Source organism: Neofelis nebulosa, chromosome 10, assembly GCF_028018385.1.
Source record: "Neofelis nebulosa isolate mNeoNeb1 chromosome 10, mNeoNeb1.pri, whole genome shotgun sequence".
NCBI lineage: Eukaryota > Metazoa > Chordata > Mammalia > Carnivora > Felidae > Neofelis > Neofelis nebulosa.
The window spans coordinates 105,092,544-105,339,691 of NC_080791.1; the positions used below are offsets into that span (position 1 = coordinate 105,092,544).

At 53.3% G+C, this 247,148-nt stretch overlaps 7 protein-coding genes and 3 long non-coding RNA genes across 19 annotated transcripts in view; 6 read left to right on the top strand and 4 right to left on the bottom strand.

Moving 5' to 3' along the window:
* The window catches only part of SLC15A3 (solute carrier family 15 member 3), a 13,666-nt gene extending 3,439 nt beyond the window's left edge, over window positions 1-10,227 (bottom strand). The window contains exons 1-5 of one of the 2 annotated variants that reach the window (XM_058689190.1): window positions 9,557-10,227; window positions 6,097-6,386; window positions 4,114-4,261; window positions 2,347-2,457; window positions 1,476-1,644 (exon numbers count right to left, since the gene is read on the bottom strand). In XM_058689190.1, coding sequence (XP_058545173.1) covers window positions 1,476-1,644; window positions 2,347-2,457; window positions 4,114-4,261; window positions 6,097-6,386; window positions 9,557-10,096 — 1,258 coding nt within the window. In that variant the 5' untranslated portion in view covers window positions 10,097-10,227. Of the gene's footprint in view, window positions 1-1,475; window positions 1,645-2,346; window positions 2,458-4,113; window positions 4,262-6,096; window positions 6,390-9,556 lie in introns of both variants that reach the window. The other variant, XM_058689189.1, reaches the window with a different exon arrangement.
* A 19,005-nt stretch (window positions 10,228-29,232) lies between these two features.
* On the top strand, window positions 29,233-69,946 carry CD6 (CD6 molecule). Of its 6 annotated transcripts, none has more exons than XM_058689194.1 (13): window positions 29,238-29,494; window positions 57,035-57,103; window positions 58,206-58,553; window positions 59,348-59,659; window positions 60,390-60,692; window positions 61,882-61,947; window positions 64,076-64,216; window positions 64,555-64,653; window positions 65,679-65,801; window positions 67,490-67,561; window positions 67,659-67,913; window positions 68,217-68,336; window positions 68,850-69,946. In XM_058689194.1, the coding sequence occupies exons 1-13, from the start codon at window positions 29,434-29,436 to the stop codon at window positions 68,912-68,914; spliced, it is 2,034 nt and encodes a 677-aa protein (XP_058545177.1). In that variant the 5' UTR covers window positions 29,238-29,433; the 3' UTR covers window positions 68,915-69,946. The 6 variants fall into 6 exon arrangements, with proteins under 6 accessions (XP_058545181.1, XP_058545180.1, XP_058545179.1 ...); XM_058689195.1 differs by having other exon boundaries at window positions 68,217-68,318; XM_058689196.1 differs by lacking the exon at window positions 65,679-65,801 and having other exon boundaries at window positions 29,236-29,494.
* A 16,350-nt stretch (window positions 69,947-86,296) lies between these two features.
* On the bottom strand, window positions 86,297-133,710 carry LOC131487964 (uncharacterized). Its single transcript, XR_009250032.1, has 2 exons — window positions 133,622-133,710; window positions 86,297-87,098 (listed from the first exon to the last, which is right to left on the bottom strand). It is a non-coding gene; the product is annotated as an uncharacterized LOC131487964 (long non-coding RNA).
* Window positions 89,605-93,565, top strand: LOC131487965 (uncharacterized). Its single transcript, XR_009250033.1, has 3 exons — window positions 89,605-89,982; window positions 90,248-90,317; window positions 93,009-93,565. It is a non-coding gene; the product is annotated as an uncharacterized LOC131487965 (long non-coding RNA).
* Window positions 133,711-136,178: 2,468 nt separating the features above from the next.
* CD5 (CD5 molecule) lies at window positions 136,179-155,448 on the top strand. Its single transcript, XM_058689200.1, has 11 exons — window positions 136,179-136,336; window positions 145,436-145,474; window positions 147,694-148,005; window positions 148,505-148,567; window positions 148,829-149,161; window positions 151,187-151,477; window positions 152,125-152,250; window positions 152,990-153,043; window positions 153,913-154,032; window positions 154,602-154,693; window positions 155,049-155,448. Exons 1-10 carry the CDS (start codon window positions 136,285-136,287, stop codon window positions 154,688-154,690), a joined length of 1,479 nt encoding a protein of 492 aa, XP_058545183.1. The 5' UTR covers window positions 136,179-136,284; the 3' UTR covers window positions 154,691-154,693; window positions 155,049-155,448.
* A 5,263-nt stretch (window positions 155,449-160,711) lies between these two features.
* VPS37C (VPS37C subunit of ESCRT-I) lies at window positions 160,712-179,836 on the bottom strand. Its single transcript, XM_058689202.1, is given in 6 exon segments — window positions 160,712-161,344; window positions 161,346-161,534; window positions 162,290-162,372; window positions 163,062-163,233; window positions 166,653-166,750; window positions 179,634-179,836. Coding segments are annotated over 6 exon segments (1,263 nt in total). The 5' UTR covers window positions 179,821-179,836; the 3' UTR covers window positions 160,712-160,810.
* Window positions 179,837-187,743: 7,907 nt separating this feature from the next.
* Window positions 187,744-214,614, top strand: LOC131487963 (pregnancy-associated glycoprotein-like). 4 transcript variants are annotated; one of them, XM_058689205.1, is made up of 12 exons: window positions 187,744-187,935; window positions 189,064-189,177; window positions 189,451-189,638; window positions 191,487-191,585; window positions 208,020-208,182; window positions 209,061-209,178; window positions 209,265-209,383; window positions 210,166-210,365; window positions 212,565-212,681; window positions 213,581-213,725; window positions 213,817-213,915; window positions 214,282-214,614. In XM_058689205.1, the coding sequence occupies exons 5-12, from the start codon at window positions 208,045-208,047 to the stop codon at window positions 214,432-214,434; spliced, it is 1,089 nt and encodes a 362-aa protein (XP_058545188.1). In that variant the 5' UTR covers window positions 187,744-187,935; window positions 189,064-189,177; window positions 189,451-189,638; window positions 191,487-191,585; window positions 208,020-208,044; the 3' UTR covers window positions 214,435-214,614. The 4 variants fall into 4 exon arrangements, with proteins under 4 accessions (XP_058545188.1, XP_058545187.1, XP_058545189.1 ...); XM_058689204.1 differs by lacking the exon at window positions 189,064-189,177 and having other exon boundaries at window positions 191,426-191,585; XM_058689206.1 differs by lacking the exons at window positions 187,744-187,935; window positions 189,064-189,177; window positions 189,451-189,638; window positions 191,487-191,585 and adding an exon at window positions 204,565-204,878.
* LOC131487966 (uncharacterized) lies at window positions 207,043-209,365 on the bottom strand. Its single transcript, XR_009250034.1, has 2 exons — window positions 209,250-209,365; window positions 207,043-207,332 (listed from the first exon to the last, which is right to left on the bottom strand). It is a non-coding gene; the product is annotated as an uncharacterized LOC131487966 (long non-coding RNA).
* Window positions 214,615-232,762: 18,148 nt separating the features above from the next.
* Window positions 232,763-241,095, top strand: LOC131488891 (pepsin A). Its single transcript, XM_058690740.1, has 8 exons — window positions 232,763-232,942; window positions 234,933-235,050; window positions 235,591-235,709; window positions 236,484-236,683; window positions 238,132-238,248; window positions 239,310-239,454; window positions 239,553-239,651; window positions 240,781-241,095. Exons 1-8 carry the CDS (start codon window positions 232,937-232,939, stop codon window positions 240,928-240,930), a joined length of 954 nt encoding a protein of 317 aa, XP_058546723.1. The 5' UTR covers window positions 232,763-232,936; the 3' UTR covers window positions 240,931-241,095.
* Window positions 241,096-242,477: 1,382 nt separating this feature from the next.
* LOC131487967 (large ribosomal subunit protein eL32-like) lies at window positions 242,478-242,997 on the top strand. The gene has a single exon (XM_058689207.1). The coding sequence runs from the start codon at window positions 242,531-242,533 to the stop codon at window positions 242,936-242,938; it is 408 nt and encodes a 135-aa protein (XP_058545190.1). The 5' UTR covers window positions 242,478-242,530; the 3' UTR covers window positions 242,939-242,997.
* The last annotated feature ends 4,151 nt before the right edge of the window (window positions 242,998-247,148 follow it).

Consider the following 247,148-nt stretch of genomic DNA (forward strand, 5'->3'; position numbering starts at 1 on the left):
TTTCGTATTAAAAAAAATAATATGCAGTCTTGCATATGAGATAAAATAAAATTAATTAAATAAAAAATAAAATTAAAAACAAAAGGAGGTTAAGCACCCGGCCCACAGTTACGCAGCTAATGAGTGGCTGGGGCTGGATTTGAGAGCCCCGGTGTGTCTGATTTCGCTGCTGGCCCCGTTTCCGTGCGACCACACGACTTGTGTCCACTTGCAGGATCAAGTGTTACAGAATGGTTTTCTAACCTGGCTTGCAAAGCTTCATTTTCTCTCCTTCCCCTTCTCTGCTTAGGAGGCAGCTGTGCTGTAGTGGAACGAACGCTGGATGTGGTGTTGGGTGACTCGGGTTCCAATCCTGGCCCTGCCACGCTGGCTAGCTGTGTGACCTTGGGTAAACCACTGGGTAAGCTCTCTGAGACCCAGCGCTCACGTGCAAGGAGTGAGAACAAAATTCCCGGGGTTGCTTTGACGATGAAACAGGACAGGGTGCATTAAAGCACGGTGCATTAAAGCACCGAAAAGAAACGTGGTTTGGTTTTCATCCTTGTTAACACAATACTGTTTATCGAGCTTGAATTCCCCCCCTGCCTCCTACCTGTGATCCAGGCACAGTACTGAGGGTTTTACGGGCTTTCTTGAATCCCCAGAACACTCCTGCTAGACTACATTCCGTGAGGGCGGAGGCCCGGTCCTGCACCAGGGCTGAATCCCCACTGTATCCCCATTGAGAAGATGGCACTCACAGACGCTAAGTGACTTCAGAACCATTCAGTTTCTAATTGAAAAGGATTCAGGTGGGGCGCCTGGGTGGCGCAGTCGGTTAGGCGTCCGACTTCAGCCAGGTCACCATCTCACGGTCCGTGAGTTCGAGCCCCGCGTCGGGCTCTGGGCTGATGGCTCGGAGCCTGGAGCCTGTTTCCGATTCTGTGTCTCCCTCTCTCTGCCCCTCCCCCGTTCATGCTTTGTCTGTCTCTCTCTGTCCCAAAAAAAATAAAAATAAAAAAAAAACGTTGAAAAGGATTCAGGTTTGTGCAGTAGCACGAAAGGCTTCTTGACCATTTTATAAATGGCTGCAAATCCTTTAGAACTGGAGGCAAGAAGAGAATAAATGATAAATTCTTTCTTTTTTTTTTTTAAGTGGCTGAGTGTCTGAAACATTCATCGAGCCCATTGACTGGGTGCCCATGGGCACCAAATGAAAAAGAAAGAAAGAACCCTGGCTTTAGGGAACTTCCACCCCACTGAACACCTTATTCCCTCTCTTGGCCTGAGTTTCTTCACTCGTCAGGACGGGGGGAGGCTGGACTGGAGGAGGAGGGTCCCCTTCAGCTCACGCCCTCTGGGAAGCCAAGGTGGCATCCGTGGCGGGAAGGTGTTCTCGGCCCCGGGCCCACGGCTCCAGCATGAGCCCGAAATGGAGCCAGCCTCCCCCGACCCCAGACAAGGGCCAGCTTCCCTCCCAGAGTCCCTCCACTCACCTGCCACAACCACGGAGGCGAAACCAAAGAACATCCCCAGTGCCATCTTCCGCAGGGCCGAGGGCAACAGCTTGCAACGCAGCAGTAAAGGGTCGAGCAAATGATCCTTCACGGGCACCAGGATCAGCACCACCACGACGTTGGCCAGGAGGAGCCAGGCTTCCGGGATCTGGGCGAGAGGGAGCCAAGCAAGGCAGGCTAGCGGAGCAGAAAGGGCTCTGGGCCGGAGTTGGGAGAACTGGCCTCCAGACTGTCCCTGGGTGGGCCAGGGTCGGCCCTCTCCCCTCTCTGAAATGCACATTCCTCAGCTGTGGAAGTCGCTGATGGGGTTAGATCAGGGAGGGCAGATGGGTTCCTCTAAGTCTACCAATGGGGAGCGGCTGCCGGGTACACTCTTGGGCCCAGCACGAAAACATGTCAAGGTTCATCAGTGATGTCTTCCCTGGGCAGGGAACAAAGGTATAGCGGCCAATGTCATTTAGCTGCCAGTTCCTAGGACCTTTGATGAGTCTTTGGGATGCCAAAGAACTGGTTTGGAAAGTCCCGGTAGAAGGCAGACATCTGGGCATCCGGGGGTCCCCGAGAGTGAGGGGACTCAGGATAGAACTGAGGGTCCCCGGCGCGTCTATCTGAGGGCCTGGCGGAGACGGGTGGGAGCAAAGCTGGCCTGAATTCTTCCGAGCAGTTGAGCATCTTGGCAGGATGCCTGGGCTGGGGCAAAGCTTTACCCATCCCCCAGGCGCTTTTCCCGTTCCCTGAGGACCCCCTCCCTGCACCCTGGGTGTGGAAGCTGCTTCGTTTCCTTCTCTTCTCGGAGGAGGCACCCAGCGGGGCCTGAAGTGGGGGGCTGGACGCCCACGTGGTCTCTTACCTTGTAGCTGCTGCCCTCGGCTCTCAGAGCCACGGAACTGTTGGATGGGTACTCAGGGAAAATGTTCGGGATGTGGAGGTGAAGACCTTGCAGGACATACGTGGACTGCATCTGCCAAGAGAGGTGGAGGCCTCACCTTCAGGCCGGGGGACTCCCAGCTCCCAGAGGGCCATTCTGCAGCCGAGCTCCCCGCGGTCCCCTCCCCCAGCCTGGGTTGGGGGGAGGGGAGCGGGGAGCTGATCTCCCTCCCCTCCTTCCTCCTCGGGGAGCCAGGCCCCGTAGGGGAGCTTCCTGCCTTCCTGCGCTCTGCTCCCAGGCCTGTGCGTTGCGTGTGCAGCCTTGTCCCAGAGCCTGGGCACAGCTGGTCCGACTCACATTTGTGTCTCCAGGGCCTGGCACAGAGCGGGCGTGGATAAGTGGTTGTTGACGTAGGGAAGATAATGACATGGCTGTCCCCGCGGGGAGCTCGCATTTGACACCGAGGCCAGGCTGAGTCCCACAGGCTGACACAGCACAGACGCCGCATAGGCACGAACCCACCAGAATGGCACTGGACACGGGTGCAGGAGCAGGCTCCCGGGGGGGGCCCACCGCCCACTGATACCCCCAGGTATCACCCCTTTGGTTGCCGTATAACACAGGGGATTGTATAACACACAATCCCACAGGAGGGGCAGGGGAGGGCACTTGGGTCGCTCAGGACCGCGGCTATTTACCTGGTGGTATGTAGGATGTCAATATTCTGACAACCAGTATGACTGACAGTCAGCCACGGGCACCTGCACCCCATGTCCTGTCCCATCATGGACACCTTCCCTGTGCCACCCCCAAGTAGCAGGCTGGCCCTGCACAGCCCCCATCTTCTGTAACTCGAAATAAGCTTCTTACGAAGGGGATATGGAAGGCGATGACCTTGTGGTCTGGAGGGTAGAGGCTGGGGTAGGCTGCTGTCCACCCTGTGCGCACACACACGCACACACACACACACACACACACACACACACTGCTAACCTTCCCCTCAGGAAATGGTGGGGAGTAGTAGCTCTCTAACCTGGTTGAGTACCAGCATCAGTTTCTTATTCTAGAGACTTCCCCCAGAGGTTCTCTTTCAGGGGTCTGGGGTAGGACATGGAATCCGTTTTTTTAAAGCTCTGCAGATGGTTGTGAGACCACTGGGGTGGGGGATCACTGCTGCCATGTATTCAACCTTTGCCCCTAGCTGGCCGGGAGGCATTGAGCAACGGGCACACCTTCTCTGGGCCTCAGATGCCACGGCCGAGAATCTGAATGCCGTAGAGCTGTTACAGCCTCAAAGCCACCTGTTTTATACATGAGGCCCAGACAGATGGGGGTGACATTCACGTCATGGGGCCTCAGACCTGTCTCCAGAGTTCCTCATGCTATTAATTATCAGGATGGTGGGCCCGGGGGGTGGGGGGGCACCTGGGCGGTTCAGTCGGTTGAGCATCTGACTTCGGCCCAGGTCATGATCTTGTGGTTTGTGAGTTCGAGCCCCACATCAGGTTCTCTGCTGTCAGCACAGAGCCCACTTCGGATCCTCTGTCCCCACCTCTCTCTCTGCCTCTCTCTCTCTCTCTCTCAAAAATAAACATTTAAAAATTATCCAGATGGCTTTGCGCCAGGCCCCACATAGCCCCAGTTCACTCTGTGAACCCCTGACCCCCTTTTCACATGCTCCATGAGAGCCGAGCCCAGTCGGGCGACTGGGGAGCCAGTGTCGCCAGGACGAAAGGTCAGGACGCTCACCTGGAAGTACACCATCCAGTAGGGCACCAGGGTCACCATGACGGGCAAGATCTTCACCAGAACCTGGAAGTTGGCCATGTCCTCTTGTGGGGTGGGGCCGGGCTGGGGAGACCTCTGTGCAGGCAGCGTTTGGGTGCCTTGAGAGTCTCTGTGGGGCCACGGCAAAAAATAAAATAGCAGCCGTCATCACCACCGCCACGGCCATCACCAGCCCCTAATTTAATCTTGCTCCCCTCTCACCAGTGACCATAGCCATCACCTCCAAAATGACCCACCTCCTCCCTCCACCAGGAGCACCACCTTCCCCAGCCTCAGCATCCTCACCGTTATCGTCGTTAGGGAGACGATCGCCCCCCAGAGCCAGCCTCTCACAGTGCTCGCTACACTCCCAGTCACCGTCCTCCCTATTACCTCCTCTCTCGCGCAGGTGGCTGATCAAGACCCATCCCACCCGAGCTGTGGCCCCGTGGTCCCGGAGAAAGTAGACCAGTGACTGTGGCGAGCGGAGCCTTGGGGGATTTTTGGCTCGCAGCATCAGTTTTCAGTGGGAAGCAGGGAAGTCCCTGTCCAAGCCTGACTCAGAGAGGCTGGCCCAGGTTTGATACGCCCCCCAAAACCCCCTGCTTGCTGTCTCCAAGTCCAGACTCCTCCACAGGCAACATTACAGCCCTCTCCCTACCGGATGAGGAGGGAGGGAGCAGAGAGGTAGGGGTGCAAGGGAAGTGATCGGGGAAACAGGATAGATCAACCACTGCTATGACCTTTGCCCTTTGCCGCATCCTTTGAAAATTAAAACTTTTCCTTAATGCTTATTTATTTGGGGGGGGAGGGGCAAAGAGAGAGGGAGACAGAGAACCCGAAGCCGGGTCAGGCTCTGAGCTGTCAGCACAGAGCCTGACACAGGACTCGAACCCACGAACCGCAAGATCTGAGCCTTTGAGATGCCAAAAGGGATAACACCAGTGTGGTCATTTCCAAAGAAGGGTCACCATCACCTTCTCCCCTCCCAGTATGTGATGACACTCTTCCACTAATGGGTGATTAGTTCCCCTGCCCTTGAATCTGGGCCAGCCACGTAGCTTGCTGACCAAAGGAATGAGCAGAAGTGATGCTCTGGGATTTCAAGCCTCCTGAAGGACCAACAGCTTCTGCTTCCTTCCCTCTGGAACATTCTCTCTTGGAAAGCTCCCTCCTCTGGCAACCCAGACACCTTGTTGTGGCAAGCTCCAGCCACAGGCGTGAGGCCCCATGTCTGTACTGACACCTCAGAGCCTGGAGCCTGCTTCGGATTCTGTGCCTCCCTCTCTCTCTGCCCCACCCCTCCTTTCTAAAATAAATAAAATAAACGTTAAATTTTTTTTTTAATTTTAAAACAAAACCCCGCAGCAATGCACCAGCTTGGAAAAACATGTTCCGCACCTTTCCCGCCTCGATCCTACCAACAGGATCTGTAACTGGCTCCAAGGTCTCCAAGTCAGCTTGGTGTAAGCAGCCAATTAACTTAGGAAGGAGAAGAGCAAAAGGAAGGCATCGTGCATTTGCAAGATCAAGAACCTCCCTCCTTGGGATGCCGGCTAGTGGAGTAGGAGCAAGTTTGGCTGACTTCTTAGACGTTCTTATACCTAATGCCAGGGTGGTGTTGTATCCCAACAGCCTTTGCTGGTACTATCTCCGTCATCACCGCCTCCACTGCCACGGTCGGTCGCCACTGATTCGCTAACAAACACCGCCACCTCTACCTTCACAGGCACCGTCACCGTCAGGACCATTAACATCCTCTCACTTTCTACAGTTCACCCACTGCAGTATCACCACCCAGCACCTTGACCTCCGTCACAGTGGGCAGCTCTGGTCCCCGGAGAGCAGGTTGTCATAAAGGGTTACCGCGGGAGGTGGAGCGGAATGTTCTTCCAACTGGACCCAGGAGAAGCACCGCCCTTCCCCAGGCTCTGCGGCCCCCTTCGCCACGAGCCCTGTCCTCACCTGGTGGAGTGTCGGTGCCACAGCCGGGGACAGCAGTTTTGGAGAGCAAGTTTAAGCATGGAGGACACTTGGCTGCCTGTGGGGGGCTTGGTGACGAAGATGGGGGAGGCAAAGAGGAAGATGAAGAAGGCCAGGCCCACGCAGCCCACGGTAATGCCGTAGCCCAGCAGGAAGTTGACGTTCTGTTGGATAAAGGCCACCACCAGCAGCGACAGTACGGCACCCACGTTGATACTCCAATAAAGCCAGTTGAAGAAGCGGCGACTGGCATGGCGGCCAAGATCCATCACCTGCTGGGCAGGCGTGAGGGTAAGGGCCCAGGAGGTCCAGGGGCACCCCGCTACGATGTGCCTGCGCCCCCTTTCCCACAGGCACTTCCTGGGTCAGTGGGTGAACATTCCAGCACTTTCCTACCCCCAGATCACTAACTAGACACTCAATAAATATCTATGCATTGAATGAATAAACCTTTCCCTTGGGAGTCACTTGTTAATGACCAGGACATTTGGCACAGCTGTTTTTTCATGCTCACGGCTCACGGCGCCTTTTTATGTTCACCAAGTAGTGCACACAACAGATGTCTGATGCCACTTTGCTCGTTTCCGGTTGATTTCTCCCTTTGTCTTTGACTGAACAACCTTTATACGCATCACCTTTGTAATCGGAAGAAGGCCAATAAAGATCAGGTCTGTTCCGCATTATTAAATATGATGTACGCGTCTTACTGAAAAAACAGTTAAAAGTCTAATTGAGAATCTCCTCTGCAACTTGGAGATGCAGAGTTTTCTATTCTGGCCCATCCCTTCCCCTCGACTCGCTCCCTCTGATATACGGGCAGTCAAACAAGGTTGGCATATCAGCGAAAACAGAGGTAGGCTTGGACACAGCCCCAAGAGAGGGTTCTGGCCTGGTGAGAAAAAAACAAAACAAACAAACAAAAAAAAAAAAAAAAAAAAAAACCAGGCCCCCCAGCAAGGGCAGAAGGACTGAAAATCTTTACCCAGGATTTGGATCAATCTGCAACAGTCAGGCCCCAGGCCCCCTTCTGGTCTGCTGGCTCGGGTCAGCTGCACTGACTGATCCCACCTCTCCCAGACCCCGGTCCCAGTTCTGACTCTGTAGATCTGGGGCAGGAACCAGGCGTCTGCATTTCTAAAAGGCAGTGAGGACTAGAGGTCAGTTCTCTAGGTGATTCTGTGCACATTACACCCGTCGCCCTTTCAACAAACCGCCACATCTCAAAACCCAAAAAAAAGCTCTCCTTTTTGTCAAGCTTTACTTTCTGTAACTGCATGGGAGGAAAAAGTATGTATTTTGCTCCTTTTCCAAATATAAAATTAGAGTCCATACGGATGCATCCCCTCGGAGGTTCTGAGGGGTCCTCTCGGCAATGGAGAAGGAGGGGCCTGTCCACTCAACGAGAATTTTTGCTGTCGACTTTCAAGCAGAAAATTAAATAAGTCCTATTACGTGCAGCCACTTCCATTTAGTCATTGGAAGTAAATGAATACGACAATTGCAACTCTAAGGGGAAGACCAGCAGCCCATTCAGGATATAAATGAGCTCTCCCAAAATGAGCACTTTGTCAAGAATGATGGATGGCCCTTTCTGAAATCAGCAAGGGTGTTCAAACCGCAGCTCCTGGGTACGGCTGTCTGCCAGATGGTGCCAACTTTTCCCACCCACACATCCTTCATCTGACCGCCCCCCCTAAATTCTGCAGCAGCCCCTTACCGCTCTGATGTACCTACTCCTGTCACCCCCATCCACTCTCCACCGCAGCCAGAGACATTTTTAAAGAACTCAAATCCAGTGAGGTCCACCCCTGCCTGAAACCATTTCAGTGTTTCCAGCCTGTCCTACGTCAGGTTCGGACCCCAGGGGGCAGCCTTCCAGTCTAGCTTTGCCCCACCCAAAGGCCAAGCTCAGAAAACAGGAGAATGTGGGAGAGCAGTTATCACTGTTGATGTCACTGGAGTTCTGCCACCAGGTGGAAGGAGAGACGGGGGCACTGGATGGCTGAGGCTCTCTGGAGGTCAGTGAGGTCAAGGGCACAGATTAAGGGCCCCTGGCAGTATACCGGATGTCAGTGAAAGAGTACAACGAAGGGAAGAAGAGGGATTCCTATTGGTCGATGTTGGGGATCTCCTAGTCTGAAGGCAGGTCGACAGCATCCAAGGACTGGACAGGCTGCCCAGGGGGCACTGAGTTCCCCGTCACCAAAGAATCCAAACAGGCCGGATGAGGAAGTCCTTGGCAAGGACACTGGAACTGTGGATGCCAGCTGGATGCAATGATTCTTTTTAAAATGTCACCCTTTATGGTGGTGAATACATACAACGAAAGAACATTTGAAAAACAGAGACAATGAGGGAAAAGTACAATTAGCCCAGTGGCCTGATCACTGCTACAGTTTTTTTTCCCGTTTCCCGTTTTAGCTGATTCCTGGTCTTTTTTCCTATGGAAGGGCTGGAAGGCTGCCCTCCGGGCTATAATCACATTCTGCATGCAGTTCTGCCTCGATTTGGCTCACTAACACCATAGCTGGTTTAATCATATTACATATTACTTAAAATTATTGTCTAACATCCTACTGAGGAAAGCTATGAAAACATAGCCACGTGGTTAGGCATTTACTCATTTGTTTAGTAAATATTTACTGAATTTCTCCTATGTGCCATGCTCTGTCCAAAAGCATACAGAGAAACACTCATCAGTTAAAATATTTGCCCCAATGCTCCTGGGTAGTGAGTAGCAGAGCTGGGATCTGGACAAACTGGCTTGAACCAACCTTTGCACTGCTGGTGAGGTAGAGGCTTTCTCCTTCCCTAACCCCCCCCCCCCCCATAACACATAAAGATGGGGCTTATGGGGGCGCCTGGGTGGCTCCGTCTGTTAAGCCTCCCACTCTTGGTTTCTGTTCAGGTCATGATCTCACAGCTTCGTAGGTTCGAGCCCCATAACGGAGGCTGCGCTGACAGCACAGAGCCCACTTGGGATTCTCTCTCTCTCTCTCTCTCTCTTTGCCCTTCCCCCCGCCCCTCAAATAAATAAATAAACTTAAAAAAAATATGGGGCTCATGGTGGGGCCTGAAGTCCAGCTTCCCACTCTTTGATCTGCTCTCTGTGTGACCTTGGACAGGTTGATCAATATCCCCAAACCTCAGTGTCCTCACCTGTAAAATGGACACAATAATACCACCTACCTCCGGGATAGTTAAGAGAATTAAAGGAGTTACAACAGTGAAGGTGGCTCGTGGAGAGAAGCAACTACCCGCTATGGTTATCGCCATCGTGACTGTTAGAGTTGGCTCCCCCCGCCCCTCTTCTTTCGAATAAGGAAACCGGGCGCAGAGTGGGGAAGTGGTTTGCCCGAGGTCTCCCCTGGCTCCCGGTCTCAGCCGCCACGAACCCCGCGGGCCCCGCGCGTCGCCTGGGCCTCCGCCCGCCGCCACTCACCTGGTCGGCCCCGAAGGAGGTGAGGTTGCTCCGGATGGAGCTGGCGGCCAGGGCGAGCAGCAGCAGCCCCGAGTAGAGCGTGGGCGCGCAGTACAGGGCGGGCGAGGCGCGCGGGCAGTCCGGCGACAGGCAGGCGGGCCCCAGCGGCGACTCGGGCACCTCCCCGCAGAAGGAGCGGCGGCCGTCGAGGAAGGCGGTGGCGGCCAGCAGGCTGGAGGCGGACAGGTAGAGCAGCAGGCTGAGCGCGATGGCGCGGTGGCGGCCCAGGTAGGCGTCGGCCAGCCAGCCGCCCACGGGCGCCAGCAGGTAGGACGCGCCCAGGAAGACGAGCGCCGCGCGGGACGCCTGCTGCCCGTCCCAGTGGAAGCGGGCGCTGTTGAGGTAGAGCACGAGGTTGGCCGAGACGCCGAAGAAGGCGGCGCGCTCCAGCGCCTCCACCAGCAGCACCGCGGCCGCCGCCGTCCGCCGCCACCGTCGGGGCCCCCGCGGCCTGCGCGCCAGCAGCGGCCGGCGCTCCTCCCGGGCGCGCGGCGCGGGCATCCTCCACCTGCGGCCCCCGAACGGGCGGCCCTCCCTTCTCACCCGCTGTGGCTCACCCCCTCTCCCCCTCTGTCTCCCTGACCCCTCTGCCTGGTTTTCCCCTTGCCGCCTCTGCGGCTACCCGGTCTCTGCCTCCCTGTCCCTGACCCTCAACTCTCCCCCTGTCCCCTCCACCCACCCCTGACTCTCCCTCCTTCCTCCCGCGGCTCTTTTTCCCCCTCCTCTCGACCCCTCAGGCCCCCCTGCCGACCCCTTTTCGCCCCACTTCTCCGCCCCTCCTCCTCCTCTCCTGTGGGTCTCCCAGTCGGTCGCCCCGTCTGAATTGTCGTCCCTTCCCCCTGTGACACCTGGCGTGTCCTCTGGGGGAGGGGGCCCTCCCACAGGGCTCGCTCTGCCCCCACCGGCCTTGCTGTCTCCTCCACCTCCTCCTTGCCCCCTCCCCCCCTGCCTCCCCTCCTCCTTGGCCCCCTCTGGCTCTGGCTCCCTGCTCGGCCTCCAGCCGCCTCGACCAGCTTTGTGCTTCTTGAGAAATTCTGGGCTCTCCTCGCTTCCCCTTTCTTTGGCCAGGCTGGGTCACATGGTGCTGTGGGGTGCTTGGGAGAAATGAAAGCCTGGGTCACAGGGTCTCTGCCGGCCTGGCTTTCTAAAAACCTCCCTCCTTCCCCAGACTACTCTTCCCACCCCCACCTCGGGAGCCCGGGAGCCCGGAGGACTCTTTTCCATCTTTCACTTTCGCTTCTTCCCTGGAACCCACTTTGGCTGCATCCTCTTTCAATCACTATCCAAAGCTACAGTGAGGGAACTACCAAAGCCATTTGCATCATGTGGTCCCCACCCCCGCCCCTGCCCACTTTACAGATGCAGAGAACGAGACCCAGAGGGAGGACCTGTAGGCAGGGAGGGTGGGGATTACCAGCTCGGCTCGGCTCGTGCTAACTGAACCAAGGGTGAACCACCGTAGGGGCTCGTGAGTGACAGGGGAAGCTCTCGGAATGCAATTCAGATTGTGTAACTGCCATCAGGAGGAAGGAAGCGGGGACACCTTCAGGAAGCATGTGGTGCCACAGAGGGCCCACGAGTGAGTCGAGATTTAGAGTGGTCTGGACCTCAGACCAAATCCAAACCGGGCCTCAGCACGGCCTGCTCAGAGACCTGCGATGCACTGAGATTAAGAGCTGGCCCTCAGGTGCAGCCTAAAAGCCCAGAGAGTTCTCACTCCCGCCCTCCTCCAATCTCACAACAGCCCCGGGGACCTTCTTTCCATTCCCCCCAACTGCTGAGCTCTGCTTCCTGCCAGAACTGCTCTCCCTCCGGAGCTCTGCATGGCTGGCCTCTTCTCTTTATTTGGATTTCAGCTGAAATGTCTCCTCTTCATAGAGACCTTCCTGACGGTCCTAAGTAGTTGCCTGCTGGATCCCCAGCACCCTCCATCTGTCACACCGTCTTGTTTTCCTGTCTTCAGAGCACAGAATACTTGTTCCATTACTGGTTTATTCTCTTCCCCAATAGAGTAGAAGTTCCATTCTGTCAAGGACATTGTCTTTTTTTTTTTTTTTTCAGAATTAATTTAAAAAAATTTTTTTAAATGTTCGTTCATTTTTGAGAGAGACAGAGAGCATGAGTGGGTGAGGGGCAGAGAGAGAGAGAGAGGAAGACACAGAACTTGAAGCAGGCTCCAGGCTCCGAGCTGTCAGCACCGAGCTTGACACGGGCCTCGAACCCACACACCATGAGATCACGACCTGAGCCGAAGTCCGACACTTAATGGACTGAGCCACCCAGGCGCCCTGGATGCTTCCAAGTTTGGGCCATTATGAATGAAGGTGCTTTGAGCATCTTTGAGCAGGTTTTCACGTGGATGTCATTTTTCAACTCCTTTGGGTAAATCCCAAAGAGCGCGATTGCTGGATCATGTGGTAAGAGTATGCAGAGTTGTGCGAGAAACTTGCCAAACTGTCTTCGAAAGCGGCTGTGCCGTTTTGCATTCTCCCCGGGGATGAAGGGGAGCTCCTGTTGTTCCCAGTTCTTGCTGGCATTTGGTATTGCCAGTGTTCTGGATTTTGGCCATTTTAATGGGCGTGTAGTGGAATCTCATTGTTGCTTTGATTTGCACTTCCCTGATGACAGGATCTGAAGCGCCTTTTCCTGTGCTTGCTGGCTTGCTTGCTTTTTATTTTTCTTAAAAGACAATTCATTTATTTTGAGAGAGACAGAGACAGCGTGAGTTGGGAGGGGCAGAGAGAGGGGGAGAGAGGGAGAGAGAAAGAGAGAGAATCCCAAGCAGGCTTCGCACTGTCAGCGCAGAGCCTGACATGGGGCTCAAACTCTCGAAACCATGAGATCGTGACCTGAGCTGAAACCAAGAGTTGGACACTGAACCAACTGAACCCCCCCAGGCGCCTCTCATATGCTTATTTCTGATCTGTTTCTCTTTGGCGAAATGTCTGTTAAGGTCCTTGGATTTTTTTTTTTAATCAGGTTGCTTGTTTTCTCATTGTTGAGTTTTAAGAGTTCTTGGTATATTTTGGACAACGGTCCTGTATCAGATGTGTCTTTTGCAAATATTTCCCCCCACACTGTGATTGTCGGCTAATTCTCTTGACGTGGTCTTGCACAGAGCGGAAGCTGTTGGTTTGATGAAATCCAGCTTATCAGTGATTTATTCTGTGGATCACATCTTTGGCGTTGCATCTAAAAAGTCATCACCATACTCGAGGTCATGCAGGCTTTCTCCTGTTATCTTCCGGGAATGTCATAGTCTTGTGTTTTACATTTAAGCCTATGATCCATTTTGAGTTAATTTTTGTGAAGTACGTAACGTCTGTGTCTGGATTCATTTTTTAAATGTTTATTTATTATTTATCTCGAGAGAGACCAAGAGAGGGAGAGAGAGAATTCCAAGTAGACTCCCCACTATCAGCACAGAGCCCGACGCGGGACTCGAACTCACAAATCGTGAGATCATGATGCGAGCTGAAATCAAGAGTCGGCCACTTAACCTCCTGAGCTTGTCTAGTCTTTCACTGTTTTATTCCCCGTGAGTGTCTAGTGTTTGGCCCCTAGTAGGTGCTCAATAAACACTGGTTGAATGGAGGAATGGAAAGAGGCTCCCAAGCCAAGATTTGTAAGGCTGAAAGCCAAAGTAAACAGCTGTAGATGGCCACCGAAGACTGGGTTCTTAAGCTTCCTATCAGGCGACAAGCCACGCTAGGATGGATGGACAAGTCCACGCAGGGTAAGGTGTGATGCAGGGTGGCAGAGAAAAGACAGCGCTCTTCACCCGGGATTCTCTTTCAGCCCCTGCGGTCAGGGACAGGTGCTTTGGATGGGGCGGCCAGACCCCGGGGTCTCCTAGCCTCTTCCTGAGGCTCCAGTGAAGCTGCCTCTGCCTCTACGTGGAGGAAGCTTGGGATCGTCAGGGTGTGATGAGAAAGCGCACGTCACATCAGACTCAGCTGTGACCTTTCTTGGCAAGGTCACTAGGGTGGCGGATCTGACAAGCATCAGCCCCAGGGGGCTGAGCTTTGCAGACGAGAGTACTGATCTGCTGTCAGTGACCTTCAGGCACTGGAGGATGAAGGGCAAGTCCCCCACAAGCAATGTGGCCAGCGGAGAAGAGCCAAGAGAAGGAAGCATCAAAGAAGAGACAGGTGAAGTTTCTTCCTTTCTGTCCAGTCCCTGCTCCCGAGGTGCCTGGGGGCCAGGAACTGGGGAGTGGGGGTGGGGTGACTAGAGAAGGTCCCGGGACCTGCTTACTTAGGGAGACCGTGGAGACAAACTGCTTCTTGCAGGCAGAGGAAGCAGCATTCTGAACAGAGACGTGACTGTCACCTGAACACGGGTTAAACATCGATCACCCGTGTTTAAGGGAGCTGGAGAGTAGACTTTCAGTACTGAGGAGACCCAGAGCTGGCGGCCCATGACCATGACCCACAAACAGAGGCAGCTGGGTCCAGAGAGAATTTGGCCACATGGCGTGAAGTTTTTGTCTTTGTTTCCATTATTGTTTTTTCATTCAAAACGTTTTTAAAAATTATTTATCTCCTGGGGCGCCTGGGTGGCTCAGTCGGTTAAGCGTCGGACTCTGGCTCAGGTCATGATCTCACAATCCGTGGGTTCGAGCCCTGCATCAGGCTCTGTGCAGACAGCTCGGAGCCTGGAGCCTGCTTCGGATTCTGTGTCTCCCTCTTTCTGTGCCCCTCCCCTGCTCATGCTCTGTCTCACTGTGTCTCTCAAAAATAAATAAATGTTCAAAAAATTTTTTGAAAAAATAAAATAATTTTAATTATCTCCTTTGAACATTAAGAAATGTTCGTGTGGGGGATCCTGGGTGGCTCAGTCGGTTGAGGGTCCAACTTCAGCTCAAGTCATGATCTCATGGTTCATGAGCTCGAGCCCCGCATAGGCTCTTTGCTGTCAGCTCAGAGCCTGCTTCAGATCCTCTGTACCCCGCCCCCCCGTTCTCTGCCCCTTCCCTGCTCTCTCTCTCTCAAAAATAAGTAAACATTAAAAAAAAAAAAAAAGAAATGTTCACGTGAAAATCTAGATTTCCAGCTACTTTTGAAATCGGGGGGGTGGGCAGGGGGTCTGGGAACTCTGGGCTGGCACCCTTACACGGAGCCAAGCGGCAGCCACCCCGTCTAGTAGGACACGTGCTGAAGTGGCCCTGTAGACGCCTCCTTCAGAGCTGGTGAAATGAGTCTTTTCGCCTACACATTTGCTACCGCTGAGTTCGAGAAACGCAAGGGCTGTCCTGTGAGCGAGCTAGGGACGTCTGCTGGCAGTGGCTTCTCCTCGATCCTCCGGACAGCACCCTGCAGGGCTGGCGAGAGGTGCCAGGCTGTGGGAAGTCCCTACCTAACCCCTCAGGCCCCCAGCCTCACCTTCTAAATTACTTGTCACCGGGCAGTGACACCTAGATCTCGCTCCTAGTTTCCACGTACCGTTTCTCAGTAATGCCCCAGGGCCGTCCTGTCACATGGCCCACAGACCGCAGGGTCTCTGTCAACAGTGTACAGGTACAGCCTCTCCCTGCAAGTTCCTTAAGGATGGCCACGGTGTGGCCCCTGAAGTGGCACCGGCTGATCTCCCAGGTCTACCCAAGTCCTGCCTCGAACATGTGGGACAACGTGGGTTTCTCTTATATGTGGCCAACCTACTCCCTGTACTTGTAGGGGCTCCTGGGCTTGGAGATAAGGGGAAACCACGACATAGAGCCGCTTGGACGAAAGCTATGACAGCCATGGAGTGGAAAGAGACCTAGCAGAGGGAGGGACAAGGACAGCCCAGGGCAACCCCGCACTGCTGTGCTGGTGGCCGTCCGCGGCAGTCTTCTGTGCCAAGGGCGGCCAGCCCGGGCACATGCTGGTGTGTGCGGGTGGCCGGGAACTGCACATCCGGGTGGCTGAAACGTCCGTGCTGGACCCCGGTTCTTGAGGAGGCGGGCAGCCGCACACGCAGTGCCCTTCCTCGGCCGTGTTGTTGCAGGACACGGCTGTTCTATTTCATTCCAGGGAAGCCGGGTGCCTTTAAAGGCGAGGAACAGAGCAGACACCTTTCCAAGCCCATGAGGCCAGAATGAATGAGCAGGGCACTCCCAGGGCCCCAGCAGAATGTGGGACATGACTGTGGACGGGCCGCGGGGGGAGATGGCAGTAGGGGACGTGTTCCCACATTGCCTTCTCTGCCCCCTTAGCAGCCAGGAGTGAGAACATCCGCAGATTGGGGATGGCCGTTGGGTGGTAATGTGCCACCAGCGATCGTTGTTACATATTATTTCCTTTTACTAAATGCCCACGCCCACCAACCTTTTAGAAAAATGGCTGGCCGGCATGCCCGCCGCTGTTCCAGAATCCCCGAGGGTCCTGCCCCCAAGTCATTGGTCTTGCCTGGCAACTGTCTCTCGTGTCCACCCACTTCTGTCCCATCCAGGAAGCCATCCTGCCCTGCCTGGACCACCGCAGCAGCACCTTTCAGTGCACGGACCACTGAGGACAGAGTGCTTGAAACCCTGCGGTGGGAGCAGGGGTCCCCCGTTGTCCAAACTCCTCAGTCCCCTCCCCTGCCAGTCCCTGAGCCTTATCCCTGGCATCTCCCTCTCCGTACCTCCCGCTCCCATGATGCCGCGCGGCCGCTGTCAGCTTCCAGTCCTGTCTGTCATCTGGAACTTGCCACAGGCTGCTCCCCCAGCCTATTGCCTCCCACGACTAACGAATCCTGCTCCCCCAGGACTTGACTGAGCTGTCACCTCTTCCAAGAAGTTTCCCCCGGTTTCCCATGTTCAGATTAGCCCCCAGAGTCCCCTGCAGGGACTCATGTCACAAAGGCCTTGCTTACTTGGCTATTTCTCCCACTGGACCAGTACCGTCTGAGGACAGGTGTTGTGTCTTCATCTCTGTGTCCCAGGGCCTGCCACCGTGCTGGGCGTAGAGTAGGTCTACCCTCCCCAAGGGGATCCACCCTGAGGCTGGACGCCCGAGAAAAGGCCTTGTCTTGACCTCTCGAGAGCTAAGTGATCTTCATCGAGTCCCTTAACCTCCTCGGTTTCTTTATCTGCAAAATGGAGAATGAAAATACTTAACCGTACGGGTTTTTCTTCGAGTATCCAAATGAGATAACCCAGCCCGGCGGCTGGCATATCGTAAGAGCTCAGGAAATGTCTGCACCTTAATGAACTAATAAATAAATAAAAACAAATGTGTAGAGATCGTTTACTACGTGCTGAGTGCTGTTCACGGGGCTGAGGATACAACAGGGAAGCAAATGGAGACAGTGGGGATGCTCCAGTGCTGGGGGAGACAGACAGGGAGCAAGCGAAGAGAAGGGAGTCAGAACGGGGTGCATTTAATGTCACATGTAACAAAGGCTGCAGTGAAACATAAAGTTGCAGCAAGACACAGGGATGACAGTGGAGGCTTCTTAGACAGGGTAGAAAATAATAATAATTTATTATAAAGTCTTTTCTCAACCTTGCCACTATTGACGCTTCGGGCCAGATGCTTCTTTGCTGCGGGGCCTGTCCTGTGCATTGGGGGGGGTAGTTAGCAGTATCCCTGGCCTCTGTCAACAAGATGCTAGCTGTCCTCCTCCCCCTCAGTTGTAACAATCAAACTGTCTCCAGACATTACCAAACGTCCCCTGGTTGAGAACTGCCAATATGCAAATGTCTGCGGTTAAAGGGTATAGCAGGCTGATGGGTGGCCCCCCCCCAAATGTGTCCACATCCTAATCCCTGGAATCTATGAATATTGTCTGATACGACAAAAGATGTCAGCAAATTAAGGATCTTGAGAGGGGGTGCTTATCCTGGGTTATCCCGGTGGCCCTAAATGCCATCGACAAGTGTCCTCGTAAGAGCAGGGCGGAGGGAGGTGAGACAGGGCCACGCAGAAAAGAAGGCACTGGGAAGACAGAGGCTGAGAGTGGAATGATGTGGCCACAAATCCAGGAATGCCAAGGAACTCCTGCCACCATGAGACAGGGAGGGGGCAAGGGACAGACTTTGTTTTTTGTGTTTTTTTTAATGTTTGTATTTACTTTTGAGAGAGAGACAGAGACAGAATGCAAGCGAGGAGGGGCAGAGAGAGGGAGACACAGGATCTGAAGCAGGCTCCAGGCTCTAAGCTGTCAGCACAGAGTCCAATGCAGGGCTTGAACCCACGAATGCCGAGATCAGAGATCATGATCTGAGCCAAGTCGGACATTTAACTAACTGAGCCACCCAGGCACCCAAGGGACAGACTTTGTGAGGGCCTCTGGAGGGAGTGTGTCCCTACCAACGTCTTGATGTCAGACTCCTGGCCTCCTGAACCATGAGAGCATACATTTCTGTTGTCTGTCACCTGATTTGTGGTCCTTTGTTAACAGCAGCCCCAGGAAACGAAAACAGAGGACATACATCATCAGTGAGTGTTTCTCAACATCGAATGTTCTAATCTAAGGTTCAAGTTGCCACATGGAGAATTTATGAAAGGGGTTGCTGATGTTGGATGAGGGTGATCTCATTTGCAGGTCACCCGAAGCCAGAAAAATTAGTAAAAACTTTGGCCACTGGACTCCAGACCCCAGAAGATGTCCACGGGGCAGTGGACAGATCTGAAGGTCAGGCTGTCTTCATGGGACACTGCAGCCCCATGTGGAAAGGGCCAGGATGACGTGGCTTAGCTAGCAGGACAAAAAAAAAAAAAAAAAAAAAAAAAACCTTGGGGATTTCATCAACAGATTCAGGATGAGTCAACATTTTTGGGGCCACGGTGTAACAGTGGCTGTCAAGGTGATGAGATTATAGGGCTTTGTTTTCTTTTCCTAAATTTCCGGGGTTCCTCTAATGTAGTTCTGAGGCTTTGGTTGTGACACAAAAGTCAAATTTGGTATCACCTCTGCTCCAGGTTGGGTTCAGCAGAACATTGGGTCCAGTAGGTTCCACACTTAAAGATTCAATGGGGAGCGACCAGGAGGAGGAAGGGGCTTGAAATCCTGCCCACGGGAGAGAAGAGACAACGGAGCGGAATGTCCCGGTTGCCGAACGTCCACAAGGCTGCCCCTCAAAGAAGGCTGACGTGTCTGGGGCAACGCTTTAGCAAAGAGCTAGGATTTCATGGTGATAGGTTTCAGCTCTGAGCACCATGGCCCTTTTCTTAGAACCAGCAGTTTACAAAGTCAGGTCCATGGACGCCCCTATGGGTCCCCGAGGCCACTGCCGGGATCTAGAGGGTCAAAACGATTCTCATACTAACATTAAGACAACATTCGCTTCTTTACTGTCATAATCTGCCTCGTACAAAAGCCTTGATGGCTATAACTGCAGTGGCATAAAGTTGTCCTAGAAGTCACAGAATTCTCCAACCCCGTGCTCAGAGGACAAGCGGGAGACGCATTGCTAGCTTTACTTAAGAATGTCCTCAACGAAGCAGCTAAAATTACTAACGTTATCAAATCACAACTCTTGCGTGCACAATTTTTTAGTATTCTGGGTGACAAGAGGAGAATATATAAAGCCCTACTGCTGAATCCCACGGTGCAGTGGCCACTACTGGGAAGAGTCTCGTGTCATCTGACTTGCCAGTGAGCTGGCTGGGTCGTCGTTTTTGGGGGGTTTTTTTGTGGGTTTTTTTTGTTTTTTGTTTTTTTTTTTTTGTCATGGAATGCCACCTTTACTTGAAAACTCTGGCTATTCAGACTGGAGAATTTGGCAGATAATTTTTTGAAACTGAGCAAAGGAAGCCTGTCACTTCCAAAAAAAACAAATGGCGGTATTTGCTGCCAGTCGTGAATTTGGAGCTCTCAAGTGAAATTTCGAATTTGAGAGAAACTCTTATCTACCACTGCGCTCTTGACAGCTTCCCACTACTTAAAGTTTTCTGAGGAGATCAGAGACAACATTAACGAAGGCGACTTTTTCCTATCATATAATGCCACATGTCAACATTTGGAAGATCTGCATAACTTTTGTGAGCCAGCATGCTCCAGAATGATCGATGCATGTTATTACACAAACATGCATGCATGAAAGATCCATTCAAAGTGCCGGGTAGGTCAATGGATTTTAATTTAACAGCGTATTAAAGCTCATTAACACAATTTTAGATCCCATACTCCAGCTAACCTTTAGAAAACATCACTCGTCAAACTTTGTTGCAGTATCGGCGAAGGATATCTAAATTATCTTTAAAACGTATAAAAATACTTTTAAAAAATAAAAGGTATAAAAATACTCCTTCTTTTTCCAACTGCATATTATGAGGCCAGATTTTTTTTTTCCATATACAGTGTGCTTCGACCAAAACAACACATTTCAACAGACTGAATGAAAAAGCTGATATGAGAGTCCAAACATCTTCTATAAAGTCAGACATTAAAGAGATTGCAAAACATGTGGAATCATGCTACTCTTCCCCCCCCCAATTTTTTTTTGGTTTGGAATATATGGTAATTTTTCATTGAAAGTATTATTTACATTGACATGTGATGAGCTCATTGTTGCTACTTTTATTTTATTTTATTTTATTTTTAATTTTTTTTCAACGTTTTTAATTTATTTTTGGGACAGAGAGAGACAGAGCATGAACGGGGGAGGGGCAGAGAGAGAGGGAGACACAGAATCGGAAACAGGCTCCAGGCTCCGAGCCATCAGCCCAGAGCCTGACGCGGGGCTCGAACTCACCGACCGCGAGATCGTGACCTGGCTGAAGTCGGACGCTTAACCGACTGCGCCACCCAGGCGCCCCTCATTGTTGCTACTTTTAAATGACTTAAATAAATGTTTAGAATATGTCAGTTTAATTTCTTTTTTTTTTTTAATGTTTATTTATTTCTGAGACAGAGAGAGACAGAGCATGAGTGAGGGAGGGGCAGAGAGAGAGGGAGACACAGAATCCGAAGCAGGCTCCAGGCTCTGAGCTGTCAGCACAGAGCCCGACGCGGGGCTCGAACTCACAAACCATGAGATCACGACTTGAGCCGAAGTCAGTCTCTCAACCAACTGAGCCACCCAGGCACCCCTATCAGTTTAATTTCTAATACGGTAAGTATCAATAGATACAACCCACGTAAACAAAAGTTCTTTGGGTCTTTGATAATTTTTAAGAATATAGAGGAGGCTGGAAGATCAGTCAGTTAACTGTCTGACTCTTGATTTTTGGCTCAGGTCATGATCTCACGGTTTGTGAGGTTGAGCCCAGTGTCGGGCTCTGTGCTGACAGCGCGGAGCCCGCTTGGGATTCTCTCTCTCCCTCCCTCTCTGCCCTTCTCCCACCTCTCCTTCTCAAAAATAAATAAACAAACAAACAAACATTTAAAAAAAAATTGGAGGTGCCTGGATGGCTCAGTCTGTTAAGCATCTGATTCTTGATCTCAGCTCAGGTTATGATCTCAGGGTCCTGAATTCAACCCCTTTATTGGGTTTCATGCTGGGCATGAAGCCCACTTAAAAAAAAAAAAAAGACCATGAAGGAGACTTGAGACCAACAAGGTTGAGAACTGTTGCCCCCTGTGTGCTAGAAGCTGGGAGACACCCCCCCCCCCCCAAAGAGTCAGGTGGCTGCCATATTGGGCAAGATTTTAGGTGTCCAAAGGTCTGGGGCATGCCGGGACACTGCCTCTATGGCAAAGACCAAGACTTTGCACCTGCAGCCCCTCCCACCAAGAACAGGGCCCAGTACGCAGTGGGCCTTTTGGGAACTTGGAACATAGACCATCCTTGGCAATTCTGTTCCCACCCGTTTATCATGTGACATGAGGGGCTGCTGGTTCTGAGTGGGGTCCAGAGCAAAAGAAGACTTTGTGGCAGTTCCAGGCAGTGGCACAGGCTGCTGTGCCCCGCCCCGGCCCCCGGCTGTGAGACCTGGACAGTCCAATCATGCCAGAGACACCAAGATGGATACGGATGCTGTGTGTAGTCTCTGGAAGGCTGTAAAGGGGGAGACCTTGCAACACAAGCCTCTAGAGCCCTGGAGAAAAGAGGTCTGACTCCAGCAGAGAACCACTTGTCATCTGAAAACCATCTCCTAGGGGCGTCTGGATGGTGCAGTCAGTTAAGCATCTGACTCTTGGCTTAGGATCAGGTCATAATCTCATGGTTCGTGGGTTCAAGCCCCGTGTCAGGCTCTGCATTGACAGTGCAAAGCTTCCTTGGGGTTCTCTCTCTCCCTCTCTCTCTGCCCTCCCCCTGCAAAATAAATAAACTTAAAAAAGAAAACAACAAAGAACCATCTCCTGCTGGGCTACCAGGCCCTGATAGAGACTTGTGTCTGATGATGGGTGGCCAATGACTAGGCGACCTAAGTGCTGGTCATCAGCTGGAGACTGTAAGATCTGTGGGGCGGGCAGCAGGGATTCACTGCACGCAACAGCTTCAGGCCCAAACAGGCCCAGAAGGTGTAATGATGTTCCAAGAACAGATGGCCCCGACCTCTGTGGCATCCATGTTTCTCTTTGAACTCATACCTCTGGCCTCTATGGAGCTGCCATTGATGGAAGAGAAAAAGCTCAGCCCCGGCTCACAAACGGGACAGCAGAGCAGGCCGTTGGTGAGCAGAAATGGGAATCTTGCCGGTGGGCAGAGATATGAAAGTACCTTTGGTCATCCGCTGCCTGTGGAAGGAAGTGGCTGAAGGCATGGGTGTGCGTGAACCCCTGGGCAGGGCCTGTGGACAGGTCTGGGGGAGCGGGCACCCATGTCTTACGTGAATGCCCAGCACAGAAGGTCTACCCAAAGGAGACTTCTGCAATCCGGTGGGTGTGATGCCTTTTCCCGGAGGTGTTAGCCAGCTTCTCTGCTTCTGTCCTTCAGCGCTGGTGCATTGGGAGGCGGGAATGGGGGATTGACCTGGGGTGGACTGTTCTGAGAACCATCACGGAAGTCTGGCATCCAGTATCACTTGCTATAGTGGGGCCAACCCAATGGTGCTCCATTTTATTGACTTTCCTTCTTCTCCTTGTCTCCCTCCACATTCCTCTCTGTTCCCTGGGATCACACTCCCTAATAACCCATCTGCAACCAAGGCTCATCTGAGTAGGGGGGGAAGGCTAAGCCCCTATTTACAACTGTAACCCCTTCCTCGTTCTCCTAGTCCCCCTGCTTCAGCTCGACTTCTTTTCTCCATATAATTGACTTATTTGCTATGTCCGTTGTCTATAATGGGACTCTCCCACCAAGAACAGCAATGTTTGCCCGTTTCGCTCAATCCTGTGTCCCCAGTACCCAGAACACACGACATCTGTGCTGAATGTGTGACCAAGTGATGTGGGTTACTATGTGTACATTTAAGGACCGGATGTATAGACTGTGGTACAGAACGCTGGGCCTCAGGAAAGATGAGGACTGGCTGTGGACCTGCTTCAGGGATTGTCTCAGGACTCCGGAGACTGAGGAGGGGGCTTGACTTGAGCTGGGCAGGACTGGTCCAAATTCAGAGCCCCATAGAGCCAGAGCCTTCCTGCCAGAGATGCTGTGTCTCAGCCAAAGCATTCATGCTTCGACCACTCCCCCCCCCCACCCCCTCCATCGCAACAAGGCTGACCTGTCCAAGGCTAAGAGCTCAGGGTCTTGGGTTGGACAGACCTGAGTCGGGAGCCTAGCTCTACACCACTCCTTAACTGCGGGTCCTTGAGCAAACTGCCTAACTTCAGTTTCCTGATCTGCACAGGTGTATTAAGGACAGTACCCGTTTCATTGTGCTGCTGCGAGAACCAGAGTGTGTGTGGTGGTGGGGGGGGGGGGGTCCCATGTGAAACACTGGACACAAGACGATGAACTCACTAAGTGCCCGTCAGCATGAGGCTTCCCCCCTGCGCCACATGGCAGGGATGAAGTTTGAGAGCCTCCCTTCCTTCGGGCCAGAAAGGCAGACTTACTTCCCTCAATAATGTTGCTTATTCCACGTTGCTGGGCCAAGGTCAGGAGAGAGACACAGTGTAGATGGAAGATGCCAGGGGCACTAGGTGTCCCTGCAAATGGAGTTCAAAGGGTCTTGGCTCCAGGGTGCCTGGCCCGCTCTGTCAGTAGAGCACGTGACTCTTGATCCCGGGGCCGTAAGTTCGAGCCCCATGTTGGGCATGGAGTTTCCTTTAAATCATTACATCAATAAATCAATACATACAATCTTAAAAAAAAGGTCTTGGCTCCAAGAGTTATAAATAAAAACGAGCTCATTGAGTTGGGTATCCAGCTGGGTTCATTTTCTAGGGTTCTGTTCAGAGCTTCACGTCCGTGACACGTTCCTGAGGTACGTCACATCAATTCCCAGGGATGCTCCCACCACGACGTCCTGCCTCAACTTACCCCATGCCCTCTGCCAGGAAACCTGCCATCCTTCTGTTTGTCCTGCTTGTCTTATTTCGTTTCTTTTCCTTCCCTTTCCTGCACGTCTTTCTATCAGGCTCTTCAAGTCATTCCATGTTATTGTTCCGCTGGCTTAACATGCACGTTTAATTGAACAAAATCAAAAGCTGGTCGATGGTTTATGGGTCTGCCACAAAACAGATCTTTCCAACTCTGTGCACTCCTTCCTCGTTCATGCCATTATCTTCTGGTTCTCTGTTTTTATCTTGTGTTTCCTAACCCCACAAATTAGACGTTATTGTAATTGTTACATACCACCCATGCTTATTTAATTTGCCTCCGTGTTGACGTATTTCTTTCCTCACCATTCTTACTTGAAGCGTATACTTTCCTTCTCAGATTCTTTTCTTTTCTTTTTTTTAATTAAAAATTTTTAAAAATTTTTTAATGTTTATTTTTGAGAGAACAGGAGAGGGGGAGGAGCAGAGAGAGAGGGAGACACAGAATTCTGAGCTGTCAGCACAGAGCCGGATGCGGGGCTCAAACTCCCAAACCGCGAGATCATGTTTGAGGTGAAGTCGGATGCTTAACTGAGCCACCCAGGCACCCCTTGGACTATTCTCCTTGTTCTTGAAGATTGTCCTTTAAAATGTCCCTAGCTGGGGGTCTGTTAGTTGTAAATGCCCTCAATGTTTATCTGAAAATGATTCTGTTCAGCCTCATTTTTGTTTGAGTCTGTAGCAAAGCCATTTTGGTCTTTTTTTTTTTTTTAATTGAGGCGTAATCGATCTACATCATATTGGTTTCAGGTGTACAAGGTAATGATCTGATGCTTGTATACACTGCAAAATGATCACCACAATAAGCCCTATCGCCATCTGCCCCCATCACAAGCTACAAAAAAAAGCTTTTGTGTTTTCCTTGAGATGAGAGCGTCCAAGATCCACCCTCCCGGCAACCTTCAAGCCTGCACCACGACACCCCTGCCGTGGTCGTGCTGCTGCACACATCCCGATGACCCGTTTGGTCCACACCTGGAGTCTGTACCTCCTGACCCCTTCACGCATTTGTGCACCCGCAACTGCATCCCCTAGCAACCACCGCTCTGTTCTCTGTATCCATGAGTTTTGCTTTGTTGGTTTGGTTCGGTGTTTGGATTCCACATATAAGTGAGATCATGCTGTATCTGTCTTTCCCTGTCTGACTTATTCCACTCAGCGTAATACCCTCGAGGTCCATTCGTTGTTGTTGCAAATGGCAAGATCTCATTCTTTTGTATGGTCGAGTAATAGTCCATGGCCTATACGTAGTTTTTATTTTTGAGGGGGGTCTAGCGGGGGAGGGACAGAGAGAGAGGGAGAGACTGATGTTCGGAAGCAGGCTCCACTCTGACAGCAGAGAGCCTGATGCGAGGCTCGGACTCACAAACTGTGAGATCATGACATGAGTTGAAGTAGGGTGCTTGACAGACTGAGCCACCCAGGGACCCCTATCCCGTTGTGACTTTAATTTGCATTTCCCTGATGACTGGTGATGTTGGCACCTTTTCATGTGCCTGGCGTTCATTCGAATGTCTTCTTTGGAAAAATATCTATTCACATACCCTGCCCATTTTTTAATCAGATTTTTTTTTTTTTTTTTTTGGCTATTGAGTTGTATGAGTTCTTTACATATTTTGGATATTAACCCCTCATTAGATAGATATATGATCTGCAAATCTATTCTCCATTCAATCTCCTTCTTGAAACATAGTCAAAATCGACTGTTATTTTCTTAGCACTTCAAGATGTTATTCCATTGTCTTCTGGCTTCCATTGCTACCATGAAAAAGTTAGCGGTAAATCTACTTTGTAGTTCATCTTTCTAGATTAACAATTTTGTTACCAGAAGTAATTGGTGTAGCTTGATTGATTGATGTGTGTATGAAAACATTTTCATTCTTTTAAAATTCTTTTTCCTCCTGGTTTTAATGAGAGAGATTTATTTTTATTTAACAGCTGGTGGTTGGAGGGAGCTTCTGGGATCGGAGGGCTATGTATTTCATCGATTCTGAATTCGAGCCATTCACCTTGTTCCGTCCTCTACGTTAACTTCTTTTTTAAAAATATTTTAGGGGCGCCTGGGTGGCTCAGTCGGTTGAGCGTCCGACTTCAGCCCAGGTCATGATCTCACGGTCCGTGGGTTCGAGCCCCACATCGGGCTCTGTGCTGACAGCTCAGAGCCCGGAGCCTGTTTCAGATTCTGTGTCTCCCTCTTTCTCTGACCCTCCCCTGTTCCTGCTCTGTCTCTCTCTGTCTCAAAAATAAATAAACATTAAAAAAAAATTTTTTTTAATTTTTTTAATGTTTATTTATTTTTGAGAGAGTGAGAGCGTGAGCAGGGGAGGAGGAGAGAGAGAGGGAGATACAGAATCCGAAGCAGGCTCCAGGCTCCAAGCTGTCACCATAGAGCCCGATGTGGGGCTTGAACTCATGAGCCGTGAGATCATGACTTGAGCCAAAATCGGACACTCAACCAAGCTACCCAGGTGCCCCTGTGTTCTTAACTTCTGTTTCATAATTTCCTTTTTTGTCTCTCTGGGTGGCATTCTCAGTAAGTTCTTCAGGTCTACTGTCCAGCTCACTTGTTCTCTCTTCAGCTACGTTAATCTGCTAGTTAATCTGTCCATTACATTGCTAGTTTTGAAGGTTACATTTTTCATTTATTGTATTTTTTTTTTCTCCAAATCTTCCTGGTCACTTAGTGTCTTATTCATAGTCCCTTGTTCCTTCTCTATAGCCTCAATGATCAACTTTATTTTTCTGTAAGTATATGAAACAACCCTATTTGATATTATGTATACCATAATTCCAGCAGCTAAAGTGTTTGAAGGTCTGAGTTTACTGCTTCCTGCTTTGTGCAATTCTCACCTCAAGGGCCTTGTTGTGATGCTTACTTTTAGATGTCAGTTTGACTGATTCATAGGGTGCCCAGATATCTGGCTGACCATTATTCTGGGTGTGTTTGTGAGGGTGTTTCTGGATGAGATTAGCATTTGAATCAGTGCGCTGAGTAAAGCAGATTACCCTCCCCACTGTGGATGGGCTTTATTCACTGAGGGCTTGAATAGAACAGGAAGGGATAATAGAGAATTGTCTCTCTCTGCCTGTCTTCAGATTAGGATGCCAGTGTTCCCCTGCCTTTCAGCTCAGGCTCCAACTGGAGCTCGTACCAATGGCTCTCCTGGGTCTTGGGCCTTTGGACTTAGACTGGAATGGTACCACCAGCTCTCCTGAGTTTCCAGTTTTCCAGCTGAGATCTTGGGGCTTAGTTTCCAAAATCACTTGAGACAGTTCCATATAATAAATCTCATATAAATTCCATTAATTCCATTTCTCTGGAAAACCATGACTAATACACTTGCGTCCTATGTTTTATGTCTTCTTCTCTTCTCTTCTCCCCTCCCCTCCCCTCCCCTCCCCTTCCCTCCCTTCTTCCTTCCCTTCCTTTCTCTTTTCTTCTCTCTCAGACCCCATTGCAGGCGACCTTGTGGTTAGGAACATTCAGGGTTAGCATTTCTTTTTCTTCCACTCAGAAGTCAGTGCTGAGCCAAGCACGGTCTACGTCGGGTCCTTTTGAGAGGTTTCTCTTTCCTGTTCCTCCTAAGTGGGTGTTGTTTCTCATTGTTTTGCTTTAGGTGGGACATTTCTGATTTTGCTTTTCGTTTGCTCAGGCGCTAGGTTTTGTCCCATTAAACTGAAGTTCTTGGCCACCTGGGGTCAGCGGGTACCTCAGGGCACCCTCTGCTTCTGTCGTCAATCATGTCTTCGGATTTGTGCTTTCTTGTCCTGTTGGTCTATCCTTACTTTCTTACCACCTCACCTTTGCATTTCTAAAGGCGTTTAAAAATAGTTCTTGAAGCAGGAGAACTTTCAGCATATGCTGCTTACCGTATTGTCAGAAATGGAAGTCTAGCCTCTCCTCCAGCCCGTTCAGACATGTCTCTCTTAGGACACTACTCATCAGCAGGAGACCTCTCCTGTGTTCATCTCACCCTGGCCTGTGCTTTGGTCCTCTGGGCTTGTGAACTCTGATCTCCTTGAAAGCAGGTTCTGCTTTCTTGCATTCACCTTCCACAGAGTTCCCCACGCCAAAGTCTCCCTAAGTGTCCGTTAAAGGGAAGTGAACCCAGGAGGTAGAGGTCCCCGTCCCCTGCCTGTGCTACCAGTGACCCTCCACAAGAGGGCAGCGTCAGCTGGTGCCAGAGCCCTGTCCACCCCGTAGGTCTGGGCCGGGTTTACAGTGGAGGGGCCTGGCTCCCCGTGGCTCCCATACCGGCAACATCAGAGGCGCCCTTGGACCGGGATCCGGTGGAGAAATCCTCCCCATTCCACAGACGGGGAAATGAAGTCAAGCAGGGAGGGGGGGAAGTGTCAGGCCAGGCCAGGTAAATCTGAGATGAGGTCACACTGGGAAGGGCCAAGATAAAACCAGTCTCTTCCGGACTCAGTTTCTTCAAGGGCTCTGCTTATACAACCAAATTAAATTGTCCATTCCTTCCTTCACTCAGCATTTATTCAGCGCCTACAGTATGCCCTGCAGGGAATGCCCCACAGGGAGGGCAGTGGTGAATGAAACACACAGGTCCCTGCTTCCTTCCTACAGCGTTCACCATAGACCAACTGAACAACTCAGCACCTCCCAGCAGTCCTGGCCCTTTGCTCCTGCTGTTCCTTCTGGCCCTTCCAGACACTTTCCACCATCTGCCTGCTGAAATCCTGCTCATCCTTCTTGGACCAGTTCCCCTGCCTGACTCTCACCAGGGAATGAACACCCAGCCCCGTGCCCATAGGTGGGGGCGAGGGGGGGGGGCACTGGAGCCTCCTGTGCCATCTCGGGGGACAGGTACAGCCTGGGAGGATGTGGGGGACACCCCATCTCTCAGACCCTTCTCCATTTACAATTCTCCGAAGGGCATCTGGGACTTTCCCCTCTCGAAAGTGCAGGACCCCACCCTCCTCCTGACCAGCCACAAACACACCCAAGGACGAGGTACATGTCGCGATTTTATCCCAGAAGAGCTGGCTTCCATGGACCGGGACAGGGGGTGGGTCATGCGCTCACTCTTCCCACATGGACTGATTGATCATCTACTGTGCTTCAGGTCTCCAGAAAGGAAGCGTGTCCGCATTTCCCTTTTCTTTGGGAGACACTTGGAGGAAGTGTGTGTGTGTGTGTGTGTGTGCGTGTGTGTGTCCCTCTCTATGACTTCTGGGGTTCAGCAGGGCTGGGTGGGCTCACAGGCAGCTGGGCTCTCCCCCTCAGCCCCTGTGATACCAGCCTGGCTTCCTGGAGACCAAAACCACAAGTAGAGAGCACAGAGGTGTGAGAAACACACTCACAGGCTGGTTTGGTCGCATGCGTGCAAAGGAGCGCTCTCTCTTGCGGAGAGAGAGTTATAAACAGGAGCAGCCAAGGTCCGAGCGAGCGAGCGGGTGCGAGGAGCACCCAGCAGCCACGTCCACCTCCTGGCCCGGGGATGGCGCTTCCCGCTGGCTGGAGCGCATAGCTGCCAGAGATGGCCCCGGACATGTGGCTGTTCTCTGCCGTCCTTGGATTGCTGTCGGCAGCCCTCTCAGGTAGGGCCCCTTTGCCACCTCCTGCCGCTCATGCTGGGCGACCTGGGTCCTGGCCTCTTGCTTGGCCCCCTTTCCGGTCATTTTCTCACTCACCTTTCTAGAACCTTTTAGCCGAGACGGTGCCAGGGAGGCCCCAGCTACGGCAACAGCGGCTGGGACCTGGAGAGGGGCCAGGATCCCCCCGGGGGAGCTGGGCTGTGCCTGGACGGTGCCAGAAGGCTCAGCATGCGCGCGTGATGTCTTGTCAGCGGGCTCCCAGGGTCTGAGGAGGGAGACGCCTCCCACCATAAGTTTGGGAACTCCCCCATCCCCATTTCTCGGCGACCCTCTGGGAGAGAGAGAACGGTCCAGAGACAGATTTCAGGGAAGCCAATGGGAATTGAGGACAGCTGGGGGCTTGTGGCTCACATGCAACCAGTCAGGGGTAGTTTAGGGCACAAGTGAATAGGAGAGCTCTTGAGGGCCCCCTCCTGCCCCCTCCTGAGCTCCCCCTGGGTGCCAAGGCACTTTGTGACCTGGGCAGGGGCATCAGGCAGGCAGTTTGGGGGCCGGCTGTGTTCATCAGACGCTGTTGGCCTCTGTCGAGTGCGGGGTCCAAGCTGGCGGGAGCTGGGCGGGGGCCTGCTCCTGTTGGGACCTTTCGGGGGATGGGGAGACTCATGGAAACAGAATTCTGGGCCAGGGAGCCCGGGTCCGCCCGGCAGTGGAGATACCAAGTGTTTTCACTTTGCTTTCACAAGGGGACCCAGAGAGGCCCCATCAGGAGGGCCACCCAAGCCCAAGCCGACTCGGAGAGCTGAGAGAGGTGGGGAGTTATTTGGGATGGCGGACAACTCCTCTCTCGGCCTCCATCTAGAGGCATGTGCTCCTGAACTCACCCCGGGTCGGGGAAAGCCATTTAGCTGGAACGCGTGTGCCTTCAGCTCCGTGTGGGGTCGTGTGGTCTCTCTCACTCTACCAGGAGCACCCGGAACTCAGCCGCCTTCTGCCCCTGAGCTAAGAGCTAAGACCTAAGACGGACAGAGGGTCAGAGCAGGGGCCCCTCCTTCCCCATCTCCACTGTCGCCACCCTCCGTCCTTTTCCATGAGGCCCGACCGCCGGCCGAGGCTCAGAACGAAATCTGGGGCAGAGAGGGTGGCTGGCCGGCCCCTGGGCCCCGGGAGAGCCCAGGAGGGTGAAATGAAGGGACTCCTGGAGCCAAGGTCCCTACGCCCCAGCCCTTTTTGTCCCCTCCTGACACTCCTGCCAGCCTCACCCCACTCCCAGCACAGATATTTCACTCCGTGTTTCTAAAACCGCATTCATATTCAATGGTCTCACTTGTTACTAATACCAGTTTAGTCTGGAAAGGAAACTTGATGTCACGATTCTAAGTGGAAAACCGCCATCATGTGCCGTAAATAAAAGATGAAGGTAAGCATAAAAATAAATGGGGGTGGAAACCAATTTCTATTACGTGCTAGCAAAAAGTTGAAAGAAAGCAAAGGTCCTTGAGCCTGAAGCCGACACCTGTCCCCCCTGATAAAGGGGAGATGGGGGGGCGATAGAGGTACCCTGGCTCCAAATTGTTACTTTCTTCTCGATCTTTCAGGGGGACTGATGGCACTCGGAATGGGGAATAGTTCCCCTGCCGTGTGATTTAATGGCACTAAACGCTGCTTCCTGAAAGCCTCCTAAAGGGTCCCCAGAGGCATATGTCCTACTGCTGACAAATAGGGCCTGGCAGGAAGAACATTGCCGGCAGAAGGAAACGGTGTCCCCAGGAGTGAGGTGGGGAAGGCCAGAGCGAGCTGGTGTAGGGAGGCTGCTCCCCGGGCCTGCCAGAATGTTCTTCCCCGCCCCGCCCAGGTCCAGCAGGCCCAAACCCCAGCAGAGCTGAGCCCTAGGCGGGCAAGATGGACCCCGATCTGCCTGAGGGGTTCTCCTTGGCGAAATCAGTGTGTTGGGCCGATCAGAGTTGGGGAAAGGAAATGAGGGTCTCCAAGGAGAGAAAGGAAAACAACAGAGACGAGGGAGGAAAGGATCCTGGAAGAATGAGGCCCCAGAGGGAGTCCCAGGGCCTTCACTCTGACAACTGCATAGAGCCCCGGAGAGGTTAGCAGGCTGCGTCTGGGGCCGCAGGAGGCCGGAGGCTGGCCCTCCTGGGCCCCGGAAGACCCAGCCATGGCTCTTTCGCGTTCAGCAGGCCTCCCCTCTCCGGCTGTCCTCTGCAGTCCTAGCACCAGGCTCCATCTTGGGCCTCACACAGCCATTCCCCTGGCCAGGCTGGCCTGGGTTCTGGGCCCTTCTCTCCTCAGGTCTGGGTGCGTGCTGTTCAATGACCAGGGCAGGGACCACGCTTTCCAGTTCTGCTGGTGCTCCCTGGAGGCCTGGGTCCAGGACCAGTTTGTCCACATACCCTCCAGTTTTGTGCCTCAGTTTCCCGATCAGTCATCTGGGGATGAAGAGGGAGAAGGAATGGACTCGAAGCCTTTTTACTGGGGAAGATTGGGTGGGGTCAGGAGGCCAGGGTATTGCCTGGGTCCCGTCTCTGACTCACCCTGTGTTCTTCTCTGATCTGGACTTGGGTTTCCGCGCCAGTGGAATGGGGTGCTTTGGGTGGACGATCCCTAAGGGCTCGGTCAGACCTGACATTTCTGTGTGCAGAGCGATAACATAGAACCAGGCCTCTCCTCCAAGGGCCGTGCCGAGGTTGGTGACTGATTCCATCTGGACAGTGGTGGGTTGAGGGCTTCTGTTGTGCACTAAAAAGGCTGTTTGTGGTTACTTTATTAAAAAAAAAAAAAAAAAAAGTTTCTTAAATTAACAAATTTTTTTAACATCGATTTTTCCCCTTGGCTTGTAAATTCAATATACAAAAATCACTTCATTTATAAGTCCAGTAATTTTCGACAATGACTCTCAGGGAGCCTTTGATGAATATTTCATCAAATCAGGTTGAACGGAGTAAGCGCCTTAAATAATAAATACCACTCACAAAGGTAGCTGATTAAATTCCCTTAGATCTGTAATGTCTAATATAGCGGCCAGCGGAAGTTGCATTTGAAACGCGGTCGTCTGAGTTGAGAAGGTTGGAAAGGTAACATACACAGCAGATTTCGAAGATGTGTTCAAAAAAAGAACACAAAATACCTCATTAGTAACTTTTATGTGAATTGTATGTTGAGATGATAATTTGCTGGATATGTTAGGTTAAATACATTTTATCATTATAATTAGGTTGATCTATTCCTTCTTAACGTTTAAAAAATGTGGCTACTAGGACATTTTAAATGACCCAGGTAGCTTGCATGATGTTTATATCGGACAGCACTGCCTTACCTAATCTAAGCTTCATTTGCACATCTAACGAACTCGATTGTCTTATAAATGCTTCAAACAGCTCTAAGAAACACAACTGTTCCAAGGATTTCAGAGAATACTTACAGATCTAAAACACTAACTTTTAAACAGAGTATTAAGTTCTCTGAAATATGCCAATAATGTTTACAGACATTACCAAACTCTCTTAAGTTTCTAACTCAAAATTTCAACTGAAGTCAATTACTCGGTCACACACATGAGAAATTCCAGTGGCCACATGTTCTTAAACATCACAGGTAACAGGACTTCATGCAGCAACGCACGGAAATTGATCCAACCGAAACTTAGCATAAATGTATAATTACTCAGGGTTTCCACGTCTTTCCATCATCTTTATTTTTCAAATTCTAATCTTCTTGGGCTTCAAAGCCACTTACCAAGGAGAAAAGGATTGTCCCATAGCAGATAACACGGATTATCCCCCCGGAGACTGGAGGGTCTGTCTTAGTGCATTGAGAGGAGGTCAGCTTTTCTATTGTTTTGCCGAAATAGAAGATTAAGATTCTCCTGTGCTGCTGATGCGTGTGAGATGAGCTTTTGGATAGGCTGTGCCCTCCACTTGAGCCGGTCCCTTGACCTGTGACCTCTGGACCCAACTTCTGCAAGCCTAATTCTCTATGTGTCCTGGATCAGATTTAATCCAATCCACCCGATTGGATTAAAACAAACAAATGTGTTTGCTATTCTGTTCTTCTTCTTTTTCTTCTTTTTTCCCCCCTCTCATTCTTCCCAGCTGGCAAGACAGATGTATAAATAATATATGACCGGCATCTGTGTATTTCTCCTGGCTTAGTCTGGCTCTCTGGTCACAGGTCAATGACTGGTGGGGGACGTTGGCATGACGGTCACCATCGTGGTGATGTGGGATGATGCGGCTCCTAGGGTAACGTGGCTTATTACAGAGGCATCTAGAATGGGTAAGAAACACTGTCCACTGACTGCCTCACTCAGTCTGCATTTATTGCGGCCTGCTGGGAGCCAGTCTCATTGCCTGATAGGGAAACTCAGGCATCACATTGGGCCCCCAGCTGTTGGATTCAAAGGCTGAAGAATCAGCCCTATTCCTGGGGACAAGGGAGGGATTAAGCAGGTGGCCCCAATGGAGGCTTTGGGACAGGGGCTTGGAGGAAAAGACTAGGCCATGTGGATGGCTGTGAAACCAGCAACCCGTACCCATGTTGATGCTCAGTCCTGCACTGAACAGACCCTGGCGGGGGCTGGAATCCCCAAGCCCATCTCCTCTCTACTCACAATGTCCTCAGACTCTCCATCCCAATCCCCGGCACTGCCTCCTACCCCCCCCCCCCCCCCGCAAGCCTCCCCCAGAGTCAGGGCTACCAGAGTCCCTCAGAGCAGGACTTCCTGGGGGCCCTCATTCCTGTCCCTTCCCAGGGTTTTCGAAAGCTGCCAATTCACTGATAATTTACTTAATATTTTCAGTGGATATTTTATTTTTGTTTTTATTTTTCGACAGCAGAGATCCCAATGCAGGGCTCAAATTGTCTTTTTGAGATCATTTTCTGAGCTGAAGTTGGATGCTTAAACAACTGAGCCACCCCAGGCGCCCCTAAGCTGATGTTTCAAGGTGTAAATACTTTCGTTTTTAGAAAAAAACTTTATGTTGCTCCCTTAAAGATAAAGCCATTGTAAATCACCTTAATGGTGGTAATGGTGAAAATAAACATCATGGAAACAAAATGTCACTAAATTCTAGCCAGATGTGTTGCTGCTTTCCTTGAGCTCAAATGAGACGGTTTCTAGATGTCAGAGAGGCATTAGGGACTAGCGCCCTGAGAGATTTTCTCCTGCAAGTAGTCAGAAAGGCTGAAAGGGCATAACTGCCTTCATGTAGTTTAACACCATGTCAGTGACCACCTAAATCATTTCTCAAGGCTTCAGCTAAGGGCCTCACCCTGGTCCGGAGAAAGGGCGAGGGTGGTGGGCAATCTGTTCCCCTTACGGGACAAAGCCTGGGGAAGCCTTCTGCTTACCTTCCCGGTGGAACCCTAGACATGGCGACCCCGTTTCAGGCTGTCCCCAGGCCCCCAGGACAGCCCCTAGGCTCCTGGTGAGCCTTGAAGGTGACAATGGTGCCCAGATTCACATCCCCCCCGTTTACCTCTGGGAACGAGCCCCTGTAGGGTGGGGACAAGGAACCAGGAAGACGGGTGAGCGTAGAAGTTTAGAACTCATTCTGGCTCTCGATTGCGGGGGAATCTTGGGCAGGCCCATTCCTTCCTCTGGCCTTAATTTCTTCACTGGAAAAATGGGCAAATTGACCACTAAAAACCCAGCCTAAAAACCCTCGTACTCTGTGGCTTTACCGTTTGTGGAGCAGGGCAGCGGAGATCCAGCTGTTAGAAACCAACTGGAGTATGGGCGCGACATGGTAACCGCGGCCGGCACCTGCCACGCGGAATCGTGGACCCTGGCCGGAGGCCGGCTTGGCTTCTCGGTCCCGGCTCTGGGTGACCTGGGTTATTTCTCAGCTTCTGTGTGCCTGCAGGCTACAAATAAAAACACCCACCTCACCACATTATGAAATTTAGATAATTGCATCGGAAAATGCCCGAACATAGTAGTGCTTAAAAATGTGAGTTATAAATGTTACACAGCCAGGAGAAGGGTCTTGTAAATGCGAGCGCAGGGGTTAGTGGTTAACACGCTGTTTGCACAGTGAGCTCGTTTACCCACATGACAAGCCCAGCGTATAGATGAGGAAACCAGGGTTTATCGAGGCTGAGAGACCGGTCCAAAGTCTGTAGCTAGTAAGTGACAGGACTTGAGCTTAGGAGTCACAGCTCTGGCTCTTTCCCAGGGAAGAGCAGCCTGGCTTGCCTCCTGGAGGGCTGTCCTCGGGGCTCCTTGCAAATATGAGGTTCTCCCCCAGCTCCCCCATCCCCCCTAGCTTGCAGCCTGAGGGGCCTCTGAGGTTCCGGGGTCTCCTGGAAGGCTTCTCAGGGACAGATGGGGTCAAATGTGGCTGCGCCCTTGTGGGGTCCTGCTGTGCACCCACCCTGCCCGCCTAGGCCAGAAATGAATGAAGGGGAAGCTGAAGAGGCACCTCGAGCCTGGGGACGGTTTGTCTGGCGGGAGGTTCCATCTAGTCACATTTATTGGGCGCCTGCTGCGTGCCAGGCCCTGTACAACACCGAGATGTGAGATACGAAGGTTTGTCCTCGAGCACTTTACGTGCTGTGAGGAAGATGTTAAAACACACAGGGTCAGCCTGGGGTACGTGTGACAACAGATGCAATCCGTTGACAGCAAGTAACCACCATTCACTGCAGGAGACTTACTGTTCTGTAAGCATCGGCTGAGCGGATGCTGTCCCGCCCTGACATTGGGTCATTTTATGGTTGGGTCAACTAAGGCTCAGAAGTTTATGTATTTGGTCCCAGGCTGGGGGCGGATGCGGAGTTTAAATCCAGGTCCGTAGGTCTCCAAAACCCACATTCTCCGTCACGGGGCTACACTGCCTTCCAGACAGAGTCTGAGAAGAGGAGGGCCCGAGCCTCCTGGAGACACTTGGTGGCTTCTCAGATGGGCGGTGGCGGTAGGGGCAGGGGGGTGGGGTGGAACCTGGCTGTCCCGAGGGGGCTGGACAATACAGAGAAGGGTGGCCCAGACATCCTGGGCACAAAGTGTGCAAAAACTAATGAGGCCTGAGGAAAGTGTAAATGGTCCGTTGTGTTGTGGCAATATCAGCTTCCTGGTTTTGGTAAGTTACTCTGGTTAGTTACATAATATGTCATCACTGGGGGGAAGCCGGGTGATGGATACACGAGACTCGTCTCCGTGCTATACTGGGTGGGAAACATTCTTTGCAGAAGGACCGATTTGAGCAGAAGCCTGGAGGTGAGACAGTCAAGGTGAAAGCCCAGGACAGGCCGGCTGTGGGGGTGTGGCTGACCAGCCGGCCTTGCTGGTCCTATAGGGAACGTTCTCTTCCTCCTGATTCATCTGGACTGCTGTGTGGTGGGGATTCAATGAGCTGATATTCATGAAAATGCCAAGCCAGAGACTAGCCCACAGAAAGCACACACAGAGACCGTATACACGTTTAAGGAGGTTAGCCGGGCAGTCACAAGGGTAACGGCTTCCCAGACAGCACTCTGTAAATTCATAGATGTATTTCCTCATTGCAGCCCTATGAAATAGGAGTTATTACCTCCATTTTACCGATTAAGTGGCTGGGGCTCCGAGAGGCGAAGGGACTTTTCCTAGATCACACAGCTAGTAGATGCACAGCTAGTGGATCTTTAACTTGACCTTGTGACTCCTGATCCATGTTCTTTCCCAGCCCTGGAAAATAGGCAGGGTTTGGGCCACGGACCCCGTCCACTTCAAGATTTCTTCGGGAAAGGTCTCCCCATTCTTTGGAGACTTTTCCTCTCACCCACTATCGGCTGGGCGGTCATGGAACCCGGTTAAAAAAAAAAAACAAAACCCTTGAAGCTACTCATGAGTCAGAAGCCACTTCCTGGCCAAGGAGCCACTCTGAGCCTCAGTTTCCCTGGCTGTAAAGCAGGGTCGATGTCAGCTTCCAGAACCCGGGTCTAGGATGAGGCTCCATGAGATGTTGGCTCTGAAGTACTTGGGAAAATATGGGGTTCGTGGGCATGCTGAAGAGTCCCATGGCCATAACTGCTGCTGGGCCAGGGGCCATGACAGGAGTTCATGGGGACGGCAGAAAAAGAAGAAGGAAGCCCCAGTTTCCGCCCACCATTTTGTAGAGTCCTGTGGCCCAACCGCCTTCTGCCAGAAAATGGCAGCTGAGAGAGCCTCTGAGATGCCAGCCTGGACAGGGAGAGAGGGCGGAGGGGTCGTAAGAAGAAGTTGCCAGGCCCTTGGGGGATGCTAAACTGGGATCCCATAAGAGGAAAGTGATCCCCTGGCTTTCCCCTGTGTTTCCACCTATGTTAGAAGGTAGTGGCACACGTTAGAAGGTCTACCCTGTATGTCTTCATGCCTCCCCTCCATCATGGCCAAACTGAACTGGGCTCTCCAGGCAGTGCTCGCAGGTGCCCAGGGGGTCTGTGCATGGGACCGCAGGCTGTGCGAGTGAGGAAGGGCCTCAGCGCTGGGAGCTTCTCAAGATGTCTTGGGGGTCCCACCTGAGCACCCCACTTCCAATCTGGAAGTCAACTGCTGAGGCCTGAGCGAGGGAGGGCACAGAGGTGAAGTCACCGTGTCGCCACAGCTATGCGCAAAGCCAAGCACAAGCTCTGTCCATTTGACAGAAGGACAAACTGATACTCAGAGAGCTCCAGCCATGCAGCCAGTCGCTGAGAGAACCGGGACCCTAGCCACCTTCTGGTCACCAACCCACCCCCACCAGCTGCCTCTTTCTAAATGGAGCTTAGGGGAAAGATTTTGATCTATGCATTTTTTTAAATTCTTTTTTGCTAGGGTGCTCACCTCATCTGGGAGGAGTGCGTGAGAGCTGGGCTGGGCGGGGGGCAGAAGTGGGAAACCATCCCTGGACCGTGTCACCCCCCACCCCCTGCCGAGTCTGCTCAGGGAGATTCACTTTTCCCTACTTCCCTTGACTAAACTAAAGTCACTTGCCAAATGAATTCAACTCCTTGGAGAAATGTGCCACATTCTCCAGATAGGATTCTAGAAATATCATGACAGTATCTGGGCAGGAAGAAACCCCAGAGGGCTGCCAATCATGTACTCCTGTTTGTCAGAGGAGAAAACCAAGGCGCAGAGTGGCGGGATGGGGGGGGGGGGGGGGGACCGGATCAAGGGTCACGGAGCGGGAGTGGAAAGTGGGGCCTGCAGTGGGCATAGCGGGGGGGTCCTGTGCTCTCCCCAGTTGACATCAATACGAAACTAACCCTCATCCACAGAACTTTTTCAGATTTTTCCAGTTGTGCCAATAACGTCCTTTAAGGCAAAAGAAAACTCCAGTTAGGGGACTGTGCTTTATTCTCATGTCTCTTTCTGTTCCTTCAACCTAGAATAATTTCTCAGATTTTCTTTCTCTTTCATGACATTGATCCTTTGGAAGAGTATGGTCCAGTTATTCTGTGATCTGTATCCCAAGTCGTGGTTTGTCTGATGATTCCTTGTGATTAGTCATGCCTTCTATGGCAGAAATAGCACAGAAGTGCCGTGGTGCTATCGTCGGTCTCTCGTGTCAAGAGGTGTGCCCCATCGGCTTGTCCCATCCGGGTGTTCTAATTTTGACTGCGTGGCTAAGGGGATGTCTGTAGGTAAGGTTGCTCTTTTCTGCTTTGTGACTCATGTGCGTCCCGGGGGCAGATTCTGTGAGAATGGGTAAACACGTTAGCTCCCCTCAAACTTCTACCCTCTAGTTGTGACATTAGTGATGACCCTGGCCTGAATCGGTTACCATTGCTACCGTTTCTCCATGGTGATGTTACGACGCCATCGTTCCTTCTACAAGTTTAGTCACTGGCTTGGCTTTCTTGGCTCAGGTTCAGGGGGTAGGAGCCAACTGGTTCAGCGCCTCGAAGGCTGGAGCTGAAGAGGCCAAGGTGTGGGCCCCTCAGGCTGGGCCTCTGGCGGCGGCCATCTTGCTCCGCCTCAGAGGTTAGAGCTTGGTTCAGCTCCTCTCTGCTTCCGGGGCCGCTTCCCTCCCTGCCTACAAGTTTTGCCATTCATTTGTAGCTCCCACTACATGTCGGGCTCCGTTTTCAGCCACGGAGGATGCGGGACACAGCCTCAGACTCCAAGGAGCTTATATTCTAGAGGGGGGAAAGCAGACAAATGAACAAGCACGTTTCAAAATCAGTATCACATCAGAAAGGAAGTACTTGCAACAAGGGAAATGAAGCAGAGTCCGAAAGACAGAGACTGACTGGGGTCGGGGTCCAGGTAAGGCCTCTGGGGGCATTTGAGCAGAGACGAGACTCATGAGATTAACCTGGAATCGAGATGGAGAGATCAGGGAGCAGGACCTTCCGGGCGGAGGGAAGGCAGGCGCAAGGGCCCTGAGGTGGACCAGTTGAGGTGCTGGAGGAGATTGCTGAGGGAGCGGGGAGCAGAGAAGATAGAGACGGACGGGCTGCAGATGTCAGGGATCATCAGTCACGCAGGGGCTTGGAATGAACCCATGGGAAATGGGAAATCTTCAGAGAGTTTCAGGCATAAAAAGACGTGACCCGATCTGCGTTTAGGCGTATACAATTATTTAACAAATATGGTTTATGATCAACTCCACACTTCAACCTAAGTCAGTTTGTTTGGACCTCCTGTCACCATCATCCATTTCCAACAAATATTACTTCGGTAAACAGAATATGTCCGTATAAACAAAACACTGAAAACAAAGCGGCTTTAAAGAGCCTGCTATCCAAGCCTGAGTCACTCTCCCCTTGGTACGAAGTGTTGCGTGTTCAAGGCTGGGCGGCACCAGCCAAGACTTGGAACCCCAAGCACCGAAGGACTGGAGAAGGACTAATTTCCTTTACTGTGGGATTCAGTCCTAGTTAATACCCACTCTTAAATTGTCTGGGGACACTGGAGGGCCATGCCGTGAGGGAAGGAAGTGCAGTCTGCCAGGCACCCTCAAACCAGCTGTCAGAGGCGAGGGAGCCCCCTCCCTCCAGCGGTCAGACCCCATCTGGCCCGGTTGGCCCATTTTACCCTGGAGAAACTGAGCTCCCTCCCCACCCGCCGCCCCGTCCCACAGGGACTTACCCAAGGTCATAATCCTGGCTGGTATCACTTCTGCCAAATTCCGTTGTCACTTCCACCGGGTTCCAGCCGAAAATGCACACGCGCCGTAAACATCAGTCATCCTTATTGTAAAAAATCGTTCTAACAACCACATGAAAAGAACTGTCACCCGGCACAAAAATCGGCCTCTCGTTCTCGAAGGAGGCAGTCTGCAAGTCCCTGGAGCGAGGCGCGTGTTTCGTCCCTCATCAGCATGACGGTGGGTGCGGGGGGCATCGTGCTGCCTCTGATCAGTGTTTGTCAGGACCGCTGTGAGCACGTGGAATCTGGGGTCCGGGAGACGAGCGTTTGATTCCAGGCCGCACCACCTCCTCGGGGGCCCTGGGCGAGGTCCAGAACCTCCTGAGGGGACACGGGCCTACGCCCCAACGCCAGTTCCTCCATTCTTACCCTCGAGATGGACTTTCCACCTTCCCTGAAGATCTTTACGGACCATTTCTAGCCACCTGCACGTGCATGGATGGTCTCGGTTCCAGCCATGTCAACAGAAGCCATGAAACAGTCCCGGGAGCACTTGCGGGTTTAGGGTCTGGCCCTCTGGAAGTGAAGGAGGGGGGACAACCATGCATCTTGCAAGTTCCCCCCTCCCACCCGCCTCCTGGAATTCCCTAGAAGTCCCAGGGGCCCTCCCCCCGCCCCCAGCCCCTGACTCTGGAAGGCCTGGAAGGCCACCTTTGTTGCAGGTATATGTGACTTCGTTTTCTAGAGCTACCATAAGGCAGCACCACGGATTGGTGCGTGAGCAACAGAAGTGTATCGTGTCACAGCTTGGGAGGCTGCAAGTTCAAGATCAGGGTCTCCTTCTCAGGCGGGGAGGGAGCATCTCTCCCAGGCCTCTCTCCTAGCTTCCGATGGTTTGCTTGGCGTTCTTCGCCATTCTTTGGCATTCTTCCTACGCGCATACACCCGTGTCCACACTTCCCCTTTTTATGAGGACCCGAGTCCTCCTGGACCAGCCGCCCCTCCCCACCCCCGCCCCCACCAATGACCTCGTTTTAACTTGACTACCTCTGTGAAGAGCCTATCTCCAAATAAGGTCACATTCTTAGGTACTGAGGTCAGGACTCCAACATATCTTTTTTGGTGAGACACAATTCCACCCATAGCCGTGTGTGCGTGCACGTGTGTGTGCGTGTGTGGGTGTGGGTGTGTGTGTGAGAGAGAGAGAGAGAGGGAGAGAGAGAGAGAGAGAGAGAGAGAGAGAGAGGGACTCAGGGGTAGAATTTCTGGGTCATGACTATGGAAATGTTTTTAAAGTCGTTGTGTGGGCTCGGCTCCCGCCAGCGATCTACAGAGTCCCTGCTGACCCCCGTTCTCAATACTCAGCATTACCCCACTTCTCAATTGTGGGTGTATGATACCATTTCCCCGTGGCCTTACTTTGCATTTTTCTGATGACTGTGAGGCTGGATACTTCCCATGAGTTTATGGGTCCCGTGTGTTTCTGCTTCCGTGAAGTGCCTATCCAGGCCGCTTGCCCAGTGTCCCATCGCTTGCCTTTTCCTTATTGATTTATAGACAATCTCCTTTTCTAAGGAGGGTTTCCTTTAAGGGGAGGCGAGGAGAAGGGAAGGGGAGGGGGAGGTTAGGGCACCCTTTGTGGCCTTAGATGTGGAGGACTGACCTGCACAGTTACTCCTTCGGGAGAGAAACAGAAAACCGCTCTGGGTCTTCTGTCTCCTTCTGGAATCCGTGGGGCCGGATTCTGTGTGAATTCTGTGTGATTCAGAATCGAGACTGTTTGGATTTCTTCTCTACTTTGTCAGGTCTCAGGCAGGGCCCGGTCAGCCACTGGCATCGAATACGTTAATATATCTGCAGCAACAATGTGTGATTGTCCACACCACACAGAATAAACAAAGACCTTGCTTCGGTAAAGGTCAGGTGCCACCACCAACAGACTTATGAAAACACTTTCAGTTTGGGGGTCTCTGGGGCTCCCAGACCGCGGTAAGGGAGTGTGCACGCAAACCCCAAGCTGGGCCCTCTGGTGCCCCCTTTATCGGCTAATCCCCCTGACTGCTCCAGGGAGGTGACATGACCATCCCCATTCACGTTGGAGAAGGGTCACCGAGGCGCGGAGAGGCTAAGAAATCCAGATCCTGGTATGAAGAGGAAGAGGGGGACTTGGACCCACATCGGTCTGACTCCAGGGCTCACAGACGTCCAACCCTCTGGTGGTGACTTCTTGGTTTCTCCGTTCCCCAGGACTCGAGAGTTTAGAAACAAAGTCACAAGCCAGAGGAGTGGATTGGGAGGGCAGAGCACAGCTGGGAGTGAGCGGTGGCTCCGTTGGCTGAGCCAGACACTCACCCCAAAGCAGTGGGTGCCGGTGGCCGGAGCTTGGGACGCCCACCCCAAAACTCTGCCGAACTTGCCAAGTGCCCATCATACTCTGGTACTGACCAAACATTCAGCCGGGCCTCTGCGTATCCTGGTTTGAAGCCTAAAGGCTTGGGGAGAGGCGCTGATCAGAGATCTTAGCCGTCACTGGGAGCAGGGGCTTGAGAAAGCAGCATGTCTTCCTGGTGTATAAATCGAGGCCGAAGCACCTTGGCAGAGAATGATGGGAAGGCCTGTGAGGCCAGGCCACTGGCCGGGAGAACGAGGCGGGTACAGACAGAGGAATGGGTCGTTGCTGCCCTTGGTGATCTCTCCTCCTGGCCCACTCACCTCTGGAAAGGTGCAGGTTGGGTCTCTTGAGTCCTTTGTCCAAGGCTTGGATGGCTCTCTCTCTCTCCCCACCACTTTCTCATCCCTGAGAACTCCTACACATCCTCTAAGACCCCTCCCGATGGTCCCCTGCTCTTTGGAGTCCAAGTTATTCCCTCCCACCTCTACTTCTCCTAGAGCACTTTGCTCTGACCCCTGGGACAGAAATTTTCCCCGACTGTACTGAGCCATGAGTACACGTGTGAGCCCTACCGCGACATGCGCACAGCCTGGCCAACGGTGAGGAATGAACGAAGGACCGAAAGAATGCACCTTCTTGGCTAAGGGTTAAGATAGGCGGAAACGTGGAAGGACTTTGAACCCCCTCAAAAGCAAGCCTACGTGTGACTTGTGGAGGGAAGCGTGGGGCGACCGTGAGGCCTGGCGGCTAAGACTGTGGGCTCGGACTGGATCTGAAGTGATATTCTGTCCCCCGCCCCCCGCTCCCCCCAAGACATTCCAGTCCCAGCCTGAAGTCACGTGCTCGGGAAGGGGCCCTGGTTCCTTCCTTAGAGGGATGCCGATGGCTTCCAACAGCTCTGGGTGCCTGACATCCGGGGGGCCCTTCTCCTAAGGGGGCTTTAGGCCCCCTCAGAAAGGTGTTAGCACCGCCTCTAGGAGCTGGGGGGATTTTCATCCCGTGCCCACACTCAAGCTTCATTCACCCAGAAACTGCTGTTCCAGCAGCTCTCAGAGACTCAAACCAGAGTCCCTCCAGAGAGCCAGTGGGTGGGGACAGGCCCCCTGGAAAACCCTGTGCGGCCCAGCAGGGTTTCGGCTTCCACTGAAACCCAGAAGAAACCTAGCCCTGAGCTTTGCACAGGGGGCCATGCTCTGGAGGATTTTATTCTTGAATCTCATTCTGCCTTCACACACCAGTCCCTGACCTGCCCCGGGGCCTTCGCTCGTGCCATACTCCCGACCCAGAATGCCCTTCTGCCTCCTCTCACTGGCTGATGCCGCATGAAGTCATGGAAAGAATAAATATGGGGAGCAAACCTGCATTTGCATTCTGGGTCTGTCAACTCCAAGCTTTGTGACCTTGGGCTAGTAACTTAACTTCTCTGAGCCTCTTTGTCAGGAAGACGGGTTTCCTCACAGGGTTGTCATGAGGATTATGTTCAATAATGTATGGAAAGCACTCGGCACAGAGGAAGCCCTTGGTAAATGTGCATCTGCTCACCCGGTCCTAGTAAAACGCTCCTTGACCATCAAGGCCTCGCCCAAATCCTCCTCCCCTGCAGGAACTTTCTAGACCCACCCTCCTCAGGGTTCCTTGGGGACACCCTTTGTGCAGAGAGACAGGATTTAGCCAACTCGTGACACCTGGGCCTCCCGGCTGGACTCCAAACTGCAGGCCGGCCTGGGGCTCCCTCACCTCCACCTTTCTACAGTAGAGCCCAGAGAGGGCCTGGCCACGGGCATGACCCTGGAAACGCGGGCGGAGGTAAGGCGACTTATACAGACTTCTGTTAAAAATAACGGGGGGCGCCTGGGTGGCTCAGTCGGCTAAGCATCCGACTTCGGCTCAGGTCATGATCTCACGGTCCGTGAGTTCGAGCCCCGTGTCGGGCTCTGTGCTGACAGCTCGGAGCCTGGAGCCTGCTTCAGATTCTGTGTCCCCACTACCCTCGTTTAAGAAATGTTTACATTTAAAAAAAACAAACAAACAAGAAATGTTTCCATTTTTGCTACATTTGGCAAAATGATCTATATTAATACGAAAGAAAACCAAATAGATACTGTTGAAATACGTATTATTCTTTTCCTTCCTTCCCCAGAGGATTCACACACTCCAAAGTGTGACGTGTATACCATTGTCTTCCATGCTTTCATATTTTTATTACACAAAAATGTATCCATACCCAATGGTTGGGCACATGTGCCATATTTTATATAAGTGTTAGCATGCTGGACAGGCTGTTCTAACACTTACTTTTCTCATTCAATATATTATGTTTGCAAGATCTATCCAAGTGGACAGATAAAGATCTAGTTCATGCTTCTAGCAAAATAATCCAGTCTATGAATATAACACAGTATCTTTAATTATTTCCTGCTGGTGGGCTGTTAGATTACTCTTAGTTTTCTTTTTTTTGTTTGTTTTAATTCTTTTTTACATTTATTTATTTTTTAAGAAACAGAGTGAGACAAAGTGTGAGTGGGGGAGGGGCAGAGAGAGAAGGAGACACAGGATCCGAAGCAGGCTCCAGGCTCTGAGCAAGCGGTCAGCACAGAGCCCGATGCGGGGCTCAAACCCACGAACTGTGAGATCATGACCTGAGCTGAAGTCGGACGCTCAACCGACTGAGCCACCCAGGTGTCCCACTCCTAGTTTTCCTTCTGCAGTAAAAATCCCTGTGGATGTTTGCATGTGAACATGCCAGATAATTTTTTCTAGGATATATATGGAAAGGAATAGGTTTGGGGGTCAAGGTCTGAACATCTTCAGCTTTTTGAGGTATTATTGGCCACTTTTCGATCCGTTATATGTGTAACGATGTGACCATCCTGCGTAATTGTGTTTATAATCCGCTTTATCCACCTCCTATGCCCATGTGCACAGACACACATCTGTCACATATACACGTTCATACTCGTTGACCCGGCAAGATCTTGAGTACTTAACCAGGGCCGGCGTTGGGTCTCTCTTGTGATCGTACGTACGTCATACGAGGCATTTACACCTGTGAGGTGGGGGAAGCAAGGCTGGCATATAATGAGATTGGCCCAACACGCCCGTGGTGTGGAGGCAGCTGGGTGCCAAACCCAGGCAGGGTTGGTTCAAACACCCCCCCACCCGAGACCTACTAGAATCAGAATTCTAGAGGAGGGACCGGACGTCTGCCTCGCGCACTCGGTGGTCTGAATTCTTATGGGGGATCGAGCAGGTGGGACCTGTGAAAGGCCAGTGCCTCTGGCCTGCTGGGCTCTCTTGGAACCACATCACTTCTGTCACCCCTTGGGCTTAGTATGGAGCTGCTCATGACTCTCTATGGGTGGTGGTGTCTCATCTCACCGGGCGGTGGCGGCCCAGAAGGTGGGGTCTGGCGGGGGCGCCTGTGGGGTCAGGACCACGGGAGCCTTTGGTTTTGGAGGAACTCCTGTTACCATGGCAACTGCAGGCCCTGTCTCGTCTCTAGGACCACCGGATGAACATCTCTAGGACTTGCAGAGCCAGGGAAGGGGGCAGCAAAATGTGAGTGTGGGGCAGCTCTGCTGAGGTTCATAAGAGGGATGGGGAGGAAGGAGGAAATAACGAAGTCTTTGGGGAGCTGGAACTGTCCCTTTGCAGAGAAGGCTGAAGGGCCCTCAGAGCCATCTTCGTGCCTGGGACGGAACGTGTAATCGACGGCCAGATGCCCCCCCCCCCCCCGACCCCGTATCCACTCAGCACCGGAAAAGAGAAAGTAGGCCAAAGCCTCAGGATGGGGGGTCTTCACGACAGCTTCCAGATACCACATCCCAGGCATTTCACGTATATTCTCCCCGCAGCCCTCGAGGCAACCCACAGAGCTTCCCACTTACACGCTCGTGTCCCTGACACCTGCTCCTGTCCCGGCACGCGGTGAGCGGTCAACGGGTGTGAATGGAATTGAACGCAGGCCAGCCACAGACTCATTTCTCAGCTCTCGGCACAGTGTCACTCACACAGCCTCGCTCTCTTGAGCAAGAGAGAGAACGGGGGACTTCCAGAAATCTAACGGGCCCCAAAGCGGGTTATGTTGAGTTGTTCCTATGGTTGAGCTTCCCTTTTGGTGGAAATTATGAGTGGCCGTTGGACATGGCGATGGAGGGGACAAAAATTCCAGCTGGGCATGCAGGGAGGGGGTCATGCAGATGAACATCCTCTGTCGTGTGACAGGGTGACGCAAGAAAGTTAAAAAAGGCTGGATGTTCTCTGCCCTGAGGGAGTGGAGTCCTCTGGAGCTCTGAACTCCCATCAGTCATGTGCTGTCTCAGCTTGGGCTGCTAGAGCCAAATGCCACAGACTGGATGGCTCAAAGTACCAACGTGGTCTCACAGTTCTGGAGGCTGGGAAGTCCAAGGTCAAGGTGCCTACAGGCTCAGTGTCTGGTGAGGAACCTCTTCCTGGTTCATGGCTGCCCCCCCTTCCTGCTGTGTCCTCACATGGCAGAGGGCCAGAGTGCCTGTCTCCTGTTCTTTTTTCCATCAGGAGGTCCCCACCCTCATGACCTCATCTAACCCGAATTGCGTCCCAAGCACCCCACCTCCTGAAACCATCACACTGGGGAGTAGGGCTTCAATATACAGATTTGGTGGGTTGCGGGGGGACACAAAGGTCCAGTTCATAGCGTGTGCACTGAGTTTCCTCTGTGTCCCCAAGATTTTCCTAGGTAGAAGAGGAGAGAGTGAAATCAAACAAAAACGCCCGTCAAATAAAATAAAGCCAAAATCCCAAGTCATTGACTTCCCCTTACATTTTCTTTTTAATTAGAAAAAAAATTTTTTTTCAGTTCATTTAGTTTGAGAGACAGAGACACTGAGTGGGGGAGGGGCAGAGAGAGAGAGGGAGAGAGAGAGAGAGAGAATCCCAAGCAGACTCTGTACTGTCAGCGAGGAGCCCCGTGCAGGACTCGAATCCACAAACCGTGAGATCACGACCTGAGCAGAAACCGAACGTCAGATGCTTAATCGACTGAGCCACCCAGGAGCCCCCTAACTTCTCTATAGGTTCCAAAGGGAGGAAGGTCACCCCAACCTTCTTGGACTTAGAGATTCCCAGCGGGTACAGCCTGGTCTATTCACCACAGCCACCGACACCGGTGAGCGAGGGCTGTGCTGTCCCACCGAGCCCCTGGGCCAGCCTCGGTCTCCGTGACAAAGTAAACGCAGCCCGACTGGATGTCACAATCTCCCCCCAAGTCCCTTCGAAGACAGAACACAGCTACCGGATCCGACTCTAATCGCAAGTTACTTGTGTAAACGGGCACCATGCTTCTTTCCAAATTTAATGGAATTGTAGCTTGCTCCTTTATTCTGCCCAGCCGTTCGGCGCATCGCTGCCCAGTAACAACCTCCAGGGAATTTCTTGAAAGAGAACCAGTCGTCTAGTCCCGGCCCCCTCCCTCTCCTGGCTGCTTCCCCGATACCCGCCCCACCCCACCCCGGTTCCACTGGTGGTTGATCTTCTAAGTGTCCCTTTCCTCCTCACAATAGAAACGGGGGGGGAGGGGGGCAGACGGTACCGGACCCAGCCTGGGTCGGGGAGCTGGTGGGGAAGGGGCAGGGGCAGCTCGTGGCTCAGCCGGCAGACTTGTGTCCTCCGTGTTAGGAGGGCAGTGGGACAAATGCCATCCCAGGGGCCTCTGCCTCAGGAAGGATGGTCTCCTCACGGTGACAGCTCACCCTGGGAGTCAGGGCCCCTTTCGGAAATCAGCCCCCGGAAGCTGTACCACCATTATGGGGGGAGCTTTCATGTCTGAGTTCAGGGCTTGCTGAGCGGTGCAGAGGTGGAAGGAGTTTGGGAGATCCCCTGGCTTGTCAGAGCTCCCTGCCCCCGCCCCACTCCACTCCCCCCCCCACCACTCCCCTGCCCCCGGCACTGTCACTGAAGCCGAAACCAGGACCCTGGATTCCAACCAGTGGAGTAGAGCGGTTGAGAGTGTGGGCTCCGGAACCAGAGAGCCTGGGTCCAAATCCCAGCTCCGACATTTTCTCACCGTGTCGTCTTGGGTAAATTACAAAACGTCTTTGTGCCTCAGTGTCCCCACTTTGTGGGCTTGCTGTGGGAATGAAATGAAATTAAATGAGTTCTTCTAAAGTATTGGAAGGGGCGCCTGGGTGGCTCAGTCAGTTAAGCATCTGATTCTTGGTTTTCGCTGGGGTCACGATCTCATGGTTCATGAGTTCAAGCCCCGAATCAGGCTCGGCGCTGACAGTACAGAGCCCTCCTAGGATTCGCTCTCTCTCCCCCTCTCTCTCTGCCCCTCTCCCACTTATGCACGCGTGCTCTCCCTCTCTCTCAAAATAAATAAACTTAAAAAAAAATAGTTAGTAAGGGCAGGGCTAGGTCTCCTGTCCAAGCCTGTGGATGCAAGGCCCATGTTCTCCCCCACATCGTGCTGTCTGATGCAAATATGATGTGAGCCACATTGGTCATGTTAAATTCTCCTGTAGCCACATTTTAAAAAGTGAAAACAGATGAAGTTAACATAATGATATATTTTACTGAACCCATATGTCCAAAATATCATCTCAACATGCTGTCAATATAAAAAGTTATTAATGAGCTATTTCACAGTCTACTTTTTTTCTTACCAAGTCTTCGAAATATGGCGTATACTTGGCATTTAAAGCCCATCTCAGTCTGGACCCTAAAGTTTCATCAGCAGTACTTGATCTGTATTCAGATTTCATAAAATTCGCTAAGGCAAAGGTAGATTCACGTATCTAAGCAGCTCGAACGGTTTTTGAAGTTTTCCAACGACTGGATGGAATTATCAGTTTGTAAGATGAAGTTTAAACGAATTGCATTAAATAAAATGAAAATTGCAACCATACCGGACAGTGCAGCACAACACAGTTCTCCATTTTGGACAAAAGGATCTCTAACATCTCCAGATTTCTACTCCTCTTGCCGCATTTATACATACAAACTCTTTGCATATGATGAACCGCCCCCTGTAATGATAGACTGAGAGCACAGGACACATTTTCCATTTATATCGATAGGATATTGGAAGCACGATGTAGTGGTTTAAGAGTGGCTTCTCAAGCCAGACTGCCCAGGCTCTACGCTCGCCTCTAATGCTGACCAGCTGGGTGGCCGTGGGTGATTTGCTTAACCTCTCTGTGTTGCAGTTGTCTCTGTGATGACACAGGGAGGCTAATAGTTCCCACTTCATAGGATAGTTTCAGGATTCGAATAGATACTACATGGGATTAAAGCGCATTGATAATACTCATCATCTCTGGGGCATACAGTGAGTGTTCATTAGAGTTGTCTTTCATTATATATTTTATCTAATTATAATGAAAGGATTGAAGGACTTGAAGAGACCAGAAAGCTATCAGTCTGTTGTCTTGTAAGTGAGAAAACAGGTCCGGGGAGTATAAAAGACCCATCCGAGGTGACACAGAAAGCTAATGATAGAAATCAGCCCGGACCCACCTCCTCTAACACTCAGCCCCGGTGTGACCCCTCCCCTCTGTCCCCAACAATCCTGACATTTACCAGAGAAGAAACGCCTTGACCCACGGAGCACACGAGCTCTTTGTTTCGCCTCCAGGCGTGAGTGTGGCTCTGGCTGACACGGCCACACTGGCCACGTGATCTGCCGGACCCTCTCCACAGGCTCGGGTGAGCGGAATGAGTGGACAGCTGGCTTCAAACTCATTGTGGGGGCACCTGGGTGGCTCAGTCGGTTAAGCGTCCAACTTCGGCTCCGGTCATGATCTCGTGGTTCATGAGTTCGAGCCCCGCGTGTCGGGCTCTGTGCGGACAGCTCTGCCCCTCCCCCACTTGGGCTCGCACTCTCTCTCTCTCTCTCTCTCTCTCAAAAAGAAACGAACACTAAAAAAACTCATTGTATTAGTACCGCGAGCCAACCACATGTTCTTCCCAAAAAAAGGCCCGCTTGTTTCTTTGGAGACCTTTAATTTTTAATTTGTCGTAGAAGATTTTAAAAATTTAAAGCAACCAAAAGAGAGAGAAAACAACAAAACTCGCCGTATGGGCATATTTCCTGCTAGTGTTTTTATTTTTCCTATGTTTTTTTTTTTTTTTTCCTGTAGTAGAGATCACATTTCATTTATTTATATCCTTTTAGCATCTCTTCTGGGCAAAGCACTGTGCCAAGTGCCGGGGATATGGAACATCCCTGTCCCTGTGACCCTTAGAATCTAGCGGGCCTGATGGGAATCAACAGCACATCACTAAAACCACCGTAACTGCATGCAACTGGGGCCACGGAGGGAAAAAGTCCAGGGTTCAAGGAGAGGACAGAATGGGGGACCGAACTCGGGCTCCCTCTGGGTCTCAGAAGACCTTCAGAAGCTTAAAACCGGGCTGGGTGGGGGCGGGGGCCAGAGGGGAGAGCCCAAAGTATTTGTAGTTTTCCCCACATCATTAAAAACTCTTTGTGAATATCTTTTTGCAAATATTTTTATTGTTGATCCTCCTAACCGATCCGCCAGTTGCTTTTAGACAATTCAGTTGTCCCCAGTTTAGAGGACTGTAAGTTTTTTTCTCATTAGAAACAAGGGAAGGGAAGGCTTTGTCTAAAGTGTGTCGTATATTTTCATGTTCACGGTGAGCCTGCACTGGGGGGTCCTTCTTGTTCCCATCTTACAGAGGGAATGCCCGAGGCGCAGAGAAGTTAAATGATTTGCCTGAATCGCACAGTTAGCAAAGGGCTCGGGGGCACCTGGGTGGCTCGGTCAGTTAAACCTCCGATTCTTGATTTAGGCTCAGGGCATGATCTAACGGTTCGTGAGTTCGAGCCCCGCATCGGGCTCTGCGCTGGCAACACGGAGCCTGCCTGGGATTCTCTCTCTCCTTCTCTCTGCCCCTCCCCCACTCACACTCTCTTAAAAGGAAAAAAAAACAACAACAGAAAAGGGCTCAGGTGGGGAAAGGAATCTAGAACTTTCCAATTCTGACACATGGCCTCTAATCTCTATGGAGTATTCCAGATTATTTCTTTAGGACAGGTTTCCAGAAACGAAATGACTGGATCAAAAGGGCTCTGCTGCTGTTGTTCTCAAGGCCGTTGACGTGGGCTCATGACACTTTATACTGATGTTAAAAAGAAAACAATGTGCTTGTGACCGGTGACACATGCTGCCCTCCGCGCGCTGGTTCTCTCTGTGGGCCCCCTCCACGTACGTGGCTGTAGCCCTCCGTCTCCACCCTGCCTTCCCCCAAACCCCGGCCCTGCAGCATCATCCTCTCGGCAAACACTTATTATGTCTATGCTTTTCTCGGCACATCTTTGGAGCCTTCAGCTGGTGTTTCTCTCACCCCGTGTGCCGGGTGTGCCCAGGGCGGTGTTCTGGTGACCCCGAAGGGGCCTGACAGCTCCCCTCCCCCACTTGCTCTGACACTGGGCCGGCCAGCTGGGCCTCGGCCTCTCCTTCAGGGTCTACGCCTCTTCCCTTTCCATGTCCCCCAGCTCTCCAAGCCCCGGGGGGTCCCACGGGCCTGGGTGACACAAGAGGAGGACAAGTGTCTCTCAGCCTCCAGGCAAGGTGACTCTTCATTTTTCCTGTCCTCAGTCGCCTACATTTCACGTTCCCTTGGCATCTTCCCCTGGCTACCCTGTCCAGGGTCCTGGCCTGTTCTGCTCGGGGCCGGCCGGAAAAGCTGCTGTCCGTCGTCCTGCGCTGGGGGGGGGGGGTAAGTTTTTCTCCCCCCGGTCGGAGCCCTCCCCTCCATCTCTCATCCCTGTGGGTCTATACTTTTGCAGAACGGGGAAGGGGGCACAACTCAAGATGATTTTGTGGGGCACACAGCATAACCGAGTTTAGTATCCAATAACACGGAGCCGCGTGGGAAGAAAAAGATTCAATTATTTTAATGATTTTCTCTTCGAGGCTCTGTCATTCTTTCTGAGCCTATCAAAGAGACCGTCTTTATTCGATGATGACGCGCCTTTTAATATTTCTTACGCGGCTTTCCTTTTAGTACACTTAGTTTCGCAGTTAGCTTCCATTTGGGGCACGCCGTACTAAAAGTCCATTTGTGCTCTATATTCGCTAAGTTTGCACACGTCTACCTCGGTACCTGATTTTATAGAAATGGATTCATACCACCCATGGTTTTCTAAATACAGCCTTTTATCTCCTTCTTTCCTTGTTTGCTTTCTCTCTCTCTCCCTCTCTTCTCCCACCAGCATAAGGCTCGGCCCCAGGACCAGTTACAAAATGTGAAGGGGCCCCCCCAGTGCAATAGAAAAATGTAGAGCCCCTAGGGGCGCCTGGGTGGCGCAGTCGGTTAAGCGTCCGACTTCAGCCAGGTCACGATCTCGCGGTCTGTGAGTTCGAGCCCCGCGTCAGGCTCTGGGCTGATGGCTCGGAGCCTGGAGCCTGTTTCCAATTCTGTGTGTCTCCCTCTCTCTCTGCCCCTTCCCCGTTCATGCTCTGTCTCTCTCTGTCCCAAAAATAAATAAAAAAACATTGAAAAAAAAATTAAAAAAAAAAAAGAAAAAAAAAAAGAAAAATGTAGAGCCCCTTGTTAAAAAACTATTAAGAATTTCAAGATGGAGACAGCACTAAACCACATCCAGGGAACCTTCTGGGTTGGGGGCCTGTGAATGCACAGGTCACATGCCCATAAATCTGGCCCCCTCTGTCTTTCCCCCCACACTCTTCCCCATGTCCATAGAATCGTACCAGTTCATAAAAGGTGTTTTTTTTTTCTTTTTGGCCATCGCTTTACCAAAGTTGTATCACATTACACCTCCTTTCCTGCATCTTGCTTCCTTACTCAACACAGGATGGAAACCCCTCCAACCGGTGTGTGTCCATTTCATTCTTTATAAAGGCGGCATCAGAGGACATGCTGTAAATGGGCCATAATTCATTCCATTTCCCCAACGAATGAGCATTCACTCTGTGTCCAGTGATTAGCCATCCAAGACACCGCAATCCACACTGTTATAGTTGAGTATCTTAATGCTGTAGAGCAGATTCCCGGGAAAAGGTAACGGTTCCTTTTCAAATAAATTTACTCCAGCAAAAAGTGAATCAAATGCAAAGAAAAGTGTGAGACGCAGGACCGGACAAAGGCAGCAATGATGCCTGGGACGCACTGGTGCTGCGTTGGGCCTCGCGTGCCAGCCGAGGCCTGGATGCAAGGAGGGTGGGAGGGAAATTCTTCTTTTGTTCCTACAGGCACAGGACTCAGAGAACACAAAAGCCAGGATCCCTTCTTGGGATTGGGGGCAGGAAAATGCCTGGGACACAGGAAACAAACCCTTGAGAATGAATAAACTGCCTTGGTGACAGCTGTCCTTAAAGCTGGCAGGTCTAGGGGCGCCTGGGTGGCTTAGTCAGTTGAGCGTCCGACTTCTACTCGGGTCATGACCTCACGGTTTGTGAGTTCGAGCCCCGCGTCGGGCTCTGTGCTGACAGCTCCCAGCCTGGAGCCTGCTTCGGATTCTGTGTCTCCTTCTCTCTCTGCCCCTCCCCCACGTGTGCTCTGTCTCTGTCTGTCCCTCAAAAATAAATAAATGTAAAAAAAAAAAATAAAACCTGGCAGGTCTACTCACTCCTCCATCAGCCAATCAGCAACCACGGGGTTGGACAGCCTGGGACACAGGGCTGGTTCAGCTTTGAGCCCCGCCCTCCAGGATTTTCTGGTCTAGCAGAAAGCATGTGTGTTTTTGCACACAAGAGAGTGGTTTCCCAGACCCAGAGAGACACACACAGTCGATCTAGGGCCCTCCACACACACACACACACACACACAGAGACGCTTGCACACAAATGGTCACAACCACACACTCACACACCCACCACAATCACAAGCACATACACGCCCCAGCCAACACCCCATTCCCCACCCCGGGCCCTGGCACACGTATTGAAAACTGTTACTCTGTGGCACTGGGACCATTGCTGTGGGAACCGGGATTCTGCAGTCCTAACCTCGGGGCGTCTGGATCCTGGTTCTGAATATTCCATTAGCCACAGAGTTTGTGCTCTGAATTCTGAGTCGTTTCCCTCCCCGGGGGTCAGGCCGGGCAGCCAAGCAGGGAGCTGGCAAGGACAGGCAATTCTAGGCCTGATTACTTTCTGTCTGAGTGATGGAGTGGCCCACATGGGTGCCTACAGGAGAGCTGTGTCTGCAGGCCTGAGCGTTGGGTGCGCCTGCGCGCATGACTGGGTACGAGTCCGGAGAAGCTTCTCAGAATATGTAGCAGCCATGCCTGAGTCTGCAGCCCCTAGATCAGTCAGGCCAGGCCAGGCTGGGCCGGGGTAACAAACATAGGGTGAAATCTTCATGGCTTACCCCAGCAGAGGTTCACTTCTGGGTTTTTTGTTTTTTTGGAGGGTTTGCGTATGTTTTCTCGGAGGGGGCACCAGGATGTGAAGCGGAAAAAAGGTTTACTTCTTACACAAAATTCCAGTTGGGTCCGCATTTCCCTCCATCTTGTGGTTGCATCAGGGCCTCCAATACTGGGTCAAAAGAGAAGAAAGAGAAGGAAGGGACGAAGGAGGCTCGCTGCCTCTTCCCCAGCTGCCTCTTCCCCACATCGGCCCATCAGTGAGCACACGTCCTTCTGAATACAGGGGAGAGACCCCGAATGCAGGAGCGCTCCTTTGGGAGCACAGCGGCCCTGGCCACAGTCCTCCCTTTCTGCGTCTGCAAACTGGAATATCCCCGCCCAGCACGGAGCCCATTCCTCGGAGACTGTTCAAATCCAAGCTCTGTTTTTTGCTCAGCTGGGGCGGGGGTGCCTCGGGCCAATATCAGTCGGGGTCCCAACAGGAAACGGGAGGCGCTTTCAAAATAGGAGACTTTGAAGGGGCTTATTTACAAAAAGACTATTTACAGGGGCGCCTGGGTGGATCGGTTGGTTAAGCATCTTTAGCTCAGGTCATGATCTCAGTTTGTGGGTTCAAGTCCCACGTCGGGCTCTGCACTGACCGTGTCGAGCCTGCCTGGGATTCTGTCTCCTTCCCTCTCTGCCCCTCCCCTGCTTGTGTGTTCTCTCTCTCTCTCTCTCTCTCAAAAATAAATAAACATTTAAAAACACACAGAAAAACAAAAAGACTATTTACAAAGGATAAGGTAAGCAAGAACCAGAAGTGGCTGAGCTGTTGCCACTCTGGACCCAAGGAGACAAGACCAGGGAGTGGTCAGTGAGACCTGGAAGGAGAGAGTCAAGGACAGGAGGAGCCAGGGGAATAAGCACCTACCACTCCACGCTTCTCCCTCCCTCCTACCTCTGCTGGGGCTCCCCGTCGGCTGAGCCAAGCAAAAGCTAAAGGGCCTAGGGAGATGCTGATTTAGCCCAAACAGGTCAGCCCCCAGGGGCCCAAGACGACAGGGCTCTGGAAAGACAAAGGGGTACCATCTGGGCCAGGCGATTGGTTTCTATTCTTTGGGCCTCCCTTTCCTAATTTGTAAAAAGCAAACGCTAATATCTACCTCACTGCCTGTTTGGAGGGAAATGGAATACTATGTGCGAGGACCTAGCATAACTTCAGCCTTTGGCAAATGTTAGTTTCTCCGCATCTGAAAGCTCTGCAGTCTGATGGTCCCGCCCCCCTATGCCACGATTACCCAGAAGCCTGGTGTGAGTTTCTCAAACAGGTTTTCCAAACAACAATGTTCTTCCTGACAATAACTCCCATCTGAGCTTCTTCTGTAGGTCTAGTATTTTATAGGTATTGACTCCTTTTCGCCTCACAATACCTGCCTAAGTGCTATTGCCAACAAACTGGGACTCTGACCCAGAGAGGGTAGTAGCCCATCCACGGTCACTCAGCCAGGAAGTGTGTCCCCAAAGCCCCCAATCACTCCTCCCTGCTCTACTCTGATGTCTGAGCACGTTTGCACAATTCAAAGGGGAGGTGGAAAATGCCCCAGAAGAAAGCTTGAGAATTTCCCTACCCTGAATGGAGGCAACTATGCCCAAGGCCCAGGGCCATGTCGTGTCAAGGTCCCCACATAGCCACAGAAAGTGGCTCCAGAAAGTGTCCCCTGTCCTTGAAGACACCTCTGTGCCCTCTACCTCTGTGCTCACTCACCCACCATGGCCGCTGCTGGTTAATTTCAGGTCACCCGTCTCCAACCCCATCCGGCCAGCCCAACACCAGCAGCACAGAGACCCAGCCCTTGGAGTCAGGTAAGGAAACAATCTTTCTGGGGCGCACAGCCAGCTTTCTGAGACCAAGCGGGGGGTGTCCTGAGTGATGGGGAAAGGAAACAGACTTTTAGGGTATCAGGGAGGCTCCCTAACTTCCTGGCTCAGTGCCTGAGTCCTGCCATCACCTTCCCTCTGAGATCTTAGAACTGCCATCTTTGAAAGGCCACTGATGAAAGGCCATCTTTGATATGTCACATATGCTTGGGGCACCTGGGTGGCTCAGCCCATTAAGCATCCGACTCTCGATCTCAGCTCAGGTCTGGATCTCAAGGTCATGAGTTCAAGCCCCACGCTGGGCAAGGGGCTTACCTTAAAATAAAATGTCACGTATGGGTGGTCAAAATGTTCAGTAAGCAATTTAAGGAGACTTGCTGAGAACAAGCTGAAGAACTCTTAGTTGGGGAGGGAGGGGTTCTCCCAAGTGGGTCCTTGATTAACTTAACACATATTAAGTACCTACTTTGTGCAAAACTGTGTGCTATCCTGAGGGTGTAGTCCTGGGCAAAAATAGGCAGGTGGCTCCCCAAGGACGGTGTCTGGGTTACCACCATCCCAAGCAGCCCGTCTTCAACCCCATCACCAACCCCATATCCATCCTCCAGGGCTTCAAGGTCATGATGGCGGCCTCAATGGTAACCCTCAGAACAGCAGAGGGGCCTAAGAGTGGACGCATGGCATCCACAGTACAAGGGCAGGGCCTGGCACCCAGAACTCTGCCCTTCCTTCACACAAGGGTGCCCTGAGGACAGGGGCAAGAGAGGGAGGTTTGTGGGGACTGGACCCCTGGTTCTCTGTCATCCTAGATGGAACAAAGGCATCCTAACCTCTACAGTCACCCTCAGCCCCCGTCTCCTGACTCTAAGGAGAACTAGGTCAAGCCCCGAAGGGGGATTGGGGATGAACCAGCCCAGCCCCATTCTGCAGATGGGAAGGCTGAGGCCCAGAGCCCAGGAGGGTATAGTCTGAGGTAACACAGCAGGTCAGCGGTGGAGCCCCTGGAAGCCACCGCCCCCCACTGCCATCCCTGGGATCTGCAGAGTCCCAATCGGTGGAGGTCTCAGCTGACGTCTGGCACTTCCAGGAGAGCCGCTAGGGATCCGCCTGGTGAATGGGAGCAGCCACTGCAGCGGGACGGTGGAGGTCTGGATCCGGAAGTCGTGGGAGCCCGCGTGCGGGGCGTTCTGGAACCACAATGCCACTGAGGCCGCGTGCCGCGCGCTGAGCTGCGGCGGGGCGGGGGCAGCCGTCCAGCCCACCCTGACGCCCTCAGAGCTGCCGCCTGGTCCAGGCGCGGGGAACGCCAGCGAGGCCCCGAACGCCACACTGGCCCTGGCGCCCGCCGTCCTGTGCAGAGGGCCCGAGTGGCCACTCTGCGACGTGGTGGAGCGTCCGTGCGACAGCGACAGGCCAGCTGAGGTCACCTGCGCAGGTACAAGTAAACCGCCACCTTGGCCCTGCCTGCCCTACCCTCAGGCCTTCAAGCCATTGTCCCTCACTCCTGTCCCCAGCCCTGGCCACTGGACCCAAGGCCTGCCCGCCGGACCCTCCTTTCCCCCACCCCCCACCCCACCCCCCGCCGCCCGCCACCGGCCACCCGCCACCAATGCAAGCACAGCTGGTTCCCACACCGGAGGACTGCAGCACTGTCTCATTTCCAGCTCTGAGCAAGTCCTCAGAGCTGGACGCCGGACCTCTCCCCCTACTAGATCTCCAGCTCCGCCACTGCGGTCCCCAACCTGACCCCTTGGCTCCCCAATCCTAACTGGGTCTCTAGCCCTTACCTACTGGTCCCGCCTCTGCTTTCGCCCAGGACCTCTATCTCTGCCTCTACCTCCCATGTGCATAAATATGCCAGGTTCCCTGTGTCCCTTAGCAGCACGGCTCTCCAGCCCCGAGGACGGCCTGCTCTTCGGGCTCCGCCCACCAGGCCTCTAGCCCCACCCACCAGCCTGCAGCTCCGCCCACCCAGTCCGCCAGCCCACAGATTGCCCCTGTCCCGCCCACCAGGTTACTAGCCCCTCCCACCGGCCCCATAGCCCACCCACAGGTCCTTAGTCCTGCGGAGTCCCCCACGTCTGCCCACTAGGTCCTCAGCCCTGACTGGGTTTTCCAGTCCTGCCCACCGAGCTACCAGCTCGTCTCATCGGATCCACCGCTAGGACCAGCCTCCCCCCTCCCCCCACGCTCTTCCCAACCACCCACAAACCTCTTCTCCTTCCCCAGAGAACCGCGCGGTGCGGTTGCTGGGCGGCAGCGGTCCGTGCGCCGGCCGCGTGGAGATGCTAGAGCGTGGCCAGTGGGGGTCGGTGTGCGACGACACGTGGGACCTGAAGGACGCCCACGTGGTGTGCCGGCAGCTGAACTGCGGCTGGGCGGTCCAGGCCCTGCCCGGCCTGCACTTCGCGCCCGGCCAAGGACCCATCCACCGGGACCAGGTGAACTGCTCGGGGACCGAGGACCACCTGTGGGACTGCCCTGGGCTGCCAGGAAACGGCTACTGCGGTCACAAGGAGGACGCCGGCGTGCTGTGCTCAGGTGAGCCGGGGGTCATCTACCCGCACTTACTGGGAGCCGGGAGGGATGACCCCTGCCGGAGCGAGGTCGAGTCCCCGCGAATACGGGGACAAGCAAATAAGAGGCAAGCACATAAGAGACAGGCAACATCGGAGGGAGAGAGTGACAAGCGCCCTAAGAAAGCAAGCCAGGTGGAGTTTAGAGGGGGACAGGACTCCAGAGTTGGAGGTTAAGCCTGCCCACCTCCTGGAGGAAGCCACATCGGTGGTGAGACTCTTCCCCGGGGCCAGCCGGTCACCGGGTTCAGAGCAGCAAGGGGAGCCGGACGGAGGAGGCTGTCAGCCTTCCAGATGAGGCCACGAGGCTCTGGTCCAGCCAGTGTTTCTTTCTACTCGTGCGCGGGCATGGGGTCTGGGGAGAAGCGGTCTTGGTAAATAGGGATTCTGACTCAGTAGGTGCGGGCAGGGCTTGAGAGACTGAGTTTCTGACCAGATCCCACGCCACGCCGATGCTGCAGATCCACGGACCACAGTTTGAGTAGCAGAGCAGCATGGGCCGGTGTAGATGGCAGCAGATGATGTGTGGGCAGATATAGACGGGGAAGGACACTGATTCTGGAGACTGGTTGGCTGTAGGGTGTTTGCATCCATGAGCCAGGCCTGCTTGGGGGGGAGGGGGCGGGGGGGTTCAGCCCAAAGGGTCCTGACCTGACTCTGCCCCCACCCCCACCCCCCGCACCTCTCCTCTGCAGAGCACCAGTCCTGGCGCCTGACTGGGGGCGCCGACTCCTGCGAGGGGCAGGTGGAAGTACATTTCCGTGGGGTCTGGAGCACAGTGTGTGACAGTGAGTGGTACTCCTCGGAGGCCCAGGTGCTCTGCCGGACCTTGGGCTGTGGGACCGTGGCCACAAGACTCCAGGGGCTGCCCCATTCCCTGCCGGGGAAAATGTACTACTCATGCAAGGGGGAGGAGCCCACCCCCTCCGATTGCTTCTGGAGGTTCAACAACCCCTATCTCTGCAGACAGTCGAGGGCAGCCAGAGTCCTCTGCTCAGGTATCCCTCCTCCCCACCCCTACCTCACCTACCCCCGGATGTAGACTAGCGATTCCACCCGAATCTGAAGCCTGAGAACTGGTGGGCCAGGGACCACGGCTTGGACTAGGTCAGGAATGACAACTACTGGCCTTCCAGGGACCGTTGCCCTTACCATGCCCAGGGAGACACGGCTAATTAATCAGGGCACTCTTGCCCCCAGATTCCTCGATTCAGCCCCCAGATCGTGACGTCCAATATTTGGTGAGACATTCCTGCATGCTAAGCAATGGTCTCTGTTGACCGGAACTGGCTCAAGGACATGAAACCAACTGCTATCCCAGGGCTGGTGGCATAGAAGGATAACAGTGGGAGACACTAATAGTAACATCAGCGACAGAGTCTGGGGCCCCGATCACGTGCCAGGCATTGGGGAGCACCCGGTACCTCTTATTTCCGCTAAGCCTCATTTCCCCACTAAGAATCGGACTCTGCCGTATTTCGCCAAATCTAGGGCGGCATCGGGAGGTCACGCTTATTATTTTATGTACCATAAAGGACAACAATGCTGCCAAAATAAACTCGTGGCACGCCATCCGTTGTAACAATGGATGCCATCGCCCCAATTTCGGAGGTGTTAAACTATGACAAAGCCAGAGCGTTAGACCCAGAGAAACGTGGCATTAGGCGTCGCGAGGGAGCTCAGACACCTGTCTACGAAGCCTAGCTCCACCATTTACCCACGGGGGCGGGGGGGTTCAGTTCCATGACCGTGTGGTTGCTGATCCTTGTCCTTTCGCAGGGTAGCTGGGAAATCGGGTGATATCCACCAAGGGACTTTGTAAGCCCCATCCCTTACCTGTCAAGCGATTATGATAGTGATCATAATGTCGGCTTCCCAGCTCCCAAGGCCAATGTGAAGAACGAACCCAGGACTTGACAGAAAAAGAGATTTGGGGTCTGTAGCAGATTTTACAGAAAGAAAGGATCGTTCTTTTCTCATCAGCCTCTTACTCTAACCCAAGAAACTTCCCAGCATGAAGTTTCCTTAGTGTGGGGGGTGGGGGGTGGGAAAGGCAGGTTTTCTTACCCATATGCACCCCCAAGTTCCAGGTCATTTGTCTGTCTTGCTCAGTTTCTAACACAAGGACTGGCACACAGTGGGTGCTTGGTAATACGTGTTGAGTAAGTGATCGGTGCTTTCCGACAGGCTCCCGAAGTCTGCTCAACCTGTCCACTTCCAAAGCCCCTGCAAGCGTTCAGCCGGTCACTGTGGGTGAGTGTCGCTGGGTGTGCGGTTTCTCAGGGAGGTGGGTGCACGCCTCTCACGTCCCCTACCTCCAGCCGATGGACTTGCCGCTCCCTCCGCCCCCTCCCTGTCCCCGGCCTCCATTCTGTGGGTGCTTTTGCCCCTCTCCTCTCCCCTCCCTGCCACGTAAGCTCCACAGCTCTCCCGAATCCTGGTATTTCATGGACAGGAGCCCACTCTCCTGTCGGGCAGGAGAACAGAGCTGGAGAGAGCCAGCGCTGACCTGGTCTGACACGGGCCAGTGGTAGCTCACAGTCAGTGGGCTGATAACATCCCGGGCACCGGTCCAGAGCTTTGCCATCATTAGTTCCCGGCCCTGTAATGCTCCTGGTGTCCCCATCGGGGAGGTCTCATTAGAGCCTTTACACGGAGAAAAAAGCTGAAGGCGCAGCCAGCCGGCATTTGGCCGGAGTTTGCATCCAAGGCTCTGATCTGAACCAGGCTTGGTCTGCCCGCCGGCTGTGTGTAGCTTGGCTGACTTCCAGGAAGACTCCTGAGGCTCAAAGCCCAGCCGTGTCCCCTGCTAGCTGGGTAATGTTGGGCTGAGTCTCTCTGAGCCTCAGATCCCTTGACTATAAAGTGGGGATGATAATCGCCATAGCTTTCTCCTGGCATTGCTGTGAGTCTCCAGTGAATTCATTTTTCTAAAGCACTTAGAACAGGGCAGAGCACACGGTAAGCCCTGCCGGAGCATTAGGTGCTCTCGTGATTAGTTAGTCCGGGCACGGAGCCCCTTGGCAACCCCGGGATAGGCAGGGGGCCTGGCCCAGGTTCACCGGCTGGGTGCCGTCCCCTGCTTCCACTGGAGGAAGGTGGACAGGGGCCTGGGGATGGAGTGGAGGGGCACTAAGTCCTGACAGACAAGTGGCAATGGATGAAGGCACAGAGAGGGAATGGAACGCTGGGAAGGGTACGGGCTGTAGGGTGAACTCCTGCCAGGACCCCAGACACCCACTCGCATACTCCCTCTCTCTCTCTGAGGTCAAGGTGGGAAGCCTCATCAGCCTTCAAAGAGCAAAGAAAGATCCACCTCCAAGGACCACACTCTAGCCCTTGGCCCCACAGCCCTGCCTTCAGCCTGTCCCTCTGGGCCCGAATTCACTGGTCTCTTCATGGCCCCCGCAGCCCAGCTTACACCCACTCTTACACCCACTTCCTGCTGCTAAACCCACCTCCCACCCTGGTTCAAGTCAAGCCCTTTGCAGATGCAGGGGAGGGGATAAAATGAGAACAGGGAGAGGGTAATTTCTTGGCAGTGGGGAGCAGTCACTATGCCCAGCCAGGGGGTCAGGATGCTTACATCCCACCAGCCCCCTGTGGTGCTGTCACTACCCTTCATCCAGCCCTGTGGCCTAACACCGAGGAGGAGATGAGTCCCATCTCTCCTCTCTCGAGGGCTCCAAGCACCTGCCTCATTATAGCCTCTTTGCAGGCTTTGGGTTCTTTTTTAGCAGGGGTGGCACCGAGAGAGGGGTGAAGACAGGAAGTCACATCAGGGCTGTGGAGCTGGGAGGTCCAGAATCACGGCCCTCACCTCTGCCCTCAGGGAGTACGTGTCTGATGGGAACGATGCATCCAGGGCACAGAAAGGACATCTCGCCCTCCTGATGGTCTGTTTGCTGCCAGAGGTGGCTCCACGTCACCTTCTCTGGAAAGCCAGCCTCGGTGTCCACCTCCCACCCTGCCCTACCAGAGAAGGCCCCTTGTAAGGCCTCATGCCTGCCCATACCTCCTTCCCAGTAAGCCTGGCGCCATATTGGATTGAGTCAATGTGTTGATCTCCCCACTAGACAGTGGCCCTCAAGGCCTATGATGCCAATGTCGTATTTGTATCCCTAGAGCCTAGTGGGCACACAGTGGGCACTCAGTGATTACTGAGCGGGTGGCCAGGGGAAAGGCTCACTCAGCTAATTGTTCATTCAACATTTCTTGGGCACCTCCCAATATAAAGTGTCTAAAAGCAGACGGGGACATTCGGAAAAAAGAAGAGAGGAGGAAGATAAGTCCAAAAGGGAAGTAGGTCGGCTGCAGAGATGCTGGAGAGGCAAGAAGTCTATGTCCGTTCCTCTTTCTGATTTGGGGTTCTTGCTTCCAGAACCTACTACGATCCAGAAAGCAGAAGCCTGGAAATCGCGAGAACTAATGCTTTTCACCCTCTGCATCATTCTGGGAATTCTCCTCCTTGGCTTACTCATCTCCACAGCCTTCATCTTCTTGAAAGTTAAAGGAAAATACGGTAGGTGCAGAGTTCTGGGAGCCACAGGAAAGGCCCAGAGAGGGAAAGCAGCAGGCCTGAGGTGTGGCCTTCTCAGGGGGATGGGGGCCTCAAGGGACTCAGCAGAATGGAGCACCACCCAGCAATGGCCACCCAGCCCAGACCCCTGGGAGCACCTCCCGATGGGCAGGATTTTCCCAGCATGCCCGGCAGAAGCGGTCCATGGGAGGACTAGACTGCGTGCGTGCGTGTGGATTCGAGGGAGAGATGGGGAGAGAGGCATCTCCGTGAGAACAGGACCAGCTAGACCGGGAGAGACCAAAAAGTGACTTATAGCGTCTCTGCCTCTCCTCTCTCAGCCCTGCCCATTATGGTGAACGACCAGCACCCACCCACCACCACCCCAGAGGGGATCAATAGCTATCAAGATGTTCCCATCACCATTTCCAAAGAAGAAGGTACGATGTCCACCACCCTGGGAGTGAGGAAGGCTGGGGAGGACAGGAAAGGAATCCTTTTTTGGAGGGTCAGACCTGTGTAGGTCAAAGCAGCGTCCCAGTTGGAGATGAGACCTCAGCCAGCCCACTGGTGCCCGTGGGACCTTGAGCATGTCGTGCCTCGATCTGGGCAGAGGACCCTCCAAGGCAGTCATTCTAGACTAGGCTTTAGAGTTCTGGATAATACAGGGCATTTCTCAGAGGAAAGTTCTGCCCTGCTAATTGGCTGGTAGGTTTGTGATATTATCGCGTCTTTCAATAGCCTCAATCAGCCTTCCTGCAGAGCCCCATCCAGGTTTCCTGGAACATAATTTTATTTCATTTTTCTGAATGAAAAAAAAAAATCAGATCAGTCATCCATCTTTTACAACGTAGGGATTTATACCTCTTGAAAGTCTTGTAAAGGAACTCGAGTTTCATTGCATTGCATTATGACTGCATTAAATCACCTTTATTTGAAAGCATTCGGTGACCGGAAAAGCAATACAAAACTCAGCCAAATTATATACATATTCTCTCTGCACGGTATCCGTGTATTTGAGAAGAGACTATGAATACAGAACTTAGCACACAAGTTGGGCCCAGAGCATTCGCTCACTGAATGTTATGGTCTCGAGGTTAAGAGCCACACTGCCCGCTTCTCTGGGCAAGGTGAGAACCTCCCTGTGCCTCAGTTTCTTCGGCTGTGAAAGAGGGACCGTAATGCACCTACCTCACAGAGTTGTTCCGAGAATCCAGACGAGATCATGTTTTAAATGTTAGAACAGCGCCTGACATGTAGTGACTGCACCTTGCTTGTGAAATAAACACGTGTTATTAGTTCCCCGTGTTTGAAGTGGGGGGGGGGGGGGAGCTTGGAAAACCCAGGCTGGATGGGCTTGTACAAGATGGGCTACCCCGTGCTCTCCCTGCCGCTCTGTCTGCTGCCTCTCCCTGTGCCTTTCTGCCCACCACTCCCCGGTGCCCCAACTCTGCTCTCTCCCCAGTTCCCAAGCTGCCCATCCAGGTCCAGGCCCTACCCCCCAAGGACTCGGACTCCAGCTCGGACTCAGACTATGAGCATTATGACTTCAGCGCCCAGCCTCCCGTGGCCCTGACCACCTTCTACAGTGAGTGCCTGGGCTCCCGAGGGCCCACCCGCCCCTACCAGGGAGAGGGCCCATGTGGCTGGGGACCCTCCGTAGGTTCCATCTGGTGACCCCTGCATGACATGGGTTGAATGCCCCTTCTTACCCACTGGATCCACTGCAGATGGTCCTACACTGAGGCTCTCACAATACTTTGTGACCCTAGAGACCTCTCCATGGCTCCAACTTCCTTCTTTCCCACGTTTGTCTCTGGCCACGCGAGGTCTTAAGACCCGCCCCTCAACACTCACCGGAAGGTGGCTGTGGCTGTGTTAGACAAGCAAGTCCAAGCAAGAGACATTCATTCAGATGGTTTCTCCCACACCCCTTCTGTGTCCCATTCTGCCCATCAACCTGGCACCCTCCCCTCCCTTCATGGGCAAGCCCAGCTTGAACCTCTGAGCCGGCTTTTCCAGCTTTCCTTCCCGCCTGCTGGGGATAGGACGAGGAAAGACAGTGCTTAAGGCAGGGCCCATGCAATGCTGGAGGTTAGAGCACAGAATCCCATGCCTATTGTGAAGTCCCTTGGGAGCTTGTCAAACCTTCCCCGGTTCTCCCCGGGACCCACCGTATAAGCAACGATGAGAGTTTGGCTGTGTGTGATGGAGGTCCCCAAATGACAGCGTCCTAAGAAGTCGGCAGGGACCCAGGCTCCTCCTTCCTTGCCGCTGTGCAATCCCTAAGCTGTTGCCCTTGTCCACATGGTCCAGCGTGGCTCACTACAACATCCACATTCTGGGCAGCAGGACAGGAAGGGAAGGTGAAGCATGCCCTACCCTAAAAGGCAGGATGCCAGAGATGCCCACATCACAGCCACCCACATCACCCCGGCTGGAACTTAAGCCCCCCCCCCCCAGCTGTAAGAGAGGACGACAGACGAAACCTCTGTCCCAAGCAGTTGTGTGTCCAGATAAAGGCCGAGGGGAGAATGGATAATGGGGACCACCGGTTGTCTGTGCCCCACCCGGCACACCAGGGCCAATGGGGTGGGAGGTGGGTGATTCCACTTCTGCTCTGTGCCACAAATCAGCATTTGGGAGCCACCGGGATGAGGCATCCTTAGAGCGCGGGATCCTGAGCCCAGGCACGTAAGAGGCAAGACGAGGAGTCCAAAATCCTGTGACATTGTGATAGAAATTCAGGGGTGCCGGTTCTGAGAGAGCTGACGGCAAGGTTCCAGACCCTCAAGTCCTTAAGACTCAACAAATCCACATCTCTCCAGTTTTGAAACAGGGAACTGGATGTAAGCAAGGCTTCCACTCCGGAAAGTTCTAGGTGCTCCTAGAAAGTTCTAGGTGCTCCTAGAAGGCACCACCTGCCCCTTTCCTGCCCAGAGTCTCCAGGGCATGGGCGGAGAGCCCAGGACTCTTCCTATTTCCTTAAGGAGGAGGAGGGGCAGCTGGCGGGCCAGAGAGGCTCGAGGCACTGGGGTCTCTGGCCAGAAGCAGCCTGTCCCCATGCTGGTTAGAGATTGAGGTTTGGGGTCTGGCTGGACAAGAGCCTGGGGTGTGATGGGAAATTCTAAACCCCTCGGTACCCCTGGGCTTGTCCTCCTCCACTGTTCAGCCTCAGGGCCCCCTCCCAAGTCCCGAGGCCCACCCACCCCTCCTCCAGGCTCCCAGGACCAGGAGGTGGACCTTTACCCCTCCTCACCACTGCTCTGCTTGTAGATTCCCAGCGGCACCGGGTCACGGAGGAGGAGATCCAGCAGAGCAGGTTCCAGATGCCTCCCCTGGAGGAAGGTGAGTCGGTGATAGGGGATGTCGGCCCCGACCGAGTTGAAAGCCCCCTTGATGCATTGCTGCTTCTTTCCTCACCATCCTCCCTTTCCTGGCCTAGGACTTGAAGAGACGAGTGCCTCCCAGGTCCCACCCGCCAGGGCTGGACACTACATCGCAGACACGCCCTCCTTGGGCTCTCAGCACCACCCAGGAAGCAACAGGGGATCCAGCACGTCCTCCGGGGAGGATTACTGCAACAGCCCCAGTAGCAGGCTACCTCTGTGGACCCCTCAGGTGTTTTCTACAGAGAGGAGCCCCTTCTTGGAGCAGCCCCCGAACTTGGAGCTGGCTGGCTCCCAGGCTACCTTTTCAGGTAAGCTGGGCCCAGGAGGACTCTGCGTGTACCCCAGCCTCCCATCCCGTAGCTGGCCTGGCTGGAGGAAGTGTGCAGCCGGAAGCCCTGAGCCAGGCTGAGTTCGGGATCCCAGCCCCAGCCCTGCAGCCACTTGCTGTGTGACCTTGGGCAAGCCTCCACCCCTCTCCGGACCTTCATTTTCTTATTCGTGGTCAAGCCAGGGACTTCACTCTTGTGAGTCGGGAGGGCCTCCTAGCCCTGGCAGCTCGTGAGCTGGCTGTCCCCAGGCAGAGAGTGACCGGCTCTGGGGCTTTCCGGCAGGGCCCTCGGCTGACGACAGCTCCAGCACCTCCTCCGGGGAGTGGTACCAGAACTTCCAGCCGCCGCCCCAGCCTCCCTCGACGGACCAGTTTCAGTATCCAGGTGCCAGCGGCAGGGGAGGTGGGTCCCAGAAGGGGGGGATGGTCAGGGGCAGCGGGTGCACGCGTAGAGGGAACTCTGGATCCATCGGATCCATCGGCCCAAGGGGAAAAGAAAGGAAATAAAATGAGGAGGTGGGGAACATGGATGGGGATGAGACAGATAAAGACTCAAAGAGTGCCTTGAGAGGAAGTAAGCTCCCCATTAGCAGAGGCATTCAAACAGAAGTGGCCGATGGTCCCTTGGGGGGGGGACACTGAGGTGGCGGGCGTCTGCCAGCACTCAGTCGCCCAGCACGTCCTGTGCAAGCTTGGGGACTGTAGCCCTACACCGCACAGACGAGGCTCTGCCTTCTGGGCTGACAGGCCAGCAAGGGAGCTGGCCGCGACCAAGAACATACAACGGGAGTCTCATCACTGCACACCACCCGGAATCACAGGGGAGGGGGCGGACTCGGACCCGCTCGGCTCTGTCCCATGGGGCAAGAGGGGCGGTGACGAGCCTCCCACTAACCCAAGCCCCTTGGCCACACAGGATCCCCCAGGCCCCAGCCTGGTTCCACTGGCAATGAGGACTATGACGACATCGGGGCATCCTAGGCCGGGCCCACGAGAGGCTCCGGCGACTCCCTTCTGCTGGACTCCTGCTCTCCCTGCCCCCGCTCTCCCACCCTGTCCTCCCAGCTCGCCACCCCCCCCCCAGGGGGCTGAGAAGCCTCCCCTGGAGAGATGCAAGGAAAGCCCTCACCTTGCATCACTCAGTCTCCGTCCATCAAACAGAAGCTGCTGGCCCAGCCCTCCCCTGGCCCCAAACAGCCACAAGGTGGAGGGTGCTGCCTCAGAGAGGTGGTGAGCTCTCCGTCTCAAGGATGAATGAGCCGCCTGGGCCACCTCTCAGCAGGCTGCAAGGAGGGGCTGAGCTGAATGACTCCTGAGGCCCCTTCGGGTCCTCAGGCGTCTACGATGCGTTTGCTTCTCCGGGTTCTCAGATGACTCCGGGTCCAGAGGTGCTGAGAGAACAGAAACAGGCCCCGTCCCAGCGCTGCCCAGGGACGCCCCACGTGCAGGGGCTGCTGGGCTGCTTCAGCAGGTGGATTCTGGGGCTGGGGGTGGCACACCCACTGGCCCAGGTTGGCAAGGGCCCGGGCACGGAGTCCAGCCCTCCTGGGAACCGCCAGCTGACCGCCAGCGGGACGACTGCCCCTCCCCCACGACCAAGGTGCTGGCACCCGCAGCCAGCCCTGCCTCTAGAGACCCTTGGAGCCCACCGGGGCACAGCCCTGCTCTGCGGTGACTGTCCCTGGACAGAAGATCCTTATTCTAAGCTTCCCATGGCTTACGACGATGGCCCTAGCCCAGCTCCCCCATAGACCCAGAGCTGGGCGCCAGTGCCCACGGCAGCAGGAGGGGCCCAGAGGCTGTGCAAAGTACCTCGCGCCCATCTGTCTGCTTGGATTGCTGGGAGCTTCCCCGAGGAGCACGGGAATATACAGTGTCACACCCAGAGCCACAAACACGTCCCGGCAGCCTCCAGAGAGAGGCCCGAGGGCTCGGGGCCGGCTGCTGGTGTCCTGTTCCGAGGGTCCTGAGATTAAAGTAATTGCTGAATAAAAATGGGGCATTGAGTGACAAGTCCTTGAACTCGCGCGCGCGCGCGCGTGTGTGTGTGTGTGTGTGTGTGTGGAGGACGGGACAAGGTGGACACAGACACCCGTGAGGGAGGTCAGTGGCTGCGTCCCTCTCTTCTCTGCCCCACTCGGCCGGCGCTGGCTCAGTAGCTCCACGGGTTTCCAAGACAGGGTCATGTGATTGACGCTCAGAGCTGCCGCCTGGCAAAGAATCGCTCCCAGGCCCGGGGGAGTTGAAATGAGCCTGGCATATGCCCAGAGGGGACGGGTTGTGGAGTGGCTTCGTACAGAGGAATCCTTTTCCTCCGTCGGCCCAGAGGCCGCGATTTGGGCCCAGTGGCAAGGGCCAGCGGCCGGCTCTGCCCGGGGCTCAGGTTTCCTCCCAGAGCGGGCGGATGGTACAGGAGGCTGGGCTGTGGGTCCTGCCCAGCGGGGCTGAGGAGGGCCTGTTTTCCGTTCACCTGTCCCAGACTTGGAGAGAAAGCGAGCTCTCCCCAGGGCAACTGTCACAGGATGTGGTTCCCGGTGATGGCCCCCTTCTGGCCCTCTGAACCCTCCCCAGCCTTCGGGTTGAGGGGGGGGGGGGGCGATTTCTGGGGGAGGAGTCAGGGCTGGGGTGGGCCGGGACAGAGTCCCAGGGTGGTTTGTGAAAGTTTTTCGGTTTTTTGTAGCCTGGGTTCAAATCCCGTCTCCTCCCTGTGTGGCCTCTGGCAAGCCACTCGGCATCTCTGAGCCTTTGCTGTGAAGTTCATCTGGAAAGGGGGCATGGCAGTGATACCACACAGCTGGCAGCAAGGGTTAGAGGCTTAGTTCTTTCTCAGTGGAGGTGAGAGAGCTCCTTAAAAGGAGAGAGAGGGGGAGGAGAAGAGAAGACAGCCACCAATCCCTGGGTCTTAGCACCGTCTCGTTTTCCAGATGAGGATGCTGAGCCCCAGGAGGGAAAGGACTCGCCCAAGGTCACTCAGAGCATTAATAGTCAAGTCACAGTTCAGCCCTATCCCCTCTACGCCCCGACCCGGCCCCCGCCACCACCCAGGACTCAGACAGGGGGCTGTTGACGCCCTCTGAGTTCTGGCTCCTCTCTGACGAGAGCCACCTCCCCACCCCCGGCCCCTTCTCCACCCACACACAGCAGTCTGAGAGAAAGTGGGAAGCTCTGAGACGTGTCTCCCTTGCCCCCTTGCAGCCTGGTGGCACCAGGGTCACACGCGTCAGGGGGACTTTCTGACGCCTGGGGTCCAGAACCACAAGGCCTCCTGCGCTGGGTGATGGGGGCTGCTCACAGAGCCGGCCTTCCGCAGCCATCTCTATGCCTCCGGGGGACGTAGAGGGTTCCTTATGGAGCCAGACTGCGCCCGGAGTGGAGAGGCAGAGATCCGAATGGCATCCAGCTTCGATCCGAAGAGGGGAGGGGGTGGGAGCCTGGCAGGGAAGCGTCCCTAACTAACACAAGCTGGTGTGCTCACCATCCACTCTTCAGAGACCAGCCATTACGATAAGCCTCAGGGATCTGGGAGAGGAAACACCAAGATGTTAACCGGATGTGGCAGCCGCATCCCGATTTCAGAAACGTCGATACAGCGGGAGGGGTTGTATCCGAGCACGAAAGCACAGCAGGAATTCTTCGGCTCTGCAAGCCAGCGAGAGAATGAGCCCCGGGAATGTACGGAGGGGCCCGGAGAGCCCCTGACCCAGCTGGAGGGAGGCCATCCGGAAAGACCTGGGCGGGGTGGGGGTGGGGGTGGGGGACGCTGCTGCCTGAGCTGGGCTGTAAAGGATGAGTAGGAGTTTGCTGTCTGGGAGAGGAGAGGAAAGGGCATTCCAAGTCAGTGCAATGGCACGAGCAGAGACAGCACAGCAAACCAGGTCGCTCACAAGGTAAAGGGCGGTCCCGCCCGATCAGAGGCTGAGGACAGTCAACTCTCACACCAACTCAGTTTTGTTGGTAAGAAAACCGAGGCCCCGATGGGTTAAGTCAAATGCCGGAGTCACACAGCTAAAAAAGCGGCAGCTTTTACGGGCTGTCTAGCTTCAGAGTCTGAGCATTAACCATGGCACTTCCGGTGGAAACCTATTCTTGTCCCCGTGCCCCCTGGAGTCACACTGCTGGGCACAGCCAGAGCCCCGGCCCAGCTCTGAGATCTGGAAACACGAGCCTGGAAACACCAGCACTGGCACCTGCTGGGTACTGGGATTCCGCGCTCATTACCCGGGCACCTGTGTGGAACGAGGCACAGAGGAGAGGGAGACTGAGCCCTTCCCTTGCGGAGTTGAAGGCCTCTGAGGCAGACACACAGAGACCAGTAGCCACAGTATGTCACCATGGATACGGTGGCGATGGCGATGACGGGGGTGAGTGGCATTTGCTACGTGCAAGGCTTAAATCATTTCACGCAATCCTCCTACGAGCTCTTTGAGAAGGTAGTATCCTCCCTAATTTACAAAGAAGGAAACGAGGTCCAGAGAGGTTAAGTGACAAGCCGGAGGTCACACAGCTCGGCAGGTAGTATGACTTTTCTACCTAACTCGAAAGCCCCAGTGTGAAACCAACCATTGCAACTGCACAGTGAGGGCCCCCCATGGCCATATTTAACCCACACAAACTTCAGTGTATCTGCCCGGCAGCAGAAGAGAAAGGAAAGGAACAATGGAGCCCACAGTCCCCCTCAGTGAACAAACACCCGGCGGGAAGGAGGGAGGCGGGAGGGAGGAGCCGGGGGGCCCTCTGTTCCCTCGGACCCTGAGAACAATTCATCACCTGGGCATCCTGCCACATCAGATAAGACTTTAGTTACTAACAACTAAACCCTCGTGCACAGTGGGCCCGAACACAACCCCCCACCCCCCCTTCATCTGGGTCAGCCAGCGCCGGAGGGGGAAACATCGAAATTGGAGATGATGCACGACAGACTCAAATACGGGAGAGCCTTCCTAACAGCGTTTACTTTTCCTCCCCCTTCCTCCAGCCCTCTTTCTTTTTCCCCTTCTTTTGTTTTCTTTCTTTTTTTTTTAATTTTTAAATGTTTATTTATTTTTTGAGAGAGAGAGAGAGAGAGAGAGCACGAGCATGAGTGGGGGAGGGGCAGAGAGAAAGAGGGAGACACAGAATTCGAAGCAGGCTCCAGGCTCTGAGCCGGCAGCACAGAGCCTGACGCGGGGCTCGAACTCACGAACCAGGAGATCGTGACCTGAGCCAAAGTCGGACGCTTAACCGACTGAGCCACCCGGGTGCCCCTTCGTTTTCTTTCTTTTAAATAGTCACGTGGTTCAAAACTCATACACATGCATATCATTAAAATCTTGTTACCCACCCATCCGCCCTCCCCCTCCTCTTACCCCCTTCCCAGGTGAACAGTACTGTTTCTGTGATACAAAGACAAGCAACTGTGAATATCTCTTGCTTCCCCCACGTCCCTGCTTATTAAAAACACAAACAAACAAACAAAAACCAAAGCAAAAAATGGCATTCTACCCACGGTCCTAGGCTCCTTGCTTCTTTTCACTTCTTAAAGCATGCGAGAGAATTCTCCCGAGGGATCTTTGAGAGTAACGTTGACCATTTTTGAGTTTTGTCCCATGTGCTAGTCAAGCATACGATCTCTATTTCATGGGTGACTCCAACACAGTGCTCCAGGGGGCTGTGCAGACAGAGAGGAAGAAACCACTAACTTTGATGGAAAGCTGGGGAAAGCAGGACAGAGGAGAGAACAAATGAATTGGCCATTGAAGGATGAGTAAGAGTTGGATGGACAGAAAAGAGAGTGAAGGGTGTTCCCAGAGGCAAATGTGTGGAGCGTGTTGGCTGAAGTGTGGGGAGCAGGGAGTCTACTGCACATGGGAAGAGACACTGGGGAGCATCTCAGAGGGTCTATAACCTCAGCCAGGGGTTCGGTCGTGGTCCTGCAGGCACTGGGGAGTCGTGAGTAGTTTCTAAGGCAGGGAAGAGACCAGATGAGACGGATGCTCTAGAAAGATCGCCGCTGTGAGGTGGGGGTGGGTTGGAGGGAGACCAGTTGGGGGGTGGTCACTGAACACTGATGGCCAGGACTGGGGGCTGGAGAAGGGTCCCAGGACGTGGAGAGTGAGCACATACACGGGACATCTCCCGTGTACTTTCTGACACGGTACCCCCAGCCACAGTGATAATTATGATGACAGTGACAGTAAAACAGCCCCCATTCCTGGGATGCCTGGGTGGCTCAGTTGGTTGAGTGGCTGACTTCAGCTCAGGTCACGATCTCAAGGTTCAAGGGTTCGAGCCCCGCATCGGGGTCTGTGCTGATGGCTCAGAGCCTGCTTCAGATTTTGTGTCTCCCTCTTGATCCCTACCCCTCTCATTCCCTCTCTCCCTCTCTTTCTCCTTCTCTCTCTCTCCCTTTTGTTCTTAAAAATGAATAAACATTAAAAAAATTTTTTTAAAAACAGCTTCCATTCCTGAGTACTCCGTCAGGTGCTGTTCTGGGCATTTTCCAGGTACTAACACATTAATGTTCTGTGAGGTATTAATATTTATCTCCATCTCACGGCTAAGGAAACCAAGGCTCGGAAAGATCCAGAGTTTTCACCAGAGCTGTCCGCTGGTCATGGTGTGGCTGGGCCGTGTCTCCCCTTCCACGTGGCCTCCTGAGGCGGGACGGGCTAAGCTAAAGGCTCATTTCTGTGCTTACTGATCCGAATGCCCAGCCAGAGAGCACCATACCACTTACCCTTCAGGCCTCGCAGCTCATTTGCATCCTCCAGGCATTTGGGGGACCCTGAGGGCTGAACCCAGAAGGAGGCCTGGGCTAGATTATCCTGCCAGAGGCCCGTCCCTGGGCTGCAGCAGTTGGCTCTGAGGTCACTCCCAGGGGCATGGGCTCTGGCTTCCCTGCCCTGCTGGGATCCGAACTTTTCCACTGGAAACCTCAGCCCCAGAGTGCATCTGCCAAGCCCTGCTCGGGCCCCCATCCTCCCCGCCACCCCGTCTGCGGTCCCCACTTCCACCCCTCCCCTGGAGGCGGGCAGAAGTGGCCAGGGCCCCGTGCGGCTGCTCGTCGTGGGCCTCTCTTGGCCGTGGCCCCAGACCCCCCGTCCTGGCTTTGCGAAGATGGGATGGAGTCTCCACAAAGCGGGGGGAGCAGGGGAGACCCATCGGGGAAGGGGTAAGTTCAAAGTCGCCCCAGTGGAAAGTTCATCTCCCACCACATCCTTCAGCTGTTTACCAGTTTGACGCGGTGCTGGCATCCTGACATGAAAAGAGGCTCACCCCTCACCAGCATCGTCGAGGAAGGACCGAAATAGCAACAGAGGAAGACAAAGAACAGAGAGACAAAGGTGGGGAGGAGGGAGAGAGTGCGTGATGAGACAGAGAGGAAAGTAATCCGGAGGCAACGTGGGTCGCAGCAGGCAGCCAAAGCTGACTTTATCCACCCCCCCTCCCCTGGAGCGGGGCACTGTCCTCGGTCCCTTAGCCTTGGGCGTCCCTTGGACCTCAAGGGCCTCTCAGGGCAGCAGGATATTCTAATCTCCATTGTCTTCCAGGTGAGAAAAGTGAAGCCCGGAGAAGTCATGGGACTTGTTTGAGGTCACCCAGCTAGGACCCGGATGGAGAAGCCAGTCAGTAGGCTGGAAGGAGAAAGGAAAGACGATGGAAGAGTGGAAGGACTGGAGAATGAGACAGGACGGGTTGGAGGCCCAGGAAGGATCGCGAAGCGTCTTCTCTTGGGGAGGGACTGCCCCCCACCAAGAGGACCCCAGCCCTATCCTGGCTGAAGGCAGGTGTCTCTTCCTGGCTCCTTCTCTCCAGGCTCACCCCCCACCCCCCACCCCCACAAGTGCAGAAGGAGAGAGGAGGAGTCATCCTCCAGCCGTCACTGCCTTCTGAGCAACCCCCTCTGCCTGTGGGGTCTCCTGCCCGCCCCGCCACGGCAGAGGGGGGCCAGGCCCTTCTTGACCCCCTCCAGTCTCTCACAGGGGGGAGAGAAAAACGATCCCCATCTGTACCCGCAAACACATTCTCCCTCATGGGCCTGTGAGCCGTGCTCCACTCGAGCGTGAACATGGGGTCCCACTCCCCTCCCCCGCCCCCCCGCCGAGGCCTCCCCTCTGGGGTGTGGCCACCCCTCTCGTGGGCTTCGCTCGGCCACCCGGGGCCTGGTGTGAAGGCAGGTGGAGGCCTGCTCTCGTCTGAGGAGATGCTAACATTAACTGGAGTCAGTAACGCCCAGCTCTTCTGAGTGACTGAGATGTAGTGATACCTTTTGTCACACATCCACGACAGCCACCCTCTACTCTGCACCAGTGCCCCGACCACCCAGGGCTTCCTCCATTTCCCTCACTCCTTCTCCTTCCCGGGAGGCTGCAGGACCACCCCAGCTCATACCCACACCCCTGCTCTGGCAAGAACAGCCTATCCCTGGAGAAGGTCCCTGTGGGGTCTCGGGTGACACAAGACCATCTTGGCCTTCTGTCCCCAGGCCACCTACCCTGGGGATAGTTAGTGCAAGACCCAAAGTAGGCAGGCCATCCTGCTGCTCCAACATCTGGGGAACACTCCAGAGTGTGGGGGAGGGGAGGGGGGTGCAATAGCTGTGAGTCTGAGGCTGCTGAGATACCTTCCTCTGCTTCCAGAAAACTCTCCTATCCACATTCAAGTCTTCCTGCTGCCTCGTTGGGCTGTTTCCTCCATTCTCCATGTTATGAACCATTCGTTCAGATCTGCGCAAGCCATCCTCCCCCCCCCCCCCCCAGCCGCTGACCAGCACCCAGGAGGGAGCCCAACACCCTCATGCCTGCCCCCTGAGGCTGAGTTTCCACCCAGCGTGACCCACAGGCTCTAACCCAGCCCCCCAGGCCCGAACCCCGCCGGAGGGGACGAGGAGCCAAGGGCAGAAGGAAGTTGATCCAAACCATCAGCATTTCTTAAACCTCAGTTTTCCGTGTGTCTCCACGGTCTTGCTTTATCGGGGGACCATTTGTTCTCTGGTTGCTTAATGCGGGCGCGTCTCCCTTTATCGCCATTGGCTGCATCGCGTTCCGCGGATACGTCTCCTTTTATCGCCGTTGGCTGCATCGCGCTCCGCAGATACGTCTCATTTGATCGCGATTCTCAGTATCGCGCTCCGCAGATAGTGCGTGTTTTACAGACTGAAGGTTTCCTGGCCGCCCAGCAACAATCAAGTTTCTGCACGTGCACACTTTTCCAAAAGCACTGGCTTCACTTCGTGTCTCTGGGTCACATACTGGTCGTGCTCAGAACATTCCGACTTTTTCATTATTGTTATGCTGACCTGTGATCAGTGATCTTTGATGCGACTGTGGTACCAGGGGGCACCGTGACCCGCGCGGAGCAAGACAGCGATCCTTATGGATAAATGTACGTGTTCTGACCCCTCCGCCCACCAGCCGTTTCAGTCTCCCTCCCTCTCTTTGGGGCCTCCCTGTTCCTTGAGAGGCAACAATAGTGAAATTTGGGAAATGACTAAGCCCACAACGGCCCAGAAACCTTCAGGTGAGGAAGACTCAATCAGCGCAGCAAACCTGATGGTCTCATTTTAAGAAATTGCCTCCAGCCACCCCAGCCTTCAGCGAACCACCACCCTGATAGGTCAGCAGCCAGCAACATCCAAGCAAGACCCTCCACCAGCAAAAAATGATAACTCACTGGACTCACTGAAAGCTCAGGTGACAGGTAGCAATTTTTAGCAATAGTTTAAATTAAGGTATGTACATTGTTTTTCTTTTTAGACATAACACCGTGGCACTCGTAATAGACTATAGTATAGTATGAACATAACCTTTATATACACTGGGAAACCAAAAAGTTCATTTGATTTGCTTTATTTCAGCTGTGGTCTGGAACGAATCTATGATATGTCCTACGTATGCCTGCAATTTTTCTATAGATGGATTCACAGTTTTGAAAACGTAAATGTAAAGGAAATAGCCATTTTACAAAACATCGACTGTGTGCTTCTCAAAAATACTAACATCACCCAATACAAAGTTCCAAGACATATTTCAGACCAAAGGAGCTGAGGAGAGAACAACTGAATTCAAGCTGTGATCTGGGATTTCCTTTCACTATAAAGGACATTACTGGGGCAGACGGAGAAATAGGAATGATGTCTACAGTTTAGAAAATAGTGCTGTAGGGGCGCCTGGGTGGCGCAGTCGGTTAAGCGTCCGACTTCAGCCAGGTCACGATCTCGCGGTCCGTGAGTTCGAGCCCCGCGTTGGGCTCTGGGCTGGTGGCTCGGAGCCTGGAGCCTGTTTCAGATTCTGTGTCTCCCTCTCTCTCTGCCCCTCCCCCGTTCATGCTTTGTCTCTCTCTGTCCCAAAAATAAATAAAAAACGTTGAAAAAAAAAAAAATTTAAAAAAAAATTAAAAAAAAAAAAAAAAAATAGTGCTGTATCCAGGGACGCCTGGGTGGCTCAGTCGGCTAGGCATCTGACTCTTAATTTCAGCTCAGGTCATGATTGCACAGTCGTGAGATTGAACCTCGCATGGGGCTCTGTGCTGAGTGTGGAGCCTACTTGAGATTCTCTCTCTCCCTCTGCCCCTGCCCCGCTTGCGTGCGCTCGTGCACCCACACACGCTCTCTCTCTCAAAAAATAAAAATAAAGGAAAACAAAGAGAATCAACTCCTCTCTACCCTCAAAAAACAATAGTGTTGTATCAGTGTTAACTCCCTGATTTTGATATGTGAACTACGGTTAATGGAAGAAAATATTCTTGCTTTTAGGAAATACACACTAAAATATTGACGTATTTAGGAGTAAAGGGACAGCCTACTTTCAAGTGGTTCATTAAAAAATTTTCTGTTTGGGAAAGGGGTTAGGTAGGGGGAGGGGGTAATTAAGTTGTAAAATATTAACATTAGGGGATATCCAGCAATGAGCAGTTTCCAGGAATTTTTTTTATTTTTTTTAATGTTTATTCATTTTTGAAAGACAGAGAGAGACAGAGCACAAGCAGGGGTGGGGCGGAGAGAGAGGGGGACACAGAATCTGAAGCAGGCTCCAGGTTTCGAGCTGTCAGCACAGAGCCCGACGCGGGGTTCGAACTCACGAACTGCGAGATCATGATCTGAGCCGAAGTCGGATGCTCAACCGACTGAGCCACCCAGGCACCGCTATATATATATATATTTTAATGTTTATTTATTTATTTTTGAGAGAGAGAGAGCATATGCACGTGCACACAAGTGGGGGAGGGGCAGAGAGAGAGAGAGAGAGAGAGGGAAAGAGAGAATCCTGAGCAGGCTCCGTGCTGCCAGCACAGGGCCCGACGCAGGACTCAAACCCGTGAACCGTGAGATCGTGACCTGAGCCAAAATCAAGAGTCGGACACTTAACCGATTGAGCCATCCAGGCACCCCTCTTTATATTATTCTTGCAGCTTTTCTCTAAGTCTGAAATTGCTTTAAAATGTAAAACACATTTAAAGGAAGCATTGTGTTGCCGTCGTGAGGGGGAAACCAGTATCGCTCGCTACAAATTGAAGGTCATTCTTCAAGGGCAATGCCACTCCTTTTGCTAGATACATCAGTCAGCTGAGTCTGAGCCTAAGACCCGCCTGTTCTTGGTTACATGCGGGGATGGGCAACAGAGGGGAGGTGCAGGGACGTCCTCCCGCTGGCCTGAGTTGTTCCTGATGTCAGAGAAAAGCTGGCACAGGTCTGACAAGGGCGTTGCTTTCTCAGTCTGTGATCTGATGGTATTTAGAGTCCTGTCCTATGGCTATGAGCTCAGGGACACCCATTTCATGACAGTTTAATGGGCACCCTCAGGGCCCTGGCCCTGAAAGAAGACAGGGTCCCTGCCCTCAAGAAGCTCACTGTGAGACAGAGACAGTTATGGGCAGTACTAGAATGGAAAAGTGTCCGGGTAGGGCTCGCTTCTCTGAATCCAGTGCTCCCGAAGTTTCCAGAATCCAGAGGCCGTGACCCCGGGGCCAGCAGGTGCCAACGGAGCAGGCACACAGCAGCGGCCACTGGGAGCTGGAGAAGAAAAGAGAACATCGTCAGTGTGTGATGGCAGGTGGCAGGTGGCACGAGGTGGCAGGACCCAGCCTCACAGTCTGTCCCACCCAGGAAGACAGAGAAGATGGAGCCGACTCAGTCTTTAGTGTCTTGTTTTGATTCCCCCTCTTACTCTGCACCCACCCTGCTCCCTGCTCAGACGGCAAGTGAGGCTTTCCCCCCATTTTTCTTATGGCATATCTAATTTTTAGAAAGTAACTTTTTATTTTAGGGGCACCTGGGCGGCTCAGTCAGTTGAGTGACTTCGGCTCAGGTCACGATCTCACCGTTCGTGAGTTTGAGACCTGCGTCGGGCTCTGTGCTGACAGCTCGGAGCCTGGAGCCTGCTTCCAATTCTGTGTCGCCCTCTCTCTCTGCCCCTCCCCCTTCACTCTCTCTCTCTCTCTCTCTCTCTCTCTCTCTCTCTCTCAAAAATAAAATAAATAGAGACAGACCGTGAGGGGGGAGGGGTAGAGAAAGAGGGAGACACAGAATCCAAAGCAGGCTCCAGGCTCCAAGCTGTCACCACAGAGCCCGACACGAGGCTCGAACTCACGAACGGTGAGATCGTGACCTGAGCCAAAGTCAGACGCTCAACTGACTGAGCGACCCAGGCTTCCCCTAATATATTTGTTGAGTGTCCACTATGAGCCATTTTCTCTGCTCATCTCTAGGGATGCAAAGACGAGCAGGATGTGACACTGACTCTCTGATGGCTCCCACTGCCGATAAATCCTCCTTGAGCATTGAACGAAAGCTCTTGGCCCCTGCCTGGCGTGCCAAGACGGCCACATCACAAGACGAGGGCCCCAGAAAAAGGAGACACAGACTGCCGCGTCAGCTCTGGGCAGGTCGTGAGTGTTGCCCCCTTTATTTCCTGGGGTACCCGCAGGACCCAGAGCAGAGTCTGGCCGGACTCAGGACCCACGTCATGAGTTCTCCTGGGGGCTGGGAAAGGATGGAAAGACGAGGCGCTGCCTGGAGTGTTTGCCAGGCACAACAGGGACACCTGCCTTTTGAGGAATAGACTCAACAGCTCTTACGGGGCCTCGGCAGGTCTTTGGTTAATTGTCTCTCTGTTTGAAAAGTGGGCTTGCTCCTTCCTTGGACGTGTTTCTATAAATAGATTATGCTGCAACCTGAACATCTGTGTCCCCAAAAGGGTTTTTTTTTTTAAGTTGTGAATGGTTTGTCACTGTCATCCCTCATTTCTGCCCCAATTTAAAACAATAAAGGGGCTCAGCCTCGCTCCTCTCTCTCGCTCCCTCCGCCCCTCCTGCCCGCCCCCTCCTGCTGTGCACCCCTCCATCATCCTGCCCTCTGGGGGACACACCGGTTTCCTGAAGGTCCCAGACCCACGCAGGGGTTGTTCTTCACTGTCACTGAGCCCCATGCTGTAGGAGCCCAGGCCCCACCTGAGGGAGCTAGAAGACCCCCTCCTGCAGGCACGGAGCCCCGCGTGAGCTGGGAGTGATGCCTCTGAACACCAAAGTCTCCTGGGTACCACCCTTCTTTTTATTTTTTTTTAAATTTTTTAACATTTATTTATTTTAAAAAATGTGTTTTTTTAATATTTATTTTTGAGAGAGAGACAGAGCCCAAGCAGGGGAGGGGGAGAGAGAGACAGAAACACAGAAACGGAAGCAGGCTCCAGGCTCCGAGCTGTGCGCACAGAACCTGATGCGGGGCTCGAACCCACAAACCCGAGATCGTGACCTGAGCTGAAGTCAGACGCTTAACCAACTGAGCCACCCTATAGTAACTTCTTAATTAGGCTTAAAGTAGGCTTAATTAGGCTTAATTAAATTAGGCTTAATTTAATTAGGCTTAATTGGGCTTAAAAAGACGAAAAGATGCAACGGAATTAGAGAACAAGCCTTTGGGGTGTGGTGATGGGGATCGAACGCACTCCCAAAGCAGAGAGAAGTTATTCTTGCGCCATCCGGAGTTTACAGCAAACGTTCCTCCTCACTCATCCGTTCAGTGCCATCCCATTCATCCTGCTCCTCCTCCAGCGGCCCTCCCTCTGCACGCTGCTCTGCGGGCGGGATTCAAACCCGGGTCCGCCAGCACCCGCCCGGGGCCCCCTGACCCGGCCGCACCCGGGGCTGCGCCCCATGAGGATGGCCTCGTGCGGTCACCACCACGGTCAAGGCACCTGCGGCAGGGAAAACGTGGTGGACCCACCTCTAATCTTCCTCTAAGGGGAAAACGCCCACACGAAAACCGGAAAAGAGTCACCCTCGCTGCAAAACTCTTATCAGGGCCATCTCAGCAGCTCCCCCCTCCCCAGGGTGGCGATCAGTGGGATCTAAGCATCTCCCGTCTGACAGGCTTCCTCGGGTGGGTGGAGGTGCCTCAAGGCGGTGCCTGAGAGGGCAAGACAAGACAGTTACCCAGGTAAGTCCCGCCCGCCCTTCCAGAAGCATCCAGAAATGGAGCGGTGGGCAGCACAGCAAACCCACCTGACAACCGGCCCCGACTTCATCTCTCTCGTCATCAGGAGACACGGCCGGTTTCTGAGTCAGGAGAGGAGGGATGCCCGTGAGGATGCCCGTGAGGATGATCATCCCACCCTGGAAGTGAGGAAATCGATGCTCTGGGGGCCTCAGTCGACCACACTGGCAGAGCTGAGGCCCACCTGGGCTCCCAAGTCCAGAGCTTAGGGTTTGCCCCCTCACAGGCTTTTTTTTTTTTTTTTTTTTTAAATTTTTTTTTTCAACGTTTTTTATTTATTTTTGGACAGAGAGAGACAGAGCATGAACGGGGGAGGGGCAGAGAGAGAGGGAGACACAGAATCGGAAACAGGCTCCAGGCTCAGAGCCATCAGCCCAGAGCCTGACGCGGGGCTCGAACTCACGGACCGCAAGATCGTGACCTGGCTGAAGTCGGACGCTTAACCGACTGCGCCACCCAGGCGCCCCATCACAGGCTTTGATCTTGCAGCCTGGAGCCTGAATTTGACCGATAGATTTGCTTTCCTGAGAGACCAGCTCGGTTTTTTAATGTTTTTGAAACAAACTGCCAACATTTGGAAATCAGATTTCCCATTGAATTCCAGATTTCCGGTTTCTTTAGAAAATTTGGAACTGCTGGCAACCCCAGACCTGGAATTTCAACAATCGGCTACAGTCAGCTGAGATTAGAGCCAGAGAGGGGCCCCTTTGAGATGGGACAAGGCTGCCTGTCACCCAGACTAGGACCCTGTTGGCACTGGGTTCGTCACCCCTCCCCCACCCCACTGGCCTTCCACAAAAGCCAGCAGGGCCACGTTTGACCCCTGGGGGAGCAGGGCATGCTGGCACCTTGGCTGGGGAAGCCGGGGGAGTCAGAGGGAGACCCTGAACGCCCAGCCCTCCCTTCCTTCTGTGGGAGACCCCAGTGCACAGCCCGCTGGAGTGGGTGGGGCCTGCACAGCATGGCCTGCCTCACTCAGTGTGGCCTGCCCCTGGTCTGCCTGTAACCTCGCCCTCCCTGCAAGCCCAGCATGAAACAAGAGCTCTCCATAGACAGAGGGCGTGAAAAGTCCTGCATGTGCCCGGCCTTCCTGAGGCCCCTACAGGAAGTCGGTGGGCTGGGAATGAACCAGGAGTGGCCTCTAGGGGACGTTGGTGGATGCTCGTCACTGGACAGATTGATTTGTTCAAACCTTTGTCTGTTCACCATAAACACTGTGAATGGACGATGCTGGAAAGAACCCCTTCACCAAAATGGTGGCCACCAACCCATGGTGGGGTAGCACCCCACCTCTTTGGGTTAAGAAGCTGCCTCTTCCGGGGTCACTGTCAAAGGTGAGTACTCCTGAGAGGTATTGGCCATGAATACCTGAGTGTGCATTGCCTTCCCAAGCTTGCCAGATTTTTAGAGGTGGTAGAGAACTCAAACACGACTTTGTCCAAGTGGCACGTTTTTTTCAGATGAGAGGCCCGAGTCTCAGAGCCCTGGAGTGGTTTGTCCACGGTTGGGAGCAGAGCCGGAACCACTACCCCGATGTCCTTAGTCTGTGGTAGGCAAACACCTTCTACAAATGGCCACATAGTAAATATTCCGGGCTTTGCGGGCCATATGGTCTGTGTCACAACTACTCAACTCTTCCTTCGTGCTGGGAAAGCAGCCAGAGACGAGACGTAGATGAATGAGATTAACTGCGTTCCAATCGAAGTCTATTTATGGGCCCTGAAATTTGAATTTCATACCTTTTTTATGTGTCACAAAATATTCTTCTTTTCACTTCTTTTCAATCACATAAAAATGCAGGAGCCCCTCTTAATTTGCAGGCCAAGCCAAACCAAGCCCCGGGCCCCGACCGCCCAAGGGCGAGGGTTTGCTCACCCTCTGGTCTCGTGAATGGTTTCGAGAGGACTGCATCAGACATCCTGGGACCTTTTTTGCTTGTTTTCTAAAACGTTGCATCAAGAGTCTGATGAGGCAGGATGTGATTCATATTTCATATTCGATGTCACATTTTAAATACTGACCTGTTAAAAAAAAAAAAAAAAAACCAGTTACTATTCTCCTTTCCAACGAACCTAGTGGAATAGAATGTTGATATCTACCATTGTCCTTTTCTCTTTCCAAATATTTTTATTGTGGTAAAATACACACAAGGCAAGTTTTACCATCTTTTCCACATTTAAGTGCACAGTTCAGTGTCTTGAATACATTCAGAACGTGGCACGTCCCCACCAGCCATGCCCATAGCCTGTGTCATCTTGGAAACCTGAAACTCTGTCCCCATGAAACACTGGCTCCCCTCGCCCTCTCCAGCCCCAGGCAGCCTCCATTCTACTCTCTGTCTTTATGATTTTGACCACTTCCAGTCCCTCACAGGAGTGGATTATGCAGTAGTATGTGCTTTTTTGCCACTGGCTCATTTCACTTTGCATAACGTCCCCAAGGTCCACCCAGGTCATAGCAGGTGTCAGAAATTCCTTCCTTTGGGGCCACCTGGGTGGCTCAGCTGGTTGAACGTCTGACTTCGGCTCAGGTCACCATCTCACAGTTGGTGGGTTCGAGCCTCGCGTCGGGCTCTGTGCTGACAGCTCAGAACCTGGAACCGACTTCAGAGTCTGTGTCTCCCTCTCTTTTTACCCGTCCTCCTCTCCTGTCTCTCTCTCTCTCTCTCTCAAAAATAAATAAACATTAAACATTTTTTTTTAAAAAGAAAGAAAGAAAAATTCCTTCCTTTGTACTCAGCCTTTTGGGCCAAGATAATATTGTAAGTATAGGCCACATTTTGCTTATCCATTCACATCTGTCAAAGGGTTGCTTCTACATTTTAGCTGTTGTGAACAGTGATGCCAAGAACATGGGTGTTGGAGTACGGCAGAATATACCACCCTAAAATACACCACTTTGGCATAAGGATTATTTTGAGTTAAAGCCACTTGGAAAACAGCGAAGGCAAGAAAAACACTCTGGCCTTCTTTCCTTTTCTTGAAAGCAAGAGATGAAATCTCCATGTGAAAGACGTCTTCCTTATAAGACCAGAAGGAAAGTAACTTTCTTATCATCAAGGACCAGAAGTTGAGATGGAGAAAATTCTGTCTGAACAGAATCTGTTAAAATAATTCTCATCTCCCTTTAGCCTCTCGTCTGGTTTAGTTTCTTTCCCACAATTGCTGCTCTTTGTTTAACCTGTTTTAAAAGCACAGGCTTTATCACGTCTTTGGGTCTTCATTCATCACAAGGCCCCCAGTGCTTTTCTCCTGCTAATTAATCCATTTGAAGTCAGTTTCTCAAGCCCAGCCAGAAACCTAACAAGAGTTGGAGGTGAAACTTTGCCTCTCCGGGGGCCCCTGGCTGGCTCAGTCCACAGAACATGTGACTTTTGATCTTGGGGTTGTAGGTTCGAGCCCCACGTTGGGTACACAGATTACTAAAAAATAAAATCTTAAAAACACATTCGCCTCCCCCCAGTGTGCCGCCATCATCTATTTAAAAACTACAGTTGATGGGGTGCCTGGATGGCTCAGTGGGTTAAGCGTCCGACTTTGGCTCAGGTCACGATATCACAGTCCGTGAGTTCGAGCCCCGCATCGGGCTCTGTGCTGACAGCTCGGAGCCTGGAGCCTGCTTCCGATTCTGTGTCTCCCTCCCTCTCTCACCCTCCCCCATTCATGCTCTGTGTCTCTTTGTCTCAAAAATAAATTTAAAAACATTAAGAAAAATTAAAATGAAAAAATAAAAACTACAGTTGACTCTTGAACAATGCGGGGGGCTAGGGGAGCCAACCCCCCTCCCCACATAGTCAAAAATCCGCATATAACCTTGGACTCCCCCCAAATTTAACTACTAACAGCTACCATTGACCAGAAGCTTTGCCAGTAACAGAAATAGCCAATCAACACATATTTTGTATGGTATATGCCTTACATACTGTATTCTTATAATAAGGCAAGCTAAAAAACAGAAAATATTACTAAGAAAATCATAAGAAAGGGAAACTACATCGATAGTACTATTCATATAGCGATAGAAAAAAATCCGCATATACGTGGACCCACACTCAGTTCAAACCCGTGTCGTGCCAGCATCAGTTGTATGCGAGTAAAGCCTCATAATAATCCTCCGATCATGTTTTAAAACAACGATATGCATAAATTAAAACATTAAAACTTTACCACTTCCACGGTCATGAGGCTCTGATCAAATATCCCCCCCTCCACCAGGTGGTCATTACAATTATTCTTAGCACACAAATCACAGTAATGTGGGTATTACAATTTTGATAAATGATGATTAGCCACAAAAGGCTAAATGTTATTAGAAAGGCATCTCTCTCGTAATGAGGTGTTTAGATATTTTCTCCTCCTCATTGAGTCAATGCACCCACAGATGGATGTTGTTTATTGCGAAAACCAGACAGACACCAGCATCCCGTTTTTCATTTTTACAGAATGCACATGCTGGCTGGATGACACTGGAAGGGATTTTTTTTTTTTTTTTCTAGTGAGGCCCGTCCATTTCTTCAACTGTGTCCAGCTTAGATGCCAAACATCACAAAGTAATCCAGCGTCAAATTCGTTTTTAATTTTTCGGATTCTGTTGAGGATAAAAACACGAGAACCCATCCTTCTCGCGAAGTGATTTGTTCTCTCGGGGTCACTTCATTCCTGGTGCTGTTTGCTCCAGCCGACACCCGAGGATGGCTTCCTTTCCACGGAGCATTTATTGGGAAAAAAAAAAAAAAAAAAAAAGCTTAGAATCGTAAACCTTTTCTCTGTCCCTCCGAGATGTACCCACATCTCCCACCACCCAGGGCTGTCTTTCTCAAGGACCCGAGGACCATCCCTTTGAATGTAATTGTCAGGAAGGACGGGGCCTCTGCCTCCCTGCCTCAGAGTAGAATCTGGGCTTTGATAAAAGCCAGTTAGCAGACGCCGGCTGACCTGATCAGTTGACATTCACCAACCGCCCTACCTGCTCTTGGGAATCTGTCGCTCCCCTGACTCCGGCCCCCTCTCACTGCACCCTCACCCTCTCTCCGGACTCCGCAGTCACGCTGTGTGACTGGCACCTGAGCTCGGTTGACGCTCTGGACTGTCCTCCCTAATGCAGGAGTTAGCATCTCCCTTCCCCCCAGCAAAACTACTGATGCTCTTTGCCAAGGGATCTGAGGCCACATGGGGCCCGAGAGCCCTTCCCAGGAGTGCTCAACGCCCTCGCGGACACTGGACCCCCATCAGCCCGTCCGGCCAAGTTAAAACAACGGGCTTCGAACCCCCCAACCTCCCACCTTAGGGCAGACTCCCTAGAGAACATGCTGCTGTCCTTCTAAGCTGAGGAAAGTGCATCCCGTCTGGAGGGGGCAGACAGGACCCTCACACGTGGGGCCTGGAAAGAAACCCGAAAGATGCTTCCAGGTCGTCTGGTGCAAAGATCGCATTGTCCAGCAAAAGTGGAAGCTGGGGGGACCAGATGACTTTCCCGGGGCCGCAGAGCTAGTCACAGGCCATCACTCTCTTCCCTTTCAAACAAGCCTGGCGGTGGCAAACGGTGCTACGTGGCCTGGCACGTGACATGTGCCAAATTAATGCTTGCCTAACTGCCAGAGGGCGGCTCCGGGCGCCTCACACGCCTCCGTTAACCTCGGCCCATTCTGCAGCCAGCTGCGGGAGGCCTCCGAGACTGTGCTGGGCGTGGAAAGCCAACACCGAGCTGTATATGGTAAAAATGTAAGTTGACACTTCCCTTCTTTTGAAATGTGGCAGTGTCTCTCCCCTGTGGGGATATAAAGCTGTCCTCTCACCGTAGGTTCTGGAAGCCCCGAGGCTCAGTACACGTCCTAGGGCCCTGCAGGGCTGAGGGAAATTTAGGGAACATTTAGGGATGATCCTGCCGGCAGGAGCAGGGACTGCTTGGCCCTGAGGAACCCCGGTTGTACAGCTTCTAGCCTTGTGGCCCTCCTTTGGGCCTCTGGAGTGATAGGCATAATCTGGGCACAGTGAGGGGTCAGGGGCCAGGGTTCCCTGGAGGGGGAACAGTGGCAGAAGCCTCCAAGCTAAAGAAAGTTGATTGGAGAGACCTACTCACTCTATTTAAAGCTCAAGAAAAAGAAAGAAGAAAGAAGAAAGAAGAAAGAAAGAAAGAAAGAAAGAAAGAAAGAAAGAAAGAAAGAAAGCGGGAAGGGAAATATGAAAAGCAAACAACCTTTAGGCACATCAGAGATAATGCCTTGGCGGGGAGGGGCCCCGGCTTCTGGGAAAGGGCCTAGAAATTTCTGTGCACAGAGCCCCATACAGTGGGGGTGGGTGCCAGTTCTGGTGAAAACAGAAAACACCCTAAACACTATCACGAGGAGATGGCTTACTCAGTTACGGCACACCCCACCGTGGAATGTTCTCTGAAGAACGATGTGCAGCTGGATTTACTGGTTTAGAGAGGAGACCTCAGCATATTTTTGAGGGAAAAAATAAATTTAAAAACAGCGTTCTCAGTGAGATCCCATTTATGTAAATTAGTGTCACACACACACACACACACACACGGGTGTCTGAGAGTTTCTGAAAAATCGGAAAACAGAACCAGGGTCGGCCTCATGTGCAGGACCTGTGCAGGGTCCCACACCCAGAGGGGCGCTAGGCATGCTTTACTGGTCTGCTGCCCCCTTCTTAATTATGTAGCTGGCTCTGCATAGAATAAATTCACTTTTTAAAAAATCAACCTTGTGGAGGTATAATTTACATACCACAGAATGCATGCATTTGAAGCGGACAGGTGAACAAATGTTCACAAACGTATTCACGTAACCACCACCACAGTCAAGACAGAGAACATCTCCATCACCCCCCAGAAAGTTGCCTCCTGGGGCACTTGTCAGGATGAGCACTGGGTGTTGTATGTTACCGATGAATCCCTGGATTCTACTTCTGAAAGCAAGACTGCACTGTATGTTAACTAATTTGAGAATAAATAAAATAAATAATAAAGACGGAAAGACGAAAGAAAGAAAGAAAGAAAGAAAGAAAGAAAGAAAGAAAGAAAGAAAAGAGAGAGAGAGAAAGGGAGGGAGAAAGAAAGAAAGAGAGAGGGAGGGAGGGAGGGAAGGAAGGAGAAAGAAAGAAAGAAAGAAAGAAAGAAAGAAAGAAAGAAAGAAAGAAAGAAAGAAAGAAAGAAAGAAAGAAAGAAAGAAAGAAAGAAAGAGAAAAAGAAAGGAGGAAAAGAAAGAAAGAAAGAAACATCCCTCCTGCCCTTCCTGGTCACGCCCTCCATCCCAGACCCAGGCAACCACCCAGAGGCTTTCTGTCCCTCTGGCTGACTTTGTCATTTCCAGACTCCTATAAAAATAGAATTGTACAATATGCACTCCTGTGTCTGCTTTTCTCCCTCAGTGCCATGTTCTGAGGTCCATCCTGCGGTAGTGTTATCGCTGTCTGTCCTTTTTTATTGTTACAATGACGTGTGGATATATACCAGTTCTGTCCCTCTACCTGTTGATGGGCACGTGGGCAGTTTCCAGCTTGGAGCTGTGATGAGCGGTGCTGCTGGGAACATTCATGGACAAGCCGTGTCTGGACATAGCTTTCATTTCTCCCGGGTAAACACCCAGAAGCGGAATTATTGTGCTGTCTGTCACGTGAGTGTTTAACTGTGTGCAACACCGTCAAACTGTCTTCCAAAGTGTGTATTTCCATGTGTATAGTTCCACCAGCGAAAGTCGTTTGTAAACAGCATGTTAAATTTTCAAATACTCTGCTAGATGTCCTCAGGTGCTACAGAGGGTCCAGGAAGTCTCCGAAAGCAAAGCGATTATTTATTGAACTTTTTTTCCCCACACTAACGATTGGACACATTGTTTCAAGTTTACAGGTATTTCAGGAGAAAAAGCATCTAGAGGTGGAAGATTGGAAATGTAACTAACAATGGTTTAAAGTAAGTTTATACTGTTTCCTGGGATTGTGAACACCCTGAGCATGCAAAAATCACTAGGAGCAGGGGGATGGGGGGGGTCACCTAGACGTTCTAGACGTTCTATAATACCAGCTGTGGTTCACTTCCTGGCCATGAAAGCTACACTTATTTTATAGAAAATTCAGAAAATATAAAAAAGAACAAAAATATAGCTCAAAATCCTCATCATCGACATGCCAGAATTACTTCCTGCGTGTTTTGCTAGACGCCTGTGTGGGCGTTCGATGATGCTAATTGTGCTTTGTTAACTTCCTAAAACAGCTCCTTATTTACAAAAGCACTACCTCCTCCTAGCAAAAATTCAAAAACAAAATACTGGTTGTAAAAGAGAAAGAAGAGGTCTCCCCCAAAGCCAACAACCGGCTGTGCATCTTGCCCACATGTATCACTTCTGTTCAGCCCTTTGCATACACACACGTATAGGAACACTGCGTGCTTTTAAAGACGTATAATTTAAAAATTCATAGGATTTTTACATCCTAACGTTTTCTTCACCTAGTAATATGTCATTAAAATTCCTTAGAAAACAAAGTTTTTAATGTCTACTTAAAGTCCACATACAGATGCACCTTAATTTATTCAACTATTATTCAAATGTTGAGCACTTTGGATGAGACCCTTTCTGTGTGTGTGTGTGTGTGTGTGTGTGTGTGTGTGTGTGACAGAGAGAGAGAGAGAGAGAGAGAGAGAGAGAATGCCATAATAATCATCCTTTTCAGTAAATCTTGCCTGCATCTCTGATCCATTCATCTTGCTTAAGATAAAGTCTCAGAGTTAGAATTTCTAGAATTTCACATATTTTTTTAATAATTAAAAAAAACCCTATTATCTCTAAAATGTTTTCACCAGTCTCCTCTTCAACAGATCAAAACTCAATTGAATTGTTCTAAAACATTTAAACTATTTTTAGAGTGCAAAGTTATGCCTCGTTGTTGGCTTAACTTGCAGGTCCATGATGCTCAGCCTCGGTGTTTAAAATCTGCTGATCGTCCGTTACTATCTTTTCCTTTGTAAATCGCTTTTATGTTCACCTACTTTTCCGTTAAAGTCTCATCTTTTTCTTATGGAACTATGAAAGTATTTCATGTATTTGTGAATCTCCAGCATTGATAACAATGCCTCAACCATCATAAGCACTCAGTAAATGTGAAGCAAATGAATAAATCCCAGGGATAGTAGTCTTTTTTCCTACATGTTGCAAATATGTGCTCTCAGTTATCAGCTTAAATTTTTGCTCACGATGCTCTTTGGTTGTGCTTTTTGTTTATATTACCTCTCTTATTTTGAAATAGATTGACTCGTTAGCTATTGCCCAAGTAGAGTCCCTGTGGGCCCTTCAAGCTCTCCCCAGTAATAGTCTCTTAGATAACCAGGATATGTTGTCAACAGTGGGAAAATATCAGTGCAATATCATTAACTTCAATACAGTGTATGACTACTTTTTATTACCATTGTACAATATGTGACACATAATTAGCTCCACATCGACATTTTAAAATACTGATCGGATGAGAATATGGAGGAATCCTATTTTAATCTAAATGTCTTCGTCTGTGAAAGTCCAAGACTGTTGGACAAAATGCCTCCACTGGTATTTTTCTTTTTTTGATTCCCGTCACCCGTTTCGCCCACCCCCACCCTCACCCCACCCCACCCCACCCCCTCCTCTGGCAACTGTTCTCTGTGTTTATGATCTTGGGGAGGTTTTTCTCTTTTTTTTAGATTCCACCTATAAGTGAGATCATACAGTATTTGTCTTTTTCTGCCTGACTCATGTCACTTAGCATAGTGCCCTTAAGGTCCATCCATGTGGTCACAAATGGCCAGATTTCATTCTTTCTTATGGCTGAATAATATTCCATTAGATATATATATACATATATATATATTCAGTATATAATGTATATATATTCAGTATATATATATTCAGTGTATATATATATTCAGTATATATATATATATATATATTCAGTATATATATATAATTCAGTATGTATATATACACCATCATTTCTTTATGTTTTCATCCATTGATGACACTTAGATTTTTTCCACATCCTGGCTGTTATAAATAATCCTGTAATACACATGGCAGTGCAGGTGCCTTATGACATGTAGTGTTTGCATTGTCTTTGGATGTATACCCTACAGTGGGATTTCTGGATCATGGGGTATTTCTATTGTTAATTCTTTGAAGAACCTCCATAGCAGCAGTTTGCATTCCCATTACATGTTGCAAATACGTGCTTAGTTATCAGATAGCTTACATTTTTGTCCACAATGCGTATTTATTTACAGAACTTGAAAATCTATTTCCGTTTTCCTTTTGTGTGTTTTCTTTTTCATTATTGGGCGTTTAGCAAGTCTTTCCTTTGTCCTTAAATCAGATAAACATTGCCCTGTATCACCTTCTTCTTCTCTTTTTGTAGAATACTCAAAGCTTAAGAATTAGAAAGGCAAGCTTTCTTTCACCACTCTCATTCTTGAAAAATGTCCCTGGTAACTCTCATCAGTTTATCCTTTACGTGAACTTGAAAACGAGTTAAGTCCACCCTCCCTGCCGTCACACACACATCAAGATTGTTTGGGTTTGGGGAGAATTGCCTTGAGCCTGCAAGTTATGACCCTCGGTCTTTCCATCCAATATTTCAGGATGCCTTTGTGACAACCCTCCCTTCATGTCCTTTGATGTTTGTTGGATCAAACTGGAAGGGATGCAGGAGGTCGTGAAGCCAACTGTAGGTACACCCACAGCACCCGGGAGCTCTGCCCTGGCCTCCCGATTTTCAGCCTGCGCAAAGATGACTAATTTAGCAAATATTTTTAAAAGACGGCTCGCAAGTTGGAATGTAAATTGATAGGCGGCTTTTTAAAGCAATTGGGAAATACTTGCCGAGAGTAGAAATGCCTGTGCTTCTGCACAGGAGACCCACGTGTAGGAGCCGCTAAGAACACCGTGTGGATGAACGTATATACACAAGCATGTCCTTTGGCATCTGTAACGCAAGGAAAAACTAGAACCAGGTGCCCACCATCTAGGAGAACCATTCAGTCAACTCTGGTGTGCAGATCAGATAGAATTTGAGGCCGCTTTCAGAAGTGATTCTTTTTATAAATTCCAGCAAACGATGGACAGCAAACAAGGATTACCCATGATACTCTGGGCGGTAGGGCTGGCTGGGATTCTTGTTTCTTTCTATCTAAAAAAAAAAAAGTTTTGGGGGCACCTGGGTGCCTCAGTTGGTTAAACATCGAACTTCGGCTCTGGTTATGATCTCACAGTTCGTGAGTTCGAGCCCCGCATCAGGCTCTGTGCTGACAGCTCGGAGCCTGGAGCCTGCTTCGGATTCTGTGTCTCCTTCTCTCTCTGCTCCTCCCTGGCCCGAGCTCTGTCTCTCTCTCTCTCTCAAAAATAAAATAAAAACACCAAAAAAAAAGCCAAAAACCAGTTTTCCAGGGCACCTGGGTGGTTCAGTCAGTTAAGCATCCAACTTGATTTCGACTCAGGTCATGATTTCACAGATGTGGGTTCAAGCCCCATGTCTGGCTTTGCGCTGACAGTGCAGAGCCTGCTTGGATCCCTCTGTCTCCCTCTCTTTCTCCCTAGCCTGGCTTATACTCTCTTCCTCACTCTCTTAAAATAAATAAATAAACTTAAAAAAAAATAGTTTTCCACGATGTATTTCTTTGATGATTTTTAAAACCTTTTATTAGGGCGCCTGGGTGGCTCAGTCGGTTAAGCATCCGACTTCGGCTCAGGTCACGATCTCGCGGTCCGCGGGTTCGAGCCCCGCGTCGGGCTCTGAGCTGATGGCCCGGAGCCTGGAGCCTGCTTCCGATTCTGTGTTTCCCTCTCTCTCTGCCCCTCCCCCGTTCATGCTGTGTCTCTCTCTGTCTGAAAAATAAATAAAGGTTAAAAAAAAAATTAAAAAAAAAACCTTTTATTTTTTTTGAAGTTTATTCATTTTTGAGAGAGAGAAAGAGAGAGAGAGACAGAGTGTGAGCAGGGGAGGGGCAGAGAGAGGGAAACACGAATCTGAAGCAGGCTCCAGGCTCCGAGCTGTCAGCACAGAACCCAAGGAGGGGCTTGAACTCATGAACCGTGAGATCGTGACCTGAGCCAAAGTTGGACACTTAACCGACTGAGCCACCCAGGCGTCCCTCAAACCTATTTTAAATGAGCCATTAACGGTTTTCAAAATTAATACACTTTTATCGTAACAAATCTATACATGGGGTACCTGGGTGGCTCAGTTGGTTGAGCACCCGACTTCGGCTCAGGTCATCATCTCACAGTTTGTGAGTTGGAGCCCCATGTCGGGCTCTATGCTGACGGCTCAGAGCCTGGAGCCTGCTTTGGATTCTGTGTCTCCCTCTCTCTCTGCTCCTCTCCTCGTGCTCTGTCTCTCTCTCAAAAAATAAATAAACATTTAAAAAAATCTATACTCATTGAAAGGAAAAAGGCTAAATGCTGCACAAAACTTATAGAAGAAGATGAAAATAATCTAGAATCTTACCACGGGGAGAGACTCACTTCTAACATTTTGTTGTACAATAACAGAGACATACAGACAGATGGATAGATAGATAAACACATAGACAAATAGATAGACAGGGGTGTCTGGGTGGCTCAGCAGGGGAGCCTGCTTCGGATTCTGTGTCTCCCTTTCTGTCTGCCCCTCCCCCGCTCACATTCTGTCTCTCTCAACAATAAGAAACATGAAAAAAATTTTTTAAATAGATAGATATTACACACACACACACACACACACACACAAATTCTGTTTCGCAAACTGCTTCTTCCGTTCATCAATACATCATGGACATCCTTCCACATCCATAAATGTCAGTCTACTTCATTCTTTTTTTAATGGTCTGCATTAAGATGTTCCCACCCAGGCATCTTGTTGGTGACCGTGCCATTATTTATTTCACTAATGCCCCTGCTGATGCACATGCAGGTTGTTGGCAATGTTTCCCTGAGCAATTAGCATATCAGTAAGTGAGCTGGACTGGGAGTCAGCCTCCGGGCTAGTTTGTCACATCTACTGCGAATTCACTATCCCCCATCATGTCCTCAGTCTCCTCCTTGGCAACACGAAGATGTGGAGGACATCAGATGAATTCTGAGACGCCTCAGCTGCAGCAGTCTGATCTCCTGGGATGGCAGCTGATTTTTCAAGAACACGAAGTGCTCAGTGTAATTTCGAGTAAATGGCACAACTCAAGATAGGGTTCCTCTCTCAGATGATCCTGTGAAGGGCCCCAGATCCCTGCCAGGCTTACTTCCTGATCCAGAGAGTGACTGCAAAGTGACTTCCAAAGCCCATCTTGGGCCACGAACCCTCGGGAATGCAGCCCTGTCTTCAACCAGGCAGAAGCCGTGCGATGGTGATACAGCCCCGTGCTGCCCGCCCCGTCACCCGCAGACCCCTCTCAGTCCCCCTCTTCTTCCCTGCGTCTTTCCCTGAACCTCAAAAATGCACGCATTAGGGTGCCTTGAGTTCGGTGTTTGCTCTGCAGCAAATCTCTCAATAATCCCCCTGCCAGCATCACCAGACCCTCTCCAGACGCTCTCGAAATGAGCCTCTCCTTTGCAAAGAGCTTCTGATGTTGCATAGCAAGCACGAGAGTGCGCTTCGACTGGGCACGACCGTGCTGGCCCAACGGCAACAGCGGAACAGCCTAACTGAGCACCTACTACGCACCAGACACTGTTCTAAGCACAGCTCATGCATCACTTTATTTCTGAGGCCTGGGCAGTTCCTGAAACCCTGAGGGAAAACCCTCGCCAAGAATCCCAGCTTTACACAGTGTCTCTGACCCTCAAAACCAAGCCTTAACAATAATCAAGGCCTCTTTCGAGAGCATGTGTTTGCTTTGGCCCCTGACGAATTGCTTTCACCAAATTGTGCTTTGGGGCAGACCTTTCGGCCTTGAGGGAGTTCATGAGAAAGAGCCCCATGAAACTTCCTGTCCACTGCTCATGTTGGCTATGAGAACTTCTTTAAAGGCAGTAGAGATGGCCCTCAGGCCCCTGGGTTTACCTCTTTGCTTTGGCCACCAGGAAACTCAGAAGCAAACAAATGGTTCCCCACCTGTCAGATGGACAGACCTTTCAGCACTGGTGGATCATGGGGACAAATTCATCTTATGTTCTAGCCTTCTTTTCCTATCATGCAGGTTTTTCTTTTTCTTTTTTTTTAATTTTTTAATGTTTTTATTTATTTTTGAGACAGAGAGAGACAGAGCATGAGCAGGGGAGGGACAGAGAGAGAGGGAGACACAGAATCCGAAACAGGCTCCAGGCTCCGAGCTGTCAGCACAGAGCCCGACGCGGGGCTCAGACTCACAGACTGTGAGATCATGACCTGAGCCGAAGTCAGCCACTTAACCGACTGAGCCACCCAGGTGCCCCATGCAGGTTTTTCTAATTTTTCATCCCATTTCCTTTTAGCCACTGCTGCCTCATATTCTTGGGGGAACGAGAAGGGAAGTAACTGAATGTCAGAAGTCAGGGGCAGGACAGAGGACCGGTCACCCCATGATTGACTCAATGATTGGGTCACCCGAGGAGGAGGTGTCCTCTTATCAGTCATACACTGATCTGAGTCACAACTAGTCGATAACTTCAGAACAAAGGGCGTCAGCAGCCCTTTAAAGCCACAAAGTCAGGCAATCAAAATTGCCCTTGAAGGGCCACCTGTGGATCCAGAACTCTAAACCAGTGACCTACCTGGTTCTAAGGTGGCTGAGAAAAAGTCTCAGTTAAAAACACAAAACAGGGGCACCTGGGTGGCTCAGTCGGTTGAGTGTCCGACTTCGGCTCAGGTCATGATCTCACCGTTCGTGGGTTTGAGCCCCACGTCGGGCTCTGTGCTCACAGCTCGGAGCCTGGAGCCTGCTTCAGATTCTGTGTCTCCCTCTCTCTCTCTGCCCCTCCCCGACTCACTCTCTCTCTCTCTCAAAATAAACACACATTAAAAATTCTTTTAAATAAATAAAAAATAAAAACACAAAACAAAAGGAACAACACCCTTTCCCCTCTAAAGCTCCCGCACTTCTGCAGAAGAGCAAGTAAGACACTCAACTCAGGGCGGACGTCTGCCCGGCCCCGAACAAACAGCCCCCTCCTGGCGCTCGTTAAGCTGTCCTGCTGGCTGTCTCCCGAACCTGGCATGCCATCCCTGGCATGCCCTCCCTCGGGCCCAGCCACCAGGCGAGGCCCCAGAGTGCGCCCCTCCTCCCCCACGAAGCCTCCCCGACCCCTCCAGGCCCCGTGGGCCCTCTCTTTTTTCTTCCACCTACTGTAGGCTCAGCACAGTTGAGCAGGTCATTGCTTCCAACTCCCAACCTCGAACTCCAGGCAACCAGGGGCTGGTGGGGGCGGGGGGGGTCGCTTTTTTCTGGAACCCAGCAGCTGCCTGATCTTAAAATGCTAGCATGGTTTGAAGTGACTTCATAGAAAGCTACCTGCCTGGCTCATTGCCACCTGTTCTTTGTGTCTAAATCTCAAAGCTGTCCTTAAGACCTGGCCTCGGCAAAGAGGGAGTCAATGCTCCACACTGCAGGGTCTGTCGGGGTCGAGGTTGGGACGAACCCCAACACGCAGCCAAGCATCACAGAACAGTGCTTCTAAAGAAACACTCCACACTACCACGTGTCCCCGGCCACACACTCAATCACTCATGCCACCGACGGGACAGCCGGAGCACCTCTGACCTTGCGCTATGGCTTTGCCCGCTTGGGCTTCTAACTTCTCACCCAGTGAAACATGGGCAATCATGGCGCCCACCTCACATGACTAACTGGCAGTTTACTTCCCTTCTCGGTCTGTTTCCTCAGCTCTCTGGGTGGTTGTGCTTCTAAGTGAGCTGGGGCGTGAGAGGCCCTCAGGGACAGCGCTTGCATCCAGCAATGACGGTGACAGCGGCCATCTGGGACAATGTGGCAGCTCAGTGCCCGGCCGATAGTAAGTGCTCAATAAATCCTAGCTGTTGGTGCTCGGCGGTTATTACTACTTCTAAGTTTTCAAAGCCCTTGAAATGTGTTTTTCACACACTCTCACAGCCCGTTCAGCTGAATTCTGTTTTCTTTGAATAACCAACCACCGCAGTTTCACCCCCGGGGGAAGAGGATGCTTTTCTTCACTAGTCTTTTATATTTGGTAATGAAACAGGGCTTTGTAATGGAAAATCATTCCTTTAATTTGATTTTCTTTGTTGTCCTTTTTAAAAATGAATTGACTGAGGCTCCTCCGAGTTTTACAGCCACGGTGAGGCCTGCGCCCGCAGGAGTCCAAAGCAGAGAGAAGCCACCGAAGCCCGCTCTGTGTCCCCCAGAGGTCACTTTGCCCTGAGCCCGGTCCCTCTGGTGCTGCTCCGTGGAACTCTTTCCCCACACGGCCCCACTGGGTTCTGCCTCATGTCGCATCCTGTCACATCCCAGGACCTTCCCCGGCTGCCTTACCACCACCTAGCTGTCTTGTTCTTGTTAATCTTTTAAATGTTGATTTATTTTTTGAGAGGGAGACAGAGCACCCGCAGGGAAGGGGCAGAGAGAGACACACACACACAGAATCCGAAGCAGGGTCCAGGCTCTGGACTGTCAGCACAGAGCCAACGTGGGGCTCGAACTCACGAACCGTGAGATCACGACCTGAGCTGAAGTCAGACGCTTAACCGACTGAGCCACCCAGCACCCCAGCCTGTTGTTTTTAATGGCTGCTTAACCTGAGTGGCTTTTCAGGCCTTCCGTTAGTCACATGTTAGGGGGCATGTTGGTTTTCCTACCCGGTAGGCAAGTCCATTGTGGACATTTAAACACATGGATCTTTCTCTTTTGGATCGCGTCCTTAAAGTTAGCACATTTAGGGGCGCCTGGGTGGCGCAGTCGGTTAAGCGTCCGACTTCAGCCAGGTCACGATCTCGCGGTCCGTGAGTTCGAGCCCCGCGTCAGGCTCTGGGCTGATGGCTCGGAGCCTGGAGCCTGTTTCCGATTCTGTGTCTCCCTCTCTCTCTGCCCCTCCCCCGTTCATGCTCTGTCTCTCTCTGTCCCAAAAATAAATTAAAAACGTTGAAAAAAAAAATTAAAAAAAAAAAAGTTAGCACATTTAAAACAAGAAATGTAACCACATGTATCCTGATTTAAAGGTAATATAGGGGCACCTGGGTGGCTCAGTCGGTTAAGCATCCCACTTTGGCTCAGGTCGTGATCTCATGGTCTGTGAGTTCGAGTCCCACGTCAGGCTCTGTGCAGACAGCTCAGAGCCTGGAGCCTGCTTTGGACTCTGTGTCTCCCTCTCTCTGCCCATCCCCTGCTTGTACTCTATCTCTCTCTCAAAAATAAACATTTAAAAAAAATTTTAAAAATAAAGGTAATGTACGGTAAAGGGAGATCGGAGCATACCTCTCCAAAGTAAGCCACTTTGGCGTAAGGATCATTTTGAGCTGAAAGCAATTGTCTCCCCGCCCTCCACTTTTCTGTCTGAAAGCAGGGCATACATTTCCTGTTGTAGAGGTAACATAAATTCCCACCTGTAAAGGTGTCTCCCTCTCCCATACAGGGAAGAGGACAGTGACTCTTAATCACCAGAGACGGGTCTTATCAACGACAAAGCCACCAACTTGACCCCGGATTACAAACCTCACTAAGTAATCCTTATCTTCCATTAGTTTGCCTCATATACTTACCTTCCCACAGCTAACCTCCCTAGAAGCCCTTCCTTTTGTCTAGTTACTTCTCCGCAGTTTATCACCTTTTGTCAAAATGGTGTATAAGCTCCTGAGTCTAACTTCTGTGGGTTTTCACCTCTTTCCTGTCAAGCCCTCAGATCCATGCAAAATAAACCTTCTCTCCTATTAATCTTTCTTTTCTCCTGATTCACATGCCCCCGGGACAGAACCTAAGAGGGTAAAGGAGAGTTTTTGTTGTTGTTGTTGTTTTTTTACCTCCCCTGCATAGTCTTATGTTGACATTTAGAAGGTGCACAAACATCTAAAAACCAAAACCAAAATTGCCCATAAGGAACCTCTCCACCGCTGAGCCAATGAGTGCTCCCACATAGACATCGCTTTTTCTAGCCTTCCCACCCCCTTTCTGCATCAACACACATGAAGTGTGTGTCTATAGAACAGCGTCAAGATCAGGGGAGTTGGAGTCGCAGAGACCCAGGCACTACTGCTCCCGTGACATCACCTCCTAGCCATGCGACCTTGGGCGTCTCCTCACCTTCTTAAAGCTCATGTTCTCATCCGTGAGATGGGGCAGAGAAGATTTGCCTCACAAGGTTGTGAGGATTGTACAAGACAGGACGCAGCTTCAAGGGCTGATTAACAGTGCCTGGCACACGGTGAGGGCCCCCTACGAAGGCTGTTTCCCACCCAGGCTCCCTTCAGCCTCATTAAAGTCTTGACGAAAGTGGTTTTCCGCGCATTTGGGCCCTTGATTTATAATCACCAGCTAAAATGAACAAACCATCCCCTAGAGGAAATAACACAAATTTCAGCACCAACTGCTTACACAGAACTGTCCTCCTCCTCTTCTTCCTCCGGGCCCTGCAGGCACCCACAGTTACCATTTCCTGGGGCCTGGGATAGAACCCCCCCAAAACAAGAGGCCCAGGCAGGCCACACTGCAATCATGAAATGTCTCAGGCTCGAGCGGCCGGGTGCTCGAAACTCCCTGGGGCGTTGGTTCCCATTCTACAGGTGTGGACACTGAGGCTCAGAAGGGTGAACTACTTGGACCCGGGTCACGAGGGCAGCGACAGAGCCAGGATTCCACGAGATCTGGCCAGGCACCCTGTCCTATGCCCTCCCCTACCCCACGAAGAGATGAATATCCTCCCAAGAGAGCTTTGAGACAGGAGCTCGGTACAGCCAGTGCACGGAGGGTCAGGGCTTGAGAGCCCTCGTCAACACCCACGCTGCCGATCCTGACCGGGGCCCTCCCTGCCAAGACCGCAAAAGCCAACACTCAAACACCAGGTGGAACCGCACGTTGGACCGTCTCTCATCTGGGGGTGGCTCCAGGCAGGCCCTTGTTCCCACCCAATCCTGCCTCCCTGGAACAGATCTTCCAACCCTGGGGGGATGAGGCGAGTCTAGGCTTTGCCCCCCAGGGATCTGGGCCGAATGGCAGACCCACAGATGGGGACCCCTTACTCTGCCCCATCTCCCCAGCCGTGGCCTGATCCCTGGACCCCGGAAGGGTCCTGCCCTGGGGGGCCAGAGACCTGGGTAGGTAGATGTCCTGGGCGCAGTGCTGGCACGAGCAGTCAGTCCCCAGCATGGCCAGCACGACGCCCCCAACACCGTGGAAGGGGAAACAGAGACCCGAAAATGCCGTCCGTATGCCCTAAAGCGGCTCGGTTCTGGGCTTAGTTTCTCAGCACCTGAGAGCTTTACAGATGAACACCAAAGAGCCGCAGTGTCTCGTGCGCTTCTCGCTCTCCTACCTGGGGGAGCTGGGTCAAAGCCCCAGCCACACATCACCGTCCCCCTTCCCGCTGCAGGAAATGAGCTCTGTCTCTCTGCAGGGAGGGAACCGCTTTTCTTTTTTTTTTTTTAAAGGGTTTTTTTTTTTTTTTCAACAGTTTTTATTTATTTTTGGGACAGAGAGAGACAGAGCATGAACGGGGGGAGGGGCAGAGAGAGAGGGAGACACAGAATCGGAAACAGGCTCCAGGCTCTGAGCCATCAGCCCAGAGCCTGACGCGGGGCTCGAACTCACGGACCGCGAGATCGTGACCTGGCTGAAGTCGGACGCTTAACCGACTGCGCCACCCAGGCGCCCCGGGAACCGCTTTTCAATTGAAATTGATTTCCAGGCCTCAGCAACCTCAGGAAATGGCTGGCCTGGCCGAGGCTGCCCCTGGTGGCAAAGTTAGGGGGGAGGAGGAGGGGGAGAGGGAAGAGGGGGAGAGGGAGGAGTGGGAGAGGAGGAGAGGGAGGGGAGGAGGGGGAGAGGGAGGAGGGGGAGAGGGAGGAGGGGGAGAGGGAGGAGGGGGAGGAGGAGGGAGAGGAGGAGGGGGAGGAAAGGAGGGGAGGAGAGGAGGAGGAGGAGGAGGGGGAGGAGAGGGAGGGAGGAGGGGAAGGAGGAGGGAGGAGGGGGAGAGGGAGGAGGGGGAGAGGAGGAGAGGGAGGGGAGGAGGGAGAGGAGGAGGGAGGAGGAGGAGAGGGAAGAGGGGGAGAGGGAGGAGGCAGAGGAGGAAGGAGAGGAGAGGGAAGGGAAGAGGGGGAGGAGAGGAGGGGGAGGGGAGGAGGAGGAGGAGGAGGGGGAGGAGAGGGAGGGGAGGAGGGGAAGGAGGAGGGAGGAGGGGGAGAGGGAGGAGCGGGAGAGGAGGAGAGGGAGTGGAGGAGGGGGAGAGGGAGGAGGGGGAGGAGGAAGGAGAAGAGAGGGAGGGGAAGAGGGGAAGGAGAGGAGGGGGAGGAGAGGAGGGGGAGGAGGAGGGAGAGGAGAGGGAGGGGAGGAGGGGGAGGAGGAGGAGGGGGAGGAGGAAAGAGAAGAGAGGGAGGGGAAGAGGGGGAGGAGAGGAGGGGAGGAGGAGGGAGAGGAGGAGGGAGAGGAGGAGGAGGGAGAGGGGGAGGAGGGGGAGGAGGGGGAGGAAGAGGGAAGAGGGGGAGAGGGAAGAGGGGGAGAGGGAGGAGGGGAAGAGGAGGAGAGGGAGGGGAGGAGGGGGAGAGGGAGGAGGCGGAGGAGGAAGGAGAGGAGAGGGAAGGGAAGAGGGGGAGGAGAGGAGGGGGAGGGGAGAAGGGGGAGGAGGAGGGAGGAGGGGGAGAGGGGGAGGGGGAGAGGGAGGAGCAGGAGAGGAGGAGAGGGAGGAGGGGGAGGAGGAAGGAGAGGAGAGGGAGAGGAGGAGGGGGAGGAAAGGAGGGGGAGGAGAGGAGGAGGAGGAAGGGGAGGAGAGGGAGGGGAGGAGGGGAAGGAGGAGGGAGGGGAGGAGGGGAAGGAAGAGGGAGGAGGGGGAGAGGGAGAGGGAGGAGGGGGAGAGGGAGGAGGGGGAGAGGGAGGAGGGGGAGAGGGAGGAGCGGGAGAGGAGGAGAGGGAGTGGAGGAGAGGGAGTGGAGGAGGGGGAGAAGGAGGAGGGGGAGGAGGAGGGAGAGGAGAGGGAGGGGAAGAGGGGGAGGAGAGGAGGGGGAGGGGAGGAGGGAGGGGAGGAGGGGGAGAGTGGAAAGGACTTTGAAAATCAAATGGGGAAACAGCTGCGAGGCTTGCTGCTGGAGCGAGGGGTTTTCGGAACGGGTTGGGCCCTGGGCCGACAGATTTCGAGTCCGGCTCTGACACTTCTACCAGGTTAGACAGCAAGACTTCAGCTGTACAATTGGGACAGTCACAACCCTTGGCCCTCAGCTTCCTCCGCGGTGAAATGTCATGGTGACAGCGAGGGAAGCTGGTGGCAAGATTGGATCGGTGGCGGCCTGGAGCCGGTGGGCACAAGGGATCTTCTGGGGGTGACGGAGACGCCGTGAACCTGGATCGTGGCGATGGCGGCACAGCCTTGCAAGTTTGCTGAAGTTTATTGAATTGTGCAGGTAACGCAAGTGGGTTTTGTACCACACTCGTCAGACCTCAGTAGAGAGGTTTTTATTTTTTTTTTAATTTTTTTAATTTTTTTTATTTTTTTTATTTTTGGGACAGAGAGAGACAGAGCATGAACGGGGGAGGGGCAGAGAGAGAGGGAGACACAGAATCGGAAACAGGCTCCAGGCTCCGAGCCATCAGCCCAGAGCCTGACGCGGGGCTCGAACTCACGGACCGCGAGATCGTGACCTGGCTGAAGTCGGACGCTTAATCGACTGCGCCATCCAGGCGCCCCTAGAGGTTTTTAAAAAGCACCCGGGGACCGAGCATCAGAAGGTAAGGATTCAGTTCGGAGACCGAGACCGCGTTCAGAAGTGCGGTGAGACTGTACCGCGCCGTGGAGATGCCGGTCCTGTTGTAGCAATAAGACCGCAGCAGAGTGAGTCTAACCACAGCAGACCGGGACCCCGCGCGGGGGGCTTACGAGCCGGGCCTCCGCTCCTTCGTGTCTAGAACGAGGACAGGAGCAGTTTCGGGGGCTGACGGGCCGATGAAATGAGCGCAAGGTGAAAGGACGCGGCTGGCAAATGGCCACGTGCTCAGGAACTGGCAGCTCATGACCACCTCATCCTCGCTCTTAGGATCCCGGCCGCTCAGAGGAGGCCCCCCAGGACCAGGGCTCGAGACAAGTTCCCTTCCTCGCAGCGTCCCTCCTGCAGCTCATGGCCACTTGCCCCGTCCCTTGAGCTTGGGATTAGACTCGGTCCTTCATCCCGAACTTCCTCACGGCCACACATCAGCCCAGAGCCAGGCTCTGCCCACCACAGTACTGTTCCCCAAGGACTGGCCATGTGGGGTCTCCGGGGGTGGAGGGGGGTGGGGGGAGGGTGGGGTCCCTGGGAGGGTGCGGAGGCTGGCTCGGACACCAGGGAGAAGCCTCAGGCCGAGTGGCCTGGAACCCAGGTAGGCACACAGAAATGTCCCCATACCTGAGCAGTCGCCCTACAGTCAAGAAAACCGGGGTTCAGAGGGATAGGACACCTGCGAGACAGCGGTAAGCACGGGTCACACCTGCTCTGTTTACACCAAAGCCCAAGTACCAACGCCCAAAAGAGATGGAAAATACGAAGGAAAGGAAAGGAGGGAGTGGGGGCTCCGCTCGCCTCCCCCCCCCCCATACACTGAGCTGTAGAAATCATTCAGAGAACACTCGTGCGAATGCAGGTTCCCGGGCCCCACCCCCAGCTAACTGAAACACGGAACCGGCGTTTTAAAAAGCGTCCCCAGGCAATGCGGATGAAGTTGGAGAACCACCAGCCGCAAATAATACAGGGAAACAGAAATGCAAATAGAGAAAGATCCATAAGTCAGCAGAGCGCGAGTTCTCTGTGGCAACGGTAATAAAGGCTTTAGAGGCATGCAGCTCAGATGCTGCAAAGTGCATGGCCGAGCAGAAGCCTTGCACTGGCCCCTCACGCTGGCAGGCGCGCAGATCCCCAAGCGCAAAGGAGGAAACTGAGGCCTGGACTGGGGAAGCCACATGGCTGGCGGCCGACAGCCCTGAGCCGCGGGCCACGTGAAGCCAGTCACCACACCCTTGGGCTGCAAGTTCGAGCCAGTGCAAACCCCAAACCCCAGACCAGCATCACGAAGACCCCAAAAGTGCTTTTCCTCATCTCATCGAGGTTCCATTACCCCCACGTGTGACCAGACGCAGGGGAGCAAATACACGATGAGTAAACACGGAGGCAGGGTGCCCGGTTAGGCTCATTTGTCAAACGAGCGCTGCCCTGAGGTCCTGGAGGCTGCACGGACGGACTGACCTCATGCCTGCATGGCCCCTGGTGGCTCACACCGTGCTTTTCCAGCGTTATCCGCATGTGCTCGCAATAAGAATTCACAGTCCTGGTGACGAATGGGGTTGGACCCTAATTTGCAGAATGGGGGCTGAGGGGCTGAGCTCCTAGCCCCCCGGACCCTGATGTCTGTGGTCACGCAGGAATGCTGACTTAGCTGGTCTAGGGTGCAGCCTGGACAGAGGGGTTTTTAAGCTCTTGGCAGGGTTCTGGGTACTTGGCCCTGGGCTGCTTGGAGAACTCCCTCAAACCCGCACATCCCATGGGCCCTGAGGCCCTGGCAAGCCCCCCTGCTCCCGCCCTTCCTTGCCCTCCGCCCCTCCTGTCCTGTCTGTGCCCTGACAGTGACAGCGGTCCTTGGGGAAACACATCATTGCTGGATCCCAAAGTGTGCCCCAGTCAATTCCCCGCCTCCTGCTGCAACAATGAAAGTCGAAACCTGCCTCCTTAGGGAGACAAGCAGCGTCACAAAGATCTGCGTGGGCCTCTCGCCTTCCCCACTGCACCCAGCGCCCAAGGATGTGGGGCAGCGCAGGGCTTCAGGCCCCAAAAGCAGATCAGGCCGTCACTCCTCACCACCGGGCGGTGACGGATTTGGCCATGAACTGCACCAACACTTGTCGACAGCGCCGTAGTAATTAATGATGTCACCGCAAGCCACGAGCTGAGTGGTTTCCATGCATCCTGTCAGTTAATCTCCAGCCCGAGGCTGTGAAGTAGCCGTTATCGTCAGCCCCCCTTTACAGATGTGGAAACTGAGGCTTGTGCAGGTAAGTGGCAGAATCTGGATTCGAACCTGGGTCAGACAGGCGCCAGGGTGGGCGCTGTTCTTAACAGCTGCACTGCCCTGCCTCTCCCCAGGGTTCATATCAGCACCCACATCACTGTCCCCCTGCTGTGGAGACGGCAGAGGAGACAGCTCCAGACAGGAATCAGGACTGCTTGGCCAGGTGCTGGCCGTGTTGTCTCAGAAGGTCAAGGAAAATGGCCAAGTCCATAGCCCACGGGGACCTTACAGCTAGTGCGTGATTAATCCCCTGAGTCAGGGCACTTTGTGGAGTAAAAGGGGCTATTCATGACGACAGTGGGACAATAACGATGATCAGGACTGTCCAGTGCAAGCAGGACTTAACGGTCACCCAACATGGAACCGAAGTTGGCTACTCTGCACTTCAGTCCCCTCACATTTAAAGTGAGGATGTTATGGGGCGTCTGGGTGGCTCAGACGGTTAGGCGTCCGACCTTGGCTCAGGTCATGATCTCACAGCTCTTGAGTTCCAGCCCCACGTCAGGCTCTGTGCTGACAGCTCCGAGCCTGGAGCCTGCTTCGGATTCTGTCTCCCCCTCTCTCTCTGCCCCTCCCCTGCTCATGCTCTGTCTCTCTCCCTCTCTCAAAAATAAATAAACACTAAAAATGTTGTAGAAAAATAAAGTGAGAATATTATGAGGACCCATTAAAATAATTTGTGTGACCACACTCAATACATTCTAAAACCTTATGTGCAGTGAAGGTGTTTTGTTTTGTTTTGTTTTAGTTTGCAAGACAACGCTTGTGTTCGTGAATTTATTCGTGGTCTGCCCGGACGGTGGGAAATCACTGCCCCTAAAGACCTCCCTCCCCCTGGTGGTGTAGTGAAGAGGTCTGGCCACATTCGAGCTGTGGACCGATGACACATGAGCCAAATGTGCTCCGTGTGACAAGTTTTGTTCGGTCAGCGCAAGGTACTGACGTTTTTGAATTCGAACCCCACAGCCCTGCCAGTCCCTGTTGGCTTATTCCTGGCCTGATTCCCGTGGCGTGGCCACCTGCCCAGCCCCTGTGGGCATCTGAGTTTGCCAGCCTGGGACTGGACACATCCAGGAGCCCGTTCCGGTCCTGACATTCTAGGTCCTTCCTCACCTGGGTCTCTAGCACGGACATAAACTCTAATGGAAGCTCTGTAGGTAGGCTGATTGCCGCTGACATCCGACATTACCCTATTGGACAGGCAATGTGCAGCATTAATCAGAATATAAGAAGACCACCCCTCACACCATGCCAAATGCTTAAGCCAGCCGTCAACTGGGAAAAAGAGAATCACAAAATCAAAGGGTCAGTCACCACGTCTCACGTGGGCAGTTTGGTTTTCCACCACTTGAACCACTGCCAACCTCTTCGGGTTAACCGTGAGCCAGACAATGGTGGAGAGAGGGGGAGGGGAGGGGAGCGCCCCTGAGTTCAGTCTCCTGTTTCCCCCCCTGGAGAGTAATGGGCTCCCGGGTGGGCTGAGAGGACGTGGTGACCCCACCGGGCACGGAGTGCGGCACACGAGCCCCCACAGTAGGTAGTTAAAGCGGGGTCACTCTCTAGAAAGAGCAGGTCCTGGTCAGCAAATCCTCCTTGGTCTTTCGTAGGTGCAGCTTCCTGGAGAAGCAACAAGGCAGCAGGTGAAAACCCTGTATTTGGAGTTTCGATAACGCATTTGAATGTTGCTATGCTTCTCAGCGGCAGCGTGACCTTGAAAGAGCTCCTTGACCCCTTTTGGTGTGTTTGTGCACCTGCTAAAAGGGAATAATGACCCCTGTCCTGCCCACCTCACGGCCCCCTGAAACCCTACCTGTGAGGTCTGTCACTGGGCCACGTGTGTGTTAATAGTCACTGTCAGCAGACAAACTCCTCAGGGAGAACCAGACCCTGCACACCTCCTACCCTCTCCACCACTGAGCTAAAGGAGTATCATGTCCAGCCTCTCACTTTCCAGCCAGAACTGTCCGCCATTATTATCGACACAGGTTGGCTGGTCCCCGGGGCTCTGATTCTCCTTTGGGGTATTAAGTAAGTACTTTTCATAACAACCACAGACAAGATGCACAAAGAGGTCAGTAGCTGGATCCCTATCTACAGATGAGGCCAAGATTCTAACATAGACAACAGACACCATCCTGCGTTATTCGTGTCCCGGGATCAGGGATGGACCCAGGTTTTCTTGGGCCTGAAGTTTACACAGTTTGGGAGGGCCCTCTTTGAAAAGGATCCAACAGCACACAAATAAAATTAGGTAAAAGGCCGTGGAAGAATCGGGAGCCAGCCCCGAGGCTGACCTTCCCCAGCTTCTATGGGCTGAGCTGCCTGGAGCGTGGGGAGGGACTCAAGGGCATCAGTGATGGCAACCACACTTCACCCTCTCCGTCCCAGAACCCCTCTGCACATCGGTCCTCTAATTTCTTCCCACCGGTCCTGTATCACACACGCATTATTTTTTTTTTTTATAAAATGTTTTTAATGTTTATTTATTTTTAAGAGACAGAGCACAAGCCGGGGAGGGACAGAGAAAGAGGGAGACACACACAGGATCCGAAGCAGACTCCGGGCTCTGAGCTGTGAGCACAGAGCCGGATGTGGGGCTTGAACCCACCAACTGGGAGATGATGACCCGAGCCGAGGTTGGACGCTTAACCCACTGAGCCACCCAGGCGCCCCTACACGTGCATTATTAAAGATACAGACTCAAGCTCCGGGAGGTCGTCCAGGAAGAACCAGACCCCACATCCCATGTTCTTTCAGCCACACCACACAGCTACAGAACACATATTTCCCACATGGTGTGGGTAACAGGCCACGATGAATGGAACACAAATTTGGGGCAAGTTTCAAGTTCAGCCCATCCATCCCTCACCCGACTCCTACCAGAACTCCTGAATATCATAGACATTCGGCCAGCACCCCCCCACACCCCCCACAAAAAAAAGTCCCGGGTCATAACCGTATCAGGGTCATGGAAAATGAGACAATGGAAAACCTCCATCATTCCCAGCAAAGACCTGACCGTGCCCTCACAGGGCTCCACCTCGTCCCCACTGAGGCAGCTTCCGGCAAGTGCCTGTTTGTACGAGCAGCGAGAAACAGAACTTGTGCTGATCTGAATGTCTTACCCCCACTCGCTTGGCTCTCCTGTGACAGACAGCTCGGCTGAGTTCCGCAGCATCCCCGAAACGTGCCAGAGTGGGCTGGGCGAGACTCTCGGGGCTCAGAGTCTGTCATCACATCTTGGTTGCGACCACAGAGGGGTTTTTGTTTTTTGTTGTTTTTTTTTTTTCTTTTAGACGCCAGCTCAAGGGCAAAAGAATTAGTCACGGCTCAGAGGTTGAGGAACGCTACTGTATGGGACCATAACATCACCGTCAGGCCCCACAGCTGGGAGCCCAGAAAACTCCCAGGTACTTTACCAGACCCAGATAGCAACGTCCTGTTTGGGACACAGTCATCTGGCGCTAAAAGTTCTCAACCCATGGTAACAGTGCTTCACACTTTTGAAACTGAAAGATGCATCCAAAAAATCTCGATGGCACACCATGACTCCCCATGCACCGCCCCCCCCCACCCGGAAGGTGGGGGGACTCAGTCCCTTTCATTCACGTCTGAAGTGAAACCAGGTTGGTCAGCGTCTGTCAATTTCACTTCCTGTTTCCTGGCTTCCTCCAGCGAGTGAGGGGAGGGGGGTACTGGGGGGATGGGTGTCACATCACCCAGGGGCCACACAAGCCCACCTGCCGTGCCCCCAGAAGAAGCACATCCTTGGCCCAGCACTCAAGGACGACGTTCCCCCAGGGGAAGACGGAGAAGGCAGAGAGGCCGACAGACCATCAGTGCAGTGAGATGGGATGGGGTGGGGGCCACGGGCGCTACAGGATCCAGGCGGGTGGGGATGTCTGTCCCTGGGGAGTCCGCGAAGATGTCTCCGACAAGACCGCCAAGAGAAGGATGATCGATTAATGACGATGACAATGTTAGCGGACACTGGCTTAGCACCTATAACACGCCAAGCACTTTCTAACACGTGGCGTTCATCAGCTCACGCAGTCTTCCTTCCCAGGGAGCCTTTGAGACAGCTCCCATGATACGTTTACCTTACGGAGGAGGGAACAGAGGCACCAAGATGTTAAGTCACTGGCCCAAAGTCCCACCTCTGGCATGAGGACAAGTTGACCTGCCAGACAGAGCAGGGATCGGGATGTGGGAAGTCGCAGAGATGAAAGAACGTGACATTTAGGGAGCGCCACCGACGTCTTGTGAACGTGTAGCGATAGGGCAAAGGTCACAACACGTGGGTATCCGGCCCACAGAAAATGCTTTGTGAGTGGCCCACGTGGCACTTTTTAAAAAGTATAGGGGGGCGCCTGGGTGGCTCAGTCGGTTAAGCGTCCGACTTCGGCTCAGGTCACGATCTCACAGTCCGTGAGTTCGAGCCCCGCGTCGGGCTCTGGGCTGATGGCTCGGAGCCTGGAGCCTGCTTCCGATTCTGTGTCTCCCTCTCTCTCTGCCCCTCCCCCGTTCATGCTCTGTCTCTCTCTGTCTCAAAAATAAATAAACGTTAAAAAAAAAAATTTTTTTTAAATAAATAAATAAATAAATAAATAAAAAGTATAGGGGCGCCTGGGTGGCTCAGTCGGTTAAGCGTCTGGCTTCTGTTCCCGTCATGATCTCACGGTTCGTGGGTTCGAGTCCCACGTTGGGCTCGGTGCTGACAGTTCAGAGCCCGGAGCCTGCTTCGGATTTCTCTCTGCCCCTCCCCAGCTCAAGCTCTGTCTCTCTCTCTCTCCTTCAAAAATAAATAAAAACATTAAAAAAAATTAAAAAGTGTAAAGCAACCTTTGAAAATTGGGAGATTTCACATAAACACCCAGATTTCCCAGGTTGTGTCGAGAAATCAGGACCTGGGAACACGGAGCCTGTATTCTTCTATGACAACGGAGTTGGGATGGTCCCCCTTAGATGGGGTGCGGCCACCCTCCTCCATCCAGTTCACTGCAGCCCCCCACACACACACCCCCTTGTGTCTCCCCTGCCCGGCATTACCTGCGTGCTGACCAAGGGGCTCAAGATCTGGGGAATAAAGATCTGGGAATAAGTCGGGGGGAAGGCAGGGTGCCTGGGTGGCTCAGTCGGTTGAGCATCTGATTTCAGCTCAGGGCATGATCTCACGGTTTGTGGGTTTGAGGAGCCAGCTTTGGATTCTGTGTGTGTCTCTCTCTCTTTCTCTCTCTGCCGCTCCCCCACTTGTTCTCTCTCTCTCTCTCTCTCTCTCTCCTTCCCTCTTTCTCTCAAAAATAAACATTAAGTATTTAATGTAAATAAACATTAAATATTCCATGTAAATAAATAAACAGTAAAAAAAGTTTAAGTTGGGGGAGACTTAAACCAGATTTCTGACCAGATTTCTGTCGTCCAGAGAGCACTCCAGCGGCTCTGGGGAAAAGGGATTGGTCGAGCACCTGATGGGAGGTAGGCAGAGGATTCGTGAGCCTAGTGCTGCCCACACAGGATCCAGATCAGGAGAGGTGTGAATAGAGGTCCTGCCCCTCTGCTGAACTCGTCTGGGGAGAATCTCTGCTGAGAACCTTTTCTCTGTCTTCTCCCTGGGGGCTCAGGATGCAAGTCTCATTTCGAAAGCAATGTATTCCCATATGGAAGCCTCAGGTCCACAGAGTAGCTACCAAAATAACTCAGAGTCAAATGGGGAAATAAGGAGGGTGCTCTGGGGAGCCAAGCCCAAGGGAACTGCAGCATTTAATAAGGTGACTGTCCCCAGGGCTAAAGCAAACCAGCGGCAGAGGCCAGGTCAACTGCGTGCTTCACTCCCAAGCCCCAACACCTCTCCTGCCTATGTTTTCAACTCGAAGCAGCATGTAACCAGGGAGCAGGGTCTGGAAAGCCAGGGGTAAACGGAGGAGAGGATCCCAAGTCACCTCCCACAAGAAGGACGATGAGGGGTGCCAGGGGAGGGGGAGGGGCACTCAGTCGGTCAAGTGTCCAACTTCGGCTCAGGTCATGATCTCATTGTTTGTGAATTTGAGCCCCGTGTCGGGCTCTCTGCTGTCAGCGCAAAGCCCGCTTTGGATCCTCTGTCCCCCTCTCTCTCTCTCTGCCCCTCTCCTGCTCATGCTCTCGCTCTCTCTCGCTCTCTCTCTCAAAAATAAACAAAATAAAACAAAATGAGGACAGTGATACTTTTCGGGGTGGATGGAGTTAGTGTCCGGGAGAGCCCTTCATGACTATAAAGTGACCTACAGACTCAAAAGGCACATGGCTGTTGTGACGTACATCATCGTTGGTACCTGTGGGTTCGTGAATCCCCAGCTCTCTCCGACTCAAGGGAAGGATGCCAAGACAGTCAAGCCCTCCGCCTTTCTTCCTCTCCCTTCCCAAAGTCCCCACCTCTGATGTCCCAAGACCCTAGATCCTCCCCCTTTCTGGAGTGGTCCTGTGTGTGCTGTGCATTTGCTACCAGTGTAGACGGAATACGTAGCCTCTTCATTGGGACTCACGCAGGTGTTCAGACCGCGTCGAGCCAGCCTCGGTGCATAAAGGCAGAAGGTCTGGGGCCTGCGGGAAGAACCCTCCCCTGCACAGAGGGCCTGGTTGTAACAACCCGCCGAACATTTACTCCATCATCCACCGCACTTTGTTTTCTATTGAAAGCACCCTGTCATCTTTCATGTTTCCACCCAGGAAACAGCGACCACGGAGCAGAAAATCGAGATCCCATTCACCTTGATGGATTCATTTCGATACAACTTCACTCAACAGCTAGCCGCTTCCTGATTTCACATTTCACCATCAAAGACGACGGCCAGGGCCGGGTGGGGAGGGGGGTGGGGGGGGTGCGGTCTTATCGGCAGCACACCCTGGCCGAACAACAGCTTCCCGCCTGGAGGATTCTGGGACGGCGGCTTTGGACCCCAGCGGCCAACAGAGCTGAAACGTCCCCACTTGTCCCACCCTGCAGGCTGCCACAGCCAAGCGGGGCAGCAGTGGACGGAGGTCCCGAGAGAACCCAGAACGAGGCACAGTCAGACTGCCCGTACAAATGAAGGAAGCAAGGCCCAGAGAGGGTACTGGTGTGGCCGCGGTCACACAGCAAGGCCTCAGCAGCCAGTCTCCTCACACTGGCTTAGATATGTCACCGGGGCAGCACACATTGCCTTGGGGATGTAGGGATGGGTCTCCACCCCCCACCTTGGGGACCAAGGGATCACATCAGGGGCTCACGCGACCCCAGAACCAGGATCGTAATGAGGTGGTGGTCTGCTATGGGCTTGATGGAGGAGAGGACATGCCCTCCATAGCGTAGTGTGGGGAGGGACGACGACTGTGGACTCTGGGTCCTCCCCAGAGGTTTTCCTGAGTAACTACTTGGCCCCTGATAGGTAACCCAGCACGGCTGAGAGACCGTCCAAGGCTGAGGCGACCACGCACTGTGTGGCTCGCGTCCAGACCTGTCTAACGTCCCCCGAAGAGAATGGTGATCCGTTCGCTTATCGGACTAATTCGGTGCCAGGCTGTGTGCCTACGAGGCTGAAACGGACACAGCATCTAGGGCCTCACGCTGCTTAGAGCAAAACCATCGACCCGAAACAAAATCGGTATTCCTACGGCAGAATGCAACGCGGCAACACAAAGGCACAACCGGCTGCTGCGCTCAGGCCCGTGGATGGATTTCACGGGCAGAACGATGAGTGAAAGAGACCAGACACACTCGGATTCCGTTTACGGGACGCCCCAGGGGAGGCAGAGCTAATTGCTAGTGACGCAAGTCAGGACCGGGCTTGGTCCTTGCTGGGAGGCAGCTGCTGTGGGCAAGAGGCACCGAGCAGCCTTCCAGGGCGGATGGAAACGCTCCACATCCTGAGCTGGGCAGCGGCCACATGGGCGCGTGCGCGCGCGTGGGTGGGTGTCGTGCCTCACTGTACGTTTTTTTTCAAATGTCTGTTTAACCATCTGTTTCAGAGCTAACCCGCTATATGCTATAGGTTTGATCAAAAGGGAAAAGGCTCAGCCAAAGACAGTCTTGCCTGAGCCTGGATCCTTCCTGTGAAATAGGACACCAGGGGCGCAGCCGCCCTCCTGTTCCTTCCGGGGAGCAAGTCTGGCCGCGGAACTGCAATGAACCCAAGGCCTCTTCCCACGGCAGACGTTTGGAACCCGCCTTCTGAGCTCCAGTGAGGCGGCCCGAGCCCAGACGGCACTTGCTGGGAGCGGGGTCACACGAGTCTCGGATCGCTGACAGATATGGCTGGGGCCCAGGGCGTGGAGGCCCCGGGCTCCGCAGTGACCTCGTTTTGGAGCGAGCTGGGTCTGGCATTGATTCCCTCGGAAGCTCTTTGCTCTGTGGGGTGGGGGTGGAGGGAACCCAAAATAGCAACCCCCTCCACAACCCACACAGAGACAGCAGGTGCCTGAAAAAAGAAGTGTCGGGTGAGGAGTGGCTGACGGGCACGGCCAGGGGGGCACCAGGTGGGACTTCGGGCTCCCTTCTCTGAGGCACAAATGAGGGGTAGAGGAAGGCCGGGCAATGGCTTCACGTGACCGCTGCCCTCCCCCTCACAACCACGGCGATGACACGGGTACGTCCCCAGCCTGGACCTCTCTTAGGCCCCACATTCAAACCTCCCACGTCCCACTGCTCACTCAGCAACCCCATGTGGGGGCTCGACGGCATCTCCAAAGCAAACCCCTGAGAGTCCCCAGCTCAGAACAGGACTCCTCCAGCCTTCCGGAAGCCCTGGCCAAAACCCCACCGTGTCACTCCTGGCTCCTCTTTCTCTCACGTCCTACGTGCAAGCCACCCAGAAATCCTGCCGTTTCCACCTGCAACGAGTAGGCAAACCCTGACCACTTCTATTACCCCCTCGGCGACCAGCCTGGGCCGCGCCCCCATCATGTCTCACCTCCTCCCCTGCTCCCTGCCTTTACGACCTTCAGGGCATTCTCCCGGCGCCCCAATACCCTGGCCTTTTAACTGTACATCCCTGTGGCCCCATAATCCCACACCTAGAGATCTACCTCGAGGACATCACACTGGGACCGCACAGGGATACAGTCCCGGAAAATGGGAACCGTCTGAGTGTCCCCAGCAGGGGATGGGAGCAATAAATCATGACTTCCTGAAAACAGTCAGTGGGATCTACGTCTCCTGACTGGGAGAGACAGCCGTGCCACGAAGCGGGAAACCATGTGTTACAAGAGCCCATTCTTGTTTCCTAAAACGGACACGCGTTTGCACAGAAAAGTATCTAGAATGTATCTAGAAGAGTACCTGTGAATGTATGCACAGAAAAGTATCTAGAAAGACGTGTACCAAGAGCAACAACAGCTGTGGTCTCTAGGTAGCGAGCCCAGGGGTAGCCTACTCTTTTTTTAATTCTCTTCTGTATTCTATGAATAATTTACAATTAGCACATATCAATATCCTTACTAGGTAAGACAGGAAAAAGTGCATCCATTTTAGGGAACAAGAGCACTAAAAACTCCAAAGGCTTCCCCCAAGTGCCCAGCACATCGGCGTCACCTCTGCGGCTGGACCTGGGCACCCACCGGTGCAGGGCGATCCGAGCAGAGACCCTGTCCCGCTGGCCCCCGCTTCTCCTCCCCATGGCGCTAAGCCCCTGCGTGTGACTGAAGAGGGGGAAGCAGAGAGAAAAGAACCACTTCCTGCAGAGCTGGTGGTGGGAGCAGCTCTGGAGGGGAGGAGAGTTGTCCACCTTAGGTGAGAACCAGAAGCTCGCTTAGGAAACGCTGAACATGACCCTGGGGGCCGCCCTGATTCACAAGGGCAGTGCAGCTCTCCGGGGGCGACCACAGGCCAAGCAGATCATAGGTAAGATGTGGCCTGCAGCACTGTGGGTCCCGTGGAGACACTGCGCCCAGCCGTGCCGTAGGGAATATGGTCTGAAGCCAGTGCGAGCCCAAGGCCACAGGCAATGGAAGCCCCCACTGGTCTCCAGAGCCTCCGGGTGGGATGCTGACTCCAAAGAGCACTTGGGCTTGTCCCCGGCAGCCTGGGGGGGAGCTGACCAAACCCCCTCCTGCCACCAGCAAGGGGAAAGCATTCATCCAGGTCGGATCCGAATTGGTGAATTTGACTGTGTTCCATCCACCTTCATAGACAGGGTGCCCAGCCCAGGCCAGCTGCTTGGTGCATACTTATTCAATGAAGGTATGAATGAATGAATGAATGAATGAATGAATAGAATGAGCCATCCACAAAGACATCACTGCTTGGAAAATAAACATCTCAGTTCACGAGCTTCTCAGGGTTGGAAGTGCATCTATGTCGGTGAAGAAAAAAGCTGCCTTTAAAGAGAGAGAAGATTAAGGACCCAGACCTGGAGTCACGGGGCCCGGTTACAGGAATGGGGCCAGAGGACTTCACCTACCTCACCGTGGAGGGAGAGTGGGAGTCGGCTTCTGGGAAAAAATGGGGCCTCACCTGGGGCAGTCCCAGAGGAGGGAGGTGATGGTGACAGAGCAAGGCCCCAGCTTCCTGCCTTTAGCGGGTGAGGGACAGTCCACGGGGCTTCAGGATAATTAAGCCCAAGCCCCATTCTCCGTAGGCCATCCACCCAGCACCCAGCCCAGCAGACTCTGGGCTCCTCTGCCTAGACTTGGAAGTGGGGGCTTTCAGGCTTTCTGTGAGCCCTTGCCCGGGGCGGAAGGGGCAGCGATTGAACTCAGGTGGTCTTTCCCTGCGTTGGGAATCAGAGAGGCAGATTCCAGAGAGCTTGGTGCCATCGGGGAGATGGGCCACCTGGTGCATCGAGATGGCCTCTCCGTGACCGTGAGTGTGTGGCTGTCACAACCCTCCCGCCCCCAACTGTCATCAACACACCAGTACCTACTTCGGTCACTGCCCCCCACCGTCCCCCAGCACACACGGCCTGACCTCCGTCACAGTCAGGCCACCAGGATGGGTACACAGAGTTGCAGACCCCAGCTATGGTAGAGACGCTGAAGAATACAGAAAAGCCAGCCCCAGGCCCCCGAGGGAAACCCACAGAGCCTTCCCCAGATTCTCCTGGCTCCAGTTAACTGTGGGACTCCGGGCAAGTCCCTTCCCCTCTCTGGGACTTTTCCTGGTCGACGAGATAAAGATGTTGGTCTCTGAGGTCCCATCTGATTCTGAGAAGCTGTGAGTATCCGAGCCTGGACACATGCTTCCTGTGTCCGGGCAAAACAGCCCGTCACAAACCAGCTGGTTACTAAAAGCAGAAAGGTACCCAAACAGGTAGGCAGGTGCCTGGAAACTTAGATACAGGCACCACTGCTAATTTTTTTTTTTTTTTGCCTGAAATATAGCTAAAAATAGTGGACATTTGCGCCATAGGCAAAACATTCCCAAGGGGGTTATCGACCAGTGGAGTGCCACAGCTCCCTCCATCCGTTTATTTTTTTTTTCTTTTATTGAATTTTGTCCGTGAATCTAGAATGCATTAATTTCGCCTCCTGCCCGTAATTTCTTGCGCCTGCTGAACCTCCCCTTCGATGAAAAGCCCCCGGAGGAACAGGATTTTGTCCCCTCCATCTGTGTGGGCCCTGGTGCCCAGCGTGACACTTTAGGCTCTAAAAATGCTATTATCACTGTTGCTGTTTCCAGTTACAGAACATGAAGAAAACTTCACCTCTAACCCAATCTTCTCTCTACAAACGGACAGCCTGAGGACCAGCGCATAAACTTGACTTAGTCTAACACCAGAGCCTCGACAGGGCGAGGGCCATGTTATTATGCTAATTCTACTTCAATCAATGCGTATGTTCACTGAAATTTAAGCCTAGTGGGATTTCTCAGGGGTGGGAGACTTGACACGTGTATTTGAAAATGAGGGAGGATAAGAAACGTTTGAGAAGGAGAACGTCCTTCCACATACCGAGAGAATGTGTATCTACAGATTTGCAGGCATTAAAACTGTGTGTATCATTTTCTGAAATAGATCAATTGATGGGAAATAAGAAAGAACTCCCCCCTCCCTCAAAAGACCCAAATTTATAAGGAAATTCAAGAACACAGTAGTGTTTCTCATCAGTTGGGGGGAATATGCAGTTTTCTTTTTTAATTTTTTTTATGTTTTTATTTTATTATTGACAGAGAGAGAGAGAGCAAGCAGGGGAGGGGCAGAGAGAGAGGGAGACACAGACTCCAAAGCAGTCTCCAGGCTCCGAGCTGTCAGCGCAGAGCCCGACGCGGGGTTTGAACGCACGAACCGGAGAGATCATGACCTGAGCCGAAATCGGACGCTTCACCGACTGAGCCACCCCGGGGCCCCTGTAGTTTTCAAACAGTAGTGGCAACAACTGCTTTTCTTCGGGGGGAAAATAAAATGTAAAACCTTTCAAGATGATTTTGAATAATTAAAACCAAACTCAAAACCAATGCAGGTGGGCTAAAGGTGTCGGCATAATAAAACGAAACAATACCGGAAGGAAATATAGAGGAAAATGTTTATAAGTTCAGTGTGGAAAAAGTTCTTTCTCAGCACGACCTAAAAACCAGACGCCATAAAGAGAAAGAAAAAGAGTTTTGACCACATAAAAACTTAAAGTTATGAATAGTCTGAGATACCATAGAACTAAATTGTTGCAAACAAAAGAGCAGCCTGGGACACAATACTTGCAACATGTGTAACAAACAAAGAATTAATATCCATTATATTAAAGAGCTCCTATGAATCAACCAGGAAAAGGCAGACAACCCTAAAGAAAACCAGGCCAAGAATATGAATAGATAAATAAGCAATGAAGAAATACAAATGTTCACAAAACATATGAAAAAGGGTTCACTTTCCCTGATAATTAAAGACATCAAACTGTAAAACCCAATCAGACATTTTATACCTGTCATCGCCGTAAAAGTTAAAACAGGTCAATAGCATCCAGAGCTGAGGATGTCAGGGGTGATGAGAGTTCCTACCTGGACAGTAATCGTGTATGTCCACCTGTTCTGCTGTCTTAAAGGAACCCCTTGGGCATTGGCTTTCAAAATTGTAAGTGTTCATGTGCACGAAGGAATTCCGCCACTGGAAATCCATCCTAAAAAATAACACCCGCCTAAAGATGTGTTTGCTGTGCTCTCCTTGTAGCAGGGGACCAGACAGATGTTGATGGAGAGAAGGATAAGAGAAATCATGGCACGTTCCGATGGCAGAGGACTGAGCAGATGTTACTGAGAATAACCCAATCCGCGTGTCCTGTCGTGGAAAGTCACTCACAATTTATTGGGGAGGAAAAGGAAGCAATTTTATAGTCGTAAGTAGATTGTGACCCCGTTTGGTAAAGTAAACAAATGAATAAAGATTCAGACCAAACTTCTAGCCCTGGTGACACGTGGGCAGCGGGCTTGGTGGAAAATGATAGAGCTGACCATGAATGTTGCTTTTTAAAAATTTAGGGGCTCCTGGGTGGCTCAGCTGAGTGTCCAACTTCAGCTCAGGTCATGATCTCACAGCTCATGAGTTCGAGCCCCGCATCAGGCTCTGTGCTGACAGCTCAGAGCCTGGAGCCTGCTTCGGATTCTGGGTCTCCCTCTCTCTCTCTGCCCCTCCCCTGCTTGCACTCTGTCTCTCTCTGTCTCTCAAATACAAATAAACACTAAAACACATTTTTTTTTTAAGAAAAATTATGTTGGTGCTCTTTGAATGTGTTTCAGTGGTACATGTGACTTTGCACATATGTGTACTGTGTGTGTGTGTATGTGTGCATGTGTGTGTGAGAGAGAGAGAGAGACAGAGAGAAAGAGAGGGCTTATTTATTTATTTTGAGAGAGAAAGCAAGCACAAACGGGGGAGGGGCCGAGAGAAGGAGAGACAGAATCCCAAGCAGGCTCCTCGCCACCAGTGCCGCACCCGATGGGTGGCTCAGACTCACCAACTGTGAAATCATGACCTGAGCCCAGATCAAGAGTTGGATGCTTAACCGACTGAGCCACTTAGGCACCCCCAGTTTTTATTTTAGAGATGAGAAAACAGCTCTGGGCTATGTCACAAGCTACGAATGCTATAAAGGAGTTCGCTCCCAGCTTGTGTGAACTGAAAGCCAGGGAGGACCCTTTCCCCACCAGTGCCCACCCATCCTCAACCAGACCACGTGAATTTTGTCTTGGCAGACGGAGGCTGCGGTAGCTAGAGGCGGCAAATGGTGGCACATTGTTTCTTCAAGTGTTGTATTTAATGTTTCTTTAAAAAAATTTTTTTTAATATTTATTTCTGAGACAGAGAGAGACAGAGCATAGTGGGGGAGGGGCAGAGTGAGAGGGAGACACAGAATCCGAAGCAGGCTCCAGGCTCTGAGCTGTCAGCACAGAGCCCGACGCGGGGCTCGAACTCACGGACCGTGAGATCACGACCTGAGCCGAAGTCGGACGCCCAACCGACTGAGCTACCCAGGCGCCCCTGTATGTAACATTTCTGACCATTCAAGTACTGGAGTCAGTACTTGGTATAGAAATGTTAAGAAGCAGAAAACAAAACAAAACAAAACAAAAAAAAACAAAAAACAACCACCAGTAATTACTACCAATATTTTGTAATATTTCTTCCAAAACGTTCACCCTACCTTTTAAAAACATAGTTGATATTACATTGTAGGTTATGATTTTGTATCTTTCCTAGAAAATAACATTGTATCAGAGGCATTTTCTTATGTCACTAAGATCTTCATAAACATCACAATCCAAAAACATATCAATGTTTTAAATAGCGGTGTTTTACCCACTATTTAATTTCACCCTGCTAAAACCTGACCCCCACCCACCCAACCTAACCTACAGGCACCAGAGTGCCTCATCTGAGATAAAATGTATTGAGTATATATTCTACGCCAGGCACAGAGATGACTAAAACACACCATACCACATAACACACAGGCAAAATTATTCTGGGTGGATTAAAGAGCTAAAGGAAAAAAAAATCACAGAAAGACTTGAATAAATTTGATGAGAGAATTTATCAAACCTTCGTGAGGGGGAGGACTTTCAAAGCCTAAAGCTATGGAGAAACCACAAAAGAAAAAGATCACGAGATTTGGCTACCTAACATTTTGATACTCTGTAAACAATATGAACAAAAAAGTAAATGTCAGGTAGCAACCTGGGGAAATTATCTGCAACAAAAACAACAAAAGATTAATAGCCGTAATATATAAAGGGCCCATACAAATCAATACAAGACATCCACTGAGACTCCAGTATATAACTAGGGAAAGGCTTAGATCTGTGCTATCCAATATGGTAGCCACTAACCACATGTGGTTATTTAAATTTAGATTTAAAGTAATTTAGATTTAAATGAAGTCCCTAAACTAAATTAAATCTAGATTTCGATTACATTAAATTAAAAACTCAGTTTCTCAGTCAAGGTAGCCTCACGTCAAGGGCTCAGTACCCACTTTTGGCTTAGTGGGTATCCCACTGGACACTGCAGATAATGTCCATTTCTATCCTCATGCAAAAAAAGTTCGATGACAAAGCACCTAGACAATTCACAAAAGAAGACATACAAGTGGCCAACCAACACATGAAAAAAATTCAACTTCATCAGGAAAAAAAGGAAAGCAAGGTAAACAAAAGTAGTATTTTATGTCATTTGTCTAGAAGTGAATGCTGTTAATTGAAGAGAGACCACCTGTAAAATAATTTGGTATAGAAATTAGGAGTGATAAAAACCCTCACGCTCAATAATTCAGTTTCCAGGACTGTATCCTAAAAACATAGAAATGCAGGAACCGTTTTATGCAGAAAGTTAGTTATCTCTGGGCTCTAGGTAAATTCAGAAAGAGAACCCAACCTGTAAGTCCAGCTTCCAGGAAGTGATTACATCCACTAAAGCCCTCACTCAAGGGGCACCTGGGTGGCTCAGTCGGTTAAACGTTTGACTCTTGATTTCAGCTCAGGTCATGATCTAAACGATCACGATCACGGGGCTCTGCGCTGACAGCGGGGCGCCTGCTTGGGATCGTTTCACTTCCTCTCTCTCTCTCTCCCCCTCCCCTGCTCACACACACACTCTCTCTCTCTGTCAAAATAAATAAATTAATAAACTTTAAAAGACCCCCACTCGATGGACTGATAGGCATCAATAAAATTTTGCTTTGTTCAAGAGGGTCTGATGACTTGGGAAACACAAGATTTTTTTTTTTTTAATCCTTCAAAACTGGCCAGCTAGGATGATACCTGTTATAAAAATACAGGGACTATATAGGCACCAAATGCTGACAGATGTCAGAAGTAAACATTACAGTGCGATGGGATTCTGAATATTTTTTATGCTGTTCAGAAATTTCTGACTCGTTAACGAGGATCATTTGCTGCTTTTCTATAGAACTAGAAACATTATTAAAAATTTAGAGGAAGAGACAGAATGTAGTGATTAAGAACACAGACCTCGGGGCAGGGGGGCTAGCTCTCCAGCCTCAGACAAGGTCACCCTCCGTCTCCTCCTCTGAAATTAACAACAGCCCCTGCCTCAAAAGGTCATGAGAAAAGTAAGCGAGCTGTTGCCTGCACGTGCTGGGCAAAGTCTGAGCACACAACAGAGCACATAAGCCACTGCTTTTATTAACATGAGAAACGGTTATTCACACTGCTGCAGGACAGACCTGGACCTAAAATCTTCTACATAACACGCTCTCAGCTGCAGAAACATACACCTTCAACACATGCTTTTAAAAATATCCAAAAAGATGAGAAGGAGCTATTCCAGACAAATAGCGGTCACATCGGGGCGGTGGGATTATGAGTTTTCTTTCTTTGCTAAAGAAGAAAAAAAAAAAAAATATATATATATATATATATATATATACATACATATATATGTGTGTGTATATATATACATATATACATATATATGTGTGTATGTATATATATATTTACTTTCTGTGCTTCTCAGATTTTCCTCAATGAGCATGCAAATTTTACAATAATAAAAATTCCCTAAGAACAAAGAGCAACACTGAAATAAATACGTTTAACTAGCTATGCTAAGGAGGTCAGATTTAAGATTTAAGCTGGGGGTGGTCAAGTGCACAGAAATGACAGCCTGGGCCAGGGGGCATGGGGGGGGGGGTTCTGCTGCCACTGGAGGGGACCATGGGGGTCTCTGAGCGATGGGATTCTGGGAGGTGATTTAAAGTTGCTTTCTATGTATTTCATGCGTCTTCCAATCTTTGTAGAAGGGGTCTTGAATGTAGGAAGTTTTCTGATCACATAAAAAGGTAGTTAAAAAAAGAAAACCAAGTTCTCTGACCTCAATTGGGGAAGGAAACTGAGTCAGAAAGAGACTGGTGCTGAGGGGTGGGGCTTGAATGTTAGGAGGGAGGGTGGCACAGGGACTGGGGACACTCGAGAGGGTCCCATGCTGCTGGGTCTGCGGCTGGGGGCTGGACCCTGGACCCTGGAACACCGCACAGCTGCAAACACGCCCAGGTGGTGTCCCCGGGTTACAAGGACTGGGAAATGATCCCTTTTTATTTCCGAAGCTCCCCATAAAACGTCTGTGAGTTTTTCCACTGCGGGAGTTTTTCACTGCATAGGAAAGGAACGTGCATTTCGCAGTCCTGGTAGCTGATCACAGATCTATCACATTTCTGTCACTTAGCCTTCCCGCCCCACCCCCAGCATCTGGGAGTGGCCGTCCCCACCTTGCCCCCATGACCCCTCCAGAGCTAGTCATCCCAAGGGCTACCAAACGCACCCACACGTCCCAGGCCACACACACAGGTGAAGAGGAAAAAAAAAACAAAAACAAAACAAAAAAAACCACTTTTAACTTGCAAAAGGGCCACTACAGGAACAGGGTCAAACTCCTTCTCCCGACATGGGGTCCGGCCGCTCCCTGTTATGTGAGTCCCTCTCCTGATCCCCGAGCTCCCCAAATTCCACAGGGCCTTCTGCAAAGTGTGGGAGGGCTCTTTGTCAACCAAGAGTGGGGACCACCTGGCTTGGTGTCGAATCTGCTGGGCCTGCATGCTTCTCAGACACTGAAGGTAGAATTTGGCTTGAGATGAGTGGGCAGAGAAGCCCATGCTGGTGCAGAACAAGGTCACAAAAATGCAAGGCAGCCGCACGGTTTTGTGGGACACGCAGGGGCTCCGGGCTCAGAGAATGTGGCACCGAAGCCTGGTTACCCATCCACGCTGAGCAGTGACCATAAAGTGGAGACGAGATCCGGGCTTGCAGGACTGTGGTGAGCAGAGGATGCCTGGAAAGTGCTCGTAAATATTAACTTCCTCGGCCTCTGGTCTCCTGTTGTCATGGCAACGTGGAAGGCAGCGAGGTTGGGAAATAATAGGATGAAAGGGCCCGGGACGCACAATATCAAGTCCCAGATGCCATCTTGGACCGGCTGTGTGGGCCTGTGCTGGCCGCTTGACCTTGGGGGCCTTCTCTGTACAAGGGGGTTCATTTCTCTTCTGAGCCCCGGCAGCCTTCTAGAACCATGCCGGGGTTCCTCAGCGCAGGACTCAGGGAGGCGACGGAAATGCAGGCGAGCTGAGCTATCGTCTCTGGCGGAAAGATCGATGCACACAGAGCCCAGCAATAGAGACAGAGCACACAAAGCCTGGGTCCCCAGGCGGTGGTTTGCCAGGTGGGGGAGAAGGTACGTTCTCTGCAGCAAAACCCAGCAAATCAACAAAACACGAAACCACACTTCCATGTTGCAAGGCTTGTCCTGCGCTGGAGGTTCTAGGACCTTATGAGGTGCAAAGGAGGCATCAAGACTCAGACTAAACGTACGGCCTTTTGCCCCGAAAAAGGCGCAAATGCACGCACGTGACATCCAGCAGCTGGTGGGACCCAGAAACGCAAGCCCGGGCCCCGTGGTCAGGACCCTTGCCCCACCCTGGGCTCAGGGTGCCCTAGACAGTCTCCCCAGCCTGGGGCAGCCCCCGGAGGAGGCAGAAACTAGGCGGGAGGCCCAGCAGCTCTCAGTGATACGCCTGGGCAGGGAGCTTCATCCCCTGGCCGCCCTGACCGGGACCCTGACCGCCCATCCTGGGGCGTCCCTGTCCCAGGACCACCCAAACCCCAGGCAGAGCAAAGACAGATCCTCAGCTGGGCCCCAAAGGCCCCCTCTTTAGATTCACTTACCACTAGAAATCAGTGGGTAGCAGGATCCCGAAAAGCTCGGGCTGAAAGACCCCGCCTCTAGCTGTGTGTCCTACCCCATTCTGGACCTCAGCGTGCTGGGCAAGCCCCTCTGCTCCCTGATGACCCCAGCAGGCAGCCTCCCTCTTCAGAGACCCAGGCACCAGGAGGAAACCCAGCTGACACTGGAGTTCTTGTGAAAAATGCTCCTCTGTGTTTTAAATACCCCACTGTCTCCACAAATCCTGCTATCCGATTTGACCCCAGAACTCCATACGTCCTATGCCTTTCGCAGAGCCTGCAAAGAAATGAGCTCTCAGGATCACAGAATGTGACTTTTAGCTTTCTTTTATCAAAGAGGGGAAGTCGGAAGGGAGCTGAGAGGAGAAAAGAAGACGGAGGGAGATGCGGCAGGCCAAGTGGGAACCAAGGAGGGCTTCCTGGAGGAGGCAGCCTTGGGCCCAGGCCTGGCTGAGAGGGAGCGTAGGAGGCAGGACTAGCTCCAGCTTCCTTTCGCCCCCGCACACTCCTTCCTACGCCCCGCCCAGACCTCGCCCCTGGGTGCGTGGCCCTGGCAGCGAGCCCCTTTGTGCCTGTCTGGTCAAGGGTTTGGCCAGCCCTGTGCATGGATCAGACCAACCTCCCAGGGACACAGAGCAGCCCCCTCAAGGGCAGGACCCAGTCCCCAGAGACACACGCAGCCCAGACAAGGGTCTTCCCTGAAACCACCACCCCCCAAGTGCAAGCCCACAGCCGGGGGCCGGTTTATATGCCACGAGAGCCCATTTTACGTTCCAGCCTAGTGGAGTGGCCCCGTCACAGAATCAGGGAGAAGCACTTCCTGGTCACAGTTCGTGCGCCAGCTCGGTCTGTCCCTGACACTCACAGACACCTTCCCTGTTGGAATACTGGGGAGGGGGTGTGTGCCATCCTGAGCCGCCCTCATCAGCGGAGTCGGGGCGGGTGGGGGAGGGGGGCACCGTGCCCGGAGCTTTGCCTCATTTAATCCTCCAGACAATCCAGAAAATACTTTTATTATTCTCACCTTACGGAGGCTACTCAGCTGGCTACTCTGTCTTGGGGTTCTCTGTGACCCTCACGTCCCAGGCTTTCCACCCCGGCCCCATCCTGCAGGCAGTGGGGTGCAGGTGGGCTCTCATTGGGCCTGATCCTTCTTGTAGTGTATCCCGAGGCAGCCCCCTACCCTCACTGGGCCCCTACGTCCCTGTGTTTCAGGCCCCAAGGCCCCCAGTGTGGGCTATGAACTAAAAGCAGGGCTCCCCTAGAGACAAGGCCCAGTACAGCAGGGAAGGGAGTATCCCCTTGGGCCCTGGGTCCCTGTAAATTCTTCACTCGGCCCTGTGACTGTGGGTGAGTCACCGCACCTCTCTGAAAAATGGGGCAAATGTTATATGTGCTGCCTTCCTCCCAGGGTGGTTATGAGATCCACCACGACAATGAATGTGAAAGTTCACCGCTCTGCTCTGTGAGGGCGGCAGTCGGGCGTTGTGGGTCACGGCGACCACGGCCCTCCCCGGGGAGGGGGCAGGGACCCTCCCCCTGTTTTGCAAACAAAATAAAATCAGGCTCAAAGGAAGGCAGCTTCTCACTCCACGAAGCCAGGGACCTGTTTTGGCTTTGAATCCTTCTCAGGTCTCTATGGGCTCACCAGCTCCCCCCGGCACCCCTCCCTTCCTCATTTCCTCATGGGGGCGAGCCCCCCCCCCCGCCCTCCGCCGCTCCCCGCCCTGCCTGACAGGACTGTGAGATGCTGCTGGGAACAGCATGTTATAAAGTGCAATGCCACAAGACAAGCATTAAGATCGTCCAAACCGCTCACCACGCCGGCCACCTCAAGGCCAGTCTGCACTGAAGAAAGCCCCAGCTCTGTAATAGTGGGCTGGTGTGTTTCACCCCTTCCTTGGTCTCTAGCTCCTCAAGAAAGGCCTGCTTGCCGGGTGTTGTGCAGGTATCTGTGGGGGGCAGCAGAGCATCAAGCTTTGCACAACCCAAATGGCCACCCTGGTAGGATGGGTCAATAAATTGTGGTATCAGCACACAGTGGAATACTATACTGCAATGAAGAACACACAGTTGCTATACATGCGCCATAACGTGGATGAATCTCCCGAGCACGATGTTGACTGAAAAAAAAAAAAAAGTCGGACACGAACAAGTACTCTCTCTACTCTGACCTCTGCAAAATAGGGATAATGATGGCATCTGCCTCTAATAGTCCCAAATGTCAACTATTTAAACTCCACCTTCATGGTGACCTTATCCAAGCACCAAGTATTAATATTGTTTCTTTAAATCAACTCAACAGTGTTACCTAATTTAAAAATAAGATTTTATATCACTCTCATAAATCATGGATTTGGTATGCTAATTATCTACTTTCTAGTACATTCTAGTTTATGCTAAACACCTAACTATTAAGATAGTGATGGTCATCTGTGGGCCACCTCAAATCGCCTTCCGTATCTAGTGATGGTTGCTTACCCACATTGGAAAAAACCGAGATAATGAGTTACGCAGAGCTCCTAGCACAGGGCAGGCCCTTGGTAAGTGGTAACCATCATCACCAACATCACCATCACCATTAGGATCACACGCAGAAGCAGCCAACACTCGCTTCCAGACCCTCTCCTCAGGCCAACTCAACATGGCCCTGACCTCAGCAGAGCTTAAAGAGCTCAGGACATGGAATCCATTCTGAAGTTTGGGGACCTGCTGGGTTGCACATCCAGGTAAAGGTTCCACGTGGGTACAGAGTGGATGGAGGGCACCCTCCCTCCCTCCCCACCCAGACCAGAACCAGTCTCTCTCCAGAGGCCTGTGTTGACCTGCCTCTTCCTGAAGGCCAAGGCTGAGCACCCCCACACCCCATCCCTCGTCTCTACCACACAGCCAGCTCCTCAGAGCCTCCCACCAATGGGGCCCAGATCACTAGACAAGCAGAAGTCGTCATAGGAGAGCTCTGGACGCTCAGCAAGTCATCAAAAATGTGTCAGTGTTATTTCACATTTGCCCTCCCGGGTGCGCCTGGGATGCTCCTTCACAGACTGTCAGGGGGCACCCAGAGTGGCCACCCTCACCCCAAAAGTGGTTGACTACCTATTTGGGTATGCCTCTTGGTAAGTAAAGTCAGCTGATCAGCATTCAGATTTACTAAGCTGGCGTGGAGGTCACCGATTCAATTTTTTTTTAAGTTTTTTTCTATGTTTATTTATTTTTGAGAGAGAGAGCATGAGTAGGGGAGGGGCAGAGAGTGAGGGAGACACAGAATCCGAAGCAGGCTCCAGGCTCTGAGCTGTCAGCACAGACCCCCACTCGGGGCTCGAACTCATGGACTGTGAGATCATGACCTGAGCAGAAGTCGGACGCTTAACCGACTGAGCCACCCAGACGCCCCACTAATTCGATTTTTTTTCAAAGGCTTTTGGTATTTAAAATGGCCAGGGGCACCTGGGTGGCTCAGTCGGTTAAGCCCCTGAATTCCACTCAGGTCATGATCTCAGGGTGAGTCTGAGCCGCTCATTGGGCTTTCTGCTGTCAGCACAGAGCTAGCTTTGGATCCTCTGTCTACCTCTCTCTCTGCCGCTTCCCTGTGTGTGCACGCTCCTGTTCTCTCTCTCTCTCTCTCCCTGTCTCTCTCTCTCTCAAAAATAAATAAACATTAAAAAAATTAAAATAAAAAATAAGATAACATAAAATGGCCATGGGGCGCCTGCTTGATAGGCCAACTCTTGCTTTCAGCTCAGTTCATGATCCCAGGGTCGTGGAATTGAACCCCAAGTCAGGCTCCACACGGAGCCTGCTTGGGATTCTCTCTCTCCCTCAGCCCCTCTCCCCCACTCACACATTCTCTCTCTAAAATAAAATTTTTTTAATTTAAATAAATAAATTGGCCATAATCTTTGATTCAAATAATTCTACTTAAACAGAGTAAGGATATTTTTTAAAGATGCTTGCACAGAAATGTTCAGCACATAGTTACTTTTAATAGTAACAAGAAAAAAATGGTAAACAACGCAAATGTCCAGTTAATAGAGATTAAACACGTATCAAGACTTTTATATCTTGGTTATTATAGGCCATTTCAAAAAATCATGTTATATAAGTCTATGACAAGGGAAGATACCCAAGAAGAGAAACTATATACTAGAAGAGAAAAAACAGGTTACAAATATAAACTTACGTGTGCATGTGTGTGTGTGTATATCTATTTATCTATCTATATATATATATCTTTGTGTGCTTGTGTGCATATATATCTTAATATATACACATATACATATTTTTATAATACAAAAATATTTATCATATATGTGATATTAATTTTGAAACAGAGTATAATTATTATAATAATAAAAATAATGTAAATATATGTTCTAATACATTAACATTGGCATATTAGATGGCAAAATTATGGGAGGTTTTAGTTTTCTTTATACTCTGTGGTACTTGCTGACTTTTCTCAATAAGCACCCAGTGTTTTTATTATTAAGGAAAATGGAAAATGATATTAAAATGTTATATGTGATATACAATCTTACATGGGACTTTTCGCTTTAAAAGTTTTTCTGCAAATTCCTCTTACGTTATTTTTTAATTTGTCACAAAATCATAATACACGTCCTTCAATAATAGCTAAACTACACAGAAGTGCATAAAATGAAAACGAAAGCCCAATCCAACCCCCCGCCCCCGTCTCCATTGAATCCCGTCCCCAACAATTAACCTCGGTTCGCATTACTTCGATGAATATTCTGCAAAACCTTTTTCTGGTAGCGTAGAAACATTCTGTCCGGCTACTGAACTCACTCATATTTTTTATCTTATGAAAATAAGATGGCAAGACCCAGATTGTCCTGAAATGAGCGTTTTCACTGAGCAGAATGGCCGTCTCTGCGAGTCATATGCTGTGGTCTAGGTCCCCTTTCTTGCTGGCCGTATCACATTCCAGACTGGAGTTGGGTGGAACTTAGTTGCCCTCGGCCCTGTCTTCCCATGTTTTCATTATCCCTAGGGGACCTAAACACCCTTGTGTATATTGCCTTCCATCCTGGGGAATGTAGGAGAGCTCTCTAAAAATAACACTGCGTATGAGGTGTTTTTTTTAATGTTGTGGCTTTTGCAACTCTGTCTTTCAAAAAAAAAGGGGGGCCTGTATCGGTTTTTTTAGGTTCTCGTGAATGACAACCTTTACACAAGATCTCAAGCCTTAACTCACAGCTTAAGAAATCTTGGGGACCATCTGGTGCAGCCCCTTTATGTCATCAATAAACTGAGGCCTGGGGGGAGACAATCCACCCCGGGGCTGAGCCGGGACTGACCCCCAGGACCCCCAACTTCGAGACCCTTCTTACTTGTAGTTATTGTAGTTAGTATGCTAACAGGACCCAGAAGCTTCCGTCCTCAGCCTGAAAAACTGGTCCCACTGCCAAACTGGCAAACTCCTACTCGCCCTTCAGGTCTCAGCCTGGATGTCACCCCCTCCGGGGAGCCTTCTTTGACTTTGCCAGAGATTGGACTAGGGATATCACCTCCTGCATGCCCCCTCGGGCCAGGCCTTCTGGTGTTCTGTCCCAGCTGCCTGTCGGGTCGTGGCCCCACTAGGCTAGAAGCTCAGGGCTGAGGGTTGTCAGTCTGTTTCATGAGCCCATGCTGAAAGCCCCCCTGTCGTTCATTCATTCACTTGTTCAAGAAATAGCTTGGTGTCGGGTGCTTGATGCTGAGGAGAGAAGGCTTGGGTTGGAGAATGAAAAAAAAGAGAGACGGGAGAGTTTCCTACAGGTGCCAGAAACTTGAGAAGGCTGAGTGTTGCTTCTCGGGACCGGAGAGTCGGGTGCTCTAAAGCCGACGACATTGACAACCCCCTGTGTGCCTTTTCCACGAATGACCTCAACCAGTCCTCAGCAACCCTCCGGGCAGCTTCTGATCCAACATTTCACGGAAGGGAGGCTCTGAGAGCAGAGGCTGCGGGCCAAGGACACACAGCTGTGTCTGTCGGCCTCCTGTGCCCCCCACAATCTCCACTGTAACACAGCAAAACCCTCACAGGGCAGGGGAAGTCCAAGATTCAAGAGAGGCTGTGCCAGGAAAGAGTGGCTCATAGGCCAGGAGACCCGGGGGTCCGGTCCAAACCTCACTGCCAGTTGGCTGTGTGCCTCGGGGAATTCACCGTGCCTCTCTGATCCTCAGTTACTTCATCTGAAAAATGGGCTTGGTTAACACTTGCCCTACTCTCTCTACTCGGTGGTCTTATTTTCTTCAGCAAAACGACGCCCCGTGGTCGAACAAATCCAGTCTCACTTACAGGAGCAACAGAAGAGAAACCATGAACGCTGAGTCCCCGAGATATGTGATTCACACCCGCCAGGGGGCCAGGGACTGGGGATGTGTCTCTCGCACACACACCACTGGAACGCCTGCAGCAGACTCGCGTGGGGGTAGGGGGTCAGAGAGAAAGGGGAGGTCGGTTCATTCAAGGTCATCTTCTGGGCCTGCATGCACAGAGCCCCAGCAAGGAAGTATGAAGAGTCCCTGGGGTCCACTGGGCTAGACAAGGCCTCAGCTGACCAGCCCTCACACCCAAGAGATTGCACTAGAGTTTGCAAACCCTTCGTGTCTTTGTGATGGAAACTTCTAGAAGCCCTGCAACGTAGGGATCATCCCCTACTCCATCTTATAAAGGAAGTCTCGAAAGAGGGAAATAAGTTGCCCAAAGATCATTCACCTGGTCAGAAGGGAAAGTCAGCTTCCAGACCCCCAAACCTTCTAGTCCCCACCCTGATATGTTCGTCACGATATAATCAAGGTTCCCGGAGCCACGATTGTGTTTTGCCCTTTACACAGATGATTCTGTTTTATCTTCAAGCCATCATGATGTATAGATGAGGAGTCTAGGGAACTTGCTTGAGTCATACACCCAAGATTTCACTACCAGGAAATGAGCCCAGGATTGTCAGGGAGCAAAACTCAGCTCCCAGGAGGGGCTGGGAAAGATTTGGGGGGAAGGTGCCCTGACCTGTCCCTGCAGGCTGGACAGGCCCTCGAGGGCAGCCCCACCTACCTGGGACTCGGGGAAGTGCACACACCGAGCCACCTCACAGAGCCAGCACACCCCTCTCCAGCATAACCTCCAATCTTCTGCCCTCTGCCCTTTTGCCAAAAACCCAGCACTTGACGCCTTGTCACACAAAAGAAAGAGTCAAACCCTTCAGGTCCCAGGACAGAAAACCAACTGACGCAGCCCTGGGGAGTTCCTAGAACAAGAGAACCGGCCTCAGGATCATGGAACTCCATATTTTACAGATAAGTCATCCGAGGCCCTCAGCACCCATCTGACAATCTGGGGCAATCTGCACGCTGGCACCTGCCCGGGCCAGGGCCCCTCCACCATACCTGCGTGCCCCTCAGCTGCCCATCCAGAACCGGAATCTGATCTTATCATGCCCCACTTTCTCCCTCCTCCAGCCCCAACCCCCCACCAATGATCTGACTGAGCAGGAGCAAAGCCGGCGGGAAAGGATGTACTTCCTGGTGTGGGGGGCGGGGTATCCTTCTGCAAAGCCTGATCCTCTCAGTGGGACCCCCTTCTCCAAGCTGCCAACTACAGGTTTTCAAGGATTCAGGTCACCGAGTCATTTCACAAATAAATGCTTGGAGAGCTCGTCCCACCATCACCTGGCAGAGGCATCTCCCCTGGCCACCAGGCCATCCCAAGGTCTTTGGCAACCATTGCACAGATTCATTCATTCATTCATTCATTCATTCAACAAACACTGAGGTCCTACTAGGTACCAGGCACATTCCTGGGCCTCCTTCCTCTCCTCCAGCCACCCCTCTCTGCCTCCCAGGGCTCAGCTCCTCCCCCTTCCCCAGGCGACCCCAGTGGCCCCTTTGCACTGGCAAGAGGGCAAATCCTGGGGGCGCTGGGGAGTCGCAGAGCCCGGCTGACAGACGCATGCGCACCCCCGGGGGTTACCTGGTGTGGGCCAGGACGGCACAGGCAGGCGCCTCTCTGGCAGAGGCCGAGGAGGTACTGATACCGGGCTCTGAGGGCTGCTAACCCCCTCCCTGCCCCTTCGGCCTCCACGCGGGCCCGCCTGGCTGGGCTGCTTGGAAAACCCAGCCCCAGCTCAGCTGACTTCCTCTTGTGTCATGGAAAGTTCGATGCTGAGAACAGGAAACTCCCACCTGGGATCTGGGGTCTGATGGGGGACTGTGAGCCTGGGAGGCAGGAGGGGCAACTCTCAGGGGCTGGGCACCCAGAGGGAGGGCGAGAGGAGGGCAGGGGAGGTGGCCCACTGGGCTGGGTGGAGGTGCCCTTTCACTGGGATGGGTCAGGAACCGAGCCTCAGGGGCCCCGGAGTTGCCTCCAACCTTCCAGAAACAAACAGAAGGGATTAGAACCCACGGACTTGTCTGTAATGAAGACTCAGGGATCACATAAAAAGTCAAATTTTCTGTTTGTTTCCTTTGCTTTTGGTACGTGGGGGTGGTGGGGAGTAGCAAAAGTTTTGAAGACGGAGAAACGTGGGTTCAGATCTTAAGTTTGACCTCCTGAGGCCAAGTGCATGGCTTTCTGAGCCTCAGTTTCCTCCTCTGTGAAATGGAAAACTCCACCCACTTCCCCGTGAAGGCCGGGAAGACTAAAAGAGACCATACCCGGGCTCACTTAGATGCTCAGTAAAATCCCTTGTCCCTTTCAAAGTGCAGTTATGTAAGCAGAGTGTGGTAACCCAGGGTGTGAAGGGCCACTTAAGACGTGAAGCTAGTGTGACCAATAAAAACTAACTTTCTTTCTTTCTTTCTTTCTTTTCTTTTTTTTTTTTCAGTTTTATTTTTGAGAGAGAGAGCAAGCACAAGCAGGAGAGGGGCAGAGAAAGAAAGAGAGAATCCCAAGCAGACTCTGAGCCATCAGCACGGAGCCCAATGCGGGGCCCAAACTCACGAACCGTGAGATCATGACCTGAGCCGACACCAAGAGTCGGACGCTCGACCGACTGAGCCCCCCCAGGCGCCCCACCAATAAAAGCTTTCTAAACATGGAGTCTTTAAGAGAAAAATTCTCCAGAGGGGCCCCGGACTCCTCGGTGGGCAGAGTGGGGCCCATCTCTGTCTCCTTCACCTCTGCGTCCCTGGTGGGTAGCGGGGGGCAAAATTTTGCCGAATGAAATGAATAAAAGTTCTGGGATTTCCAGAGTCACAGGACAGGAAGGAAGGATGTGAGGGCAGGCGGCAGGCCCTGGAAGGGTTAGCTGATGCTAATGCAGAGTCACCTCTGAGGAGGGGAAGGGGGTCCCTCTGAATCCTGTATGAGGTGGTCAGTGTGTCCCCCACATCATGACTATCTTGGGGGTCCTCGGCCTTTGACCCGGGCCTCAATTCTTGCCTCCGATGAGCGGATACAAAGCACCTGAAATGCTCCGAGAGGAGACAGGACGGTGTTGAATGAGGGACGGTGGGGGGTGGGGGAACAGGCAGGTGTCGAGCAGCTGCTGGGGCAATCTTAGGGCGCAGAGAAGGAGGGGGCCCAGCAGGAGCAGGGTGGAACGGGTGTGGAAGGGAGGCCACACTTCTTCACGGTCAACCGTGTTGTGTCTCTGAACCTTGTCAGAGGGCTCAGGTACAAGAAACCCCAAGGAGCCTGGGTCTGGGTCTACCCCGCCCTGGAGTGCAGAGGGACTGAACCCGGCCCAGGCCCCTGGGGTTGGGGGGGGGGGGGGGGGGGGGTGCTGCGGCCCTTCCCCTGCGCCCGGTCCCGCCGCCCCCCTCCCCCCCCCCCCCCCCAACCCGGATAATTTGCAGAAACCCAGCCACCCTGCCTTTTCCCCAACAGGCCAAAGGCTGACTCCAGCACTTGCGGGAGCCACATCGCAACATAGAAATGACGCGTACTGACCTAGCGATCGCACACGCACGCACACGCACGCACGCACGCTGACGTGGAGATCACACGCACCGACACGGCGGTCACTCACATGCACACGCACGCCGCCCGACGCGAGCCCAGCATCCGTGGAGGGACCCGTTTCTTGCGGGGGAGTCACCTCAAATTCCCACCTCATCCCCAGGAAGGGGTGGCCGAGGGCCTCCTCTGGTTTTTCACCGCTGTGCCTGCGGTTGGAACCGATGTGGGGCCCTCCCCCCCACCTCCCCTGCTCACCACCTAGCGCAGCTCAGTGCCATTTCAGTGCGACCCCTGCCTCGGGGACTGGTCCCCTGCCCCCTCAGTCCCCCCTCGGGCCTCCCCTCTGTGGGGGCCAGGCCTCCTCCCTCTCCGCAGCCCTGCCGAGAGCTCCCCAACGCCGTGGCACCCCCGCCAGGCGGTGTGGCCCGCAGCCTGGCCCGGCGTCCTGCGGTCGGGTGGGGGGACGCGGCCCCAGCGCGGCGCGCCTCAGGCAGGAAGCTGGCAGGGGCCAGGGCCGCCATTCGAACTGGGGCAGATGGTTTTGCCAGGAGGAAGTTGACAGTTCAACTTCAAACACGGATGACGCAGGCCCCACGCTGCCTGCTCCCCTGTCCCACCCCTGCCCGCGCCGGCCCGCCCCACCCCTCCTCCCTGAGAGGGAGACAAGGGAACCAGACACCCTGCGCCCACAGGTGCCGAGCTTGGCGAGGCTGAGGCAGGAGGAGGCCGCGCCCATGGGGTCTCAGCAACCACCACTAGCCGCCCTGTACCTGCTGGGGGTGCTGGGTGAGTACCCCGCCTGGGGCATGTACCGGGTACTGGGACTCAGGGGTGCAAGGGAGAAGATGCCAGTTGTTGTTCTGGTCTGACTCAGGCCCGCATGGCACCTCTCTGGAGCATCAGGGAGGGCTGGGGCCGCGCTGCTGGTCCCCCCCACCCCATCCCTTCCCCACACGTCCCCCATTCTGCTTCACTCCCGCACCCTTCCAGGTGGGACCCGTGCCCCATCAAACTCTCAACCCAGAAATCAAGTCGTCCAGCGCCCGTCTGGCCCCAGCGTCCTCTGCAGCTGGACCGCCATCCCTCCCCCAACCTTGAGTGCCCACCTTTTACCTGGATGCACCAGGGACGGGGACTCACGGTCTCCTGGGCAGTTCTGATGATGCTCCGAGCACAGTGGGCCCAGGCAGGGTGGGGGCCGCCTCTGAGAACACAGCTGGGCGCGTGTCAGACATGCACCCTTAGGTGCCAGTCTCCCTCGCTCTGTCCCAGGGGAGCCCCAGCCAGGCCCACCAGCCAGGGCGTGAGCACGCACTTGGGTCCGCTCTCGGGCCACCGGGAAAGCCCCCCGGGGCCTCTGAGGAGCTGAGGGGTGGGTGAGTCTGGGGCCTCCTGTTTGCTGGGAGGGAGTGGATGGAAGCTAGTAGTCTCCCCATTTATGAAAAGCAGGGGGTAAACTGGACGAGGTCTGCCCCCCTTCTCAAGGGTTTGGGGGTTACCATGGGACGAGAGAGATGCTTGCCTACAGGACGGGTGGGAACTGGAGGGGGCTGCAGTTTCCCAGTTTGGAGGGAAAGGACGCGGGGACCATGGCCTGCCTGAGCAGGGAGCCTCAGGCCCTCCCAGACAGGCTGGGGCGTAGCGTTTGAGTATATGTGTGTGAGTAGGTACAAATGTGTGTGTGTGTGTGTGTGTGTGTGTGTGTGTGTGTGTGTCTTCACGGGCCAGACATGGTCTCCAAATGTAGGTTTACCTCCCCCCGCACACAGACGGTGGCCCATGTGCACACACACAGGCTCACATGGCACTTTGTAACATGAAACTGCAAGAGATCCATCCCTTCTGTCCCCAGGGCAGATGTCCCCAGGGAGGTGGGACCCTCCTGAGGAGCTGCTGGGGCTTCCTTGGCCCTGAGGATTCCTAGGATGGACCCCGAGGTCCCTCAGCTCTCCCTGACCTGTGGTCTCTGACCCGACTGGAGCAGGGAGACTGGCCAGGCTCCCAGCTGGGGCTGGGGGAGGGACCCTGCTCCGTGGGTCTCCCATCCGAATGCCATCAAGGGGCCAGGTCCTGGCAGGATCGGGCAGCTCCCTGAGCCCAGTGGAGCCCAGTGGAGCCCAGAGTCAGGGAGACTTAGAGGCAGCCCCATCACAGGGAGTATGGGAACCATCTGGAACCCCAGGAGCTCATGGTTCCCGGTGTGTGTTTGTGTGAACTGGTGGGTAATAAACATTCCCATCGTTTGGTGGGTCACAGCTTACAAAAGACGCGTAAAGCCGTTTTCTTCTGTAAGCGTCACAACAGCCTATGAGGTAGGCGGGCCCATTGCCCCCATTTTACAGTCAGGAAAACTGAGTTCCGGAAAAGCCGAGAGGCAAGCCTGGGGCACGGCGCTAGTGAGCAGCAGAGCCGACCCCGGCCCAGCACGCCTGCTGTCACGGAGGCTCCCTGTCCCCGAAGAGCACAGACACCCCAAAGCCACTCCCACAAGTAGGAAAATGGCGGCAAAACACAACTGCCACCTGCGGATCTGAGCACCAAGGGCAGGGGACCCCGAGGGCCAGAGCTGGGGCTGGGGGCAAACAGCACACGTACCCTTTGAGCCATTCCAGGAGGAGACGCCCCACCACCAGACCGCTGGGGGTGCTGCGTCTCCTGGCTGGCCTTCAAGGTTGTGCCAGCAACTTGGGGACCTTTGGGGCATGAAGATGCCCGCGGTACACCTGGGGTGACAGTGACAGCCGCTCCCTCCTGTCGTTGTCCTTAACCCCAAACTGCCTGGGGCTCACCTAGAAGGGGGAGAAGGGTGGAGGCAGCCCTGAGGGTCCGGCCCAGCCACCAGCACTGAAGCATGGCAAGGTCACGGGCTCTGCCGTTTGAATTCTGGTCCGCCACTTGCCAGCTGGGCGGCCTCGGACCACTCTGTCAGCTCCAGTTTCCTCCTCTGCAAAATGGGAATAATAAAAGAGCAGGGGTCCCATAGAGACTTATCAGGATTAAACAAATCAATGAACGTAGGGCTTTTGGTAGGAAGGTCGGTTAGAGGGTAGTAGGTGCTCAGCAAACACTGATGGTCGTAGTAATCATGACCATCATCATCATCAGGGTCGAGTCAGCAGGAAACAAGGTGACGGAGGACCTGGGGAAGCAGAGTCTTGCCAGAAGCTAGCCTGGCCATCGATCTTTCTCTTCCCCAGTCCCTTTGCACAGACTATTCACGCCTTCGTTTCTCCATCTACGAATATTCATGGAGCATCCAGCATGTGTCCAGCTCTGTGTAAACGCACTAGGGACAGCCAGCCCTGGACAAGAGCACCCAAACACTCCCGAGTTTCTAGAGCTCGTGCTAAGTACAACGAAGGAAACAACAACAGCTGAGACTCAGTGGCCAAGCAGATGCAGGAAAGAGCCAGCCGGGCAGAGAAAAGAGGGAAGTGTCCCCAGGGGTTGGCGAGGGCACAGGCAATGGTCAGGACAGGCCCAAGAGGGGCTGGGCATCCATGGGAGAGGAGGGGAGAGGGGCTCTAGCTGCGAGCAGGCTGCCCGGCCCGCGGTTCCACGATGTGGAGGCTGAGGGTCTTGCTGGTTCTGGGAGCAAAGAAAACAGCCAGCTTTTCCCAGGGAATAGAGGGACCTGGGGGCTCAGGGGCTGTCCCTGGCCCTTCCGGTCACTCTGTCCAGCACCAACACCTCAGCAGGGTTTTCCCCACAGAGACCGAGGAGGGACCTCAACTCCACCTGATAAAATTGATGGGTCACCTACTCCGTGTGTGCACACGCATTGTGGGTGCGTGTATGAACCGTGCGAGCGTGCTGTGTGTGTCCTTGTGTGCATATGGTTGTGTGCACACGTGCGTGTGTGAAGGCCTGTGGGACTTTGGAGTAACGCAGACTGGAGTTTGATTTCTATCGGGCCACTCACAGATGACAAGAACACGAGAATCTTAGCCTTCTCATCTCAAAATTAGGGATGACGACCGTGCCCACCTTAAGGGACAATGCAATTGTTAAAGGTGGCTCATCCATTCATTTAGACAGCAAGGATTTATTGAGCACCTACTATATGCCAGCCACTATTCTAAGTGCTGTGGACACAACTGAACAATCGAGATCCCTCCCCTGGTGGATCCAAGATAGTAGTCGGGGTGTGATGGGAAGACCAGTGATGGCCTGGGTGCTGGGAGGTCATGCGTGGGGTGGGGCTGGGGGATTGAGAGTGCTGCGGGGTGGGGGTGTTGTGCTTACCCAGGGAGGGGGCAGTGCATCTCACAAGGAGATAATATTTGGGCAAATGCTTGTAGGAAGTGAGTGTTCACACTGGGTGGGACTGGTGAGGACGATCCAGGCAGACGGGCCTGTGGGCACCCAGCCGGGTGGGGGAGGGGCCGTGCAGGCAGAGTAGAAGGGGAAGTGGGATAAGTGCCCTCGAAAGGAATGGTCCCCCTCACCTTCCCAGGTCCACACACCTTATCCCGAGCCTCAGGCCAGATCATTTGGGAACTCAGAATTTTCCAGATTGCAGGTCATACCGTGTATGTGCTGGGTGCTCGTTGCACGCCAACAAGGTGTCGGGCAACACCCATGTTCCCATTCAGTGAAACACGAATTCGCACTAAGAGAGACCCGTGAAGGCTGCAAATGCCTTCCCGCCAAATGCACCAGAAAAAGACTTCTGGTTTGGGGTTTTGAGGGATGATGAGAGATGATGGCCCTGAATCGCTTCCTCCCTAGCTACCACCACCACCATCATCATCACATCCGGTTCCCACAGGGACACTGAGACTCCCTTTTCCCTTGGGGTACAGCTGGGACAGGTGCGGTGGGACAGGGTAGGGAATTGGTGGTGGTTGGCAGAGGCTAAAAGGGTCCTGCACCACCACAGACTCCCATGGAGGTATCTAGAGTGAGCCCTTCCCTCACTGGCCTCAGTTTCCCCTATCTGTACGCCAGGGGTAAGCAGGCTCCCTGTTCTCCCGGTGGCAGATTCCCATAGGGCCTTATCAAGTGAAGATGATGGTATTTCTTGTCCTGACCCCACCATCAGCAAGCTGTGTGCCCTTGGGCAAGTCGCTCGACCTCTCTGAACCTCAGTTTCCCGATCTGAAAAATGAGAATGAGCATGGGCCCGTCCTCACGGGGCTGTGGGTACAAAAAAACTTTGGGATGTGCAAAGCTCTGAACAAAACGGAGGGCTTGTCGCTGTCACCTTGGAGACGCACGTGTGGCATGAAATTCAGGCAAATTCAGTCGGACAGAGCAGGCCACCAGCGAGAGAGCGATCACAGTGTAGACCGTGCCCGTCGTCCTGCCGGCGATCGGCCGGCATCTGCCGGGTGGGACGGCGCAGGCCCCTTGAGCAGGATTAGAGGCCCGAATCCGCTGTCTCTTCTGCAGGAAGCATCCCTCAGGCTTCTTCTGGCACAAACTGTGTGACTCTCCACGTTCTGCACATAAAAAGACTCCTGATCAAAAACCAACCAGTTCGTCTGGTGCTCGATGGAGAAACGGAATTGGGGGCCTTTGTGATCTCTGTTTCCCTGAAGCCTTGATACAGACTCGGGTTAGACACGGCTCCGCTGATTAGCGTTCATTTCAGAAAAGGGGGGCTTCTGACCTTCCAAGTGAGCCTCTCATCAGAGGACAAAAGGAAGAAAAATCCAGAACACCCCCAGAAGGCAGCCCAACGTGTGGTGTTTGCTGTAAATCGGTGAGACGTGTGTGGACTATTCAAGGGAATCGTTGTTTATGGCAAAATGGAGCATCGGACCTCCAAGCCCCACGAAGTCCGTCCGCTGGCTGATCCGGGAAACCGGGTGGTGACGGCCCCCTTCAGTGAGGCTGTCAGGAGGAGGTGGGGTCTGCCATGAAGAAAGCTCACCCTGGGGTCTGCTCGAGGTCAGAGCTCCATCGACATTCGCTGTCACTGTGACTATCCGTGGTGTCCCAGCCCCTCCCTGGGACCCTGCCGCCATGCCTCCACTGCTTTGCCAGCGTATGGTGGCTGCAAAGACAAATGTGCGTGGGTCCCCGCAGGGCCTGTGAGTGAGCCCGGGGCTGGCCAGCCTGGGCCCAGTCCCAGCTCTGCTGAGTACTGCCAAGTGGAACCGCTAACACGGGCCCACGAATGTGCATCTGCGATTCCAACCCCCCCAAGAAAACGTTTGTAGATTTCTGGAAAACGCCCTTGGGGCAAATCCTGACCTGAACAAATGGGGGGCTATTTATAATCTCGCGCGTCCCACCTAGTGTGAAAATTTATGTGCTTTGCTGCAGAACCCATCATGTGTTTGAAGCGGGGGCCCTTCAGACACGGGGTGACAGTAGGGTGCCTCGCTCTGCAAATGCGGAGATGAAGAGAGGGGCCGGGAGAGCGAAAACACGACCTGTCTCTGTATCTCTCTGTCTCTGTCTCTGTCTCTGTCTCTGTCTCTCTCTCTCTTTCGGGCTTTCTCAGCCATGCACTCTGCCTGGGCTCAGCCACTCCAAGTCCGAAATAGTGGGGCTCCGGGGGAAGGCTGACAGGGGAGGGAAGGGGCCTCTGGAGGATTCTCATTCCTGGCCCCAGCTGCTCGGCCGTAGTTGTGGATGGCGGATTAGGAAATGACACCACGCGTCCATGCCTCTCGTCCCTCATGGTCTCCCGGGGCTCCAGGCTTCAGTTTGCAGATTCTGCAGCCATAGAGCCTTGGGCCTCAGGCTGCAGGCGGGGGGCCGGCTAAGCCGCAGCCCCAGGGGATCTCAGAGAGAACCTGAGCACAGTCTGCAGGGTCCCAGGGAAGGAGGTTGTTGGTCGGACCCCTGTGAGAAGCAGCTAAAAGAATGAAAAAAAAATGTCATGGACAATGATAAACCTGAACCTGTCACTGGACACACAGAATCTCAGCGTCCGCTTCTGCCTGGCCCCCTGCCAGCCACTGAGATACACCAGGAACTAAAGATTATAGATCAGAGAGGTGTGAACCGAGAGGAAGGTGAGGAATCATGGAGTCTAACTTCCTCATTTTACAGTGAGGAAGCCAAGTCCAGAGAGGCTGGCCCAGGTCACAGAGCAAGTTCGTGGACAAGCCTCCCCATGGCACGTTTCACTAACTGAATGGAATTTCAAGTCCATTCCCTCTCATCAGGTTTGCACATCCCGAAGCATGCAGGATGTTGGTGAAACACGGGGCAGGCTGTCACAGCCTTCCCTCTGAAGGGAGGGGAGGCAGTGTGACCCAGCAGTCAAGAGCGCAGAGTCTGTGACAGATGGCCTGGCTTGGAGAACCGGCCCCAACGGTCATCAGCGGCTTGGCAAGTTGGCCAATCTTTCTCCATTTCTTCACGCATAAGATGGGGATCAAAACGATAATGCCTACTGCATAGAGCTATGGTGAAGTTTGAGAGAATTAATGAATACAGATGCCCAGATGAGGGACGAGCCAGGAAATGCTGCCCTACTTAGAACATCAGGCACCCAGAGAGGGACAAAGCCCTGGGCTACCTAGACGCCCTTCCTCCACAGAGCATTTAGGGACTTTACTTGGTTCTCTAGTTTGTTCAGTCTTTCCCAAGAATGTTCTCTAAGCAGGGCCTGGGCCATTCTGTGTGAGATCTGCCAGAATGGTCTGGTCCACCCCCTGCCCGCAGAGGATTCAATGTCTGAGGGTTCCAGCACCTCGGGGTCAGGGCCTCGGGCACGTTCATCTCCGCATCCCCAAACGCGGCACTTTGGAGACACAACTAGGTGACAGAGAGCATGGGTTCGGAAGGCAAACTCACAGTTTGAATCCAGTTGTTGGCAGTGTCTGCCTGGACAGAGCATTTTCCCCTCTCCCAGTATCTACACCATGATTGGATTCAACTCACATCATGGAGCCGTATGGGAGATTAATAATGATGTCCGTAAGGAACCGCCCTGAGTGCTGAGCACACAGTAGGTGCTCAATAATTGCTCGCTTCTGTTAATAATGAATGTTGACTGTGGTGACCTTGGGAATATGACGGTGTCCAGGGGGAGAGAGAAGTGGTGAGACTGCTTTTCCCTGGCTCTCCAAGCATCCCAGATAGGCAGCCATTCCTCCCCGGCAGGCCCGCCGTCCTCCCCAGGCCTGACCAGCTCCACCAGCGGTGACACCGGCCCTGAGCATCACGGTGCCGTGACGGCTTTATCACAAGGGGTCTTGGTTGCGGGGAGAGGGCTGGCTGGCTGGGGCATGTCTTCCCTTAAAATGCTACCACCACCTCCAGAACACTCAGGCAAAAACAGGCTTTTTTAAACACACCTATGTTTCTTTTTCGTCTTGACTTATTTTTGAGAAAGAGAGAAAGGATCTGTGGAGAGAGGAGGACAGAGGATCTCAAGCAGGCTCTGCACTGACAAAGCAGTGAGCCCAGACACAGGGCTCAAACTCACAACTGTGAGATCGCGACCTGAGCCTAAGTCAAGAGTCAGACGGTTAACCGACTGAGCCACCCAGGCGCTCAAAACACATTTTTAACACCCGACAGTAATTTCCCCAAAGCAACTTAACGGAACTATTTGCTCTGTAAAGTAGTGACCCTGGATCCCAGTCGAGAAAGCAAGTCAGGCAGATGGAAATCAAAGCACCTACTTCATGCCTGACAAACCTGAGTGGCAAACCCGGGGGGTGGGCTCTGAGGCCACACGAGCGTGCCCCCCGCCCCGTCCCTTGCCGGCCCAAATCAAACCTCCACGGCAGCCACAGATGAACTGGCCACAGGCTGCTCCGTGAGCTTCCCACTCTGCAGTCAGAAGGGGCTGGGAGAAGGCCCGACGTCCCAACTGGCCCACGTTACCGTCGAACGTGCCTGGGCAGGAGCCACGCCAGAGGGGAGGCCAGATCCCTAAGACCCGTGTTCGCTGGGACAGTGGCCCTGACCCCTTTGTGCCTTACGTTGAGCCAGCCCCAACCTCTCTGAGCTTCGACTTCCTCCTCTAGGAGCTGGGAGCTGTTAAAAATAAATCGCTGCCATTCCTATCCCACCATGGGGAGACTAAGAAGTAACAAATGTTGCCCGGGTTGCCCATTCCGGGTCATTTCTCTGGTTCTCTACAACCAGGAAGTTCAAGCTTTTTTTTTTTTTTAATTATTTTTTAATGGCTTTATTTACTTTTGAGAGAGAGAGAGAGAGAAAGAGCAAGTGCACGAACGAGCACCAACAGGGGAGGGGCAGAGAGAGAGGGAGAGAGTCCCAAGCAGGCTCCACACTGTCAGCGCAGAGCCCGATGCGGGGCCTGAACCCACAAACTGTGAGACCACGACCTGAGCCGAAACTGAGTCGGACGCTTAGCCGACTGAGCCGCCCAGGCGCCCCTGAATTTCGAACCTTTTTTTTTTTTAGATTGAAAGCAACGCCCGTGACAGTTTTACGTTGCAGCCGAATGCACTAAGAAGTGATCCCTATCTTCACAGCCGTTCTCTGTTCTAGTTCATTTCAGTTTGTCAAGATTTGATGGTTGCTATTACTAAATAATTTTTAAGAGATTAATGGTTGTAAGCCTGCACGTCGCTACAAGGGGATAGCCTGCGGAAACGTTGGGAGGCAATGGAAATATTACATTGACCAGGAGGGTGATCAGACGGATCTATGTATGTGTTAACATTTATAGATCTGTGTGCTAAAGGCAAATCAATGTTACTGACGTTCGTTTTAAAAGAAAAGTTTAAAAACAGGAAAAAAAATTGACCGTTGCAACCCACGAAATTGGTTTCACGACCCTCCTAGGGGTTCTGACGTGTAGTATGAAACTCCCTGCCTCTGGACCCCATATTGGGGGGCGCAGAAGAGGCCACTGCTCAGGCTGTGTGCTCAGGGTGTAAGGGGGGGGGGGGTGCTGGCAGGAAGGAGGTTCCACTTCCTGATCTTCCTCTCTCCTTTCTGCAGTCACTTCCTGCCTGGGAGGGCCCAACTTGGAGAACTCAGGTAAGGAAGGGCCATACAGAGGCCTGGAGCAGGGGGTGACGGGGGGTGGGGCGGGGCTGTGATTCCATCAGGCTGTAGGGGGACCTGCCAGGGTGAACCCCACCCCACAGAGGGAGTGAGCCCCAACACACACACACACACACACACACACACACACACACTTAGATGCCCATGTGCGGATGGATGCCCTCGTTGGCTGTAAGGCACCATACAAAATGCCAGTCCTCATGATAATTATCATTATAACCCACTCACCCTGCAGAGAAAACATACTGGCCCATAAATGCACCCTGCAGAGTCCTGTTTCCTTCTCAGTCCTGCCGGATCTCCCTGGTCAAATGTATTTGCAGCCGAGGCCGCACAGAAAGGCGGCACAAGATTGTAAAGTAGATCGAATGCCCTGCCTTCGAGGTTGGACTTTAAGAGGCTAGTGTATCCCAAACAAGGTTCCATGGAACATGTTGGATAAAAGGTAGGCAACATCATGTCACTCACTGGAGACTGAACCAGTGTGCCGGCTAGGAAAGCCCCTGAGAAGTCCTGCAGGGAAGAAACCTGTTAAATGTTTTTGTTTTTGTTTTTTAACTCAGTAGTTCTCAGATTCACTTCACCCCAGACCTCACGCTTTCACATCTTCTAAGATAACATCTTGCTGAATGTATTTTGGGATAAACGTGGCCAGAGTCTCACGAAGCCATGTGCAACCAGAAGGGGCCGCAGGGGCCTTGGCGGGCCTACAGAGGCATCCTAGCTGTGAGTTCTGGCAAGTGGCTTGTCCTCTATAAGCCCCAATTTCCCCACCTATAAAATGGGGAGAAAAATCTGTTCCCTGGTGGGGATTCAGTTAGTCTGCTCACTGGAGGGAAAGCTTCAGAATATCTTGCCAGTGTCAGGTGTTGGAACAAGTCCCCTTCGTCTCTAACTAGTCTAGTGACCTTGGCAAGCCCTAGCGAGCCCCGTGCTTCTGCTCCCCAAGCCTAGAAGAAAAAGGCAGCCTGACCATAAGTTTCCAACCAGGGAAAATCTCTACCTCCCAATCACTTGGAAAAATCTTTTTACATTAAAAAAAAAAAGTCTTGAATAGGGTAATACAGTTGCCTGGCTTAAAACGTTAAAAATATAAAAAGACCTACAGTGAAGAATCTCATTTCCATTTCTGTTTCCCATCTGCCCAGTCCTTCCCTCACCCTAACACCCCAGGTGACGGCCACATGGATTCCTTTCTTGTCTCCCTTTTCAGAATCTACGCAGAAGCAAATATATACCCTTATTCTCCCTCTCACGGAGCTTTATAAAATCACACCCTCCGTGTTCCTACCTATCATCCAACGATTCCACTCCTAGGTATTCACCCAAGAGAAACGGAACACGTACCCTTACAGACAGACATCCGTTCAGGAATGTTCCGTGCGGCTTTGTTCACCGCAACCAAATGGCAGCTCGATACACAGACAGTGGCCTGGCCACGCAGTGAGACACTATTCCACAATAGAAAGGAAGGTGAGACATGTCAGGATGCAGAGAAACCGCAAACACGGAGAGAAAGAAGCCAGACAAAAAACACAGAACGGCAAAACCAAAAACACACGGTAACGAGACCACTTACATAACCTCTGAGAAGAGGCAAAACTCCTCTTTCACGACAGAAAGCAGATCGGTGGTCGCCTGAGGCGGGATTCAGGGAAACTGACTGCCCAAGGGACACCAGGGAACTTTCCGGGTGACGGAGACGGGCTGCAACTCGAGTGTGGTGGTGCTTACACGTGGCTGTACATCTGTCAAATTCCATTGAGCAAGTGCCCTTAAAATGAGTGCATTTCACTGTGTATAAGTCGTGTTCACAAAATTGATTTAAAAGTTAGAAAAATCCAAATGGGTGCCAGGCCCTATTTCTATGGAAACAGAATTTGCAGGAGTGGGGCGATCCCGCTGGAGAACGGGGGCTGAGAACCTGCCATTCCGAGCTCCCGTCGGCTCCGAGGTCTCGAGCCCCATCCTCTGGGGTCCGGTTTCGGGGGACCGCCCCAGTGTGTGGGAAGTCCCCGCAGCGCCCCAGAGGACGGAGCTCCCAGGATCGAGGCAGGCAGCCGGGGGCAGGGGGTTGGTCAGAAGACAGCCTGGCTGGGCATGGGAACCCGGTGGAGTGAAGGCCGTGAGGGGTCCCCCACGGAGGGCCCTTCCCATCCTGACCCACCCGCATACACCTCTTTGACCCCCAGGGTTCCAGGTGAGACTGACAAGCTCCAACTCGCACTGCCAGGGCCAGCTGGAGGTCTCCTTCAAGAAGAACGAACTGTGGCACACGGTGTCTAGCCGGAGCTGGGGGAAGAACCCGAACCACTGGGAGGACCCCAAGCAGGCCTCGAATCTCTGCCACCTGCTGTCCTGCGGGAAGGCCGTGGCCTTGGCCCACTTCCCTGACTTCAACAGTCCCAAGAACCAGATCACCTGCCACGGACTCGTGGGGTCCTTCTCCAACTGCAGCTTCAGCAACGCAAACCAGAGGGACCCTCTGGGCCTGATCTGCCTGGGTGGGTAACTAGCCGGCCACACAGTGTGCTCGGCCTGCGTACCAGCCCCGAGGAGGCTGCCCCGGGGCCTGGGATCTGGGGCCTGAGCAGGCAGGTGGAAGGGAGCTCCTGATTGACAACAACCTCCCCCCCCAAAGAAACACACACCATTGGGGGACTGGAGGGGGAGGGCTTGGGGGAGGGAGCACCTGTCTGGTGGGAGGGAAGAGGCCCAAAAGCGGATTCTGCCAATTGCTAACATTAAGGTCTCCCCTTAACCTTCATTGTACCCACCGTGAAATGGGCTGGTGCTGCCCGCCCCACAGGAGGCCTAGAGACAATGTGTGGGGCAAGTGGGCTTCACGGGGCCAGTGGCACTTAAATCCTGACTTCCAGGTCTTTCTCAAAACTGCCAGGGGCTCCCAGCGCTCCCCCCGATCCCACATTCTCTCCCTGAAACCTCCAGTCCTCCCTCCCCAGGGCTCTTGTCCCTCCTTCACCAGAGTGTGTTTTATTGCAGAGCCGCCCAGGACAGCACCTCCTCCCACGACCCCCCCACCCACAACCACTCCACAGCCCACAGGTAAGAGGATTCCGAGGTCCCTGGGGGCAGGGTGCTGTATTTAGCCAATGAAAACACAGGATGCCCAGTTGCCTTTGAGTTTCAGACGAACGTGGAAAGGCTTCGTGTTTGTCCCGTGCAATATGGGGCCTCACCACCTCCCACGGCTGTCGGCCAGTCTTCCATTTGTCCCTGTGTTAGAGCCAAAGGGCCGGGAGCAAGGAAGCCCCCACTGCCAGCCCCGCCGAGCTCAGGCCTGCTGCCCTCTGTCTCCCCCCGCAGCCCCTCCCAGGCTGCAGCTGGTGGCAGGGCCCGGGGGCCTGCGATGTGCCGGCGTCGTGGAGTTCTACTGGGGCAGCCGGGGTGGTGCCATCAGCTACGAGGCGCAGGACAAGACCCAGGACCTGGAGAACCGTATCTGTGAGGCCCTCCAGTGCGGCTCCTTCCTGAAGCATCTGCCAGAGGAGGACGCCGCCAGGGCCCAAGACCCAGAGGAGAGCAGGCCCTTGCCAATTCGATGGAAGATCCAGAACACGAGCTGTGCCTCCCTGGAGCAGTGCTTCAGTAAAGTCCAGCCCCGTGAGGGCGGCCAAGCTCTGGCCATCGTCTGTTCTGGTGAGTGAGGCCCGGTGAGGACCGGACGGGGCGCCCCCAGACGGTCAGTCAACGCCTGTGTCTGGAAACCCCTGCATGTAGCACAGGGCACTGGGCACTATGAACGGGAGGGAAACAGAGGCCCGGGTGGGGAGGCTGCAACTCAACACCCAGCGCCTGGGGAGTCCCTGCAAAGTGACACCGAACAAGCCCAATGCATTGCTGGCATGGCGGCCGCTCAGGAAGGTGGGGTCAGCAGGACTTCCAGGACGAAGCCAGGTCTCCCTGTAGGTTTGGAAGGAGGAGAGGAGCATGGGTTTGGGGGGAGCAGAGCACAGAGGGCGTTTTAGGTGGGAGCTGTGACTTGTGCCAAGGACCAGAGCAGACGAGGCGCTTGGAGGGGAAGCAGCCTTGCCGGAGGGGAGTTTGTAAATCCCAGAGACCGAAGAGGGTGGAGCGGTGGTGACAAGCGGGAGGTCCCCGAGGCGCAGCAGGCAGAGAGAGACCAGAGCAGGTCCTCCGAGAGCTTCCTGCGGAGGCTCCTGCACAGAGGGCAACCAGAAGCCTGGGTATCCGACGTGGCTGAGGGGAGGAGGCCAAAGAGGGAGGCCTAGGGGACCCCAAAACCAGGACCGCAGGTCAGATTGAGAATAATCCTAGCACGCCTTGGGAGGCGGTGGGTTCCCATCCCCGGAGGGTTCTAGTGGAGTCCAGACTGTAAGAAGTCATACCTCCCCGGGACTCACATGGGGCCAGGGACGCTCCCAGGACATTCGTTCATTTTCACAACAACCCAAGGAAGTGGCTGCTATTATGCCCACGTTACAGATGAGGAAGCTGAGGCTCAGAGAAGTTAAATGTCTTGCCCAGCATCCCAGAGCACTAGCTGGGATTTCTACTCCAGCGGTGTCACTCCAGGCCCCCACCTGTCTCAGCCTTGGCTGCCTAAGGTGTGGTCCTGGACTGACCCGGATCTGCATTTCAGCAGGGTCCTGGGCGGGGCGGGAGGTGCATGCATGAATCTAGGAAGCTTTGCCCTGGACCACTGGGCTATCCCGTTAGCAGACCTGCTCCCACCCCCACTCCTCCCCTCCCCATCCGCCAACCTCCCCACCCCCAGCCCAGGTGGATACTTATGGTGAATGAGTGAAAACACTGCCCCTCCAGGTAGAAGCAGCCCCCTCCACGCCCCCCACCCCCACCCCAGGCCCAGGGTTTCCTGGCCTGATGAGGGAAAAAAACCTTTCTGGCTCTCAGCCCCACCCACCCCTGCCCTCCAGCAGGCTACAGCCTGCAAAACAGACCCAGAGGCCTTGCCTTTGAATGGCTTTTCTAAATAGAACACTTACTGGGGCCTTGAAGACCGATGTTGCTATGGAAACTGGCCAAGCCGGTGAGATCACAAGTCACTCTACCCTGAGCCTCGGCTCAGGGGGGGGCCTCAGCTGAGGACCCCAGCAGTGGACCCCAGGCCCCACCCTGACAAGCAGAAATGGATTCGGTGTCTCTCTCTGAAAGGACCAGGCCCTTTCATGAAAGCCCACCCCTCGAGGCTGGGCAGAGGATTCCTGGGTTCTGTCCCATCCCGGGCCTCAGTTTCTCCTTTCGGGAAAAGCACTCCCATCCGGCCCCCTCCCCCAAGGAGCAGCAGGAAAATGAGAATGGTTCCCAGAGGGAAGTGGACCCAGGAGGAGCCTGTTTCTCGCTGCTCCTCTCTTACCTCCACCTGCTCCCTCCCGCGGTTGCCGGGGGCGTCTCCCCTCCGCCAGATTCTCCCCTGAAAGCGCCGGTGCCCGCAGGCCTCCAGATAGCTACCGGCCGCTGCCCAGAGGTGCCAGGGAAAGAGCTTGATGGGGGAAATGCCAGAAGATGCAAGAAGGAGGGAAGGACAGGAAGAAAGGTGCTCCCAGCCGCCCATGAGCTGGGCTCTGCCGGGGCCCCCTCTTGGCCGGCGACCTGGGGCCCCCGTGGCGGGGCGTGTAGGCCAGGGGCCAAGGGAGCTCCCTCCAAACCTCCCACCTGACCTCCATTGCGTCCCCTCTCCAGATTTCCAGCCCAAGGTGCAGAGCCGCCTGGTGGGACGCCGCAGCCTGTGTGAGGGATCCGTGGAGGTGCGCCAGGGCAAGCAGTGGGAAGTCCTGTGCGACAGCCCCCGGCCCAAGGGCACGGCGCGGTGGGAGGAGGTGTGCCAGGAGCTGCAGTGCGGCAGCGTCGACTCCTACCGGGTGCTGGATGCCATCGAGACCTCCCATGGGCTCTTCTGTCCCCAGGAGAAGCTGTCCCAGTGCTATCAGCTTCAAGAGAAAAAAGCCTACTGTAGGAGGGTGTTTGTCACATGTGAGTTGGCCACAGCCCACGGTGGGTTTTCTCTCTAGAACCTAGTCAGTGAGCATGTTGCTGAAGGACAGGATCCAGGAGCCCCGGAGCCCTAGAAAAGGATGGAGAGGTGGCAAATGGGGGAGAAGGGGCGACTGTGCTCAGCAGTGAACGTGAACGGCACATAGGAGACTGACCACAATGAACTAGGGAATTTTCATCCTATCTTCTACTCTTCCAGGATGGAAGATAGAAAAGCAAGAGAGAAATGGTAATAGAATAATGCGTGAAAGAGAGGGAGGGATGGACGGATGGATGGATGGATGGATGGCAATTAGAATATGATGGCAAGGTGATCACTTATAAGCAATGGGCAAGGGTAGGAAGTTAAATAGTTGATAACAAGAGTGGCAAATGATAGTTGGATGATGAATTGCTGGATGACAGATGGGGGACAGATGAATGGGTAACAGAGAATTCGAGATAGTGGGGAGAGGAGGAGGAGGAGATAACTGCCTTCCGGACAAGCTGGTGAATTACTGCAAGGAGCAAGAGGGAAGGGCAGGGGTACAGATGGGGCGGGGGAGCCAACTGGCCAGTAGCTTCTCTCTGAGCCTACAGTTCCGATACCCCGGGCAGGACCGCCCTGACGTCTCTGTCTCCCCCAGGCCATGACCCAAACCCAGCAGGCCCGGGCGCAGGCACCGTGATGAGCATCATCCTGGGCCTTGTGCTCCTGGCCGTGCTGCTGGTCGTGTGCGGCCCTCATGCCTACCGAAAACTGGTGAAGAAATGTAGGTGCGGGCGCCCCAAACGCCCTCCCTTTCAAGCCCCTTTAAGAGGAGCCGGGTGGGCGGGAGGGCACCTCTGCTTCGCCACCCAGCCCCGCCCAGCCCCACCCCTCTCCTGCCCTTAGGAACAGAAAGAGAAAGTCAGGAACATGGTAAGAAGTGCCGATTGGCGCACACCGGGGGAGGGCGGGCGTGGCCATTCTTCAGCCTGGGGCACGCCCCCAGCCTCCGGGGATACGTCCCAGGCCTGGCTCCACCCCCTAGCGGCCACAGGATGCTGATTGTGCCGCTTCCTCTCTGAGCCTCAGTTTGTTCATCCATCTAATGGGCGATTGTCGTGAATATAGGGGGCTGTTATCCTAGCCTTGCAGAACTCTGGAGAAAATTCTTCAGGGACAGGAAGCGAGATTAGAGAGGCTGAAAAGAGAAGGCCTGGAGGGGTACAGTGTTGGCCAGGTCCCCAGCGCCCTCCTAGGTTCTGGTTCTAAAGCCCTGTGGTTGTTTCTCTTAGAGAAGCAGCCCCTAGACCAGCTCCTTCGGCATGAGATTGGTCCAGGTACCGTCCTGAGCAAGTCAGAAAACTGAGACCCTGAAAGACTTCAGGGGTCAAAGTTCAGCAGTCCTGCCTTCAGCTGCACCTGCCTCCCTTCTCCAGTCCCTCACCCCCTACTCCCCCCATCCTTCCCTCCCACGATCCCTGCCCAGCCCTTGTCCTCACGTGCCTTTCCTGTCTGTCGCCCAGTCCGCCAGAAGAAGCAGCGCCAGTGGATTGGCCCGACAGGAATGAACCAGAACAGTAAGTGTCCCCAGAGGCAAGGTCCTCCCTCAGCCCCAGCCAGTGTCCACAGGGGTCACGGCTCACTGCTGACCACAGATGGAGGAGCCAGCAGCTACTTGAGGCCTCTGACCTCCACCGTGCTCACCTAAGGTGGGGCTGTGGTCACCAGGTGTCCTCAGGTGGGGCTGTGGTCAACAGGTGTGAACAGGTGGTGCTCCGAAAGGAGGACTCCATGATCACATAGGTTTAGACGTGGAGGAGTTAAGCAAAATTAGAGTTGGTTCTTTATTTCAGGACTTATCAGAACCTTAACGGGCATTTCTGCAAGAAAGGTTGGCCAAGCTAGCTTTATCACGGAACAACTTTAAAAGGCCAAAAACATTTTGAAGCAGCTAGCCCGTCCTCTACCGTCATTCTTCATCCTCTCTCCTAGACCGCCCTAACGGATGGAATTATGGCCCCCTCCCATTTTCCACTCCACGTTCTTCCTTCCCTTTTGCAAGTCAAGGGTCAGATCCTTCAAGAAGGCTCCGTGTCGTGGAGGGTTTTTGTCCTGTTCTGTTTTGTTTTACAAGACAAAGCCCTCAGTTCCAGGAGAGGAGGGACTGCATCTGCCCCTATCACTTGTGTTCCAATTCCCTGCTTAATACATGTTTGATGAATGACTAACTGACCAGCTGAAGGCCCATCCCGCCAATCAGATTGCTGGTCAACCCCCAGCTGCTCTAAAAGTCTGACCCCTGCAAGCGTGAGCCTGCCCTAGAAGAAAGGAGTAGAGGGATGCATCCCAGGAGCTGTGGGTGCCATGGAAATTCTGGGCCCCTGTGGGGAAGGAGGAAGAGGACAGAGCAGCCAGGCTAATGACACCATCTCCTGCACCTGTTCAGTGTCTTTCCATCGCAACCACACGGCCACCGTCCGGTCCCAGGTTGAGAACCCCGCAGTGTCACACGTGGAGAATGAATACAGTCACCCTCCTAGGAACTCCCACATCTCTGCTTGCCCAGGTGAGCGGCGGCCGATGCTTCCAGGGATGAAGGCAGGTGGGAGCACAGGTCACGCGACGGCCCCCGGGGACGGGAGGTGGGGGGCGCTCCGATTGCCCTTTGACAGCGGTCACAGCAGGGTACGGAAGGGATACGGCCTTAACAGGCCTGAGCTGTCCCCCCGGAGACCATGAGCCACTCAACTAGAGAGAAGAAGAAGCTGGGGATGCCATTAACCGCGGCACCGCTGTGACCTAACAGGCCTGTTTCTCTGCGGGGCCTTGAGGGCCGGATGGTAAACGAGGCCCCTCGGATTCCTTGGAGGCAGAACAGAGCTATCTGCGGCCTGCAGGAGCCCTGTATCGAATGCTCCCTGACTGGCACTAACAATTAAGCCCCAGGGAGCCTGGAGTTCAGTATCATTAGTGAATGCTGGCTGATTTGATCAAAACAGATCCGGGACTGTCCAGCCACCAGCTCATAGAGCCCCTGTGATCTTCAAACCCCCACGGGCTTCTGGGCTTTCTCTCTTTCTCTCTGTGGCCTGGGGGGATAGAGCCTGCTGCAAATGGCCTCTGTTCTTTCTGCAGCTCTGGAAGGGGCCTTGCATCGTGTTTCCACCCAGCCCGATAACTCCTCCGACAGTGACTACGATTTGCACGGGGCCCAGAGGCTGTGAAAGGTGAGCCCGGCTCCCCGGCCCTCCGTTCCTCCCCTCCTGCCCACCCTGCCCGTCCAGAGCGGGGGACTTGGCACATCTTGACTCCTGTGGAGAGAGAGGATAACGCTAACAATTTAGGGGATGGCGCTGATTTGGCAATTATGGCAGAAGGATCGTCGACCTTAACACCTCCATCTGAGGTGTTAGTCCATCTGAGAAGTCCATCTGAGAAGGCCACCCAAAGGAGCCCCTGTGAACTTCCTGATGGACCTACACCCCTCTGTCCCTGCCATCAGATCGGGGGCTTGGGGCCTGTCCCCCCACCTCCCTGAACCATCTCCAGGGTGTGAGGTTTCCTTCCCTTCTCACCCCACAGAACCAGCACCAGGCACAGCACGGCAAGAGCCCGACCTTTTTCCGGAACACTCTGCATTCGCCCCTTGGAAATTATTTCTGCCCCAAACCAGGAAATGGACCGAGGCAAGGGTGCCTTCAGACATGTCCTACGCCCCTGCCGCCGAATGCCGCGGGAGCCTGGCCCAGTGAGGACCCCCCAAACAGCTCGGCTGCGCCTCTGAGTGCGGGGGCCGTGAAAGGCAGAGCCCAGAGACAGACACGCGGGGAGCAGCACCGAGAGGAATCAGTTCTGTCCTCAGACTCTGCCCCCAGTGAGGACAAACAAGGAAGAGCCTCTCTGCCGTGGGGGTGGGGGCTCAGTTCTCCAGTGGATGTTTAATATGTTCTTTGTAAATAACAGCTTTTCTACTTCCTGAGAACTAGGGGGCCTCACATCCTCTGTCCAGGGTCCGGCCCCCGGACCCCTCTGGGGACATCGGTGTGGCTGTTGAGGTCAGAGGACTTCACACCCTAAACGAAGCCACTGTGTGGCCCGCAACTGCCACCTGCCTCGGAGCCCATCGCCACCCTCCCTCTGCGGCCACCCTTCTCCCCCGCTTCGCCCCCCACCCCCGCTCCAAGACGTCTTCTCAAACAGAGAACACTAGATCTCTGGGGCCGCTGGCTGCCAAGCCCGAAGTGCCACCTCACTGCCTGGCACAAAGGGGGCACCTAGGAAATCCCTAGCCGATTTGGGGTTTTATTTCCAACAGCAGTTTAAAGTTCAAAGCTGTAGTGGTTTCAGCCAATCACAGTTAACTTCTTTTTTTTTTTAATCTTTTATGTATTTATTTTTTAATGTTTATTTTTGAGAGAGAGAGAGAGAGAGAGAGACAGAATCCAAAGCAGGCTCCAGGCTCTGAGCTGTCAGCACAGAGCCTGACGCGGGGCCTGAACCCACAAACTGCTAGGTCATAAACTGAGCCGAAGTCAGATGCTTAACCAACTGAGCCACCCAGACGCCCTAACTTCTTTTTTTAAGTGTATTTATTTGAGAGAGAGAGAGAGAGAGAGAGAGATCATGCTTGCACACGCACACGTGCACGCATTACCCTGCAGTGAGTGCCTGGGTTTCCTTAGCAAAAGGAAGGAAGGATGAGCGAGAGTGGGGGCATCTCACTGGGAACTTGAAGATCCAGTAAAGGCAGAGGCTGCGCGGGGCCCTGCTAAGCCCTTGGGCACCGGTCCCCTAAGAAGGCATCTTGGATCTGGGACCTTCCTCCACGCAATCTGTCACTGTATTCACTGGGTGCAAAAGCTCTTTACGGCCCAAGCTGCAGATGCCAACTCTGAAAAGGCGACAGGAAGTTACTAGAAGGATATGGGGGAGGGGCGCCCACAGGATCAGGGGAGCCAGGGGTACTGGCCTTCCAGAAGAATCTAGTCAGTGCCCTGCCAACACCTTCCACCCAGGCCTCCCGTCCTCCCCTGCCCAGGGCCCAGAGTCCTGTGAGAGCCCAGTGGCCAAGCCCAGCTCTCTGATCTGCCCCCAAACACGCTGGGGATCCAGAACCAGGGGCACGCAGTCACCTTCCTACACTTGGCAGTGGGGGAGGGGTTCCTCAAAAGGGACCGGAGAGCCTTCTTCAGGAGGGCTGTCGGGCAGCAAGAATTCCTGTCTCTTCAGAGGTCCTTCGAGCTGGACTCGGAACCAAATTGACATGAGCCCGATCAACGGGAGAAAACCAAACGTAATCGGCATCCGTACGGGGCATCCACACAGACATGGAAATCCCAAACGTGGACCACATGAGGTCTCTGTGTCATTCTGAACTCAGGAGAAGGGGTAGGGCTCTGGGACTTCAAGGGAAGGAACGCACTGCACTTCGCGGGGCGATAAAAAGAGCAGATGTTTGGGAATCGGGTGTTTGCCCCGCCGTACAGATGGGTCGCTCAGATAACATTTATCTCTGGCAAGAACAGTTATTCTGGAAAGACCTCCAATTTAGATTCTTCCATGTAGTAAAGGGAGAGGCAAAAGCTTCTGCCCTCAGAGTCTGATGGCCTTCAGCTCAAAATAGCCCGCGAGCCAAAGTGGCCCGTGTTGGGGCAGCCCGCCCCCAGTCCCTCCAGGGCGGAGGCTGCGCCCCCAGTCCCTCCAGGGCGACCAGCACCTTTCGTGATCAAAGCTCTTTACTCTCTAGCTTGGCCACCTTGCACGGCCTCAACACAACCATGGCCCTGCTTAAAACCCCCCCAACCCCCCCCCCCCCCCCCCCAACCAAAGGAGCTGCGCTGAAGTATAAAAATCTTTTTAGAAACCTCGTTTTCCAAGTGGTGGCAGGCTTGGGTGGTGCACTCCAAAAAAGATCTACCTGTTCGGTTGGACCGTCGAATAGGAACGCTCTCGGCCTCGGAGACGCCCCCAGGGGGGTGTGAGTGTGCAACCCGGCTCAAGCACACCCTCCTCGAGCGGAGTCCGGGAGACTGAGGCCCCAGAGGAAAGCTCACCGTGAGTAACCAGGAACAAGTCTAGCTTTGAGGTTGTCGTGCCTCTAGGATCTGGGAGTACAGAACAGGACTAACGTGATGGCCGAGAGGAGGTTTCGAGTGGCCTGGCCCCAGCTAACTCAGCGAAGGGCCCTGCTCACTGAAGCCAGGAATCGCTTTGAGGCTCTAAATTTGACACTCAGGGTGTGTCCTTGGGCAGCTGGCTCTGCGGCCAGGGGAGGCCCACTGCGGTGGGTGGGCGGGGAAGGCGCCTGGTGATTTCACACGGCAGATGCAGGGCGGGGAGAGGCGTGGCGAGCGTCTTCGAGATCTAAGGTGTGGAGGGCCTGCGGGGAAGGGAGGGCCAGGAGCAGCAGGGGGCACCCGTGCCCCCGGATGACCAGCTGAAGCATCTCTCCATCAAGCCCTTCCTCAGAAAATGGTGCCGCCACCCTGCCGCGACTCTGGGACCAAGGCCAAGCCAGGGACCAGATTGTGCTGCCAGAGTGAGATTTTTGGCCTCTTCCTACAAAGCCAAGTTGTCTTCTAGCCCTCCCTGGTGTCCTGTGTCCCTAGTCCTGGAAATCTGCAAGGCAGGGCCAGAGTTCAGGAGGTGAGGGTGGGGGGAAGGCCCTAAAACTTTGAGGCCCAGGGATTCTCAACGTGGGCTTAGATCCCCCGAGCTTTTTTCAGGAGTGTGACTCTGGAAGGCAGCCGGCTTTGGACACCACAAAGGCATCGCACAGTGGAGGAGCCCCTGCAGGCAGTCAGGCAGCCGGGAGCGGGTCCTGCCCCCGCGCCCCCGGGCTAGGCGACCTGGTCCCCGGCCCACCCATCATGCAGTCTCCCTCCCCTGCTTCAGATCTGGGGCTCCAAGCACTGTTGAAAGGACCCAACAAGCTCATGCAGGTCACTTGGCCCTGCTGAATATCCAATGTTGGCGATCCACAGCATCCCTGCGTGGTGTCCACAGGCAGCCCGTCCTTGTCACTTTGCAGGGAAGGAAAAACAGAAGGGCTGACTTGAGGGCCCATTGGAAGCCTGGTCTCCTGACTCCCCCGGAGCCGCCCTCCCAACCCACGTGATAAAAAGCCCGCTGAGCTCACGGTGGAGAGGGAGCAGGCTGGGCGGTGGCGGTGGCTGAAGACCACTCGGTACGCAGCCAGCTTCGTGCCCCACCGTCCCTCTATCCATTTAGAACCTGGAAAGGAAGACGTGGCCCGCCCGGGGGTCTTGGCCAGGCCGACAGCAGGCAGGCCCTGTCCCCCAAACGGGTGGCAGGAATGCGACGCAAGGCTCCTTAGGCTGAGCCCCGCACGCCCCCTGGTGGGGGCCAGTGGCCTCGCGTGGCCCAAGCTCTGGCCCAGGAAGAGGCAAAAACGTGGGCCCCCAGCGTGAAAACACCGAAGGATGGGATGAGCACTGGGTGTGGTATGGAAACCAATTTGACAATAAATTTCATATTAAAAAAAAAAAAAAAAAGAAAGAAAACCAGAGAGTAAGAGAGAAAAGGGGAGGGTCGTCAGAGCCTAGCCCCAGGGCAAAGGCACAGGGGAGGGCAGCAAGCTCAAGAGAGGACAGCCAGATAGATGAGGCTTTGTGGACAGGAATCAAAGAGGCCTCTCAGCAGAGCGTGATCCCGAAGGGATTCCACACCCGCCCCAGGCAGCCACGTCTTCACCTCGCAAACCCACTGGACGAGCCACAGCACAACTTGTAACTCATCGAAGTTTATTATGGCAATTAATTACACAAACACACTGGCGATCGGTCATCCAGTTCAGAAGCACTCGAACCAGTAGAGTCCATTAGAGATTTCTCTTGATAAATAACTTACGAGAAGCAAGAACAATTGGCAAGGACCCAACAGCGAATGGAGCATCTCGTCGAGAACACCCACCGATGGTGCGTGGGCCGGGGAGGGGGGCAGGCACCGGAAAGTCGAGTTTCCTCGTTGGCCCCCAGCACCCCAGGCCCACCGGATGCTGGGTACTCAAGTAGTGGACATTTCAAGGCACATATGACTTCCTGGCCGATAGCAGCTCCAGAGTCTGCCCTCGAGACCTGGATCCCATCTGGAACAACCAAGGTAAAGCTCCGCTCACCACACCCCTTTGGTCTATTGTCTCTGTTATCACCGAACACGCTCAACACGCTCAACATCCCCGGCGTGCGGGGGGGGGGGGGGGGGGGGGGGGGGGGGGAGGGGCTGCAGGCAGCGTGAGTCCCAATCCCTGCCCTTTACATTCTGACGACAAGAGGGAAGCAGAGGAGCGGACTCTGACACGGTGGCAGTCACGGTGTCTGAGGAAGCACCACTTGGGAAGTCGCTGTTAGGGCATCCTCTAATGTGTGTCTCAGGAGGGGTGCCGGGGTGGGGAGTTACACGAGGGAGCCAGAGGCAGCAGACGGAGGGAGGGGGCTGCTGCAGATGAGATTCAAGGCACTAAAGGAGCGGATGGATGGGGTGGGCCTCAGCAGTCAACCGGAAGTGGAGGGCCCCAGAGAAGAGAGGGCGGCCGCTCCATTCCTAAAGGAGTCCGGTGCGACACCATCTCCTGGGCCGGAGCTGGCCCCTCCCCTCCAGATTCTGCCTCAGATTCTGGGGTCCACCTTCACAGCCCCCCGCTTTCTCGCTGCTCTGGCTCTGCTGCCGTCGTTCAAACCAGCACACGGGACAAGCTTATCTGACATCAACCTATCGGAGCTCAATTATGGCTTTATGTGATTTAAAAATCAGTGTTTCTTCTTACTGTTCCCTCTCCCGATCCCACTCTAGCTCCAGGCCATCCTTGAATGGACCAGACGGACGCAGAGTCGCATCCCTTGCTGTGGGCACCAGGTTGAATGTGCCAGATCCCAGGAGAGAGGGAGGGGGTGAGCGGGGGCCGGAGACCCCCTCATCACAAAGATAATTGCATTGGGTTCCGGTGTCCGTGAGTGCAAGCACAAGTGCGTGCCCGCGAGCACACGCACCTGCCCACTCACACGGACACCCACGGGGGAGGCACCGAGCTCCCCGCCTGGCTAGCACCAGAAAAGCTGAAGCCAGTCACTGAAAGGAGGCGCTCCCCTCCCCCAGGAGGCCACTGAGTGCCGTGGCCGTCTGGTGCGGCCAAGCCAGTCACGCTGCCGGCGCCTTTCCAGGCCTGCACGCTCCCGACCAGGTCCCCCCGAGGCTCCCACGTGCTGACACAAGTCCACAAGGAGGACCCAAGTCCACCTGCAATTTAACCTCGAATCTCAGTGGTGGGCGGGCCAAAGGTTGCGGTACAAGGAGAAGTAGGGAAGGGCCGAGGGCCGGGACTGTGTCTAATACCCGGGCCAGGAGGGCCCCTGAGGTGCTGGAAACCCATAGGGAGGGGCAGGCCCGGGAGGGTAGGGCGGCTGGGGGACGCCTGAGGGCTGGGGCTGGCCTGGGAAGATGGGGAGCTGGGGCTGTGTTGGGTAAGGAGGTTTTCCTCCAGTCGAGAGGTAAGGGGCCTGTTGAGGATAGCCAGGGCTGGGGGCCCGGCTCCCCGCCAAGGGGTATCCGGGGCCAGAGGCAGCAGTGGGGGCCGCGGGATAGCCTGGCCGGGGGGGCGTGCTCCTTTGTGGGGACCAGGGGTAGCCCGCGGCAGCCCGGGGTCCCGGCTGGGCTGACGGGTAAGGGGGGCCCAGAGGCCCACTGTAGGAAAAGGAGGGCTGGGACACCACGGGGAAGGGGGCCGGCTGGAGCGCGCCTTGGGCGGTGGGGCCCACAGGCATGCCAGGAGACGGGCTGTAGGGCAAAGGGTAGGGAGGCACGGCCGCCGGTGGCGGGGGCGGCTCTTCGGCCACAGGGGGTGTCGCCGGGGGGGCCGGGCGAGGCGGGGGGCGGGGGGCGCGGAGGAGGGGCGTCACCAGCCGGCTCCTGGGAAACTCTGGGCTTCCTCATCACATCCTGAAGCTTCTCCACGCGCACCCTGCGCAGGTGAGACAGCATCCTCATGGAGGAGAAGTTCTCCAGAAACGTTTCCAAGGGCACCTCGCCCTCCAGGAACTTCTCGGCCATGGCCTAGAAGAGATAAGGTCTGGTGACGACGGGCCTGCCTGGGATCAAGGCCACCCGTGTTCCCCAGCTGCGGCCCCCCCACCTCAGCGCACTGCAGCCACCCCCTATCTTCTCTGGCCTCCGTTTGGGAATTTCTCCTCGCGGCCCTCATCACTGCCGACACAGGCTACCTGCGCTCGCTGGTGTATTCCGTCTCCCTCGCCAGGGTGTCAGCCCCTGGAGGGCAGGGACTACTGTGGCCATTGCTGTCCCCCGCCCCTGGCGCTGTGCCGGGCTCGCAGCGGCTGCTGTCCGTATGTGATAAATAAATGCATGGACACTAGCTACTCGGTTCCTACTGCAGGCGGGCCCCGGACTGGGAGGACCTGGTAGCTTCCGGCACCCAGAGCACGGAGAACTGGAGGGAGCCAGTCCGCCCGCAGACGGAAGAGACGGCCAGAGGGAAGCAGAACAGAGAGGCCAGGCCGCCAGGGAGGGGCCGGGGGCCTGGCTTCAGTCCTCGGGGCCTCCTGCTGCACCACCTCGTACCCAGGTCTGCCAGCTGCCCTGTGGCCGGGCCGGCAGCTGCCCTTCCGGCTCCCGCCAGCGGGACCAGGCTCCTGTTCACCCCATCCACTGGGACCGATGGCGTCACTCATCTGTGCCACCATCTGAAGCCCCCTGTCCCGACTCTACAGGCACCCAGTGCTCGTTCCGAGGGCTCCTGCTCCAGGGGCCGACGCTACCGCCAGAAGAGGGGGTGACGATGGCCATCTTACCTCAGACTCTTCTTCAATCTTCATGCCTTCGATCTGCAGAAGGTCTAACAAGGTCTCTGGCTTCAGTGCTGAAGCAAACTTCTCTGGAAGGGAGGGCAGAAAGATCAACATTCTGAAAGCGCCTCTTGATTCGGTGCTGGAGGCTAAGGTTTGGGCGAAGACCTTCGGAGTGACCCCTGTGTGTTCCGAGGTCCGGCCGCTGCCCTGGGGTCTGCTGTGGAGCCCCAGGTGGCCCAGTTCCCTGAGGTCGCCTTCCTAAGCAGAGAGGAGCTCTATCCACCGAGCCCAGCCCAGACCTTGGCTAGCCGGCCTCCCCAGTGCCACCCGATGCCAGCAGGAAGCAAAGATGCACCGGCGAGCCCCAAGCCTGCTCGGCCTCACTCTCTGAGCATCCGGCTTCTTCACTGTCCAGACCAGGACAGCCCCTCCCACCTCGCAGATGGCAGATCCTGGGACGCGGAGAGCCCGGGGCAGCCCTAGAAACCGGAAGCTGGGCTGGTGGCGTTGTGAGCAACAGCACGGAATGCAGGCTATCTGGATCCAGCCCAAATCTGGCCACGTAACCCTGGCCATGTCCCTGACTCTCTCTGAGCCTCATTCTTCTCATGTTTGCAACAAGAACAGTGGTACCTCCACTTATAGGCTGTTGTGAGAAAACGTACAGAAAGCACTTAGCACAGGGGCTGGGGACACGGTCGTCCTCACTGCTGGCCCTTTCCTGTCCGGGGGCAAGGACGGGGACCTATTCGAGCAGTTCCCAGGCCGCCCCTACCCAGCTTCGCCTTCTGCTCCTGGCACCGCTCCACGAGCTTCCGCAGCTCCTGGTACTTGTCCGAGAGGTTTGAGCGGCTGATCTCCAGGGGACCTTGAAACTCCAGGTTCCGCTCAGCCAGGCTGCGGTTGGTGGCCAGAGCCATCTCTCGTTCCAGCTGCAGGTCCTGGACCTAAGGGAACAGGATGTGGACCGGGAGAACCCTCCCCACCACCACCACTCACCACCGCGGCAGGCTGGACCGGGGGCTTCTGGGACGCATCACCCACCGCGGCAGAAGTGGGCGATGCCCCCGACTGGAGTCTGATAGACCCAGGTTCGGACCCCGAGCAAAGCACTGTGACCCAGGCACCTCATCCCACACCCTCTGTGGCGGATCCATGCGGAAAACGCACTGACGGTCGGCAGCTTTGCCCACGGCCACGGGGGAGCAGGAACAAGGCCCACCAAGGGCCGCGGACGCCTCCAGGAAGCAGGGGGACCAATTAATAGGAACAAGTCAGAGGCTTTCTAGGAGGGAAGGGACCAAACTCCCAAGCCACTTCTCCCCAAGCTTCGGAGGCAAGAAGCCCACCGTGAGGTGCGCTAAGGTGGCCAAAGCCAGACCACAGGCCGGACGTGCATGAGGCCCCAAAACAGTCACCCTGAGGGATGAGAAAGGCAGGGCCAGACCGTGACGCTGACTCAGGAGAAACTTGTCCTCGCCTCCGAGGCCACAGGCATGCCCTGCAGAGAAGCTGTGCAGATGAGCGGGCAGAGGGGGCCCCCAAGAACTGGAGTGGAGTCTCACAGCCAGCAAAAGGCTCCCACCGACACGGGCGACCTGTGGCCACCTGAAGCCAGCCTTTGCCCCCGGACATTGCCCCCTGAGAGCACCTCCCCAAGCCAAGCAGCGCTCTGGCCCTCAGCCAGGTCCCTTGCTGCCACTAGCGGCTGAGGCGGCAGCCACAGGAACCCTTCCCGGACCTGCTCTGACCCAAAGCTCCCTCCACGTGCCAGGGAGTCCCCTTTACCGAGAGGAGGGCGGAGGCTCGGACCCATCACCCCTGAGACAGTGACACGTGGCACCAAAGAGAGCGTTCAGCACCCAGCAGAGGGCTCAGGGCACAGCTCGGCAAAGGGCGGCTTCCATGTAGGGGCCACCCTGGTCAGCACGTGATGGGCCGGCTCGTCCTCCACCAGGCCATGGGGACCCGGGAAGAGGGGGCTTCCGGGAAGCCTGCCCTCCTGCTGATCCCCAGCCACAGGGCCCTGAGATCTGAGCTCAGGGGCAGGACTGGAGCCTGCTTTTCATGTTCCAGACGGGGAAGAGGGACGTCACATCCGCCTCCCCTCCACGGTGCAGCCACTGGGGCCCAGGGATCACGGGCCTGGCCATGGTCTCTCTGGTCTCCCTATGACAGCAAGCTGCCTCCACATCTGGGCTGTCTGTATTTGCTGCCACTAACACTCTTTTGAGTCACTGGGCAAGCTCCAGAGCAGGAGGCCTGAAGCCCTCTGCTCAGCTGCCCCTTACATAGAACGTCTGGCCCTCATGTGTCCACTGCCTTTTCCCTGGGTCTTGACCAACAAATATATCTAAGCTGTGTCATTCTGCCCTACGCCTTGCCCTATGCATTTCTGCCCCCTCTCCCACAGCCTCCCCCAAATCTTTCTCCACTGGGGGGGGTCACTATGAAGCCCGCCAGCTGTCACTTAGAAGAGGTCGATACCACAGTTCCGGAACCCCCGTCAAGAGAGTTCACCAGCCTGCCGCGACCCCACCATTCACTGCCCTGTGTGGACACAGGCCCCCTGCTACCTAGCTCTCTTTTCTCCAAGCAGCGTCCACATCCCCAAGTGAACCAGCCCCTCTCTCTCTGCACAGCCACACGGCGACGAGGACGTGTAAAATTGTGTTTTATACGGACCGTGGTGGAAACCTCGTCCAAGGGCTTTTTGCAAGCCTGAGGAGCCTGCCCTGCTTTACTTTCCCTTGATCCCAGAAAGCTTTCCCCGCTGAGGATTCAAATCGATCGGTCAGGCTGGCGGCACGCCACAAAATTCGCATTGCCTGCAGCCCAAGAGGTTGTGCGGCCATTTTCTGTACTTCGACGTAGATTCTATCGGCCTGCTCAGCTTGGAAGTCAAGTAGTGATACTTCTGTGAAGGCTCGCTTCTGCCAAGTTGCACGTGCCATTCAGAGCTGGCCTTGGGATTCCTATAACCTGTGCTCACGGCAGAGTCAAGAAGCACTTGGTGCCCGGGGCGCCTGGGTGGCTCAGTCGGTTGAGCATCTGACTCCTGACTGTGGCTCAGGTCATGATCCCGGGGTCGTGGGATGGGAGCCCCACATCGGGATCCTCACTGAGCACAGAGCCTGCTTAGGACTCACTTTCTCTCTCTCTCTTTCTCTCTCTCTCTGCCCCTCCCCTGCTCGAACACACTCTGTGTCTCTAAAATTAAAAAAACAAACAAACAAAAAACCCTGCTCTATGCCCAGCACTATGCCAGCTGAGGCAGACCCCGGCAGTCACGGCCTAACCGACCACAGAGGCAGGCCTGCAGCTTAACCGACACAGGCTTTGCTTTCTGTCCTCGCGGAGCGGGCTCAAGGCACCAGGATATGCCACGGAGCGCCCCCACCTCTCTTCAGACCCTGCCCCCTACTGCGTCCCTGCCCCCACTTCGATCCCTACCCCCCAGCAAAGATTGCTCATCTGGGTAGAGGGGCAGGTCGCGGGGCGGGCAGCGAGAGCACAGGCGAGGAAGGGCAAGGGAATACAGCCTCGCTACGTGCCCCTACAGAAAGCAGGAAGAAGCTAGGCGGGGTGGCTTCCCTTCTGTCGGGAACAGGTCGTGAACCCCCAGAAAAGACACACCAGGCCTGTTCATAAAATAAAAATATATTCCAAGCACCGCTCAGACGAGCTCGGCATCGCTTGTGCTCAGGTCTCCGCCCAGCGTTAGGGGCAGCGGAAGGGGCTTCCAGAACAGTGGGCAGGCTGGCGCCGCTCAGGGCAGGACCGCAGTATACCCAGCTCTCGGCCACGTCCAGTCTCCTGACCTCACAGGGGGAGTCACGGTTGAGGACACAGGAGGGCAGGAAAGCCTTTATAAAGTGTGAAGCTCTACACGTCTGCAAGGGTGATTTTATTCCCAGGGGGACTGCGGAGAGCGGAGCTGGTTAGGCGCCCTTTGGTGGAGGAAACAGGACTGCACAGGAGATGAGCCCAAGAAGGGCTCCTCCGGAGACGCAGGGCCACACAAGGCCCCTGGGGAAAGGCGGCTACAGAACAGTAGCAGTACCTTTAGAAACCTCCAGATTCAGGCTGGAACAACAACGTGGGGACTCCCGGGGCAGGTGGGTCCCCCCGAGTTCACATGGGGGCCCTGGACGCCCTAGCACCGCCCCCTAGAACTCCCAGAGGGCCCGGGAACTGGATCCCGATCTCGGGGGCTCCTCCGGCTTGATCCAAACCAGGGTGAAGGCCACAGAAAAGGGAGGAGAATGTGGCCCCGACTCCCACCAGGCCGGCGTCCTGAAGCAGGGCCTCGGTCCCACCTGCTGGCCTTCCTTCTTCCTGGGGCCCCAGGACAGCCTTGCTCTACCTCAGGGGACTCCAGGGCCAGCCGGTCAATGGCCTCCGGGTCGTTCTGCATTTCCTCCAGCTCCTCCAAGGTCTTGCCTTTTAGTGTCTCCATCCTCCCTGTGAACACAGAGCGAAGCGAGAGACACGCCACGGTTTTCCGACGATGCTTCCAGCTCATTCCGGCCACCCTGCCATCCCCTGTCCCGGGGACACCAGGAAGCCACTCCTCCTCCCAAACCATGGGCAACAGGTATGTGAAAGCACTGGGCAGCCAGAGGCAAAACTGGGATTCCTTACGGTGTGGGATGAAACTACCCAAGGTGCACACGGGACAGGGCAGGACAGGCGGCCAGGGACAGAGACTACGTTGGCCCCAGGCCGCCCGTGAGCCCCGATGCCAGCATGACCTCCGCTAAGTGTCTATTTCTGTCTGAACCAGAAATACACCCAAACCTTCACACACGGGGGCTCTGCGGCCTCAGCATCACGGGCTCAAGGGCATCGCAGCTAGTTTTATCTAGCGCACCGACAACCTTGGGCTTCCCTCAAGTGTTCTCTGCAACTGCAGTCCCCTCCACGTGCCACAGAAACGGACCGTCACATGCAGGTCTCCTTGGAGAAGAACGACCACAAAAAATAATCAAATTGGCCCCTAGGGCAACGGGAAGGCAAAGGACGCTGACTGACCCACAAAGAACATCTGCTTGGACGGGAGAGCTGGTTTTAGCAACCCTCCCCCTCTGTCACTCTGCCCAGAGGGACATCGATTGTCTGTGTGACAGAGGGGTCACAGCCAAGCCCCGAGAGGGAGCCCCAGGGACCTGGAGAAGGCAGCACAGACACCCCCAGCACACTCTTCCTTTCTGCTGACAGGATTCCCCTGCTATCTTTTCCAGAAGCACGTTTTTAATTTTTTTTTTAACGTTTATTTATTTTTGAGACAGAGAGAGACAGAGCATGAACGGGGGAGGGGCAGAGAGAGGGAGACACAGAATCCGAAACAGGCTCCAGGCTCTGAGCCGTCGGCCCAGAGCCCGATGCGGGGCTCGAACTCACAGACCGCGAGATCGTGACCTGAGCTGAAGTCGGACGCTTAACCGACTGAGCCACCCAGGCGCCCCCAGAAGCACATTTTATAGCTTCGATGTAGATTTTTCTCATTACGAAAGTGATGTTAGTTTTCAAAAGATTCCAGGTTCGAAAGATAGCGAGACCTGGAAGCCCCCAATCCTCCTGGGTACTGTGCTCAGCTAGCGCGAGCCGACAGTGATGGTTAATCCAAGGAGGTGCTTTGCAATCAAGGACCAAGGTTACGCCCGTGTGGTCAGAAGCGGCCCTGTCCAGGTCTTAGTTTCCCCGTCTGCAATGGAAGGGGCTGACATCTCCCAGGTCATCAGAAAGATGAAAGGAGAAACGGATCAACAGGGACACCCACCCCATTCACCAGCAAAGCACCGGCTTACTCCTCATGTGCCAGCACAGCTGTTAACGGTACTCCCTTCTGATGCTCAAAAGTGCCCTAGTTTCGACAACAAAATACAGCGTCACCCTCCTGAGAAAGAGCTAGCCAAACAGAGGCACCACCACCGTGTCTTATCTCCTGAGGGTTCAGGGTGGTCCCGAACCTCTGAGGCAAGGAATGCCAAATGCAGGTACGTGCCTGAACCCCAGGGGGAAGCCCTCTGAAAACGCAGGCGCCCCAGTCCCAAAGGTAGAGTTCTGTGTCACTAGGCCTGGGCGGGCCCAGAAATCCAGAATCTCCCTTGGGGATGCTGATCCGGCTGATCCAGGGCCAGGTTCCAAGAAAGGCGACAGCTCCCGGCTAGTCGGGTGACCGCGGAGGCCACAGGTTACTGGGCACCGGAGCGCATGCCTTTTGCATGTGTGGTCCCTCCTGATCCTGCCCCGGGGGCAGGCAGTTGGCTCCTTCCGGGTGGGGACCAGAAAGATCAGGAAACGGCAGCCTCAAAATTCAACACCCTTCTGGTCCAAGTCTCACCCTGCTGCTCCAAAAAGCCTTGGTCTAAAAGCTGGAGCAGGAGAATGGCAGCTAGAACAGGCCCCGGGAAGAACTCCAGAGGCACGCTGCTACCATGCGGCCAACCACGCGGCCAACCGAGGGGGTCGGCCATCGACGGGACCCGCAGGACAAACGGGAACCTCCCTGAGCCTCCGGGCCTTCATCAGCAGAATGGGCCGGTGTGAGGCTCAGAGAGGGAGGGCAGGCAAAGCACTAGCTTAGCGCAAGGTCTGGCTTAGCGCAAATGCCGGCCCGAGGCTCCAACACCACAGAAATTACTTATTAGGCCTCCGGCGTGGCCCAGATCCGGCTGAGAACTTGCCGGGCCTTCGCACCCACAACAGCAGCAGCGCCCAGCCGGGGTCCAAGCACAGAACAGGGTGTCTGCCCGCTCCTGCGGTCGGGGCTGAGCGCAAAGAGCCAGGGGCCAAGGGAAGCTCCGGGGTGGGGGGGGTGGGGGGTGGGGGGCAGCTGGCGGACCACACACCTCCGGCAAGGTCGGCAGGGCGTGTGCGGAGGCCCCAGCGGGTGCAGGCTTCATTCCTCCACACAGGGGGATCCCGTGCACCCACCGGGGGAGCCCCGAGCAGAGTAACCCTCCCCCAACCACTTCACTCGGCGGGTGTCGCGCTCCGTGTCCCACACAAGGCAATGTGGCCTCGAGCAACAGGTCGCGTACAGCTCTTGGTCTCAGGACACCTCCCACCCCGAACATTATGGAGGAACCCGAAGAAGGTTCCCTTGTGTGGAGTTTAGGTGTCAGTACTGACCATATTAGGTATTAAAAGCGAGCCATTTTTTTCATTTATTTTTTTTTTTTTATTTTTTTTTAAAAATTTTTTTTTTCAACGTTTTTTATTTATTTTTGGGACAGAGAGAGACAGAGCATGAACGGGGGAGGGGCAGAGAGAGAGGGAGACACAGAATCGGAAACAGGCTCCAGGCTCCGAGCCATCAGCCCAGAGCCCGACGCGGGGCTCGAACTCACGGACCGCGAGATCGTGACCTGGCTGAAGTCGGACGCTTAACCGACTGCGCCGCCCAGGCGCCCCACATTTATTTATTTTTTTTAATGTTCCTAGAAGCTTTAAGTGGAACAGCCTGGGCTTGGAAACAACCCAATTAGTAAACGATCAGACGATCTGTGGTACGGCTGTACTAGTTATGTGCTACTCTCCAGTAAAAAGGAGCGAATTGACGTATACAACGTGAACGGATCTCAAGGGGATTCTTCTGGGTGAAGAGTCATTTCTGTAAACATGCTGCTTACATAACATAGGGGTTTTATAACCTTCTTAAGATGAGAAGGTTGTCTAGACGGAAACACCTGTTCATGGTGGCCAGGGAGAGACATTTTTCAAATACAAGAAGACGCAGGGCCCCCTGGGTGGCTCAGTCGGTTGAGCGCCCGACTTCGGCTCAGGTCACGATCTCGCAGTTTGTGAGTTGGAGCCCCGCATCAGGCTCGCTGCTGTCAGCCTGTCAGCACAGAGCCTGCTTCGGATCCTTTGTCCCCCTTTCTCTACCTCTCCCCTGCTTGTGCTCTCCCAAAGATAAATATTAAAAAAAAAAAAAAAAATATGCAAGCCCCCGTATTCCATTAGCCACTAGAACAATCATGTGATCACGTGCCATGTACCCTCCGAAAACCCCACTGTATACTCACACGAGAAACACAGTAAAAAGGAAAATGTCTTAGCTCATGAGAATCATCCTGATCTCACAGGCAGCCTACAAGGGTCTCAAAGACCCCCAGAGGCCCTGGAAACACACTTGGAGAGCCACTGGCCTAGCGGTTAGGAGAACGGATTCTGCAGTCAGGCTGCCTGGGTGTGATTCCTTCCCTGCTACTTAGGAGCCGGCTCATTTAACCTCTCGGTGCCTTAGTTTCTCCGTCCATGCCTGGCACTCAGTGCACACTCCACAAATGCCTGCCGTTACAAGGACCCTGACCACAGTGAGTACCACTGTCACCCGACCTCACAGAGGAGGCTCGGAGAGGAGAAGTAACTCACCCGAGGTCACACAGCTGGGTGAGTGACTGGGGCAGTGCCCTCCCCAGTCCGGGACTTCACACCACGTGCCTCACAATCGCCTGAGTTCCAAGTCTTCTCCCAGACCCAGAACTCTCCAGGGCTCTTAAATGAATTTTAACGGAGTTTTCATTTTAACTGAGCTACCCAGGGTCAAACCAGTTTGGCACCTGTTGCCTTGCTTTCCCCTCCCTCTGAGGGAACTCAGGCGGGCCCAGCCTCACCTGACAGAGGAAAAGCAAAGACCCTGGAGAGGAAGGGATTTGTCAACCGGTCCACGCGGAGGCACGATGAGAACGCAGGGCTCAATCTCCTGTGTTGTTTCTACGGAGGGACCTCTGCCAGGACCCGAAACGCACCTCCCTCGGACGCCTAGGGCTTGCCTCATATAGGCACGGTGGGGCCAGGCAGGAGACAGGGGTCTTCAGCCCGGGGACTGAGGCTCCAGGTTTGCAGCCCCGTGGCCGTGGGCCCAGTGAGGCAGCATCAGAAGCAGCCACCACGGTCTCAAGACCAACCAGCAGAACAAGGAGGCTAACGCTCTCCAGAAGAGTCCAGGCGAGGCCACGTCCACGGGGAGATTCATACAGCACATGCCTGCTGCACTGTCAGGCTTCCAGAGGCCAGGAGACCCACAAGACGCAGAGGCCAAGTGGGGGGGGGTAAGTCGAGGGGGAGGGTCTGCGCTGGGCTGGAGGCCCAGAAAGCACTGGGAGCCGGCCTGACTGGAAGGCACTGACACAGAAGCCACCCTACAGCCACCCCAGGAGACTGGCTTCCTCGATGGGCTTGCCTTCACCGACCACTTTTCCTGTTCCCCCCCCACACACACAAAAAGGGAAATGATTTGATTAGAGAAAAGCCACCAAAACAAAACCTTTGTCAAACATTCCAGTATTTTATAACCTTCTGAACTGTTTTCCCGCTGGGGCTGACACAGAGCTCTCGATACCTCCGTGTATCTAGTGTCCATCCTTGAACCGGCAGTGAGCGTGGGCGTTCGATGGACGTCCGTGAAAGCAGAGTGGCCCAGTCCCCTCCCCGGGTCGCACAAAGAGGGGCCTGATGTTGCTACAACCTGCACGAGGCCACTGCTGCTTTCACCAGGGACGGGGACGGCCACGGCACCAAGGATGTCACCGGTCATCAAAGTTTGGCGGGAAGCTACTGTAGACACTTAGCAAGAAAGGGGACTCTGCTGTGTTAAGAATGGTGGCCAATCAAGAAATAAAATTAGCTGCGGTGCATGGAAGTGTGTGGCTGCTCCACGTGACAATCTTTCTCTGCCATCGAAAGCCCCACACCTGGCTCTTTGATGGCCTTGAAATCCCTGCGACACAAATCCCCGTAACATCTAGCTGGTGACCCGAAAAATCGCCGTCTTGCAGACAGCGGGAATTCTCCCCAAAGTGGGCCATGAATGAAGCACAGATCTCTTCAGAGACCACGCTCTCCCGGCACTGTCCCTGCCTGGGACGCCCCATCCCCCCCTCCTAGGTGCCAAGGTTGCCCCCACTTCCCTCCCAGGTAGGCACCTTCGCGTGCACCTTCTTGAACTCAGAAGATCAAAGGGACGGGAGAGTGTTCTGGCTCCTGTCTGTGATGACTATCCCGGCCGCTCCCCTACCGGGAAAGATGACCGCCCCCATATCCAGAAAAAGAAACATCTCAGCCCCGTGGTTGCAAAAGACCACTCTCCTGTGTCGATGCCATTTCACTGCGGGCTTCAGAACAGGCCCCTTAGCCAACTCTGCCATTAGTTTATACAATCACTCCAGTAACTAAAGCAAACATGAGGCTTAATTATCCCTATTTCAGAGATGAAAGGAAGCCCAGAAACAAACAGGGTATTACCCAAGGTCCTATAAGCTGTCGGGGTCACACCACGGGAGGCCCAAGTCTCCTTCCACCCCTGCTGCTGTAACATCACAAGCACCTCTGCCCCACCTGCCCTGCCCTTCGCAGGAGAGCCACGAAGATGCTTTAGTTATAAGGCTGCCCGAGATGCAGAGATTACAATCCCACGAGAGCACGCCAATTATCCAGGCCCATCCTGGGTCCCCACCTCCGGGACAGAGGTGGCTCACGACCCCGCCCTCCGACAACAGCTCAGGCCTGGGCTGGCAAGTGTAATCTTGTAGGGATTTATCGTGGCTTCCCCTGCCCTTGGAAGCTCCCGAGGCCTTTCAGAAGTCACAGAGCCACCCCCTGATTCTCAGGGCCACCCGGTGAGGCTGAACACAGCAAGCACTTCTCTGGGTTCAGAATGTGGAAAAGGAGGGGCGAACAGGACATTCTGCCCAAGGCCCGCAAAGCAGGTGCCCCTGAAGCCTGGGCACCCACCGCCAGGAAAATCCAAACCGGCACTCCTCAAAGCAGCTGTGATCAGGGATGTTACAACGCAGACAACCGGGACATTATGGAGAAGTCATCTGGGGACCCCCGGTCCACGGGCTTTGCTTCTCGAGCCTGACAAGTGCAATCACCACGCCCCTCAGCACCCCAGGCCCTGACTCAGACCCCCTTCTGCTGGCCAAGTTGCCCAGGAGGATGCTGGGTACTTCTCAGGTGGGGTCTGCAGGAGGGGACAGGGGAAAAGACACGGGCCCCCTTGAAGGCAGGGGGATGGTCTTGTTCACCTGTGTCTCCCCAGTGCCTGGCACAGACCCTGGCCCACTGATAGCTCACAGCAGGGCTTCCAGAAAAAACAGACCACGGCAGGGAGGGAGAGGACAGGTCAGTCAGCTGGCAGACAGTCATATGCAAGATGTGGAGATTCGAGAACAGGACTACTTCCCTTTACCACGCCTTCCTTCATCTCTCTATGCCTTCACTTAGCAAATGTTTACGGAGCAGTTACTACCCGCCAAGAGCTGCACAAGACCCCAACTAAAAGGAGGAAGGATGATTGGGGGCAGAGGGGTGCAAATAAACTCTGAGTTTTTACTATGCACCAGGCACAACCCCAACATATAAAACTGAGGCCAGGGGCACCTGGGTGGCTCAGTCAGTTAAGCGTCCGACTTCGGCTCAGGTCATGAACTCACAGTTCGTGGGTTCGAACCCCGTGTCGGGCTCTGTGCTGACAGCTCGGAGCCTGGAGCCTGTTTCGGATTCTGTGTCTCCCTCTCTCTCTGCCCCTCCCCTGTTCATGCTCTGTTTCTGTCTCAAAAATAAATAAACATAAAAAAAAAAAAAATCTGAGGCCAACTCCCCTCGACGCAATTCAGTTTTTATTTATTTATTTATTTTTGAGAGAGACAGAGACAGCGTGGGCAGGGGAAGGGCAGAGAGAATCCTAAGCAGGCTCAGCGCTGCCAGCACAGAGCCTGATGCGGGGCTGGAACTCACGAAACCGTGAGATCATGACCTGAGCCGAAACCAAGAGTCGACGCTTAACCGACTGAGCCACCCAGGCGCCCCTCGATTCAGTTTTAAAAAGCAAAAACCTTGAGAACCCATCACGGTGAATGCAGGGACGAGGGGCCGTAGCACAGGTGGGGACCAGTGGAGTGAGGAGGGGAAAGGTGGACGGCTCTGAGGGGTGGGGGTGTCAGAGGCCTACAAGTCCTCACTGAAGGGGGGCAGCTGGTGTTTGGACAGGAGCCAGAGGGCCAAGGGCAGGTGACAGCAGGGCCCTTGTAAGGAGCCGCTGTAGACCCACACAGCGGAGAGAGGAGAGGAGAAGGCTGGAGGCACAGGCAGGTGGCTCTACAGCATTCACAAGTACAGCGAGATAACACCTCTGTTTGGGGGATGACACCATCGACTCAAAGGGAATCAGACTGGGAACAAAGTGGGAAAGGCAAGGCATGTGCTAATCTGCGTTCCCTCCGCAAGGAGAAAAAGTCACTGTTTCCTTGCTAATAAAAAGGAAGAAAAACTTTTTGTTTTGTTCTGTTTTGTCTCCTCCGCAGCTCTCACCTACACCCGAGCTCATGAACTCGGGCACCCACCCAGGGCCAGGCAGGCACTGGCGTCAGGGGCCAACCCAGCGCAGGCACCTCCTGCAGGAAGGAGGGCGGCCCAGAGCCGCCAGGTCTCCCGGGGAAGCCAGGAATGCAGATGCAGGGGACACCTCTCCCTTTTTAAAATTCCAGTAGCCAACACAAAAGTTGTAAAACGACGAAACACCGGGTGGGTCCCTCCACGAGAGACACGTGCCCGGAGGACAGATGCCACAGAAAAGCAGGGAGGACAGGGGGATGAGATGACAAGGGCACTGCACGGGCACCCTGGGCCCACCTTTTGCCACCAAGCGCTGAGAATGGGGGCCGACGAGGCTGGAGCAGCCACCAGAAGCAAGGGGACGGGGCCGCAGGTGTGGCCCCGGGGCCCGGGTAGTACGCACGCAACCAGGAGGGGAAACGAAGTCTCCAGCCCCTGGCCCTGCATCTCTCGGTGTCGCCTTCTCTCCATCACTTGATATCTTGGCTACATTGATCTCACACGTCCGGAACAAGAGGAACACGATCTAGCGAGGATAGCGAGGCCCAAAGGTGACTACATGACACCCCGGGGGGTGGAGGCCAGAGGAAGTGCCCTTTCCCGCTGCTCCCTGGGGTGGGGTGGAGGGGGCTGAGGATGTCTCGAGGGAGAAGGGTGCCGGGAAGGGTTCAAATTCAGGGCCGCCTTCCAGATCTGTCCTTGATGGGGGAGAGAGGGGGACAACGCGCTGGTGGCTCTTGCTCAATCTCCATCTTTGCCAGGACTGTTCAGCTCAAAAACAAATAGTTGCAACTGATATCAGATCCTTTACAAGGGTAAACGCTAAAAAAAAAAAAAAAAAAAAAAAAGTAAGGTTGCCTTGAAAAAGTCGGTTGGGCATCCTGATTCTTGATTCCGGCTGTGGTCATGGCCTCACAGTTCGGGAGTTCGAGCCCCATGTCAGGCTCCACGCTGTCAGCCTAGAGCCTGCTTGGGATTCTCTCTCTCTGCCCCTCCGCCGCTCACCTGTGCACGTATGCACTCACACGGGCGCTCTCGCTCGCTCTTTCTCTCGAAATAAATAAACTTAAAAAAAAAAAAAAAGAAAGTAGAGGGGCACCTGGGTGGCTCAGTCAGTTAAGCATCCGACTCTTGGTTTCAGCTCTGGTCACCATCTCACGATCTTTGTGAGTTCGAGCCCTGTGCTGTCAGTGCCCAGCCTGCTTGGGATTCTCTCTCTCCCTGTCACTCTCTGCCCCTACCCCCTCTCTCAAAAATAAATGAACTAAAAAAAAAAAAAAAAAAAAAAGTAAAGCAAAATGCAGCATTTTCTGAGCTCAGATCAGAACAAGGTATGCCAGCCTTGGAGCTGCCTGGTGCCTCTTCCGCCCCTTGTCTCTGTCTGAACAGTTAATGGCAGCTTTCCCCCAACAGGATGCAGAGAAAAGCACGGAATGTGGACTGATGCCCAGGGTCTGCGCTTTGGCTCCACAACCCTGGAGCTGTGTGACCCTGATCAAGTCTCTTCACCTCAGTTTCCTTACCTGGAAAATGGGCTCTGTGTGACGATAATCCTACCGTAGGGGTTTTGTGCCTCAGATGAGCACACGGCCCCGAGATGGCTTTGCAAGCTCCAGAGCACTGAACAAATGTTAATTATTCTGCCTCTTGGGGGTAATCCGATGATTCGGGGCGCCTCCTGACGCCCCTGGAGCTCAATGTCGAGTCAAGCAAAATGACTGCCGTAACTGAATCGGGGCCCAGACTGTGACTGGGCAGGGTGCCTCTGGATTTCCCGGCTCCTGGCTGGAGATAAAGCACAGGTTCCAGTCGCTCCCCTCCCCCACCGCTCCCACACCACACTGACTTGCAAGCTACTTCAAGCCCAAAATCACCCTGCAGGGAGCGTTGTAAAGGCCGTGGGCTTCTTGTACATTTCCCACAAGTAGCAAGTAGTTACCATAGCAACCTGTGCAGTTCCCTATGCCTGAGTTAGAGAGGCCTGGCCCCATCCCACCCCTCGTGGCAAAAACACCTGCGGTTGCCTTAGAAAGCTTCCTATTCCTGCAGCTTAATGAGGATATATTTGTTGACCTGATCTAGTTTTCTTTTCCTAGAATGATTCTAGCCGCTCACCCAAGTATCAAACCGTTCAGTCACTTGACTTCCCACAGGACTTAATAAAAACAGATCAAACCATCAGGCACCGCTCACCTGGCCCAAAGCACCATCGAACTGACCTCTCCTTCAATTTGAAAAGTTGGTACGTAAGCACCAGAAGGGAGCCTTCTTAAGTCTTCTCTCTTTCTAAGGAATTTCTGGGGTTGGGAACTCCTCCCCACCCCCCAGTGCTAAATAGTTACGACAGCAGGAAGGGAAGTGGAAAGAGTTCCGGGCTTAAGAACCAAATATTCCTGGACTGAAGTCCCAGCTTGACCTTTTACTAGCTGTATGACCTTGGGCAAATTATTCCGCCTTTCTTACTGTTTCTCACTGGTGAAATGGGGCTAACGCTACCAACATCATGAGCTGTTGTAAGGACTTAAAGAGAATTCAGCGAGATCACTGCTAGAGGTGCCAGAAAAACCACCAGGCAGGCGTTCGGTAGCATTAATTCACACGCTCACACCTTGCTTTTGGAAAACGCTGCCTGACAACCTGGCCAGATACCCAGCTAGGCTCAGGAGGGAGGGCAGGTCCCCAGGAAAGCTAAGGATGTGGCTTTCGGAAACAGGCTCCAAACCAACCTGAACAAAGATCCTCAAATATAAGTGCACCTGTACATCGACGGAGGGATATACAACCTCTCAGGACGAGGCTTTCGGAAGGCAATTGTCATCTTTACATAGTATTTATGTAACAACCACATGCTCCTCAGGTCTACTGAATAACTCTATCTGACCCCCTTTTCCCAGAGGCAGGCCCCTAAGTGAGAAGATCCAGGAAATGATGAGCCCATTTACTGTGCCAGACACAGGGGGCACTCCAGAGTGGCCCAAGACTTCTGCGAACTGCCTCTACGGGCTAAGTGGCCAGCGGGGTAGGGGGGCTGTCCATCAGCAGGGGACAACCTATGGAGCCTGAGCCAGACAGCAGGATGTGGAGCGCCTGGTTACGTAAAGTCCCTGGATGACCCAGCCTGTCCCCTAAAGGGACCCTTCCCATGCCTGCGGGGCACATTCCCCTCAACAGCATTCCTCGACGGCATTCCAGCAGTGACTACCTCAACCGTCACCTTTTTCCCTCCCCAAACCACGCTCTCTGCCTGACCCCCATTTCCATCATGCCCTCAGCTTCGCGCCCTCGCTCCCGATCTTCCAGGCCACCCGAGACACCTGTGATGTCCAATCACCAGGTTGTATCTGGTCATTGCTCCAGAGTGTTTTGATCCGGACACCTTTGGATTAATTTTTGGAAGCACTGCTTCCAGCGCCCTCCGCCCTCCAGCTTCCCTGAAAGCCAGCCATCCCCTCCCTCCCTGGTCCCCATCCCTCCAGCTGTCAGGACCTCCACTTCCATCCTCTTTTCCCACTTGCCCGGTGCACCCTGTTGCTTTGCTAGTTTTCCAAATTTCCAAAGTTGTTCTCCTTTAAAACATTCCCCCAAGCCCCCAGGGCACAGAACAGATCCCGGAAGCCATGCTCCTCCCGGAAGGGGGAGGGGGAGAGCCCTGCTCTCCCAGCTGGTCTCCCCCAAAGCCTCAAGGGGGCCCTCAGAGCACCTTCCCAGAGCACATTTTGAAAAGCCCTGACCTCATCCCTCACCTATGCCCAAGCCCCCCTCCTCCACTCTGTTGCAGCTGTGATATCTCAGCAGCAGGGCAGAGGGAGGGAGGAAGAGAGCAGGATGAACACTTTGGGAGAAAGAGCAAGAAATGCTTCCCAGAGGAGAGCTGACATCTGAAGGACAGGCAGGCATTGGCAGGATGGGGAAGGCACGGGGAAGGCAAGGGCAAAGCCAGGGTCATTCAGCTGGGAACTCCTTGGGGGCAGGGGCGGAACCAGGCTTTGCTCAGTGCCCCTCCCCAAGCCTCACCGTCCCACCAGCACAAGAGGAAGGAGGACAGTCCCCACAGATGGCGTGCAGAGCACTTGCGAGGTACAGGGCAGTGTTCTAGGCGCTCTGCGCGCAGCAGCTCGTATGATCCTCACAATGCACCTTCACAGCTGTGTCCCCCTCGGCTTTTCTCGCTTTACAGACAAGACACCTGCGTCGAAGGAGTCTCGTGCCTGATCAGTCTCACAACGAGGAAATGCTAGAGCCTGAGTGTCACTGAAGGGGTCTGGCTTTACGGCCCGTCCCCCCCACCGCCGCACTCCACCGCCTCTCGGTCAAGCGCATGTCCCTGGAACGCAGTGCCCGGCCCCGGGGACAAACTTACTAAGTGATCGTTATTACTGATGCAAACTTACTAAGTGATCGTTATTACTGATGCCTTTCGATTCGACTTCTAAAGAACAGGGCCTGGTCTCTCCCGATAGCACTGGGAACACTACCTCCTTCGGGCCTCGGCCCTGCAGGGAAAGCCCAGTGGCTAACGGCTCTGGAAGACACACAGCCCTGAGCCCTCGGTCACTACTGGCTAGAGACCTTGGGCAGGCTACTTCACCTCTCTATACCTCAGTTTCTTCTAGAAGACAGGGTTTTGACGAGGATGAAATGAATCACTGCCCGGGAAGTCTAATGCCCGGCTCTCAGGCCAGGCTCAATGAGCGGTCAGGATCTTCATCACCAGGGCTGAGCTCCCACATGGCCCGTTGCCCGCCTGGACACTGAGGAGGGGGAACTGAAGATTCCTCCAGAGACGCCATCAATCAACGGCACAACATAAATCCAATGGCTGGATGTGACTCAGATCAATAACGTTCCGCTTCAGTCAGTATGGTGGCCAAGAAACAGGTTACTTGACAAGTAGCCCATTCTGGAAATTTCCCAACAGTGAAACCCAACCCAGACACTCTGCAAAGCCTCTTCCTTCTCTGGCCCACGGCTCAGTGAAAAGAAAACCGTCCACACCCACCTGCCATTTCCTTCTTCCTCTGCCCCCACTGTTCAGGTGATTCAGGAAGGTGCTCAGCCTGCAGCTGTTGGCCTCCCCACACCCGACACTGGCTAATCTGCACGGAGCAAGCTGAGCTGGCAGCTTCAATCATCCGTTTAGGAAGGGTCAGGATTGAGGTCAAGGCAAAGGCACACTCAGGACACATATCCAGGAGTCTGTATGAGGCCCCTCGAGGTTTGTCTATTCAAAGTCCAAGGCAATGAAACTCGGTGTTCTTACCGGTTTGGGGCCATCCTAGGCTGGTAGAAGGCGAGACACCTGTAGACCCTACCTCTGCCGATGACGTCTGACACTATGAACTTCTCGGTGCCCCCCCCCCACGCACCCCAAGGCGGGCAGGTGTGCCGAGGGCAACAGGGTAGCCACAGGAAAAGAGAAACTAGGCCAGAGCCTCCTCATATCTGCTCTCGACTCAGGCAGGGCTCCTCGAAGGTCATTATCAAACAAGCAAAGGCCACTACCAAATAGGCAACGCCTTATCAGCAGCTGCCCTGGGCTCTGCACTCATTTTCATCCTCTGGCAGAATGCCCACTCCGAGCCAGCCTCTCCAGCAGCTGCCCACCTGGTTCCAACAGACTTCAACCTCGCCAGCCCTCTCCCACATACCCCAGTAATCTCTAAAGGACACAGCCGGTCAGGGCACTCACATCCCTGCTTAAACCTTCCATAGCTCCCCAGTGCTTTGGTATTATATTCAAAATCTTGTGCTCCTTGGCTTGACAGGCACGGTCCTAGATCAACTGATCCCAAACCTCCCTTTTCATCTAGATCGCCCTCCACTCCCTCACGGGCTGCTCACCCTGCCCCAACTCTCTGTTCTACCCACTGGCCCCAGGACAGGCAACAGGCTTCCAATCACTTGACACACACTGTGCACCTGTATAAAGATGAGTGGGACGGGGACTCTGCCCCCAAGGTGTTCCCAGCCCTGCCATCCAGCCTTTGCTCCTCCTGCTCTTCTGCCTGGAATACTCTGTCCTCTGCCTCCTCCAGCTTGAAGATGCCTGTCCGGCCTTCAAATGCCAGCTCCTTCTCCCACCCTCCCATAGTGTTCTGGAAGTACCGCCCAGCGTTTAGGATACAGGGCTCAGCCAGACTGTGAGCTCCCCAAGGGCACAGCCCACACAGCCCGTGTGTCAGTCAGGTCTGCAACCCAGCACTGGGTCAGTGCCTAGCACACACAAGGCGCTCGATGAGAGCTGACCGCAAAGGGCACCTGCTCTTGGCCGACACATGGGAACAGGGACTAGATTTCTCTCCTGCCTCAACCAACCAAAGAGCCAGACAAAATAAATAAAACCATGATTTTTCAGACAATGGGCATGAGGCATTTCGGGAAAGTGATTTCTGAGAGGGAGGAACAACTGCCCTAGCTCACTGCCCAGAAAGGGGTTTCAGGCCACGATGCAGGGAGAAAGTACCAAACAATGCCAAGAACATTTATAGAAATACAGAAATATCCAGCATCCAGAAAATTCTCAACATCTGACATCGATCAAAAATTACCATACAAAGAAGCAAGAATGCTTTTCCATTAACAGAAACACTCAGAAATACAGATAACAGGGACGCCTGGGTGGCTCAGTCAGTTGAGCGTCCGACCCTTTATTTTGGCTCAGGTCATGATCTCATGGTTTGTGGGACTGAGCCCCGCATCATGTTTCAAGCTGACAGCACAGAGCTCGTGTGGGATTCTCTCTCTCTCTCTCTCTCTCTGCCCCTCCCCCACTCGTTTGCATTCTCTCTCACTCTCTCTCAAAATAAAGAAACTTAAAAATATATATACAGATAACAAAATTAGCAGAAAATGACATTAAAATGGCCACTATAACCATGTTCCATATATTCAGGAAGCTAAAGGAAAAAACTGAGTTGCAGAGATGGAAACTATGATGTCTGAGATAAAAAGTATACGGAGCAAACGTAGCAACAGATGAGGCAAATGACAAAAGCTTGATAAACCTGAAGAAGTGGGGCGCCTGGGTGGCGCAGTCGGTTAAGCGTCCGACTTCAGCCAGGTCACGATCTCGCGGTCCGTGAGTTCGAGCCCCGCGTCAGGCTCTGGGCTGATGGCTCGGAGCCTGGAGCCTGTTTCCGATTCTGTGTCTCCCTCTCTCTCTGCCCCTCCCCCGTTCATGCTCTGTCTCTCTCTGTCCCAAAAATAAATTAAAAAAAAAAAAAAAAAAAAAAAAAAACCGGAAGAAGCGACAATACGAACTATCCAAAACCACCACAAAGAGAAAAATAAAAAGACCGGGGAAGAAAATGAAGGAAGCATCAGAGAGCTGTGCAACAACTTCAGGCATCCTAAATACTTGTAACTGGAGTCCCCAAAGGAGGGAGAGAAAGGAGAACACAGAAAGTGTCTGAAGAATTAACTCGACTCTCCAAATTTGACAAAATCTATACAAACCCACAGATCCCAAAAACTCAGCTGACCCGAGAACAATAAACCTGAAGAAAAGCACACCAAGGCATATCATAATTAAATTGTTCAAAACCAGCAATAGAAGAAAAGCTGCCAGAAGGAAAAAGGGCACATCAGGAATGGAAGCCCGAAAATCAGAGACACGACAGATTATTCATTTGAAATAATGCAAGCCGGAAGACACTGGAACCACATCTTTAAAAATGCTGAAAGTACGAGTCAATTAAGAATCCTATACCCAGGGAAAATGCCTTTCAATACCAAAGGCAAAATAAAGACTCTCTTAGGCATCCAAAAGCTGAAAGAATTCATCACCTGCAGACCAGCACTGCAAGAAATAGTAAAATGAGAAAGACTCTGAAACAAAATGGATTTACACAGAGGGATGAAAAACACCAGAAATGATAAACATGTAAGTAAATATATATTTTTTTCTTTTTGATCTCTTTACAAAATAATTGGCTGTTTACAGCAAAAATCATCACAATGTGGGGCACCTGAGTGGCTCAGTTGGCTAAGCGCCCAACTTTGGCTCAGGTCATGATCTCACAGCTCTTGAGTTCAAGCCCCACACCAGGCTCCCTGCTGTCAGCACAGAGCCCACTTCGGATCCTCTGTCTCCCTCTCTCTCTGCTCCTCTTCTGCTCATGCACATGAGTTCTCTCTCTCTCTCTCAAAAATAAACAATTTTAAAAAATAATAATAACGATGTATTATGGGATTTATAACACACGTACAAGTGAAATGTGTGGTAACAATACAAAGTCCAGGAGGAAAGTAATAAATGTATACTATTGTGAGGTTCTTATACTATATGTAAAGTGGTATAATACCATTTGATGATAGACTGTGCCAGGTTAAAGACTCATACTATGAAGCTTAAGGCAACTGCTAAAAAACAAACAAAAAAGAGTTATAGCAAATAAACGAGGCAAAGGGAACAAAATGAAACCAAAAAAATTACTCAACCCCAAAGAGACCAGAGGAAAAAGGAAATGGGAACAAAGAATATTGGGCAAACTGAAAACAAATAGCAAGATAACAGTTAAGCCCAACTATACTAACAATCGTATTAAGTATAAATATTCTAAATATCCCAATTAAAAGGCAGAGATTACAAAATTGAATTTTACAAAATGCAAAACCTACCTATACGTTGCTTACAAGAACCCACTTTAAATACGAAGGCACAAATAATTTAAAAGTAAAAGAATATAAAGAAATACACCAAGTAAACACTAATTTTTTGAACACTCTCTATTTTTAAATTGTGGTAAAACATATACAACATGAAATTTACCATTTTAACCTTTTTTTAAATTTTTTGTTAATGTTTATTTATTTTTGAGAGAGAGAGACAGAACGTGAGCAGGGGAGGGGCAGAGAGAGAGAGGGAGACACAGAATCCGAAGCAGGCGCCAGGCTCCGAGCTGTCGGCACAGAGCCCGATGTGGGACTCGAACTCACGAACTACGGGATCGTGACCTGAGCCGAAGTCAGATGCTCAACCGACTGAGCCACCCAGGAGCCCCCATTTTAACCTCTTTTAAGTGCACACTTTTGTGGCATTAAGGACATTCACACGGTTATATTACCATCACCACCACCCACCTCCAGAAGTTTATCATCCCAAAACGAAACTCTATACCCGTTAAACATTAATTCCCCATTCGTCCTCCTCAGCCCCTGGCAACCACTATTCTGTCTGTCTCTATGAATTTAACTACTCTCGGAACCTTACGTAAGAGAAATCGTGCAGTATTTGTCCTTTTGTGACTGGCTTGTTTCATTTAGCATTATTTCTTCAAGTTTCGTCCAGGTGGTACTATGTGTCAAAGTTTCCTTCCTGTTTAAAGCGAGATAATTTCTATGTATGTATCACATTTTGTTTATCCATTCATCTGTCGATGGACACTTGGGTTGCTTCCACGTTTTGGCTATTGTGAATAATGCTACCGTGAACATTGGTGTACAAACATATTGTTTGAGTCTCTGCTTCTACTTTTTTTGGGCATATACATAATTGGAATGGCTGGGTCATATGGTGATTGTGTATTTAATTTTTGGAGGAGTTGCCATACTGTTTTCCGCAGTAGCCGTGCCCTCGACTTTCTGACCAGCAATAAGGGTTCCAATTTCTCCACATCCTGTTGCCACCACTTCTGGGTTTTTTGTCATTTTGATTCGCATTTCCCTAATGACTAGTGTCGTTGAGTATCTTCATGTGCTTAATTGGTCATTTGTGTATCTTCGGAGAAATGTCTATTCAAGTCCTTTGCCTATTTTAGTCATATCATTTGCTTCTGTTTTCTATTTTGAGTTGTAGTTCTGTATACATTCTGGATATCAATCCAACAATTTTTTGAAAGCTGGACTGCCTACATTAATATGAGACCATGTAGATTTCAGAGCAAAGAATATTACCAGGGACTGAAAGGGTCAATTCATCCAACAAAAACACTCCAAATGTTTATGCACTTAATAGCAGAGCTTCAAATTGCATGAAGCAAAAACTGATAAAACTACAAGGAGAAATGAACAGACCAACAATTACAGTTGTAAGTTTCAATGACCCCCTTTTTCAATAACGGACAGAACAAGTAAACAGAAAAGCACTAAGCAGTTAAGACCTGAACAGCACTACCAGCCAACTCAGAGGACATTTATACCACACGCCAGACAGCAAAGCAGGAAACACCTTTTTCCCAAGCAGTCACAGAACACTTACCAGGGAAGATCATATCCTGCGCCACAAAACACGCCTCAGTACTTTAAAACGTTTCAAGTCACACAAGCTACATCCACTGTTTACAAAGACATTAAGTTAGAAAGCAGCATTTATTGGACAGAAAGAGAGTAAAGTAAGAAGATATGGCTGACTTTGTGTCTTCCACTATTTGTAATCCTGCTGAGGAGGAATCACATGAATTAGCAGTGGGACTAAAAGTACTGCCGTGTCTTCAACGCTAGGCATACCTGACCTGGGCTATCTGTTTGATAACGTATTCATGGTTGAGTCTCTCCTTCTCTCCACTCTCCAGCCCATCCTAAGCCCCAGGGGCACCACCTAAATCACGACAAACCTGTTTGGTATTTGCTCAAGTCTTTCACAGAAACCAGCGAAGGGAAAGAGAAACGCAGTGGAGGGAGCACCTGCGAAGTAACATGACTTTTAAAGCTCCCGAATCCTCAGAGACATCGCCACGACGGAGATCTCTGTTACAGGGCAACTATCCAGGAACAAACCGGAACCTTATGAAAACTCCAAACTCTGAGCAGAAACTAATAGAATTTTGGAACAACAGAGATCCAGTGGGATTAAAGCAAGGTCTTCAATGACCTAATTATGTCAGCCTGGAAAAACCCTACTGGTCCTGGCCAAAAGTATCGGGAAATGATCCGCATGGCTAGTTAGCCTGATGCCCTCTCAACAGCAGATCTATGTCGGAGTAGCAAATTGCACAGCAGTAAGTAAAAAGAAAACGAGAATCCTTAGAAATAATCTCAATTCCAAGAACAAAAATCTACAAGCCCCTGAAAGTGGTGCTTCCCACTCAGTCGGTTAAGCAACCAACTTAGGCTCAGGTCATGATCTCACAGTTCATGAGTTCAAGCCTCGCGTCGGCCTCTGTGCTGACAGCTCAGAGCATGGAGCCTGTTTCAGATTCTGTGTCTCCCTCTTTCTTTGCCCCTCCCTCTCTCTCTCAAAAATAAATAAACATTTAAAAGTTTTTAATGAAAAAAAAGGTGGTGCTTCACAAATCTGACTTACAGTAAGAATTACTCAATGCATGTGTTAAAAATACAGATTCCTGGGACCCCTCCAGACAAATCTCCAGAGGTTTGACTCTGTATTTTTAACAAGCATCACAGATGATTTTTTTTTTTAATGTTGTTGTTGAAGTAGGCTTCACGCCCAGCGTGGAGCCCAACACGGGGCTTGAACTCACGACCCTGAAATCAAGACCTGGGCTGAGATCAAGAGTCCGATACTTAACCGACTGAGGCACCCAGGTGCCCTGCATCACAGGTTACTCTTAAGGTCCAGCAAACACACGAGCTTTGAAATGAGACTACCGGGTTAAAAAATCCCAATTCGGCCACTTACTGGCTGTGTGACCAAATTATGTAACACCTCTACAACGCACTTTTCATCTGTAAAATGGGATCACCACCTACCTTGAAGTATTCTCAGAATTCAGTATGCTCACAAAGCCCCTAGAACAGTGCCAAGAGCACATGGCAGTCAAGAAATCAGACCAACTGCTTATCTAAATGAACAAGTCTAAAATGAAATGTTCCACCTAATGGAAACTACAAAGGCACCAAGCCAGTTTCCAAGATAATCGAGGAAAAAAGCCTTTCTGGACACTAGGACCACCAAGAACAAAGACTCTCATCTCACTTCAGCGCCCGATATTTCACCCAAGCCCTTCCTCCCACCCAGAACCACAAAGTCCAGGCCTGGGCAGGGCCGCAGCTCTGCACAAGAGCCCAGGAAAGTCATTCCTTCCCAAGTCCCTCTGTCACCGCCACCTCCAGCTCCAAGACTGACAGTCCTGAGAGTCAGGTGGCAGCATCTTGGGTGCAATGACTCCTGGAAAAGAGGCAAGGAGCCAACGAAGGGAGTGGAAAAGGGCTGAGTCAGCAAGAGGATCACTGAGACACTGCTGAAGCGAAGGGAAGTAAGTCTGTGAACTTTCCAGAGCTAAAGGTGGACGTTCCTAGGGTGGATGAGCCCAGACCCTGTACTAAGAAAGTCCTGACGGTCTCAGGGGCTGAAACGCCAAGGTGTAGGGTCAGCTCTGCCAGGAACTCACAACATAGCCCCGGGTTACTCCTTCTCCCATCCATAAAGTGGGAAAATAAGCACCTCATTGGCTGCCGGAACGAAAGGAGGAATCAGGCACATACTGGAGATACACAGACACACGCATACCACTGCCATCTGTACCCAAGAACCAGACACGTACTGGAGAAAGTTAGACAGATATATAGAGATATATAAATAATGTACGTACACGTATAAAATACACACACACACACACACGCACGCACACACACGCACCAATGCCTTTCTACCCAGCAGGTCCAGGGGTAGGGTTTGGTCAGGGACGCTGGAAAAAAGGTAAGAACAGACTAAAGGCTGAAAGCTCTGGTTCTTTCCCTGCGCTGGGGAAAGGGCACAGGCGGGGAGTCACAGACCAGGATCACTGCGACCCTACTCTGCCACCGGCCTCCCATTCGACCTCTGGCAAGTCAGATCCCACTCTGAGGCCTGCTTTCCCATCTGTATAATGGGCAAACGGACTCCAACGTCACTAGAACTATGACCAACAAGATGCTCAAATATGGAATGGGGGTGGGGGGTGGAGGGTGGCGGTGAGGGGGTGGGGTGGGGCGGGGCCAGACGCTCCACCTGCAGGGGGAAGGGAGGGGAGGGCGCAAGGGGCAGGGGCGCCGGCCTCCCTCCCTTCCGCTGCGAGGGGCAGGGGCGCCGGCGGTAGTCACGCGCCCTTCGCGCCCAATCACCGGCGTCTGCCAGGACGAGGCGGACAGGCGGGGGCGCGCCGGGAACCACTGCCAGCGCCACCCCTTTCCCCGTCCTCGCCCCTCCCCAGGTCCCGCTCACCTGCCCCGGCCACCGCCGCCGCCGCCGCCGCCGCCACAGCCGCCGCGGGTTAAACCACGGCCCGCGCCCACACTTCCGGGGCCCGCAGGCCCGCCCCCTCCCGCCGGATGTGACACCCTTCCAACGTCCGGGGCTGGGAGCGGGGTCCACGCCGCTGTCCCGCACCACGCTGGGAGACCCGCGGGCCCGAGTCACCACGGTAGCGCCCCACCCCGCCCCCCTCCCCAGCACACACACACGCTCAGCCACCCCGGGCCACACCCACGTGCGTCCTCGCGAGACCCCTCCCGCGAGCGGCGGACGCCCGGCCCCGCCCCCCGCAGGCCTCCGCCCCGCCCCTGGAAGGGGACCGCCCATTGGGCGGAGACCCGGCCGCCCAGGGCGAGTGCGCCTGCGCGGGTTTCCCGCGGTTCCTCTAGTGGCCGAGACCAGGGCTCTTCTGTTTTACCGGGCTTGGCCTTGGGCAGGCTGCTCTAAGCGGCCGAAAGGGGCCCGAGAAGAAAGGAGTGGAACCCCAGCACCTAGGGAACGACTTAGGTGGTCTGAGCTCGGACTAAGGGGCCCCCAAGCCAACCACACGCCGACGGCCGTGACACCAGTCAGCTCCAGGCCGGGAGTGACCACAGACCTGTGTCCCTGGCAGAGAGCAGTGCCTGTCAGTCTGGAACTGACTGGCGGGTTTTTCAAAACAACTTTTGAGTAGTTTCCCAAGTAACCTGTTTCCCAAGGTCCGAGATTGCACTTGTAGCCCATTCTGTGTGCGTAGCGCTTGACAGACGTCCTTATACAACCTCACTTGCCCAGAATCCCCAGACCGATGACCTGGGAAGAAAAACCCTGATGCTAGCTGGTGCTCTCTTCCCTGGGCACCGTGTACTAAACGACCAGACCTGGGGGTGAACCTCATTTCCTGTTTGGCTTCTCAGCGGGGTCCATGATTGAAGCTTTGTAAAAAAAGGGATCCCAGGAGGAGAGCTTCTTAGACCAAGGAAACCGTACCACCCAAAATTGGCCACCATATTAGGTGTGGAATTAAGACCATCGTTGCTAGTGGTAGAAATCCAACTCTAGGCCACCATCTGCAAAATGGGAATTATTGGGTCACATAACTATAAAGTCCAGGAGCTCGATAGCACCAGGCACAGCAGTATTCAAGGTCCCATCCTTACTTGACTCTGTTCTTTCTTTTGGGATATCAAAATTCCTTTCAGCAGAGAGTCTCAAAACTTCGATTTCAAATTATAGAGAGAATGGATCTGATTGGCTATGGTAATCGCCATTGTCCCTATTGGGCAGAGCCTCCTTCCTCTTTCTTGCCACCTCCTAGGCTGCCAGGTAGCAGATGGATTAAGGACCCTTGGGCCAGGTGACCACGCAGTGATCGCTTCTAGAGGGCAGAAGGGACGGTGAGGAAGACAGTCTCAGCTACTGACTTGCGTGAGTAAGTTGGTTTTTGCAAACATCTCACTTTGAACACAATGTCAGAGTGGCTCCCCTTTACAGCGCCGTCAGATAGCTGGGGTGACACTGTTTTCCGAGGGGTCGGGAGGACCGAGGCAGATGACCTTAGCTTTGTGTTGTAAGACTTTTGTGCTATATAGTTTTTAATCTTGTGCATATATTACTTTGGTGGTAAAAAATTAGAAAACACTAGGATGGATTAGCTTGAGTTTATATTTAGCAAGCCTTTCACCCACTGGTACTGTGTTGGCAGGTGAAATCCAGACGTGACGCCAGGAGCTAGAGTAGCCATCTTGAGCTGTGAGGTGACCGGGGAATGGAGGCCATACTTGGAGGCACAACAAAGCAGAAGGACCCTGAGCCCTGACGCCATGGAGCGTCGAGACACTGCTGGATACTCACGTCTGGACTTCCACAGGAGAGGGAAATAGACCACCCTGGGTAAGCCACTCTCGTTTCGGGTTTGCTGTCACTCGTGCCCTTCAGGTTTTAGACTCCACTTCTGGAAAGTCCCTCCTGTACCCCCAAGGCTGGGTAAGTGCCCCCTTGTACGTTCTTCAAACACCCCACACCCTTTCCTGTCTCAGCATTTGCTACATTTTTCTGTAATGGACCATTCGCTCCCTCCGGAGAGTAATTTCTGTAAGGATGGGCAGGAACTGTTTTATACATCATCTTCTGCGAATGCTAGAAACTCCTGAAGCAATGACAGTAATAACCTGTGAATGTGACAGACACAATGATTCTATCCAGGGGAAATGACAAACTGCTCTATACTTTCCCCATCAAGTAGGTCATTGCCAAGTCATCCAGGTTTGGGGGGGGGGGGACGGCTGAATTAGCAAAGATAGAGAATTAGAGCAAAGGAGGGAGGGAGAAAGGGAGGGAGGGAGGAAAACGTGGCGAGTCGTCTGAGGCAGGTGGCCCCGGAAGAGGGTGCTCTTCCTACCTCGTTTCCTCCTGTTTTCCACTTCTGGCTCTTTTCAGCTTCCCCAGGCTCAAGCCCACCCCGTTCGGTCCTGGTGTCCTATCGCTGGCACATATGTCCCTTATACCGTGCCTCAGTTACATCCAATTTCATTCATATTTCAGAGTGAGCCTGATACATGCAAAAGAGAGGGAGAGAGAGAGGGAGTGCGCGAGAGCAAGAGAAGACAGCTCCGTATTCTTCTCCCGTTCTGTCATTCCACATACATTCACTGCTAAGAACTGCAGACACAGGGGGGTCTGGGTGGCTCAGTCGGTTAAGCGTCCGACTTCGGCTCAGGTCACGATCTCACGGTTCGCAAGTTCGAGCCCCACGTTGGACCCTGTGCTGACAGCTCGGAGCCCAGAGCCTGCTTTGAATTCTGTGTCTCGGAGAAGTTACATTTTTGGTGGGAATTTGAGAGGCCCAGGAGATCTCTCTTCCCCAAGATATCTCCATCCTTCAGATGATCTTCATCTAGCACAAAAAAATATTCAAGTCCAGATATTCCTTGTGTTCCCTCTCTACCCCCTTCTACCGAGGGTGGGTGGGTTGGTTGGACTCCTCCACTTGGATCTCGTTATGCTGGTTGACTGGATGGAGAAGTGATGTGAGCAGAAGTGAGGAAAGCGGAACAGGCAGGTCCGAGTTTGAGGTCAGACGAAGAAGGTGTTTGAGAGGCCGAGGTATAGTGGGGGCGAGGATTCAGGACCCGGTTGGAAAAGCAATTTTTGAAGGAAACTTTGCTGCCTGGCACGCATAATCCCCAATTCGGGCTTCAGGAGATCTTCGGTGAAGACTCCGTCTTTTTTTTTTTTTTTTTTTTTTTTTCCCTGGACTTGCAAGTCAGATTGGTCTGGCTGGTTTCTCACTCGGGCTCCTTCCTCCTGGCGCCCACTCAGTGCTCAGCAGTTCCGGCTGTACCCCCCCAGAAAGGAGTCGTGTCTCCAAGGCAGGGGCTGGTAGCTGCCTACAGCATTACCCCGTCTCTCGTTTTCCTTTAAAAATACAGTAGGGGCGCCCGGACGGCCCAGTCGGTAAAGGGTCCAACCGACTCTTGGTTTTGGCTCAGGTCATGATCTCGCGGTTTGTGAGTTCGAGCCCCGCGTCAGGCTCCGTGCTGACAGCATGGAGCCTGTTTGGGATTCTCTCTCTCTCCCTCTCTCTCTGCCCTTACTGCTCTCTCTCTCTCTCTCAAAATAAATAAGTACACTTAAAAAAAAAGCGTCTAAAATAGAATAGAGTATATTTTATTGTACAGCAATGTGTCCAGTAGCTAAAAGGACAAACCAACCAACAAAAACCCCTGCATTTCCCAACAGCCTTTGCTGCCAGTTATGATGGTGACTTTGTGTAATAAGCAGAAGGATTGCGAGGAATTACTTGGAAGGCTGCTTTAAAGGAGCGGAGTCAGCTGGGAGGTGAGTCCTTTTGCCTTCCCACCTTCTTAACTGCTGCCTTGATTTCATATGTGATGGCTAGAATTCTTCTAGCTGTGTTGGACCATGAGGTGTCCTAGAAAATGGAAACCATTCAAACTCTGGATGGCCTACCTCCAGACTGGTTTGAGTGGGAGGGGGAAAAAAATCAAGTTTTATCTTCTTACAGTTATTTTAGGTTTCTTGCAACGTGTACCCAAACTTAAACCTGATCTGGTAATCATTAATACAGTACACCTTCATTAGTATTCTGTGGGGTTTGGTAAATGAATTTATATTTTACAAGTTTCTTTATGATCCTGTTCCATTTATGCAGAAACCATATATATACGAATATATATACTGATGCACCCTTGTGCCAATGCAAAATTGTGATTAGAAACATGCCTTCTTAAAGGTATAGCTTTGGGATTTTTTTTCTTTTCATTTTTTTTTTGCTCTTGGTTTCCTGACTTATTAACAGCCTAGCGTATATCCTTTCGTACGATCTCATCCAAATCTGTATCTACTGGCCAAAAGAGGCTGAGGGGCAGGGTGGGGAGAGCTAAAAAAGAGTAAAGTATAGGCACGTGAATGAAGGGTGGTGACCATTATTGCTCATCATAAATATTCTAGCCAGGTCACATTACCCCCCCACCTCCAGCCCCCACCCCAGGTTTGCCATGACTATGGAATTTTCTTTGGCCACCGCGGTGTGCACAATATGTCACTTCCAGGTAGAAGCCTTCGCGAAGCAGGGTCCTGTTTGCCACGCATCCCCTTCCCTTGCATCAAGAGGGCGTGACTGTGATGAGCAAGGTCCCCTGCTAACCCGTGACACATCTGAGTGCACGATAAATCTTAGTTGTATTGACCCGCTGAGATCTGGGGGTTGTATGTCTTCACAGTGTAACAGCTTATCTGCACTGAAACAGGAGGGCTTAACAGGGATGTTGTCTCCTTCTTCCTTTATTAAAAAAAACAATTTTTTTTTTTTAACGTTTATTTATTTTTGAGACAGAGAGAGACAGAGCATGAACGGGGGAGGGGCAGAGAGAGAGGGAAACACAGAATCAGAAGCAGGCTCCAGGCTCTGAGCCATCAGCCCAGAGCCCGACGCGGGGCTCGAACTCACGGACCGCGAGATCGTGACCTGAGCTGAAGTCGGACGCCCAACCGACTGAGCCACCCAGGCGCCCCTCCTTCTTCCTTTAATGATCAAACCCCGAGTCTAGGGCCACCTAGACGAAAAGACTAAAGAGGACATACATTTCCTAACCTGTCTTTCACCTAAAAGGACTCCTGTGACTTCATTTCGCCAGTGAGATACGAGTGGAAATAATATTTACAACTTCTGGCTGTGTCCTTTAAGGAACAGGGCATGTCCTGCTTCCCCTTGTCTACTTCCTGCTAGCCAGGATGCAAATGTAATGACAGGCGCTGGAGCAGCCACATTAGACCAAGAGTTAAATATCACGTGTTGAAGGTGGCATGGCAGCAAGAAAGAATTTGAGTCCCCATCACTGGGGAGCCACCTGGAGCACCGTACCGGAGAGAAATGAAATTGTATTTTATTTAAGCCTTGGTTATGCGGGCCTGGGTTATGGAAGTTGAGCCTGTAACCTAGTACCCAACCCCTGTGTTAGCCTTACTTGGACAACAGAGTGTGAAGAATAGAAACCATATCTCTTTCCATGGACTTATGAACATGTGAGATCCCTGCCCTCCAGAACATGTGGTCTAGCAGGGATATCAGAAATTCAAGCAAGGGCAAAGCCACATGGCAGAGAAAACTTCAGGGCGCCCTAGGAACACATAGGAGGGAAACTTAAATAAGTCAAGGTCCTGGTGGGTTGCCTGAAGAAGATCGTCTTAGGTCAGCCTCCCCAGAAGTAGCCCCAAAAATGAGGTGTCACGTGTAAGGAATTTCTTTCAAAGTTGCTCTCAGAGAAACCAGTGAGGGACCAGGGGAGGGCAGGACAGGGAAGGGACAAGCCTGTTCCCACGGGGAACTCTGAAAGGTTAAGTCTCACCTCGAAAATGCCCAACCCAGGGGCACCTGGGTGGCTCAGTTGGTTGAGCGTCCGACTTCGGGTCAGGTCATGATCTCGCAGTTTGTGAGTTCGAGGCCCGCGTCGGGCTCTGTGCTGACGGCTCAGAGCCTGGAGCCTGCTTCAGATTCTGTGTCTCCTCCTCTCTCTGCCCCTCCCATGCTCAGGCTCTGTCTCTCTCTGTCTCTCAATAATAAATAAACGTTCAAAAAAAAAATTTTTTTTTTAATTAAAAAAAAAAAAAAGAAAGAAAATGCCCAACCCAGGGGTGCCTGGGTGGCTCAGTTGAGCATCTGACTTCGGCTCAGGTCATGACCTCACGGTTTGTGAGTTTGAGCCCCACGTCCAGCTCTGTGCTGACAGCTCGGAGCCTGGAGCGTGCTTCAGATTCTGTGTCTCCCTCTCTCTCTGCCCCTCTCCCCCACTCGTGCTCTTTCTCTTTCTCTCTCTCTCTCAAAATTAAATAAACATTAAAAAAAAGGTTTTTTTTTAAGAAAAAAGAAAATGCCCAACCCGAGGCAGGGGAGCTCCCCGCAGCCGTCTGAGGGCCACCCTGTGCCCGCGGAGCCGCTGTAATAGATCCTCCAAAGCCAAGTCGCAGATGTCACTAGAAACAAAAGCACACCAAAGCCAGGGAGGATGCCACCTCAGACAACGTCCACGTGCTCTACACCCCCTCCGCTCTCGCCAGCATCAGATCAAGAATCCCACCAAGGGGGGGTGGGGACGCCTGGGTGACTCGGTCGGCTGAGCGTCCAACTTGGGCTCGGGTCGTGATCTCACAGTTTGTGGGTCGGAGCCCCCCATCGGGCTCTGCGCTGACATCTCGGAGCCTGGAGCCTGCTTGGGATTCTGTGTCTCCCCTCCCCCTCTGCCCCTCCCCGGCTTGTGCACTCACTCACACGCTCTCTCTCCCTCTCTCTCAAAAATAAATGCATAAACAAAATAAACAGGAAAAAAAATAAAAAAGAATAAAAAAAGAATCCCACCGAGGGGAAGAGCCCCTTCTAGACTCTAGAGCGAGCCATTCTGGGGAAGCAGGGAGGAGCCATCAGCTGGAGTGTGTATCACCTCAGCATTTAAATCCCCACCTTCCCCCATACGCACATTCATACACACGGACATACTCATTTACACATTCTGTTCCTCACACACCCACACACACGCACGCACGCCGGTTTTTGAAGAGCAGGAAGCGGGGAATGGGAATGGCCACTGAGGAAGTGCTCAGTGAGACGGGCCGGGCTCTGTCTCCAGCTTGGGACCCCCAAGAACCGTGAGCCTCGGGTCCCGTCACAGCTGCTCATACTTCCATCCTCACTGGCCACCCGATGGGCCACGATGAGGCCCCAGGAAGTCAAACACGGCTCCCCGGGCCCCGGGACCGGGACCGGCTGGTGACAGAACAAAAGGACAGCCTCTTGGGGCACCTGGGTGGCTCAGTCGGTTAAGCATCTGGCTCTTGATTTGGGCCCAGGTCGTGATCTCACGAGTCAGGAGTTCAGGCCTCACATCGGGCTCCGCACTGACGGTGAGGAGCCTGCTTGGGATTCTCTCTCTCCCTCTCTCCCTCTCTCTCTGCCCACCCCCTCTCAAAATGAATACATGAACTTAAAAAAAAAAAAAAAAAAAAAAAAGGACAGCCTTTTCTCCAGGCAGCAGACCCCAGGCAGACCCCACCAGAGAGGGGGTCAGGCAGCCTTGGGCCCAGAGGCCCACAAAGCAGCCTAATCCTCCCAGGCAGGACGGACGGCCGCCCCAGAGCCAGCATCACACAGCTAGTGAGAGTCTGATTCCGGCCTCAGGCGTGGGCCTCACAACGCCTCTGAGTTCCAATTCATTTTGTCGCTCAGTGACTTCAGTCTGGGCTGACCTGGGCCAAGGCCTTTCTGTTCTCTGGGCCTTGATTCCTGCCCCTGCAAAGCCAGGGATGGAACCAGATGGCCCCTCAGTCATGACGTTCCGCTGAGAGACAGCTCCTTCTTAACCCCCGAGTCCCAGACAGGCTCCCCACATATGGCAGTGTAACCGGCATGGATCCGCATCCAAAGAACATAACCGACTTTATGTAATGCGCAGCGCCTGGCAACGGCCTAAGCACCTACGCGTATTCATGCACGTGGCTCTGTTAGGATTGGTGATGAACCCATCACATTGGCGATGAAGGATGGTGAACGTGACGCACAGGAAGAGGAAATAACTTGTCCGAGGTCCACAGCTCGTCAAGGCCACGCTCGGATGTGAGCCGAGTCCCTCTGGCTCCAGCATTGGTTCTCAGGCACCGTGCTCTGCTCCCCCTCATTTTGTAAAACAGTGTCTCACACATCCTTCGATTTCTCAAGTTAGGTCTTCTCTCCCTTCCAGGCCACGCTTCCTCCCCCTCCGTGGAACCCAGTGAGATCCGCACACCTGTGTGGTGTCAGAAAAAAGTGGGGGTGGGGTCCAGAAACACAGCTCGCCCTCTGTCTCTGGGCAGGTCACACAGGGCCCCCCCTGCCCCGGACGAGGGCCAGTCCCACGGGGTCCCGCCAGCTCCTCTCAAGGCCACATGCGCAGCAATCAGACCTCGGCACCCCCCTACCTTCCATCAGAAATTCTGCCCCCTTCCCGCAGAGCTGAGCGGGAGGAGAACCAGCCCCCCCGGGGGACACCCCCGTGTCCCCCCCCCAGAGATGACTGCCTCCTCCTTTCCATCCTGGGACTTGCTCCTCTGTCCACGCTGCCCCCCACACCGCCGGGTGCTCTCATTTAACTTCCAAACACTTGGCTGCGGTGGGAGTTCTTTCGGGGCAGAGCTCCTGTCCTACCGCCGCGAGAACAGGAAGGAAATTCACATTTCCAAATATTACGCCAGCTCCTTTCCGTGCAAAGTGCTTGGCAAATAGCTTAAGTGACAACGAGAAGTTGATAACAGAAGTGGTTCTAAAACTCAAGCGAAATCTGCCTTCCCCACAGTTTAAACTTTGTCCTGTTCTGCTGTGAAAATTCGCCACAGAGGAGGCCTAGTCGCTTGGTTCTGAGAAAACCTTTTAGATTTGAGGTTGGTCCTTCCGCCTCACGGGAGTCTGGATTCTCCAGGGTAAACAGCCCCCCAGGATGTCTGTGGCCTCTCCCTCTTTCCCATCACCCCCCACTACGCCCCTCCCCAGTGACCTGTCCACACGCCCGCCCCCACCCATTTCCACAGCCCCCCTCTTCCCTCTCTTGCAGCCTCTTCGTGTTCCAGCCTCCCGTTCCTTTTTACTCCTTTGCTTACCACGGCCTAACAACATCGACTCACCTACTCAGCGCTGCCCATTGTGCACAGGATAAAAATTCCACGCTCCTGAACACGGCATTCAAGGCCCACCCGTGACCTGGTCTTTGCTCTTTCCCACATCAGCCCATGTGTTATTAGGGCTGTCCTCCAGATTTTTCGAATCTTCATTCTACACGCATGCTGGATTACACTTCCACCGTGGTCCCTTAAATTCAGGGCGGCCACATGACTTGTTCAGACCAATGAAATTTGAGCAGTAGTGGCACACGTCACTCCCGGCAAACATTGTGACGGCCACCGTGCGAGCCGACACCTGTCCTCACCATGACAACCAGTGGCACTGCAGATGGCGAAGTTTCTAACCATCTGCGTCCCAGAGGGGTGACATCTCCGGTCACAGGGCCTGTAATGGACAGACAGGAAGAGCAAGAAAGACACATGATTTTTCAGGTGGCCGTTGCTTCTGGCTGTCCATTCTTTTTTTTTTTTTTTTTTTTTAATATTTAAAACAAATGTTTTCAACGTTTATTTATTTTTGAGAGCGAGACAGAGGGTGAGCGGGGGAGGGGCAGAGAGAGAGGGAGACACAGAATCCGAAGCAGGTTCCAGGCTCCAAGCTGTCTGCACAGAGCCCGACACGGGGCTCGAACTCACGGACTCTGAGATCGTGACCTGACCTGAAGTTAGACTCGTAACCGACTGAGCCGCCCAGGTGCCCCTGTTGCTGTCTATTCTGACTGATAGCATGTGTCACTCGGGCCTATGACCCTCGCAATTCCACCTCGCCAGGTGACTGACAATCCCTTGAGCTCACTGGGAGGCTGGTGATGCCTTCTTTGATGTTCTCTGCTCCCTATGCCCATCTTCTCATCCATTCACCCTCCATGCAGTTCCCCCACCAGGAAGCCTTCCTCACTTTCCACCCAAGGCCACTGAAGGGAAGAAAAAACTCTCCTCTACCCTCAAGGTCTTCGAGCCCGACTAAGAACTCAATTGACATGAGGCAGATTAACAGGAGAAAAAAACCAAAAGCTTTATTACAAGCATGCAGAAACCCAATAATGAAATTGAGATCCAAAGAAATCTCAAGGCAAGTTTTCACACCTTTTAGACAAAGAGGCCATAAATCTGTGAGGAATGAACAGGACAAAGAAAACTTAACCTGGGGAGCTTCAGTTAGGAATCCTAAACGGAATTTGAGCCGGGGTAGTAAATTAGGAAGAAATGAACAAGGGTTGTTTATTATATATAGTCTTCTTGGAGCTGAATGTCCCATCCCTGGTGATAAGGATCTCTTTAGGTCCTAGATGGAACTTGCAGTCCGGTGGATCTGGGTTCAAATCTTGGCTCTCCTACTCACCAGCCATATCTCCTGAAGGGATTACCTGACTCTTCTGAGCCTCAGTTTCCTCATTTGTAAACTGGGGACAATCTCGGCCTCACAGGGCATCCATGAAAAGCACGTGGCAAAACGTATCCGGTGTCTCTGGGGCCCCTTGAATGAGTCAGGCTCTGTGCCTGGGAAACCAGAGCGGCCAGGGAAGGTCTCGCCGAGGAAGGGACGGTTGAGGTGGTGGCTGAACGTGGAGAAGGAGACAGCCATGCAAAGGCCTGGGAGAAGAACATTCCAAACAACGGAACCGCGATCGCAAAGGCCCAAGGTAACCAAATTCAATAAATGGCTGCTTTTCCAGCTCCGGTCTTCCTTCCACACTGCAGGGGACACCTCGGCCACAGGTCTCCCAGCGTGACCTCATCACCTACCTCACTTGCAAGTTACCAGCAATGAGCGGTCACCCTCCTCCCCAGCACCTCAGAGGCTGCGTGTGTCCTGAGGCAGGACGATCAGGGAGATAGTGCGAAGTTTGCTGCAGGCCTCGGGCAGTGTGGATAAGCTGTTTATCTCCAGGGACACAGCGGATGTCACTGCTACCACCACCGACTCTGGCTCTCTCGGTTTGCTTGTCCTCCTGGGCAGAACCTCCAGCACACCGATAGGGCCAAGAGGAAAGAAAACGCTCTGGTCTGATCTTCCCCTGTGTGATCACGGGGCCGCCCAAGGGGGCTGTGCTCTCGGCCGATCTGGTCCCTCCATTCCTTCTCCAAAGATGGCCATGGGGCATCGGCATCAGCTCCTGACCCTGAGGCCCGGGCGCTGGAACTCAACCCGCAAGCAGTTGAGATCCAGGTAATGCCCAGCCTGTCCTTATGGGTCTGCCCTTTTCCTCCATCCGGATCCACACAGCAAAGTCCCCAGAGAGTGCGAGTGGTTTCATCCCCCATCAGGGCCTTCAAAGCTCCAAGGTCTGTCTGTCTTTTTTTTTTTTTTTTAAATGTTTATTTATTTTTGAGACAGAGAGAGAGACAGAGCACGAGCAGGGGAGGGGCAGAGATAGAGGGAGACCCAGAATCTGAAGCAGGCTCCGCGCTCCAAGCCATCAGCACAGATCCCGATGCGGGGCTCAAACCCACGAACCGTAAGATCATGACCTGAGCCAAAGTTGGACGCTCAACCGACTGAGCCACCCAGGCGCCCCCAAAGTCTTTCTTGAGCATAGACAAGCCCCTTGAATGCAGGCTTGTCTGAGCCTCCTGACTTGGCTAGGCGTTCCCTAAAGAATGAATAAGACATCAGCTCTAAGTTGCCAAAGGCTGAGCAGAGGAGGCTCAGTGCTCTAAATTCAGGCCAGTGCCAGGCAATCCTGGGATTGCATGAACGAGGAAGGGGAGCCATGGGGCTCGGCCTGAGTCAGACGCTGTCTGTGTGACTGCCGTCTGGTGCCACTCCAGCTGGGGCCGTGCCCGCTGTGCCCGGCACCTGGGAGAGCCAGCTCCCAACATCGTCCTCCTGCTGCCCCCAGAGGCAGGTCTGGTGATGGAAGCAGGCCAGACTTGAGAAGAAGGGGGAAGGACTTCGGCCCCGGCAGCCGAGGACCTCCGAGAGTCACCCACGGAGGCCACGGCAGTGGATGCCATTGAGCGTTCTCTGAGCTGTCCCCGCTCTGCGCCCTCCCAGCCTGAGGACCAGACGTCTGGAGTCCCAACGCTTCGCTAGCTTTTCTTTGGTGAGTCACACTCCCCAGGACCCAGTTTCTTCATCTCGAGGATGAAAGGATTGGACTTTTTCAAGGACAGCAGACGGTCCAGACTGCACGCCAGTGCCGGTTAGCGTGACAAGTGGCTGAGGGATGCGTGTTGCCCAGGACTGCCCGGCGGGGTCTGCCCTGGACTCCAGGTGGGCAGGGGCAGACCAGGTGCCATGATGTAACTGCCACCCCTGAGCCGGAGGACCTTTGGGCCCTGCCCGGCAGGACATTCTGCTGCTCGGAATCTGTGGGCTGAGATCAGGTGGTTAAAACACAGATGTTACCGACGGGGAAGCTTGCGGCTTCTTCAACAGAAACTCCAGCTTAGGCTGATGAATCATCTCTCCTAAAGGAATAAATACCGATAAAAGGACTCTGGGTGCAAGACCTGCCAGGAAGGAGAGCTCCATCAGATAATATTTTAAATGCTTTCCATGGCCTGCCCTTTTGCAGCCCGGCTTGAGATGATGCCGCCAGCGAGGGAGCAATCGAGGGGCCGCTGGCTGGGGCTGTGCCTCTTTCCCGTGGCTCACTAGCAGCGAGGATGGCTCTGTGTCACCTCCACATCTGGAGCCGGAATTCTGGCAGATAGGATGCCACCTCCCGCGTGTTTACGGGGAGACCCGCTGGGGCTGGACCAGGGGCAGGTCCCATTCCTTCCCTGGGGCTTCTTCCACACCCCCGTCCCTCCCGGGCCTTGCCCAAGCTGCCCTCCCTCCTCTTCCAAAGCTCCACACCCCCTCACCCTCGGCCTCACTCCTTGGCTCCCGCCCTACCCACGCCTGTCCCTCACCTTGCAGACGGCACTGAAGATGAGTCCAGGGAGGGGGATGCCCGGTTGGTTTTTTCTAAAAATGCGCTCATCCACATCTGGGCCTTGCCGTGGCTCCTCAGAATCTCCAGCTGGATGGTCAGGCAGCCCCGGGGTGGGGGTGGGGGTGGGGGTGGGCAGTTCCCAGGGGAAGAGCTAAAGGAGAAGCAGCTCCCAGTGACCCAGTCAGAGGGGGCCGGCTCAAGTCTGCTCTTCTTGGGTCCATCGGGGTAACACTAAAGGCAGAAACCTCAAAATGTAAGGGTTGTGTGGGGGGGTTGGTTGTTTTTTAATTTTTTTTTAATTAATTAATTTATTTGGAGAGAGCGTGAGCCAGGGAGCAGGAGAGAGAGGGGGAGAGAGAGAGAGTCCCCAGCAGGCTCCAGACGGTCAGCATAGAGCCCGCCACAGGGCTCCAACTCACAAACCGTGAGAGCATGACCTGAGCCAAAATCAAGAGTCAGATGCTTAGCTGACTGAGCGGACCCTGCTTGGGATTCTGTCCCCCTCTCTCCGTCCCTCCCCTGCTTGCTCTCTATCTCTCTCTCAAATAAAAGTAACCTTTAAAAACATTGTTTGCAAAAAATAAAATTAAAAAAAAAACCTCCCTCCCTCCCCACCAGCCCACCTCCAAATACCATCATGTTGGGCATTAGGCTCCAACATGGGAATTTGAGGGACAGGGAGGGGGACACAATTCAGCCCATGGCAGTTACACACATCTTTGTTTTATCTAGACCCTCGTTTTAAAGTTTTTGGTTATTCATTCATTTTTGCTGGTGTATTTTAAGGTACAGATTACCATTTCACTTTAAGACTATTGTACATCTCTAAGAGGTAAGGATTTTTTTTTTTAACGTTTATTTATTTTTGAGACAGAGAGAGACAGAGCATGAACGGGGGAGGGGCAGAGAGAGGGAGACACAGAATCTGAAACAGGCTCCAGGCTCTGAGCTGTCAGCACAGAGCCTGACGCGGGGCTCGAACTCACGGACCGCAAGATCACAACCTGAGCCAAAGTCAGATGCTTAACCGACTGAGCCACCCAGGCGCCCCAAGATTTTTTAAATATATATAACCACAATGCTGTTTTATCCCAAACCAAAGTACCAATAACTTTCATATCGTCTAATGTCCAGTCCATGCTCAAATTTCCCTCGTCCTCTCAAAATGCCTTTTTTCAACAATTTTTTTAAAGCTTATTCATTTTGAGAGAGAGCCCACAAGCTTGAGTGAGGGAGGGGCGGAGAGCGAGGGAGAAAGAGCATCCCAAGCAGGCTCCGTGTTGTCAGCACAGAGCCGGATGTGGGACTTGAACTCATAAACTGTGAGATCACGACCTGAGTCAAAATCAAGAGTTGAACGCTTGACTGACTGAGCCACCCAGGCGCCCCTCTCACAATGCCTTTCAACGGTTTACTGATTTGAATTCGGGATCAGGATAGAAAGGACGTACACATGCATTGCATTTGGTTGTTGTCTCTTAAGACTCCGAATAAATAATAGTGTCTCCCCTTGGTATGCTTCCCCCAGATCCATTGTTTTATCAGGGGCTGCAAAGCAGCGATTTCTTCACTCTACCATTGCTTCTGAATTTAATTTCTAGGATGCTTCAGTAAAGAAGAACTCGCCTTTGCCAATTACTTGTAGTTACCTGAAATATACTTCACTCAGACAAAAATAGCGTAAATATCGATGATTATTTCCCTTTCTCCATCAATGATCAGACTAACGAGTCGGTGCCCTAGCAATGCCCCGTGGTGACAAATTAGATGCCGTATAATATCCCACGGAACTCATGACTTTTTGTATATTTGATTTGTTTCGATCAAGTTGAGGCGATGCATAAAGCGTCCCACTTTTGGCCAGCGGAAGCCTCTTCCTATTGATTCCTGAACCTTTGGACAGGATTTCAGTGATCTTTGGAGGCTCCCAACCTTCTGGACCTTCGAGACAATCCTAGGCTCACCCCGTGCATTTCTTGGCCCAGACCTGGAATCGGCCATCTCTTCAAGAATCCCTGATCCTCTAATAAGTAGTAAATGGTATCTGGAGGCCACAGGCTGGGCCCCAGGGCAGTCTCCGCTATCGGGTTATCACTGCTCCCAGGCTTTTCACCTGCCAGAGCCGGGAAATACAGTTGATCCTTGAACAACACGGATTTGAACCACACCGGTCCACTTAAACTCCACTGGAGTCTTTCCAATACATACAGTGCAGGACTGAAAGTGTATTTTCTCTCCCTTATGATCTTCTTAGTAACACATTCTTTTCTGGAGCTTACTGTATCCTAAGAATACAGGATATAATACGTATAACGTACAAAACATGCGTGAATCGGCTGTTTATGTTCCCAGTGAGGCTTCTGGTCAACAGTAGGCTATTCGTAGTGAAGTTTTAGGGGAGTCAGAAGTTACATGTGGGTTTTCGACAGCCTGGGGAGAGGGGGTCAGCGCCCCTAAACCCCACATTATTCACAGGTCCACTGTACATATTTAGTTAGAGAAAGAAAAATAATTAATTGGTACCAACTGAGACTTCCAATTCAAGCTGTCACCAACTTGAGGACCGTTGTGTTCATTTGCCACAGTTTATCCTCAATGTGGGGGGACGTCTTTTCGGGTGAGGGATTCTGTGGAACATATACATGGTTGCAAAGCCACACAAGAGAACAAGAAAAAATGTCGCTTCTGACCCTGCCTTTCCCTATTAGTAACGGTGCTCGTTAGTTTTGAGTTTCTTCTTCCACGGATTCTTAGTAAAAGTAGGCATATATGTGTATATAAAAGCAGCAAGCTACAAATACTGTTCTGTGTTCTGTTCTACCCTGTCTTTTTTTTTTTTTAAACAAACAATATACCCTTGAGATTTCACCCATCCCTTTCTTTTTTCCATCTGCATTATACCCCATTGTGCGGCCACAGTGCAGCTCGTATCCACGCTCCCCTTGACCGTCACTTTGGGAGTGCTGCTAATTTTTTGCTTTTGCAAATAGTGCATGTAGCTTATGAGTACATCATCCTTAAAAAAACAAAATCACGGGCCCCGAGGGCATCACGTAGGCCAAGTCCCCAGTGGAGGCTTAATGCATAATCTCACTGCAGTTTCAACCTCCCCCAGAAATGTGGTCTTAACCGGTCAGTCAGGAATTCTCTGATGGGCCCTCTAGATCCCCTAAAGGAAGGTAAGGTGATCTTCATGATAAGACCCCTTAGTTTCCCCTCGAGGGAAAGCAGGCTTGCCTAGCACAATCTTTTTCTTTTGCTGGTAATTTTCTCGCCCCACCTGACTTGTAGGAAAAGTCTCCATTTCATACAGCTCCTCAGGGGCTCCCGTCTCTTTGCTTAGACAGGATGCTGCCCCATCCATGAATTGTATAGCCAATTAGATATTTAAATTTTACTCAGTTGAATTAACAAGTTGAAAAAGCCTGTAAAAGGCTTTTTGCCAATGTATCTTTGGGTGAGAGTCCTAGAAGTGGAATCGCTACATTAAAAAGGGGCATGTGTCAGGGCGCCTGGGGGGCTCAGTAGGTAAAGCGTCCCACTTCAGCTCAGGTCACGATCTCACGGTTCGTCGGTTCGAGCCCCGCGTCGGGCTCTGTGCTGACAGCCGGAGCCTGGAGCCTGCTTCGGATTCTGCGTCTCCCTCTCTCTCTCTGCCCTCCTCCCCCGCTCGCACTCTGTCTCCCTCTCTCTCTCTCAAAATTAAATAAACATTTAAACAAATTTAAAAATTAAAAAGGGGCCCCCGCTCCATCTACTACCCAAGCCTGGGGACCAGACCAGCATCCCACTGTTCTACTCAAGGGTCAGTCCTGGACAGATCTCACAGAGGAACCAACACCAGTGTCCTGGCAGTCCTACAGGAGCTGGAAAATTCCATTCCCTTCTCTTTGGCTGGAATAACACCAGTTTAATTGGGCAGCCCTGTTCATCTCAGGCTAAGCAGAAGCTTTTTTTTGCTTTCTTTGATTGACAAACTTAAAACTTAATTATTCCTTTGTGTGTTGGCTTGGCAGACAAAATGTTTCAAGGCATGAATCCTCTTGGGAAATTAAGTCAGGTGCTCAGCAAACAGAGGTTACCGGTAAGTTTGTTGGCTCATCTCTGACCCTGGTGGTCCTTCTTTACAAATGCTAGGTATTCCAAAAGATATAAAAATGCTGATTGGGAGGCACGCACGCACCCCAATGTTTATAGCCGCTCTATCAACAATATCCAAGGTGTAGAAAGAGCCCAAGTGTCCGTTGACTGATGAAGGGATTAAAAGATATGATACAATGGAATACTACTCAGCGATCAAAAAGAATGAAATCTTGCCATTTGCAACAACATGGATGGAACCGGACTGTATTATACTAAGTGAATTAAGTCAGAGAAAGACAGATGTCATATGATTTCACCCATATGTGGAATTTAAGAAACTCAACAGATAAACACAAGGGAAGGGAAGAAAATTAGATAAAAACAGAGAGGGAGGCCAACCATAAGAGACTCTTAAAGACAGAGAACCAACTGAGGGTTGCTGGAGGGGCGGTGGGTGGGGGGTGGGCTAAATGGGTGATGGGCACTAAGGAGGGCCCCTGTTGGGATGAGCACTGGGTGCATGGAAGTGATGAATCCCTGGGTTCTGCTCCTGAAACCGATACTACACGATATGTTAACTAACTTGAATTTTAACTAACATCAATTTTTGAAAAGGCAAAGAAAACTAATATGGTGAGGATGTATTCAGTCTCTTATTCGTTCAACCAACGTGAACTGAACACCCCTTCAGTCTGTGCTCTACTCCCACCGCTTGGCTAGAAATAAAAACCTGTACAGCCTACAGCCCACAGTTGCTTGAGGTTTGGTTCACACTGTGTTTGTGGGTCGGTTTGTTTTTAAGAAAATAGTTGCTCACATTTGAAAATAAGGATTTCACATAAATATCCAGGCTTCTGACCTCTCTTGAAAACTTGGCCAGGCTGGCATCATCAGCCAGACGTGGCAGCTGCTGGTTGGAACGGGGTAGAGGCTGCCCCCTTGTGGTGGGGCAGGGGGTGCCCTGTCCAGCCCTTCCATTCGTTTCCCTCACCTCCCGGATCTTGAGCGTGTGAGCCCTGCCCTACATGGCAAGCTTCCTGAACCCAAGGACCACTTGTGTCTTATTTGACTCTGACTTTCTAGCATCCAGCCCAGACCCCAGCACACGGTGGGCCCCCAAGAAATGTTTGTTTATGAGTAAGAGCTCTTTTGGATGCACACATCACATTTCTCCTAATATTAAAATGGTGCAGGGCGCCTGGGTGGCTCAGTCGGTTGAGCGTCTGACTTCGGCTCAGGTCATGATCTCGCGGTTCCTGAGTTCAAGCCCCGAGTCAGGCTCTAGGCTCACAGCTCAGAGCCTGGAGCCTCCTTCGGATTCTGTGTCTCCCACTCTCTCTGCCTCTCCCCCACTCATGCTCTGTCTCTCTCTCTCTCTCTCTCTCTCTCTCTCTCTCGAAAATAAACATTAATTTTTTTTTTTTAATGGTGCAATCATACTATTGCTCTGGCCTAATCTCTGGAACAGAAAGACATCCTAAGTGCCCTTGGTCTGTGCCATCCCATCACCTCAAGTCACTTGTATGCAGTGTGCTGTCCCTCAGTGTCTTCACTGTGACATTTGACCCCCTAGCAATCTCCTCTCCAAATGAGGCTCCCAGTGCATGTACCTCCAGGACCCTTGGGGGAACTGCAGAAATCAGAAAAGTCAAGCATAACACCTGGCACTTGTTTTTATCACATTATTAGCAGCACCTTTATCTCCAAGACAGCAAAAGTCCCCGCTCTTCTAGATCTTGTGGTTTGGGCTTTTTGTTTTTTGTTTTTTGTTTTTCCAGCCAAGCCCCAAGGAAGAGTTTACACCAGAAATCTCTGTATTCTGTGAATTTTCTAAATCCCCTCTTCACAAACACTGATGGGCTAAAGATCTTATCGGGGAGGTTTGTTTTTCTTATCAGGTCCACTTAGCAGCCCTCAAGGGGACAACTAGGACAGGTCAGAGCACATATAGCAAACAACTTTTGTCGGCCACTGCATGCTCAGAACCCGAGGAGAAAGCATGAAGTGGTTTTGGGTCCTTGGGCTGGTGGCCCTCTCAGAGTGCTTAGTCACGTAAGTACAGGGACTGCAGGTGGCATCAGCTCTCTTTCTGGGCTCTTTCTTGCCCTCTTATTCTCCTGCCCATCCATGGGTAGAGAAGAGAATCTAATCATTCCCAGACTGTCTTAAAGTTCAAGTCTCCCTTTATTGATCAGTAGCTTACCATGTGCACTTTGGGGCCCCAGGTGTCTTGGGGCAGGCCTGCAGGGTTGTACCGCTCCAGGGGTGCCAGTCATATGAGCTATGTGAAAAGATGCTCCTTGGAATTGCTCAGTGCACAACCTGTGCAACTGCAGGCATGGTTCTGTCTAGGAACAGCATTTCTCCTGCATTTGTTTCTGGGTCTCTTCTCTGCTCTCTCTCCATTTCCACATGTCTATGTCTCTCTTATTCGTCTCTGTCTCTTTGGACGTCTCTGTGAATGCAAAATACTGTATGTTTTCCATTTTGAGTCCTTCTTGTTTCTCTACCCTCTTCATTTCCCTAATTTATTCCCCACCTCCTCACTTCCTCTGTAACCCCTGTCTTCTGGCTGAGCCCCGGAAAGAGATCAAGGGGGCTACTTGTAGGCCCAGGTTTGCCTCTAACAAGCAGTGCGACCACAGGCAAGTCGCACACTCCCTGTAAAACGATGACGACGATTTCTGCTCCACCTCCCTCCCGGGGCTTCTTTGACAAAGACACAGTAAGGTGACAGTAGTGACAGTAGCAACAGTGATGGCTGCCACTGTCGAGGCCTCGTACCAGTCAGGTGCATCCCAGCCATCCTTTTGCTTAACGCCCAAGCACGCTACGGGGAGGGGGGGGGGGGGGTTATTGTCATTCCACCTTTTTGCAGGTGGGAAGGCGAGGCACAGAACAGCCGTATGGCTTACCCCAGATTACACAACAGAACCTGTATCCAAACCTAAGTTTATCGCCTCGGTCTTTCCATCGTGTTTGGCGGGGGGGGGCCTGTCCTGATAGTAAGAGGACATTGTAAAAATGTTGGGAAAACCCCCGATAGCGTGACAGGCAGCAGAAGATCTGGCAGGTGCAGGGTAACACAGGGCAGGCCGTTGCTGTCTCTCATTTGTGTCTCTTTCCCAATGCTGGCGTCCAGAATCCCTCTGACGAGGGTCAAGTCCATGCGAGAAAACCTCAGGGAGAAAGACAGGCTGAAGGATTTCCTGGAGAACCATCCTTACAACCTGGCCTACAAGTTTGTTGACTCTGTAAATCTGGACCTGGGGATATATTTTGAACCGATGAGAAACTACCTGGATGTGAGTGCGGTGGGGGGGGGGGGGGGGAGGGGGGGGAGGAGAATGACTCTACAGAGCACACTAGGGCTCCGGCCAAGCGTTGGGGTTCATCTGGAGGTGTGCGCAGGGGGGCTGGGGCTGGGGCTCCTGCAGGCAGAAATGCTGGGGAGCGGGGACCCCATTCCCAGGGGAGAAGGCACTCCTAACCTCAGCACTTGGCCCGTGGTGACCGGGTCCAGCAGTGACAAGGGGGCAGATAAACATCCATTTCAGTGCCAACGATACATCGTTGGGCACCTGTGAACCACGGTGCTTGGCTTGCGGGATTTTGTTCGTTCTGAACTAAGCAAAGCACTGAGTTATACTTGAAGGGCGAGCCCTATCTGATCAAACGACAAAGCCCACTGTGAACCCAGCCCGACACCCCAGGCAGAGGAAGTTCAGCCTCTACGGCCCCAAGAGTGACACCAGGAAAAAAATTATTGAGCGCCTACCAGTGTGTGAGGTTACTGTTATTGTTGACAGAGAGTTACTGTCTCTTCTCCAGGGAGGCATAGCCCAGCCTGGAAGACAGACAAAAAGTAAATGAAGGTCCAGTAAAAGGGCCAGCCGCATGGTGTTGATATACATCTTGAGTTTAGAGGAAGTGGCCTGGGCTGGCCTAGGCGGGCTGCCTGGAGGAGGAAGCACTCAAGCTGGGCCTTGAAAGGCTGGAAAGGATTTAGTGAGCTGCAGGGGACACTGAGGAGCTTTTCAAACAGAGGCACTGGCCTGAGCAGAGGCTGTAAGGTGGATGATTTCAGGAGACCCGGGACACCCAGTGGAGGCAGGCACCCTGGGAGTCAGGGAGGACCAGGGCCACCGGGCCTGCCGTAACCACCCCTTCCCGGCCCCTGCAGCTGGCCTACGTTGGCACCATCAGCATTGGAACGCCCCCGCAGGAGTTCAAGGTCATCTTTGACACCGGCTCGTCTGACTTGTGGGTGCCCTCCATCTACTGCTCTAGCCCTGCCTGCGGTGAGTGCAGCCTTCCGACGCGGGCCCCCACCACCCCGTCCCCGGTCCTCGGCAGACTGGCGGACGCTCACCTCCTGTGTCTGCAGCTAATCACAACGTCTTCAACCCTCTGCGGTCCTCCACCTTCCGGATCTCGGGCCGGCCCATCCACCTCCAGTACGGCTCCGGGACGATGTCAGGATTTCTGGCCTACGACACCGTTCGGGTAACGTGGAAACCGGAGGCTGCGGCAGGCCGGCCGTGGGAGCGATGACTGCTTAGAGGACTAGATGTGGGGTCAGGTGGGAGCACCTGTCTTTCCCAAAGTCCCCCGGCAGCTGGCCGCCTGCCCTGTGGGGCTGCGTCCCTAGGGAGGTATTCTAGACGAAAGGGAGTCCCTTTCCCACTGGGAGGCAGCGCAGGGCTCACACAGGTGGGGGGTGTTTGGGAGGTGGGGGCGGAACTGATACGGGGGGCGGGGTCCGGGCTCCCAGGCAAAAAAGCAGGGGCCACAGGAGTGGGAGTGGCCTGATAAATGGGTCCTTACCCTCGGGGGCCTTTGAGAATCTAATAAAAGCCTTGGACTGCCTCCTCCAAAGCACCTGAACACACACGCACCCCTTGGGCGGACACAGGATCCACAATGAATTGCGAGGGACGCACGCCATTTCTGTCACCACGTCATAGCAATGCCAATAAGACGGCCACCCTCCTCTCGGTTCCTTTTGTCCTCAGGTGGGAACAGTTTGGTCCCACTTCCAGTCTCGGTTTCCCCGCCTGTGACAAAGGCATGGCGTCACGGGGGAGCAGGTGTGCGTTAAAATCCCCAGCGCCACGCAGACAGAACGTGTGTGTCTGTTCCGGCGTGTCGCGGCCACCTGAGGTCCACCCAGGGCACGGCCACGCCTCGGTCTCTCTCTGCGGTGTTAGTCGTATCTCCCTGCCCACGTCCGCCCAGCCCAGCCCCACGTTCAAATCCGTCCCCGGTAACACCCTCTTCTCCCGCAGTTCGGGGGCCTCGTTGACGTGGCCCAGGCGTTTGGCCTGAGCCTGAGGGAGCCCGGCAAGTTCATGGAATACGCAGTTTTCGACGGCATCCTGGGCCTGGCCTACCCCAGCCTCAGCCTCAGAGGGACCGTCCCTGTCTTCGACAACCTATGGAAGCAGGGTCTCATTTCTCAGGAGCTCTTTGCCTTCTACTTAAGCAAGTAAGTCTGGGCTGGACCGGCCCTTTGTCAAAAAATGGTAGACTATTTGACCCTAACGTTTCTTGAGAGAGAGCCTAGTCCGGGGGTCAGCACACAATGGCCTGGGGGCCGTAGGTGGCCCACCATCTGCTTTTTGTAAATGAAGTTTTATTGGAACACAACCAGGCTCGTTTGTTTCCATCCCGCCCGTGGCTGCCATTGCTCTGCTACGGCAACACCAAGCAATCGCAATAGATACTGTGCGGCCTGCGAAGCCTCAAATAATGACGCTCTGGCCCTTGACGGGAGAACTTTGCTGACCCCCGCAGTCTAAGTCCCTCATCTGACAGATGGGGAAACCAAGGCTCAGAGAGGAGCTTTGCACAAGGTTGCCCAGGCAGGTACTTGCGGACGGCAGGACTCAATCTCAGCCTGTAGGATTCTCCCCCATGGTGTGTGGTCAAGTCAGATCTCCAGGCTCCGGTCTCCGGGCTCAGCAGCGGGAAAAACTGAAGTCCCCTGACCGGTTGAGGGTCTGGGAGGGGTCCGGGAGGGTCTGGGAGGGTCTGGGCAGGGGAGAAGCCCAGACTCGTGAAGGACCCTGTTGACAGACTGTGTCTTCTCCACCCAAGGCTGAGTTTGACCCACAGATGTGTGTAGGGGACAGAGGGTATGGTGGAGGCTGTGGGTTCTAGGGGGGCCTGAGTTCAAACCCCAGAGCTGCTGGACCCCTCTGAGCCTCAGGAGTACAAGAGCCAGTCGAAGGAGAAGATTCATTCAACATGTATTGATTGAGCACCTACTATGGGCTGGCGAAGGAGGCAGCCAAGAAATAAGTACATAAAGAAAGGGAAAAGGTACCTCCGGATGGTAACTGGTTCTGCGGCAGCAACAAAACAAGGTGACAGAACAGACGGCAATGGGCGAGGTTGCAGACAGCCTACGGCAAAGGCCTCTCTGAGCTGAGACCTCTGTGATGGGAGAGAGCCGGGCCGGGGAGACAAAGTTCCAGGCAGAGGAGCACCTGAGCACCACCCGAGCACCAGCAAGGGAGCCGGTGCGGCCGGAGCCCTGGGGGAGGAAGGAGGTGGGAAGGAAGTCTGGCAGAGAGGCAGGGACAAGGCTCCCCTGGGTTGGGTTTTTTTTTTGGGGGGGGGGAGAGAGACAGAGCACAAGTGGGGGAAGGGCAGAGAGAGAGGGAGACGCAGACTCTGAAGCAGGCTCCAGGCTCCGAGCTGTGAGCACAGAGCCCGACGTGGGGCTCGAACCCCCCAACCGAGAGATCATGCTCTGAGCCGAAGTCGGACGTTTAACCGACTGAGCCCCCCAGGCGCCCCATGGCTCCCCTGGGGTTTTGCTCTAAAGGGGAGCGGAGGCCTCTGGCAGGGGTTAGGCAAGGAAGAGACATGATCCAATTTACAATTTTGGAAGCTCACCCTGGGGGTGCCCCGGAGAATGATGCCGTGGAGCGGAGGCAGGGAGGCCAGGGAAGAGGCTACATACAGCAGCCTCTTTAGGAGAGAGAGGGTGGCGGCTTGGTCCAGGGAGGTGGAGGCGGGGGGGGGGGGGGGGGCGGGAACAGAGCACGAGTCAGGGTATACGTTGGCGGAAGAGGCAGCAAGATGTGCCCATAGACTTGTTATGGAAGGAAGGAGAGGGGTCGGCAGAGCAGTTTCCTCCCTCACTAATACTGTTTGCGTGCTCCCAGGCCCCGCTGCATAATTTGCAGGAAGGAACAGTGCAAAACGAAAACATGAGGGCCCGTGTTTCACAAGCATTGGGAACTTCCAGACAGGGATGGCGGAGATGTGGGGCCTCGCCGAGCACGGGGCCCGTAGCCCACACCCCGGGTGAGCCTGAGCGCTCGAATTTTCTGAAAGATGGCAGGCCAGACCTCTCTGGCCGACGCGTCCTCCGACCGCCTATCTGAGCGCTCCAATCGCTCGAGGGGGTCCGCCCAGGGGATGGTCAGAGCCAGCCCTGAAGCCGGACTGTCCGGCTTCGAACCCGGCTTCACCATTTCATCAGCCAGGCTTCAACCTCTCCGTGCCTCAACCTCCCTGTCTGTAAAACGGAGCGCAGAGGATGTGTGGACAAGTGAGCCACGATAAACACAGCCCTCAGACAGTGCTGCTGAGCTTGAGAAAAGCATCCCCTCCCACCCCCCGGCCCGGTTATCTTCCACTCACGATGAGCCCTTCCTTCTCCCTCCCACCTCAGAAAGGACGAGAAGGGCAGTGTGGTGATGTTCGGCGGTGTGGACCATTCCTACTACAGCGGAGACCTCAACTGGGTCCCTGTGTCCAAACGGCTGTACTGGCAGTTATCCATGGACAGGTAGGCCCGGCCCTCGGAGCGCCGCCCCGAGTGATGCCCACGCGGGCACACGCGCCCAGACGTGCCCGGACACCCGCTGCCCACGGGTCCTCACAGCCCCACGCCTCCTGGCGAGGTCCTGACCAGGGAAGAGGGCCCAGGCCCGGATCTTGGAGTGTGAGGCGAGGGGCGAGGGAGGCCCGCCGACGTGGGGAGCTGAACTCTCTCGGGGAAGAAGCAGCGGCTGCAGGTCTGTGCCCGCCTGCTGGGGGGGAGGCTGAGACGGAAAGGGGATCAGAGAGACGTCCGCCAAGGGGAACCTCCATTTTCGCTGTGGGGGCCCCATCATGAGCCACGCACCAAATACGGGTCTCTCATTGTCCCTCGCTCGCTTCCTCTTCATTCGTTCGTTCGTTCGTTCATTCAACAAACATGTTGAACGGCTGCTGAGTCCTGGTCTCTCGAGGGAGGCCCTGAGAATAGAACTTGCTCTTCCAGAGCTCACCATCTCACAGGGCAGGTGTACAGGAAACAAGTCACACAAATAAGGAATTACCCCCTTTGATGCATGCCAGAAACGAGGAAAAGTATGCCAAGGTGACCCAGAGAGGAGACCTGACCGAGTGTGGGCGTAAGACTTGCCTGAAGCTGGAAGCTGGAGGATGAGGAGAAATTAGCCCAAGGGGGTTGGGGTGGTTCCAGAAAGGGGCGGCAGCGTATGCAAAGGCCCTGAGGCCCAAGAGAGTTCGGTCCAGTTGCAGACCTGAAGGAAGTCACAGAAGGTCAGCAGGGTCAGAACACAGGGAAACAGCCGGCGGGCCTGAGCTGAGCGGGGGGTGCAGGAGAAGCCGGGGAGAGGGGGGTAGCGAAGGGAGCCCACAGAGTCATCCTCCGGCCTGCTTTGTCCCCCTGCCTCCCAGCATCTCCATGAACGGGGAGGTCATTGCTTGTGATGGTGGCTGCCAGGCCATCATTGATACAGGAACCTCGCTGCTGATTGGCCCATCTCACGTTGTCTTCAACATCCAGATGATCATCGGCGCCAACCGGTCCTACAGCGGCGAGGTGAAGGGTCACGCGGCAGGGTCGCCCTAGGGCTCCCCACACGTAGAAGGGTCGGCTGGGCCAACCTCCTCTCCCTCGCTTTCTCTGACAGTACGTAGTTGACTGTGATGCCGCCAACACTCTGCCCGACATCGTCTTCACCATCAACGGCATCGACTACCCGGTGCCAGCCAGTGCCTACATCCAGGAGGTGAGGAGCCCACAACCCCGGGGCCGGTCCTCAGATCCGGGACTTGCAGGAAGGCTGGGGAGCAGCCGGGAGGAAGAGCCCCCCGCCCCCCCCCCGGAGGCCAAGCCCCGTCACTGCAGATGCCGCTGAGTGGCCAGGGAAGGCCGGGGTGGGTCCCCGGGGAAGGCTCTCTGCAGGGGCTGAGCTCAGTCGGAAGGAGCCGGTAGGGGTGAGGGGAGAAGGGAAGGCATACTTTGCAGAGGGAACGGCCGGCGCGAGTCAGAAGGAAAGACCCGGCGGACCGTGAGAGCTGCAGACAGTTCTGGTTCCTGCATGGGCACCCCACTTCCGCCGCTGCTGACTGGTAAGTGTTTCTGTCTCCTCCAGGGTCCTCAGGGCACCTGCTACAGCGGCTTTGATGAGAGCGGAGACAGCTTATTGGTCTCAGACTCCTGGATCCTGGGCGATGTCTTCCTGAGGTTGTATTTCACCGTCTTCGATCGAGAAAACAACAGGATTGGCCTGGCTCTGGCAGTGTAAACACTGGGGCCAGCTCCAGGAAGCAACCGTGCCCACCCCAAACCTGCGCGTGTGTGCACACATACACACACACACACCCCGCAGTCAGGGCATTCCTGCCCAGGGGCCGGCTTGAACTGTGTCTTCGGCTCTGCAAAGCCCTTCTCCCAGTAGAGAATAAAAGACCTCATTTTCCACGGTGCTAATATCAATGAGTGCCTCTCTTTGGGTCGGGGCGGTGCATCCGAATCAGGCAGGACTCCAGAATCCAGCCTGGACCGCCAGTGAGAGGGGCCCAACTCCAGCTGGAAGGGTACTGGGGACCCCAGGACGCAGGAACCAAAGCAGGTCCAGAGGTCTCGGGGACCCAAGGAATCAAACGCCATCAGCTCATTCTCTCTCTCCCTCCCTGTTTCCTTTCTCTCATCTTTGATTCTCTTGGCCTGACAAGTTTTCTTTCCCTCGGTCTTCTGCCTGGGCTGAAGGACCGGGGGGGCTGCCGGCCTCACGACCTCCCAGCCGTAAGGAATCCAAACGGAAACGAGGAAACCTTCCGCGAGAGCCGGGTACCAGGGAAGGCTCTGATTGGACCACCTCGGGTCATGTGTCCAGCCCTGGCCCGACCGTTGTGGCCCCGCATGATTGGCTCTACTTGGTCACGTGGCCTCATCTGGGCTGTGGGTGCGATTGACGGTATCTCACGGGACCACACGGCTCGGGGGGAGCGGCCCCCGGAAGAGGCGGCAGAGGTGTGTTGTAGACAGATGGGAAATTGGTGACTCTGCCACCAAGATCCGCCCCCTCCTCGCTCAGAGGGATGATAAAGGATGATAAAAATAGATTCTGTCCTTCCATTGCAAAGGACCAGCTGGCAGTGACCTTCTCCTGAACGAGGCCCTTTAAGCTCAGGTGGTTCCACCCTGGCCCCCCGTAGCCAAGCGGGCAAAGGACAGCCACCAACTCCTGCCACCTACAGTGTCTTCTCCAGTCCTGCTTCCCAAGTGGCAGACCCATGTGGATGCCTGAGCCCTCCCCACCCCTCAGAAGCCCAACAGGGCCCCGCCCTTGGCCTCTAAGACTTTCTCGGGGAGATAGACGCTCACGTAAAAGGGGACCCAGGGTGCACAAGGCCCCCAGCCTTCTAGAGCTTGCTATTCTGAGCCTCCTCCAGGGGTGCAGCTAGGACACCATTTGGTTTGAGCTGCCTTGGTTTGGGAAGTGTGGGATGGGGGCATCACTTCTCCCCACCTGGAGATCCCAGGCAGAGGCCCAGGATGGGGCAGCGAGAGTCAAAAGGCAGAGGGAGGGAGGCCCAGACGGAAGAAGGAGTAAAAAAGTGGAAAACGCCATCCTATCCCTATGCATGGTGCGGCCATCACTCCCAGGGGACAAACAGTGGGGGACATGACATTTCTTCCTTTGGCATCCTTTCCTTTGCTGTGCATTTACTGAGCACCTACGATGTGCCAGGCACTATGATGGGCCCCTGGGATAGAAGACTGGATTAGCAGGGCACCTGGGTGGTCTGGTCGGTCGGTTAAATGTCCGACTCTTGATTTCCACTCAGGTCATGATCTCAGGGTTCATGAGATCGAGCCCCGCCCCGGGCTCTGCGATATAAGCGCAAAGCCTGCTTGGGATTCTCTCTCTCCCTCGCTGCCCCCCACCCCGCTCTCGTGAGTGCACACGCACATGCTCTCTCTCTCTCTCTCTCTCTCTCTCTCTCTCTCTCTCAAATAAATAAAGTTTTTTTTTTTAAAGGGCTGGATTAGGGGGGGCGCCTGGGTGGCTCAGTCAGTTAAGCCTTCGACTTCGGCTCAGGTCATGATCTGGCAGAGTGTAAGTTCCAGCCCCACGTCGGCCTCTGTGCTGATAGCTCAGAGCCTGGAGCCTGCTTCAGATTCTGCGTCTCCTTCTCTCTCTTCTCCTCCCCTGCTCACGCTCTGTCTCTCTCTCCTTCAAAAATAAAGACATTAAAAAAATTTTTTTAAACACACAAAAATCCAGAACTGGGCTTAATGGAGACTCAAGTGAACAGTTTGTAAAACTCGTTTTCCACGTGAGTCTTCCTGGAACCGGAGGCAACTTCTCGGTGGGTCAGAAACCACCATTAAGAGCAAGAATATGCTGTCTCGCCGTCTCCCCATGACCCCCTGCAAGGCAGGGAATGTACAGAAAAGGGGGGGGGGTCTCTGAGCTTCTGGCTCCAGCTCCCGGCGACAGGCACATAGTAGGCCCTCAAGAAATACACGCTGATGAAATGGAGAGTTGAATTAGCAAGTGCTCCCCACGAGTGCCCACTGCTGCCTCCACGGTGGGGGACATGTGCGGCCTCAGTGGCCAGCGTGGGCTCACTGCCTTCACATCAACCGTAAACGGCCTTTGCTCCCCTGAGTCTAAGCTCAAGGCTGGAGCTGGTGTCTTTTAATGAACCAAACTTTCCTGGAGCCTCTGTATGTGGAGCCTGTGCCACCAACACGGGCATAAATCCTGATCTTCAAAACAAAAATCCTCCCCCCTACCCACCCACCCCCACAGCCCTCCACTTTTAGCCTCTGCAGACTGCACGCGGTAAGGGACGCATAGGCTTTGGTGAGAGAGAATATTATAGAGGAAAAGGGAAAAGCTAGTATTCGAACACTTCTTGTAAGAGGGTCAACTGATACCATCTTTTTAGAGCTTTGTCCTTAAACTAAGATTGGGAGGAAAGCTAAGCATGATTCTATGGAAGAGAAAGGCTTCCAACAGAGGGATGAGACCTGTGCTGGGGTTGCACACGGGCACAAATCCATTCCCCGCAGAAAAAAAGCCAACCGGGAACAGACTGTGACGCGCTGACACCTAGTGGCCGAGGGAGGTATTGCACACGCGCTCCGCGTCGTCTTCCCCGCCACCTGCAGCTGGGTTCCATCTACTTGAATGGCCATTTGGCAACATGAGACCACTGTCACGTGAACTCTCCCCCCTTTAGACCTGCCATGACTTTGATAAATAGATTCCAACTATATGTATTTAGCTAAAAATTATTAGCTGTAAATATTTTCCCAGGGAAGTTATATTAATAAAAGTTCGAAACTGGCGCATAAAGAGAGGTGCAGCAGGAATCGTGGGTCACGAGTACGCTCACTTCCTCCCTGATCACCTTCAAGTGTGTGCACCAAGGGCCCCTCCTCTGAGGCCTTCACTGGCACCTCCCTCTAAAATGTCAACCCTCAGGGTGCCTGAGGGGCCCAGTGGGTTGAGTGTCAGACTTTGGCTCAGGTCATGATCTCATGGTTCATGAGTTTGATCCCCACATCGGGCTCTGACAGCACAGAGCCTGCTTTGGATCCTCTCTCTCCCTCTCTCTCCGCCCCTCCCCTGCTCACTTTTGCAAAAATAAATAAACATTTAAAAAAATAATAATAAACTATCAACCCTCACCAACACTCTCTGTCCCCTTGTCCCTTCCTTGTTTTCACTTCCCTCTTCCCCCCACTGTGACCATTTCACACACTATACAATTTGTCTATTTCTCCTGGGATTGTCCCTCCCCTTTCCTGCAGAGGAAATTTGTGAGGAAGCGATTTGTTCAAGGCACTGTCTTATTCTTTGATAGATTCCCCAGTGTCTAAGTTAGGGCCTGGGACGTGATAGATGCTCCATAAGTATTCTGGGGATGAATGTTATGTGAAGCCAGTGTTAAGAAAACACCGCATCAGGGGCTCACGCGGCATACAATTCTGCAAACGCCCAAAGTGTGGATGTTGCCAGCTGTGATCAGTTTCCTTGGGCTGCCGTAACAAGTTCCTGGACTGAACCAGCTTATACAATGGAAATTCATTTTCTCCCTGTTCTGGAGGCTGGGAGTCTCAGCTCAAGGTGTCCTCGGGGTGGTTTGTTCTGATGCCTCTGTCTGTGGCTCGTAGGCGGCCGCCTTCTTCTGGTGTCTTCACATGGTCTTTCCTCTGTGTGTGTCTGTGTCCTAGTCTCTTCTTATAAGGACGCCAGTCAGATTGGATTAGAGCCACCCATATGACCTCATTTTATCTTAATCATATGTCTAAGGACCCTGTCTCCAAAGAGTTCCATTCGGAAATTCTGGGGGTTAGGACTTCAACATATGAAAAGGGGAGGAGGGGGAGCTAGTTCAGCCCGTTACATAGATAAACACACCAAAAAATGCTGGGATGTGTCAAAAGAATACAGGTCTCAGCCGAAAGGGGTTCCCAGTGGCCAAACCCAGGACCAGCGAGGCATGAAACGTAAGAATAATAATAACAGATTATAACTCACCGACTAAAACGAGGATCTATGAGTCCATAGCGATCAATAAATACAGGTAAATAAATACGTAGGGTGAAAGGAATGGCTTTTCCTCACCATAGACTGCCAATTGAAAAATGCAAAAGAAAATTACCACTCTGCAGCCCTCGCTTTAATAATTGATTCGGACATAAATCCTCATGGGAGGCTTCAACCCGGGTGAAGGTCTCATGGAGAACAGCTTATGAACACAGTCTCAAAGCACCTCCCCGCAGAATACCTTAGTAATCCCGACTTGGGAATCGCAATGGAGAATCTGGACAGCGGATGCCCCCTTTTTTTGTTGTTTTTTCCATTTATTTATTTATTTTTGGGGAGGGGGGAATGGTCAGAGAGAGAAGAAGAGAGAGAGAGAGAGAGAGAGAGAGAGAATCCCAAGCACGGTCTGCCCTGCCAGTGTGGAGCCCGATGTGGGGCCCGAACCCACGAACTGTGAGGTCATGACCTGAGCCGAAACCATGAGTCGGACACTTAACCGATTGAGCCCCACCGGTGCCCCACAGATTAACAGGTTAACAAAGTAACCAAGGTCAGCAATGCACATTATGGGACAGATCAACACCCAGTACCTCCTGTGACATTCCTGCTAAAAAACAAAACAAAAACAAAACAAATGAACAACAACAACAACAACAAAGAAAAAACCCATAACCTGAATCTCAAAGTCAGGATACATCAGATAAACCCAAATCCAGGTACATTCTGCAAAAGCAGCCGGTACTCGTCAAAACCGTCAAAGTCACGAACAACAAAAGTCCGGCTAAGGAGCTGTTCCAGACTGAAGGAGAGGGAAGAGACCAGGCAGCCAAAACTAAGGCATGATCCTGGATTGATTCCTGGGTCAGGAAAAAAAAAAAAAATCACTGAAAGGGACAATCTTCGGACAGCTGGTGAAGTTTGAATACGTGCTGTGTATTCAATGGCACAGCGTGTCAATGTCAAGTTGCCTGAATATGATCATTGTACTGTGGTTACCTAAGAAAATGTCTTTCCTCTTTGGAGATACACACTAAAGATTTAGGAGTAAAGGCTCGTGACGCCTGCAGCTGACTCAAATTGTTCAACACCGTAATACTGTGTGTGCGTGTGTGTGTGTGTGTGTGCGTGCACGTGTGTGTAGGGAGAGAGGGGAGATAAATATGGCAAGATGTCAGTAAAGGGCGTACCTGGGTGAAGCATATACGGAAGCTTGTGGCACTAGTCTGGCAATTTTTCTGTACCTCTGAAATCTTTTCCAAAGACAAAGTTTCAAAATTTAAAAAGGGTTTCGTGCTTGGTGCCGGGGACAAGAGAGCCGCAGGACGGCAGGGGGAGGGATGGTGCCTTACCTGAGCCGGCACAGGACAGGCAGAAGAGCCCGGGGCTCCAGTGCCTGTCACACAGGCACGCCTCCGCCTCCGGCTGAGAGGGGCTACTGGTTCTGGGGGCGCACTTCCCAGCCCCCAGCCGGCTCCGAGGACGCCTCCTCCTATCCTAGCGATCTAAAGCTCGTTCCAGAGGGTCTGTCAGGGCTCTGAACCACTCACCCCACATCGACTCTGTGCTGGATTCAAATCCCTGTAAAAAGCTGATTCCCCCTGGGCGCCTGCGGGGGCGGGAGGGCGGGGCTCAGTCGGTTAAATGTCCAACTCCTGATTTCAGCTCAGGTCATGATCTCAAGGTTCGTGGGATCGAGCCCAGCATCGGGCTCTGTGCTGACAACACAGAACCTGTTTGGACTTGTCTCCCCCCCTCCCTCCGCCTCTCTCTCTCCTTCTCTCTCTCAAAAATATATAAATAAACATAAAAAAAAAAAAAAGTTGATTCTTCCTGGGAAGGGGAAACAGACCTTAGGCTACTCTCATTAAGACAGCTCAAATGCCGGGGCGCCTGAGTGGCTCAGTCGGTTGAGTGTCCGACTTTGACTCAGGTCATGAATTCATGGTTCGTGGGTTCGAGCCCTGCATCGGGCTCTGTGCTGACAGCTCAGAGCCTGGAGTCTGCCTCGGATTCTGTGTCTCCTTCTTTCTCTGTACCTTCCCCACTCATGCTCTCTCTTCTCTCTCAAAACTAAATAAACATTAAAAAAAAAAAAAAGACAGCTTAAATGCCACCTCCTCCATGACAACCTCCCAGATGTTCCCTGTGACAGCCCCTTGTTCTAAATGACCTATAGCCCCTTGTCCCTTTTCAGCATCCTGCTCTAGTTAACTATTACGATCATTTTCTGCCCTTGTTATAGCGATTTAAGTATGGATCTTATTCCTCCCGCTCAGATGTGAATCCAGTGAGGACAAAATTCACGGCTAACTTGTCTCTCGCAGGCCTACCGCCGGGCACGTGGAACGAAGGCGTGAACGAAGAGATGAGCCAGGCAAAGGACTCCCGGGGAATCTGGGTGCTCAGGGAGCAGGCCAAGGTGGGTGTCGCAAAGCCGTAAGAGGCTGTAGAAAGATTGGATTCGTGGTCTCACCGCGCACCCCCACCCCCAAGGCAGGACCCCTGCAGTGCCTGCGGCCCCCCGCTGTCCCCCTGATGCTTCAAGAATGGCTTTTTTCATCTGGAGCCCGAGAGGCCCAGGGCAAGGGTTTTAAATACCCTCCGGCTGTTTCCCCAGCTCCCGCCCCTGTAACCAAACATGATAAAGTCACAGGTCAGAAGCCAGGACCCAGGTCACCGCCAGAAGGAACAGGGCCTCAATCAGGTCACAAAAGACTCCAAGGATCAGGTCCAGAGGCGGGTCCACCAGGGAGTAATGTGGCATCTGAGGATAAAGGAGCTGGGGCCCTGTGGGGCCGGACTCATTATCAGCGACCTTGACCTGTGTTCCCAGCAGGAGTTCGCCCCAGGCCAGCAGCTCCTGTGGGTCTCCGCTGCCCCCTGGCAGGCCCAGCTCAGGGGAAGGTGGCTGCGGAGGAGGAGGGGCCGTGAAGGGGTAGGGGGCTTTCTGAGACTCCCTTCACCTCTGCTGAGGGACTTCAGGCCAACTCCTTGGTCATGCTCCAGTTCCCGAGAATTTTCCATACCCTGGTTAATATCTCCATCCCCTGCCAGCCCACTCCCCAGGTTCCAAACATTTCCTTGTCGGCTTCCAGTTAACCCTAGCTCTGCCCAGCTCTGAATGTCTGCCTCCCCCAAGCCCTTCCCTTGCATTTTACCCAAAGCTGGGGTGGAAACTCCAGACGGCGCTTCTTCCTTCCCAGGACTCTGCATGGCGTCCCTAACCCCCCCAGGGGCCACTGCCTCCTTCCTGCCTCCTGACTGTCCTCGAAAGCTTGGACCACGGTGTCCAGGGCCCTTGCTGCTCAAAGACCACAAAGTTGGGGCTGTCAGGGTCCCCATGCTCCTGCCCTCAGAAGGCCAGCGGGCTCCTGCTGTCCTGGGGCAACTCCCTCCCTCATTCACGTATTCATTCACCTCATTAATCTGTAGGGAATGCCTATTCTGCACCAGCTGCCGGGGGCATCCCAGCTTCTGCTTGCATACCTCCTGTGGAGGAGAGCTCACTACCTGTATGTTGCCTCATCCATGGTCAACAGCTCCACGTGCCTGAGCAGAAACTCCCCCGCTGTCTGGGCCCCAGGGATGAACCTCGGGAGCTCTGAAGTTGGGTGTGTGCCTGTTGTGTGCGTCTTCCTGGGAAAGTGGTCGTCAATGCTCACTGGCGTGGGCTCCGGATCCAGGCAGCCCGGGTTTGAAGCCCAGCTCTTCCCCCCTCCACCTGCTGAGTGACCTGTGTAACCTTGAACAAGTTACTGAACCCTCGGAGGTCTGGAAAACAAACCCAATGAGTAATTCACTTTCCTTAGTGGATAAGGAGGATCCAGAACCAGAATGAAGGGACTATCTGCTTTCTCATTTTCATTTTTTTAAATGTTTATTTATGTATTTTGAGAGAGACACAGAGAGAGAGAGAGAAAGAGAGCACAAAAGGAGGAAGGGCAGAGGGGGGGGAAGAGAGAGAATCCCAAGCAGGCTCGACACTCAGTACGAAGCCCGACGCAGAGCTCGATCCCACGACCGTGAGATCATGACCTGAGCCAAAGTCAAGAGCCGGATACTTAACCGACGGAGACACCCAGGCGCCCCTCATTTTTTATTTTTATTGTGAAGCATAACCAACATGTAAATAGGCTTAAAGCACAAATATATGTTTTGGGGCGCCTGGGTGGCTCCGTCGGTTAAGTGTCCGACTTCAGCTCAGGTCACGATCCTCACGTTCTGTGAGTTCAAGCCCCGAGCCGGGCTCTGTGCTGAGAGCTTGGAGCCTGGAGCCTGCCTCAGATTCTGTGTCTCCTCTCTCTCTGCCCTTCCCCCACTCATGCTCTCTCTCCCTCTCTCAAAAATAAATAAATATTTTTTTAAAAAAATTTTAAAAAGCATAAATATATGATTTAACACATTATCATAAAACGCTTGAGTAAACCCCACATAGGCCGAGAAATAGAACACGCCAGCCCCGAAAAGCTTCTCCTCGGTCTCCATTCAAGAGAATTTGCACGCAGGGGCGCCTGGGTGGCTTGGTCGGTTAAGCGTCCGACTTCGGCTCAGGTCATGATCTCATGGTCCGTGGGTTTGAGCCCCGCGTTGGGCTCTGTGCTGACAGCTCAGAGCCTGGAGCCTGTTTCAGATTCTGTGTCTCCCTCTCTCTCTGCCCCTCCCCCATTCATGCTCTGTCTCTCTCTGTCTCAGAAATAAATAAACGTTAAAAAAAAATTTTTTTTAAAAAAAGGAAAAAATAAAAGAGAATTTGCACGCATATTATCCCAAGAGTCTCAGGCCCAGCAGGACAGGCACAGTGGGCATCAGAGGTGAGTAGAGGGGTCAAGGTCACCAGCTCTGCCTCCACGACTCTGCACTGTAGGCAGGCTGCTGGACCTCTCTGAGCCTCAGTTTACCAGCTATAAATCTGTGAAATGGGGCCATACAGTCCTGGATCTATCTCACAGGAGGAGACCACAAGGGTACCTGGGTACCTGGCACGACACAGGAAAGTCCTTGACATCTACAGGCAATTGCTTTTACTAATTTGGGTGGGGACAGCTGTAGGGGAGAGATTTCCTAAGGGAGGTTTCTAGTCTCACACCTCTGCCCTCCCAAACTCCAAACCTGCAAATGAGATAGACACCTTAGAGGTAAGGGTGAGAACAGCATCTATTTCAAGGGTTTTTCAAACTGTGTTCCTTCAATTCCCAGGGGTTCCATAGAAATGTCTTTTAGGGTGACGGGGGTTTCATCCCCCGGCTGCCAAGTGACTCAGCTGTTCCCCTTTTCCTCTAATGGCATCGCACGCGCGTAAGATTGTACAAAGGGATTTCGTTCCTAGAAAATTAAATTACTGATGTAAAACTCCCACAAATTGTAAAAAGGACAAACAAGTTAACTTTTTAAAGTTTACTTATTTTGAGAGAGAGTGCGTGTGAGTGGGGAAGGGGCAGAGAGAGAGGGAGAGAGAGAGAGAGAGAGAGAGAGAATCCCAAGCGGGCTCTGCGAGTGAGTCGCTAAACCGACTGAGCCACCCAGACCCCCCAACCTAAATTGTGTTTTTAATTTTTAAGGTTTATTTAATTTTGAGAGAGAGAGAGAGAGAGCAGGCATGGCAGAGGGGCAGAGAGAGGAGGCACAGAATCCAAAGCAGGCTCCAGGCTCCGAGCTGTCAGCACAGAGCCCGATGCGGGGCTCGAACCCACGAACTGTGAGATCATGACCCGAGCCATCCGTCGGCCGCTCAACCAACTGAGCCACCCAGGCGCCCCCCCACCTAAATTTTTTTTTAATGAGCAAAAAACTTGAGTAGGCACTTGCTAAAAGAAGACACACAAATGGCCCATAAGCACACGAAAAGGTGCTCAACGAGACTATTCATCAGGAAATGCAAATTGAAACCACAAGAAGCTACCTCCTTACACCCACCAGAGCGGCTAGGATTCAATGACAGACGTACCAAGGGTCGAGCAAGTCACGGAGCGGCTAGAACTCCCACCCGCTGTTGGTGGGAACGCAAAAACGTACAACCACTTGGAAAACTGTTTGGCAGCTTCTATGAAAGCTGAACATATGTCTACCCTACGATCCACCGCGTCCAATCCTGGGTCTCCACCCAACAGAAACGCACACGTCTATTCACCAAAAGGCACGTACTGGGATGTTAATACCACCACTGTTCCCAAGCACCCCACTGGGGAAGCTACCCCAAATGCCCATCCACTGGAGAAGAGGTCAATAAAACGTGTATTCACACAGCGAAATGGCACGCAGCGGTGAAAATAGCCGATTTGTGGGGCGCCTGGGTGGCTCAGTCAGTTAAGCATCCGACTTTGGCTCTGGTCGCGATCTCTCAGTGTTGCGGGTTCGAGCCCCACGTCGGGCTGTGTGCTGACAGCTCAGAGCCTGGAGCCCGCTTCGGATGCTGTGTCTCCCTCTCTCTCTGCCTCTCCCCCACTCACACTCTCTTTCTCTCTCTCTCTCTCTCTCTCTCTCTCTCTCTCAAAAATTAAACATTAAAAAAAAAATTTTTTTTTAAGAAAATAGCTGATTTGCACCTGCACACAATACTGGGGTGAATCTCACAAACAAAATGTTGAGCAAAGGGACTAGGCACAGAGGCTGCCTGTTACACGGTGCTGTTTCCCTGAAGTACAAAAACCGGCCCAATTAATCTTTGCCGTTTGAAGTCAGGGCAGTGATTACCCTCGGTTTTGGGGGCGGGTTTGCATCTGGAAGGGAGCCTGAGGGAACTCTGTAGGCGTTTGTAATGTTCTGTTTCTCGGCTCCGGGTCATGGTTACACGGATTTGTTTGGTTTGTGGCGTTTTATCAAGCCCTTCCCTGGGACACACACCTTTCCGTGGGCACCTGATGCTTCCAGAAAAGTTTCTAAGATGATGGTGTAAACTCACAAGGAAGCCCCTGGCAGACACACGAACGTTTAGTTTTCCTTTTAAAAGCAGGTCACAACGCAGTGTGCTGTACCTTATGGCCCCCTACAGCATATTTTGTAGGAAAGAAATGAATGCATTTGCAACATTAATGGTGGACAATTCTGGGTGGGGTTGAATCACTTGGAAGTTTTTGCTTACCTCTAAGTAACCTGCAAGGGACACGCATTAATTCGTACACTTGGGCCAAAAGAAAATGGGATTATGGATTTAATTTTAAAACCTGAGCCCTTCCCTTGGAGAAACTCCACAGGCCTGGGACTGGGGAGTGGCAGTGTGTGGTCAGTGTTGTCGGAAGATTGAAAGCCCCTAGGGGACCAGCCGTCCCAAAGCCTATCACAACAGCTCGATAACACTTATCACGCTTAAGTGCTCTGTTTCAGTCTTGCCGTGATTGGGTTCTTTAGATTTCGTTCCATTGCTTGATTTGATACGTTCGCAGAACATTTGTGAACACCTGTGCCCTTGGCAGGGGCTGCCCCGCGTTGGCGATGGATTTCCCGGTGGCCCTCAAAGCCAAGTGCCAGGCCGGGCTAATGGCAAAGTAAACAGCATTGTCTAATCTTTCTGCCAGGCCAATCTGGCACGCTGAGATTACCCAACTTCCCCCCTGGCAGCCACGGAGGGGCCCTGGCAGATGATCAGACCTCATGGAGAACACAAGGTTCTGGAGTCGGGGGGGGTCCACTTTCCCTCCAGGGAGTTCCCGTGGGGACTGGGCAGACTGGCTTTTCTGAGTACCCCGGGGATTGGAGGCTGTGGCCATCACAGAATGTCCACCTTACGCTCTAACCAATGGGCAGGAACCACGTGCGTGTGTGTGTGTGTGTGTGTGTGTGCACAGAGCCCGACCCAGAGCAACGGTCTCCCAAGACAAGAGCCTTCTGTGACTCAGGTCCCGGGCTCTAAATAGTGTCACTATTCGGTTACATGAACCTGTGTTGACCACTTAGACCTTCAGAACTGTGTCAGTAGGGACAATGCAAGGGAGGATAATAATTTTTAAAAGCTCGTGTATCTCAAAGCACTGAGAAAAGCATGGAGAACCTTGGAAACACAGGCCTTATTGCATGGATGGAGGTTTGTAGGTAGTCAACTTCCTCCAGTTCAGGGTCTCTCACAAAGCTGCAGCCAGGGTGTCAGCCAGGGACGTGGTCTCATCTAAGTTTCGACCGGAGAAGGGTCCGCTTCCCAGCTCACATGGTTGTTGGCAGGATTCAGTTCCTTGGGGGTTGTCACACTGTGGGGGGGGGGGGGGGACGGGGGGGGGGGCTCTGTTCCTTGCTGGCTAATGACTGGAGACCACCCCCTGTTCTTCAATGTTTGGGCTTCTCTGCAGGGCAGCTCGCCTCATCAGAGTGAGCAAGGGAGAAAGTCTATACAAAGAATCTACTGGAAAGACAGAATGATGATCTCACCTAATGTCATCATACAAGTGACAATCCATCTGCTTTGCCATATCCTGGCTTCTCCCCACCACCCCCGGCAGACACAGAGCGGCCCTGGCCGATGATCAGACTAGAATCAAGTCACAGGTCCTGCACACATTCAAGGAAGGGGTTTACGAGGGGCACGGATACCAGAGGGCAAGGATAACCTGGGGGTCATCATAGACTCTGCCATTAGCTGGGAATTGGTGCCATCCATTTCAGCCTCTCCCGGGGTGTTAAAATCTCTAATATAGGAAGACTCAAGGGCACCTGGGTGGCTCAGTCGGTTAAGCGTCCGACTTCAGCTCAGGTCATGATCTCAAGGTTTGTGAGTTCGAGCCCCGCGTCGGGCTCTGTGCTGACAGCTCGGAGCCCAGAGCCTCCTTCAGATTCTGTGTCTCCCTCTCTCTCTCTGCCTCTCCCCTGCTCATGCTCTGTGTCTCTTTCTCTCAAAAATAAATACACATTTTTTAAAAAGAAGGAAAGAAAGACTCGATTATCTTCACCAATCCACCAGCTTCCCATTAGTGCAATCCAAAGACCTATCCAGGTAGGAAACGGAGAGCAGCCCTCCTGGATCCCTGGCCTCTCTTGACTTGACCACAAACCCGTTGAAGGCTTGGCATGTTTCCATTTTGTGCACAGATGTACCCCCAGCCGCTGGAACATGGCAACCCAGCATGTAGCAGGTGCATAATAAAAATGAGCTGAATGAATACGTAAATGGCTCCTTCAGGTTCCCTCCTAAAGAGGCTTCCTTCTGCTTCGCAAACACATTTCTCCTCTGTCTGAAGTTCCCATGCGGGGGGCCCCCAGTCCAGCTGTGCCCCCCAAATTGTTGCCCATCCTCAGACTCTAAACCCTACAACCCTCTCATATGCCCACGGGGGGAGAGCCTGAACACTGTCTACCCCTCCTAGATGGACCCTGGCCACCCCACCCTCACCCCCAGGATGGCGTGAAAGAGCCTGCCAGCCAGGGGCTCTGAGGAATGTTTGTGGGTCCTCACTCGGCGCTCCTCAAAGCTTTGCCACAGCGGCCCAGCTTTGTCGCTGCCACCATTCGATGTGGAGGAGAAAAGCAAATTGTGACAGATTTTACTCATGGTGCCAAAGGACCAAACTGAAAGTAGGGATGAGGAAGGGGTCATTCTTCTCTTTTGCATTTCCTTTAATAGTATTCCGATATCTTATTTTTTTAAATAGAATCTATTTTGTTTTTAAATTTGTTTAATCTTTATTTATTCTTGAGAGAGAGAGGGAGACCCAGCATCCGAAGCAGGCTCCGGGCTCCGAGCTGTCAGCACAGAGCCCGGCGCGGGGCTCGAACTCGGGAACCGCGAGATCGTGACCGGAGCCGAAGTTGGACGCTTCACCGACTGAGCCACCCAGGCGCCCCTTACGACATCTTATTTGAAATGAATGCCATGTGTCGCCCCCCTTCCAGGGCCCACGTGGGCAGAACCTAGGCACCCAATTTCCCTTCACCCCCCCTCCCTCGTGTGGCTGTCACTGGCTTCACACGCCACCTGCTGTAAGGTCAGGTGCATTACGTCTGTGGCCGTGGAGAGAAACGTACCTTTTCAAGTGTACCATCTAGAGAGAGGGTATTTCCATCTCCCCCAAGTCAACCTCTTCCCTGGCCTCTGCCCTGTTTCCTGTTCCCATTATTTTGCCTTTTCCAGAACATCGTATACATAGAATCGTACGGATGTGGCCTTTTGAGTCTGGCCTCCTTCACTCGGCCTAATGCTTGCTTGTAAGATTTGTCCGGCAGCTCGTTTGTTTCTCTTGCTGAACGCTCTCCCATCGTGTGGCTACACCACCGTTCGCGCATCCAGCGCCCAGCTGAGGGACTTCTGAGTCGTTGCCAGTTTTCGACAGTTACGAAAAAAAGCTGTTATAAACATCTGTGTGCAGGTCTTTGTGAGGACACATGGTTCTCATTTCTTTTCAGTAAATACCCAGGAGGGGGATTGCTGGGTCAAATGGTAAGTGCGTGTTTACTCTATACGGAACTGCTGAGCCATTTTCCAAAGGGGCCATACATTTTGCGTAGCCACCTGCAAGGGGGGCCAAGCACTGGGGGTTGACCGTGGCTTTCGCCTTAGCCCCTGGAAGGGTGTGGCTGGTTAGCACCCTGCATTCAGTCGTCACTACAGTCCCCTGGAAGCGGCAGTACCATTATCCCCATTTTACAGATGAGGAAACTGAGTCTCAGAGAGACCCGATCACTAGCCCCGGGTCTCACAGACGTTCAGAGGCAGGGCTGGGATTCAAACCCAGACGCTGGACCCAGGAGTCTTCAGAAGATTCCTCCACGGCCTGCAGTAAACCCCAGTCAGGCGATGGGGGCCGAAGGCAGAGGGAACAAGAGAGAGAGGCCTGGGTTCAAACCCCTGCTCTCTCACTGTGTCCCTCAGGCAAGCGGCACAACTCCTCTGAGCCTCGGTTTCCTCATCCATAAAATGGGGCTGATAATATTACTTAACAGAGTGAGCTAAGGGTAAGAGGTCGATAGACCTAAGCTCCCATCTCCTCTAATGGCCAAGGGAGAGAAACACTTGGGATGATCCCACTCCGGGCAAGTCACCAGAATGAGCAGGCAATGGCAAAAACGGCTAATTATGGAATCGTGCCCCTGCTCTGAGCCGCATCCCCGAGCTGCTCTTAACCAAGGCCAGCTTGCTTGGGGTCAGTCAGGACACCGTCTTGAACACTTCTGTGCACCATATAATTCATTGAGAAAAGTGAAAGATGAATAAAACACACATCATGATCTTTATGGTCCGCTCCCCACATCTCAATCCCGAGGGTTCCCTGACTCTCCCCGCTACGACCCACCCACCCACATTTCCAACTTGAAAAGTAGGCGCAAATGATTCGGTTCTTTAAAAAGAAGAAAAAAAAAAGAGTCGGTCCTTGTTTCTTTCTTTTTAATTTTTTTTATTTTTAATTTTTGAATATTTATTTTTGAGAGAGAGAGAGAGAGAGACAGAGCGTGAGCGGGGAAGGGGCAGAGAGAGAGGGAGACCCAGAATCCACAGCAGGCTCCAGGCTCCAAGCAGTCAGCACAGAGCCCGACGCAGGGCTCGAACTCACAAGCCATGAGATTGTGACCTGAGCCAAAGTCGGACACTCAACCCACCGAGCCACCCAGGTGCCCCTTGTTTCCTTCTTTTTTCAGAAACTATTTATGAACGGTTTCAGATACACATAACATATACATAAAGTAGAAAGAATAATGATGAGCACCCCCACCCCTGCACACTCCCCCTCCCCCCTGCCCAATGGCAGCTTTGAGCCAGGGGTTCTGGTGCTCCCAGAACTTAGACAACCATCCGGAGGACCATCAGCTCCCCCGTAGATGTGCTGAGATCATCCCAAAGGTGAGAGTGAGAAAAGCTGGAGGGGAATTAAAGAGAGAGGAGAGGAAGCAGGTACCAAAAGATGGGACCGTGGAAAATACCGGGCAACGATCCACGTTTGGGCCACCAAGATGTCTTCACGGGTCTTCACGGGTTAAGTGTGAAACGCAAGTGTGCTTTGTATTTAACCACCACCGGTCCCAACCTTGATCCACACCGCCCACCCCTCCACAGTCACCCAGAGGCACTGGGGGGGAACTTGGAGCTTTCATAGAATCTGTGTCTCCTAATGCTGGAAAAACCAGGGGTGGCCCAGGGGATCTGATTTCAAATCAAGACCCACAGACAGGGCTGGCAATCTCTCTCTCACTTATATCCCTCCCCGACAATTTCTGAATCAAAGTTTTCACTCCACTGTGGCCCCTGAACACCCTCTACAAGGTAGAGAATCCGGTGGGCTGGTAATCCTGTTCTTTCTTTCTTTCTTTTTTAATTTTTTTTTACTTTAGAGAGAGGGAGTGAGAGTGGGGAGGGGCTGAGGGAGAGAAAGAGACAGACAGACGGACAGACAGAATCTTAAGCAGGCTACACACTCAGCCCAGAGCCCAATGTGAGGCTTGATCCCACGACCCTGGGATCATGACCCGAGCCAAAATCAAGAGCCGGTCGCTTAACCAACTGAGCCACCCAGGCGTCCCACTAGGCATCTTCTAAGAAGAGAATTCTCTTTGAAGCCATTCACATGCTAGTATGAATTTCCCCCGATAGCTTTGCTCTACTGTAGCTGATCTGGCCACGTTTTACGCATGAAGCACCTGGGAGCGTCAGGCCCCGGTGGGATCTCCAAGGCGGAGGCTTCCAGCAACCTGAGAGGGTCAGAGAGGAGCAGTAGGGAGAGAAGGAATGCGGAAAGCGAAGGGCACAGACTCCCGTGACAAACCCAGCCTGTTTCAAGTTTGCTTCCTCCAGGAAAGACAGGCCTTGTTCTTCCACGTGCTCCGCTCCCTCCTCTTCCTCTCCGCTGCATGAAAAACAAGAACGTAAGAGGGCCTGGAGGCTAGTTCGAAGCCCGACAAACCCTTATGAGGACATTTCTGGGCAGAAATGTGTCCTGAGGGGCGCCCGGCTGGCTCAGTCAGTTAAGCGTCTGACTTCCGCTCAGGTCATGATCTCACGGCTTGTGGGTTCGAGCCCTGCGTCGGGCTCTGGGCTGACAGCTCGGAGCCTGGAGCCTGCTTCGGATTCTGGGTCTCCCTCTCTCTCTCTGCCCCTCCCCACTCACGCTCTGTCTCTCTCTCTCTCTCTCTCTCAAAAACTAAATAAACATTAAAAAAATAAAATAAAAAGAAAGAAATGTGTCCTGAGTCCCAAGCCACCAACCTAGGAATGTGTTTTGGGCTAGCAGCTACAGGAACGTGGCCCATCACCGGGTGGGGAACCATCCCCTGAGAACCCCAGCCCCTGTGCCACAGGGGCAAAGTGGGGGGTGACGAGCTTCCTCCGCATCCGTTCCAGGTTAAGTGCACTTTAGACCCATTCTGTCAAAATATTCAAGTTGTCACATTTTAATGGATTCCATGTAAGAAATAAGCCACCCCTCCATAGCTTGCCGCTCCCCCCCCCCCCCCAGGTCCATCCCAACTGCGGGCTATGGTTACAATGGAAATCTACTTCATCGGAAACTTCTCAGAACAGAGCTCGGGGGCGGGGACCGTCTTATCGGGAACTTTTCTGTTTGGGGTTATGATAAGGGGTGACATTGGGAGGCCGATAAGGCTGATCCCCAAGGACCTGGGCTGTATATAAGCAGCAGCTCCCGTGGACTGCGGTACACTTTCCACCCATCTACCCTTCTCCGGAGATCGGGACTGACGAGAACCATGAAGTGGCTGCTGCTGCTCAGCTTGGTGGCACTCTCTGAGTGTGTCATCATCAAGTGAGTCCGGGGCCGCGCTGCCCGAGGAACAGCCATCTCCTCCTGCTGTCTTCCTCCCCGCCTCACGATTTCCTTCCTCCCCTCTCCCCCCATCCGACTCCACTCTGTTCCACTGGCTCCAGTCTCCCTTCTTGTCTCTCTCTCTGCCTTCTTGGGGACGCAGCCCTGCCGACGTGGGGCTCCAGCCTGGCCACGGCTGGGTGCCCGGCGACTTCGGGCAACCGCTTAACCTCTTTGCCTTAGCGTGCCAAAAAGAGAAGCGTCTCCCACCCCCGCCTCGGCCTCCCTTCTTCATCCTCTCCCGGGCCAGCTTCCTCGGCCTTCCGAGGCTTCCGCGGCACCGCACGGGCCGACTCCTCGCCCGATTCCTCTTCCTCCTGCCAACCCCCCCCCCTTTGCAACTGCTCTGCCACAGGGTTCCCCTCACCAAGAAGAAGACCTTGAGGGAGAACCTGATCGAGCATGGCCTCCTGGATGACTTCCTGAAGAAGTACAGCTTCAACCCAGCCAACAAGTACTTCCACGATGAGTCCTCCACCTTGATAGCCGCCCAGCCCCTGGAAAACTACATGGATGTGAGTGCACGGGCCGGCAACCGGGCAGCTCGGAGGATGGGCCAGTGCTCCGGACCCCCAGGCAGTGACTGCGGGGTCTACGTCCGGGATCCCAGAGGCCCAGGGAGGGCAGGAAGTCACCGTCAGAGCTGTTGCCATTCATTCACTCTTTCCTCCGGTGTTTATGCATACAGGGCACCTCTCTACGTGTCAGGGACCGTGCTGGGCCCAGGGGCACAGCCCCTGCGCTCAAGGAGCTCACAGTCTTAGGAGGGACACACAGATGGTCCCCAGTGAGCCTCACAACCCCGGCTCAGTGACGGTCTCACACTGTGAGGGGGTGGCCGGGACAAGCAGGGAAGGAACAGCGGGGGTTTCCAGGGGACAGGAGAGCGTCCCAGAGGGCTGACGGCGTGTGCCAGACCTCGGGACAGCGGGGGACAGAGCGCATGCGAGGAAAGGAGGCCGGTGTTCAGGGAGAGTAGAGAGCTAGAGAGAGAGGCACGATGGAGGACTGAGGGGTCGGTGAGCGTAGCCAAATCAGAGTCTGTTTCCTCAACCGCCACTCAGTTGTCTTCACCGGGAAGGTTGACACGTTCGGACTGGAGTTTCAGGAAGATCACTCTGACTCTTCCATCTGGGACCCAATGGCAACACCCTGCCCCTTAGGAGATGCCGTGTCCCCAGTGTACGTGGCACTGGGCCACGGCTATGAAGCAAGCTTGCCGGTCGTTAAGAGCGTAGCCTGTGAAATCTGCCAGACCTGGTGAAAGTTAGGCCGTAGGGCTGAGGGGCCGTGTGACCTTGGGCGAGTCATTTAAATTCTGAGTGAGCCTCGAGTGTCCTTGTCTGTAAAACAGAACCACTAATATCTACCTTCGGGGAGGTTGCTGTAAGTAATTAATGCAGTAATGTTCTTTGGTTTTGTCTGCTTTTTGGGGGGGAAGGGGGTTTGTTTTTGTTTTTGTTTTTTGTTTCTCGTGGGGTTTTGGAGTGCTTAGCACAGGGCCTGGCCTTTGGCAAGAGCTTGGTAAAATTAGCCCACCTATTCACTTCACAAATATTTACGAAGCACCTACTATGTGCCAGAGGCTCGGCGCGAGGAGCTAAGGAAACAATGGTGGATACACAAAGTTCCTAGAGCTTGTGTTCTAGAGGGAAAGGCAAGTAAGAGACAAGTATCTAAGATAATTTCAAGTAATGACCGGGGTCACAAAGAAGAACTAATTAGAGTCAGGGGAAGGAGAACCATGAGGTAAGGGCATATTTAGATAAAGTGGTCAGGGAGGGCCTCCTGGCAGAGGTGACAGTCGACTGGAGCACTGAATGAGTGGTGAGAGGGAGCCAGCCGAGGAAAGATCTAGAATAAACATTTGCCCGGCATAAGAAATAGCAAGTGCAAAGGCTCTGGGAGGGGAATGAGCTTGACATCATCATCATCAAAGAACGGCAAGCTTCACGGGGCTGGAACAGAGCTGGGAAGGGAGAAGGCGCTGCCACTGAGAATAACAATCCTGACTCTGTGCTTTCTTGAACCTGCTACACACACCGAGATTTAGGAATCAGACGCCTCGAGGGGTGCCCCATCGTGAGGGGATTTATTTACCTCCCCGTCAGCAGTTTAAATGCAAAGCAGTTCAGCCTAGACTCTGATGGGTGCTGTAAGTTTCTACCCCTTGTCCAAGAACGTGCAAACGTCCTCTAGGACTATGAGACTAAGATATACCAGACAAGAGCTGAATGAAGAGGGGACAGCCGATAATCATCAGGTGTTCATGGTGCTTAGAAGAGAACAATCAGAGGGTAACAGAGGAGCAATCAGGGAAGACTTCCAGGCGGAGGGGGAGGCCAGGCTGGGCCTTGAAGGATGGATGCATTGGACAGGGAGAGAAAGGCCGGGAGGACGGTGAAGGGAAAGGTGGGAGGTGGGCTGAAGAGCCCACCCCGATATAGTCCCCGGGGAGGACAGGCTGGGGAGCGGTCACTGAGCTGTGCTGTCCCACCCTGGCAGATGGAGTACTTTGGCACCATCGGCATCGGCACCCCCCCTCAGCAGTTCACCGTCATCTTCGACACCGGCTCCTCCAACCTGTGGGTGCCTTCTGTCTACTGCAAGAGTCCTGCCTGCAGTGAGTGCCTGGCCCTGCCTTGCCCGGGTTCTCGGGGACCAACTGACCTGGAGCCCTGAACACCCAGGGGCTTCCACTAGGGTTGAAGCCTGGGGGGAGTCACTCAGGGATTCACTCGGCAGGCATTTCCTGAGCAGCTACTAGGCGCCAAGCACTGGACTCGGGGGCCCAGGGAGAACGGCGTGAATCACACGCGGTCCCTGCCCTCACGGAGCCCGGTCCACCGGCAGAGAGAACTTGAAAGGGCTAGGCCCCGCGGACAGCCATGAGCCTGCTCTGTTTCGTGTTAGCCTGGGCGACCTTGGGAAGACCGTGAGGTCTGCTGGGGACCTGCCCTCAGTGACAGGGTCCCTACTGGCCCAACCAGACACAAGTGGAACCTGGGCATGCTTAGGCTCCAAAACCTGGGGCGAGGGTTACATTTCTCCTCCAAAGCCCCACCCAGAACCAAGGCACCCCCTGCCCCCAAGGAACACACTCTCAGCCCGTGACCCTCGCTCAGCTTTTTGAACTTGACATTGTGACTTCTTGCCCCGGCAGCCAACCACAAGCGCTTCAACCCTCAGGAGTCCTCCACCTACCAGGCCACCAACCAGCCAGTCTCCATCGCCTATGGCACCGGCAGCATGACAGGCATCCTGGGATACGACACCGTCCAGGTGAGCACCTGCTGGCCGGCCGCCTCACCCTGCCCAGCCCTGGAGCCATCTTCCGAGGACCCTGGGGACCACGGTGTACCCCCTCCCCCAGAGCCAGCTTATTCAAGCGACGGAGGGCTCAGTGATCACAAAAGTAACCTGAGAGGGGATGCAGGGGGGGAAAGTGGCAGAGATGTCACAGACATTTCTAGGGGGGTGGGTAGTAGCGGGTAAGGGAGTGGATTCCCAGAGCCACAGGCCAACCTCAAGCACCCCCAAGTTGAATGGTGGGTAGGGGCCAAGAGCGGAAGGCACAAAGGCTCAGTTCTCTTTCAGCACCTCCTTCCCCTCCTCACGCTCCACCTGCAGCCCCCCTGAGTCACGAGAGCTTCACAAGCACCCCACCCCACCCCAGCCCCTGCAGGTGCAGCAGGGGTCCGGGGCTGTGACTTGCCTGCGGTCTCCTTTGCATCCAATCATCAGAAGCTAGAGCGTGCACGCACTCGTGCGCGCGCGCACACACACACACACACACACACACACACGGTGGCCATCTGCTCTGCAGCAAATTCTCACTCCACAGACTGTGGCCATCTGGAGATCAGTCGCAATGGTTACTTCCACAGGAATAACAAGCCTTCCCGGGGACAGCCCTCCTCCCTTCCTTCCCGCCTGCCACCCTGGAAGCCAATTCCTACTCAAAATGAGCCAGGGACCCTCTGGGCCCAGGGCTGGTCCCCACAGTGCTCAGCCAACCCGCGCTGACTGCAAACATCGTGGTTTCCTCCGATCCAGGTCGGAGGCATCTCAGACACCAACCAGATCTTCGGCCTGAGTGAGACTGAGCCCGGCTCCTTCCTGTACTACGCTCCCTTCGATGGCATCCTGGGCCTGGCCTACCCCCAGATCTCCGCCTCCGGGGCCACACCCGTCTTTGACAACATGTGGAATGAGGGGCTGGTTTCACAGGATCTCTTCTCAGTCTACCTGAGCGGGTAAGTTGGGCAGGGGTTGGGGGGGGGGGGTCACAGCCCCCTGGCCCCACAGGGGGCTGTCCAAGGCTGGAAAATAGGGCTTGTGTCTTCAACGAGGGAACTTTTAAATGATGAAAGCAAGTTTCCTCTGTTAGTTAACCAAATCTAGGTTCCGGTTGTGGCTATGAGTTAATTCCAAGAATGAATACAGAATACACCAAGGGTTGGTTCGATTGAGCAGAGGTTTATGCAAGAATATCAGAGGGTGTCATCAATTTTCCTGAGACACTTGGCTTTCTTGTGACACATCCTTCTCTTTCGAAGCGATTGGTCGTGGTCGATGTTTTTCTTGAGCTGTTAACTGTCCCCCTATAACCTCCCTGCGTTGCATTGCACGGTCAGAGGTTTGCAGGGAGCTGGGGCGGGGTTAGGTGAGTGGGGACCATTATATCTGGGGCCAGTTCTTTCGTGGTTAATTTCTTGGAGTCACCCACCTTCGCTTCCCTATCTAACCTGAAACTGCAGAGATTTAGAAAGAGAATGTCCCGGTCACAAGGACCCCTGCAATTTACAACAGGAGGAACCGTTCATCTGTTTTTCCTCTGGGACCCTTAATATTCAAGTCGGCTCTTAAACACAGCCTGCCTTTATGGGTGCTACCCATAAGAGAGGTCAGGGTTTCTCAATCACAGCACTATGGACATTTTAGACCCGATAACTCCTTCTGTTGGGGCTCTCCTGGGCATTATAAGATGTTTAGTGGCTTCCCTGGCCTCTATCTACTAGCTCTCAGTGGCACCCCCTTACGGCCACTGGGCATCCCAGACATGAGCAAATTAGAAACCGCCCCTGTCTGAGAACCTGTGAACTACACTGTTAAATCCTTACGAGCAGACACACATCTGCTTCTTTTCTTTCTTTTTTTTTTTTTTTTTAATTTCTTAAGCTTATTTATTTATTTTGGGAGCAAGACAGAGAGCGCGAGAGGCACAGAGAGAGAGGGAGAGACAGACCCCCCCAAGCAGGCCCCGCACTGCTGGCACAGAGCCCAATACGGGGCTCGATCTCACACACCGTGAGGTCGTGACCCGAGCCAAAACCGAGAGTCTGGACGCTTAACCCACTGAGCCGCCCAGGCGCCCCTGCATGCACGGCAGTGAGGGCGAATATGCGGCAGAAACCACACCCGTTGGAACCAGAAAGACCTGGGCTCCGGTCTTGGTCTCGGTTGGGGCACTCGCTGGCTGTGTGGCCTTGGGCAAGTTGCCTCGCTTCTTTGAGCCTCGGTTTCCTCGCTGTGAAGCGGAGATAACAGTAGCGACCACTCAGGGGCCTTGGTGTAAGGATCACGGCTCCTGGGACTGGCAAGAGCTCAATCGCGGGCATGGCTCTTAGGACACAAATGGCAGATGTTCAGGTCAATGAATGAATGGATGAATCCCTATCTCCGCCCCCCCCCCCCCCCCCAGCAATGACCAGAGTGGCAGCGTGGTGATGTTCGGTGGCATCGATTCTTCTTACTACACTGGCAATCTGAACTGGATCCCTGTTTCCGTCGAGGGTTATTGGCAGATCTCCGTGGACAGGTGAGAACAAACACTGGACGGGGCAACATCCTGGCAGGGGCCCTGGATCTCCATTGCATATAGATTCCTAGTTAACTGAGCTTTCTAGAATCCCCCTGGAACAGCCAAACAGCCGGCCCAGGGAGAGGTACCCCAGCGGGAGAAAGGAGAAGTTGGCCGAACCAGAGAGATCCCAAGAAAGACGCCTCACTGGAGGAGGCGAGCTATTGGGGACCCTCCCCACCCGCCTCAAGATGTTCTGCAAGGATGACATAGCCACTTTCCTTCCCGTCGAACAGACAGGACAATCTACCAGCATCCTTGTCCACACACCCCAGCACTGAGGAGACCCTGAACTGGCAGTCACTCCTCCCACCCTAGGGCGAGGGGGCTCATTGCAGGGCATTCATTCCCCCCCCACCCCGCCACTGCCCCCTTTGGAGCCTGCCCCTCCCCCAAGCAGCCTCATTCCCCAGCTGTTTGTCACCCCGCTGGCCTCTTAGGGTGACCACCTACACAGGTTTGCCCAAGAATGAGCATTTCCCTGGGACGCCAGACTTGCAGTACTAAAACCGGGACTGTCCTGGGCAAGCGGGCACGTAGGGTTACCTTGCACCTGCCGCAGCCATGGCTAACAGTCCCTCACTTCCTCTACCTCCTGCCCCTGCTCCGTATCTCTGTCACTCCCCGCCTGTGATGTCCTCCTCCCGCTCTGTACCTCCCTAGCAACCGCTGGGTGTCCGCTTCCCTGAGAAGCCCTCCCTGATTGCTCGGCACCACCCCCTTTGCCCCCTGGATCATGCTTCTGTTCCCCTGCCACGTGTCCTGCTCCTCCTCGACCGTGAGCTCCCCGCAGCCTGGAACCGAGTGGCTGTCCGGTTTTGCATCCCCCATGCCTAGCACAGGGCAGGCACTCGGTCAATATTTGTTGAGTAACTGAATGCACGATGGAGAAGCTGGAATTTTATGTGTTGGCCTGTGGAAGGAAGGAGGGGACCCTCTGGGGCCACCTGGCTCCTCCTTGGGGAGATCTACCCCCTGGGGACTCAGGGGACCCTTCCTTGTATCTCATCCATGTGTAGCATCACCATGAACGGACAGTCCATCGCTTGTAACGGGGGCTGCCAGGCCATCGTTGACACAGGCACCTCTCTGCTGACCGGCCCAAGCAACGCCATTGCCAACATCCAGAGCGACATTGGAGCCAGCCAGAACTCATACGGCCAGGTGAGTCCGGCCCTGACTGCCCTGCTCTGGACCCAAGTGGTGGGTCTGTCCGCCACGCAGAAGAAACCCAAGTCCTCCTAACCCTCAACTCTTTCCAGATGGGGATCAGCTGCTCAGCCATCAACAACCTGCCCGACATCGTCTTCACCATCAACGGCAATGAGTACCCACTGCCTCCCAGTGCCTACATCCTGCAGGTAAGGGGGCTCTGGGCCAGCCACCTAGGTGTGCCTGCAGGGAACGCGGCCAGCTACCACACCGCGCCCCACACCCCGCCCCCGGCTTTTGCACAAGGGAAAGGGCGCTTCCACAAGAGGAAGCTGAAGGCTGCTCTGGACAGCCTCCAGGGAAAATAGGATACATTGTAAACAGCTGCAGGCATGAAACTGTGGGTGCAGCGCCCCTCCCCCAACAGGGCAAAAGTGAGGCAAAGGCCCGTGGCAGGAAGAGAGGGTTTCTAGCTGCACACCTGAGTCCAAGTTGGGTGCCAATTACCGGCTCGCGGAGTCTGAGCAAGCGGCAGCCGCTCCCGGCCTCAGTTTCCTGGTCTAAAAACTAGAGACGCCAGCTTCCCCCATCCTCCGAGGGTGGTGAGGGTGATCAGGTCGGAGCGACCACATCAAAGGCGCGAAAAGGGTTGAGCAAATGGAAATCACACCTTCCGCAGGGCGGGGGCTTGTGAAGTAACAAATCTTTACTTGGTAGATTACAAGCCACGGGGCGGAGGTGGGGGGGGGGGGCGACGCACGGCCTGTTAGGAAGCCAGGGGGAAAACTAGTTTTGCCCAGTGACTCGAGGCTATTCAGCAAGACGTGCTGAGGTCCGGGGGCCGGTCCCCCAGGCATGCTGATTCATTAGTAGGGGCGGGGCCTAAACAGTGGGGTTTTCCTAAGCCCCCCAGGTGATTCTAGCGTGCAGCCAAGGTTGTGGCCCGGTGCCCCAGTAAATGAAAAGGACTAACAGCCGATCCCCTTTGCCACTGGAGGGGGTCAGAATAATGAGAAAAGGCTGTGTCACCCCAGCTTCCAAAATCCTTCACGGCGGCTGAGTTTTCCCTAAACCCCTCAGCCCCGATGTTGATGTCAGGGTCTGTACAGCTGCCAGAAACACTGGATAATGTCTAGTAATCCCTGGAAACCAATAGTAGAATGAGCAGTTTATACAGGCCGACCCCCGGCCGAGAAGAGCCACGTCCCCGGACGCCAGCCAGGACGCTGCTCCTTGCGCGTGCCTTGCGGCGGTCCGCGCTGCCTGCGGCTTAGTCCCCAGTGCCTTGTCACTGCCGAGCCTGTGTCCCATCTCCAGCTTCCTTCTCCTCTTCTCCAGAGCCAGCAGGGCTGTATCAGCGGCCTCCAGGGCATGAACCTCCCCACCGCCTCCGGAGAGCTCTGGATCCTGGGTGACGTCTTCATCCGCCAGTACTTTGCCGTCTTCGACAGGGCAAACAACCAGGTCGGCCTGGCCCCCGTGGCCTAAGCCTGCGTCTTTCCCGCCACGTCCCCAGGAAGATCCAGCCTTTGTTGTCCACTCTAGATGTATATAATTCTCCTGATTGTTCTTCCTATGGGATCATGGAGGCGGAATCTTGGCCCTGTTCCCTATCATACCAATAACGTAGAATAAAAACCCCACCTCCTGAAACACGCTCTGTGCAGTCTCTTCTCTTTGTATTTCTCGCCGCACCATCGGGGTTAGAACGCCAGGCCAGGGGGACAAGATGACCACATCCGCTTGGACCGCACCAAGCAGTGACAGTGGTTCACACCCCATAATCGAGTCAGGAAGATGAACAGCCCTCCGCGGTTTTGGCTGGGAGCGTTGTGTAAAGACAGGCACCACAAATGCCAGGCCTGTTGCCTCCTCGTGGAACAGGGCACCAAAGTTCTTGGTGAGGGAGTCAACTTCTTTCTCCCAAAGGCAGTAAGAGATAGAAAAAGAAAGAGATCGAGGGCAGGTAGCTTTCCACCGACATTCCTAAGCAGGCCAGGCCAGGCAAGGGTCGGAGGGGTGACCAAAGCTGACACCCCCGAATCTACTGGGCTGCTCTCTATTGGTCAACTGCTTGATCCAGACCAACGCCTGAAAACCCCTCGAGCCTCTCACTCTGGGTACAGATAACTGAACGGGTCCATTTTCCCATCAATGAGTTAAACTTATTTTTTATTTATTTTTTTAATGCTTATTTATTTTTGGAAGAGGGAGAGGCAGAGCGTGAGTAGGGGAGGGGCAGAGTGAGAGAGAGAGGGAGCCGCAGAATCTGAAGGAGACTCCAGGCTCCAAGCTGTCAGCACAGAGCCCGACGCGGGGCTCAAACTCACGGACCGTGGGATCATGACCTGAACCGAAGCCAGACGCTTAACCGACTGAGTCACCCAGGCGCCCTGCCCTGTCAGTCATTTAAAGAGGACGGTGTTCCAGGCCCCTGAGCAGAGGGTGTGAGAAGGAAGTGAGCAGGCTCATTAGCAGATACCGCCCTAGCCCTGCAAACAGGAAATCCTTAGAGCATTTCTGCCCATGGGTTTGGAAGCACAATGTCCAATGAGGAACAAAGTTACAAAAGAAGCAGACAACACGTAGAGTTCTAGGTGGTGCTTCCTGGAGGTGCCCAAGGCATGTTTCCCAAAGGCTTGGCGAAGTGCTCCCGCAAAGTGATCTCTTTCACCTTGACTCAGCTCAGCGTGATGCCGCTTCCTCCCGGGTTCCTCTCTCGCTGGGGAACCCACTGCAGACCCCAGCGTCTCAGCTGCACCGTGGGAAAAACCCCCACAGCCGGGGCGGGCCGCTGGATTCCAGGCTGAGGGCCGGCACTAGGCCTCCCTGCAGAGAGGGAGTGACTTTGGGGTCCGCAGGACAACATGGCTTTGGAAACTCTCTTGTTGCCATCCTCCCCCGATTTGTCATTTGTCACCCATGCAAATATAAGATGTGGGGCTCTAGGATGTCCCGGTCTCCCTACTGTCACTAATACCTTCCCTACCCCATCTTCCACAGCCAAAAGATCTTTTTGAAACATAAATCTGAGACTCTCTTCCTCGGCGCTGCCTGCGGAGGTGGCAGCCATCTGTAACTCGGCATCATGGCTGCCCTCAGACCTCTGGTGAAGCCCAAGATCGTTAAAAAGAGGACCAAGAAGTTCATCTGGCACCAGTCAGACAGATATGTCAAAATTAAGCGCAACTGGCGGAAACCCAGAGGCATTGACAATAGGGTGCGCAGAAGATTCAAGGGCCAGATTTTGATGCCCAACATTGGTTACGGGAGCAACAAGAAAACAAAGCACATGCTGCCCAGTGGCTTCCGGAAGTTCCTAGTCCACAATGTCAAGGAGCTTGAGGTGCTGCTGATGTGCAACAAATCTTACTGTGCAGAGATTGCTCACAATGTCTCCTCCAAGAACCGTAAAGCCATTGTGGAAAGAGCAGCCCAGCTGGCCATCAGAGTCACGAATCCCAATGCCAGACTGCGCAGCGAAGAGAATGAATAGACAGTTTATGTGCACATCATATTTGTGTTAATAAAACCATAAAACTACAAAAAAAAAAATCTGATCACATCGCTCCCTTGCTTAAAGCCTTCTTTTTTTTTTTTTAAATGTTTATTTTTGAGAGACAGAGAGAGAGCACGCTTGCCAGCAGGGTAGGGGCAGAGAGAGAGGGACAGAGGATCCGAGGCACGTTCCACGCTGACAGCAGCGAGCCCAAAATGTGGGGCTCGAACTCACGAACCTCGAGATCACGACCTGAGCCAAATCAGACCCTCTGTCAACTGAGCCCCCCAGGAACCCCCGTGAAGACCTTTAATTAATGCCCTGGAATTGCACAGTTGAATAAGACAATAAGCCCTCCAAGCCTTGCATGCTCTGGTCCCCAGCTACCTTCCCTGCCTCACTTTGACCCCTCTCACCCTGAGCTCCTGCCACCCTGGCCCTTTGCCACCTCCACAGATGCCCAAACGTCTTCCCTACCTCCGGACCTCTGCACACCCCGTCCCTTTTACCTGGCTTGCTGCTCCTTTTCTCCTGACCTGCTAACACCAAGCGTCCTGCAGACCTCAGCTTAAATAGCGCTTCCCTGCGAAGCCCTCCCTGACTACCGTCGCTCGGCTCGGAGCCTGGCTCTCCCATCCGTGAGGGCATTCAGCACAACCTGCCATCGTGCATTTATGGGACAGCCTGTTTTCGATCTACCGGGGCAGGGACGGCTGAAGCCTCAGCGTCAAGAGCAGGGCCCGGCACACTGTAGGTGCTCAATAAATATGTGTTGACTGAGCAATGAATTCAAGATGACTTTTTGGAAGGAAATAGCAAGGAAGTGGATCTGACTTCACCGAGGGCACGCGTAAGACCCAGATGGGTCCGCTCCCACCCCCACCAGCGTTCTGTTCCAGTCGTACGTGGTCCCGAGACAAACAGGTGGACTTCTTGGGTTTCTGGGGAGGAATTTCACACTGTCCTGTCTCCTCTGCTGTGTTTCCGTTTCTGGCATTTCCGGAGCACCTCCCACGAGCCAGGCGGTGTGCTCGGCTCTGGGGATGCAGGCCCGGCTTCCTGGACCCTTCCCACTCTGCTCCCGGCCCCCGGCAGCTGCAGCCCAGCCCCTCCCTCCCAGCCCCTCTTCCGTTTCCTCACCCTGGGATTCCTGGATCCCGACAGAATCTAAAAAGGCTCCCCTTTAAACAGACCATTTGGACTGAGAAACCCTGAGCTGACGTATCTGATCTGACTCTTCCCATTTCGCCCCACGAGATAAGACGGATTCACATTCCTTTTGTACAGTCTCGGGCTTCTTCGTCTTTCCCCACTCCCCGCAGGCCTTGGGGGTCTGAGCGCAGCTCCCCCTTCACGCTTGTCCAGGGCTGTATTTTCATCTCCTAGGTCTCTGCTCCACTGGTCTGTGGAACCCACAGCGTCGCCGGACGCACTCTGCTGGTAAGGACGGAAACTGGTACAGCCCCCAAGGAACGCCATTTGGCAATATCTATCCACATTAGAAATGCGTATACCTTCTGGCCCAGTAACGTCACTTCTGGGAATTTCTCTTAAAGATACACTTGCACACGTGCAAAATGATGTAAGTACAAGGTTATTCTTTGTAGCATCTTTTGTAAGAGCAAGATTTGAAATGACCTAAATGTCCACCCGCTGGGGGGCTGGTTTTAAACAACTTGGTGTGCGGGCCAGCAAGGTTTACAATGAGCATGCTCTCCTAGGTGCGGGGAAAGATCTTGAGAAGAGACGGTTAGGTGAAAACACACTTGCAAAGGTGACAACAGGCCTGTGTTATGCTGTCTTTGGATTACAAAGGAAGAAACTATGATTTCCTTGCACTTACATACCTATCGGACCTGAGAAAGGACACCCAGAATCAGAAACCAGAAAAGGAAGAAGAGGGGAAGCCAGGTAGAAGGGGGATGGGGGAGATGTCTCACTGAATACAGTTTTACGTGTTTGTATTTCTAATGATGTGAACGCACTGCACACTAAAATTCAGGGAAGGTACTCTTAAATCTGAGTTTATCCTAATTCGAAGCCTACTGTGGTTTGTTCTCAAGCCTGTTCATCTAAAAACCTCCAAACCCACAGGGCACCTGCGTGGCTCAGTCGGTGAAGCATCCGACTTTGGCTCAGGTCATGATCTCAGGGTTCGTGGGTTCGAGCCCCGTGTCAGGCTCTGTGCTGACAGCTCGGAGCCTGGAGCCTGCTTTGGATTCTCTCTCTCTCAAAAATAAATAAACTAAAGCAAAACAAAACCTCCAAACCCAGGTCTTTTGAACAGGGTCTCCTAATGTGGCCCTTTGGGAACTCCCCAGGTCCGGGGAAACTGACACCGCGGACCAGGCTTCCAGCATCCTCTACTGCTCCTCAGACCCCTCCTAAGCACAGAGTCCCAGGTACAGGACACTGCAGGGCGCCTGGGGAGACACCCAAGAACAACCCCCCACCCCCGCCCCTGCATGTTGGAGTCAGAGAATTCAGACCAGCTGCTGAGAATTCAGACCGGCTCATCCCATTCATTAAAAGCAGCTCTCACCCATCTGGGGTCCTGAAGGCAGCCATCCAGACTGCTGGAGCCAGCCAGCCCTGGACAGGGGCCCATGCATCCTGGGGCTTATTTCGGGCAGAACACGGTCTTACCAAGTTGGATTCCACTGGGGCCTCCCAACATGTCACATCAGCACTGCTTGAAGGAGGACAGCCCTGGGCCCCCCAGGGGTCCTGGGAAGGGACGGTGCTGACCACAGTGTGAGGTAACAGCAGTCCCGGCCAGCCGGGAGGCCCTCTGCAGACAGTCCCCTACCTCTTCTCCAAGCGCCTGCTTGTGCCCGGGAGACCGTATAAAGGAGGCAAGCTCCATCCTTGGCCCTGGCCAGTCGGACATGCTGGAGAGCCAACAGCCTGGGAGCAAGAGGGGGACAAGAGAGGCACGAGGATGCCTTTGTCCACAGGAGGACGGTTCCGAGGCCTGTGCTACACGGTCTCCCAGAGGGCCTGCAGAAGGGCCAGGTACCAGATGCCCATAGCCGCGACCCACCCTGTAATGCACCGCGATTGGTTTTCTTCCCGTCTCTGTCTCACCGCCCCCTTCCCTTGCCATGCTCCCCGGGATCACTCCCCAGGTCAGTGACTCTCCCCCAGATATTTATCTCTACGTCTGCTCTTGGGGAACCCAAACCAAAACAGGGTAATCACAGCACCCTACCATATACTGTCTCTAAAACTACAATGGAAGAATCCAACCAAGTGTGATGTGAAGGGACAAAACCCAGACTGGGAGTCAGAGAAACGGGGCTCTCCTCCCAGCTCAGACCTCATACTCTTGCACAACCTTAGGACACTTCTCCGGGCCTCTGTGGTCCCAGCTGTGAATGGGGAGCGGGGGCCCAGATAAGCATTATTTATACTTGGACCACCTCGGGGAGGACGTTTACAGCTATCCTCCCGCCCTTTGCTTTTGTTTTTTTTTTTTTTAAACATTCAAAATAAATACAATTTACTTGAGCTCTGTGGAGGGGGAAACTGGGATTAACACTCAAGTTGCACACTTTATTGAATAGCCACGAGAAACTTGGCACTGACTTCTAGCCATTACCGTGTCGATAGCCGGGTTGTTCGAGAAGGGGCAGTGTGGAGGCAGCCAGCCTTCGACACTTTCATCCTGAAATTAGATCCTGGGGGGCGGGGGCGGGGGTGCTTCGTAAAGTGGGTGGGCCGCACCAAGTCACAAGTGCAAACCACAGAGGCCTGAGCCTGCCATTGTCACAGCTCCGAGCGGCGGGAGTGTTACGATTCCCCATTAGACAGACCCAGGAGCCGGACCTAAGGTCCCTGGGCTAGTCACAGCCGAGCAGGGCATCCCAGACCTCACTCCTCACCACACGCCTATGTCTTACTGGATAAAATGGTCTCTAAATCCTTTGCATCTCTGAGTCTCGGGTTTCCACGCTCCCAGCTAGAAATTTGCGATTCCTGCCACCACACTGGGATTAGGACCTCACTGATACATTCATGTCTGGGTGGGTACCCCAGACGGATGCTCCCCCCCGCCCTGCCCCACCCCGGGAAGTGTGCTGGGCAGCAGGTCAGAGGGCAGCTGGGGGTGGGGGTGAGGGCTGGGCAAATGTGATGGGGGCTGCAGAATAAACAGGTTTCAGTGGTGGCAAGCTGGTGACTTGGTCCTCTCCATCTGTCGCACACA

Coding starts and splice junctions, on each gene's coding strand:
- LOC131487967 (XM_058689207.1), top strand. CDS start 242,531: ATGGCTGCCCTCAGACCTCTGGTGAAGCCCAAGATCGTTAAAAAGAGG.
- CD5 (XM_058689200.1), top strand. CDS start 136,285: ATGGGGTCTCAGCAACCACCACTAGCCGCCCTGTACCTGCTGGGGGTG. Junction 148,568..148,828: donor AACCACTCCACAGCCCACAG/GTAAGAGGATTC, acceptor CTCCCCCCGCAG/CCCCTCCCAGGCTGCAGCTG. Junction 153,044..153,912: donor GACAGGAATGAACCAGAACA/GTAAGTGTCCCC, acceptor GCACCTGTTCAG/TGTCTTTCCATCGCAACCAC.
- CD6 (XM_058689194.1), top strand. CDS start 29,434: ATGGCCCCGGACATGTGGCTGTTCTCTGCCGTCCTTGGATTGCTGTCG. Junction 59,660..60,389: donor CGCCGGCGTGCTGTGCTCAG/GTGAGCCGGGGG, acceptor TCTCCTCTGCAG/AGCACCAGTCCTGGCGCCTG. Junction 64,654..65,678: donor CACCATTTCCAAAGAAGAAG/GTACGATGTCCA, acceptor CTCTCTCCCCAG/TTCCCAAGCTGCCCATCCAG.
- LOC131487963 (XM_058689203.1), top strand. CDS start 206,853: ATGCTCAGAACCCGAGGAGAAAGCATGAAGTGGTTTTGGGTCCTTGGG. Junction 212,682..213,580: donor TGGCAGTTATCCATGGACAG/GTAGGCCCGGCC, acceptor CCTGCCTCCCAG/CATCTCCATGAACGGGGAGG. Junction 213,726..213,816: donor ACCGGTCCTACAGCGGCGAG/GTGAAGGGTCAC, acceptor TTTCTCTGACAG/TACGTAGTTGACTGTGATGC.
- LOC131488891 (XM_058690740.1), top strand. Junction 235,051..235,590: donor CTGCAAGAGTCCTGCCTGCA/GTGAGTGCCTGG, acceptor TTGCCCCGGCAG/CCAACCACAAGCGCTTCAAC. Junction 235,710..236,483: donor TGGGATACGACACCGTCCAG/GTGAGCACCTGC, acceptor CCTCCGATCCAG/GTCGGAGGCATCTCAGACAC.